General features: G+C 37.8%; 11 protein-coding genes across 21 annotated transcripts in view; 6 read left to right on the forward strand and 5 right to left on the reverse strand.

Moving 5' to 3' along the window:
- Positions 1 to 4,801: 4,801 nt before the first annotated feature.
- Positions 4,802 to 29,610, forward strand: LOC129352823 (calcium-activated potassium channel subunit beta-4-like). The gene is made up of 4 exons (XM_055021989.1): positions 4,802 to 5,142; positions 8,942 to 9,112; positions 23,078 to 23,205; positions 26,207 to 29,610. The coding sequence occupies exons 1-4, from the start codon at positions 4,978 to 4,980 to the stop codon at positions 26,529 to 26,531; spliced, it is 789 nt and encodes a 262-aa protein (XP_054877964.1). The 5' UTR covers positions 4,802 to 4,977; the 3' UTR covers positions 26,532 to 29,610.
- A 3,260-nt stretch (positions 29,611 to 32,870) lies between these two features.
- On the reverse strand, positions 32,871 to 70,720 carry ptprb (protein tyrosine phosphatase receptor type b). The gene is made up of 41 exons (XM_055021993.1): positions 70,607 to 70,720; positions 64,299 to 64,734; positions 59,207 to 59,525; positions 56,385 to 56,522; positions 55,349 to 55,489; positions 55,024 to 55,281; positions 54,672 to 54,935; positions 53,706 to 53,822; positions 53,482 to 53,628; positions 53,281 to 53,398; positions 52,485 to 52,630; positions 50,013 to 50,279; positions 49,858 to 49,916; positions 49,294 to 49,498; positions 49,124 to 49,221; positions 48,460 to 48,625; positions 48,252 to 48,382; positions 47,517 to 47,664; positions 47,163 to 47,435; positions 46,621 to 46,775; positions 46,394 to 46,544; positions 46,216 to 46,316; positions 45,126 to 45,291; positions 44,771 to 45,052; positions 43,359 to 43,637; positions 41,931 to 42,080; positions 41,702 to 41,841; positions 40,974 to 41,104; positions 40,748 to 40,854; positions 40,566 to 40,671; positions 39,868 to 39,948; positions 39,484 to 39,501; positions 39,268 to 39,349; positions 38,967 to 39,057; positions 38,403 to 38,479; positions 38,109 to 38,243; positions 37,088 to 37,210; positions 36,234 to 36,397; positions 36,013 to 36,148; positions 35,822 to 35,942; positions 32,871 to 34,375 (listed from the first exon to the last, which is right to left on the reverse strand). Exons 2-41 carry the CDS (start codon positions 64,362 to 64,364, stop codon positions 34,353 to 34,355), a joined length of 5,880 nt encoding a protein of 1,959 aa, XP_054877968.1. The 5' UTR covers positions 64,365 to 64,734; positions 70,607 to 70,720; the 3' UTR covers positions 32,871 to 34,352.
- ptprr (protein tyrosine phosphatase receptor type R) lies at positions 66,817 to 93,241 on the reverse strand. Of its 2 annotated transcripts, XM_055021994.1 has the most exons (17): positions 92,550 to 93,241; positions 91,898 to 92,279; positions 87,928 to 88,214; positions 83,265 to 83,378; positions 83,043 to 83,189; positions 82,814 to 82,963; positions 80,787 to 80,909; positions 80,587 to 80,708; positions 79,914 to 80,042; positions 76,159 to 76,348; positions 74,870 to 74,954; positions 73,911 to 73,990; positions 72,369 to 72,506; positions 71,654 to 71,764; positions 71,416 to 71,573; positions 71,226 to 71,339; positions 66,817 to 70,837 (listed from the first exon to the last, which is right to left on the reverse strand). In XM_055021994.1, exons 2-17 carry the CDS (start codon positions 91,983 to 91,985, stop codon positions 70,744 to 70,746), a joined length of 2,130 nt encoding a protein of 709 aa, XP_054877969.1. In that variant the 5' UTR covers positions 91,986 to 92,279; positions 92,550 to 93,241; the 3' UTR covers positions 66,817 to 70,743. The 2 variants fall into 2 exon arrangements, with proteins under 2 accessions (XP_054877969.1, XP_054877970.1); XM_055021995.1 differs by lacking the exon at positions 92,550 to 93,241 and having other exon boundaries at positions 91,898 to 92,281.
- A 575-nt stretch (positions 93,242 to 93,816) lies between these two features.
- LOC129352890 (tetraspanin-8-like) lies at positions 93,817 to 102,898 on the reverse strand. The gene is made up of 9 exons (XM_055022091.1): positions 102,734 to 102,898; positions 100,906 to 100,974; positions 100,716 to 100,832; positions 100,384 to 100,458; positions 99,801 to 99,896; positions 97,461 to 97,589; positions 97,342 to 97,374; positions 97,176 to 97,259; positions 93,817 to 95,492 (listed from the first exon to the last, which is right to left on the reverse strand). The coding sequence occupies exons 1-9, from the start codon at positions 102,791 to 102,793 to the stop codon at positions 95,346 to 95,348; spliced, it is 810 nt and encodes a 269-aa protein (XP_054878066.1). The 5' UTR covers positions 102,794 to 102,898; the 3' UTR covers positions 93,817 to 95,345.
- Positions 102,899 to 103,816: 918 nt separating this feature from the next.
- rab21 (RAB21, member RAS oncogene family) lies at positions 103,817 to 112,860 on the reverse strand. The gene is made up of 7 exons (XM_055022106.1): positions 112,375 to 112,860; positions 108,103 to 108,162; positions 107,923 to 108,030; positions 106,896 to 106,959; positions 105,915 to 105,969; positions 105,725 to 105,813; positions 103,817 to 105,174 (listed from the first exon to the last, which is right to left on the reverse strand). The coding sequence occupies exons 1-7, from the start codon at positions 112,519 to 112,521 to the stop codon at positions 105,035 to 105,037; spliced, it is 663 nt and encodes a 220-aa protein (XP_054878081.1). The 5' UTR covers positions 112,522 to 112,860; the 3' UTR covers positions 103,817 to 105,034.
- Positions 112,861 to 116,678: 3,818 nt separating this feature from the next.
- LOC129352864 (leucine-rich repeat-containing G-protein coupled receptor 5A-like) lies at positions 116,679 to 159,590 on the forward strand. Of its 2 annotated transcripts, XM_055022056.1 has the most exons (20): positions 116,679 to 117,125; positions 131,066 to 131,137; positions 133,467 to 133,538; positions 133,627 to 133,698; positions 136,930 to 137,145; positions 138,694 to 138,765; positions 145,198 to 145,266; positions 145,385 to 145,456; positions 146,320 to 146,391; positions 147,293 to 147,361; positions 149,009 to 149,080; positions 149,222 to 149,287; positions 149,541 to 149,612; positions 150,935 to 151,006; positions 151,192 to 151,317; positions 151,399 to 151,535; positions 152,305 to 152,388; positions 153,380 to 153,623; positions 153,689 to 153,849; positions 154,709 to 159,590. In XM_055022056.1, the coding sequence occupies exons 1-20, from the start codon at positions 116,863 to 116,865 to the stop codon at positions 155,401 to 155,403; spliced, it is 2,778 nt and encodes a 925-aa protein (XP_054878031.1). In that variant the 5' UTR covers positions 116,679 to 116,862; the 3' UTR covers positions 155,404 to 159,590. The 2 variants fall into 2 exon arrangements, with proteins under 2 accessions (XP_054878031.1, XP_054878032.1); XM_055022057.1 differs by lacking the exons at positions 116,679 to 117,125; positions 131,066 to 131,137; positions 133,467 to 133,538; positions 133,627 to 133,698 and adding an exon at positions 134,771 to 134,911.
- A 196-nt stretch (positions 159,591 to 159,786) lies between these two features.
- LOC129352891 (myelin regulatory factor-like protein) lies at positions 159,787 to 204,751 on the forward strand. Of its 4 annotated transcripts, none has more exons than XM_055022092.1 (25): positions 159,787 to 159,941; positions 160,114 to 160,193; positions 186,820 to 186,974; positions 188,519 to 188,612; positions 189,008 to 189,063; positions 190,114 to 190,558; positions 191,862 to 192,065; positions 192,740 to 192,935; positions 193,019 to 193,095; positions 193,812 to 193,922; positions 193,993 to 194,083; positions 194,744 to 194,944; positions 195,021 to 195,129; positions 195,217 to 195,326; positions 196,048 to 196,193; positions 198,342 to 198,509; positions 198,591 to 198,662; positions 198,820 to 198,866; positions 200,754 to 200,930; positions 201,019 to 201,057; positions 201,198 to 201,282; positions 201,386 to 201,460; positions 202,237 to 202,348; positions 202,920 to 202,991; positions 203,209 to 204,751. In XM_055022092.1, the coding sequence occupies exons 3-25, from the start codon at positions 186,890 to 186,892 to the stop codon at positions 203,299 to 203,301; spliced, it is 2,865 nt and encodes a 954-aa protein (XP_054878067.1). In that variant the 5' UTR covers positions 159,787 to 159,941; positions 160,114 to 160,193; positions 186,820 to 186,889; the 3' UTR covers positions 203,302 to 204,751. The 4 variants fall into 4 exon arrangements, with proteins under 4 accessions (XP_054878067.1, XP_054878071.1, XP_054878069.1 ...); XM_055022096.1 differs by having other exon boundaries at positions 200,775 to 200,930; XM_055022094.1 differs by having other exon boundaries at positions 198,345 to 198,509.
- Positions 204,752 to 210,255: 5,504 nt separating this feature from the next.
- On the forward strand, positions 210,256 to 218,287 carry cct2 (chaperonin containing TCP1, subunit 2 (beta)). Its single transcript, XM_055022105.1, has 16 exons — positions 210,256 to 210,330; positions 211,706 to 211,780; positions 211,891 to 211,956; positions 212,044 to 212,155; positions 212,264 to 212,340; positions 212,414 to 212,526; positions 213,325 to 213,527; positions 213,599 to 213,699; positions 214,551 to 214,678; positions 215,247 to 215,350; positions 215,460 to 215,579; positions 216,408 to 216,536; positions 216,957 to 217,060; positions 217,145 to 217,244; positions 217,862 to 218,003; positions 218,079 to 218,287. The coding sequence occupies exons 1-16, from the start codon at positions 210,328 to 210,330 to the stop codon at positions 218,107 to 218,109; spliced, it is 1,608 nt and encodes a 535-aa protein (XP_054878080.1). The 5' UTR covers positions 210,256 to 210,327; the 3' UTR covers positions 218,110 to 218,287.
- Positions 218,288 to 221,181: 2,894 nt separating this feature from the next.
- nots (nothepsin) lies at positions 221,182 to 226,794 on the forward strand. The gene is made up of 9 exons (XM_055022040.1): positions 221,182 to 221,267; positions 221,347 to 221,527; positions 222,269 to 222,386; positions 222,585 to 222,703; positions 222,789 to 222,988; positions 223,649 to 223,774; positions 223,865 to 224,009; positions 224,807 to 224,905; positions 226,331 to 226,794. The coding sequence occupies exons 1-9, from the start codon at positions 221,212 to 221,214 to the stop codon at positions 226,502 to 226,504; spliced, it is 1,218 nt and encodes a 405-aa protein (XP_054878015.1). The 5' UTR covers positions 221,182 to 221,211; the 3' UTR covers positions 226,505 to 226,794.
- A 52-nt stretch (positions 226,795 to 226,846) lies between these two features.
- On the reverse strand, positions 226,847 to 236,637 carry LOC129352855 (bestrophin-3-like). Its single transcript, XM_055022038.1, has 13 exons — positions 236,306 to 236,637; positions 234,903 to 234,997; positions 234,097 to 234,184; positions 233,464 to 233,609; positions 233,045 to 233,199; positions 232,193 to 232,270; positions 231,925 to 232,077; positions 231,275 to 231,355; positions 229,807 to 229,958; positions 229,609 to 229,696; positions 228,726 to 228,844; positions 228,389 to 228,649; positions 226,847 to 227,915 (listed from the first exon to the last, which is right to left on the reverse strand). The coding sequence occupies exons 1-13, from the start codon at positions 236,455 to 236,457 to the stop codon at positions 227,549 to 227,551; spliced, it is 1,935 nt and encodes a 644-aa protein (XP_054878013.1). The 5' UTR covers positions 236,458 to 236,637; the 3' UTR covers positions 226,847 to 227,548.
- Positions 236,638 to 246,343: 9,706 nt separating this feature from the next.
- shank3b (SH3 and multiple ankyrin repeat domains 3b) overlaps positions 246,344 to 261,651 on the forward strand; it is a 42,620-nt gene continuing 27,312 nt past the window's right edge. For all 6 annotated transcript variants that reach the window (XM_055022032.1, XM_055022033.1, XM_055022030.1 and 3 more), the window contains exons 1-2: positions 246,344 to 246,596; positions 254,496 to 254,864. The gene's annotated coding sequence lies outside the window, so the exon portion shown is untranslated. The remainder of the gene's footprint in view (positions 246,597 to 254,495; positions 254,865 to 261,651) is intronic.

Here is a 261,651-nt window from a genome sequence, read left to right on the forward strand (position 1 = left end):
TTATTAAATTTGTGGTAACAGACCTCGTCTTGGCTGAAAACATGAACGACCAAGTTGAATCAAGAAGATTTTCTTCTATTTTTTTGGTTAATTGGCTGATTTAGTGCAGATTAATGTTTGATGAGTTCAGAAGGAGCCTTGATGGATTTCTATGATCAAGGATTCCAACCAAAAACGGATTTCAAACTAAATTTATATTATTTGAAACTTTATATGTTCAGCACTTCCAGGTTTCATTTTACAGATTGAATAAGAAACAGCATGAAAAACATTTTGGCAAGATAATTAATGAGATATAAAGCTTGAATCGTTCAACCAAAAACGCTGTTAGACTCTAAAAATGATCATTCATCCATTTATCCTTTTATTTATCATTGTGTTATCCATCTGAACAAAACAGAGAACCAATCAACCATCCAACCAACCATCCAACCAACCATCCAACCAACCAACCAACCATCCAACCAACCAACCAACCAACCATCCAACCAACCAACCAACCATCCAACCAACCAACCAACCAACCATCCAACCAACCAACTAACCATCCAACCAACCAACCAATCATCCAACCAACCAACTAACCAACCAACCAACCAATCATCCAACCAACCATCCAACCAACCAACCAACCAACCAACCAACCAACCAATCATCCAACCAACCATCCAACCAACCAACCAATCATCCAACCAACCAACCAACCAAACAACCATCCTTTGCTCCTCCAGGTCGGTTCTGCAGTTTCCGCGGTGATCCAGACCGGAAGTGTCTCTGTCCAGCCAGATCGTCCCTCCAGAGGGTTTGAAACCTTTCAAGGTCTCAGTCTCGTGTTTTGTTTTTGTTTTTATCATTTTGCTTCATAAATGGACCAGTGTTGTCTTTCTGAGTTTTGAATTAAACTAAATCTCTCAGTCTCTGCAGTTTCATGTCACCACCTGTAGAGGTCCTCGTTCATCTTTTTAGGTTTCCACAGCATCTCCCCAGTGTTTCCAGTCAGATCACCTCTTCAGGTTTCTGTCTGGACTCAGAGAGCGACTGATGACCTCATAGTGTGAACATTAAATATTTTACATAGCAGAATTTACAGCAGCTGTTAAATTCAATCTGAGATCAATCAGTCGAATGTGGCGAATTTAATCAACTGTGAAAATGAGATGTTGAGTTCTGATCATTCATTTCAAATCTAACTTGTTCCTCCAACACGTGACGATGTAAAAATAATTTGCCTGTACAGAAGTTATGTAACCAACAAACAGATCTAAAAAAAAAGTGTAGCAGTGTGAGAGTGGGCGAATGAAGCAAATTAAAACTTCACTTCAGTTAATTAGCTCATTTCTTTTTTTATTGAAGCAACAACAGATATCATTAGCTCACGCAGAGAGAGCCAGTTTCCCCTGCAGAGAAACAAGACATCCAACTTTAGATGCTCGAATCATTTCTTCTGTCTTAAATATTTTCACATTAGTTGCTGACGTCCAACCTTAACAGCAGCTTCATCCCTTCATCTCCAAACAAAAAGCTGTTTCTATGATCTCAGTTTCTTGGTCATGATCCACATAGAAAACCAACAAGGACACAGAGCGAGCTTTGGGTTACCAATGCTGGATAATCACAAAAATACCCCAAAGGTAATGAAATCTTTCTGTTTTCAATGTAACATATGAAAAAACTGTGACCTTTTGCCCCTGATTTGAACGTCATTAGAAAGCTGAAAAGTCTCCATCTTGCAGCCTGAAACTCTCAAACTGCTGCATCAGAGCTCCAGGACGCAGCATCGCCTCCAGCCTGTCAGTCGCTGTTGACGGAGGGATTTCCAGCCAAATGTTTCCTCTGCTCCAGTCATGCTTGCTTCTGTTTTTCCTGAACAGAAGGAGCAAATATTGTGCAGATCACATCCAGTTCGACTTTAAGCTGAAGTCCCTGTTCTGAACTGTCTGATGGTTCTGCTGTGCACAGACATGTGGGCCTGGTTCTCCTGCTCCGATTCCCGTTATTATTTCTAATCTTTTGATCTCCAGAGATGATGATAATCCCGCCACATGCCTCCCTGATTACCGCCGCCGTGGATTCATTCGGCTCTTCAGAGCTCCGGGTTTTTGCAGAGACGACACCAGCAGAGGTTGCTAAGGTGATTCAGGAGGTTCTGTTCGGACCTGCTGCAGATTTCTGAGATCAAACGTTTCCTCCTGATCAGATGAATGTCTTAAAAATGACATCATGAAAAAGTTCAATTTATGAAGCTCATTTGCTGTCATTAATCACCATCCTGTTTTATGTCTCAAACCAAACATTTCAGTTTTCCAGATTTACATATTCAAGAAGATTAAAAAGTAATTTATGCCAAATGGAATTTAGTAATATTAACTATAAATTGGATAATTTATTGTAGCAATAAATAATTAATGTTCCAACTCCATTTTTTGTTCACTCCTTGTTGTTGCTGGTCATAAGAGCATTTTTGCCTCCACTTGACCTTCTATGAACATGCAATGACCTTCCCATAATATTGTAATTTTCTGGGATTAAAAATTTAGAAGTTCATTCTCTTTAAGCCAGAATTGTAGAAATAACAAGAAATAAACACCTGAAATATTTCACTCTGTTTCTGAAATGAAGGACAGAAAATCTGGAACTTTTTGAGAGTTTTGAGACGTTTCTGAGTCTGTTTCAGCTGGACACAGCTGCTCCAGGTTCAAATGTTTTACTATCAGCTCATGTCTGATCGGAAGAAGTGATGGTTGTTTTAGAGAAGGCGGACATTTTTCACCCAGGCGTCGTTACAAACCGAAGGTGACTCAGACAGAACCGCAGCCTCGCCCAGAGCGATGCTTTTATTTCCGCACACCCTCAGCTCTCCTCAGAGCCGACTGGAAGGACCGGAAATCGATCGGGTCTCAGTCGGCTCATTGATCATTGGGTCCGTGAAGAACATTTTAGGCGGCTGTTTGCATCTCAAACTGCACACACAGGGAAACCCACAGGAAATAAAACCCAGGCAGACAAACTTTCATCAATAAATGAAATAATTAAAATAAATTAAATGAAGAAAATGTAACTAATCATCTCTGTGGTTTAGATTAATGTTTTTTAAAAGCAACATTGCAGTGCTGTTAGCAAATACTCTGTCACACCTAAATTTTAAAGCCATCAAACTCACTTTATTTGTTAGTTAAATACAAAATGCAGTTTTCAAATGATGATTTAATTTGTTCAGGGAGGAAAATGTCCAAACCAACCTGGAAGTATGAACAGTGATCACTCACCTGATGTGAAATTATGAATTAAACCACTTCTTGAGTTCAACTGAGTTCAGTTTCACCAGATTTTTACCTAATTACCTGTTAAATCAGTGAAATCCTTTAAGTAAACATGTTGTAATGTACTCCTATTTTAAAACAACAAAATCTTATTCAGATCAAATTCAAAGCACTTCATCAATCCCAAAGGGAAATTAAAGAACAGCCTATTTTCATATTTGTTACAATAATGTAGTTTATAGCGCCACCTGCTGACAACACAATATAAACAGGGTTTACAAAAGGATCATTTTTCACCTCAGGTTTTGACTAGAAGTAACAACGTCTTCATTGGTGGCTCATCACAGCCGTCCCCCATGAAGAACGAGGTGTAAAAGTGTCCAGCGTGTTTCTGAGCGACGCTGACGTGCTCTTCCTCCACTAAGAGGCTTATCTCATGCAGCTTGTTACACTGAGAGAACAACAAGCAGCCAGCGGCGTAATAAAACTCAGATCTGGATTGAATCATCAGGCTGCAGGAGCGAACGAACATCACTACAACAGGAGAGAGAGAAAGGTGAAACCATAGAAACTGTCACTCTGCTGCACCATGTGACCAGGAGTGTCAACACCTGAACCTGTGAGAAGGTCAAGCTCAGACATGAGCTGCTGGCAGCAGAGTCTTCACCAGGCAACGCTTTACAAAAGTTATTCTTCCTCTTAAAAAAATCCCACATCAGTCACATAACAACAACTAGCTTCCAGATATTTGGATTTAATGTGACAGATCTGCACAAAGTCGAGCAAAATATTGAAGAGGAAAGCAATTTGTTGTTTTTTGTTTCTTTTGTTACATAAATAACTCTTAAAAGTGTGGCATGCATTGTTGGATTTAGGCTAAAAATTGAATGATGGTATCTAAATCGATATTAGATTTTGAAGGACTAGAATGTGTTGAGAATTTGCCAAAGCAAAAATAATCTATTAAACTCACCATGTCCTCTTCTGAACTGTGATGTAACTGGCCTGTAGAAGTTAAAGTTTTCAACACATAGCATTAATACTCAGTAAGCTTCAGGTTAAAATGAAAAGTAAAACACTATAAATTAAACACGCTATTAAAAATTCTGGTTTTTTGTCAGTTTACATAAAATGTCCTCAGACGTGGAAGGAAAATATGAATCTATTGTTTGTCCTCCAATATGGCGAACAGGAAGTTCTCCCAGACCACCAGTCTCTTTCAGCTTAAAAGCACTTATTTCTCTTTTTGATAAATGAGTGAAATCTTTGTTAAAACCTAATCTTTTTTTTCATACACTAGTTGTAATCGGTGACTTTAACATTTACAAAGAAACATCCAGTGAATTAAGATTTTGTTGGACAAATGTTAAAGTTGTAAATTGGAGAAAATATAAAAGTAAACCATTTTTCTTGTCGTCAGAGCTTTTTTGTGATGTTTCTGAAGCAAACAGTGGAAGTGAGCCGGAGAGAGAGCACTGCGATGGGAGGAGGGCAGATTATGGAAATCTCAGTAAACAGATGCAACAAAAAATGGAGAGATGGTGAGAGAGTGAAGGATGGAGAGAGAGTAAATAAAACGGACTCAGAGTCTGAAAGCAGCCGCTGATTAACTCAGGCTGTGAGCAGCAGCCGCTTCTCCTCCTCATCTTCCTCCTTCCGTCCGCTTTTCATCCCCGCTTCCTGCTCTCCATGCCGGCGGAGGTCTCCGCGGGGGGCCATGGCGAAGATCCGGGTGTCGTACGAGTACTCCGAGGCTGAGGACAAGAGCATCCGGCTGGGTTTGTTCCTGATCGCCTGTGGGATCCTCAGCCTCTTCATCCTGGGCTTCTGCTGGCTCAGTCCGACGCTGCAGAGTCTGCAGAGCAAGCCGGCCAACTGCACGGTGAGCCCGGCGGCGAGCTGCGCTGCGCTCCGGTGGGGTCAGAACCGGACCGGACCCGCACCGAGCTGAAATTATACCGGTTAACGCGATTAATCGCGCTGCAGGTTATTTATGTTACTAACACAGTTTTAATTTTGAATAAACTTTTTAGCTAGATACCAAAATGCACTTTGAAAAAAAAAATCTACTTTTTTTAGTCATCTGTTCCAGTGAGACTTTGATTTAGTGTGTTAATTATGTCCGGGAGCCCTGAACGGTGCAGCATGCATCGATTTGCATTAATTTTACGATGTTTTAGTTACAGACTGCGAAGCTTGGTCGATAACCCATAAAACAGTAAAATTAAATGTGTTTATTGTGGTTTACTTTGGGAATAACTTCACATGTTGCAAGGGAAGCCATGAATGATTAAAAACTGCACCACACAGTTTTTATTGGCAGTCATTTCCATTTTTTATCATTTATGTTCACAGTTATGTTTTTGCCAGTCACATATTTTACGAATTGATCCTTTTTGAATTGATGTTTCCAGTTTCATCTCACAGTTTTGAGAGTTTTAACATGCTGTGTATTTACAGCTGATATTGCATTTAGTTTGTTGGAAGTGTGTGATTTTCCTCTGCTCTCTGACAGATGTGATTGTTTGTGAAAATCCCAGCAAATGGGACATTTCTGAAACAGTCCTTCCAGTCCATCTGGTACCAGCAATACATCACATCCAGACACTTAAACCCCATTTGATGTTCAGACAATCGGCTTCACCTTGTACCTAACAAAGTATCTGCTAAGTGTACTAACGAAGTGAAACATTTCAGGTTTAAACACAATAATTTGTACTTAAACTAGTGAAGAACTACAAAAAATATATTATCACTGCATTTATGTTAAAAAAATAAGTTTTTTACATATTTGTTAAAACTGTTGCCAAGTCATGACAGTTATAATATGAGAGATAATCTGTGAAACGATCAGTCGCCTCCACCTTCTCCCTGAGCTGCTATTGCCATCTGAAGAAATGTCAAAACCAACCAATCAGAGCCAGGAGGCGGGTCTTAGCGCTGTCAATCATCCTTGTCTACTTGCAGCTAAATGTTCTAATGGGAGGAACAACTTATTGTTACTGGAAAACAATTTATCTGCTGTCATCAATGGCTATGCTAAGTAGCCTTAGCATTCACAACAGAGATCAAAGGGATGCTAAACAGAGGATGTGATTGGTTGTTTTTGTGTAGCATTGGGAAACAGCAGAGGAGCTTGATTTTTTCTTTTTCTTCACAGATTATTTGTCTCATTCCAATCTGTCGCAGTTCAGTGACAAATTCAACAAATATGTTAAAATGTATAAATATTTAATAAAAGTCACAAACAGCAGCTTTAATATGCGTAATACTGTTCAGATTCCAATCTGTTTGTAATGACCAGTTAATTCCTTAAACAGTGAAGGAGGCTGTAGTGATCAGATGTTGCTCCGTGTTGATCAAGTTGATGCAAAGTGAAGGTGATCAGTGGAACATGATTGATCTGATCTGACAGGATCTATAACGCTGAGCTGTCACTCCTCATCCAGGGAAACTTGGTGCGTCACCGCCTCACTGACTGCACAGTTTAATTACATTCAGTCATTTTAGTCCAATTAGTTTAGTAATAAATTAATAAGGTTTTGTATCAAATTCAGCTTAAATCAGTTGAATTTATTCTGTTACTGCCCATTCACATGGAGTTTTATGGCCAGTTACAGTAAATATTATATTGAAGTATCATCTGGAGACGCCTTGACTGAACTGAATCACTGACGCTACAGAAATGAAGTCATCCTGCAGTCTGATTAGTGCTCTATAAACTTAGTCTGTTAAAACAGTCTCAGATAATTGCACCGTTTAGAACCAGATCTGCAGTTTCTGAGTTTTTATGCCGTTTTAGGACTGCAGAGTCTGGTTAAAAAAAAAAAAAAAAAGGCATGTTAGTCAAACTACTGAAGTTTATCTAGTTTTTCTACATAAAGAAACTGCAGATCACTTCTGTTGTTTGAGGAGAAAGTTTTACCTGCTCTAATTAAATGCTGGATAAGAAAATACAATGTATTTATTAGAAAGTATTCAGCTGTCTTATTTTTACAGCTGTTTTGTTCTTTTTACAGTTTTGTTCTAATTCCATGAACATTTTATTGTCATTGTCTTGATTTATTTCTCTATTGGTTTCCATAGAAACAGTAATTGCTACACGCTGTGTTTACTGTGGTTAGCACCTCTTTTAATCTTCATCACTTTGACGTTTCATGTGTTCACAAATTGAACAAAAGCCAAAGTATACTTAAGTGTCTGCTGCCTGATGTTTGCCTCTGATTGTAGAGCTCAGTTCTGGGTGCAGCCATCCGTTTTGGCAGCAGAACGTCAAACAACCTGATTAAAGGAGACAGAGTCTTTTTGGTAAAGTGCTTTGGTTCCCTGACAACTGGCTGAGATCAGAGAAATGTTTCACAAGCTGCTTAACACAACTGACCATGTTGAACATCAGGATTAGTATTTTTGTGGAGGAACTCAATTCAGTGTTTTCCTTGTAATGAAGATTTAGATCCATGGCTGTGAAAACACTTGTCTCTGTTTTCTCAACACTCCTTTATGTTAAAGATGGAAACTTGATTTCTACACTTGGACACAAGTTATGAAAACTGTAATGTTGTTAGAGAATCGAACTCATTTTTCATCTTCAGAAGCATCACCATAGTTTTATTTTGATGGACTTTTTTGCCTATTCTAAGGAGCTTCTGTAGCTGGCCACTAATAAATGTAAAGAGGTCAGTTCTGAACCAGGAGACCAACATGACCTTTAGTGTTGACAATTAAATGTATTTTTTAAAAACAGTCAAACAATCAGCCTCAGACAGATGTTTTGTTTCTGATTTACTCATTTTAATCTTTTCGGTTGTCGATGAAAAGTGGATTTGTTCAGCTCTTCAGGCTGTGGCATTTCAAAGCCTTTGGGAATATATGCATGAAATGAATTACAGGCTTCCAGCGCCTGCACTTTATGCTGTGTGCTTTGGATGATGAATTCATTCAGATGATTTATTCGGCTGTTAGCTTATTGCATCATCTTGGACTGATGTTCATGCGTCAGTTGGAGGGTATTTTTCTGAATTGTGCAGGTTCTGGTCATGTGTTAGAGCGCTCTTCCAATGTGCCATTTGTGAATCTGTGACATAATAAAACATAAATCAGAAAACTTGCGTTTACTGCAGCTCTTTGGCCTGTTGAGTGAAGACTGCCTGATTTTTATAGAAGCAGGTTAGATTGATGGCGTCGGCTCCATTTGTTGTTTGTTCGTTCGTTTCGTTGTTTCAGACTGCGAGTGAGAGACCACTCATCTTTTGGATTGCTCATTTTCACTTTTCTTGACTTTTCTGGTTTACATGACAGAATGGGATTCTTCTTTGTAAAATGCAGTTGGGTTTAATGTTGGTCCTGTTACAAACTGTCCTGTATTGACCGGTCCATAAACACTAAAGAAGGTTAACTGCTGTGTCAAAGTCCAGTGGTAAATGTCAGCAGTGACAAAAGACACTTGCATTGTCTCAGATGTTGCACTGGATATGATAAGACAGCATTTTATTTGTTTATTTCACACACCCAGGATGTTACAGTGTACTTCTCTGAAACTTTCAGAAATTTCAAGGCATTAATTAAAGCTTCCTTTCCTTGGACATACAAAGTGATTTCCCAGAACTAAACATATTCATTTTGTTTTTGGTGTAGACGGTAAATGATTGGTGCTTCTGCTGATCATCCATCTTGTTTTGCAGGTGGTGTCTGTGCTTCGTCCTGAGGAGATGTTTGAGTGTGTTTTTACATGTGGAGCCGACTGTAAGGGAACGTCGCTGTATCCCTGCCTGCAGATCTTTGTCAACAACTCTGAGTCCAACTCTGTGGCGCTGCTGCACTTCGACGAACAGCAGCTGGTCCTCAATCCAAAGGTAAACAAACACCACTGGTTCTCTGAGATCCAGCAAATATTAGAGTGGCATCGACCTCTGTGGCTAACACAACTATCAGCAAACATTAATGGCCTTGTTGAAGCATTTAGGGGAAAGTTTAGTTTTCAACAGCTGGATCAATCCTGAATAAGAGAGGCTGGGGAACTAATCTTTTGTAATCATGGCTTCTTCTTTCACTTTGTGATTCCATTGTTTTTTTAATTAGCAAACTCCTCAGGTTTTTGTTTGAGTTTTCTCCACTCTGATACAGTTTAGGAAAAGTTCTTAAGCAGATTTTTCTCATCTCTGATGTCTTTTATTTTAGGGTTTTTTTGGTACTAGAAACCTTTATTGAGAGTCACCAGAAAGGAAATGGGCAGAGAGAAGGGAGGAGACGTTAACATGAGTATTCAGATTTGTATCATTTTGTATCTGTAGTAGTTTTATTACAGTTTTTTGTGTATTTACGTTTCACACCAACCTGCTGATGGGCTCATATCTACATGCCGATGTCATTGATATATACAAAGATGTCAGCTTTTAGTTTTTAGTAAAGTTTATTAGTGGAGTTTGTCTCTTAAAATCTCACTTTCCTTTTTTATCTTGAATTTCCACCAAAAAGTTTAGCCTTTACAAACTGTGAGGTTGACTTTAACTGGTTAGAAAGTGTTTATATACAACAGCACGTGTTGTAAAGATATTCAGTTCTGAATTACTAGGGATTAAATAAAGATGCGATTGAGGATGTGAAAGATGAAGATAAAAATGGAGGCACAGCTGCAGTGATGCTGTTTGTTCCCATCCAGCCAGGAGTGTTTTCTGGCTCGTTTCTTGGATCGCAGCCGTCTAAATCTATTTCTGTTCAGGACTTCAGAGACACACGAGGCATTTAAAAACTCCTCGTCATTAAGAAGCAGCTGATGGGAGATGCGTCATATCAGGTTTTTAAGTGAACTTCTCACTTTGTTCAGGCCTTCACAATCTGAGCTGAGCCTTCGTGATCAGGGATCTGAACGGCATTGAAAGCTGCAAACGCCGCATAAAAGTTTATCAGGAAAAACTACAATTCTTCTGTGGAGACGGTTGTTGCTAAGGCTACGACTTAGCAATGACTAAAATAACATTTTTCATGTTCAGTCCTTTGTTTTACTAATTAAACGTGACTCCTGCCAAACTTCTATGTGTTAACAAATTTAAAGTGCAGAAGAAGAACGTGGATGGCACACTTCAGCGCTCTGATTGCAGAAATGAGTTTATTCAACAGGATCATCACTGGACTGTAACAAGAAAAAATAAGCTGATATTAGCAGTGAGGTTTGTGGAGCATCGCCTGAAACTTCAGCAGAGAAATCTGTTTGGCTATGAAGTCAGAACCAAGAGTGGTGGGATTGTGATGTCATTGAAACAAACTGTAGTTTCAGAATCATCGTCGTCTGTCTTTTTCTGGAGCAGAATTATTGTGAATAACGACGCACGTCTCTACCAACGTTGTAAGTTGGATAAAAAGGGACATGACCATTCAGACTGAAGACGCTTTGAATAAAAATCAGATATCCGATTTAGTTCAAATCAGATTTTTTGTGGGGTGGAAAGATCAGATCTGTCCTTTAGACTGTCGAGGAAAAATTAGTCGCTTGCAGCTGTAGACTTGTTCAGGTCAGATACATCACCTCTACGTAAAAATACATCTGTAAAATCCATCATCTTCCACTTATAAGTAAGTTGGTAAAATAACGGGTCCAAAAAGTAAAAACAATCCTTCCTCGACCCATTAACCTTCTGTCCAGCTCTGTTCCCAGCTCAGAGGAGACACAGCGGCTGCTTTATGAGACACGCTTCATCACTTCTCTCAGAACAGGAAACACACAATACAGTTTGTACAGACAGATCAAAAATTTTAGTTGTAACATTCAGGTAGTTTGGGTCAGAGTTTGTTCATGCAGTAAGATTTTAAAGTTGTTCTTCTTGGCACACGTTGGGGACATTGCCAGCAATTAGCATCAATTAAAAGCTGCAGCCTTCCTGAGGCTGTCAAGTTTAAAAATATTCTGTTTTTAACACTGCAGATCCGCTCCCACCTCCGGATGTTAGATGGAAAGGAAATAATGGCCCTTTTAACACATGAACATGTCTTATTCAGTGAAGTAGAGATTATCATTTAATATGTGAAGCTGAAGTCTGAGGTGTTATTTCCAGAGAGCAGTGAACGCAGCTGGGACGTTCAGGTGTCTTCACCATCTGTGAGAGTCAGGCCAAAACAATAAAACGGCATCACATTAACCCAGAAGTTTACCCCCTCCATCCTCGTCGTCACCACGGCAACAGAGTAAATATAGAGGGCAGAGATCCCGCATCGGCGCTCCATCGCCATGGTGACCGGTAATGTGGAGACGAGGAGAGAGAGGGCGGGCGAGTCACGCTTCATTCAGGAATCCTTTAATCTCCCCAGAGGGAGACAGGAAACCTCAGAGGCTCCGCCCACTGCTTACATCATCATCATCATCATCATCATCATCGCCGCAGGTTAACCTCAGGGATTAAAGTCTGTTTATCCTCAACCAATCACACAAGAACACAAACATAAATGCAGAATAATTATAAAGAATGAAAAAGTAATGAGCAAGAAAACTGTTCAATACGCTGCATTGACATTTTACTGTCGTTATTTTCACATTAAAAAAAAAAAATTTTAAAAAAATGGCCTAAATTACTCAATACTGTATAAGGAATAAAGTGAATTATTTGTTGTTTTTGACCAATAACAAATGTGTAAATTTTGGATCATTATCCTGCTGAAAACTGCAGTGATATTCAGTTTTCCAGAGATTTCCCGATGCTGAACACTCTGATGAGGTTCGCAGGCTTTTTGGAGGAGAAACAATCCCGCAGCATCATGGATTCTCCCCCGTACTTAACATTATGTTATCAGGTGGCGTCCAGATAACAGTTGATTCCCAGGAACCAGCATAATTGTATTAATTTAGCAATTATGCTGCAGCCTGTTTGATGTGGATCATTAGCAGTTAACCAGCTGCAGGTCCAGTAATAAAGCTAATGAGTGATCAGACTGAACACTGGAAGTTATAATATTAATTGTAGATAAATGAAAGCATGAAGGTTGAGCCTTTCAGCATCAGAAGTGACTCAGTGAACTCAGTGAACTGCAGCTCTGCTATCTGTGCAGCTGTTACTGTATTTGTGACTTCTAGCTGCAAGAGCTGACTGACAGCAAATAAACAAAGAAATAAAGAACATTTCATTTACCTTTAACTCCTCCTGAGCTCTGTGACCTTTCACCGGCAGACACGCAGGCAGCATTAATTGCAGACTCGTCTGAAATGGACTTTGTGGATGTAAACCGGCTGACTGAGAGCCAGATGAAGAGAGTTTTTCTCCCAGTTAATTGGTGTTGTGTCTATAGGGGGCGGTTAGTTAATGGAGCCGCCCGCAGACTAAATGACTGACATGACATTAAGATCTACGTCAGCTCACAGTCTGTGTGTGTGAAGCAAAGATATTCAAGAAACAAACCCAGGAGATGGATCACTACATATCCTTAACACGAACTAGTTCTTAAAACTCAGTTCACTTTGGTTACAATGAATTGATTCATGTTCCTGGTTCACCATCTTAACCTTTTGAATTGAGTTCACATCTTCACTTTCAACATTTAATTCCCAAAACTGCTTTTCTCATTCATGTTTTTAATGATTTTTTTCAACATATTTGACAAAAACGTGCTGCAGACACATTGTAAATACAGTCACCTTTAACTTTTGAGATTTGTTTGTTTTTTTCTCTTTCAACTGGAGATAAAACTCAAAGTCTGATGTTTTGTTCCAGTTGTACTGAGAACTGGGGAATTTTAATTTCCCAGTTTGAAAAGTAAACTGGAACAAATTTGGATTTCCAAGTCCCACTACCAAAGTTCTGACTTGAAACGGCAACTTCCTGTTTCAAGATGGCCGCTTCTCGCATCAACATGATAGAGTGGAAACGCCTGTTACTCTAAACTGAACAAATTGAAATAAGTTTTTGCTGATGGAAAGTAAAACTTACAATTATGTTTATAAAGAGTTTATGTTGAAATTCTGACGTCAAACCCAGCTCCGAGTTTCCACTAACCAATGACTTACCCCTCCTGTTGTCTTCGGGTCATTTTGACCCGAGGCCTGGTTTTGTTTTTTTTGTTTTTTTGTTTTCGTCAAGTTCATATTTAAATTGCTTCAGCATAAAATTCCATCTGAGTTGTGAACACCGTAGTTCTGATGCAGGACTGTTAGATTTAAAGAAGCTGTATGCAGCTGCAATTAAAAAAATGTTTTTTAAGTACATGTCCTCGGTCAACATGACCCGAGGACAACAGGAGGTAACTCATTTTAACAATGTTATGAGCACAAAATTCAAATAAATTCAGGTGACCTTTACATATTTTTGTCTGTGAGGGTGTTAAACCACCATGATGTTTGTTTTTAATTAAATCTTGATCCTGCATCAGCTGACAGAATCACTTATTCTGTTGTGACGGTAACTTACCTGCAGGTTGGTTGGACAAACTGGTTTCTGTGCATCATTTCCCTCCCATAACTCAAAATGAAAAACAGTACAGTCTGACTTCACACTTTGTGAATCAGCTGATCAGAGTGCTCTAATTTGCATGGTAATGCATCAACACACACTCAGGTTTGATGGTTTTGTCACATTTTAATTAGAGCTGCAGGTCTGCATGGTTATCTGATGAAAAACAGCACTTCATCATTTTCTACTTAAGAGGAGCTGGATGTACGCCGAGCTCAGAGTGCTTTCGTTTTTAAAAAGGAATTCATTAAACCTGACTGTGAGCCTTAAAAGTGAGACGACCCCGCCCTTCAGTGGAGCCGTAATAACGGCCCAAAGCTTCAGGAACAACTCACATCATTTTTATTATCCTTCTAGACTTTCCCTGTTCTTATTTCTACAGATCATTTCTGGAGGAACAAAAATGAAATGAACTCCTGACCTCAATAAAGGAAAGATGGTTCAGGGTGTGCGTGTGTGTGTGTGTGTGTGTGTGTGTGTGTGTGTGTGTGTGTGTGTGTGTGTGTGTGTGTGTGTGTGTGTGTGTGTGTGTGTGTGTGTGTGTGTGTGTGTGTGAGCAGCGCAGGTGAATCCAGGTTTCCTTTCTGGTTCAGAAATGTTTAAAGAGGACATTTTATATTTTTGTTTTGGTTTCTACTGCTTCTAGAAACTGTCCAAGCACCTAAAAAACAAAACAAAACAAAACAAAAAAACATCCAGTCGGTTTTTGGCTTTAAGTTAATCATTTTTGGTGGAAAATGAGACGTTTCAAATACTTTCCAATTGTTGAGTCACACTGTGCCGTTACCTGGCAACCCCAGGACTTCACCCGTTACCTAGCAACCCAAACAGCGTTCCCTCATATTTGGTTAGCTGGTTTTACCGCTCTATGCCTTGTACAATGGCTGCTGGAAAACACAAATTTGTTGATGTTGACTTAACATCCAGAAACCACTTTCTGCATTCTGGTTGGTTGTGCAGGAGGCTCTACTAATGCTTTTTAAATATGTATGGTTGTATAATTACGCGTCTGTTTGTAGCTATTTTCACTTGCTAGTGTAAACGTTGGATTTGGGGGCGTGGCCAGCAGCAGCTTATTTGGGTTTAAAGTGACAGGAGGCCAAAATAGGCAGAACTGAGCTGACTAAAATCTCATCTTCTAAATATGATTTTATATAATGTACATATAATGATAATATAATGAACATATTTTGTATCCCATTATGCTAACCTGCTCAAGGAAGTACAATAGGTCACCTTTAGCAGTGGGTAAATAAAGGAAATAGATCAGTTGGAAGGTCATTAGCTGTTGGAAGGTCATTAGCTGATTCGTCTGAACTCCAGTTGGAGTTCAGAACATTCCTCTGGTTGATCATAAAACATAACTTTCATCAAACCCTGACGCTTTGCACCGCAGCCTCCGTTACCCCCGAACATATCAGCATTTATACACGTTTGTTCAGACAGTGTTGCTTTCCCAGAATGCTTTTCACTTGTTCTGAAAGGTACTATGTCCTTCCCTGAAAGTCTTTCCATCCAACTAAAGCTGCTTTGGCTCCACCGGTGATCTGTAGAACCTCCACACAGATGTTGGCTGTGATGAGGATTACTCCACATGATTTCAGAGCTCATTTCTCAGAGATTTTGTTTGTTGCATGGAGCTCCTGCTGCAGCTGCCCTGGTTCAAACTTGATTTTCTTCCTTCTGAATGGAAATCCAAAGGTGTTAGCAGGACAGTTAGAAACCTGCTGCTTTTAACGGCTGAAGTGATAAATAAACTATTTTTTTTCCATTTTGCTTTCAAGCAGCTCCACTGTTACCCTTTTTAGACAAGTAAATAGACAGCCTACGACATTTAAGTTGTCTAGTCCACTTTAATAAACTTCAGTCCATTTAAAGTTTGGTTCGTTTGTTGAGGTGTGAATGTATAATTGGATTTGAAAAAGTGAACCCAGTCCGCCTACAAATCTCGGTCTCAATTCAGTTAAAATTGACTTTTCCAAAACAAGGAATCGACTCCAGCACAGAGCATTCTGGGTAAATAAAACCCACAATGCCTTGCTACCTTTAGCAGGAGAAATGGCTCGTTGTCTTTTACAAAACAGAAATCCGACATCCGCTAAAATCTTAACGCCGCTCCATTTTTGTTTGCATTTTGTGAAAACAGAAGTTTCGCTCAGTGTCGTCTTCATGCCATTTCCTTCAGTGGTTCTTACTGCAGCGCCCCCACAGGCGCGGAGGGGAACAGCTTTGTTAAAGGGTTTGTGTGGTTTAAAAGAGAAACACAGCAGCTGAAAATTTAACAAATGTTGCAATTTTGATCCCCAATCGAACCGAATCTACCGGATTATCAGGTGTGAATTTCACTCAGCAAAACAATTTAAAAAGTCCAGAAGGAAACCAAGTTTTACAGGCAGAACATGTGATTTTAGCTGAAACAAAGTGACAACCAACAGACAGAATCACATTTTTATGGGAACTACAATAACATTAACGCAGTAAAATTTTACATACCTCCGGTTCACTAAATCGGTTTATATTTTGTATTTTTATTTAAACAAAGTATATCTGAAGCAGTGATAGCTTCCAAAATCCCTGTGTGATAATTAGGAATCATTGATCAGATCAATCTTGGTTGATTTATTGAGCCTGCAGACGGAAGCAGCTGCTGACCTTTGGCCTTCTTCCAGTGAATCGGATGGATTAGAGACTAACCTCCTTCAGTTTCTGTCATCTAAAGAGCAAATTTCACCAGTTCTGGGCCTAAAATCCTTCATGTGGCGTCTCAATAATGAGACGGCGACACGAACACGATGTGACAGAAAAGAGACGGAGGAAGGAAGAGAGGAGACGGGCAGGTGGGCGGCCTGGTTCAGCCAATTACTGCTCCAGTAATTTCCTCGTTTATGACTTAATTATGTTATAAATGTAAATGATGAGATTTGTGGGTAACAAGAGGGCAACGCTGCACACACACAAAAATAGACATCATTAATTCATATTAAGACTTTCAAGTCTTTAGCATTCTTGTAATGTAGCTGATAATCTATAAAACTGATCATATATCAGGAACAAGATTGTTTCTTTGACAGCTCATTTTCTTTAAATTAAATAATATTTGCTAATTTAAGGAACTTTTTCAGTTACTCTCTCCTTAAATAATTTATTAATAATCCTAAATGCCAAAGACAAAACTGGCAAATGAGTAAATAAAAACATTTTGCTAAGTTTTTGTCAAGGTTCTTTGTTATTTACCACCTAGCTTTATATTTCTACTAGTGTGTTTTTCTTTCTACAAACTGTTATGGTTTAATTGCATTTCTAAAGATTACTGAAAATAATATTTTTTAAATATTATGGCCAAAAGTTTGGATGTTGTTTTTGATCTTTGCGTGGAATTATTTAGTAAGAATAGATTCTATAAAAGCAAAACAAAACAGTTTTTACTGTATTTTTTGCTCTGACATAAATTCAATAAAAAAACTACTTACAGAAACATTGCAGCTGGAGAAACGGTTTCCTGGATCATCCAGAACTTTATGGTGAGAGTTTCGTCTGCAGTGAGGAAATCTAATTCAATCTAATTCAATAAAAGTTTATTTGTCCCCAGGGGGAAATTTAAAGGCAGAAAATAAACAATCAAATCCAGGAGGGAGCAAATTGATGAAGTTTCTTCAGCTGCTTGTTCTTGCACATAAATTACACATTTGGTCAGTTTACTTGTTTAAAAACTGAAATTAGGAACTTATTCATCTTTGGGTCGGGTTGGTCCATTCTGAGCTTGGAATTCTTAAAATCATTTAATTTCATTTAGGTTTTTTTCCACATCTAGAAAATACTTAAATTCTGTGTAAAGTCCTTGATTTCATACAGAAAGTATCAGGAATATCAAGCAACTCTGCAGTTGCTTGATATTCAAACTGCAGAAGTTAAATCTTTTCTTATTTTATGTCAGCTAGAATTACCCAAATTTTTTCTATTTGCTAAATTCCAGAAGACTAACATATTTTATATTTAAGAACTTATTTTGATTAACATTGGTCTTTATCTCAATACAATATGTTTGGATTCTTTTAATGTATGGAATATTTATTATTTTTAATGTCTCAGTGACTCACGTTGTCATTGATGCAATCCGATATCTGTAATGGGAATAAAGATTTATTTTATATGTTAAACAAAGTTATTGAAATTGGGGGATTTTTTTGTAAAATCCTCCCAATGTGAGAAACATTTGAAAACATAAAAATGCCACAAAAATGTTAACAGCAGTAATAAAGTATATAAAATAATGGGTTGAAACATGTTTTTTAAGTTTATTTATCTCCAAACTGTGTTGCTGGAACAGTTTGAAAATATACTTTGAAAATACTTGAAAAGTTTCTGAATTTTTCTGAGAGAAAATGAACAAATCCTGATTTTTTTGCGCCTTTAATATACCCTGCACTTGATTTGTTGTCTGATTTGGGATTTTTCAGATGACTTGTGCATCTCAACTTCAGACTCAGCTTGTGATTAAACAGGCAACGTGAAGATATCATGATGCAGCAGAAATGCTCAGAGCTTTTCCGCTGAGTCATGGCTGTTTGTCAGACAGGTAGACGTGGCTTCGTGTTAATCTGTTTAGTCGAGTCAGACAGAAAGCCTCTCACCGACCCTGATTATCTGTTTGAATTCATTACAGAAATAAACACTGCACTAACGTCAGCGCTTTCTGCTCCGCTGTCAGATTACAGAAGAAACACAAAATCTCATCATATGTCATTAACGACTTCTTCTTAAACCCATTTATTTTGTTCTCGAATGTTTTGTGGTTAATTTTTGTAGTGGCTGATTTGTAAATTCCATTTTATTATTTTATTTTTATGAAAATTTAAAATTCCCCAGGAAGCTCATTTTACTAGACATATAATCACAATATCATAAACGCAATAAAAGAAAAGGTTTGCATCATGATTAATAAAACAACCAGTTACAATTCAATGTTCTAGGGAAAGATTACAACATTTAACAAAATAGAATAATTTAAAGAAAAGTAAAATAAAATGGTAGAAAAATACAATGAAATAAATAAGAATAAACAAATTAAAAACATATTAAATAATGATGATCTACTTAGAAAAGTTGTTTTTCCAGTTTGTACATGTTAAATGTTGTATCCATCCAGTCGGCCGGTTTGTAAATTCAATTAACATTTTTCATGTTTCTTTATGTTTTGCTGTCATTTTCCATCTCGGTGTATTTCTGTTTCTCCTGATCACATTTTGGTTCCTTTTGTTGTCGTTTTGAATTGATTCAGGCTCATTTCTGTCTCTGTTTATGTTTTGCTGCTCAGCCTCTTGTGTTTTGGCCTAATATCCGGTTTGGAGGCTGGAAGGAGAACTTTGTTTTTTCTTTCTGTCTGTAATTTCAGTCCAATCATAAAATCATGGAGCTGATCTGATGGTCCTGATGGGATGTGATGGATGCTGCTGTGCTCACAGTTAATTGTTTTCAGTGTCTGCTGTCACATTAATGTTTCATCATTTTAATTTAAGGCTGTTGGGACCAGAGCGGAAACGGCCAGAAGTTTTGTCAAAACGTTCTTTGGAAAGTTAATTTCATACTGAACTGGTTTAATAGAGGATAAAGAATGAGTCATTCTACTATCGGCATAAAGTGCTTGATGAAAACGTGGATATTTTCTTTTTAATCAGCATAAAATTATTACTGACATATTTTTTTTGGCAAGTGAAAAAGTTTAAAGTGATACAAAGTATTTGTCATTTTATAATAACCAAGTTTTTATAACAAGTAGAATCATGTTTATTTAGTCGTTGTTGCATATAAATCAGCTTTTATTAGAGGAGAGTGGATCGATCCAAAATATTGATAATATTTATGTCCAGTAATTAGTGTTGGATAACAGAACAATTCTATGTATTAGCCTTTGTAAGCTTTACGTTATTCTGCAATATGTTGACAGCAAAAGACTGAAATGTCAGTCAATTCTTCAATCAAGAATAATTGATCACAATTTTAGATTATTACCAAATTAATGGTGTTCATAATCACAATTCATAGTTTTTAATTCTGACATACAAATTAACCAAAGTGAGAAAAAACTAGAACTAGTATTATTATTATTAACTATTATTATTGAACTAATAATGACTAATGAAAACTAGCAAACACACTGTAAAAATGAACTAAAACTAACAAAAGTCGCAACAAATAAAGCTAAACTATAATAAACATTCAAAAATAATAAAACTACAGTTAGAAAGGTGATATGTTTCAGTTTTGCACCAATTAAAGAGAATTTTAGTTTTAATGTTTTGTTGTGGAAACTGAAACTAGTTTAATGACACACCTGAGTTTAGATTTACATGTATCTAAATAAACTCTTCTTCTCCGGTTCTGCTTTTCCAACATTTCAGACAGTTGACATCCAGTTGCTGGGCCTAAAATCAGACGAGGCTCTGCCAGCTGAACATGCGGCGATTAACTGATGGCAGAAAATCTCTGTAAAAGTGACGCTCCTGCCGCCGCCGCGCGGCGTCAAACGTGTCAGTCGCTCCGGTTTTTCCTCTCGCTTCAGGTAATTGTCGCCTCACAAACGTCGCGGCCCGGGCCGGCCAATGGCGAGGCACCTCGCCCCGTGACGTCAGCGGCAGGCCGCTCTGCCGGATGATTGCGGTTGTCATGCCAACGGGCCGAGGTTACAATCGCAGACGAGATCCAGCCTGTAATAAGCGGCATGAATGAGATCGATGTGGATGGAGAGTGTGTGCCGTCACGACGAGCAGAGCGGCTGCAGATTCACGCGGCTGCAGATTCACGCTCCCTTCAGGATGCAGTGGCAGCGTGAAAACAGCAGCTCATTTACATTCCTCTCTGAGGCGCCGCCATTACTCCAGTGGCTTCACACTGATGCGTTCAAAGACAATATAGAGTTTAATAAACCTACAGCTGAACCAGTGTTGTCACTTAACCTGCTCCTCTTCCAGAAATAGTTTCATATTTTACACACAAATTCAAGTTTCTGCAGCACATTGTCTGTTGAAATGAACAGGTGGTTCTGTTTGAATGTTTCTGCAGGGAGAAACCGCATATTTACCATTTAAAGAGGCAGTTTTATGTGTTTTCCAGGCATACAGAGGCATTTTCTAACATAATCAAGTATATAGATGCTGTATAGATCAAGTATCACCCAAAATACATTTCACTTTGTAATTTAACACTTTGAAATTGAGTCTCTGTCTCTTTAAGAAGCTCCTGATCTTTCTGAAACTCCACCTTCAGAAAGTCATCTCAACATGGCTCCTCTATTTACCATTTAACATTCTTACCAGCATTGAACTGACAAATAGCTCCAATAATGAGCTCAGCAGTTCCACCAGGTGTTTGCTAATTGCTGCTGGCTAGTCTGTAGGAGCTGAGTGGGGGAGAGCTGCTCTGTGAGGAAACTTGGAAAAGCCAGAGGTGGCGTTTTGAACCTTTCACAAAAGCTTTGGATGAAAATTAAAAACATCCAACCAATGTTCAAACGCAAGTTTTTAAACAATTAATTTGCATAAAATTTTCACAAAGACGAAAAATACTAGAATATAAAAAAGAAATTCACCCTCTTTTTACTCAAATATATCTTTATTTTAAATCCTAAAAGCAGAATTAAAATGGTGAATCTTTAAAAAATAAATATCTAATAATAGATCTTTATCTGAAAGTATAAATAGTCAGAAGACATTTTTGGCTCTAAATGAGTTTTATTTAACTAACCAGATAGTAAAAATGACTCTTTAAGTTGCACAGGTTGTAGACCTCCGGCCTAGTCAAAGTCCAAACCTCAGCTGAACTGAAATGCTAAACTTGAATGAAATGAAGAGTGAAGATGATTAAACTGGCCTCCCTCTGTGATTAAAACTCCCCGCCTTCCTCTTCCTCTCTAGCAATCACTGCAACAGCAGAGCAACTTCTCGTTCCTCCAGCCAGGCAACAATCAGCCTCCTGCTACGAAACGTGCAGAAAGTTAAGTTGTGTTCAGCGGCTCAAAGGAAAAGTCAGCCAATCAGTGCTCAGCTTTTCAACTTGTTTTTGACCCCATTTCGGCGCCTCCTGCAGGGCAATCAGTGACACTTGTTAGGAGAGGTGTCAGATGAACAGTTCTGTATATGTCCATTCATTTAAAGGAGCAGTACATTTAAAATTTACTCCTTTTAGCTTTATCATAATAACATGATGTTCCTTCATGCATGTTGCACAATTCCTTTAACCTCCATGGCAACCATTCAGCTGCCTTGCTCCGCCATCGAGGCGCAGCTCTTCCCCCACCAGGGCCGGCTGCAGGGGCGGACATCGGGGGGCATCGCCCGCCCGCCCGCCCGCGGAGTCAGCCAAAATAAATAAAACAGCCAGCTTCCACTGGACTGAAAGCTGTTTGTTGTTTTTAAAGTGGCCGACTCGCTGTAATTCCTCTATCGATTTTATACAGTAGGAGCTGAGTGGGGGCCAGTGGGGGACCGGCTCCCACTGGCCCCCACTCAGCTCCTTCAGACTAGCCAGCAGCAACTACCAAACACCTGGTGGAGCTGCGCTTCCACTAGGCTGTTTCTCAGTGAAACGCTGGTAAAAACGTTTCTAAAGGGTTAATAGAGAACCATGTTTGATGACTTACCAAAGGCGCTGTCTCAGAAAGAGCAGAAGCTTCTTAAAGAGGCAGAGGCCCAATTTCACTCTGCTAAATCAGGAAGTGAAGTTTTTTTAGGTCACATTTGATATGCAGCTCTGGAAAAACTGAAGAGGCCACTGCACTGAACCCCATTGAAAACCTGCTGGTTGTTCCACCAAACACTGATTCCTGAACTCTTCCTGAGTTCAAACTTTAGTGTTGTTGTTTCTAAATGAAGATGAACTTGTTTTCTTTGCATTATTTGAGGTCTGAAAGCTTTGCATCTTTTTTGTCATTTTAATTATTTCTAATTTTCTGCAAATAAATAAATTTTTGCTTGGAATTTCAGAGACATGTCAAGTTCATAGAATTAAAGAAAAAACTTCATTTTACTCAAACATAAACCTGTAAGAAGTAAAACCAGAGAAACAGATCATTTAAGTTGTCTCTTAGTAAGTAATTCTGATCTACTGTTAGTGCAAATATCTTAGTACATTTACAAAACACTTTTCAGCAAACTTGTTTTTAGTCAATAATTCCTTAAAATTGCAGAAAATGACTAGTTCTATTGTTAGATTATTTTCATTTAAAACATTTTTCCTTGTTATAAGTGAAATAATCAAGTGCTTGGTACGATTTTGTGTTTTTGCAGTGTATAAAGTGTCACTATGTGCCTGGAATCACATAGAACACCTGTTTAAGATGTAATTGATCTCATTTAGTGTTGTATTATGAAACAGTTACGTCTGTGTCCCCAGTGCTCCTATGTCCCCCCCTGTGAGAGGGACAACCAGAAGAACAAAGACAACGTTCTGCTGTGGGAGGATTACTTCACCAAAGAGGTCAGCAGCCAGTCCTTCACCTGCTTCTTCAACCAGCAGAGGAGGTGAGACACAAACACACTCGTCCACCTCCAGGTGCGAGACGGACAAATTGGAAGCAGGAGGACGTGTGAGGGTGTGAAAGCTCCCTGGCTGACAGATCGATCTTACCTCAGGAGATTACAGACGGCCGTCCGGCTTTAAGGAGCTGCTGCTTTTATCCACTTCCTAAATGACTGGCTGGGATTTGTGACCCTGCTGAAAAAAAAAACTCCATTTCCTGGTTATTACATCTCAACACCTGAGTTGGGTTGTAACTCGTTACATTTACTTGAGTAACTTTTTGGAGAGAATGTGCTTTTAGGAGCATTTTTACTTTTATTTTGGTGACTTTATTTTGTTAGGACTGTCGCCAGATGAACCGCATCGTAAATTAAAACAAACTCAATAATTTCTATTGCATGATTTATTGTTTTTTTCTCTTTCTACTAAAAACTGAATGATAAAAGTTCAGTTTGACGTTTTGGTCTCAACTAGACCATTTTTAAGAACAGCTTTGTTTACATTTTATTTATTTTATTTAAATATTTTGAATATTTAAAATGTCTTCCAGTTCCAGTGTTAAATATTCATTTAAAGTTTATTAAATGTGTTCTCGCGTTATGTTACTCAAAAATTGTCTCAAAACATCAATATTAACGTTTATTGCGATATCTTCTGGGACAATTTATCGTCCAGAAACATTTGCTATCATGACAGGCCGGTTGCGACTCTCACTAGTTATTCAAGGAAGGATTTTACAAAAAAATCAAGCAAGTTTCTGCGTCTTGAAAAACAGATTCTACTTCTTCTACAAATGCACCAAAACTCTATTGATAAACTTTCACATTTCACCACAACCAAGAAATTCTGTGTATTTCTTCATCATGTTTGGTTTTAATTTTTTACTAATAAATTTGTAGCATGTATTTGTTTCCATGCTTCTCTATTCAGAAACTCCTAAACAAAACCGAGGGATGTTTTTCTGGGTTCAGGCTAACAGAAGCTTTTTAAGCGTGAAGCCACAAACTGATGACACAAAGAAAAACTGAGGAGCTTGTTGTGTGTCAGTTTTATCCTCCTATTATTCAGCCGCTGCTTACCTGTGACCTCAGCTGCTTTTATTTTTATCTCTGCAGCAGGGTGAGGACTCTGCTCGGTAAATGAGGGCCCAGCGGGAGCTTGTTGATGCTGCACATTGGCTCTTCGGTCATTTAGATGGAAAACTAGAGCACTGCACGCCGTTTTATTTAAAGATTTGAAAAAAACACACCGGGGTTTTGGGTTTATGTGTTTCTGGAAGGAATGTTTAAATATAACAGCAGCTAAAACTTCACAATGAGTGATTTTTCTGAACCAGTTCTTTGCTGTTTTAAAGCGTATTTAATTTAAAGAATCCTGGACGACTGTTTAAGTTTGAGACTTGGACTCGTTTCTGTCAGATTAATGAAGAGACAGGAAGCTAAAAACCTTCACTGGGAAACAATGAGCTGGATTATTAGCCAGTGATGCTGGTGGATTATGGGATGTTAGCGACTCCTAGCAATCCGTTTATGTTAGCGTTAGCTTCAAGACCACATGAATGTGTTTCCAACAGGATGACTGTGAATCATTGCAGAACAAATCAAACGTAACCTACTGACTGCTGAGCTACCTGCTAAATACACGGGACACTTCCTGCTGGAAATGTCAAAACAAAAGCACTTCCTGTTCCACTTATTAGGAAGTTTAATGCTCATTTACTTCCTCCACTTTGTCCCATTCATTATGTTGCTATTTATACCTTAAATTTGAACATCTTCACTATTTAGAACCCTTAAAAAATTATTTCCCAATTTTGTGAAGATTTCTCCATCTCAGAAGAAAACCATCAAATCTGATTTAAACAATGAAGTTGTTAATTTAGAGACTATAAATGCTAAACGTTGAAATTAATCAGTAAAAGTTTTTGATTTCTTTCTAGTATTTTTCTATTTCTAATTGGTAATTATTACATCTGATCAATTTTTATATTAATACAAATGAGGCTGTAACAAATTTTTTGTATCATTAATTTAATGTGAAACAATTAAAATAAAATTGAAAATAAATAGTGCCACATTTAATAATAATTTTTTTGTCTCTGTGCTGGAAGAAGTTTAAACGTGTTTTTTTTTTTTTCAGGGATTAAAATCTTTTCAATAAACCTGAAGAAAAAATAAGTCCAGATAAATGAGAACGTTATTAATATTTCTGACCTTTTCTCAGAAGCACGGCTCATTACCCCGGTAACCAATGAGGAGCAGCATGCTGCTGCATTACATGCCTCCATTATATCAATGAGCTTTACCTCTGCTCATTAGAGGTTTGCACTGAATGTCTCCGATTGGACCTCTGGGGCTTAAGAACATGGGACCAAAGGTTCTTTTCATTTCTGAAAAAAGATGCTTAATGGAACTTGAGTTCAGAAAAATTTAAATTTACCTGAGAGATTCTTCAGTTCAAGTAGGAAACTTGTGCTGGTGCTGCAGCGACATCTCAGCTCTAGAACCAGGTTCATTTTCCACAGCCATGTGCAACTTTGCACATAAAATCCCAATAAAAAGCATTGAAGTTTTTCCTGTAACAAAGCAGCGAGGTGTCAGGGGAGGTTTACGTTTGTGAGGCTCTGCAGGGTTTTACACAAAGCACCAAAATGATGCAGCTCAATGAATCAGTGAATGAATGAACGCTGTGAAAGTTTTGTCTGTATTTCTGAGGTCTACAACTGGGCCTCAAATATTGTAGACAAGTCTTAAATTTTGTCATTTCTTTGATAATTTTCCCTCATGCATTGTGTCTTATTTGATTTTCAACATCTTTGCTTTCAAATGGTTTCTGCACATCCTTAAAAAGTCTTAAATGTATCTAATCATGTCAAAGTGATTTTTTTAAAACCGTAAGTCAACCTTTAACTGCAGGCCTTAAATTTAGTCATTTGTTCCTTTTATTAATATTCCTATATTTGATAATAAATCCTCATGCTAGTTTCTGTCTCTGGTTTTGCAGGCCTGACGACGTGCTGTGGCAGCGTTCCCATGACACCAGCGTGCTGCTGCACTGCGTCCTCTGGCCAATGGTGTCTCTCCTTCTGGGCACGCTCATTGTGCTGCTGACGGTTTGCGCCCGCTCCCTGGCCGTCAGAGCCGAGGCGCTGCAGAAGAGAAAATGTTCCTACGAGGTTTGCCAGGACTTGTCCCTCACCACCTCTGATCGCCGCGGCAACAAACCCGGGGACCTGCTGGCGACGAACTCTGACCCCGAGCTGTCGTCGCCATCACGGACCCTTCCTCTGTTTGCGGTGCCGGTGAGGCGACGGGATCGGGAACATTAAGCCAGAGAGGAAACTTGAGAAAAGCTCAATGTGAGCCGCTGATGGGCGACTGGACGCCATGAAGGGCTGCTGTGATCTTCATCAGGAGGAAGATGAGGGTAAATCCACTCTGACGTGTGTCGGGTTCACCTGAAACAGTCTAGCAGCTCCTCTCATTCAGCCTGATCAGTAGGAGCTGAATCCACCTCAACCGATCCCACATTTCGTCTTACATTAGAAAGTCTTCTGAATTTCCGATCAAAACTTTTATTTCTCACATTTAAACGACAAAAACACCAAAAATGACCAAGTAATTCTGGTCTAGTGCAAATATCTTAGCGCACTTGAAAGACGACAAACAAACGTAGAAATTACACATCGGATTCCACAGACATCTACATGTTACGGTTGTCATAGTCAAGCTAGCATAACTGAGCTACTTCCCTCTCACTTGCTATTTTTTTTGTAATTAAAAGTTTCCTGACCTCGTTTCTAGTTGTCAATTATTAACATTTAGTGCAATATTGATAATGTACCAGCTGAAACCAATGCTAGTCATTGGTTAGCAAGCAGCTTTTTGCCCTCCAGCCAATAGAAGGTGTGAAAACTTGTGACATCATCCTGGAAGAAGTCAGTAGTTTTCTAAAAAGTTCCTTTCAAGTTCGTTTTGCCTTATTTTAAGTGCACTAAGATATTTGCACTACAAACTAGACCAGAAATACTCGGTAAGATTTAGTTTTTATGAAGTACATTACATTTTTCTTTGTTAAAAGCAAAGAGTTTCTATATTTAATCATTTTTGGGCAGGGAAATTAAAGCAGGTCCGATAATTTAAATAAAGAAAAAAACTATTTGCTGAGCTTTCACTTTGCACTTCCAGTAATCCCCAAGAGAGCTTATTATAAAACAAGAAAGTGCTTCTTCTCGTCTGATCCGGTAGAATATGCAAAACAACAGCAGTAAATCCACTAATCACAACCAAAGCAGATCTCAGTGCAGATTTATGTTTTCCTTCTTTGTTCATCAGCAGCTTTTCTTTCATTGTTTCACTTCAGAAATCAGAAACAACTTACAGATATTTAATCTTGATTAATCTTATTATCGTTCTGATTAAACTGAACCTTAGGTTTGGTTGGACTTTTCAGAAATATGTACTGATAAAATTACACTTAATATTTATTTTATAATCAGTATTATTCTGTTTTTAATGCATTATTTTCGTCATATTTGTCGTCAGGATTTGAAAAGACCAAAAACGTCTCAAGCTTCATTTCCATTGACCATCTGACTGGTTTGACATTTAAAAATAAATTGCAAGTCAAGAACATTTTTGCTTTTTACTGTAGCTTTAGTGTAAAAATGTATTTTCCTCCTGAATCCCAGCAGCCAAAATGTTTTATGATTGCCTCTGGAGGAATTATTGATTCAGCACTTTGATTCCTGATCATCATCCATTCCTCCATAATAAAGTCATATTTCACCCAAAACTTCCCTCCATTTTATATTTTTTGTAAAAATTGAAAGTAGTTTGATAAATAGAAAGTTCAGAGAACATAAACAACCGATGGAAGAAAAGCTTATATCTATAATTACAAGTTTTTTAAATTAAACTGAAGCTGATTTTCCTTTGATAAAATTCATCTCAATTCTCCAAGAACCAAATAAATTCCTCTTTTATCCAAATGTTCATAAATGCATCTCTCAATACTGTTCTGTTATCTCACATCAATTTATAAATATCAATCAGATCAAAGTTTATAAATATGAATCACTTTAAATCTAAATCCTGTTCAAAGTTAGATCCAATCAGATTTCATAAATTCTGATCAGAGTTTCTAAAATATTCCTTCTAGATCACAAATGCCTGAAACAAAGTTTATAAATTCAGAGAACTGTTTTCAGGAAGCTGATTTGATTCCAATCATCTTTATTGATGAACTTCCTCCTGGTGGTGATCGTCTGTAGAAACTCCTGATAAAACTGAGAGGATCAAACATTTTCTGGTCGACGGTTTTAGAAGCTCTGATCTATAAAAACCCAAACAGAAAACTGAACTTTCTGGTTGAAAACTGGAAAACCATCAGCTGAACTGGTTCACTGATTTCCACTGAGTGGTGCTGAGAACAAACTTCTTTCAAAACAGGTCAAACCCTCCTAACATCAGATTTTTCCATTTTATGAAGTTTAATTTGAAGGAAACTGCTGGTTCTGAAATGTTGGCCGGTTTCCCAGCGGAGCGGTTCTGAATGTAGCTTCATGAAAACACTTAGTGCCTCCTCTTCCTCTGTGACTCGGTGCCATGCTGTCTTCCTATCGCTTCTTCTTCCCTCGTTCTACTTGTAATTTCATTTCAGCATTTCCTGTTTTCTATTATCTACATGTGTGTTTTTTCCTTCGTCAGCCTGGAAGCTGATGTGATTAAAATAATGTTTATTTTAGGAGAGTTCATTATTAGTTTATAGATGATCAGTTTTATCTTCCATTATGTCAGCAGAAATACACAGAAATTGTTTGGTTGTGTCTCAATTATTACATTTGAGTCATTTTGTTCAAATTTAAATATTTAATAGTTACAATGAACCATGAATATATTTCTTTAAAACATTTTACTATTTTTGTAGTTAAATCAGTGAGTTTAATTCATTTTCTCAGTATCTATAAGTAACGTTTGTTCATTAAAATCCATCATTTTTCTCTTTGTTCATCTAAAGAAAATGTAGCTTCACTGTAGCACTGAACTTTCCGAGCTTGTCATGTTTCCATCTGGGATTAATGAAGTTAGATTTAATAGTTAAAGCCATATGCTGAGCTGTAATCTGCTGTAGCAACAAAAAACAACAAACCTTTGTATGTATTCAGATTTTCTCTGTTGAAATGTTGACTTTATTTTTGCTGTCGTCAGTAGCTGATGGTTGAGATGAAACAAAGTGTTTGTGTCGTTGTAATAAGCGAGCAGCTTCGGATCTTTGTGTCGTCCCGTCTGAACCTCAGCTCTGTGCCATGTGACCCAGGTAGCCGCTTCGCTTCGCGTTTCACTGATGGACATGATGACTGCTGTGCCTGATAGAGATCTTTAAATAAAAACTAACTTAATCTGAAACAGTGTCATTCGACTTCATTCTTCTGGTTTGTTTCATTTTGTTTCCCACAGAGACGGAGCCGCAAACCAAATTCAGAAATCAAATTCTCATATTTCTGAGATTAAAGTCAAAATTCCTGAGTTATTTCTAGCAAACTTTCAACTTTCAAACTGAAATTTCAGTTTTTTCTTTAGAATTTCTGAGAATTAACATTTTTTTGTTTTTTCAAGAAACTTTAAACTTTTCAGACTCAGAAACTTCCATGTATTTTCTAGAAAATTTTTGTGATTAAGTTTGACACTTGAAACTGAGAAATTTCCAAGTTTTTCTTTAAAAAGATTTCTGAGATTAATCTCAAAATGTCATCTTCCCGAGCAAATTTTCTACTTTTCAAGCTCTGAAATTTCCCCAAAATTTTTTATTTCAAGATAACTAAAATTCTAGCAAATCTTTAACTTTTTTGATCTGAGATTAATTTAAAAATGGCAACGTTTTCTCTTAAAAACATTCAACGTTTCAACCCTGGAAATTTTCTGTTTTTTTCTGGAATGTTTAAAGATTTATCTAAAATTTTCAGAGTTTTTGTAGCAATCAATACCAGACCTGTAAAATCATTTAGTAGAACCAGACTAAAAGAAATACATCATGCTGTGATTTAAAGAAATGAAGAAAATCTAAGTCAGACATTTTGGTAGGTGCAATGACAGGCTCAACCACTAGGTGTCACTACGTTCTAGATAAATGAACAATTAACACAAAAAGCTTGTTTGAATCTGAAATTGTCTGCAGAAACAAAGTAGCACGTTGAGTCACACATACCTGTCCTTCCTCTCATCTGACCGGCTTCGTCTTCATCGTTTCATTCACACATCAGATGGAGGATGAATGGCCTCCAACAGAAACAGCTGCTAACAAGGCCTGAGTCACGACGCTCACTCTTTGTCTTCACTGAATATTCACTGAGTCACATGTTGACACTCATTCAGCCGACTGCAGTGTTTAATGCCAAACCACTCACTCAGCGCTCGCTGGGATCAAACTCGCTCGCTTTGATTTGTGCTTCAGTTTGTCATAAATTCACATTTATTCAGCAGAGCGAGTTCTGCTGATTCAAAGCAGCTTAAAGTCTCTAAATACGTGTTTTAAAATCAAACTGCTGTCTATCTTTAGTTTGATCTCTGCACACAAAATTTTTACTCAATTTTCCAACAATTTAAAATAACATTCAGCTTTTATGTTAAAATGATTGAAGAAAACAAATGAAATCAAATTGAAACTGTAGACTAAAAAGCATGAGGAGTAAATTTATACCTGAAAAGTTAGAAATTTTTTAGTGTCAGACATTTCCTTAAAAAAACAGGGCAATTTCTGAGTTTAAGTGATTAAACTCAGAAATTGCGGGCATCTGTCTCCATGCCCGCCATGTTTCTGTCATAACGCCCTCGCTGTTGTAGCTTATCAGTGTTTCTGTGGCTCCTTCATGAAACAAGTTCAAACTTCTTGAGTTTATATGTTTAAACAAACCCACATAAAGAGACACAAACAAACAAAACTGATCCGTTTCTCTTTCCCATTCTGGTTTGGCTGCCATATTGGTTCTTCTGTCAACAGAATAAAGATAACCAGTGTTGCCCTCTGCTGGATGGAGGCCAAACTACAGCACTAAAAGAAGATCTAAGTGGACGTTATTAATGAATCTGAACTAAATGTAATCTAATAAATCATTAAGTGACAATTAGTCATAAGTTGATTGTTTGAATTCCTGGTTTATGTAAAATGTCTTTAAATTCTCCTCATCCCTGACGTGAATCGTTTCTGCTGTTCTCACCTGCTGAAGGTTTGTCATCCGTTCTGATATTTAAAGAGCTGAAACCATTTTTATTCACCTTGTCTCTTTTCATCTCGGTTCTTAGTTTTAATGAAGAGATGTAAAATGTCACCGTCTGAGACGCTGCAGGCTGGGAAAGGTCAGCTCTAAGGTATTCTGACAGGTGAGACCTTCCAGTCCACTCCACAGGAAGAGCTGGAAACCCACTTCCTGCTTCAAAAGCTGCACAGTTCTTCTGATTTCAGCACATTGGCTTCAATTAAGGGAGGATTGCGGCTCTTCTAAGATCCAAATATAGCATTTCAACCATGTGGAGGTAAACTGGACGGGTCAGATGATGGAGGTCACAAACTCTTCTGTTTGGGTCAATTTACTGTCAATTTATTCTGTTATAATGAAAACACCATGAACATCAAGGTGACTAATAATTCACCATCATATTGAATATGTGATGCTGTTTGTTATCAAAGGTCATTATTAAAGTCTGCTGAGAAGTTTGGACTTCTCACTAAACCAGATGCTTTTTAAACCTTAAGATCCTCCATTAACTAAAAGCATCTGACGATTTTCATTTCTTGTCTTTTCAGATTCATGTTTTTCATCGTTGGGTTTAATAAAACGGCGTTTTTCTGTGCGTTGGTCTCACAGAGGGAAGGCCCAGCTGGATTTGGGGCTCCTCGCCTCCATCAACGGCTCCAACTGGGTCACCCAGTTCTGCTCCGGCCTCGCTGTGGCCCAGATCAATATGGAAATCACAAGTTAAACATTCAGCGCCACTGATGCAAAATGCTGCAACTGTGTTGCTCAGTTTGGTCTCGACAGAAAGTTTTTCTTTCAGTGGAAGAAAACCAAATGTAGGACGAGTTCAGCTGGGTTGTGTTGTGTTTAAACAGTGAAACTTTTCCTTGATCACTAACCAGTCAGTCTGTATGACGCAAGATTTTCACTGTTCATTTCATAAAACTCACTTTATTCATTCTTCAGACCCAACAAGCAGCACATTTGTTGTAATTCCTAATAATTGGATCTGAAGTTTATCTGCAGCTGATTGTTTTTCTCTTGAGGTCAATATTTGTTAAAAAAAAGAAAAAAGAAATAGAAAAAGAACAGAAAAATTTTGATTAAAAAAATTCTGAAATTTTGAGATTAATCTCAGCGGACTTTTAGAAAAAAACATGAACATTTCTGAATTTCAAAAATAAACTCAGAAATGTTTGAAATTAAGAAATTTTAAACTTTCTACAAAATTTCTGAGCATAATTTGACCATTTTTGAGTGATTTGGTGCAAGTCTACTCTCCAATGTTCCTGATTCACCATCGTAAAGATGGGAGTCGGGAGCTGGACTGAAACAGCGACGCAACACGTTCAGAAAACCTGGAAAACAGTCGATCAGAACCGTCTCAGCGGGTCGCAGAGTACGTGACCAACTGGAAGAAAAACAAAGAGAAACTTGGGAATGGCGGCTAATTTTAATGAGCTTTAAGATCAAGTTTACATGTTTCTGATGGCAGGTTAAAAAAACAGTATTTTATATTAAAAATACAATGCTTGAATCTCGTTTACAAATTCTTTCTATAAAATGCAATGAATCAAACTGGAGTTTTTATAACTTTTAAAAACATTTAAAATGGCATTTTTATCAGATTCCTGATTTATTAAAATGAAACTTGAGGCGTGTTTCAACCTTTTACTGAAGTTGCTTTAAACAGTTAATTTCTGAGGCGAAAAGTTAAAAGGTCTGAAGCAGAAATCTAGCAAAAAATGAAAACACAAATATAAACCCAGCAGTAGAAAAAACACTATTACATCAATATTTACATACAGCATTGTGTGACGTTTTCTTTAAATAAACAGCTTATATGGAGAAGAGAAAGTAGAAAAATAGGCAATTTATTTTTTTGACCTGGTTAGACCACCATGGTAACAACATGTTTGTTCGTAAGAGTGAAGGTGAAATTTGACCGAATCAAACCGACGTGTCGGCCATGTTGGAAACTAACGGAAATCAGCATAGAGTAGCTAACAGCTATGATGTCATACCACAGGCTCCGCCCCCTTCACTCCCTGTCACTCTGGGTCAATTCAACCCACTTCCTGTGTCAGTCCTTGTAAAACACATCTAAGTTTTTACAGTTTATATTTTCAGATTAAAATATTAGTGGTGGTTTTCTGAGTAGAAAACTCATAAAAATAACGGATACATTTTATAAGTTCATTAAGTTACTGATAAATATCTATTTTTGTATTTTGAAATTTCAATACAAACTAACAGTCTTTTTAGTGGAAATGCTACAGGTTGACATTAATGCCACAAATCTAAACAAATACTCCAGTTAAATTAATATCTAACATTCCTGCAAATTGAGCAAAGAAAAAAAAGAGGATAAGCACCCAGCAATGTTAACAGTTTTCTGCACATAATATTTAGCTTTTCTGCTCTAATAATAATATTAAAAGAAGCTGATATTAGATGGATAATTTGTCAGGTTCTTTGCCCAGGTGTCTGGCTGGCTTTAGTTTTTTTTTTTTTGTTAGTCTTGTTTCAGCCAGCTGACCAGTAGTGTGCAGCAACAGCTTTCTCTGACTTCTCATGAAGAGTATGCTAACATATAAAACAGCTGATTTTAATGGCTCTAAAAGTATAATGATAGTAATTTACAGCAGAGCTTCTTAGCAGATCAACAATCTGAACTTGAAGGCAGTTTAAAATCGATCAGTTTAAAAAAACACACAAACTGGGTTTATATAATGAAAAATGTCTTTTTTACAGCACATTTAACCTGAATCCTGTTGATGATGAGTTTGTTTTCCAAGGTGATTTACCAGTGAAAATGTTGATCCTGACCAAAGAAATTCAGCCGCTAACGTCCAACCCGTTACTGAACACGTCTCCGTGGCGAGCTTCCTCCCTCCTGATTGGCTCGTCGCCTCGTTAACGTCCGTTGTAGATGAAATCTGAGCAGAAATAATGACGATTTTAATGGTGTGATAAAAAATGAAATGAATTCATAAAGTTTATTAAGTTTAACAGAAAGGAGAATTAGCAAAGAAATGTTGTTCAATTTCTAATAAATCCACTAATTTACATCAACATTTATTTTCTACTTAGTGCATCTTGTTATATTAGAAGTTGCGTTTCTTCTCAAAGGCTCGTTTGCTCGCTGGTATTTTCTAGTTTATATGAACTTTAACAGAAACCGGTGGGAGCTCTATCAGCGTCAGAAAGTTTTGTATTTGAATATCTCAAACTTTTCTGTTTACAAAAATATAAATTCTTAATGTTTCCCATCGACTGCAGTGAGTCGAGGGATTAAAACAAAAAACTGACATTTAAATCAGATCAATCACCTAAATATCAAATTAATATCTGGAAACCTGACTGGAGGTGAATTCTCCATAATTTTTCTTTATTTATTCACAAAGCAGTCATTTAAAGAACCAGCTACTGACCCTGAGGCGTTAGAATATTATCAATAAAAATGATACAAAAGTTTGATTCTGAACCAAAGTTGTAACACTTGTTACATTTTCAACTGCTCCAGTTTTCTTTTGGAAAAATGTGTTCCCCTCCTGCCCTGTGGGGGCGCTGCATCAGAAACCTCTGAAGAAAACAACACAAAACCCTCTGAAGAAGGCACTGAGCTCAACTTCCTGTTTCACCAAATGTAAACAATTATGGCGAAGCGTCAAATTTTAATCTGTTTTTGTCTTTTCTCCCGCTATTGCTAAGCTAGAACATTTGTGTTTTTGTTGTACCCAGAATGCCTTGCGCTGTCGTCCACTTCCTGCTCTGGCCCACTTGGCGTTCACATATGGATTCAAATCACACCAGAACCAAACTGAAGTTTTTAGTCTGATCAACAGCATCATTCCATTTATTCGTAGCGACAGATCGCACATTTTATATCTGCTCCAAATTTTAAGACTCAAGATATTAAACTTGCCAAGTTATTTACTGGAAATTCAGTTCATCTGCAGATTTTACTTTCAAATAGTTAAAATGCCGCCACTATGCATTTCAAAATGCACATTAATAAGAACATATTTTCTTTTCTGCTACGCCTTAAAATAAATAAACATCCATAGAAGCACCAGTATGATGTAAACTAATATCTAATAAAGGTAATAATTATAATGTAACTTATTGTTGTCTAACAATGATGAAGTATCTGCTGTTGACATGCTGCGATGGGGGGCCGGGATTAAAATCTGTCTAAGGTCCCAAAAAGGTTTGGACCGGCCCTGGTGTCCAGGATGTGCTCCCCCTACAGGAACAAGCCGGTACTGATAACTCAAGTGTCTTTTTAACACTTTAAAGAAACAAAATCTGCACTTAAATCGAATGTTATGTCTGTTTTAAGTGAAACCACTGCGGTGGCCTGGTTCTGGTTCTGGACTCACCGCGGCAGTATTCTGGGTTGAAGTTCTCGTAGATGGGGTAGAGCGGGTTCTCCTGCTCGCTGCGGTACTTCCTGGCCCGCAGCACGTCCCTCACACACTGATGCAGGAAGGCGTACTGACACTGAAACACACACCGGATCAGAACACTGCTGGGTTCTCCGCTCAGCTACGGACTGGTTCTGGTTGTGTACCTCAGTCTGGACCATGTGCTGCCGGTGCAGCCGCAGGTCGAACACGCAGCCGTACAGGTCGATGCCTCCCTTGGAATCCAGCTGCTGCAGAACCCGGTCCAATGCGATGAAGGTCCCGGTTCGCCCGACTCCGGCGCTGCCAGAACAAAACCTGATTAACAGCCCAGAACAATACGGTTCTGTTTGAACGCCGCAGGTCCAGCCGTCGACCGCCGACCCACCTGCAGTGCACAACGGTGGCGCCGGTACTGGGTGAGCGGTCCACGTAGTCCCGGACGGTCCGGACGAACTGGATCAGGGACTGGGTGCTGTCGGGAACTCCGTGGTCGGGCCACACTGTGTAGTGGAAGTGACGCAGCATCCGCGGATAACTGCAGCTGTTCTCCTTCAGAACCAGGAAGCAAGTTCAGTTTCTGCTCTAGGATGGTGTTAAAGGTCAAAGGTCACATATTACATGTCCCTCATCAGGTTAGGATACGTCTCTGGCCTACACAAAACATGTTCATCACATTTTAGCAGAGAATCATTGGTAGACTGCAGGGCGTTTTGAAAAGCAGACGTGGGGCTGAGTCATTGTCACGATAATCAATAAATCACATCTTACATTAAAATGAACTCAATAATTTCCATTTGCATGATTTATTGTTTTTCTCTGGAAGATAAAACTTCAGTTTGGTCTCAACCAGCCCTTTAATTACAGTAACTTCATGATTCATCTTATTTGTTGATTTATTTATTTGGTATAGTTAGAATGTCTTCCAGTTCCAGTGTTAAATGTTCATTAGAAATTAAAACTTATTGATCTTAGAGAATGTGTTCTTGCATTATTATTATGCCAACATTATATTAATTACTAAACAATATTATTGTTTATCACAATAACCTTTGGGATAATTTATCATTCAGCTAAATGTCATCATTGAAGACCTGAGAGGATTTTTAAAACTTTTTGAATGTTTTTAGAAGCCGTTGAAACCAAATAGAAGCAAAAGACATACAAAACGGTCGGCTGTAATTCATAATGAATTGTTGTGAAGTAGCAGGAAACCGTTGGTGAATCCTTGGTGAATCGTACCGAGATGATCTTGAACTCTCTGATGGTCCACTCCGGCAGGACGGACTCTGACAGCATCTGGATGACCAGATCGCCGTAGTACAGCGGCTCCTTGTCGGCGGGCCAGTACTGATCACACTTCACCTGCAAACAGAACGCCACGCTGATGATCAATAGAACGCCACGCTGATGATCAATAGACCAATCAATTAATCATGATGAAGTGATTGATCGATTAATCGCTAATTATTTGTTTTTCCATCTTTTAATGAATTTATGATGTTGTATAAAATATGCTGAACTGATTAAATGAAAAATCTACAGAATGTGTGAATTTTTTATCTAATGAGCAAAAAAACTGATTACTAAAAGAATCAGTTCTAAATTCACTAGATAAGGAAACTGGACACAGTGAGAAGTTTATTAAGTCCAAATGAATCCATTATTTTTAGTATCTGCAGTCAGCAGGTGGTTGAGGCTCCTTCTGTATGAATTACTGCATCAATGCAGCGTAGCATGGAAGAGCTCGGCCTTCAGGTCGACTCATCTTTATGTCAGACCAATAAAACATTATTTTTCTACCATACTTTTTCCTTCCACTCAACCTTCCGTCAATATACTTTGCTATAGCGCTCTTTTGAACATTAGCTTCTTTAGTGAAAAGTTTTTGTTGTTTAACCCCCACGTGGAGAAAGTTAAATAAGTTAAAGTAAAAACAAAACCGTCTTTAATAAAATCTTTTCAAGCTCTTTCTTTGTTTTTTTCCTTACTTTAAATAAAATGATTTAATGGGAGTAGATGTTTGATCCCAAAGAGAAATTAAACATTGTTGAAACTAAACATGGAATGTTACATTTGCACCTCTAAATAAATCCATTTATTGGTCTCTGGATGCTAATAAATGGAAAATTTAGTGGAAGGAAAACATTTTGTGCAACCTGACTAGACGCGAACCTTAAAGGTATTTTTCAGTAGTAAGAGGAAGATGAGAGCGACCAGATCAACAGTCCAGATGACCTGATCTCCATCGGCCTGTTCTTACCCGTCCCTTTTCCACACACTGCGTCACCATGACGATGTTGTGCACGCCGTGCTCCCACACCATCCTCCAGAAATCGTCCTTCGTGCCCGGCAGCGGCCCCTGGGTGGCGATATACTCCCGGCGGTAGTTGTTGCCCTGGAGGGACAGTGAGGACATGTTGGTGTGTGTGTGTGTGTGTGTGTGTGTGTGTGTGTGTGTGTGTGTGTGTGTGTGTGTGTGTGTGTGTGTGTGTGTGTGTGTGTGTGTGTGTGTGTGTGTGTGTGTGTGTGTGTGTGTGTGTGTGTGCGTGCGTACAGGTATATAGCTAGCGTTGACGTAGTCGGAGCAGGGGTCGTCCTCCAGGTAGGACAGCTTCACCCGGGTGGAGTCGTCTGGAAACAGAAACAAACATCAGCCTGAAGCTGCTTGTTCAACATGACTGATAATTAATTAGTTAATTAAATCTGACTGGACAAAACCAACTCCATTATTAGAAAACTTTATGAAAACATCGCCCCCACAGGCAAGGAGGAAAACAGGTTTTCCAAAGGGTTTGATTTTTTTGACACGTTGCAGTGAAAGAGAACGAGAGCAGCTGGAAATGCAGCAAATGTTTCAACTTTGGTCCAAAATTGAACCAAAGCACCAAACTATCAGATGGAAAAAAGGCCGTGACTATAATCCACATGAAGCTGGGATTATAGTTGATGCATTGAATTGGGAGCAAAGGTCGCGTTCAATCAGGATTGAACGTGAATATTTTCTCTCTGCTGCAGAAATCAATTGTGTTATTTAGTGCTGCAGGTTTCATGAATTAAAGCTCTGTCCTGTTTTAATGGTAGGTTTCTCAGCAGATGTTGAGTTGCTGAATAAACTTACACGGCAGGATATTGTTGTAGCGGTTTTTCCCGCGGTTTTCCGGCAGCCTGGCCACGTCCATCATCTGGTTGCGGCCAACGTCCTTCAGATCCTGCAGAAACACAAGATTCACTCTGCAGGGAATGTTCTGGGATCACTTAACACCGAAGGGAAAACTCAATCTGTGCCGGGAAAGCTAAAAACCAGGATGAAGCACAAAGTCCAGAAATAAACTAACTTTTTAATGATTTACATCAGCAGGAGAGGATGGAAAATGTAAAAGGTGAAAAAACAGCTGTAAACATTTCTCGTCTGAAATCACCTCAAACTCCTTGGACAGCAGGTAGTTGGAGTCGGCCTGCAGTTTGTTCACATGGGACTCAAAGTGACACGCTTTGACGGGACTGGAGGAAGGAGGGGGACATTGAACAACATGTGAACAACATGTGAACAACATGTGAACAACATGGGAACAACATGGGAACAACATGGGAACAACAATCTGCTGCATGAGCCTCAGATTTACAGAGAAACTCACCTGGTGACCCGCCGGTTACTGCAGGGAAACATAAAACAGTCAGTTAATGCTCACAGTAAATACACAAATATATTTATTGTATCGTTTATCAGAAATGTTTTTTTTCCACAATATGCTTCAATATACACCAATAATTCTTACATATTGATGAGAAAGATTAGCAGATTATTTCACCTATGAAAAGGGAAAAATCATCTCTGAATGTTTGCTGCTGATGTTTGTTTCCCTGTAAACTCAGAGTGATTCAGTCCGAGGTTCTGATGAGCTCACCGGGCCGACAGAACCGGACTCTATTGGAAACTAATATTCTTCACAGTCTCACATATCGGACGTGGGAGAAGCTGGAAATGTTCTGCTGCAGAATATTTATAGATGCAGACTCACCTCCTCACTCCCATATACATCCCCGATCCTGGGACTTCTTTCCACATACTCATCCTCGCCACTGGGTTCTCCTGCACAGCCCTGCAAAACCAACAGAACCAACAGAACCGGGTCTTTAAAAAGCTTGTTTTTACTCTTGGAGTGACAATCACAACAGCTATGATTAATTTTAATTAATCCACATAATTTAGTACTTGATTAATTGCTACCTTCAATATTCAGACTCATAAAAAAACAACTGCTAAAAAAAAAGCAAAATAAAAAATGTGGACATTTTGAATTTGAAAAGTAAACATTTTCTAGAAAAAAAATCTAATTTTCAAACCAATCAAAGAATTTTTTTTTACAAAATAAGATAGAAATTTTCTGACTTTTAAAAATTAGTAAAATAAAAAATCATTTTGATAAATTCAGAAATCTAAAAAAAAAACACTTGAAGATTTTTGAGTTTGAAAAATTGCAACCAAAAAAATCTACTATTTAGACTGATCTGAGAAATTTGAGAAAAAAAACATTTAAATTTGAGCTTGAAAATTAACTAAAAAAAACTCAAATTTTGGGAATAATCTCAGAAATTTTTGAAAAAAAAACTTGCAAATTTCTGAGACTGAAAATTTGCTAGAGAAAAATAGAATTTTGACATAAATCTCAGAGATTTATGTCAAAATTTTTAAAATTTAAAAATGTTTTCCACTCACACTTTGCGCAGCCGCTGCCTGTAGGCCAGCAGGGAGACGACGGCCACCATCAGGCCGATGAGGAACATCCCGGCGCTCAGGCCCTCCACTACGCCCCCCAGAGGCTCTGGCAGGAAGAGGCCGAGTTGGAGTGAAGCTTCGGCTTCAGACTGAAAATGTTTCAGGTGTGAATCGTTTCTCACCTGCATGCGTCCTGAGCGGCGACGACAGATACGTGTCTGAGAAGAGCGGCTCGGCCACTTCTCTGTGGTTTTCATCGAACAGTTTGGTGAAGGCTCGCACACTCAGCCTACACACACACACACACACACACACACACACACACACACACACACACACACACACACACACACGCCTGGTTATCACTGACCGCCTCCTGCTGCTTCACCTGTCTCTGCTTCTTCTCACCTGTAAGACGTTTTAGGTTTCAGCGGCCCGTCACAGAAGCTGCTGTAATCAAGGTACAGGTCGTCGTCATGGTAATGATCGCAGGCTCCGCCCAGCCGCTCTCCACCTGCACCCAGATTCACCTCCACCACCTGATCAGGTAACGAATAATTACTATCGAAGGAATACATTATTGATCATTTTTAACTGATCAACGGAAAACAAATCATTCTGTCCACATTTAAACAACAATTTAATCTTTCAATTCACTGTAAAAACACAAAATCTTACCAAGTGTTTTTATACAGATAGTACAAGCCATGTGTATGAACCTGTTTTCAGTCAATAATTCTTGAATACTGATGAAAACATACTAGGTCCAGATTATATTTCACTGATAACAAGAAAATATTTTATTATTATGTATGTAAAATGTATGCATTGTTATAACATTATTAATAAAACTGTTTTTATTAGTATTCAAGAATTATTTACTGGAAATAAGCCTTTTTTTCTTAAACAAGTACCTTTCAGAAATTTTCTTTTAAAACTGAAGAATTTTTTGAGTTTGGAAAGTCAAAAGTTTGTTTGAAAAATCTCCATGTTTTTTCCTCAAATTTCTGAAAAGTTTTTTAACTTTTCCAACTCAGAAATGTTCTTGCCTTATTGGCTTATTGCAATTTCTAGTGTACCAAGATATTTGTTGTAGAAACTGGACAGTAAATACTTAGTGTCTTTCCAGCAGCTACCTGTCCGCCGGCGCTCTCTGTGTCCTGAGGGCAGCGGCTCGGGAAGTACGCCGTCTGATACGCTCTGACAGAGGAGTTGCTGATGTAATCGCGGTATGATGGCAGCGGGTGGCGCTGTTCCGGCTGCAGATTTTCATTGGCTGATGAGATAAATGAGGAGTTTCAGTTCTTGTCATAAAGGGAGGAAAATGTGAGAAGCATAAAAACTGCTGTGGAAGAGTTTCCGTACTGTCTGACTCGGCTACGATCACAGAGAAGTATCTGATGGCTCCGTTTGCGTCGCTGAACCAGGAACAGTTGAAGCGGAACAAGATGGAGGACGACGTCAATTTGGACGACTTCTCGCTGACATGAACGTCAGGTGATGGGATGGGGGGACCTGACAGGAAATTCATTCATCACCCAAAAGTTTAAAACCGATTCTTCAACATTTACATGAAAACTGCTGTCAACAGATGTACAATTAGACAACTGTGCATCTTTGAAAATCAGAAATGGGGCCTCCTGAACAACCAACAGGACACAGCAAGTAATTTCTGGAAGGAAAGTCAACAGCAAAACATTTGTCTTTGCCAGCAGGCATTGTTCAGCACATGAAACCACAGTAAAACCAGCTGACCAAATGTGTCGGAACTCACTTTGCGTTGCAAGGTAATGGGCAGAAATCTCCTGGGGTTGCTAAGTTTCAAGGTTTTTGAAATGTTTCAGTTTCCAGACACCAAAAAACATTAACTTAGCGCCAAAAAAAATAAAAAAGAGTGCTTTGTTTGTTGTTAGAAGCAGTTGAGACCAAAATGGAGGCATAAAAAGTGAATTTTGCATAATATATCCAGCTTAAATCAATATAATCTTCCACACGAACTCTTGAAATTGCTGCTGTGAAGGTTAGAAACTTCCAGGGTTATCTCTTCTTCTTCTTCTACTAATGTCTTTTTTTCCCAGTGTCCTCATGTCAGGTTGATTTATGGTGTAGCACAGGCAGGAAGTGGGAGAACAAATACGGAAGAAAAGGTTGCAAAAGAGAAGAAACTTGTGTTTTGGGTCACACTGACTTCATCTCTGAAAGGTCAAAGAGAGAAATAAAGTGACTCATTGGTTAATAAGAGTGCAGCACAACAGGAAGCTGCTCAGATAGGAGGAAATCCATGTGACCTTGATAGCAGTTAATTAACTTAAGCCAGAAGTGTTTTCAGAAACGGAAATCTGCACCGGAAGGAATGTTAGGAATTCTGCTCTGACCTAAAAACCTTCAGAAAATAAGAAATCTGTTCAATTAATTCTACTAAATAAATTATATATTGTTATATGATTTATTGTAGCATTAGCACAGCTTGTTGGTAGCATCTATTAACATTTTATCATTTCCAGTCTGTGTTTTGTCTGTGGCTATAGAGAGTTGCATAAGTTTTTTTGGATGTGCTTTAGTAGTTTAAAACTCCCAGCATAAGGTGAAAGAGACAATTTGGGTTTAAAAAATTAGTCAGTTTTTAATTGATTTCTACACATCAGTGGCTTATTTGGGTTATTTTAAGAGTAAATTTGAGAGCAAAGAAAATTAGAAATTTTTAGATGTGTGTGTGTGTGTGTGTGTGTGTGTGTGTGTGTGTGTGTGTGTGTGTGTGTGTGTGTGTGTGTGTGTGTGTGTGTTTAAGCTCACGGTCGATCATGGTGATGGCGGTCTGAACCGCCGCCGGACTCGTCTGCCCAACCGACGACACCCTGACCGTCACCGAGTATTTCCTGAACGCGTCCAGATGGTCCAGCGTTACCGCGGTGACTCCGCCGGCCAACCGCAGGGTCGAGGTCAGCTCCCCGTTATCGTGGCGACGGCATTCGACCTCGTAGGAGTCGAAGTCAGCGAGCGGTGGCGTCCAGGAGCAGGAGAGGGCGGAAGAAGACAGTGGGAAGCAGTGGATGGACCGCAGAGGAGATGGACCTGCAGGATGGAGTTCTGATAAGTGTGGCAGGAAGGTTCTGGTTCTGACTGGACTGTAAAACAACAGATTGTAACTCTGTAATGTTAAAACGTGAAGATAAAACCTGGTTTCTTTCTCCATGTGGCATGTCAACGTTCAGAAGTGACATAAATCTGCTTCTACAGGCCGACCAGAACAAACTGGGTCGGATTTATAAATACTTCAAATGTGTCCCGGATTATTACTTTTATTTATTTATTTTTTATTCCTCGCAGCGATCAGTTTGATCCCTGCAGCCAAAATCTCACAAACACACAGAATGTCATAAAAAATGGATTAAAGAACAAGCAGCTTTTACTCTGCTGCCACCTGGTGCCAATTTGCTAAAAGTTTTTTGATTTTTATGATCTTTTTATCATCTTTGAACAAAAGCAGCAAATTCAATTTTATATATCAAATTGAAAAAATACTTTATTGATCCCAAAGTGAAATTAAATGTTGTTATAACTCACATTAATTCAATGTCTCCATATCACTCTTGATTATTGGTATTACAAAATAATTTCATTATGTAATTTATTTTAATTTGAAACCCCTCAGAATATTTGTCTATTTCTAAAATATGATTTTCTGAAATATTTTAAATTAAATGTACAATTATTGAGTAAAATTATCTAAAAGATCATTGATTTTTCAGCAGATAAATGCTTGTTTTTCCATTATTATTTCTTTAAACTAACAAAGCACATGAAATTTACATATTATTGATGTGTCAAAAATAACTGCATTAATTATTTAATTTCTGCATGTTTTTTAACCCCCGTAAAAAGTTAGTCTGTCTCTCCAGAATAGTTTATTTAAATACTTTTTCATCTATTAGATAAAATTAGCAAAAATTTTGTTGTTCTTGTTTTTCACTAAAGCAACACATAAAATTACTGATATATATTGAAATAATTTCATTTTTTAATTTAATTTTTGGAAAAAGAAAATTAGTTTATCTCACACATTTGTTTAAATATGTCAAATAAAATGTTTTCATTTAATAAATAAAATTAGGTAAAAAAAAAAAAAAAGAAAGAAAGCTGCTAATTACGTATTCTTGGTTGGAGCAGCTTTATTTTTAACAGTAAATTTTACTGGCTCCACCTACTTGTTCTGACGCTCCTCTGGATTGGCTGGCTGCTGGCCGTAGGTCCGCTTTTGGCTCCGCCCCCACTGACGGTCGTCACGGTGAAGTTGTACAGTCGTCCTGGAAACATCCCGCTGACGATGCGGCTGCTGAGGTGCGTTTGTGTGACGGACAGCGGGTCCTCTGGCGCCCACTGCAGGCTGAAGTTGTCATAGTCCCCGGAGGCGGGGCCAGACCACAGCAGCTCTACCGACTGATTGGTCGGGCCAGGTTTGACAGACAGGTGGCTGGGCGGCTCTGGAGCTAACAGGACAGAAAAAATAAACCTTAGAATCAACAAATTAGCTTTTTATATTTGTTAATTTTAATGGCTTACAGGTTCGTCCAAATCCTGAGACGCTATTGGTCAGATCACCGCTGTGAGTGATGACATCAGCGCGATACAGCCGGCCAGCGGTCAGACCGAGGAAGGTGTGGCTGCTGTGCTCCGCCCCCAGGATGTGAGCGCCCTGAGCGGATCCGGACGCATCGTACAGCAGAACCTTAAACCATAAAAACAAATAAAAACTGCTGCGTCCATTTAGGGAACATTTATTTATTGTATTCAGGGTTTTGTCCAAGAATTGTCCCTTTTTTATTTGTAATTTATACATTTGTTTTGATTACAACAGCAGCAAATTGAACAGATTCTAACACAATGTGATTTTAAATATCCTATTGGAAAATTTTAAAAAGACTAAATAACATCTAAACACTAAAAACACATGGATTCAAAAATATTTACTTAACCATAAAGACATTGTTGGGGAACATATTTAAAAAATCTTAATTGTAATAAATAATTGTAATCTAAAATTTAAGAAGCCCAAATTATAGAGTATTTCAAGTAATAAAAAAATAAGGTGACCATAATATTAAGTAGTAATAAAAACAGTAAATAAAGAGTTAATTTCCGCCAACAAACTGAGAATAAACTCCAAAACATTTTATGACACAACAAGGAAAAGAAAATCTTTGAGTTTCAGAGCTCAGAAATATTCTTGCTTTTTCAGAAAATGAAATTTACTTTTCTTTCTATATCCAATATAATATGCTATCATAAAATAATCAAAAATATTTAAATGTGGATCAAATGAATCTTGGTTTAAGCTCATATAAATATATGTTTCTCTGCCTACATCCCCCAGAATGCCACGCGGTTTGATGGAACTATTGAATATTCTATCAGACAAAATTTCTACTGATGTTGATGTGTCTATAGTCAGATATAATTTTTATTGATTTTGATAAGAACAAGTTTATAGTAAATTAAAACTAGCTGTTCACTTTCTAGTGGCAACAGGAAGTTCTGACATTATAGGAAAGTTGAGTGGCAGGAAAAAGTGTAAAAGCAACAAACAGACATTCAGGAGAATGTGTTTAAATGTATGGATTTCTCTTATAAACACCAATCAAAGCGTGTTTACCTGGTAGCTGCTGCAGCTTCCCGCTCCGTGCTGCCAGCTGACCGTCAGCCGGTCACTCCGTCCAGAACTCTGGACCTGCAGACCCGACACTGCAGCCGGGACTGCAGACGACAACAGATGAGGAGGGTTAAAGTGAAGACAGAATGAGGGGACAGTGGGACTCGTCGTGTCGACTGACCGGTTCTGGCAAGGACCGACAAGTCGCTGCTCATGTCGTGGCTCCAGCTCACCACCAGGAGGCGGTAGAGGCTTCCAGCTCTCAGGCCTGAGAAGACGCAGTTGTCTGCAGCTGGCCCCACCTTCTTCCTGTCCACTGGCTCGCCGGCGGTCTGGAAGGAAAACAACATGGTGGCAACAGGAAGTTCTGAAATGAAGCTTCACTACAGAGCGGAGGCGTTGCCTCACCTGCTGATGCTGCTTCCTGTGATTGGCCGCGGCCTCAGAGATGCTGTAGAGCGACAGGTCGTAGGCGTCAACATGGCCGTCTGAGGGACGCCAGGAGAAGCTGAGGGATGTTGTGTTTGCCATGACGACGGTCAGGTTTTGAACAGCAGCAGGACCTGAAAGGGAGAACAAAACTCACTTTAACGCCTTTAAGAATCAAATGTCAAAACAAAAACAGCAGAAATATTCCTTCAGTTTAAGAGCAGAAAAAAATGGAGTTTAGTGGTTTGGACTGTTGAATTATCAGTTTCTGAACTTTGGATGTTTTCCATTTAACAATGCTGATTGGGGGAGGAGATGCGCCTCGAAGGCGGGGCTAGGTCCCACCAGGCGTTTCGTGCAGCTGAATGGTTGCCATGGAGATTCTCAAACATGCATGAAAGAATCAAGGCAACACTCCAGGTTTGTTTTAGATGAGGGAATCAGATTATATTATGATGGAAAGACTAAAACAAAGCAGATTTTATGTGATACTGCCTCTTTGAAAAAGGAAAATGACTCACGGGTTTGTCCTTCTGCTGTGGCCGCTTCCAGTGACGTGACGCCGCCGCTGAGCGTCACCAGCTTCACCCGGTATGTCTTCCCAGAGGTCAGACCGTCCAGCTGCTCGCTCTGACTGTCCGGCGCCACCGACCGGTTCCTCACCACGCCTCCCGCTTCGTCCAGCAGCTGCAGGCGGTACCCACTGAACACGCCGACCGGACGCTCCCAGCTGACGGTCAGGCTGTGGGTGGTGTGTCCGTTATCAGCCTGCAGGGCGGTGACCGCTGCTGGAGCTGCAGCAGGAAAAACAAGCAATGAGAAGGAAAATCCACGGTGGTTATTCATTGTTATGAACAACACGACAGCAGCGTTACCTGCTCTGCCAGAGGCGGCATTGCTATTGGTCAGCATCCCGCTCTGTGATTGGATGGAGACCCGGTAAGCCTGGCCCGGGATCAGATCTAAAAAGTCGAGGGAAGAGACGTGTTTGGGGACGGGACGAGTGTCGACGTGAACGCCATCCTGGAAAAGACAAAAAGAGCCAAATGTTAGCATCCATCTTCATCTGAAAACGAAGACGCTCCTCAAAACCTTACAGAGTAATTATTGGTCTAATTTATATGTACGATTGAAATTCACAGTAAGCTGTAAATCAATTAATCACGTGACAAATGTTCAGGATTTATTGTTTTCTCTCTTTCTGCCAAAAACTGGAGGATAAAACTCTTCAGTTTGGAAGGACAACGTGTTTTACACACTTTATAATTAATTTTGTTTTTTATTTTGTATATTTAAAATGTCTTCCAGTTCCAGTGTTAAATGTTATTAGAATTTAAAGTTTATTGATTTTTGAGCATAAAAAATGGACAAATAAAAACGAGTAAATAAAATTAAGTTTGGTAAAACCTATGAGCATTATAAATTTGGAAGAAAATACCAATAACTAATAATAACCAAGACATTCATAATTTTACCTGCAGCAATACCCTCTCACCCCCGAAAAAGAAAAGATGAATATGACTTTTCGCTCGAGAAAACAAATTAAATTAGTCAATAATATTAATTTATTTCCCAGTCCTACAGGGAGAATGTGAGTAAATCCGTCTCACCATGGTTGACAGAGACACTTTGTACAGGTCCAGGTCTCCGTGTCCTGATGTCCAGGAGAAAAGCAGCCCAGCGCCAGAGTCCGTCCGGCCAGGTTGGGGAATCAGCCTCAGGTTCTTTGCAGCGCTGGGAACTGGAAAGCAGAATCTGCTTTAATAAGATCTGGACTCAGATTTGTTTAATCAGGAGAGACAAAGACTTTGGTCCCACCTGTCCGTCCCTCCATCACCTGGGCGACCTGAAGAGAGCCGCTGAAGGTGGACACCATGATCTTATAGAGGCGCCCCGGGGTCAGAGAGGTCAGCAGGTGATGATGCACGTCGCTGCCCAGAATGGCAGGAGGAAAAACCCGGGTGTCGTTAAAGAGCAGAGTCACCTGGAAACGAATAAATCCATTAGGAATGATAAATCTTCTTTGCACTGAAACAATCCCAACAAACAAACCTACTCAAATTAAATGATAAAATACAATACAGAAAGAAAGTTACAAAATAATCTAGGAATACAGGAAAATAGTTTCCTGTATTTCAGAAAGTAGAAATAATTTTAGTAATTCTAGCAGACTATAAATAAGAAAAGTTTAGTCTAACTTAACTTCAGACAGAGAGAAAAAAATATCTTTTTATGAGGTGTATGAAAATAACTGGTTTCATCTGTAAATAATGTTTTAAAAAATTAGTCTTTGAATCAAACATTCGACTGCATTTTATCACAAAACTGTGTACTTTCCAAACCTTGGAAACAAAGAGTCAAGCATTTTCATGGATTTAAAGCACCTGTGATTGTGGTGAATCGGCACTAAATGAATAATGTCAATAATTGAGTAAATGGTGAAGAAGTTTTAGCGTTTAATAGATGCTAAGTCAGAACTGACCTCGTAATGGTCGACGTCTCCGAGGGCGGGGCTCCAGGTAACGTTCAGCTCTGATGTTCCTGTGTTTTTGACTGACAGATTCCTCACAGATGCAGGAACTGAAAAACAAAACCGTCGGTGAGAAACCACACCACCGCCGGTCCCGTTCCCCTCCTGGAACTCCAACTCACGAGTTCGTCCGTGGGTGGAGATGCTGCTGACGTAGCTGCCGCTCCATGTTTCCACAGTGACGGTGTAGAGTCGCCCAGGAGTCAGAAACGAGAAGGCGCACTCGTTGTGTCCGGTGGGGACGCTCTGGTTCTGCAGGACGGTGTGGTTGTAGCTGATCAGAACCACGTAGCGGTCCAGATCTCCTGCTGCGTGATGCCAGTACACCTGCAGACAGCGCAGGAGTTAAAACACCTGTCTGCTAACAGGAACACCGGAGGGTTTACACTGCAGACAGCTGCAGGTCTGCTGGCTGCTGAGTAACGTTCCTGCTTCACTGCAACAGTTAATCAGTTACAAATGTAGCTTTAATGCAATATTACAATCAGTTAGAATGTTGCAGATTCATTGTAACTTTTCACCCAGTTTAAAATATTGCAATGTTACCTTCCTAAATTAATGGCATAATACTTTTTTTTTTTACTAAAAGTTGTTTGTTTTAACTAAGACATCTTTTCTCTATTCATTTATGTTTACCAAACATTTACCACTTTTGGGAAAAAGTTTTTTTTGTTTTATTGTCTCACCTTCAGGTAGTCGTCTCTTCCAGCGTGAACGGCGTTTGGGTTTCCCGCCGTTGCTGGTTCTGTAAGATGAACAGAACAAATCCAGATTGGTATAGTAAAGAAAACAAAAGAAAAAAACAATAACAAACATGTGAAAACATCCAGGAAAGTCTCACGTGTTCGAGCCTGGACCACAGTGGTGTTCTCCAGTCCGAAACTCCTGGTTATTATGATGACTGAATACAGGTGTCCGGCCTCCAGCGAGTTAAAAGAGCACTCAGGCGGCGAGGAGCTGGACACGGACAGGATGTGGACGGTCCGCTTCCTGTCCTCCAGCTGGACCAGGTAGCTGTCCACAACGCCATCTGCAGGAAGCCACGAGACATACAGAGCGTCCGACCTGCCGCCGTTGGCAACAGTCACTTTGGAGACGGCGGCTGGCGCTGAGAAATGACATCAAATAGGAAAAGATTGTCAACAAAACTCAATAATGTTCCAGAATCCAAAGGATCAAATGTAATAAACAATTCATTTTATGTATGTTGGATATCTCAGATGGCGGATTATTTTCTCCGATGAGAACCCAGTAAATATCTATCCATCCATCCATTTTCTGGTGCCTATCTCCAGCTGCGTTCTGGGCGGGAGGCGGGGTTCACCTGGACAGGTCGCCAGTCTGTCGCAGGGCAACATAGAGAGACAAACAACCATGCACACACACACTCACACCTAAGGAGAATTTGGAAAGACCAATTAACCTGACAGTCATGTTTTTGGAGAACCGGAGAACCTGGAGAGAACCCACGCATGGACAGGGAGAACATGCAAAGACCCCGGGCCGGGAATCGAACCCAGGACCTTCTTGCTGCAAGGCAACAGTGCTACCCACTGTGCCACTGAGCAGCCCAGTAAACATCTAAGAAACATCAAAATACTCAAAAACAAACTGGCAAGAGAATATAAGCTCAACTTGTCAATTGTAGTTATTCCATAAATATTTTATTATATCTGCATATTTAAGTAACACATTAGAAAATTCTACACAAAAAAGTTTTTAAATTCGCATGAGATTGTTTTCGATTTTTCCAAGAAAGAGTCAATGAGGAAAAGGAAAGATGAAGAGTATGAAGGCGTCAAAAATCTAATCAAAAATATTTGGAAAAACAAAAAGTCTGAAGCCTTAAAAGGTAAAGTAAATTTATTTAATAAATGTCCTCATAAAAATCATAAGACTCATCGGTCCTCACAAAACACAAACACAAGTACACACACAAATTTCCTGCGAAGAAAATTTATTGTATAGACACAATTTTATCCGCCTATTGTCAAAACATTGACGTGCGTGCGTGCGTGCGTGCGTGCGTGCGTGTGTGTGTCCTGGGAGTGTCTTTGTCCTTGTGGAACATTCCAAGCTTTCTTTTTTAGGCATGTCGGACATTGTTTTAAGCAGCGCCTGATATTATCACATTCTTTGCAAGAACTGTGACCCGGCACACAAATCACACACACAAAAAAAAACAAAAACAAACAAAAAAACAAAGCTCAATCCTGAACTTAAAAAAAAAAAAAAAACATTTAAGGAGATGATGCAGTTTTGCTGTTTGGCCTCCACTGTGGCTCCTAACTTTGAACAACATAAATGCTAAATAACAAATAAATATTTTAAGATGTAAAGGTTCCAAAAACAGTGTATAAAAACAAAAATAAAATAGAATAATTTATATTTATGTTAAATTACAGCCCTATTTCCCTATAAAATCCATTCAATTTTTTGTTTTAAATTATTATTTCCAATTTAACTTGATTTCTTTAAGCGTAATAATAAATGTATATAAACATATATTTTCTAAGCAGCAGATTCTTAGAAAGTATATAAGGTAGCCTTAAAATGGAACTACAATAATTTACTTTATTTAAACAGATATTTCTTTTTAAAAAGTCTACTGGAAAAAAGTCATTTTTTAAGTTTTGTTCATTAAAATTTATATACATTTATTATGATTGTGGTGATTAAAAAATTTATTTTTCTCTTCCTGGTCTTATTCTGAATATTTTGTAATTGAAATAAAATGCAAAATATAAGAACATTGTAAAAAAAAACTAAAAATGTAATATGTTTCTTTAAACATATAGATAATGGAGATCTGTATAAGTGTTTTATTAGTGAATATTCAAATTCAATTTAAATAAAAAAATACTTTGTTGTTCCCAAAGAGAACTGTATCACTCTTTAAACGCTTTAAAGTAATTTCTGACAAAGAATTCTTAAAAATTCTTATCAAAAATGCAATTTCTGATAAACTATCCTAAAAACTAAATTAAAATTGTGGTAATTCTTATAGTAAAGTTTTATTTTCAGAACAGTCGCGCTTCGGTCACATCTTGAACATTCCTGCTCTGTTGATTGTTTGGGTCGAAAGCTCGCTGAGGTTTCCTGTTTTGGCCGCTGATTGTGTTCGTTGGGAAAAAAGCTGGATGGGGATATTGTATCTACACAATAAGATCCCAACTGACTGCCAACCAAACATGGTTACATAAGCCACTGTGTGTTTGTTTGTCATTATCTGAACAATAAGTTTCCCTGTGCAGAAAACAGTCTATGCTTTTTATTCAAGCACACCAAACTGTATAAAGCCGCATAAACTCACCTGTTCGAGCCTCCAGACTGACTGGTTTAGACTGCAGCTCCCCGCTGATAGTGGTAGCCTGCAGCCTGTAGAGGGCGCCAGGTGTCAAACCGGTCAGAACCAGAGAGCTAGAACCAGCTGGAACGGTGTGGTTCTGGACAACAACACTGCAGGACCAGGAGAGTGGAGTATGATGAGAAACTCACATGTTTTCAGAAAACAAAATGGTTTCAATGTATTTAACTGGGATTTAATGTGGTTAACAGAAATTAGTGCATTTTTATTGGATAAAAATGATTCACGGTTTTTGATGTTTTCTACAAATAAAGATCAGAAATATTTAGCACAATTAGTGTTCTCTCATTATAGAACATTTAAATTACAATGTCAAAATTTAACTGGTGTTTGAGGGTCTTTCAAGGGCAGTTAAGTTGGCACTTTACCATTAGCTTACACTTAATACAGTGTTGGTAAAGTGCTATAGCATTAGCCTTTGCTGATTAGCATTTTTGTATAGCACTTTTGCATTAGGTTCTGCTAAATAACGTGTTGCCTTAGTGCTTTGCTGTTAATGGAACTAATATTTATGATTAGTGTTTTTGTGACAGCACAACTAACAAAGCTACCTGTTCCCACCTGGGTTTATTTTTTTTAATTTTGAAAATTATTTATTTTTCTTCCATTTCACAATCTTATGCTAATGTGTGTCAATTTCTGAGGCAAAATCCCAAGAAAATACGCCAGAGTTTGTGGTTGTAGTGTAATAAATGTCACAACCAAAAATCTTAGAAAGCAAAGTTTACTCCTGATTACGTACCCATTTTGCAGCAGAGTCAGGTTGTACGAGTCCACGTCTCCTGGTGGTTTCTGCCAGGTCACCTGAAGGCTGTCGACTCCCAACTTGCTCAGGTTGATTTTATCCAGCTCCATCGGAGCTGAAGCACCACGAACATTCATGTCAGCAAAACTACAACTTCATTTGTTTAATCGCCTCAATAAAACAGGATCGTTGACACACCTGTCCTTCCCTCCACTGATACTGATGCGGTCAGATTCCCGCTCCTCGTTGTCACGGTGATGACGTACCGCCGTCCAGGTGTGAGCACGTTGAAAGTGCACTCCCTCATGTTCGGCTCCACCCGGCGCGTGTCCACGATAGTGTCACCTGGAAAATGGCAGTGATTATACAAAAAAACCATCCAAGCTCTGAAAAGCATTCATCTAGCTCTAGCAGGGATTTACCATGGCGAATGGTGAGGAAGTAGTCGTCCCGTGACCCAGAAGGGGCGTGGCTCCACATGGCGCTGAGCAACGTCTCATCCGAGTGGCGAATGTGGAGATCTGCCACCGGAGCAGGAGCTGCAGAAGAGTTTAACCCACATTAATTAAAGATAAACACATTGATGATGTTTGCAAAAACAATATTTTGCAACGAAACACTGGTTCAAATAAAGTCGTCCAACTGTTTTACAGTTGAAATGTTTTTTTAAGAATAACACTTGGAAATTGTGTGTTGTTGGACAACATTATCAACGATACAAACACCGACTATAAAGTCTGAAAAAAAAGCAAATCATAAAAATAAGCTAAAAGGCTTTAGTTGTGCCCCACCAGGCTTAAAATACTCTGGGGGAAACCCTGAACATGCAAATCTATTATTTTCAGATATAATGAAATTCTGGGTGCTTGAATCCAAAGCAAGAAAAACTTTAACTTCCACACATTATTTAGAAAATATTTTGTAACAGACGGAGGAAAAAAATAAAGAAAAACAATGTATGACAGCAATCAAAAAGAGTTTTTGTGCATCAGTAATGAGTTCAAACAAACAACAAATACAAACCAGCTTTAAAAAAAAAACACCGATAAAGATCAAGTGATCAGAATATTTATTGTGTAGGACGGTTGCCTCAAAGGCCAAAATTGCTATTGTTGATGATGTCCACAGAAATCAGATATTTTTCAGAAAATTTTGACTTAAATTTCCAGATTATGACTTTTGATCTCAGAAGATTTAAGCAGAATTGTGAGAAATAAAAAGAATTATGAGAAAAAAAGAGAATTTTGAGAAAAATGTAAGAATTCTAAGATTAAAATATATATTTTTTCTTCAGTGACCCTAATTCTCTCCCATACAATTGTCATGAGTATTTGTCTTATTACTTTTTACTGCCTGTTCCACATAAATAAGTAAAGTTAAAGTCTAACCCGTTAGCCCGTCACAGCTGCTCTCGGCCGCCAGTCCTCCGCTCTGCACTCTCAGCGTGGCTCGATACCGCCTGCCAGGCGTCAGTTGTGTCCCTGGAAAGCTAAAGTTCACCGCATCCCGGCCCAGTGCGGTGTCATTCAGCTGCTGCGCGCCATCAAACAGGAAAACCCTGTAGTTCTCCCAGCGGCCAGCGGGGGGCACCCACGTTAGCAGAAGGCCGCCGGCGGAAGGAGACAGCTGGAGGCGTGACGCCGCCGCCGGAGCTGAAGGTCGAACAGAAGCAGGATGAATATGAAGAAGGACAAAAAAAAAAAAAAAACATAAGGAGTTTGGCTTCGTTTTTTTTCTCACCTGTCCTGACGGTGAGTTTTGATTGGTTCGTCAGAGAGCCGCTGACTGACATCACTTCCACCTGAAAGGCCGAGCCGGGGGTCAACTGGTAGGCAGCGACCTCGGTGACGTTTCCAGGCTGAGTCGTTTCCTGGACTATCCTGTCGTTGTCAAAGAAAGTGACGACCACGGCGTCCACATCGCCTTCTGGATGTTGCCACGACAACAAGAGGCTGGTGCCGTTGTTTTCCGTGGAGACGTTGGAAATGGCGGCGGGCGCTGGTGAGGGAACGCAGCATTAAAACCTTGTTTTTCATCAGCGTCGCTCCGTTTCTGCTCGCGTTACCTGTCCGAGCCTCGACCATCCTGCTGCTCTGCAGGCCGCCGGCCTCCGTCACCACGGTAACGACGTACAGGCGCCCCGGCGTCAGGCCGCTGAGCGTGTGCCGCGTCGTCGTGCTTCCTAAAGTCTCATTCTTCAGCAGATCTGGAGTTACAAAAAGTCATATGAGCCTCAAGCTGCTTGTTTATTGGATAATATTTGGTTTTAACGTTTTCTGGTTGAGACGCACAACTCAGTTTTCTTCTGTGTGGTTTATTGTACAAACATTCCAGTTTATTCCCATAACGTTATAGTTTTAGCTGGGCAATGTGGCTTAAAAATACATCTAACATTGTTTTTATTCCAAGTATGGGTTGAATCTTTTTTTTTTTGGCTCACTTTCTTTTCTAAAAAATAACAAAAAATATTTTTAAAAAGCTGCTTTTTTTCTATCATCCCTTCAGGGAGTATCAGAGAACTTTAGATTACTAACGAGTTTCAATAGAAGCAAAACACAAAATTATATTTTATAAGAAACTATCTTTGTGTTTTTCTCTTCAAAATAGACTCAATTGTTTAAATGATTGTTTTTATTGTTCAAAGCCCTGAGACTGAAAATAATTAGATTCAAATTTTTGTGTATACATATACATATTTTTGTGTTGGAGTTCTTATAAAATTTCATATTTATTCTGCTAATATAACTTTATTTCCCTATTAATTCAACTTTATTTTTGTATGATTATATTCTTGAAATATTCTGACTCTATTCTCGTAATTAAACAAAACATCGTAGCTTGGCGCTGATATTCAGTCGTAGAGTTGACCTGAAATTAAAGATTAAATGAATAGAAATGCAAAATGCTTGTGAAACAAGATGGCCGCCGTGGGCACTAACATCACTCTGAACTATATAACCCTTAGGAATGCACTGCTGGAAAAAAATCCTGTTTAATCAAAAATGTTATCTTTGAAAATCATAAATTAGATTAATTTATCAAATTGATTTATAGTGCAGACAAATAAAAAATTAACTTTCTAAACTGAATCATGAACTTACCGGACTGATTGGAGCCCTGGGCTTTTTCCCGCAGCTGAAGCCTGAAGCGCTGTGTCCTGCCTGGGCCGGCCTGCCAGGAAAGGCCCAGGCTGCTGCAGGTCCTGGAGGTCACAGCCAGGCCGACCACCGCTGACGGTCCTGATGCAACAAAACACATTTAAATCAGCTTTTACAGTGCACACACACCTCAGATGTAAAGATACAACTACAAAAACCTGGAGAAGCAGAGATGAGATGATAAGATAGGCGCAAACACACATCCATCAGTCCTCAGAGACAGAACTGGTGGGAAAACAAACCAGAACTCTGAAATGGGTCGAGATGGATGGATGGACGGACAGATGAGTGGACAGCAGTAAATGTTCTTCAGTAAATTAAGCTGAATTTCCATCACCACATTTTTAATTGTCATAATGAACCTTCCCTTTAATGGATCTGAACATTTAAAGGGGCGTCCATAATGTTTTCATAATGTTTTTGTGGTCAAACCATCAAGACTTTCAAGAGTTCAGAAACTAAAACAAGCTTCTAAAGGTCAGCTGAGCCTCCAGAGATAAGGCCACTCCAGCAGGACGGGCCGACTGTTTGCAGGTTACCGTCGGGACTCAACTGGACGCTGCAACGCCCCGTTTCCTCCAAACGCAACACGCACACAGCCTCACACCCTTTCCCACAGAACAAAGAAACAATGGAGGCAGGAAATGGCTGAACCCAGAGCTCTGCCCACCATGGAAATACACACCGAGGGTCCAACTTCTGTTCTGGACGCCCGCCAGCATGCTAACATGCACACACACACACACACACACACACACACACACACACACACACACGCATGCTAACATGCAGCGCTGGAGCTCTATCACTCTGCCTCAGCAGGGCTGCGGTTCCTGTAGCTAATCACAGAGCAGCAGAGAGAGGAAGCTTCATGATATTAACTCTGAGACATGCAGGGCGGAGGGTTTGTTAACTTCTAACTGTTAAAATACACTGTTCATTTGTTTCTGTACTTATATTCAACTAAAGATGGAAACAATCAACTTTTTTTAATGGTTTATTATGTTAAAATTAGTTCCAATTTTCAGTGTTGTAGTTTGGCCTCCATCCATCAGAGGGCGCAGCTGGTAATCCTTAAGGAGCCAGTTGATACAGAAACAAAGATGGCAGAGCGATACCAGAACAGGAGAGCGAAACGGTCCAAACAGAATCCAGTCTGAGATGAAAAATGTACTTAACGTGGTTCTGTTAAGAAATATAAACACAACAAACTCTTTAAGGTTTAGACTCATGATGGAGGAGCGTCAATTTCTCAACTACACAGGAAAGGATGTACAACGGTGTTCTAGACCATGACCAATAAAAAAACAAGTACATTTCTGTCAAAAAGTGCAGAAGTTAATCTCAGCAAATTCCATCAAATTATTGACTTTGAAAGTTACATTTCCAAGTTTTTTCTAGAAAATTTCTGAAATTAATCTCAAATTTGTCGGAACGTTTTTCAAGCAATTTTTTTGACTTTTCAAACTAAAAAATGAACAAGTTTTTTCTAGAGACTAAACTCAAAATTTCAGAATTTCTTCTTTCAAATTTTTGACATTTTTATTTTTTGCAGAAAACATCTAGGAATCTCAAAATTTATGTCTCTAAAATTTCTTACTCTAAAATTTGAAAGTTCTTTCTAGAAAACTTTTTAGATTAATGAAAAATTTCTGCTAATTTTTGACTTTTCTCTCAATGAAGAGAGAATTTTTTAGATTGACCTCAATATTTCAAATTTTCAAATTTTTGACTTTTCAAACTCAACAATTGCGATTTATTTTTTAGAAAATGTGACTAATCTCAAAATTTTGTTTTTTGACAGAAATTTACCTGTCCATTTTCTATTAAGTTGAGACAGTTGTACAGCAGATAGACTTCGCCACCCTACAAAAGGATCCACCAAATAATAATGGAAAGTTGAGTGGAAGGAAAAGCTGTGGTGGATAATTGCAGCCTGAAGAAAATTACAAATCAAAGGCTATTTTAGGCAATTCAAATTAGCTTTTTCCCCCAATATCTGGCTCTTTCACAGAAGTCTGAACGATTTAATTCAAATCTTTCCATTTACTAGATTCCTTCGTTTTGTTCTGAAGCCTCTTCACTCGGTGGCTTCATAAATCATATCAGTTGGAGACATGTGAAGAGAATACCATGACCTTTAAACAGCGGATATGTAATCAGGCTAGGAGGTTGTCAACATTATGAATGTAGTCCCAGTGAAGGAAATGCCTCTGCAGGCAACAGCTTAAATATGCAGAAGGAGAGCAGAAAACGGCTCCTAATAGTCGGAGATGTAATTAAAAGTTTTGCATAAAGTCAGAATAACAATAATGTGAAATTATATTTTCTTTCAATCTGTGTCTGCATTGATTTAAATATGATAACATTTGTCCAAAATGTGTTTATTAACTGTAAATTTGCATACATGGAAGGAGAAAGAGAAATCTATCTTTTATCAATTCTGAACTAAATAAAATTGAATAAGCGTTATTAATGTTTGAGCCTCAGATTGTTGGATTCTCAAATAAAAATTTAAGACTAAAACTGGAAAATATTTTGAATATACAAAATAAATAATTAAAACCATAAATAAAATGAATTAGGAAGACTCTTGAAACAAAATTGTCCTTCAAAAAAAGGAGCCAGTTGAGACCAAAACGCCAAACTGAACATTTTTAGCATCCATTTTCGGTAGAAAGAGAAAAACAATAAATCGTGCAAAAGGAAATTATTTAAATTATGGTGCGATTAATCAAATCTGAGCTTCAGTTTCTGTAACTCACTGGTGTGCAGCGTGGCATTGGTCGACTCATCGTCCGTCTGCGATCGGACTTGCAGCAGGTATGCGGCTCCAGGCTCCAGGTGATCCAACACGCAGGTAAAAAGCTCTGTTTCGTTCCCCTGAAGTTCGCGCTCTGGGACTCTGCGACACTCAGAGGCGTCTGCGCCGACGTCCGGCGACGCCACGGAGAAGGAGCAGTTCAGTCCAGCGGTAGTCAGAGTGAGAGAAATGGAGTTCGGACCGGACGCCGATCCAGACACAGAGATGCTGCAGGGAGCAGAGGCTGCAGGATGCTCTGTGGGAGCTGCACTGCTCACAACCTGCAGCAGCACACAGAGCACTTTAACAAGCTTTCAGGACAATTATGACCTTAACTTTACACTTACACACAATATAAATAACATGTACTAGAGTTTGTTTTTCTCACGTAAAATTCAAGCATTTAAAGTTTTCAAACTTTTCTGATAGATAAAAATAATATAAAAGAACTGAAAAGAAGAGTTTAAATTCATAATTTTATGATATTGTATGTTTGTTTGTTTTAAACTGTAAGAGTTTTTATTTGTTTTTACCTATTTTCTGTACAGCACTTTGTATCAACTGTGGTTGTTTTAAAGTGCTTTATAAATAAGGTTGGTATGGTAAGGTATATTTATTACTGTTATTAAAAATATCTTGACAAATGATCTACATCCTACAGCAGGGACAAAATAAATTAAAATGGGACAATATTGTATGTTTTAAAATGTCTCACAGAATAAGATCTTTATTGATCTTCAACAGGAAATTATTTATTTGTTGACAAACTACTACATCCAAAGTGTTAAATTTTAATACATACAAATAAGTGATATAATAAGTTAAATAAATAGTAAACCCAAATAAATGAATAAATAAAGGCTAAAAACTTTTAGCGTCTTATATCAAAAATAATTTTTCTTTCTGGTGTTTATATTATAAAGCATAAACTTTGTTTTAACTAAGTTTAAACATTTTATTAGTTATTTTTAATAAAGGACAGATTACAGCTGCAACAATTAATCCCAATGTATTTATTATTTGAATAATTGTCATCTAATTTTAATCGTTTGATCACTAATTGGAGCAATCAGACCCAATAAAAGTCAATTCCCTGATCAATAACAGGATGATTCACTGATCAGAAACAAAATCTCATATTGAGTCTGAAAAAATGTAACTTTTAGCTCCATGTGTCAAAGATTATTTCTTTTTCTGATGTTTTCTGTGATCAATTCCTGAAAAAAAAAAATATTTTTAAGTTTAGATATTTTATTAGTGTTTTTAATAATGAACAAATTAATTGTGATTAATTGATTATTGAAATAATCATCAATTAATTTTAATTGATTAATCATTAATAAATAAATAAAATAATAAAACAGAGTGCAAAAATAAGCACAATATTTTAAAAAGTGTCAGTTTTGGCTTCACCTGGTTCTGAAAAAAAAGTTTTGTTTTTTAGAAGCTCAATGGTTTTGTTTCAAACTTCTAAAACAAAAAATACAAAAGAAAAACTGGATTCAGGAAGGAGAAATGCTGGAGCTAAACAGGAGAAACCAGTGAAATCTCTGCAGACATGAGGTATGAGAACCTGTTTGGGAAGCAGGAAAAAGCAAACTTTTACAGTGTGCTTTCAAGTCTGCAGGGGACAGGTGTCCGACTACGACAAACGGCTCCGAAGGCGGAGCGGCGCTTTGATGCCATTGTTCTGAGAAACTTTCAGGAGGAGACTTAAATCGAGTCTGGAGAGAATCTGAAGGTCAAATTCTTCCTCACGGTTTCCAGACGTTGCTCTAATCTAAACATCTGATGATGATCAGGAAAATATTATGACAGCAGCATCTCTGCATCCTGGAACCTCAACTATTAAACCCTTTTGTCCTCAAACCAGAGATGGTTACAAGTCATTTTGTCCTAGTCCAAGTTAAATTTCAAGTCTCCATTGACTATTTTCTAACCCGTTCTCCAACATCTAGGCCAGCTCTCACTCTGCGTCACCTAGAGCTGAAATCTGTCCAAAATTATGACATAAACATTGAATAATTATGTTTAAATAGATTTATTTTTATTAAGTTACATTTTAATCATTCAACATTTAATTAATCATCACAAAAACTGCTAGAGGTTGATTAATATTATTTTGAAAACTTTTCCAATGTAGTATTTCTTTCATTACATAAGTATAAATATATATTTATGCTCAAAGAAAGAAAAATAGAAAGAAACTACTATTGCTGAATTTCTGCTGTATTAATTAAGTTGTCGTCATTATCAAGCTAACGCTAACAAATTGCACGAGCATCTCATAATAATCCACCAACATCTCTGGCTGATAATCCAGCTCATTGTTTCAGTGAAACAGTTTTTAACTTCAGATCAGATCAAAACTGGGACTCGAGTCTCTGACCATGAGTCCAAGTCAAGTCTCAAGTTTTTAGGTCTGAAGTTTTATTTTTAGTTTGACTTGAGACTCAAATTTTCACAAGTTGCCAAATTTGAAAAACTGTAATCAATATCTATCAAAACATCTTAATAAGATGTGCATTTTTTCATCCATTTGTTTTATTATTTTACTTCCATTTCAGAACAATTAAGCAAGTACTTGAATTTTATAGCTATTTATATTTTTTCTGTCTATTGTTTTCTTGAGTTTCTATACTTAGTTTGATCATTTCTATAAGTGACCTGCTTCAAAGCACTTTGTTAGTTTGTATGTGAAGTGTTCTGCTCAATTATTGATAAATTGATTGATTTGCTGGAAAAAATGTGGAGGTTCCACCTCAAAGGTTAAAAGACTTAAAGATCTTTAAAAAGATGCCAGCTTCAATTTATGGATATTGTTTTTGTTTAAACAGGAGAAAATCATTAAACATAAAACTTTCAAAATATTAATAAAAAATACTAAATACACTGCTCAAAAAAAATAAAGGGAACACTCTAATAACACATCCTAGATCAGAATGAATGAAATAAATATGAAAATAATTTCCACCTCTTGTCTATTCCATTTGCACAACAGCAGGTGATATTGATTGTCAATCAGTGTTGCTTTCTAAGTGCACAGTTTGATTTCACAGAAGTTTGATTTACTTGGAGTTATATTGTGTTGAGTGTTCCCTTTATTTTTTTGAGCAGTATATTTGTTCAAAGAAAGGAGAAAAGGGGAAAGTAGAAAAAGGAGGCGAAAAGGAAAAAATAAAAATCAGGAAAAGATAAAAGGGAAAATAAAAAGAATAAAGTCAAGAAAGAAAAGAGGAAGAAAGAAAAAAGGAATAGAAAAAGAAAGAAGGGAGAAAGAAGAGAAACAAGATGAAAAGGAAAAATAAAAAAAGGATTAAAAGTGAAAACAAGAAGAAAAAAAAGAGGGAAAGAGAATAAAGTGAAAAAAGGACAAATCCTGTCCAAAGTGAAAAACATGTCTAACATCTGAACATGATGCATAAATTGGGATAAATTAAAGTTTCTTCCTTTGCGGAGCATCAAGCAACTTGTTGCAACAGATAATCAATTGCAGTTATTTAAAGATGGCCGCTCGCCGCCATCAGGTTTTGGGTCGAGCGGCCGCCTGTTGGTTGGCAGATAACGAAGTTCAGGGAGTTCAGAGACGACAGCGGAGCGTTCAGCACAGAGACGGGAAGAGAAGGAAGTGATCCAGAGGAAAATCAAGCTGGATAACAGAATACCGAATGCCAAACTGGTGCAGCTTCAATCTGCAGAATCAGGCAACAACTTCAACTCCTCTGGAAGAAAGAGGATTCATTTGTAGCAAAACTTCAAAACATGAAAAGAGAAACTTAATGGACATTTGCTAACAGGATGTTTCCTGTTTGCAGTTTTAAATAAAGAAATGAGCTACAAGGAGTATAATATTGTATTATTGTTATCACAATGAATCCTAAATCTAGTTTCCGTCAGAGCAGCAAATAGCTATAAACTCAAAAATATCATTTAATGCAGTGACTGTTTGCAGGTTAGAGATTAAAAAAGCTCATTCTTCATCTAACTAGGTCATCATATAAATTGTTTCAGAAGTTATTGCGATAAACGACAATATTGTTGTTTTGAGACAATTTTAAGTAATAATAGCACAACAAAGCAAGACAGCATTCTCAAAGATCAATAAACTTTACCTTCTAATGAACATTTAACACTGGAATGTTAAGACCTTTTAAACATGCAGAATAAATAAACAAAATAACAAATAAAATGAATTATAAAGTGTCTGTAAACAAAATTAACCTTTATAAAAGAAGCCAGAGTGAAAATCTTTATCATCCAGTTTTGTGTGGAAAAAGAAAAACAATAAATTATGTAAATGGAAATTATTGAGTTTGTTTTAATTTATCATGCGATTAATTGATTAACTCATTAGTGTATTAGGAAACATGTCATTGATATGTTGGATTTCAAATAACTGTGTTTTTAATAGGCTGCATGTGTGTTTGCATCATTTCATAAACAGCAAAGAAGTTTTAAATTATCTTCATCGTTATAAAAACCCCAAAATATGATAAAACACAAACTTTAGTTTCCTCTAAAACTTTCCTGAAATATTTCCCACTAATGAGTTAAATTCTGATTCAGACATCAGACTTTGTGATTTGAAGCATTTTAATGGGGCCATTTTTGGTCTTTTTATTAGAAAAGGAAGATGTTTTATTTCCATTTACTTGTCAAGTTGATGCTTTGGTGCAAATAACAGATTTTATGACCCAGAATAAAAGAATAAAAGCCAGAAAGCGCCTTTCAAACAAAGTTTCTAAACAAGAAAACGCAATCTCAAATGTTTTCTTCTAAAGACGTGATCAGATGTAATGAAACATTATTTCTCTCAGAGTTTTTAGCCAAGATAAGAAAAGGAAAATAAGTGACTCATCTTTATCTTCTACCTAGGAGAGATTTTTTACTTTGAGAAAGTTGAGAAAAACCCTCTTTGAATTCAATCAGAGGTAAAAGGAATAGCAGCAATAGAAACTGGTTCTACTTTAGCCCGTCTTGTAAAATTTGACACATTTTCCCCTAAATCAGCAGAAAGAATTGGGTAAAATGTGGGCCTGGTTGTCTGGACTGACCTGGAGCAGCAGCAGCGAGGCGAACCCCAGGCAGCAGGAGAAACTTCCAGCTTTACATTTCAGCATTTTGATCGTCCTTCAGATCCGCAGCCGGAGCATGCACCACCATAATCCTGAGGTCCGAGAGTTTTAAAGACCGATACTCCCTCCGTTTGCCGTCTTCGCTGGAAACAAGCACAAAGTGTCCTGCGAAACAAAGTAATTCCTTATTTCGAGTTAATTGTGCAAAGGGAAACTTTTGGTGTCCATCCTGGGCTCAGAGCTCCTCAGACTGGACCTTTTCCTCTCAGCAGCGGTACGCCTCGCTCTTCCTGTCTGTCTGTCTGTCCAAGGTGTCGACGCTCCGACTCTAACGGACTTCCTCACTCTGAGTCGCTGCAAAGGCTACACTCCAGACTAATAATAGGTCCTGCTGCCACCGCCGCGGCGCACCTAGCTGCTCCAACAACAGAGGTAGAGGATAAAAATAGAGCGACGGATAAAAATGGCCATTTCTAGAGAATAAAATTAGAACATTTATTCCTACTTTATGTAGAAACAATTAACCATCAGATGCTCATAAATGGAGCATCATTACTCAGCATTTTGAAAGTTTAAGACAGAAAAGATTGCAAGAACAATTCTATATAAATATAAGGTTTAACATATAATTCACAATTCACTGATACTTCATATTAGAAGCATAAGGATCAACACATGAGACTAAGACTGAACAATTCATCAATTATTGAAATGATCATCAACTAATTTGGTGATTGTTTAATTATGATTGATCTCATTAATCATGATTATTAAAATACTTAACTAATTTAGTAATCACAAGTAATTTATGAATAGATTGATTATGATTCATCAGATTAATCATGATTACTGAAATATTGTAAACCAATTTAGTAATCGATAAATAATGATTAATCCGATTGCCATTATTGGAATAATCGCCAACTATTAATTGTTATCTAGAGTATAAATAAAGATATTTACACATTTTGCATCTAAAAGACACTTTTGTTTGTAAATATGTGTCATATTTTTTCTTCACCGATTCAGATCAATTGAAGGAATGCTTCATCAATTCATTTTCAGCAGTAAAATGTTTATTTTGTTATTTAAAATAGGAAGTGAAATATTTATTTACATCATTAATGTATTTTAAGTATTGTATAAAAAAGACAATTTATCTAGAATGTGTCATTTACTTTTGTCCGATTTATTGATTAATCATCAATATATTTGATGCAGAAATAAAATAATTGTTAGTTGCAGCTCCATATAAAAATATCAATAAATTTTAAGTTTTTTTCCATGTTTTATTTCTTTATATAAATGTACAATTCTCTAAAGAAAAATGCATCTGTAGTGGGACAAAATGTGTAAAATATTTTTAATGAGAATAAGAAATTTTGGCTAAAATCTGTAGCATTTATTGCATAAATAATAATCCTACCTCCTCTGCTAAGCTCAACGATTTGCACTCAAAGTCTCTATTTTGATTCAACCAGTAAAGTAAAAATACTTTAATTTCCTTTGAACATTATCCTGAGATTGTTTTATTACAGACTCGTTCAACATATTTTAAATACATCAGCACAGCTCTCATTGTTACAACTCAATGAGTCATAAATGTGTTGGCTGCAAGCTGACACTTAATTTAAGTCACAAATGTTGGAGTAAACTCTTTTGTTAACCATAGTTGCAGGTTAAAGGCCAAACTCTTTTTGTTTCAGCTGATTTTAGCTGCGTTTAGTCATCCACACCTCTTTCCTTCCTTCCTGCTGCCCTTTTTCTCTACTGTTTCTAGGAATAAAAGCTGCTCTGCTTCACAAAAGCAAAGCTAAAGAAACAATTTACCAACTTGCTCCGACCCTCTAATGTCTAATGTCCAACTTTTTGTCTCCTGGGCCAAAAAAATATCATTTTGAAAACTAAGATCACAAAAAATGTGATTTTATTTGACCTATTTAACTGAGCATAAACTATTTTGATTAAACAAATAATCTTTTTTTTTTGTCAGAAATGAATCAAAAGTCCAAAATGTTCAGTGTTTTTACTTGTTAATTGAAAACCTTTTAATTTTCTTTTTATTTTAGACTCAGTTAAAAAAAAGAAGAAAATATTTTGTCTGTTCTCTCCAATAAAAACAGAAACTACAGCGATCTTCATTTAAAAACACTCGCTGTGTTTAGAAAAGTTTTAATACATCAATTAAAAGCAGATTTTGGGTGAATTTGAGAAAATGTGGTCCTAGTTACCATCTCAACAGAAAAAAACATGATGATCACTTTGTGTTGCATCTAAGTACATTTCAACTTGAAAGTCATAGTTTTGTCATAATTTATTCTCTAATTGTGATCGAGAGGGTCACACTGAATGAACCCAGGGCCCAGAAACGGCCCTCGCTCCTCACTTTGACCATCTTTCCTCTAATGTAAAGTCAGCAATAACAAAATGAATAAAAATAAAACCCGCAGGAGTGGAGTCTCGTTGTTGAAGCCATTGTGTTGTGAAGACGCCACAGTTTTTCTCTTCAGCGTATTTATTGCACAGATTACACGTAACGGTATATATGAGGGTAGAGTAGATACGGTTACACCACTACTCAGTGGCTAATGTTCTGGACCATTAACAACATTCAAGTTAGCTTGTAGTACATTGTAAGTCATGTTTTATACGTATATTAGTTAGACCGTTGTGCACTAATCAACATCAAGTGTACTCAGACCGATGATTCGTTGTGTCTGAATGGTTTAAAGGGACCCCAAGTTATCTGGCTGCTAGAAATCAAATGCATTTATCATAAAGGTAACAGTCGACCACAAAGTTATAACCCACTTGTAAGGTAGAATTATGTTCTAACCAGCTTTTATTCAGGATTAGCTCACACCATTTTAGCTAGCTGCAGTGTCATTTAATTATCTTTAAAGGTGGTTAATTAGTTTTTTTAAATGCTCAAAAATACTACAGAGAATGTTTTAGAAGCTAGATTTATTATGTAAGAGTGGTGAACTCATTCTTAGGTCAGCTAATTGTCTTTCCTTTTATCATAAAACCTGGAACCTAAATGCTTCTTGTTGTTGTGATAATCCAAATGCAGTTTGGGAAAAGTTGACTTAAAATTTTAAAAATATGCTAACTCGTTAACATTTACGTTAACGACGTTTCTCTCTTCCAACTCAAACCATGTAGGGTCCCTTTAACCTCAAGTACACAACATGTACCACATCCTAGTATACAGACACAATACTACGTCAGAGGCAGTGTGTGTTGTTGTACCAGCTCCTGTAGGGGGCGCTGAAATGAACTCACTCTCACTTCGGTCAGGGCGGTTAATCCAACGTCTGAATTTCCATCCGATCCCTGACTGAGCCCACAGTGAAAAGAGAGAGTGATGGTGTTCCCAGGAGGCAGGCTGGGTTTTTAGTCCAACGTTTCATGTCCCATGATTGTGTCATAATGAAAGAAGTAAATAAAAATATATCTGTACATAGAAAAAGTCTTGAAAAGTTTTTCCATCTTTGCAGTCTGTCCAATTCAGTCCCAACAATCCCAGTTTTAGCAGCAAGACACTTGTGTTTGTGGCAAATGGACTGCAGTTCAACTCCACACACAAGTTTAAAAGCACTTATATGTACAGGTACTGTACAAGTGGTCCCGTTCACACAGAGAGCCAATCAGACGCTAGAGTAGCTCATGTTCTTCGTTACTGGCATTACATTAGAAATCTAAGTTCCACGAAACAAACACAAAACACCTCAATATTTCAGCTTCATCACAATCTGCTCTAAAATGCACAATTCATTTCTTGATTGAAACACTCTGGATCATATTTATTTGTTTTTATGCATTTTTTTATCTGACTTTAATAAATATGGGTTTCCACTTGGCTCTTGCTGACCTAATCAAGGAAAATTAGGTTTGCAGATTTAAAAAAGTTAAGAAATATGTTTAAAAATAAAGATATTACTTTGACGCAACAAAATAATGTATCACATAAAATGTACAACAGCACACTGATGAGAATCCTGCACCATTGCTTAAGATTATTTCACATTTTTTGGTATAAAGCAGGGTTACTATTACCATTGGACTGTAAAGATTTTTATTAAACTATATATTTTAATAGTATTTTTTTGATAATGTTGCCAACAACAAGTCTAGAGAGCACAGCTTTAAATTCTTAAGATAACATTTTCAAGAATTAAACACGGAAAAGTTGATCAAAATATATATATATTGTCTTTTTTTTATTTAAGTGTATTTTATTTTACTTTTTTCTGGATTTATTACATAAAATAACAAATGAAATCTCATGTTTTTGATGAATAAACATGACTGGGATAAAACCAGCTGATAAAAAACTAAAGTGAAGCAGCTACTTTCTAATAATATAATAATAGTAATTAATATTTCCGTTATATGTCTGAAAATTAGAGGAAAACAAAACCAAACCTTTTTATGAGATCTATACATTTTGTTTTGTTAAACATCTCCTTTCTACCATCAAACGTTTCAATGTTTATTTTATTTTTAACCAATGCAGTCTGGCTCTCAGACTGCATTTATTACAGAGTAAAAATGTAAATAGTTTACAAACATTATTAGCAATTGTTTTAACTAAATATTGCATCAGAAAGGCGTGTCATCTACAGCAACTATTTGCTTCAACGTTAAAGCATACAACACGGAGCTACTAAAGCTAAATTCAACTAATTGGTTTCTTTGCACCAGAAGCTTTTTATCCAGCTGGGAGCTTTAAACATTTATTTTATGGCTGAAAAAAGCTCCATGTAGGCGCTCACAACCAGTAGATTAAACTGGATTATTATTTTTATTCTAACTAACTGACAAAAACTAAAGTTCAGAACCCAGGAGAAACAGTTTAATTTGGTTCACATGTAATACAATAAACCGTTTCCAGTGCTAAACTGGTTTAAATTCTTGGGTAGCACCAGCCAATATTCTATTCTATAAATGATATATTCAACTCAGTTCTTTTTTTTCTTAAATATGAGCAGACGTCAGTAAGTCCTGCTGTAAAAGTTGCATTAAAATACACTTGTTGTTGAAAGGAGCCTTAATATCGAGATTGTAGGGAAGGCTGAGAAAAATGGGTTATTTTGTATTTTATTAAAATTAGTGTAACTAACTCGCAAATAAACATATTTTTTATGTTAAATTGTCCAAATTGGTTACTTGGGGTTTGAACTTTATATCTTTCTTAAAATTTTGACCTTTTTTTTTGTGCAAATTTGTTTTTTTTTTGTTGAATATTTTGCATAAAATCGTCTCACTGCTGCCCCCCATAGGTTGAATGATTGCTACTGCAGTCGAATTCTTCACTTGAAGCATTTATCGTATTTCACTCATTTATTGTAAAAATCCCTCATCGTGACAAGAATTTTGATTTATTGTCTCAAAACGTTCCAATTAATGATGTTATAAAACCAATTTGACATTTTGGAAACACTGCTTTTACTCTAATGTTAGAGCCATTCGAGAGCCAGTAAATATCAGTAATTTTGAAAATGTAGTAACTGTGTGGATTTTCAAGGCTTCTGCATGTTTCACCAACTATAATTTCAGGCTTTTGAATGCTTTTTAAAACAATAATGAATTGTTTTTAAGACCTATAATATGAATTTCATCCAGCAAACTGGAGTGAAATGTGCAAATGAAGGACACAAAAAAAGCTATTTAGCTTTTTGGAGGCAGCTTTTTCCATCTGGGTGCCTCCTGCTTTTTGTCAGTTTGTCATAAAAAAAACAAATAAAACATGACTGAAAAATGAATTTAGTAATTTAAACAGAAAAACATTTTAACTCATTCTATATTTTCAGATGGTTTAAAGATGGTTTGGATTGTCTGGCAACTTACTGATTATAAAATCCTGAATGTGTTTTGGATAATATTCTGTGGATTTCCCACTTGGATTTTTAAAAGGGAATGAACTTAAACTTGATTAAAGATGCCAAGAATGTAAAACATTTCTCAATGTAAACCCTGTTGTTAAACAAGACGTTTTCCATGTGATGAAATTCCAGAGTAAATCGCACAAACAGGGATATATATTTCCACAGTAGCTAAAACTAAACCAAGTAACAGTCATTTTCCAATAGATTTCTGAGAAGAACATCACATTACAAAAGAATTTAAAATCCATGTTAGACAGAGAGACGTATCCAGTCAGTTTTTTTAAAAACCATCCCAGTCGTCTGGGCAACAGAAGTCCATCGAGTGCCACTGATCGCCCAAAAAAAAACAAAAAGAAGAAGAAGAAGAAAGGGTACATCTCGAGTGTTGAAGTTTACCTTCCCCTCTTTTCTTCTCCAGTCTCTGCTCACTATAATCACCCTTCAGCGTCTCAGAGTCTCCCCCTGCTGGCAGAGAACTTCCAAAGCTCATGAGCCGTTTCCGTTAACAGCCGAGGTCGGACGGCGGCGAGCGCTCACTGGCCGGATTCAGCTGGCAGCCGCGCCTCGTACAGACTCAGGGCGTGATGCACGAACTCGTACTGCTCACCTGTTTGGATCATACCACCTCTACACAAGAGGGAACACAAAACACTGGTCACTATTTATTTAATTAACCTAAAATGCTACATTAAAGCAAGACTGACTTTATTTTATGCTCGTCTTTTTCCTTATTTTTTTGCACTGCATCACATATAACATCACACTTTACAGGTTGATTTTTTTTAATCACTCTCAATTAAGGCACTTATTAATGAAACTAGTAAATATAAAGTTTGTTATTTGAAGCAGAAATAAAGAATCCACTCCCAATTACTGGCTTATTAGATTTCGCTTCGACCTTCTTTTAGTGTTGTAGTTTGGCTGCCATCCAGTAGAGGGCGCTGATGGTCATATTGCAACCAGTGACTCAAGATAAGGAGCTTTCTAACGTCTGAGAGCTTTAAGCTGTTTTTACCTGTCGGTTCGGAGCTGGCAGGTGATGTTTAGCATGTCCACCACCCCCTCCACCTGCAGCTGCCGGCAGCCTATCGTCGTGGCGATGAAGCATCCCGTCCGGCCAATCCCAGCACTGCAAACACAGGAACACACAGGTTGAGTGTTTTCAGACATTTTATCGGCAGGGGGAGCGAAACTTGTGTCAGTACCTGCAGTGGACGATGACGGGCCCCACGCAGGCGGCGGTGCGTCTCTCAGCCTCAACATCAGCCATGAGCTGCAGCAACGGCAGCGCCGAGTCCGGGGTTTTGTGGTCGGGCCACGATGTGTACCAGTAATGCTGCAGGATGCGGGTTTGATTCCCGCACTGCTCAGAGACACAGGAGAGGTCAGAACTGAACTTTAAGTCGGGTTCATTATCATTCTGCAGGGCAAAGGAGGGCCGACCTTTAGCGTGAGGCTGCGGGTTACGTAGTGCTCACACTCCCTGATGCCGTTCACCAGAACCTCCACCTTGCCGTAGATCCCTCTCTTCTCCGGCCAGTACAAGACACACTTCTGCAGACACACAGAGCGCACTCAGATCTGATGCACAGGTCAGACCTGTACATCGTTTGAATGTCCAGCCAGACGCAGTAATTCAGATATAAACTGAATTACTGTTTATATCTGAATCCACTCCCAATTACTGGAGTGGATTCAGTAATTGGAATCCACTTACTGAATCCAGTAAGTTCAGTAAACAGAACCTACTGGATTCTCCTGTAAACAAAGCGCTGCTGTGTGGCGTCTACATTTTGGGTCGCTTTAAAATTTTTTATTGCATTTCAGCACAAAGATCTGAATTGATCTGGTGTTTTAATGTCGCCAAAGACTCACTGGACTCTGATGCAAACATAGTTTGGTATTATTACTTCTTAGTACAGTTGTGCACAATAAATATAATTTAAGTTGCTCTTTATTCTTTTTCCCCCACCTGAATACTGTTTACGTCCCAACTTTACCTTCAAATGTATTATGAGCCTAAACATGTCATGTTTACACTATTTTATTTTAATTATTGGTATTTTGTATCTGATTAAAAAATGATCACTTGTCATTGTTTGGTAGTGAACTAAATGGATGGATGACGAAGGGATTGTCCTCCTCCTGTTCGGATTACCTCGTTCTTCTCCTTCAGCTTGGTGATCATGACGATGACGGGCGACTCCTCCTGCCATGCCATCTGCCAGAAGTCGTTCACCGTGTTCACCATGGGGCCCTGAGTGGCGATGAAGGCCCTCAGGTCACCTAGATAACCCTAAAAGAAGAGCCACTGCAGTTTTACTCTGAAATCTTACATTTTTTTAACATTTATTCACATAAATACAAAGTGCCTCATGTTTTTGAGCCCACCCCCGGGAATGTTTTCTCCCAGTCAGCTTCAGAGATATTATGTACAGTAGGACAAAGAGTTCAAGTGTGACAGTTTAAACTGTTTCTGCAGAGTTTCCTGACAGGAAGGCGCTCCATTGTGTGAGAGTCTGAGAGCGACATTACAGACTGCACCGGGAGTTCACTTTCACAACGTTTCAACACAAGGAATCCAGAAGAACAAAGAAACGCTGCAGACATTCCAGGTTAATGACAGAGTCCTTCACGTTCTGGGTTTTCATTTTCCTTCTCAACTGATGGAGAAAAACAGACAAAACATCCCAGAGACGCAGACACAACAACCTAAAGCTCAATGCAAATATTCAGATTCTTGTGGTTTGTTCTGTTTGGTAAAAGTATATCAGCTATTTGTAACACACTTTTATGTGATAAAAAAACTAAAACCACAAGCAAGAAACACTATAATGCAGTGGCACAATAAAGAAAAGTAATAAGAGGATGAAATCCAGACTAAAATTAATCAATTTTCCAGTCATAATTAATCAAAAGCAACCCTAAACAGATGGATTTTAGTGATGAATTCAGTGTTTCTGCTGTTTTGTGGTTTTATGGGAGTTTGTTCGAGATTTGTGGCACACAGAACTTATATGTTTGGTTCTGGTTCTGGAAATGCAGATCTTTAATGTGTTATGATGTTACATCATTCAGTGACTTATAAACTTCCCGAAAAAGTTTATTCTGTGACCTACAGAGTGTTTTAGTCAGAACACCATCAGCAGAGTTCAGATTTGTTCAGTCACACCTGGAGATTCTGTTGCAGTAACGAATGTAATTTAAAAAAATGCATGGATGAGTTTCTGTGGGTCTTTCTGAGACATAAATCCTTTAATCCAGGAAATGTTCTTCAGGTGGTAAAAGTCTGTCTTTGTAACTGTCTTTATGTGTCTCTGAATCTTCAAACCCAGATTTCTGACCTGATCTCTAGTTTTTTACTGTAATAACTGAAGCTACATGCTGCTACTAAATGGTTCCTTTTTTCCTTTCAATAAATCTTCAGATCTACAATTAATATTTCCAGATCAATTACAAAACTGAGTTTTGAAAATCTCTACTTCAGATATGGTCTGTAAAATTCAACTTTTTTGTCACTGAAAATTGCTTGCAAATGGATAGGAGGTGCAAAAAATGTCATAATTATTCATGGTTGTGTCCAAAGAGCTTAAGGTTTGGAAATAATCAATAAAATACATAATTAGATAAATACAGAAAAAAGTTTATTAAAACTTTACACCAACTGGCTGAAATTTTGTGGATGACAGCTGCTACTCACCCTTATGTAGTTGGCATTGATGTAGGAACTCAGTAGATCATTGCAGCTCTTTGACTTCAGGATCACTCTGGAGTGAGGATCTAAGACACAAGAAGAAGAGGTGAGAAAAAAAAAGAGCACGGTCTAGTAGTAACAGATTTAGCAAACAGAGCTAAATCTGTTTGCTAAGATTTGTACTTTAAAGCTAACATATTTAGCTTAACTTTAGCCCAACATGCTGCCCCCTTGTTGGGCATAAGTATGTTTAATAAATCTGTAGAAAATATACATTTACAATAAAAACTGACAGGATTAGAACGGAGCCTTGAGGAACTCCAAATGTAAGCAAAGCTGAAAACTGGATCAGCATGTTGCTGTCTCAGTTCAACTGATTTATTGTGTTGATTTTACATAATTAGTGACCAGTAAAGGTGTTTAAAGTTTAAATGTCACTGTGGAAGATCAAAGCCGTAATTAGGAGACGCCTCCTTTAAACCCTGAACTCCTGACCCAGATAAAGTGCTTAGGATCGATTAGCAGGGATTACTCTGGATTTGACAGATCCGTCGAAGCAGATCAGCAGACCTGTTAGGACTAACCACAGACCTGCACAGCACAATGAACACTTTACAAAGAAAACAGAAAGTGGAGCGCAGGAAGAGGTTTGATTGACAGCAGCTTTAGGAGAACATTCCTTTCTCCTGATTGGCTGCAGGAAGGAACACTTCTGTTTTTGATAATCTCACCTCCCACCCTACAAAACATGAGTGCACAATCCAGAAATTGTTCATTATGTAACGTTTTAATCAGAGTTAGCGTCCGACTGTGAGAACGGACTGTGCTCAGAGTAAAATTATTGGAAGAGGAAGGGTGAAATATTCCTCGTCTTTGAGAAGGTTAACCTTTTACAACTTCTTGGTTCAACAGGCAATGAGATGTTTTGGAAGAGTTGCTGCTTCTTAGCAACATGGAGGACTTACTGGGCAGAATGGTCTTATATCTGTTCTTAGTGCTGTGGTTTGGGATATCCAGTTCCTTAGGGTCAATAAAATTCATCGGGATTTCCTAAGATGGGAGGAAAGACGGACATTAATGACAAAACATGTTACCTTCAAGATAAACTGAACATCACTGATACTGATCGATCATGTTTACGACGAGACAATCTGAACCTGATGGCCTCTGGAATCATATCTTCTGGTTCGTACAAACTGGACTGATTGGGAAGGAAAGCTGGACTCGTTTTTATGCATTTGCTGTGGAAAACCACAAAATTGAAAAGGCCAAAAACAGTTTGTAAAAAAAGGGACGCAAGAAATTTCTATGTCTGCACAAGACATAGAAATTTCCTCTTCAAGCAGCTCTACTTTCTGGGCTTTGTTTAATTCTTCTTTGGATTTTGGCCAATTAAGCTGCCTTGAACAGGTTGGGATAGATCTGTGGGTGATACAAGACATGTTCATTACATTTCTTGCACAAAATAATTCTTAAATAATTAGATTTTAGTCTGCTCAGTTCAGAATGAGCTGTTTTAGGGCATCTTGTCACTTTAAATCCAAATAAGCTGCTGCTGGCCACACCCCCCAACTCAACGTTTACATTCCAGCTGACCAAACATGTTGGACCTCTGCTAGGGTTCCTCGGTAACAGGGAGAACTCTGCTGGGGTTGCTAGGTAACAGGGAGAACTCTGCTGGGGTTGCTAGGAAACAGGGAGAACTCTGCTGGGGTTGCTAGGAAACAGGCGGAATTCAGCTGGGGTTGCTAGGTAACAGGGAGAACTCTGCTGGGGTTGCTAGGAAACAGGCGGAATTCAGCTGGGGTTGCTAGGTAACAGGCGGAACTCCGCTGGGGTTGCTAGGTAACAGGCAGAACTCCGCTGGGGTTGCTAGGTAATGGAGCAGCGCCCTTCAACTTGACAATTGTGAAGTTTTGAAGCGTCTCATTTTTCAGACACCAACAAACATTAACTGTGGTTTTTTAAGTGCTTGGACTGTTTCAAGAAGCAGTTGAGGTCCAAATTGGAGTATAAAAACATGCAAGCTCAGAATTTTGCATAATGATTCCCCTTTAAAGCGATTGTGTTCATGCTTTTCAGCACTCGTCCTGACATGGAAAAGGTTTAAAGAAATTTAAATAACTTAATTTATCCTTCAGTGAAGGCAAAAGGCTCTTCTAATACGTCTACATTTGTGCAAACATTGTGAAGTCTTCACCAGCACATCTAAAATGTGTTTCTGTGGAGTAATAAACCGTTTAAACAAACTCACAGCGAATTCAACGTGCAGCTTGTGCGTGTTGCTCACGACGTCACGAAGCTGTTGCCGTGTCAGCGGTCGTCCGGCCGACAGCAGGTACTCTCGGGCCGCCGCCTCTCTGGGGGTTACCACGGAAACATTGAGGGGCTCCACCGACCCGAGAGCCGACATGTCCAGCACCAGGGACACGTTAGAGCCTCGTCTGCGCAGGAAGGATGGGAGAGGACACAGAGATTAGTGTCAGGAGTGGAAAGTCTAACGCTTCCTTCCTGAGTTTTATTGGAAGTTTAAGGCTTTTAGGATTTGTGGCTCAAAAGGAAACTTGATCAAACTGACGATAGATGGAGGTTCTTTCACTTCAGTGAGGTTAAAGCTTAATATTTCTGTTCATGAGAACATCAAGCAAAGGAAATTACAACTCTTAAGCTCTGTCGAGATTAGCTTCAAACTCCATAAAAATACTCAGTCCACACATATCAGATATCTGGAAAACTGAATAAATTTTTTTATTCACACGAAAACCCCACTGAAAGACATTAAAGACAATTCCCACACATTACAGTCTGTGACAAATAAAGCACCAGCATATCCACATACTTGTTTTTTGACATGATACTCAGTCAATACATAGACTTGTGTTTTATTTTATTTAATTTTGCACTGATTTTATGTGTCCCTCAATTACAATTCAAGAATGAATTGTATGATACCAATTTTGCCCAACCAGCACAGGAGTTTGATGCAGATGGAGACTTTCTATTTGTAATTAAACTAAAATTATTACTGAAAATGTTGAGAACAACACAAAGTATCCATCTCTTTGTCACTAACCTTTTATAATAAGTGGGACCACGTTTGTCCAGAGGTTAATTATTTGTGGTGAGCCCCTGACACTGACCTCCTCTAGTTTTAGCAGCTTTTTCCTACTGTAAAGAACAAATTATGTAAAATACAACAGAATACTTTGGTGGGTTAACATGAGTGGGCTGACCCGGTCTTTGTCTGGCTACGTGTTGGCCGGTTTCCCCTCCAGGATGCCGTTGCTTCCAATTTGTTTGATTGCTGATTGGCTGGCATCCAGAGTGGACAACACACACGCTGACAGACACCAGAAAAACATCCTGTTCTCACTCCTGAGCCTCAAATCTTCCTTCCTTTTGTTACCTTAAGAAACACCAAGTGTTCTCCCTGCTGCACCCGCCCATCCAATCAAACAATCAGAACAAAATGGCATCCGGCGTTCAGGTTCGTTGCTTCTCAGAGGAAGAGACCGGAGCAGCAGATTAAATAAAGAGCTCAGCACCGAGCTGAGGCGTCGATAAAGATGTTTTCTTTACAGATGTGAAACTACCTAGCATCAGGAAATGAGTCGCAAACAGGTTTTTAAGAGCTGCTAAAGATACAGCAGATGGAAATGCAGCGTCTGAGTAGCAACTGTTGGTTTAACTTTAAGCTCACAAACAAAGCTTCCTTCAGCGTCTCCAGAAACATTCAGGGCCTCTGAACCTTTAATATGTAATGAACCTCAACCATCCAGGTATTTTTGGTGTTTTATCTCTAGATTTAGAAATATGGGCTTTTAGAAAGATCCCTGTTCAAACAACTGAATAATTCTGACACTACAGAAGTCACTGAAATAAAGATTAGTGTCTAAAATTCAAACATTTACATATTTCTGCTGATACACCTGACCTTGTTTGAATTTTCAAAGAAAAAAAATGTTTTAATCTAATCTAAACTAATGATGAATGGGACTAAAACAAAAAAAACTAATCTAAAGAAAAGGTTCAACATGTAGTTTTTATACCTGACATGTTTACTTTTGCAATATTCTTGCCTGTCTGTATTTAACTGAAATGGTTGAATATTAATTGCAATCTCAAGCTGCGTTTGAGGTGTTTTTATGATGCACAGCACTTTGAAATGCCTCGTTGCTGAAATGTGCTATCCATCCATCCTTGCCCCTAGTGGGGTCGGGAGTTGCTAGTGTCTATCTCCATCTGTGTTCCGGGCGAGAGGCGGGGTCACCTGGGCAGGTCACCAGCCTGTCGCAGGGCAACACAGAAGCAGACAGAACAAACAACCATACAACCATGAACACACACACTCACACCTGGGGAGAATTTGGAAAGACCAATTAACCTGACAGTCATGTTTTTGGACTGTGGGAGGAAGCCGGAGTACCCGGAGAGAACCCACGCACGCACAGGGAGAACATGCAAACTCTGTGCAGAGAGACCCCGGGCTGGGAATCGAACCCAGGACCTTCTTGAATTTGAAAGGTAAATTTTGGAGCTTTTCTTTTTAAATTTCTCTGTAAGTCATGAACTGTTTTAAGTATAAAACTAATAAATTTGATAAATATGGTGACAGTAACAACAGATAATGTGCTGCTGGTCATCAAACTTCTTCATCTTAATCAGCTCTTTAGAATTTTACCTTTGGAGAAAAAAACTCATTTCTGCTTTATAGCACATTTAGTTCACCAGGATTTAAAATCAGAAGCAGAATGGTTAAAGGAAGCCCTGCGAACTGAAGTCCAACAAGAACATCATGATTCTCCTTCAGAGCCGAGCAGAAGAATGAAAGTATTTAAACAATGAGCCTTACATAAGCCGAGCATCCTTATTTAAAAACACGCCTCGTATTGTTAGTATGATGGGAGCAGAACAGGTCATTAATACTCAGGAAACAGACCCGGTTTCAGATGAGAGATTGAAATCTTTTACAATATGTGGCTTCATGGTAGTTTATAGTATGCAGAAATGATGCAGTTTTAAAACTCAAAATCCAAAAGAAGATAGTTAAGTTGTTTTTTTATCTAAAACAAAAAGCAGATTTTTACCAATTTTATTATGTGGCAAAAATATATCAGGCTAAGATATTTTTTAGAAAATGAAAAGAATAAAGTTGTACTTCTTGGGGAATAGAGTAGTAATATTATAAAACCTTTAACACACACAAAATAAATTATCCAAATGTTTTCTTGTAATTTAAAGGTAAAATTGTGTTATTTTGTTCTCCAAATATTATGACTTTATTCTCATAATTAAACAAAAATTCTCACAGTCTGGTCCTAAAACTGTTGCATAATGAACTAAAAAACACTTTTGGAAATATTTTACGTCATTTATAAATTGTTATTTAGCAAAGAAAGTGAAGAAAAACAAGTCTGAAATTGGATGTGAGATGTTATATTTAAGCAGTATTATCCAGCCCTGCTTACAAGCTACAGTAAGTTTCAGCATTAAAAATACATTTATTTAAAAAAACTATTAATTCTTCTGTTGTTTTCAGTGAAATTGCTAAAAATCGAGTTAATGGGGGATAAAAATGAAAAAGACAATTTCTCATGTTGCCTGTTCTGCAGCACAAACAGAATCGAACACCTGACTGCTTCAACAATCAGAGGTCAGAGGTCACTGTACTCTAAACACACACAAGGTATTGTTCTGGTGGCTCATTAGGACGGTTTTCCCCTCCAAACATTATGAACGTTTCCACATTTCTTCCTGTTTTCTAATTATTTTGTTCCATAAACGAGCCCAATTATTTTTGCTCCATCATGTGTCTCAATATAAACCATAAAGCGGATCTGAAAAGGAGATTTAAGAAATTTAATATAGTTTTTATTTCAGTTGACTGGATAAACAGCTTGTAAATGATGACAAATAAATTTATTTAGGGGAGGATAAGATCTCAGATTAAAGGAATATTTTGGACTTATTTTAGTTTCTGACTTTATTAATCACTTCCTGTGCGCTCACCTCTCCTGCAGGCCTGCAGCCGGTTTCATCCTGAAGGGGGAGGGGCAAGGTTTCAGCTCGTTAGCGCCTGTTACCTGGGGGACGCTCGTTGGCGGGGTGTGGCTGTCGGTGTTGATGATTGGGACAGGGCTACAAAAAAATCAACAGAAAAATGGCGGTCAGGACGAGACTTAAACTACAACACAAAAACAAAGACAAACTCGTGCTTTGCCTGTGTATCACAGCCATTAGAGGAAAAAAACGAGTGAATTTCTTTAAAATAACTAAAACTTTTTGGAAATTTTTGATTTGCAAAAGTCGAGGTTTTTCCCCCAAAATATTTACCTTTGGAGCTCAAAAATGTACTAGAAACTGACATTAATCTCAAAATTTTTAAGTTTTTTTTCTTTACAAATTTTAGACTTTTCTAGGTCAAACACTTTCTTATAAAATTTACTAGATTGATTTCAAAATTTATGAATTTTTCTTGCAAACTTATTGGTGTAATACAAAAAATTTATGGTGTGGGGTGTTTCTATTAAATTTAAAACTTTTTTTACCCAAAAATTTCCAAGTTTTCTCTAAAAGAATCTAAGGGATTTAACTCAAAATGTATTAATGTTTTCTCACATATTTATATAAAAAATTATGAATTTATTATTACGAGGTCACAATCTTCCTTTGGTCGACTCACCTGGGCAGAGGGACGACAGGAGGAGCGAGGCGGCGGCAGGCTCTGATTGGCTGCTGCTGGTGAATGGGCGTGGCTACAGCTGGCGGGGGCTCAGATTGGACCATGCTTTCTGATGTCACAACCTGAAATAAAACAGCTACTAATGCCGCTACAGAAACATTTCACAAAACAAGCAAAATAAAAAATCTGGTGTCTCAGACCTTGGTGCCCTTTGACCTCTTGTGAGGGTCGGGGGGGAGGGTCAGGCTCACGACGTGGTCAGGGGGCGGAGCTTTGAGCTGCTTTTCAGTAACGGGAACTTTCTGCTTCATTCGGTACAAAACCTGAGGAAAAAATAACCTGATTAAAGGTTAAAGTGATCAGATAAAACTTTATCCACTTTAGCATGAAGAGAGGAAACATCTGTTTTCATAAATATTCCAAAAATCTTTAAGAAAATATAAACAAGGACAATTCAAAGTGAAAAAAAAAAATTTACAAATTTAGTTTTTTCTTTAATAATGAATTATTTGAAGGTCGTTATTTCAGAAATTTATTTCTGAACATATTTGTGACAAGAAATACAAAAAAAATACATAAAACAGACAAAATGTATAGATATTATCAAACATTAATAAGCTATAAATACTAATAAGGAATAATGTGTGAAGGATTGTTGTAACATTTTAGTGCTCTTATATTTTAAGGAAAATGTTTTTAATCAAATCTTTTCAATTTTATATTTTTTGTATAAAATATAAAACATAGACAAACTTTGTTTTTATTATTTTACTAACTCAAAAAGTGTTTAATTTACTTTAATTAAAGTTAGGAAACATTTCTAATATGAATGAATAAAATGTGTTAATTGTGTGTGTAAATGTAGTTTCCTTGAAGTTTGGGCTGATTTTGAAACATATTTTTTGCTTGTATTGACATTTAGAGACATTTGTGACGACTTCAAGCACAGAGAGGTTTGTATTTTTTATATAAATTAACTTTAAATCTCTATTTAACTCCTAACTTTTTTTTCCATTCAATTTTAAGTTGTTGGAAACATTTTATTGAATAGATAAAAGCAATCAGATGAGATCCTGCTAGAAACTGAAGGAAGTGTTTGAGGTTTCTCTGTGTGTTGGGGCGCCCCCATGAGGTCAAAGTGTCAAACTACAAAGGAAGGAATGGAAAATATACAAATTTTACTTCAAATGGATTTACTCTTTAGAACTCAGGTTATTAATTATTTACTAAATTGCCATTTAAATCTATTTAAATGTTTATTTTCTTAGCATTTATCAATTCTAGCACAATATTAATGTTAATTTAAATTTTTTCTCCAATTTCTTGCTTATTTATGTAACATTTAATAATCATGTTTTTGATTTATTCCTCTTATTTTTATTTATTTCATTTAATAAATAAAAACATCTATTTTTATGCTTATTCTTTTTACTTCTACATGTCTAATTTCTACACTTATTGTCTTGTTCCCCATTTCAACATTTCTTTTTTATCTTTTATGAATGAAAGTGTCATTTTGTTACTTAATGCCAACCAGAACTTTGACACAATCGATGTCCAGCAACTCACAATAATTAGTTACTGGTGTGTTAAAAGATTACTTCTTTATTTGTAAAACTGATGAATAATTTCAGATGAACCTCAACATTCTACATTTTAACAGTTTCTTCGAGGAGTTTTCATAAAATTATGACTTTATTCTCATCATATTACAACATTATTTTCGTAATATTATGACTTTATTCTCCAAATTAAAAACAAAAAACAAAATTTTCATCTGGACATATAACTCTGTCACAAACAACAGACAGCAGAAAAAGACCAGGAAATTCTAAGAAGTCTATTTTGCTAAGCACTTTTAATCTTTTCTGATGATCTAATCTATAAGCAATATTCTAAAATGAAGCTCCAAATGCTATATGTTTTATACTGTTTATTTATATTTTTAAAGAAATATAGGCACAGGAATGGGTAAGAACAGGAAGTGATACTGAAGCTTAGTGGTGGTAAATTCTTCTTCATACCTTATTAATCAGATTTAAAAAAAGAAAATTGATCTACCATAACATAAATTGAAGGTTTTTTACACTATTTGGAGAAGAAATAAGTTGATTTCTTAACTGATATTCAACATAATCAAAGTCTAAGAGTGGAAAATTTTGACTTTTTTATCCTGTAGTTAATCAACAGACTGAGCTGGAGCTCTGTTCATGTGTGTGTTGTTTACCATTAGGCAGGTGATGATGATGAGGAAGAAGGTGAAGAAGAGGACGACATTGTAGAGCCCATCTCTGCTCCATGCGTGATCCCTCTGATCGTCCTGCAGGACGTTTTTCTTCGGAGACGAAGGGGAAGAGTCTGGGATGTTTCTGCAGCACTAGAAGGACAGGAAACATGGAGGAACGTCGGAACATCACCAGAAAAGAGCTGAGAATTCTGGGATTTCACACATTTACCTCCGGTTTGACTGCCGTGATGCCGAAGTCGGCCAAATGGTGATGAAGAACGCTACGGTTCAGTGATTGGACGATCTCCTTCGCAGGGCGGAGCTCAAAGATGTCCCGCCTCTCAGAGGAGACGAAGAGCTCGATGCCGTTTCTGGCCTGTAAGGAGCATCCATCCAACAGGAAGTGAGTTAAATACGGAGACGAAACGGACTGGGAGAGGAGCAGACTTACATTCAGCTTGTTGATGTGAACATGTTGAGGAGCGACGCCGAGCGACGCCGCTACGCCGTCCCGGAACCACAGGAGGTGACTGATATTCAGCCTCCTCACTCCCACAGCCAAGTACTGAAACAAAGAAAACAGTTAGTTAGTAAATAACTAACTAGTTAAATGTAGGTAGTTATTAAGCTAGCTATATTTAGTAACTAGTTAAATGTATTTAAATTAGCTACATTTAGCAAGTTATTAACTGCAGCTAGTTACTACCCAACTCTACTTTTAGAAATCATTAGTGTCCATTTTGAGCATCTGCTGTCCTCAGATTCTGTCCAACTGGGTAAATATTCAATTAGCACCAAAAATGTAACACTTATTCCACTCCAAAGAGTCCTTTGTGATATTAAATGATCCAAAAAGGATGCAGATCATCTCTGCCTTTATTATTTGTCCTGAACTTATCCATAAACCTACTGAGCTGATATTTATCATTTCCTCTAAGTGAATAAAAGCAGAACAGACTCAGAATATATCAGATTGCTTTTTAAAACGAGATTAGAGGAAAACAAACAAGAAGTCTGACCTCTGCAGCTTTCTGTCCACCAACCTGAAGCCCACCGGCTGCTTCAACATCCCTGTGTGTCTGACTGTGTGTGTGTGTGTGTGTGTGTGTGTGTGTGTGTGTGTGTGTGTGTGTGTGTGTGTGTGTGTGTGTGTGTGTGTATGAGTGGGAGAGTGGGCGGCTGTTTGCTAATGGCTAAAATAACAACATGTTCTGCTGCCACTTAATTCAATATGAGGAACAAAACCTGCAGCTCCCAGAGCCGATGTTATCAGACTGTGGCTGGTTGCTGGTTTCACTCAAAGAAAAACAGCCTGACCAAGAGAAATTATCCAATAATATTACAAATATTTTAAAATAATAATCAGTTTACACCTGGGTTTTTGTTTGAACTAATCTTTATAGTCTAAAGTTTTTCTGTTCTGAGATTTTCTCTGTAAAATCTCCAGGCAGCAATAATCCACTGATTTCTGTGTAAGCAGATAATGACCCCGGAGTCATTTAAACTTTTAAACAAACAGAAAAATAATAAAACGGCTTCACATTAAAAAACAAAAAACAATGAGGTAAAAGATAAAATAAAGAAAGATAAACAACATAAACAGCCTTACCAAGCCGACCACGCAAAGCTTTTCTGAATGAAAGGAGGCGAGCCGCCTGTCACTTAGCGACCGGGGACTTTTCGCTCCATTTCCTGATCTACTCATTCCCTGATCTCTGATTGGCTTAGAGCCTGACACAGCTCAACCCTCCACCTGATTGGCCGTCGCCCGGGTAATGCCATTATCCCACTGTGCTTCCTGTTGGGATCAGGTACTATTTCTGTCCAAGCCACACACACTTTAGTGGTTATAGGCTGTAATTAGCCAACAGCTCAGTGGGGAGAAGGCTGGAATGGGGTCGGGGCAAGGGGTCAAAGTTCACTCAGGGATGTGGAGAGGGTTCAATCAATTAGTCAGCAATTAGCAGAGGATCAATGCAACATTTTAAAGCCTCTAGGACAGAGAAGCTGATTCAAACAACTTTTTAACGGATGACGACTCCTTCAGCTCCTCCAGAGGTAAACTGTGGATAAAACATGAAGATACTGATATGAAAATATTTTACTTTCAAAATAAACAACAAAAAATTTAGTTTTTTTAAATGAAGGTGGAGCTGGACAATATGGCTGAAAAAATATTACGATATAACCGTTTGATATCAGTCGATTTTGATAATTATCTTTTAGGATTTTTTTGTTTTAAATATCTGAAATTCTAACAAACTCATTGAATAACGTTTCCTGTTTTATCCAGTGTTATTTTTTTAATCAGAAATTATAAGTCGAAACCTTAAAATGCAGCAGTGCAACTTACTCAAATGTTTGGGATTCCCCTTCCTGCTTTCTGAAGGGAAATTATGGAGGGAAATCCCAAACAGCTGACACAGCGCAGCCCGAAGTCCAGCTGGCGTTGGAGATGATATGTGGAAATATTAATGTTTATTCAACATTTTGTGCAAAGAATATAGAAATGACAAGGGGAGGAATTGGAGCGAAATTCCTATGGCAGTTGATAAACCGTTTGTTAACGTGACATAAATAGGTTATAATGGTACCCATTCAGTCAGGACTGACACTAGCCACATGCCTTGAAGGTAGATTGTAGTAAAGCATTGATTAGTGCTTTACTACTAATCAAAGTCCAGTTAAAATTAGTTAACTGGACTTGTAGCCATTATTTTGTACCCGTTGTTGGATACCAAACAATGGTTCAATTGTGCCAAAAAGCACAATTGAACCAGATCAAATCGTTATACCTGGGATTTCTGTCAGCGAGTCTGTGGTCTCTCAAGTTTTGAAAAAGGGCCGACAGTCGGCTGACAGCTGTAAGATTATGTCGTGAGCTGTGCTGGGCATCACACTAAGGAAATGAGGAAGGACGGGACAGCGGAGAGCACCAGAGTTGAGTCTTTTTTCATTCAGTGTCATCAATAGAAAGAGAAAAAGGCCGGAAGAAACAATGAAGCCGATAATTAAAATGAGGTTGATAGTTTTAATTCATCTTGCAATTAATTGATTTATTATTTATAGCGACAGGCCTACTGACCACATGTCAGGGTCTCTCTCAGCTTGAATGCTTGCAAGGAAACGTCTTAGCGCATTAAAGGATGCTTTCAGAGAGACAGCCTGAAGGGACGCTGGGTCACGTGACCACACAGGAAGTCTCGATCTGTGCAAAGAGCAGCTTTTATTTTCCTAACGAACATTGAAAACAGAGACACTGCCGTCTGCGGACTGCTAGCATTCCCATCTGTCTTTGAGATTCCACAGGAGGTTTCTGCAGATTGTCGCCACTCCCACGATGCATCTGCGTCCATGACACCTCCGACTGTTCTGTCTGCAGACTATGGATCTGCTGGCGGTTGTTATGCTAACACCCTGTAACTCTAAATGCATTTATTCTGCAGACATCTTAGTGAGGTTTATGGAGAAAAGATGCTTGAAAAACACCGAATGAAAATCTGAGTTTGATGTTTTAGTGGTTCATAGATTAGCCCCATATTTTTGCCTCAAGTGGAAGAGAATCTAGATTTATAATTTAACAAAAAGTCAAACCAAGTTTGTAGAAATTTTTTGAGTCGAAATTGTGCAAGACAAACATCTGATTTCTTCAGAAAACTTTCGGGAAAATCTGCAGAACTCTGACATCCAGCAGAATGGAATGAGAGCGTGTGAGCTGCAGTCGGACCGACCCGGCATCGGAAAACTGGGACACCAGCAGGACGAATGCGGCGAGAAACACCTGCTTCACCGCGTCTCTGTCTCCCAGACGTGTCCCCCGTGTCTCTGTCTGTCTCTGAAGGTCACTGCTGTTTATCTAAGAGTTACACAACCGCCCATTGTGGAGGGAACTGGCTCTGCTCGCTCGCTGTTAGCATTGCTATGGCAACAGAGACTGCAGCTTCATACATAGAGAAAAGTCTGCAGCATGTGATCAATCATTCGCCTTCTGCTCTCTGACCTCTGACCTTCTCTAACATGTTTCTAGGACGACATCACCGCCTTAAAAAACAACCAACCTATGAGAAGACAGCTACAGATTTCAGGTGCATCAGTAATCTGGTTAAAAGTGGAGCCTGAAAGAGAGCGTTTATTGTTTTCTAAAAACATAAATCACAGAAAATATTATCCAAAGCTGGCTTTTATTTCAATAGGGGTGAGCAATATGGATCTTAAGTGGTACTATTACTATGATAAAAATTATAATAAGAACAATTTACTTTTTTTTTTTTGTGTGGAGCTGTGTGGCATTCATAGCCACACAAACAAAAAACTGGTCTTGGAAATTATTCATATTTGTAATACACATCTTACAACTCTGGTTACATGAAGAAATGTATTTTTTATATCATTAATTTGCATAAACTAACCGCATTTCAGCATATTTTCAAATTTATTTTTCATTTACTGAAGTTATTATTAAGAAAATAATAAAACTAACGATCCTGAAGACACGGACAGGTTTTTTTAAAACATCATTAATTGTAATTTATTATGAGGATAAATCAAAATTCTTCTAATTTATAACGATAAAAAATAAATGACACAATAAATTCCTGCTTCTATGAGGCACAGCAGTGAAACTTTAAACTGCTGCTGCACAAGTTACTCAACTAGTTGTTGCTAGGTAACCAAAGAATGAGGGAGTTGGTTGATTTCACCAACCTGGCTTTGTTGGCTAAAGCCTTTCCTCTGCCTACATCCCCCAGAATGCTTTGCGGTTCTGAATCAGAGTTCAGAGAACCTATTGAACATACTCTAAAGCAGGGGTCCCCAAAGTGGGTCCTCGAGGGCCGACATCCTGCCTGTAGTGACAACCTTCTCAGAATGTCAATGTTCTCCTTTGGCCTCTAAAGAGCCAACATTTGATCCAGGTGCGTCAAATCAGCGAGAGAACTAAAACAAGCAGGATGCCGGCCCTCGAGGACCCACTTTGGGGACCCCTGCTAAACACAACTAAAATAAAAGCACACATAACTGAACCCATAGAGAAAATGGAAAATATGGAGCTCATTTAATTGATCATGAGATCAATTTATGAATTGATCACAGCAACAGGCATACAAAGCACTCACCATGGTAACCACATATTCCCCGGGTACAACACGCCAGCCGAAGTGGTCCGGCTCCACATCCTGGTGCAGCTGCTCCAGCAGGTCCAAGCTCCGCCGGGCGCTGAGTTCCTGCTGAAGCCGAGACTCGGGCCGGGCCGACCGGGCTGGGTGCTGGTTCTGGTGCTGATGGTGGTGGCGATGGAGATGGAGGTGGGAACGAGACTCTGGCAGCTCATTCACATCTCTCTGAGCGATCAGAGTGTGGCGACCCGGACGGTGAGTCGGGAACGGACCGCCAGCGAAATATTCTGAGAGAAAGATGATAGTAGACATTCAATCAATTTATAGTTTATTTATAGGGCAGCTTTAATCCACAGATACAAAATATGATCACAGGAAACAATGTAAAACTAAAAACAGAAATACAGAATTAAACAAGGAAAAGAATGGAGAAAAAGAGTAAAATGAAGATGAATGCAGATGGCCTGATGATGAAAATGAACATATTCAAAGAAACAAATTTTTTAAATCTTGATGAAAGTCGTAAAACTAGGATGAAAAAATAATAAAACAAAACCATAAAATAAAAAATAAACAAAGACACAGATAAATTATATGAAACAAATGGTAGTAAAAGTTAAACAAATAAAACATAAGTTTAAAAAAACTAAATATTACATGTAATTTAAACAACATAAAAAAATGCCAAAAAACAGTCAAACTAAATAATACACAAACGGACCCATTCACATTTGTTCGAATTGTCCCATTTCCTCTGACAGCAGATTTTTCTTTCCTAAAAATCAATTTTTGGATTATGTAAAAGCCTGACAAGCAGAAATTAATGGATAGCAAAAATTAAATTAAACAGATGGGGCAGGAATTAAATAGTTTGGGTTCAAAAAGTCTGAATTTACATTAAAGCCAAATAAATTCTGTCTCAGACCTTTTGAGACTGAAAAAACAGCTGAAATCTGCATTTAACTCCTGAGATGCTGTGAACCTGACTCAGCGTTCTCCATCCCCTCCTCACTTCTTTTCTACCTGACGACAGCGTCCTGGTTGCTATGCAGGATGCTGAGGTGAGCTCTGATTGGACAGCTACCACCATGCCTCTGTTCAGGCTGGATGTGAATTACGAGACAAATGGAGAGAGGCATTTCCTTTTCCTTTGAGATTATATATTGGATTTCTCCTTTTGTTATTGTCACACAGCTGATATAAATCATCTGCTTTCCGATATTAGTACAAATGCAGAGAACAGGCGGACTGCTTGAGTGTTTTGTATAGAAAATGCTAGAAGCTCAATCTGCTCCTCTCATGTAATTAGCATCACAGCTGCTGCCTCACAGCTGAATCATCAATCACAAGAACCAGAATTTGGCTCCCAGTTTCTCTGTCAGAGCGACCTGCTGACCACGACAGACTAATCAAATGTTCTCCATCTAATCAGCTAAATCGTTCCAGAAGCAAAGCCACTGTGATAAAGACAACAGAAATGAAATAACCAGACAGAACCAAGACTGTACCACAGAATAAAACATGTCAGCTGTTTTCTTCCTGAAGCAGAGCAAACCTGAAGACCCCGATTAAAACCAGAGACACAATGAGAGCCTACAGGAGGGAATTACAGCAACAATTAGTCATCATCAGATGACCAAAACCAATGATGGAAAACACCTGACAAAAAAAAAACACACAAACTTATCTCAAAGATCCAGATGAGAATGAAGGACTGAGCGTTTCAGATGGTTTTCAGTAACCTTGCAGAATTTCTGCAGGTTTCATAACTCAAATCTAAGACACTTTAACATCATTATGAATGAAATATTAAAAATATGCATATATTTTTATATATTTGTTAGAATAAAACACTACTGAGGAAGAATTAGTGCTCCATGTTAAATTAGATATTGATACTCCTACTAGGCCGGAATAATAACTTAATATATTTTGCGATCAATAACAATAAAAAATACATCTGATTGAATATTTAAAATAGTAAATATTCACTTGACTTTGATCCAGCATTCTGGGAGATGTAGGCAGAGGGAAAGATTTAGCCAACTAAGACATGCTAGGTTGGTGGAACCAACTAACTCACCCGCTCTTTGGTTACCTAGCAACAACCAGTTGCGTGACTTGTGCAGCAGCAGTTTCAGGTTCAGCCTTGTAACCTCGTAATATATTAAAAAACAAGATGGCGGAGTGAAAACTGGATGGAACAGGAAACGTCACTCCACTAGTTTGGTAGTATTTTAGATATTTAAAACTTATCAATTAATTATCACTATAGACTGCTATTACGTCGTGTTCAGTTTTTCAGTCATACCATCCAGACCCAATTATTACATTGATTGATGACTTTAATTACTATTCCTTTTCATCTTTTTCATTACTTGACATCAACATAAACCTCATTAGATAAATCTGTTTTGTTTTATTTAAATTGAGATATGTAACTAAATATGTTGGCAACATTCTAAAAGGACAAAATGTCTTCCTAAGCAGACCAAAATAATCTACATTTGGTACAAATTAAGTCATCTTAAAGCTGGATTTCTTGGGTCAAAAAGTTACTTTTTGTATTTTGCATTAGATTTTCAGGAAATGTTCCACCTTTTTAAGTGAATCAGTGTCCGTTAGTTGACTTGCAATAAATCTAATCATTCAACATGTGAAATTTATTGTAACTTAATATAGAGCTGCACATGTTGAATCAAACTTTCATTATAATATCCTGGTGTACCACCATTAAAAACAGAAAAAAGTTAAGTTCTGACATCAAAACGTTTTTACAAAGTAAAGTTTACAGATGATTTTTTACTTTTCACATAAGATTCTACTCAACTAATATCAAATGAGATCATTTTCGTTAACCGGCGCATCATTCTCTTCAGTGTAACACAAAGTAAAGTTTACAGATGATTTTTTACTTTTCAAATAAGATTCTACTCAACTAATATCAAATGAGATCATTTTCGTTAAATATACTACTTCTACAACACATTGGTTTTAAAACAAATCTACATATCTTCAAAAAAAATGTGACCAAAGTTTGAGATTATCACCCAGCTGAAACACAACACATAAACAAAAGGTAAATTATATTCTGTGTTAAGATAATCTTTTGACCCATTTATTTTCCAAATGTTGGGTCAATTTTGACTAAAATAAACAACAATTTGGGCACCAACACTGATATTTTATGTCTGTAAGAATCAGGTTTGCGTATTATTTTCTTTTTCTTTTTCATTCACCTAAAAATACTAATTTATGACAAACAGACTAAAACTATTACCAGCTCATTTTTACAAGAAAAAAACTGATTCTACCAAAAATAAAGCTCCGTTTTTCTAGATTTGAATTAATGCATCCTTTGATATTAATGTTCTCATCACTCATGTAAATAAAAGCTGCTTTCGGTGTCAATTATGTTTTTATAAGGACTCAGTTTGAAGGTCTACTTTGACCTATATTCATATTTAAGGCGTTCACACAGGAACTGCATCACTGAACAGCCCCTGAAGATGCAGTGGGGATGCTGGCATCTTCTGCAGCTGACTCAAATATCTCTCCAAGCTAAAAATACTACATTTCATTCTCCCCTTTTAAAGCTGCACTTTAACATTGTGTTGTGTCAATGTTGTGTTTGCATTGACACAACGCAAACAGTTAGATTTTGAATGTTATGAATACAGTAGGGAAACAATTTATTTACAAATATTACAATTATTGATAATATTTTTATATTGCTTTTACACACAGCAAATTCAGTCTATTTGCAATATTTAAATAAATGCCAATCATAAAGCACATTTTAAGTAAACTGTACAGATATATGATTGATTTAGTGTCAGATCTACATATAGGTGGCATTTTTTAAATAATTTTTAAGAAGGTTGTGCAAAAGACATTAATTTAGCAAAATGTTGGATTGATTCTGTGTGCTTTTGATGTCTGAGGCAGCAAACAGCCAGCAGACGCTTACCTGGGATCAGCAGCTGTGTCCAAATTAAACACAGCGAGAAAAACATGGTGAAAAATCCTCCTTCTCCTCTTCCTCTGCTGCGGTTCATGCTGCCTTTCTGTGGGTCAGATTCAAGCAAATTGCCTCTCTGAAGCTCCTCTTAGCGCTGTCAAGGAACATCAAGGACAGCAGAAGATGCTTGTTTACGCTGAAAGCAGCCGTCGCCGCTCCGCCGCCGGGGCTGCTACCGCTCGTTCCCCGCCCTGCAGTGTCCTGCAACGGCCTGAGCGACGGGGGAACAGCCGGTCTGAGGTGGTGGAGGCGGAGGCGGCTCCGAACTGAGACGGGTTATTTCCATCCGTGTCTGAGAGATAATGAGAAAAGATGACGCTCAGGTTGAGGTCTGGCGATGGGAGAGGGGAGAGAGCAGGAAGGGGAGGAGAAATCTTCAATAACAGCATCATTTTCTGGTGTTGGAAATATTTTAATCATTAAAGAAAATCAATAAGTACTTATTTTTGATTACAATAACGGTTACCCTTTAGCCCTTCATAAGCCCGATAACATGTATTGAGTTTTAAATGTTAAAAAAAATCTTACATGCACTCATTTACAGGCAAGACATTTTTCACCAAAAAAATTAATTAAAATGTAAATTTCGAACTCAACTTACCTTTACAGCTATGCTAGCTTAATGCTAAACGCGCTCGCGCTTCCTTCATTCTACCACTGACCTCTCTTTAAAACATACTTGTTTGTTTAAAAGCGTTATATTTCATAAACATGCATTTTCAATCAACAAAACATTTCAGTTTTTAGTTTTATCCGTAAACTAAGATATAATTATAAGAATAGATATTGTTTTCTTCCTGTCGTCGTCGAAATTAGAAAAACAAAATGGCTGCCTGTGGCGCAACACCAAGAAATTACCCTAAGATTTAGCGACCAGAATAAGGGTAGAAACTGGAATTTTCAAAGTTGTACGAGTTATTAATGGGGGCAATATGAATGTTGGTTAAAACCAACTTTGCATGCTTAAATATTCCAAAGATTTTATTGTTTGTTATAGCTAAAGATTTTACTTGGGAAAGTCATGCGGAAGAACTGCAAACCAGACATCTAAAATCATTTTTAATATCTTGAAGAAGTTTAATATTTATCCATCTACAGAAGTTTGTTTCCCTTCAGGGAACATTGTAGTTGGAGTGTATTAGAAGTATATCTATTTTTAACAATTAGCAATAATGGTTTTAGTAAAGGATAAATGAAGTTTACGTTGTCCGAGCGAGTTGCTGTTATAAGTGCAGATAAGGAGAAGTCAGTTCTCTCAGTCTGCCTGGTGAATATTTTTGCACTTCTGTTTTTGGGTGTAAACAACATGTACTAACTCTGTAGGTCAGGATCCTCTGTGTTCCAGAGCATCCTGACCTGCAGAGGTCAGGATGACTCTCATCTTATACAAGGTAAACCCGAGTGAGTAATTTTCACCCCAACAGTGCTTGGATAATTGTGTTTCTCGTAGGTTTCTATGGCATTTTGGTGCTTAGTCAAATAAAACACTTTAAACAGATTTAACAGAGTACAGTTTGTATATAAACCCATTTCAACAAGAACAAAGTTGTTTAATGTAGCTCATGATTATGACATACCACAACAATGTTTTTCTTTATAATACCTGAGCTTTTACATACAATATTTAAATATTTTTCAGTATTGTTCGTTCAGAAAAGGCCTCTTAGGGCTCTTGAGTCTTCTGTCTACTAGGTGGCGCTTTAAGTAAATAAATCACTGGTTTTCAGCTGTTTTAATTCTTTTATTAAAAATGTTAGTGTTATAAAACCATTTTTGCCAAACTTTAATAGCACTCATCAGCATGTAGTTTAGATGTTTAACATGTTTATCTAATAGCAATAACTCATACGGTGGTTGAAGAAACAGACCCAGATTTATCTTTTAATTCCAAAACAGGCTGCTTCCTCCTCTGGATGTTTGAGAACATTTTAAACCAGAATTTGTAATTTCCCAGTTCCTGATTTGAAAAGCCAACAAGAACAACCCCAACGTCTAATTTGGATGTCACATTCAGAAAAGTTTGCCCTGTGTACACACAGATATCATGGGATTTTGGTCAAACAGCTGTGAAAACTTTCCCCATGAACATGCATATCATTAAAAAGACTTCAGATCAGGTATTTGAATAATTTAAATGTGTACAAAAATAATAATATTCAAATATCTCCGTGATATTTGAATATCCAGTGCTTTAACACTGATAATACTTACAACTCATAAATTTTAAGATTAATCTAATTATTTTTCTAGGAAAAATAATTTGAATTTCTGAACTTCAAAGGTAAAAAAAAATGCAATACAAAACTCAGCTTTGAGATCAATCTCAGAAATTTTCTAGAAAAACAGTGACAGTTCTTAACATGAAAAGTTGAAATTTTCTTTAATAAAAATACATTTGCTAGAAAAAAAATAAATTTTTTTAGCTCTAAATGTTGAAAATTTTCAAGGAAAAAATTTTGTAATTAAGATTTCAAAAAATTTCTGGAGAAAAAATTTTAATTTCTGATCTCCAAAAGTAAATAATTTTGCCAGAAAATTTTTAGACTAATCTTTAAAAAAAATCTAGAAAAACAATAAAAATTCTTAACTTGAAAAGTTGAGAATAAATACTTGATCTAACTTTCTCATAAAAAGAAATTCTTGAGTTTTAAGTTTAAAACTTTCAAAAATTTCTGAGATTAAGCTAAAAAATCATTTTTGAGATTAATTTCAAAGTTGGATTTTTTTTCTTGCAAATTTTTGACTCCGTGTTTTTTTTGAGAACTTTTTGCTTTTACAACCATTTATGCTTCAGAACTTCAAATTGCTTTAGTATAATCTGACAATTTTAAACACCACAAACATTGTTTTATTTTATGGTTTTATTTCCCTTTCAGTCCAACCAGAAATCCATTTACAGTAAAACGACTAACAATCAGAAACAAACTAGCCTTCTGTTTGTAAACATTCATTGTCCCTTTTTAAGCTTTGTTATTAAAAATAAAATTTAAACAGCTCCTTTAGAAGGCGCTAAATGTGCAAGGAAGTTGCTTTTGGTTAAACAAACACAAAACTGCATATCTAGAAGTTTAATATACAAAAACTAAATTAGGTAAGAACTCCATTGTGATAAAAATGTCTTATGGCTTTCTCCTAACTTTGTTAAAATAATTTTTTGCATGATGATTTAGAAACAGATGATTGTAAATATCTTATTTTTCTTAAAACTCTCCCAGATAATTAAAACCAAAAATAAAAAAAAAATGTAAAATATGGTTTAAAAATCTAACTTTGAAAGCTGGGGCAGAGTAATCTCTGGAGAGTTTCTCCCTGGTTGGAGGAATGAAAGGCACTTTGGAAGCAATCAGGGAAACAGCAAAAGAAGAGGAAAAACATCCTTAAATGTGGCAGTGCTCCTTCAGTAGGGAGGAGGGAGATCGTTTTGCAGCTCCTCGTACTTTGGTGGTCCTGGAATGAAGATGGTGGGAATGTTGAGGACGACGGGGGTTCTGTTGGGATGACGCAGCTGGTGGATCATGATGGAGGACAGAATCATGCCCAGAACCTAAAACATGAGGAGGAAGATGAAATATGAAATGTTTTTATTGAGGTCATTTGCATGGAAATATTGCATGATTTTGTCATAGGGCAACACTTGTGAGTTTATTTACTCAGAATTTGTAGAGACAAAATGGAACACAAACAAAAACAGGCAAAATGCAAATTTTGTATAATAAATTTGCATCATTTGTGTGTGATTTCATCAGGGGGGCAATATTTCTGACCTTAAATGTACATCTAAGAGTTTATTTACTCCAAATGAACTCTTGTTTAATCCATTTAGGTTCCTTCTGGTGAATCTGGCACCAACACTGAACAGTCTGTTAGAAAAGGAATCCTGAAGGATCTGTTAGGACCTGTTCTGTCCTGATGCGTCATAGATCTTGAATGTTTCCTTTAAAGTGAAAGATTTCAGAAATCTTCAGCATGGGAGGAACTGCAGGCAGGAGACAGATTTTATCAGGCGGGACGGTTTATTTATGTTCCTGGTCTCCAGGAGAGGAATTTAACCTTCAGATGAGATTCTAATGGCTTATTTATTTACATTAATGAGCTGACTCAGAAGAAGAAAGAAAAAACTCTAAACAGTTTAGTTTAAACAATATCTGATACTTAAACTTCTATGTTTAATGTTTTTTTCTTAAGAGCCATTTGTGATTGTTTAACTTATTTGTAAGGGATTATGTTGTAAAGATGTAGTTTGTGAGATTTAAAATGACCTTTAGGGTGATTTCACACATGGTGGTTTGGTAGTCAAAAATTGCAAAATTTGTTACATTTTCCAGCTTTTTGAAAAACCTGTTCCCCTCCTCACCTGTGGAGGAGCTGCAGCAAGAACCACTACAGGAAGCAACTTGAAAACCTCTAAAGAAGACACTGAATGCAAGTTTTTCATGAAATCCAAACAAAAATGGAGTGGCATCAGATTTCAGCAGTTGGAGGATTTCTCTTTTGTTTTTGGCTAAACACACAAGTAATTTCTCCTGCTAGCGATAAATTAGTGGATTTGCTTTGGTAGTATGTACCCAGAATGCCCTGACCTGCAGTCCGCTTCCTGCTTTTGGCACGGTCTCCGGTTCGCTTGGCGTTCATATATTCATTTGAATCGTACCAGATTTTACTTCAACCAAACTTTTTTGATTCACACCAGAGCAGAGTAAAGTCAAGTGTGCAAAATGCCTGGTTGGACCAATCCCCCCCTTAAAGGAGCAGCTCCTTCTCCACTCAGCTCCTTCAAACTAGCCAGCACCAATTAGCAAACAACTGGGGGAACTGCTGAACTCATTATAGGAACTACTTCTCAGGGCAATGGTGGTAAAAATGCTAAAGTGCTAATAGAGGAGCCATGTTGTGATGACTTCCTGAAGGCAGAGCTTCAGAAAGAGCTTGAGCTTCTTAAGGAGACAGAGCCCCAATTTCAAAGTGTTAAATTAGGAAATTAGCTTTCAAAATCAAATTTTATATGTGCAGTATTTCTAAAACAACTGAAGGTAATAATTATTTGTGCTGAAAAATACATAACACTGCCCCCAGAGGATTTTTTAAGGAAGTGCAGACACCCAAACAAACCAAACTTTCTGGACTAACCAGTGTTCGATTAAAGCAGACCAAACAGGGTTGTGTGAATGCTCCCTACAAGGATGTTTTGTGTATTTTTTGTTCATAAAGAGACAAAAGGTGAACTTACAGCCAGAATAGCCAGAGTGAAGACGACCCCCAGTGAAATGTCAGCCATCAGCAGGACGTAATACATCACGATAGGGGCACATGGCTGCCGGTGGAAAGGAGAATCAGCGGTTATTTTATCTGACCGTTTCACCTTCAGGTTGGTCAATCAGCTCCAGTTTACTCACCTTACTGTAGATGGACCTGCCGTCCATCAGAAACTGGAAGAGACGTAAACATAAAGTCATGGTTGGCTCCAGGCCGAATAGAAATGTGAATCAGATCAAATCTGAGCGCAGACACTCACAGCATAGCGGTTGATGGCAGAGACCACCTTGCACGTTTCGGGTTCCTCATCCTCGTTGGAGGGGCAATTGCAGGAGGACGGGATGTCTTCGTTCCAGTCTGTATAGCTGAACAGGCCGCAGCAGTGCAACTGAAACCACAGAAGAAGAAGGCGCATCAAAACAAACCATCATTCCTCCACCTCCATGCAGGACATGTGAGGTGGTTCCCACTGCAGTTGCTCCACACTAACTGGAAAAACTTTGGAATGGTACAGATTATTGCTGAAACGATTAATTGGAGTCATCACAATTAATCAATAATTGAAATAATCATCAACTAATTTAGTAATTGATTAATCATCAACTTAAAAAAAGCTATTTTATAAAAATAAAAGCAGTAATTCGGCCCAAACGGTGCAAAAATAAAAATCTATTTTTGGATTTAAGATAAAAAACACTTTGATTGTAAAAAAAAAAAAAAACAACTCTCCACCTTGTTCTAATTCACTAAAGGGTTGACATATAGCATTTTGAGCAACAAAATGTTTATTTGGTTATTCAAAAAGGGAATTTAATATTTTTTTATTTGCATCTTTTAATGCATTCCTGATAATGTAAAAAAAAAAAAAAAACTGAACTGGTTAAATAAATGTGTCAATTCTTTATCTGATTAGTGGTCAGAATAATCAGTTACTAAATTAATCCAGATTATAACCAACACACATTTTTCTGCCACCAGCATCTTTTTTTTTAATTTAGTTTTTTGTAACTTTTGGGCAAGTTTGAAGTGTAACCGTGGCAACAAAGTCTTGTTTTTAAAAATGGGAGCAGCAGATTAGCATCTACAAAAGCTAAAATGGAGGCTTCCTGGATGCACAGCAGCATCCATTTTCTTTATCAGTTTCTGCAAACGTTTCTTCTAAACTTGCCTTTGTACACTCATCTGATGAAAGTCAGACTGCCATTGGCCGAGCTGCTTGAACCAATAATAATCACTTAATTAATGCATATCAGCAGGATGTCTTCAGTTCCTATTGAGCCGACTGTAGCTTTTGTTAGTTTCACATCAACTAATGGTTCAGAGTTTGCTCACAGGAGGATAAAAAACATTTCTGCAGAAAGTATGTCAAAGTACTTTGAGTGAATGCCTGACTGTGGAACCTTCAGGCTTTGGTTAAATGTATCGATGTCGGTGCGTGGGGTGGTGGCACACACCGACATGATGATGCCACCCACGTATGGAGGCCTTGAGTCCTATTTGCCGCATGTCTATATAGATAAACATAATCTGCTGAGCAAAATAGAGAAAAAATTTAATTATTCAATTTAATGATTCATAATTTAAAGAGCCATGCTTGCCTCAGTCCAAACAAAAAACTTTTTTAGACACAAACTTTTTTCACAAAAGTCTGCTCATCATTTTTGAAAAATATCCAAAGAAAATTTGTTCTCATGTTTTACAAAAAACATCATTTGTTTCTATTTTTACATCTTAAAACAAAGAGAACTGCGACAGACTGGCGACCTGTCCAGGGTGACCCCGCCTCTTGCCCGGAACGCAGCTGGAGAGGCACCAGCACCTCCCGACCCCGTTAGGGAGAAGGGTGACCGGAAAATGGATGGATGGAAAATAAAGAGAATATTTTTTACTACTAAAAATTATTTATCATAAACTTAATGTCTGTACACTGTCACAATGACAAAAAATAATTACTATATTTTTGTCATTTTTTTGGTGAAATTTTTGGTTCCACAAAGTTGGATTTTTATGGCTCAACTAAAAAAATTTACTTTTTGCCAAGATTGGCATGAAATTAATTAAATGCAAATGAAGTAAGCTTCAGAAAACACTTTTTTTTCTCTCTCTCTTAAGTAGAGAGAGTTAAACAGACCATAAACACTTATGGTTTTGGTTTCTGTTCAGTTGAAATGAATCTGGGTGTGACTGAACTCTGAATCACACGTTAGGAAAACAGAAAGCAAAACGGTAGAACAAAGTTTTATAACGTCTGACCGGTGAACAACAGGCGAACATTCTGTCTCATAACCGTTAAGCCTGAACGGTTGGCTTAAGGAACAGGAGGTGACTGAGACAGAAGCAAGTAATTCTCGTAAGTTTTCTGGAATTTTTTTAAACAGGTGAAATCTTTGATGTTTGATGTGTAGCGTGGTTTTCTGGTGGGTTTCAGAATTACTCAGAAATAAGAAAAGAGACCAATGTCAACATTTAACTACACAAAAAAGTTTGAATGTGTCTGATGTCTCTGCAGCTTGTTTTTGAACCACTTCCTTCCTAACCTTTCCATTAAAATATCTTAAATCCTTTTAGTTCTTCTATGTGAAAGAGGAATGAGTCTCACATGAGTCTGCAGGCTGTCAACCACGTGCTTCTCTTGGATCGATGCCCTGTTGAGAGGCAGCATCTCCCTGAACTTTTCCTCCAGGACTGCCTGCACCTGCAAACCAGAGGAGATTCATTCAGAGGTAGAAACAACACAATGCAGCTCAATCAAACACAAATTTATAATAGAAAAGTCTTGACAATGTGACTCTTCAAAATCACATGGCAACATTGCGTAACATTGTTCTAATTAAAATACATCTGAAAGTAACAATTTAAGCACTTCTCAACCTAAATAAAATCAAATTAGATTTTTTATTGTGAATACACAGTGGTGGGGATTACAAACTAAAAAGTTAGTGATGCTAATGCTAAAGCACCTCAACTACACAATATCACCAGAAGCTAAAAAAGAAGCTAACTGGGCTAAAAGTTTTAAGTTGACAAAAATGCAAAATTAAAAAAAACTTGTTCCAACTTCCTCTATTTCATGACGGAATAAAAAGTTAGCTATGCTAACACTAGAGCGAAAATCATAAATGTTATTTCCACCAAAGTGACGATCCAGTGAGGAGCTCCAGCTGGAGGAGAAGGGATTTTACCTGAGGACGAAGAATGGCTGTTGGGATTCCTGATCGGAGCATGAACAGAGAGCCGATGACCATGCAGATCAGGAACTGGAGAGGAAAACAGACAATTCAAACCAGAATTACACAACAACACCTGACCTGAGAACCAAATGAATTCATCCTGGTGATTTTAAAGTTATGAAGCTAACTTACACAGATTGAACAAATGATTTCAGTAAAAACGTGTCACACAAACACATGACCTCTGTTTCGAAATAAAGGTCTCTGCGTGATGCAAGATCTCAGATGAGATCACTGGAAACTCCAAACTTGCAACGCCCCGTTTCATCTGGAAATCCACTCACCACAATCAGGGAGATCTTGTGCTCCTTGTAAGCGCCGTAGGCTCCCAGCAGGCCGAGCAGCGTGGTGACCGTCCCCATGATGTACAGGCAGATGAGCCCAGTGGTCCGGTTCCCCATCTGCAGTTATATGTTTAGATTTTTAGCTCAAATTGAGTTTTTCCAGCTAAATAAACAAAGTGTGAGCACTTACTTCGTCATCTTCATTGCTAGTGAGGACTTGGGAGACCACAGCCAGGCAGAGGATGATTGCTCCGACAAGCTAGGAGAAACATTTAATTAATTTTAGACAAATATGCATCTTAATACTCTGAACCACAGATTCAGTTTTAGTGTGAAAGCTACATAAAATCAGTTTATAATATGACCTAAAGCTGAAATTTCCTAAGCAGAATAAAGATTTTTACAGAACAAAGGTAATCTAAGTATTGAAGCCAGGATGGAAAATAGCTTTAGAAATAACCAGTTGTAATTACTTTTAGATGATAATTTTTCAGACCACAAACTGTTCCTTTAATGACCTGGAGTCAGTGTGGGACATTTTCCTCCGGGTTTATCAATCATATTGATAACTGGAGATGATCCGAGACGCTGTAGATGCCAAAAAACTAATAAACTTCTCATGACTTGGATTTAAAAATAATAACATATTTAAATTTGTGGTGTGATAACAAAAAATGACACATAGAAATTGATTAACCACTTTCATAATTTTCTCTGGATCAAACTTATTCCCTCATAAAACCATCTGCCCCACCTCTCACTTCAAAATCCTTCTTAAGCTGCCAAATACAAATAAACAAGCTGAATATCACTATAAAGGCGGCTCTTTTCTTCTTTTTTTAACTTGGAGTTGATTTGTGTTAGCTTAGAAACTAAAATGCTTTGTAATATTCAACCTGAAACTCTATAGCTTACCTTACAAAGCATGTAACTATTTCCCGGAACAAACAAGAAAAGCAGGTTTAACCGCAAAACTGAAGTGTGCGGCAGACGCCTGCATATGTCCTGCCTTGAGTAAACATTGGTGTCAGTTTGCAACCCGAGTGCAGAGAAAACCAGAAAGTTTTATTAACAAACATAAAACAGAAAGAAGTAACTTCTGTAGATTTAAAGAGTAAACAGGTACAAAAACCACTTTTGCAAGCAATTACAAAACATGTATTGCTTGCACAAATTATCTCAGGAGGAAGTGGAATTAAAACACATGCAATGCTCGGTTGTTTTATGTAATAGATGGGAAAGTTTAAAAATTAAAGTTAATTTATTTCATGCTTTTTTTTAAAGAATTGACTAGAATTGAGCAGCTTTATTACAAAACATAAAAAGAAACAAAATCCAGTTGAAATATTTTACAGTAAAGAAGTGATCTGCAGGTTTTATGAAAACAAAAAAGGGCAAATGCATTCAAATAGTTTATGGCAGACAACCAACTATTTGTCTTACTGAAAAATAATAATGCAATACAGAAATGGGTGATTCTACAGGTTTCATTTATAAAAACTTTCATCTACTCAAAGCATTTTTACAGTGTAGTTTAACATCTTTAGTTCTTTTTGAGCAGCTTCTGCTTTTCATCATCATTGTTTCACAAGATTTAGTGATAAATTAATTTTAGAAGCAATATTAACAGTTAAAATTTTGCTTTCACAAAACTGACAAAAAGTGACAAAAACTTTCAACTGTAATTTTTTAAAAAGCAGCAACAAATTACAAACTATAAAACGAATCTGGAGTCAGTGAACAATAATCAGATAATACATTGTGGATCAGCTCGAACCAGAACCTAATCAAGGTCCTAATTTATATACGAAACTGAAACTTCAGCCATGAATAAATTAAGAGGACCAAATATTATTTTATTTATAAATTATTAGAATCACATACACTTAGCCACAAGCTCTAAATATGACCGTTTATAAACGGTTAAACTAGGTTTTTGATCAACTGGACTAAATGGCGCTGAAGCTTTAACTACGCACTTTAAATTCTGAAAGGTTCTGGATCTTCTTAAAACTCACCGCGAAAAACAAGTTGAACCCGATGAAGGTCCGCTTGAGGCAACTGTTTATCTGGGCCATGGCTGCGAATCCAAACGGCACCGAGACGGAACTTTCCTTAACTGCGAACTTCGAGTTCTGGAGAACCGCAACCGAGTCACAGCGATTACAAAGACGGCAGCAACAAGTCTGGACTTGGTTTATATACGGAGGGGCGGGGCTTCCGGTTATCGATTAACATGGTCACTTCCGGGAGCTGCAGAAGCGAAAGAAGTTCTCCGGAAAAAAGAGTGGAAAATTCCCGACATGATGAGTTGCGAGTGTCGGGAAGCAACAAAATGAAGCCAGGACAGTTTAAAAGGAGAAGTTATTTCTTTCTTGCACCATTTTCAGGCCTGGAAAGCAAAAAAAAAACCCAAACAAAAACAAATACAGTAAAGTGTTTTAAAATAGTTATTTAAAAAGTTAAGAGTGAAATTAAGAGTAGAACTACTTCAAATGAGTAGAGTAGAAATACTTCTAAATGTCTTTTTTCCCCCCAAAGGTTACTAAAGTAAATGTAAAACAGTAAATGTAACTAAATACGCCCAACTTAGTTCCATTGGAATAATTTATGTGGTTTTCAGCTGATACAGAGGAACACTTTCTGCACTTTTTAAGATTTCCACTGAGAAATTTATCTTTCTCTTAATAGAAAATGCTGCTTACAAGTATTTTTTCTTTAGCCAAGTTCTCTTTACGAGAATATTGCTTCTCCAATAATCTGACCTGACTTTAAATCACGAGTAAAAACCCCGAGTGCTTACAGTTGCATTTAATTTATAATAACTAGAACATTGATCTACATATCTGATGAATAATTGCTTGACTATTTTGATGCCACTTGGCAAAATGTAACATTTACTACATTTCATAACTGTTTTATGATGCAAAGCACTTTGTACTGCTGACAAACACATTGGGAATAAACACATGATTTCTGCTCCTCCCTTAGACAGGAAGTAGACAACTGAGGCTCATCATTTTCTGCTCAGATCAACTCAAACTGGTTTTAGCTTTAATTTGTATTCAGGACTTTTTGAAGCACAAACACTCAGATTCCCATCACTGTAAAATAACTTATTTTATTTAGTTTAAAAGTGAGACAAACAAAGCTGTTTACAGGAATCAAACATGCACAATTTAACTTCTCTGTTCAGGGAGAAAAGGAAAATCCAAAGTGATGAAGAGAAGCAGAGCCAAGCGAGGGAAATTCCTTCAATAATCAGTAATAATAATAATAGTAATATTAATAATAATAATGGCACATTAACAACACGTCGTCGTTGTTCATATTTCTGTTTAAATGTGGAAAATATTTTGAATCTTGGAGAAATAAGACGTAATTTTAGGGAAGAATATGAACATAAAAGCTGAAGATCTGATTTTGACAGAAAAAAAAATTTAAGGTTTTATTTCGTAAACTTTTAGTTACACAAAATAAATCAGACAGATGCAAGAAAAATGCAAACATATGTAGCTGGAGATGGAATACTTTTGTCTACATTTTTTATCAATCATTAAAATATCTGACAACTGATCATTATTTCCCTCTATGTTTGATTTTCTGTCACATCTTTTAAAGTTACAAATCAGAACAGAGGAGCAACATGAGAGTATAAATCAGTTTTTTAGAGTGTATGAAATTTAATAAGCAATAAATCCTGGCCTTAAGTTTCCAGTTCACTTCCGGATTAAACATAGATTTATTTAGATGAGTGCAGCTCTAACTGGAGCCCTTAGAAACGTTTTTACTGACCATTTCTAGTTTGATTACAGGACAAGTTTGGAGCTTTTTCTTTCTTGTTATGTGAAGAAATCCAGCTGTTTTATTTTTGCAGTTTTTCTGAGCATGCTCAGTAGCTCCTTGCGTCAGAGACGCTGCTTCAACCTTGAATGCGTTTCTGAGGTTTTCCAGCCAACAAACCGATAAAAAGAAAACTCTGCCACCTCCGTCCAGCAGGTGGAGCCGTCGCACCACTGAAGGTTAATAAAGACACAACCGCTTCACTCCCAAACAAAAAAAGAAATCAGAAGCCGCCATGTTTAATATCACACAGAGAGAGACGGGTTACAGAGATCAACGTGCGACAGAAGCACACTTGGATAAATTTTATTCTGAAGCGAACACAGACCAAGAACTTAAATATGATTTCCCATGATCCTCAGCAGCAGAGGCGGAGTTTATTTTCAAGCGGACGAACTGGATGGCAGACGGATAAATGTGTGTGTTGGTTTCATATCTGCAGGCAGTGTGTGTGAGTGTGTGTGAGTGTGTGTGTGTTAGCCAGAGGAGCAGCATCCTCCGGCCGGCGTGGCCTGTGGCTCGTCGTCGACTATCTGTACGCCCCGCCTGTTTGATGCTGATTGGCTGGCTCCGTTGCCCTTCGCTCTCTCCTCTGCCTGAGCTGTCTCCATCATGCCTGATGGAAAAACAGGAAAAAAATGTGAAAATTTGACCTGCAAAGTTTTCAGCTGGAGTTTGACTATAAATCGATTTTATCAATACACCAAAGATAAAACTTTGGGATATTATATTTTATTTTTGGATTAAACTATTCATTAAAAAATGTATGTTCAATTAACTATTAAATTTTTAATAAAAAAATTGATTTTTCTTTTCTTTAAATTATAATTTTTTTCATTATAAATTTTAACCTTTAAAAAAATATATATTAAAAATTTTATTTATGTATTTGCACAGTGTATGACAGTTGCTATTTTTTTTAATTCTTTTTTTTTGCTTTCTTGTACATTTAAATTTTGATTCTGAAACAAACATAAATGGATAAATGTGTGTGTTGGTTTCATGTCTGCAGGCAGTGTGTGTGTGTGCGTGTGTGTGTGTGTGTTTGTGTGTAAGACAATTATTTTGTAATCAGTCTTGTCCCACTGATTACTTATTTTCTTGTTTTTGAATACTTGTTTGAACTCGATAAATAAATGAAACGTCAGATTGTGGTTCAGACTCACGTTTACACAGATCCAGGAACAGCTCCTCTATGCCTTTATTTAGCTTGGCTGATGTGTGGTAGTGTTTGGCTCCCACTGACTCTGCATAGCTGCAACAGAAACAAGAGGTCAGAGGTCAGCGGAGGAGTCTCGTTGGCGCCATCTGTCACCTGAGGCGGGGAAAGCGTCTGATTTCCTCCAGTTCTCTCACCTCTCAGCGTCTTCCACTGAGACGTGTCTGTCTTTGTCCAAATCTATTTTATTACCTGCAGAGACACAAACAAGTTAAAACACTGCAGCAGCAAGTAAAAAAACAATTAATCACATGATAAATTAAAATGAAATCATTCATTTCCATTTCAATAATTTATTATTTTTCTATTAGGGAGAAAAAATCTTGATGGCAAAAATTCTTCAGTCTGATCATTTTGTTGACATAATCCATTTTATTCATTTTTCGGTTTGTGTATTCTTTATTTCCATTTCATTTATTGTTTTTGGTTGTCGTCTGTTCTTTACTGAATTAAAGTTAATTTGTCTTTAAAGGGAAAAACTTGCATTATTAATATGTCAGTTGAAATACAAACAATATTTTCATTTATTGCAATGATTATTGGGACAATTTATTGTCCAGCAAAATTTTTTTGCTCGATAGGCGCAGAAATAACATGTTTATGTCTTTGCAAAATGTCAGAGAAGTTCTAGTTTTATAAAAATAGAAATTTTAGACAAAAACCAACAAAAGTCTGGTTTAAACGACAAAAATTAGAGCTTGAAAATAAAAAAATTATTAAATGTTGAAAACTGAATCCCGTTTCCAAACCGCAGATTTGATCTGGTCCGAATACATGACGGCCACAATTTAACCCAGTTAAAACGCTGGAAAACGTTTCCGTCCCTCGCAAAGCCAGAGCTGCGGTCGTCATGACAAAAACCCAAAGTTTCTGTTTGGCTTGAAATCCCAATGATGGAGCCAGAAAATGAAACTGACACTTTCTTCCTCCTTTTTAGATAACTTCTTTGTTTCTTTTCTCACCTGAATAACAATTAGTGATGAAATAAACTCAATAAACACAAAACCGAAGAAAATCACTGAGACTGATTTGTGTTCATGGATATTTCTGATGGTAAATACTGAAGTTCCCTATAGATAAATGTTCTTTTAATTTTTGTAGTAACGTTGTTAACTCACCTACTATACATAAACAAATCTCGTTTCCCAACATTTTTCTCAGCTCTTTCACCCAGTTCTTCACCTGCAACGACACAAAAACACTGGTTAGTTCTGCTAAACCTGTTAAATATGACATATTGTTACAGTTTTTACTTAAAAACAGCTTTCTTTAGGTTTCAGGTGAAACTCTGGCCTCGGTGCTGTTAGCATGTTTATTTAAAGTTTTGTAAATCTGGTTTGTTTAAGTCTAAACCGGAGATGATTCCCAAGGCGTCCAGCAGAGGGCGCCCTGACTGAACAGTTTAAAGAAAGGTGAAGATAAATGACACAAATGTCACGTTTCTGACTTCATGCTGAATCATTTTTCACTTTCAACTAAAGCATGACTGTTTCTGATTATTTTCTAGCTTACACATATTATCTACTTGTTGATATCTACCAAGATTGTAGTCAACAGCTGTTTTGGAAACATTTGTTGATAAGTTCAACTGTTAATGTTCAGTTTTTTAACACATCAAGCTAAAAAAAAAACAACAAAAAACAAAACATCCAAATTGTCTTAGTAAATGTTTTGTAGGTCAGAGTTTAGATGTTTAAAAATATAAAAAACATCAGGTACCGGACTGAAACTGAATCAGACGTAAAAAAATAAAATGAATTAATGTTATTAATAAATAATAATAATCTAAGGAATCTGTTCTACATCAGGAATCAGTTCAAGGAATCAGTTCAAAGTCAGGACCTGGTTCAAAATAAGGAATCATTTAGTATCAGGAACTACGTCATCATAAGTAATCTCAACTGATTCCTAATTTTAAGAGAATCAAGTTTCTGAACAGTCTACATGTTGAACCAGTTCATGACAAGAACTGATTCCTTATTTTGAACCAGTTCCTGACACTGAAGAGAGTCAGGAAAAGAGATTCCCTAATTAGCAAAACTCTGGAGTCTTGAGAGTCATGATGCTGTTCAAAATAAGGAATCAGTTCAGTTTCTGGAAGCAGTTCTCTGTTCTGAGCAGAGGAACTGAGCGCGGCGGTTTCACCTTCTGGAAGGAGTCTTCGTCTGTGATGTCATAGACTAGAATGGCTCCATTGGAGTCTCTGTAGTAGATGGGACCCAACGCGTGGAAACGCTCCTGACCCGCCGTGTCCTGCACACACAAAAACACAGGCTTCAGTTTGGAACTTGAACGCATCATGAACAGCATCAGAGAGCGCCTCACCCAAATGGCCAGGTTGACCCGCTTCCCTGTGATGTTGAGCTTCTTTGTGAGGAATGACGCCTGCAGAGGAAGAGGAGGAGGAGTTAATAATCACTCCATTAAACATTAATGAAGAGGAGAGGCAACACTTTCTCCGCTTTGAGCCGTTTCCAGTCGCTTAATTCGTCCAGTTCCAGTTAAAATGAGCTCAATTTATCTGTTAGACATGAAATGCTTAAACTTCATAAGTAAACTATGATGCTTGATGAAGTGAATTTAACTTACGTTTGTTTTCATGTAGAAAATAATTGTCTTCTATGATTATTTTAAGGAGAATTGTTTGATTTAGAGCAACTTTTAGATTCAAATCGACTTACATAAAATATTAGAAGCAAGACTAAATTTTACAAGTTTTATTCTATTTGCAATATAAGAAAAACTGTGGAAAATAGTTCATCAAATCTGCTTTAACTGATGTATTCAAACGTTTCTAAACACAGCAACTGTTTTTAAATAAAGACAGATATAAATATTGTTTTCACTGCTGATAATAGACAAAATATTTTTTTCTTATATAGGCAGAAAAAAGGCACAAATTTACCAGAAAAAATGTCTTAAAATAATGAGGAAAAATTTGTATTTAACAGGATATGATGCAACCAGCTCAATTTGTGAGAGACCTAAATGTTTCGCACAACTGATTAAAAACCCAAACACTGAAAATAATTTAGTGCTGATGTGTTAAAGAATTGGTAAAACTTATACCAAAGTATAACTTGATGCTCAACGGTCCTCATTTTAATATTTTACGTTTTTTTTAAGTTACTACTTTATTCTCCTAATATGACGGCTGTATTATGGCAATATTATAACTTTATTGTCATAATTTAAAAAAATAATCTTAGCCCGACTCTAATATTCCATCGTAAAGTTGACTGGAATCAAAGTCCAAATAAAAGAAGCTGTAAAATCCACTTGAAAAACAAGATGGCCGCCCTGACATCACAATGAGAGCAATGTGTAAAGAAACAACAATCCTATAAAAACAAACCTGACCCGGTTCTGTCAGGAGAAATGGACCAGAACTTCAGCAAACTATTATAGGAATTAGAGACGCACCGATCCAATATTATCTGTATCGGTACCAACGATAAACATTTTATATCGGGCATTGGTGACAATGATGATCTATTCAGTCTAATTCTATACATTATTACTTGTTATAAATTATATTTAGAATTCCTAATTTCAATTTCTGAACTATCTGAAAAAGGCTTGAAGCTTATTGGCTGTTTTAGTCCTAATTGCACTGATTGAACAAATTCACGTTTATATCGCAAAACAGTTATTAAATAAATGGTTAATTCAGCCGATTTATAACTGTGCTTAAAATAAGGAAACATTTAAAGTGATTCCAGCTGTTTTTCTGTTTCCATATCAGCCGATGTTAAACCTCAGACGTCGGTACCGGAAGTCAAAAGGTGAATCGGTCCATTACAAGTTACCACTAACTTCCCTCCAGCTCTTTAACAATTTTAAAGAAAAGTGAACAGGAAGAAAGTCACGCATTGACTAACGTCTGTGTTGAAATGTTCAACTTCTGCCAACAGATTGCTCAACTCGTATCGGTCAGGAAACAGAAATTCAGAGCTGTCAGGTTGGGAACAGGTGGCGTTCTGACGCCTCCAGGTTTCACCTGAGAGCTTCAGGTCCAAACATGTCGCTGTTTCCCGTTATTGTTATCAGAGGAAGGTCGATGAATCAGCCCACAACTTAATAATAATAATATTTTTATGTTGAGGTCATTTCTGAGTTTTAATAGAATAATAATGCAGGAACATATTCTGAAAGATCAATAAACTTTAAATTAGAACTAATATTTAACATTGGAACTGGAAGACATTTTAAATATCTAACATAAATACACAAAACAACAAAATGATTCATGAAACCTCTCTAAACAGACTGAAGACTTTTCTCATCCAGTTTTTGGTTAAAAGAGAAAAACGATAAATCACGCACATTTAAATTATTATTGTTTTAATTGATCATGTGATTAATTGACTTATTGCTTATTGTGACAAGATAAATTTGTTTTGAATAAATCATTTTCTAATTTCTAATTTATTTTAAATACCAAAAAGATATTTTGATTCTTTCACAAACTTCCACCTTTCGCATCGTCGCTGTTCTGAATTTAAATCTTCGATTCCAGCGAAACTTGACCAGATTATTCCTCAAATCTGGACGATCTCAGTGTGAAGCAGCAGCTGATTTTATTGATCCTGAGTAGTTTTTTATTGCCCATATCAGCAGTTTTCTCACGTTAAACTGAGCAGCATCCAAACGGCGGCGAGGGGCCGGAAAAACATGGAGTCCCATAACTCAGCATGGCGTTTCAGCAGAGCTCATGCTGAGAAAGACCCAATGTTCATAAGAAGGAGGGAAAAACAAAAAAAAAAACAAAGCGTGTTGGAAGTTCCTCCAACTTTCCCCTGATCCTGTGATCTGCCGCTTTCCGTCTGAGGATCAGAGCGGCTCAGTTAATCGTTTTCCTGCGTGCAGCAGGGATGCGGCTCATGTGAGGCGCTGCGGCCTGCGGCGGCACCGTCTGACTGCAGCGGACCCTCCTTCCCCCTGCTGACCTGATGGGAGGCAGACTGCAACTCCCACAATGCAGTTCATTGAGTTCTGTTCAACATTTCCACTTCTTTAGATCATTTGGGCAACTTATTTACTTATTAAATATTTATCAGTTTACTTTTATTCATTACATTAAATTACTTATTTATATAATAATTTAGTTAAACTAGTTCATTTAATTTATTTATACTTATTCATTAAATTTTGTATTATTTATTTGTTATATTTTTAATGTATGACAATTTATTTATATTTTTTTATTGATTTATTAATGCATTAGATGTTTTATTTTTTATTTACTTATCTATTTAATAAATTTTTCACTTATTTTTAAAATAAATTGTTTATTGGCTTATTTACTTATTTAATTCAGAATTTTATTTTTATTCTGTTTTAAAATTTTGCAATGCTCTCAACTGGATTTAAGTCTGAACTTTAACTAGGCCATTCTAAGGAAATGTTTTGATCTGAACTATACCATTTAATCTCTGCAAGCATGTTTAAGGCAGCTGAACATCCGACCAGCTTCAGAAAATGTCCCGGCTGTTTGCAGACCGAGGCTAAAGTGATTTATTTTCCTTCCTTCGGGTTCAGATTTCAGTATTGTTTCATCCGAGACGTTCAGACATGTCGACATGCTTTCATTTTCATTTTTGTTTTTCCCTAAAACCTGCAGAAAGGTTTAAGTTTCAAAACCCTGAAAAGCATTTAAACTCTGACAACGAAGAGTTTCAACTCCGCTTTCCATCCAGAGAATGTCCAGAAAAACGATCAAATCTGGAGTTTAAAACAGAAACGATGTCAACTATTCTAATCAAACAATTATTTTATGAATGATTTTAATAATTTCAACAGCAATAAAGCTTCCTGCCCAATGTGAAGACACAGTGGTGTTAGAATCATGCTGTCGGAATCATTGGGAAGATGGATGGAGATAAACTTGGAAATCTGTCATTTTTAAACCTCCACCACTTTTTACCCCTATTTAAGGTTTCAAAACAAAACTATTGCAAAAAGAGGACGGATACATGTTCATATGAAACCAGAAAAACTGATCAGAAATAATATTACTGGCACTTTTAGTCTCATTCTGTAACATTAGTAACATCTATGTCGGCCTGGCACGATGGTAGATTTTTCTGGATGATAAACTGTCCCAGAAGTTATTGCAATAAATGATAATATTGTTGTTTTGAGACCATTTTAATTGTGGGGGTTTCCTCCTGTAAAGGTGGTGTTTTCCCTCTCCACTGTCGCCCCATGCTTTTTTTCTACCCCACTCTGAATAATGAACTGGGTTTATGAATTGCTCTTTTATGATCACGCCACTGAGCCGGTGAAAATGTAAATGTTAGACAAATCTTTCCAGCAGTTGGACATGTGAGGGTGCCATAAATATTATTTTTATGAGAGAGAAAGTGGGACGGACTTTCCCCTCTCCGTCCGGACCTGCTGTGGAAGTGGCTCCAATACTGATCCGGACTGGAAGTGAAACCGGATCCGTTCCCTGGTCTGGATGAACGTAAACAAGCCTCACAAACACCTGACTGACCCCCCGTTCTCCAGCCAGGAGCCAGAACCCGCACTAGGCGGCTGGGGCTCATCAGCAGCCCGGTTCGACGGGGTTCGGTTCCTCCCGGACCGTCTTACCTGGAGGGTTGTGATGTGTTTGTCGTTGAATTTGTTCTCGCAGTATCTCAGCACCAGCGACGTCTTCCCCACGCAGCCTTCCCCCAGTAGGACCACTTTAAAGGAGTAGGTTCTGCCGCTGGTTCCGGCCGCCCCCGCTGTTGCCATGGTGTCACTTTATTCCCCCCCAAAAGTAAAAAAAAAATCCTCGAGTTTTCCTCCAGAAAAACAGACGTTTGTTTTCCGAGCTGCTAACAATGCTAACTCAGTCCGAACCGTGCACTGACTTCCGACTTTAAAAAAGAGGCTAAAATCATCAGAATAGCTCCCTGACAGCTCACACGACCCGAACTTTTAACGGTATCAGTCCGCAGCTGAAAGAAGAACGGGTCTAGAATCGGAACCGGATCGTTCTTCTTGATTCTTACGCCTTCTTCCCTCTAACTAATGGCGTCAGTCTGAGTTAGCAGGTAGCCGGCTAGCTTTCACCGAGATCGCCAATTGACAACGCGATGAGTCACTGTTGAGAAGATTTGAATGCTGGTCGTTTCGATTAGTGACGTTTCTGAGACAAATTTACACGGGGCGTGGTAGGGGGCTTTTCAAGGGGCTCCAGAAACAAACAAAAAAGGGCAATATTTCATTTCACAATATATTTAGTCAGCCAAAGAGCCACTTAAAGCTACAGAGTGAGGGCTACAGATGTTTTTCAATACAACTAAAGCTAATTAATAATGATATTTACAATAAAAACAATAATAATAATACATATTATTTGTATAGCACTTTCTTAAAAACTAAAAGACATTTTATATGAATCAAGAAAAATTACAAACAGAGCTTATGTACATCAAGCAAAATCATAAGAGAAAACTCAATTTTACTCTAACTCACTGTTAAAGTAAAATAATTAATGTAAAAATGAAATTGGTCTGATGGCCAATTAGCTACGGTATCTGTGATTTATCTTTGCACTTTTAAAAAAAAGTATGAATGTTTTTTTTTTTACCATTGTGATCATGTTCAAAAAGTAATTCAAAACTTATAGCCATCATTTTTGCGGTGATTAATTATTATACAAGTCAAAGCTGCATCACAAAGCTACAAATTGTAAATAAATGGTGATTTTACAAGCGCGATTAAAAGAAAATCACTCAATCGCGAGCTTAGAAGTGGCAGCCGAGTGAGCCATCTTCACTTTAACCTACTCTCTGCTGTATCACGTGGTACGGGCCGTCAGAGCTGCTGGAGTTTCTCACGTTGACAACAGGCTGAAGGAGGAAAACATCGGAGAAGCTCAGGGTCCATTCGCCACTTCGTAACCCCGTTTCGTAACCGCGAGTTTCCATTTCGTACCTTTACACGTAAACCTGGTGTTCCACTTTATTTCAGGTTGTTTTTAAGTATTTTCACTTAAATTAAATTACTATTTTTTATTATGCATAATCATAGAAATGCTCAAATCTCATATAGAATAGAATTGTATCTGTTTTATAAAGTGATTTAAATGGGAAAAAAATAGATTACTCTAAACTTTATGGAAACATGACAAGGACAAGGCTTTGAATCAGGAGACTATTGGAGGAAAATTAACCAAAAATTTTTTTGAAGTCAAAAATTAAATAATAAGCTGCTGTTTATTGTATAAACAAGTTTTATGCGTGAAAATTTTTGCGTGAAATTTCAGTCCTGCAAACTCGGGATAAACAAAAACCTGGGAATTCATTGCAATGTCGCAGCTCCGCCACTAGAGTTCAGTGTATCACCAAAAAACAATGATTCTGAAACTTAAACTGACATTTCACAAATATTGATAAAATATAAATTACAGTCATTTTAATATTATATTTTGATTATTGATTTATTTTGATTTTAATAAAACACTTTCGCTAAGTAGAGTAAGAAAAATGATTTTATATTTTTCTAGAAAGTTTTAAAGCTTTCCATTAAAGCTGCATTTAAATGTTGATAAAACTAAGTGGTTTAATTTTACACAGTAGCAAATCTGAATTATTTAAGAAAAAATGTCGCTTTTACTTTTAAACCTCAAATTATTCTTAACTCCTTTTCATTCAGGTGAGTTTTAACTTCAGTAGATGATTTTCCAGTTCATCTAAAGATCCACAGCATGTCTGACACAAAAAGTTATAACAAAAAGGGATTTTATGGTCGACTGTTTCTTTAAATGGACGCTGAAGCCAGTCGTGTTTTTCCTCAGGTGGCCTCATGTTGCATCATCACTGCCTCTCTGAGGGTTTGATAACATCTTCATATCTCACCTTTTCCTGCCCCCCACCCCTCTGCACATATTTGTAACGTAGAAAGCCTCTCTGTCTGATTTCCATAAGTTGCACTGACACAGGAAGTGAGCGGCATAAATCATTAACTTCAGTCTGTCAGATTTCTGACACGTGGTCCTTCAACAAACCTAAAAATAAACTCCTGAAACCAGATTTTGGTTGATTCTACATATCAGTGAATGTCAGGACCTTAATCTGACAATTACTTAGAAATTAACAATTAAATAGTGATATTACATGCTAATTAAATTATGTATAAGAATTCCCAATTAACAGAAATTAGAACTTGAAAACCTGCCATAGGTTTAACAAATACAAAACTGCATGGAGGTAACTGTATCAGAAAATAAGGAAAACAGTTTAAATAAACATTTAAATTATTTAATAAATAGAAAAACTTACAAATTGGTAATACGTTATACCTCAGATGTTAAAAAAATATAAATATGAGCAAAAAAAACCTTTGAAACATGAAAAGATACAAAAAGAAAGCAGAAAAATGACAGAAAAGAGAATAATTGAAAATAATTTTAAAATAAAATGGATCAAAATATGAAAAAGAACAAAAGGAAGAGAGAAAAATGCAAAAAAAAAAAACATTAAAATAAAGACAATAAAAAAAACATCTACGATGGCTTAAAGTAATGAAAAATCTTAAAAGTGTGGGGTACATTTATAAATCTGGCCCTTTGAATCTGTATGTTGTTGGTTTCCCAACTGTGAGCATCTAGAGATTTTCCATAGATTTAGGTTTGGATTTTAAACCATGAACATGCGTTGATCTAAACTATCCCATAATATCTCTGGCAGCATATTTAACAGGTTTTTCTGGTTTTAACTCCATCAACCAGCTTCCTCTTGCCAAGCATCACCACAGCATGATGCTGCCACCTCCATGCTCCATGCTAAGAATGAATTCAACTTAACAATCAACTCCATGACCAGCAGCTGTCTCATCAACAGACATGAAACGGACAGAAAAAGTTCAAGAAGACAAAAAAAAACATCTGCAATAATAATAATAATAAAATTAAACATAATAATAATAATAAAGCAAAGTAAATCCGGGAAAGTTACAGTTTTTAAATTTAAGGAGAAAGTCCTGACTTTATCAAGTCACGTCTGACAGTTTGACAAAACTAAAATAGAAATTTGGACCTAATGACCAGAATCACATCTGGATGGAAAAAATGCAAATCCATCCATCCATCCATCCATCCATCCATCCATCCATCCATCCATCCATCCATCCATCCATCCATCCATCCATCCATCCATCCATCCATCCATAAACATTTATGTGATGTAGTTTTAATAGTGTGTAAAATCAGCCTCGAGTAAGGTTTTTTTCCATAGATTTAGGTTTGGACTTTGACTAGGACATCCATCCATCTAGGAAAAAATCAATTAGCATATTTTGCTAATTGAAAATTTGCGAATTGACAAATAATTTTGGTAATTTTCTATTAACAAAATTAGCATTAGCAAAATGCAAAAATTAGTCAATGTCTTTAAAATGTTTATCACATTTGTTCAAAAAAATTATTATTTTGCTAATGGAAATTTGCCAAATTCTGTATTTACCAAAATGCTAATATCTGGTCTGTTCCATAAACAAACATAAGGTTAAGAAAAAGAAAACATCAATAAAACTCATGAATAAAGTAAATACATAAAAAACAAGCATGTGGTTCGGGAAACTTATTTTAAAGGCCTATATTAAGGTTCTGGTGTTTTTAAATGTTTACAAAACATGTAAAAATAAAGTTATTTCTATTTGCTTTAAACTCCGAGTTTAAAGCAAATTTTGCACATTTGATTTCAAAGATTTAAAGAATTGTTTTGCCCACTTAAATGTCTAAATCAGATTCTAAAAACTCATTTCTCTGCAGTTTGAATCATGCATCTGATGGGATGGATCCCAGATTTGGCTGTTGTGCAGCGGAGTGGCCCCCCTGCAGGGGCTGGGTGTATATATAAGCGGACGGGGTTTTTCACGCCGCTGTGCTGAGTGGAGGGACTCACACACACACTCACACACACACTCCGCATTTCCACGCGTTCAGCCTGGAAACACAACAAGCTGCAAGCGTCCAGCTCCCACAACCTGCTTTTCCTCATCAGAGGAACAACCAACAAATTCCCGCAACTTCTCTAACTCATTCTCCCACTTCTGCCGCGGGCAACAAACTTCCACCCGTTGCGGGACATGCGGGGGTCTGGGGCTTTGTTAGCGGTGCTTGCGGTCCTGTCGGTCGGGCTGTGGAGCTCCGAGGCCGGGGTGAGGATGCAGAAAGCGGCAGCGGGGAACAGCTCCGGTGACTCCCGGGAGGAGAGCTCCAGAGCAGCGGGACACGCCACCTGCCCTGGCCGCTGTCTGTGCGAGGGGGACGGGCTGCTGCACCGGGTGGACTGCTCGGACTTGGGGCTCCGGGAGATACCGAGCAACCTGAGCGTGTTTACATCCTACCTGTAAGTCACTGTTTTTTCATTATTCATATTGACTTTGTTGTGTGAGAGTGAACACATGCTACGGTCGCGGTGGGAATCAGAACACCTGTCTGTTCTGCGCATGTCCGGTAGCGTTGGCGGCAAAAAAAAGTTAATTTACTCTGATGCGAGGCGGTAGAGCACCAAAAATATGAAGGAGGAAGAGCTCTACTCTAACACATTTATAGTCAAGTTAAAGTAAAAGGCTGCGATTCAAGCAGGGCCGGTCCAAGCACTTTTGGGGCCCTGGGCATATTTTTATTTGAGTTCCCCCATATCAACATTTCACCACCAGATGCTTCCTTATTTCTACTCTACTCTACCTATATGTGTGTAATATACCAGCTAGCTTTAGCATAATTTGAGGGGTGTCCAAAGTGGGGTTTAGGGGCTGTATGCGGACCTCGGGCTGATTGTGTGTGGCCCCTGACTTTGGTTCAAGAAAGATATAAATTTGGGCCCCCGATTCAGGTATTTCATTGACCTGAACTCTCCACCTTTAATTAGGACAAAATTAACACAAACAAGTAAAATATTCTTGTAGTAGAAAATATTATCTGTAATACAAAAGATTCACTTCTAATTAATTTAATAAACTCAGCTAAATACAGCAAGCATTTTGAAAGAAAATAGTAGCCTAGATCCTTATTTATTGATCAGAATTGATTCAATTGATACTTATAAGATCAGATAAATAATTTTTAATTTTTCTAGATTCAACCCTTTCTAAGGTTTGAATCTAGAAAAATTTATGCATCCTTTTTGGATGTGCCACATTATTGTAACTACTTGAAAGTAACATCAACAATAAAAACAAGGAATTTACAATAAACAAGTTAAGAAGTTTAATATCTTACATTTCTCCAACATAGACAGCGGAACAACAGCAGGAAGAGTTTAACCTATTATTTGTATACCAACTATAATGTGCGATAGTATCTAGTTTGTATTAATTAAAGTTGTTAAAGAAATTATTATGCTGGCTGTGTGCTCTTGTGGGTCCCCTAGTGGCATGGAGGGCCTAAGCATCCGCTCTACTCACATGTGCATTAGGCCGGCTCTGGAACCAAGAAATTTCTCAAGTCAGAGTAAAAAAGTATTTGGTAAAAAGTTTACTCAAGTACTAAGTAACTGGTCAAATGATGAATCATTTAATATTTAAAAATTACATCATCAAACCGACAAATATGAAGTTCAGTGGAAATTTTGATATTTTAAGGACAAAAATGACAACAATTCATATAATTTTTTTTAAAATGACAAAATTAGCAAAAGTAAAATTTTTCCAAAATGGTTTCGTTTAATAAAAAAAATGAAATTGAACAAAAACTGCAGGTGTGTGTCTGCTGAATTTCTGGTTAAAACACATTTGTTTTTTCATTTAGTGGGAAAAGAGTCCAGAAATTTTACTAAAGTCAGAGTAAAAAGAAAAGCGTGGTAAAAAAAAAAAAACATCCTAAAAGTACATTTTTTTCTAAATGTAAATGTAACTCGTGCCCAACTCTGCTCTGTTTCCTCATCAAGAGGTTCTGAGTTTTATTTTCACATTTCTTTCAATCAGGCTTAAGATTATGACCACCTGCACAGGCGAGTAGAGCATCCAAAAGTTACACTCAAGTAAGAGTGAAAGTTATCCGTCCAAGAAATTACTCAACTGGTAAAATCTTCTCAAGTCCTGTAACTCATAAAATCATTTAATATTTAAAAATTACCTCATCAAATGGGGCAAAATATAAAGTTAGAAATTAAAGTAAAAGAAAAAATAGAAATTCTTCCACATTTCTTTCAATATAAAACTTATAAAATTTTAACAAAAACTCCAGATGTTATTGACAGTGGGTAGAAAACTCACTACTCAAATAAGAGTAGCAATACTTCACAATAAAATTACTCAAGTTAAAGTAAAAAGTACAGAGAAGGAAAAATATTTTTTTTCCCAAAAAAATACTTGAGGAGTGTTCCTAGTTATCGTGGGCATTATCGTATTGTTCATCATTTGTCATGATAAATTTCTTTTTTAGAATTTTAATTTAAAATCATAATAAGCTTCATTTAAAGCTGCAGTTTGTAACTTTTATAAGAAATGTTTTTTTACATATTTGTTGAAACTGTCATCATGCTGTGACCAATCAGAGCCAGGAGGCGGGTCTTAACGCTGTCAATCACCATTGCTTTCTGCTGTGCTGCAGCTACCATGGCATGTTGTGAATGCTGAGGGTAGTTAGCATAGCCACAGCAGATAAACTGTAAGTTGCTTGTCTGTCGTTATCCCTTTGAGCAGCAAGTATGTGAAAAAAAATTAAAACATTTGAGTTTAATTTCAGACATTTTTCTGAATTTTTTTTTCTGAACTGCAAAATAAAAAGAAAAAAAAAACAGACATTTTGAAATTAATCTGATACACTTTTGTAGAAAAAAACTTGGAAATGTCTGAGCAAAAAATTCAGCTTTTGGAAATTTTCAGAGTTTGACAAATTTCAGAAATTTCTAAAAGTCCGGTTTGTTTGGGGAGTTGTGAATATGTAACCGGACCAAAAAAATCAAACTCTGGTCCACCTATAAACCTCGGCTTCAGTTCAGTTGAAGTGAACTCTGGAACGTTTCCAATGCATATATGAATACCAAGCGGACCAGAGACTGCTCCAAAACCAGGAAGCGGACTGCAGCGCTGAGCATTCTGGGTAATACAAGCAAAGCAAATGTGTGAGTCTTGCTCAAGCGGGAGAAATGTCTCATTATCTTTTACCAAAGACAAAAGAGAAATCCTGCAACAAGTAAAATCTGGAACGTCGTCTTCAGAGGTTTTTCTGTTGTTTGCTTCAGTGGTTCTTGGTGCAGCGCCCCCACCGGCCAGGAGGGGAACAGGTTTTTCAAAGGGTTTGGCTGGTTTGACTCAGTTCAGTGAGAAAGAATAACTGTAGCTGAAAATGTAAGAAATCTTGGCATTTGGTCCTAAAACTGACGCGGCCAAATGGATCTTCAAATGTAAAATCACCAAAGAACCTTGAAAGATTCTAATGCCAAAGGTCAAAGTCCAGCTGCTCTTAGGTATTAGAACCGCATAGAGGAAAACAAATCTACAGGAATTTATTGAAGTCATTATGTGAAAAACTGCGTTGACTTAAGCAGAAATGAAAAAAAAAAATCACTTTAGAAAACATAAGAAATGCTCTGGAAAGTTTTGGAAAATGTTTGGGATTTCAAAATCTTTCAGGATTTTGTAATTTTAACTAAATTTAGATGGTTGGATTGTTTTTACAGGTTTCAGAAATCTGTTGGTAGGTAAATGTTTGGCAACTGTTCCATAAATTCCTTGAGTGTTTTAAGATTTAACTGGTTCTGTAACGGGTATTCTTCTGCGATTGTTAAGCTTTTCAGAAGTTCAATGATTTGAATGAGTCCAAGTGCAACTTGTTTTATGGCTTTTGGAAAGTTTCCAAGGATTTTTTTCTTTGAAGAGCTCTGATTGTTGCCAAGAGTTTCTCAAAAGTTCTAGGTGTTAAATAAACGTCCCATTGAGGGAAATTGGAGGGTGAATGGGGTTAAACTGGCGTAAATAAGTTTTCACGGTTGTGAAAGACGTCTGAGGACCTGAGCGCTGTTTAAGTGTCGGGGTTCGGGTTTCCTGAAAGCGGTTTCGGAGGTGTCAGATGTCTGCATGGGATCTCTGGGGTTCTGAAAGAGCTTCCAGGTTTTGATGCGGTCGTTTAACAACTGTAGTGAACTTTTATTGTTTCTAGTTGAGTGTAAATTCTTGTAGAGGCCAAACAATAAAACTAATTGAAATGTATTTCGCCTCCCAGCAGGTGACTGGCTTTGATACAACACATGTCTGCGCTCCGGTGAAGCATTACGTCACTGAGTGGTGTGTTTGTGAGGAAGGGGAACCTGCTTGTCTTGGCTGGAGCCTGAAAACCGAACAATGTCTTGGATTTAAATTTCACTCTCATTAAAGAAAACTCACTTCTATTCAGCGCAGCCGTGTGTGTGTGTGTGTGTGTGTGTGTGTGTGTGTGTGTGTGTGTGTGTGTGTGTGTGCGTGTGTGTGTGTGTGTGTGTGTGTGTGTGTGTGTGTGTGTGTGTGTGTGTGTGTGTGTGTGTGTGTGTGTGTGCGTGCGTGTGTGTATGTGTGTGCGCTCCTCTGGGTTTTTCTGCGGAGGGCAGATGGACGCACAAAAACACGCACCGACAGTCGATCAAAGGCTTTTTGGGTCTTTATTAGAGCTGCAATCAGGAGCTGAATACAACAAAAACATCAAGGAGTTCCTTTGAGAGCGTGAAGCTCAATTTTTAAAGTATGCATTCCAACCAGCCGTAAAGTTGTCCAAGAGGAACGCCTGTTTTTACTGAACGAATTAGACTTTCAAATCTGCTTTGTGCTGGTTATTGTAGAATTCAAGCTGATATAAAATAAAATAAATCTGAACTCATCTGCATGTAAAGTTGCGACTAAAAGTATTCATGCAGATTAATTTGTTAGGAAAATGTACAAACTAGCAGCTTTTTGCAGTAATTTGATGATTTAACACAAGTAAAAACATAAGCTTGTCACCATTAACAGGTTATGCCGTCTAAAAGTATTTAATCCCTCCTTGAAAAGTAACTTTAATAATTAGTTGAGTTTCGTAATAGTAAATAAACAGTACCTATATATCCATTCAATGATCATGTTAATATTGAATGATGAAAAAAAAAAACTAAAAAAATGTTTTGTTTTAAAATGTTGCAGAAATTGCAAACAAGGTGTGTCCATTTATTGGTTTGGCGCGAATCAACAGGCAAAGCACGATTTTGTCAGATGTTAACGCGACGTAAACAGGAAGTAGAAGTTGCAAACGAGGATAAACACATTGACAAAATTAGATGGTTAATTTTTAAAGTTGTTTAAAGTTTGGGCTTAAAACTCTTCCAGAGTTTTGTGCCTCTGTAACCAGAGGCACGAATACCTAAGAATACCTAAGAAGGTTCGCTCCGTCAGAACTTGTTAAATGTTTTGACTCCACACCACCTCTAAGCAAGTGAAAAAGTTTGTTGCAAAATTGAGGAAATTATTTCAAATTTAGCCACTTCCACCAACTTTTTCTCCTGCGATTCATCAAAGGAATACAAACATCAGTTTGTGATCATGCTGATTTGTGTATTTTGTTGAACACCAGAATAGCTAATCACTACGGCTGTAAGGTTATTAGCTATTAGCACATGGTGAACTGACCTGAAGTAAGTAAAAGCTAAGCAGATAGTGTCCAGCATGTGTGGGGTCTGCAGAATTTAGAAGCCTTTGTTCATACCCTGGACCTGTATGAAGGTTCAGCTTCCTTAGGTTCAGCTAACGAATCACACATTCGATAATCTGAATCTCCAGTCCTTCGGATTCGTTGCCTCTCAGCATTTGTCCTGTTGCCTAGCAACTGTTATTGTGCTAACGATGAGCTGGTGAAATTTGAAGCTCAAACTCTTGTTGAGCTTTTTAAATTAAATTAATGACTGGAGTGGGATTCCTAGTCGAACTCCAGTCTATCTGCCTAGAAAATCTGCCTAGAAAATTCGGTTTGCTTGGTTCGTTTGTAGAGGTGTGAATGCTAATCAGACCAAAACATTAAACTCTGGTCCGTCTACAAAATTCGGTCTGGTTGAAGAGAACTCTGGTTCTGTTCAAATGCTTACTGGAGACTGCTCCAAAAGCAGGAAGTGGACTATAATGTAGGGCATTCTGGGTAAAGGCAACCAAAACAAATATTCTAGCCTAGCGTTAGCAGGAGAAACGTTTCATTACCTTTTACTAAAAACAAAAGAGAAATCCTTAACCTGCTGAATTCTGACCCTATTCCACTGTTGTTTATATTTCAAGAGGAAGGAAGTTGCACTCAGTGTTTTTTTTCAGAGGTTTTTGTGTCGTTTCCTTCAATAGCTGTTGGTGCAGCGCCCCCACAGGCGAGGAGAGGAACAGCTTTTTCAAAGGATTTGGTTGGTTTGAAGAGGGAAAGAGAAGCACAGCCACTGAAAATGTAACAAATGTTTTTGTCCCAAATCAAACTGACTCCCCGCTGTGAAACACACTTGTGCTACTTGTTCTCTTGATTTAACTGTTTTTTGCTTTCCAAGAAATGTGAGTAGTCAAGCTAAATGAATAATTTAACAAAAAAGGAAACAAGTCTTCACACATCTGGTCGTTTTGACAAACGAAATCCTGTTTCCTGATAAACAAGTTGTCTTTTTCTGATATCTTCATCTGATATGTTTTCTGTGTTTGAAGATGTGAAAATGCATCGTCGGCGTCACAGCGGCACCTCTGATCACGACTTTATGTCGAATCAACCAATTTCTTTCAGCCGTCTGCTAATCAGCAAACCAGCCAGCTGGAAGAGCTGAGATTCTGGGTTTCAACCCGAACTTTTACAACCTTCTCAGTAAAGGGTAACCGATATCAGACGTCATAGCTAACAGCCTCCAGCCTTCTGCCTGTCTGACCGCCATCAGTGTGAATGCTGCCATCTGTCAACGCCTTTATGTGTGTGCTCTTGCTGCATGCCTAAGCAGCGCTGCTTGAAGCGTGAATGGGCCTGCGAGTCTCCTTTCTCCCCTCTGACTGACAGGAATGCATTTAGCCTCGCCGTGATGAATGAACCCATGTGCATATGAAGGATTCTGCTGCCACGCCCCCTTTGGCAGCCGTGTTGGACTTCCTGAGGTCGGGCCATTCAGATGCGGCTACCTCACTTTAGGTTCATACGTTTCCACAGCGAGCCGAAACAGTTTGAATGTTTTCTACGGTCCAGCAAACACTCACACAGGTAGCTGCAGCATGACATCAGAGACGGGTAGATCCATCTTCTTCAGAGGTCATGAGAGAGGTCAAGCTCTCTGGAAGAGGGAGATTCACTCAACTGATTATTGGAGATATGAGATCAAATGTGGCAAATTTACTGATTTACAAATGTTTGCAAAGCTGGGAATGGCATGAATTTAAGTTTCTGTTTTCAGTGTTGTGTTTAAAGCTGAAAAGATTAATTGTGATTAATTGGTTTATGAAATAATTGTCAGCTAATTTAGTTATTAAGCTAAAACTGCACAAATTAAACATTTATTACACACTTTGGATTAATAACAAAACCTTCAAAATATGTTTTATCCCAAACTCCTCAGTGGGCATAGTTTTAGTTTAAACGGATTCACTTTCCCTAAATGATACTATTTTATTGGATTTTAGCACTAAAAGGTTAATTTCTGATTTAAAACAGGACTTGGATGATTTTTGCATCTTTTTAATGTATTAATGTATTTTAATGTATTAGAAATATTCTGTAAATTATGCAGTTAATGAAAAATCTATAGAATTTGCCCAAGTTTTTATCCTATTAATTGAGCCTAATGTAATTAACAGTTAATCACATTATAATAATGTCTGTTCTGATCACTAATATTTTTTGAAGGGCAACTGTTTATATTGAGATCATAATCTATTTGATTTTTGGTATTTGTGGATTTTATTTCCTTTTTCTTGTATGTTTTTGGTTGTTTTGTTTTTATTTTTCAATATTTTAAATATCTTCCAGTTCCAGTGTTACGTGTCAAATTTAAGTTTCGGTCTCTGTGTGGCTGAACTTGTTTTATTATCCTTTATATTTGTTGAAAATGGTCTCAAAACAACAATATTATCATTTATTGCAATAATTTCTGGGACAACTATTAATTTGTTATCGCGACAGGCCTTTTTATTTACAAAATTTTCCATAAAAAACATTTTTCAGAAGAAATTTTTTTGTTTGATAAGTGATGAAACATTTCAGATCATTTGGATAAAACCACTTCCTGTTTCTCCTCCATCATTCAGAAATCCATCAAATGAATCCTTCAACAAGGAGTGTCAATGAATGAGAATGTTTTTCACATGGGGGGAGATGAAAGTAAAACAGGAAGGATGTTCAACGTGGGGCGCGTGGGCCGTTTGCGGCCCTCAGAATGAATTTGTGTGGTCTTCAATCAGAAGAGTTCACTAGTTTCTTTAAAATGTCTGTTTAGTTATTTCTATCTATCTATCTATCTATCTATCTATCTATCTATCTATCTATCTATCTATCTATCTATCTATCTATCTATCTATCTATCTATCTATCTATCTATCTATCTATCTATCTATCTATCTATCTATCTATCTATCTATCTATCTATCTATCTATCTATCTGTTTTATTTTAGCTTAACTTTAGCTTAAGGAGCGGCTCTCGTCTGCTTTTGCTTGTCTTTGATTGTTTGTAAATATTTTAATCTTTTAAATGATCAAATTTAGATATTTCTAACATCCACAACTTGCATTTGTAACCTAAAAAGAGTAAAACATGAATAAAGTAAGGATAGTAAGTGCCTGAGGATCAGTGTGACACATCAATCTGATACTAAATGGCAGCTTTGTTTATAATCAGGGTGAAGATTAATCATAATCACAGCAGAACAGAGCAGCAATAAAGATAAGGTTCAGATTGTTAGTAAAAAACACATCCTGTTTATACACTGCAAAAACACCACACCAATCTGACTTTATGTCAACATGAAACCTAATTTATGTTGACATAAAACAACTTATGTCAATATTTGATGTTTTATGTAGCATTGATCCCATTTTATTAAGTTCATTTTTCCAGCTCATTTTAGCAACAAGGCAGTTCAAAGTGATAAAAACAAATAAGAGAACATAAAACATCAAAATTACTAAAATCAAATTGAATTTAATTTGTATTTCAGCAACAAGGCAGTTCAAAGTGATTTACATAAAAACAAAATATCATCATTTGAAACTTTATATTTTTCCAAGTGTCGTCATTTACAAATCAAAATGTTGATGTTCCACCAACTCATCAGGGGGTTTAAGTCTGGATTTTAAGGAACTCTGCGTTTCAGCTGTTTTGCAGTTTTCTGGAAGTTTGGTCCAGATTTGTGGTGCATAGAAACTGAATGTTGGTTCTGGTTCTGGATGCAGAGCAGAACCAGAAGACCCGAGAGGCCTGGAGGGTTGCTAGGACCACAGCAGATGTGTGAAGTATTGTGGTGCTAAGCTGTTGTCTGATGCAGGAATCAGATGATAAACACATGGATGAGTTTCTCTGGATCCTGCTGTTAGTCCTTTAGAAATGTTCTTCAAGTGATGGAAGCCTGACTTTGTTACTGACTTTATGTCACCCTGAAGGTCAAAATGTTCCAGCATTTTGATGAAAAGCCAAATATTTCAGACCTGATCTCTCTGAAGCTGGATGCTGACTGGAGGATGTGGATATTAAACTCATGCCAGTCTTCCTTCAGCATGTTGCGTCTGCTTTCAGGGTTAACTCGCCTGGATGGTTCAGTACTTTGAGCAACAGAACAGCTCATTTCAGATTCTTTCAGCGAACCCCGTTTGTGTTCCCTCGTTTATGAGATTTTCTTTTTCGTGGTTTCGGGCTGAAGGGACACACCCGTCACTTCCCCCGCGTCTGCCGGTGACATCTGTCTCGCTTCTCCAGACCTCCTTAAATCCCTGACACACCTAAAGATGATCCGATTCCTAAATGAGTCCCCAGACCTCAGGAGCTTTGGGTTTCCTTCAGAGAAATGGACCTGACAGAGCTACTGTTTGTCCTCTTCACACTGATCTGACTAACCAGGAGATCAACAAACCCCCACATGTTTTGCTGCCCAGGGGGCCCCCCGCTGACCCGCCTCCAAAAACACTGAAAGAAGAAACGAAAGAGGACAAAACATGAAGAGAGGCCTCACTGTCCCACTACGCCTCTTTTTCTTCTTTCTTTCTTCCTTTCTCCAAATGCCTGCGACATTTGAATAATCATTTGATGTCCATCGGTTTGAGCCTGAGGAGACGCAAAAAGGCCAACAGCCCCACAATCAAAAGGCAAAAACACACAAGGATTAAAAGCTTCTTCAAAACTTTTAATCATCAAAAACATCTTAAGGTCCTGGACTTGGATCTGTTGCTCAAACTGAGACTCACAAGATTTTAAAAAAGTTAATAAATGCCTCAGGATCCATGTGATCTATAAACAGGAGACATCAGATTACAAAATGGCAGCTTTGTTTATAATCACGGTGAAATCTTTGTTGAACTAATCATCCAAAAATAATCGCAAAAGGCTTAAGTGAAATGTTAAGTTATTAAATATTTCAGTGTAGCTTCAAAAACAGGTTTATTTTTCCTTTATTAATCACACACTTTACCGTTTTTCTATCCAGTTTTTACCAAAAATTGGATGATTAAAGTCTTCAGTCTGATGAATTTTTGTCAAAGGGTAATTTTGTTTAGAAATTTCATAATTTATTTTATTTCTTGTTTCTGTCGTTTTTTGTTGTATTTATTTTGGATATTTAAAATTTCTTCTAGTTTCTGTGTTAAATGTTTGTTCAAATTTAGACTTTATTGATCTTTGAGAATTATTACACCATTAAAATGGTCTCAAAACAGCAATATTATTATTTATCACGATAAATTCTGGGACAATTTATCATCCTGCAAAATTTGTTTAAAATACTCAGAATTTATTTCTATAAGTCAAGAGTTTTTAAAAATGAAAGTGTCTTGATTATTAATGTTTGATGATTAAAGTTCAGATTAACCAGACTTATGTGTGCCGTTCTGAAAATAACGGGTTTGTTCTTCTTGTCTCAAGCAGAATCAAAAAGCTGGCCAACCTGTAAGATGTCATGAAAACCAGAACAATTAAGCCGTTGTTCCCTCCTTATGAAGTCATATGACATAACCTTTTTTCCCAGCAGGGCAATCAGGTTATTCTTGTGAACCACCACCATCGTCGTGTCTTCATTGCTGCACCGTTTTCAGTCCCTCATGTCACGACTGAAAGGAATCAAAACACTGTTGGTGCTGTCTCTGTGGCGACAGCTCAGGATTCAGAACTTCCCGTCTGGACCGAAAAGTATCTGTATTATGATCTCCTCTAACGGCCGTACATGTTGACTAGCCAATAGTTTGAGGTAACATTCTAATGCCATTTTTCAGACTTATTTGGGTAAAATTAACCTTTTGTTAGTCTTTCATAAATTGATGCACTTGTGAGTGAATCTTCATGGCAAATTTTCAGAAATTTCACACCTTAGTTACATTTCTGCCTCGTTTATACTGAGGTGAACGGTTTGGTTCGCTACATTACTTTTAGTCATAATTTCACCGTGTCATTCATTCATTTAATAATACCTCAGTTTCAAACTAAATATCTAGCTAACAAACAAAATATTTAGCTTTGAATTAAATATTCACCTTGCAGGCTAATTATTTAAACAACTAAATATTAAACTCTGAACTAAATGTTTTGTGAGCAAGCTAAGTATTTAGCCTATTTAGCTTCAAACAAAATATTTAGTTGGAAAGCTAAATATGAAGTTAAAAATATTGAGCTAACTAGCTAAACATCTATCTTCAAGCTAAATCTTTTTAGCAAGTTAAATATTTAGCTTTACAGTAATGTTTAGATAAACTAAATAGTTTGATGTCTAATATTTATTTGTAAAGCCAAAGAGTTAAACAACGAAACAAGCTAAATATTTAACTTCACATAAAATATTTAGCTGGTGAGCTAAACATTTATTTTGAAGCTAAGTAGTTAGTTTCAAACTAAATATTTATTTAGCAAGCTATACATTTAGCTCCCAACTTGATATGAAGCAAGCTAAATGTTTAGTTTGAAGTACTTGGCTTGCTTGTACTTTTTGTACTGTAAATGACAAGGCAACTGAAGCGTCACTTCATGTAGCGCCATGCATAGCTAAAGCAGATAAATCCCACAACATCAGCAAAACGTAGGTCTGGAGTGTCAAGTTTAGCAATGCCAAAAACTTTGCATAAATAACAGCAATGATGTGGGTGGGAGTTATTTAAAAACTCCCTCATCAGCTGCATTTATGCTGAGATTAAAGTACAGCTGCAGTCATTTTACTAGCCATCTGAATGTATCTGCTCTTCATTTAATTTAGAGGCTTCTGAGTAAAGAGTGAATGCAAAAGCATGCCACACTTTTCAGAATCAATCGACGTTTATCACTAAAGTTAGTTGTTTTTCATTAACTGAGTTTTGAAAATAAAAAATATCAGTTTTGCAAATTTCAACAGGCTAAATATGCCTAGAGAAACTCATTTTCAATTAATAAACTTGGACTATTTTCATTTTAAATCTGTATTTATGCCATTTTTGGGTCATAACTGTAAATATTTATGTCCAAATCCAGCATGTGAACACATCTAAATCACAGAGGCCTCATTCTGGCTTAATGAACAACTTACTGTCTGGAAACCTGCCCTCACAGTCGACATAACCACGAATTTATGGGTACAGGCTAATGAATGGATGAATAAAATCTGCTTTAATGCACAGCGTGTTGTTTTGAGCAGCAGTAAAATCCAATCAGCCGTAGCTCTGTTACAGCCAAACAAACCCTCTCTGTGTGCCAGCGGTCTACCTGCGGACGGTGTTGTAAAGCTCGCACACATTAACAGGCTTTATGGAGTGTTGAGAAAGCTCCTTAACAACCAGCATATTCAACACCAAGACACGCCCTCGCAGCGTTTCAGACAGAGACGGCCTTTCAGACCACAGCCCTCCTCAGCGGAGAGACGCTACCTGCCGATTTTATCAGACAGAGCAGAGAAAAGACGAGTCAGATAAGGGGAAGAAAGGAAGAAGAGCGTCACGGCTGCACACAAACAACAACAGCGTGGAGCTGAAATCCCGCTGATGTCAGCCTGTTTGACTCTGAAAAGCAAAACGTTCATCTCTTTCTGGTGTTTACCGGTCAATAAAGGTGAAGTCACATCAGATTCCTGAGGTGCAGAGCATTTCATGTGTGTAATTCTGGTTTCACTGGCAGCAGAGGCGATGCTTTGGTGATAAGGTCCTGGGCTCCAAAAGGAAAAAGGCCCCCCTGTATAAGGCCCCCCCACTGGAGATTTCACGACATTTTCCTTCTGTTTCTGTTGACAGTTATTGTTCTGCATCTTTATAGCTTTGAGCTCTTGTTTATTTATTGTCTTGATCAAGCAGGTAAAATTAAAAAATAAAAAATCTCTGGTGCATTTTAAACTTAATTTAATTTTGCCACTTTTCATCCGAGTTACGCTGCTTTAAAGTCAAAGTGAAAACCGATTTCTTCAAATTAATGACAACTAATTAAAAATATTTCATATAAAATAAGAGAATATTTTTTTTCCCAACAAGACGACAACCCAAAGCATCCAGCTAAAGCTAAACAGAGATGAGTGAAGACAATGAGGATCTGCAGTGGCATAGTCAAAGCCCAGTCCAGTCAAAAATGGAGTAAAACTTTTTTTTTTAACAAACTTTAGTCAAACTTTTTGCATTGATTTAATTTAACTACGTCACTTTTAAACTAAGAGCAATGTGAAGCAACAGTTGTGTGAGAAAAAAAAACAGATTTTATTTAATTCTAGAATAAATCCTGTTTCTCTCCTCCATGTTTGTTCGTTCGGCCGTTCCTGCTCTCCTTCCTGTTTTCTCTCCATGTTTCCAGTCATTTCTTGTTTCTCACTCAGGTGTGTGTCGACCCTTTTCAAGAAGCCGTATTTTTTTATTTATTTTTTTCTGACTCCAGGCCAAGCCGACGGTTCTCACAAAGATGGAAAAGTTACCAGCGGTGTCGGTTGTGGGGCCGAAATGTTTTTGCACGTGATGTCGGCTGAATGGCCTCAGTGTTTCAACACAGCCAGCTTTAATAATTCATGACTCATTTGCTCTGTTTATACGTCTGATTTATGTTTTTGTTTGCTTTCAGACGGTTTTGAGCGTAATTTTAACCTCAAATTCAGGCTTATTGGTTTATATTTCCTGATGTTTTGAATATTAATCATTCATTTCCATCAGTTTTTAACAATAAGGTGTAAAATAGTTTAATAATCCTGTTTATTTTTCTGCAGTGATCTCAGTATGAATAATCTGACTGTGATGACCAGTGGAGCTTTGTCCAACCTGCACTTCTTGGAGGAACTGTGAGTAAATTTAACAGACATTCACTGCTTGCACATATAATCCCACTTTATGTGTAATTAATAGAAATTTTAATAGGAAAATGTTTGATTTAAGCAAGTTTAACTTGCCTTTAATGATTCTATTCTATTTCTATTTTCTGTTCATGTATTTTTTCGGCCAAATACGGTTCTAAAATTCTTTTTTATCATCTCAAGTTGCTTCCATCTGCTCATAAATCCATCATGACTGATTATGTTTACCCATCAGTTAATTAGGTTTTGTTAATTATACAAATTATTTTAAAATCTTGTCAATTTAAGACAGTAGCGTCTAAAAATTTTGACCACAAATGAAATGTTGATTCTACTTGTTTTTCTTTTTCTTAAATTATAATAGAATATATCTATTTTTATTTTTACCTGCTCAACAATAAACATAATCATTTTAGTTTTCAAACATAAAAATTCCCCTGCAGGTTTCCCCAGATTAAACAAAAAGCAGTAGAACTGACATGCATCCTTAAATTCTTCAGATTGATCTTTTTTTTTTTTATCTTTGTGCAATTTAAGTAACAAAATCCAGATATGGCAGACTCTTTCCTTATTTTGGATGTTTTTTTTCTCTTTCTTTACTAAAATAAATAAAATTCAAAGCAAAAACCTGAATGAAAACTTTGTGTTTCACCTTATATTATTCCATTTTAAGATTTTGCACCTAATGTTTTAAACCAAATTTAAGTTGTTCTTGAAATGTGATCAAATTGTTCAGAGGGCCGCAAACGGTCCCCGGGCCACACTTTGGACACCCCTCACCTAAAGAAACCCACTAGATTTCATCAAGTTGTTGACTTGCAGCTTCAGGAAGCAAAGGGTGACAGTGGAGAAGAAAAACTTCCCTTTAATGTTCAGAAATGTCCAGCAGAACCAGGTTTTTTATTCCTTTGAAACCGTTTGGCAATATATCTAGTATTTCGTCATATTTTCTGCAATAAAGTCGGAATAATTTGACTTTATTCTAGAAATATCATGACTTTTTCCTCATATTGTTATTAATTTATCCTCAAAGTATTATGATTTTTTTATAGTATGAAGACTTTATTCCTGTAATTGTTTTAGTTTATTGTCGTATTATTCTGACTATCCTTGTATTTTCTTTCTTTGACCCTAATCCTCTGTTTTCTACTCATTTGTTGTGGTTTTATTTGGTCAGAATGAACCTTTTTTATGACCGTTTTAGTTGTAATTTGTTTTCAGTCTCTGTGCTCCTTTTCATGTATTTCCATGTGTTAGTGGTTGGTTGTTCTTATTTGATGCCAGTTTCACCACGCGACTCTCTTTCTGTTCCTTAGTTTATGTGTTTGTGTTTATTTTTGTCTTTGTAATGTGTTGTATGCTTGTTATACTGTAATTTTCTCTCTATTTCAGGTTATTGTCTGTCTATTTTTACTCGGTCAGTTAGATTTCTGGGTTAAATATCTTTTTTTAGCCACTGCTTGGAATCATAATTCACTGAAATAAAAATCGGTCAGCTATGAAACAGAGGTTCGGATCAGGTGTTATCTGGGCAGCAGTGGTAAATAGTTTTTTCTGATTCTGCACACTTTGTGTTATGTTGTGTGATCAGATCTGATGTGTGGTCAGTGCCTGGCGGCCTGAGATGGATTATGTCTGAAGTTTGAGTGTCTGATCGGGCGAGGAGCTCGAATGTCTTGGAGGATGCGATATGTAATCTCATCTCTCCTCACCTCCCAGCAGCGCCGCGTCGCGTCCGAACGTTTTCCCGACTGGACTAAATTAAAAAGCAGCGAGGCAGCTGGGAGAGACGGCCTGACCTCACCGAGACCTGAACATGACTCTGGCCGCTGTTCTGCTCCGCTGCCAGCTGTGTGTGTGTGATATTTGTCGCCGCGGCGTCAGAAACGTCACGGCGGCGATAGGACACCGCAGGCACGCAGGGAGGCTGAACTCTGCGCGGCCTCTGGAAAACAAACAGACCTGGAGGATTCGTTTTCCCGCCGGGTTTTTACTCCGCAGGGCTTGGAAGTCGAGCCTTGCCGAGAGATTCTTGCACACTTTGCAAACACAGAAATTAGAACCTGGCTCGAAGTCAGAGCTCCTAACGATGTGGTGCCTTGCTTAAGTATTTATACCCTTGAATTGTTTCACGTTTTCTCACATTCCAACCACAAACTGCAAAGCAACACAAACTGAGGCAGAAAAACCTGAAGCTTCAGTCTCTCTTTAAAATAAATCGCCATTGATCTTCTCTTTATTTTTGTCTTTATGGTGTAAAATGATAAAAATGTCTATAAAATCAAACCAAAGTCATCAGAATCTCTTTTTGTCTCAGACGTTTGGCAGGAAACGATCTGTCCTTCATCCCCAGAGGAGCGTTCAGTGGCCTCTACAACCTCAAAGTGCTGTAAGCTCCCACATGTTTGCACCGCAACTCTTCTGATTACTGCAAATATTTACAAGTCCAATAATATGATATCATTTTACTTTCACAGAATGCTCCAGAACAACCAGCTGAGATCAGTTCCTGCTGAAGCACTCACCAACCTTCACAACCTTCAGTCTCTGTAAGATTCATTCAAATTTAATCCTTTAAAAAGTGAGTCAGATGCCAATACATTCTGCTTTTTCTTTCATACATTTGTACATGAAGCTATGTGATGGTTTGATTAAAAGATTTTATTTCCTGGAAACTTTTTAATGTTTATGCCTCGGGTCGGATCGGTATGCTATTCTATGCTACGCTATACTATTCATATTGTATTTATTTATTTTCAAACAGGTTTTTAAAAACAATAAAACAACTAATGAGTACAAGAATCAGTTCTGTTTGAAAAGAAGCATGCTATGCTATGCTATGCTATGCTATGCTATGTCATCCTGAGATGTTGTTTGGGAAAAAAGATATTTAAATTACTCGACAAAATTTTTTAACAAATATTAAAATTTCCTTCTAGATTCTTCTATTAAGAGATTCAAAGACCTGGTTTAGTATATAATAAATTAACTATGTATAAAAACACTTTTCAATGTTTTCTGAGATTACGTCGCAGATTAATCTGAAAGATGGAATAGAATAGAAAGAATAGAAATGCAAAATCAAAAGTACTTTATTGATCCTAAAGGGAAATTGAATGTTTTTTAAACTTATATTATAGCAATAAGTTAAACATTTATTTCTAAATAAATGTTTTATTTTAAAATAATTATATTATTATCCCATAATGAGAAAATTCAGGTGTAACAGCAGCAAAGTGACAACTGAGGCATTTAGGTTCACACATAATTTTACAGTTCTCAGCAGATATTAGAAAACTAAAACACATTGAGTCAAAAAGAGATGCATTCCTGCTGATTCAAGTTCAAAACATTGAGTTAGAAATGCTGTCAGCCATAATTTTGTATTTTTCAGAGTACAGCCCTTGTTTCCCCTATAATTTATACTATTAGTAATATCTGAATGTATAGAAATGTATTTTTGTTTCAAGATTGCTACTAATCTTTAAAGTGTTGAACTTAACAGACTGGATAAGGCTGTTTTATTTGCATAACAGACTAGTCATTAGCTAGCTGTGACGTCACAAAGAGCCGACATTATTTATCAAAGCAACTCTATATTTTTATAGTTGGTAAGTCACTTCCGGTTTGAGCGCCGTCGTGATGGCCGCCATAGTGATCCTAAGAACACCGAGCCCCGTTAGAAGGACCCAAACGTAGGAGAGGTGAAAAAGGACTGAGCTGAGCGAAATACACCAACTTGATGCTTCGACGTGCCAAAAAGTTAGGAGCTTAAAATACCGCTAGCATCTCGGCTAATGCTAACCGCTACTCATTACGAACTTGCGCTGTTGTTGTACTTTGTGACTTCAGACAAGCAACCAACTTTGTTCCGAATTGGAAACCTGATAAATATCTGTCTTGTCTTTATCGTGTTCCTTTTATTTTAATGAATTTATGAAACGTATTTCTGAAATATTTTGAGTAAGCCGACAGCTTTGATGCCCCCTACTGGTCGCCGGTTGTACTCACTCACACACACAGATTCTCATCCTGTCTCATTTTACTCTGTTGGAAAGAACCCCACACACACACCTACACACACACACATGCGATAACGTGTGCAGTGCAGACAGTGTGTACTTTCAGCCTGATGATGCACAGTAATTATACTGAAACTGAAGCCGTGTGTGTTCAAATAAGGGGTTTAAGAATGGAGATGTCTTTAGGACTAAGGTCTCTAATTTATCTGATGGACGATTATGTGAAGTCCCATCCTTCTCGTCTCTTTGTGGCCGAACAGAGGAGTCATTGTTAGGACGGACACTCAGACAGACACAAAGCGCTCCACATGTTTCTGCAGGACGGCCTAATGAAAGCCCTGCTGGGTTTATATAAACCTAAGAGACAGAACCAGAGTAATAAAGAAAAGCACATAATTCTTAATTACAATCCATTCACTGGCATTATTACTTATAAAATTAAAGCTGCAGCACCTTCACCTACATTTAAACACTTTATTTTGGATTCTTAACCCCACTAGTGACAAAGAGCTGTGTTTTAAACAATAAGGGGAGATCAAATTGAGCTTTTTCATGTAAATTAATGAAATGTAAAGGGAAAAGAAAAATTGCCATATATTACAACGGAGTAATATATGTTTTCATTGTGGATAGAAAAAATGAGAAATTTCCACACAAAAAAAGTCTGAAATTTTGTAGAAAAACCTCTTGAAACTCAAAAAATGTCCAGAAGTTAAATATTTGTGACTTCTGAAAGAACCTGGACCTTTCCAAATGTTTAAAAATTTGGACTTTGAACTCAAACCTTTGTTTCTTGATGATTTCTGAGATTCTTAAAATAATTTTATCCTAGAAAATGTTCAACTTTTTGACAATTCAAGTTAGTTGTAGAAAATTTTTAAGATTAAACTCAAAATTTTTTAGATTTGTTTTGGTGGAAGTGTCACCATTTTTTATTTACAATGGCACTAATAGGCAGGTTACAGCATTTTTTGCAGTGCTCTGTTGCTTTTGGGGTTTTTGTGTTTTCATTCTTCATGTTTGAAACACGTTTTGCACTTTGCTGCGTATTTGCACCTGTCTGCCTCTGAAAAGATTACTCTTTCAGGCTAAATAAATGTTATTTTACAGATGTTGTCTAAATATTAGCTTTGAATTTCTATAATATTAAGAAATTCAAAACTAAATGGATACGTAAAATTTCCAGAATTTCTGTTGGAAAAAGAAAGAAATCACACACATTCAGAATTTCTTTGCTTTCTCCAGCAATTATGCTACAAAAACAATGAGAAAAGTCTCTAAAGGAAGGAAGGAGCTGAGGATAAGTATTTGGAGTTTGTAAATATATACTTTCGTTTGTGTTCCTGTTGAATACGTTTCTCCTTAAACTCTCTGAGCAGTCAGTGTGAGAGCTAATTAAAATGCTTCAGTTGGACCAGAGAGGCTGCTGGCTGGTTAAGAGGCTCTCGAACCAGCTGCCGATCATTCCTCTCCTGGTCAAACACTCGATGCCTAATTTTCCTCTTAAACTACTTCAGATTTAGCAAAGCTTTTTATTTTGTGAACACAGGCCTCTTCTAGCACAGCTTAAAAAGGTTTTCTGTTTGTTTGTGACACCACTTTAAATAGCGCCTCTATTTGACTTTGGACTTGAACAGAAAAGTTTATAATCACAGGAAACAAAACAACATAAAACTACTGAGACACTTTCATAAAGACTCATCAGGAACAAAAGAAAAAATTTCCTAATTCCTTTTGCATTGTGTTTGTTATTTGTAGACGTCTGGATGCGAATCACATCTCTGGCGTTCCGCCTGGCTGTTTCTTCGGTCTGCGCTCGCTTCGGCACCTCTGGCTGGATGACAACGCTCTGACGGAGGTGCCAGTGAAGGCTCTCGGAGAGCTGCCGACCCTGCAGGCCATGACGCTCGCCCTCAACCACATCGCCCACATCCCCGACCACGCGTTCAGCAAGCTGGGTCGCCTAGTGGTGCTGTACGTACAGAAATTATTTTACAGCCTCCGGTTGCATCTGAAGCAGCTACTTTCAGACCAATACTGGACCATTGCAATACATCTTCTGTTTTTCTTTCATGTTAAATATAGTTACATTTTCTCCAAAATTAATAATGTGCATTTTAACGGTGGCCCAGAAGGGCGAAATGCAAAAACCACAATGCTACAACAAAGCTATGCTAGCAAATGTATCATAACTTGCATTTCATGCTGAAACAAAATGTTTATTAAAGGAAGTTACATTATCAGGTTTGTCATAACTCAAGTTTTATGCCAATACAACATTTTTGACGATTGTGCTGAAAAGTTGCTCATAACTTGCACTTTATGTTAAAACAAATTTGTAGCATAAATTGAGCTATACTAGCAAATTTATCATAAATTCTGTCTTATCACAAAACAGAAAAATTATACATTTTCGCATATGGAATTAATGCAAAAATGAAACATATGCTAAATAGATGTTGACTTATAACAGAATCTCTGTTTTGTCTTAATGTACATCTTAGCGTTAGCTAAAGCTAAGATGGAACTTGTGCCAAAGAGAAGTTATGCTAGCAAGTTTGTCATAACTTACTTTTTATGCTAAATAAAATGTTATGCTATAAATGAAACTCTATGTTAGCAAGATTTTAATAATTAATGTTGTATGCTAAAACAAAATGTCATAAAGCTATAATACACTTTGTGCTAGAAATGTATTTTAGCTTAAGTTTTATGCTAAGGCAAATTGTTACAAAATGGAATTTATGTAAAGGTTATGCAAAAACAGATTACATGTTTTAGGATAACTTACGTTTAAGCTAATGATAAAATGGAACCTACGCAAAAACAGAAGTTATGCTAGCAAGTTTAGCATACATTCAATTTTAGCATCACTTGCATTTAATAGTTTTTCCTTCCACTTAACTTTTTAAGAAAATGCTTTGATGCAGCACTGTGTGACAGAATAATGTCAGTGGCCGAACAAATGTCTTCCCCATAATTTGTTAGGACATAATGTCACATTTATCTTATTAAAGTATGTTTTATTTTGCAACTCTGCCTTAATGCACTAATTTGTGCAAAATGCTAAATAAATGGCTGAAATATTTTACATTTTTATAAGAATCTAGATAATCTATGACTAAGTTTTTTGTTATCTTGATAGAGAGACATATAAAATCTTGAACTATTCAGTATTTTATAGATTTTTGGTTTTTATCTAGTTGTCATGCTCTATATTGATGTAAAGCAAATAGAAATGTCTGTGTTATGTGTTGTTGATCCTCGCTGTCCCTGTCTGTCCATGTTAGCTCTTTAATAACATGCAAACTCCCTGTTTGTGTCCGCGCGATGACATTCAGAGCGGCGTCATTGAAGTCCGCTGTCATTCCTTTTGTCCAATCGGCTTGAAGCTAATCTGCATTAAATTACCAAAAAGAAAAAAAAGCCTTCTTGAGAGGCTTCAGGGCCCCTTTTAAAAAGACACATACACACTCTTTGTCCGCTTCATTAGTCCATCAGTTTCTCTCGCTCTCTCTGCAGGCATCTCAACAACAATAGGATCGTTTCCATGGGCAACAACTGCTTCCACGGACTCCACAGTCTGGAGACGCTGTGAGTTTCTGTCTGTGCGTTTTGTTTCTGATGACGAGTTCCAGCAGAAAGGTTAAGTCGGGGTCATGGAGGCAGATTTTTGTTCTGAAACAACGTTTTCTCCAGGTTCGAGTCCGACCCAGGGAGCCTTTCTGAACAGATTCACTTCATGCTGATGTCAGGAAAAATCAGCATGAAGAGCTAACTCTGCTAATATTGTTCTAAATTAGGAGTTAATTAAATTTTCTGATAATTTTCCAACAATAAAATACTAAAACACAGATATCTGACTAAATTGCAGCAATTTTTGAAATAAATTTCACATATTCTTAAGTGAAAGTCCAAACAGTGATTCACTTGCAAAAGAAAGGGTAATTTTCTCTGATTAAAGGCATTCATTATGATATTAAAGGTCAGAAAATGGAAAGATTAGATATTTACTAAATTATTAATAAAAGATTGAAGATGTTGATATAATAAAGGACATTACAATGTCAGAATGTCTTTTTATGCCTTTAATCATTAAAAATTTATTTAGTTTTTCTTGAAAACTTACATAGTTTTTTTTTTCTTGTGACTGTATGTAATTAACCAAAACATTTTTGTGTTTTTTTGTTTCTGAAATTGACTCCTGCTCTAATATGCTGTGATAGAATTCAGCATTATCCCAAATTTGAAAATCAAGATTTAAAAATTCAAAACTTGACATGAATCTCATTAAAAAAGGTAAAAGGAGAAGAAAAAATGAATGAAAAATTCAGTATTTACAATTAATAACCGATGGAATCTGTCTGAATTTAAAACAGCGTTAGGTGAAAAGTACCTAATAATTTGTTTACAATATAATAAAGTGTAAATCAGATGAAATGTCTGGTTTTGTTCCTTTTTGTTTAGGATTTTAAAAGTTTTCTTGCATCTCGTCAAATATCATTTTGTCACCAGAACTGTGATTCAAATCCTAATCAAAAGAAAAGTTATTAGTTTACATCTCTGCTTTATATTTTGCATTAAGTAAATATATTTTAGTGAGCTGTTGCATGAAATGGTCAAAACTAATGAACACTTTCATGATATTTATAAAGATAAACAATATTTAAGAATTTGAAAATTATGAAATTGTAACTGATTTCTTTGGGAAAATACTAGTTAACATATTTAACCACAACTAAACAGTTTCTACTTATAAATTTGCATTACTAAAATACTTAGTTCTTTCTGGAAAGGGTACCAAAACCGTTTCCAGCCCACATCGTTGTAAATCCGGTATTTATTACTGTAAAAGTGAATTTATTGCCCAGTTGGCTTCTTGTTGTCATCAAATACAGAACAGCAACGGCCTTGATGATAAAAAACAAAAATAAATCAGACGAATAATTCACTGATTTATATCACCAGCCATGTGTTTTTCTTTCCCAAATAACATAATTACTTATTGTAAGGCGTATTTACAGAAAATAACTGAGGAGCCAGGATGTAAACGAGCGTGATTTAGTGTATTTATGTGTCGTCCGAGGAATGTGTGTGTGTGAATGTGTGTGTGTGTGTGTGTGTGTGTGTGTGTGTGTGTGTGTGTGTGTGTGTGTGTGTGTGTGTGTGTGTGTGTGTGTGTGTGTGTGTGTGTGTGTGTCTGTGTGTGTGTACATGAATTTTTCAGGTTTAAACGCTGCTCTGGAAATACTTGAGCAGAAATGTGCACTGTGTGTGGCCCGGCCTCTATGCTAATCTTAATTATGCACACACGGGCCGCATGTGTTTATGTGCGAGTCGGGAGGCTGTATACCTGGACAATCAGCAATAATAAACCGTGGGGCGCTCTGATACTCGCTCAAAACTACAAACACAAACAGGGACAAGCAAACGGAAACGGGGATTAATTAATGCAGCCGTGTTGGTTCAGCTCAGGCTGATTTCAGCTGAGAGGAGAAACCAAACGCAGACGTCTCTCAGGAAGCAGCAAATCAAGAATAAACTAATTTATTCAAGAATCCGAGAAGGAAAAAGCAAAGAACTAAAATCAAAGTCATGACAGACGCAACATTCAGTGTGTTTTACTGGGATTTCATTATACAGAAACTTGTGAATAATTGTAACATGGAAGGAAAATTATGCAATATTTCACATTTTCCTACAAATAATACATCTGAAAAGTGCATTTGTATTCATGTCCCTTTTTTATGACTCCACTAAATAGTTCAGCCAGCTGCCTTAAAAAAATCAATTTAGTTAGAAAGATAAACATTTAATTTACAAAATGTTTAGTTCCAAACTAAATATAAAGTTGAAGAACAAAGTATTTAGCTCCAAAAAATATTTTAGTTAGTAAACTAAATATTTAATTCCATGTACATTTGTAGGACCAAGACAAATATTTAGCTACAAAGCTAAATATGTAGTTAGCCAAACACAAAATTTAGGTCCAAATTAAATATTTTGTGAGCAAGCTAAATATTTTATATACAAAAAAGTATTTGGTGCCAAATCAAATGTGTAATTTACCAGCTAACAACCTAAATTATTAGCTCACAATCTACATTTTGAGAGAAAAGAAAATTACAAACATGCAGGAGTTTAGATAAAAGTTTGCAAAATAAAACTTTTATTTTGGTAGTTCTTTTCCTGTTATATCAGCACGTGAATTTGAATATTGGCTAAATATTTAGCTGATAGCTAAATGTTTAGGTTGGTGCTAATTAAATTATGCTAATTAGATATTTAGCTTCAAAAAAATTAGTTAATTCTAAGCTAAATATTTAGTTTGAAGCTAACTAAATAGCCTGCTAATAAAGCAGAAAACATAGAATAACATAGTGAAATGAAAATAAAACTTAAACATTAGAAGCCAAACAACCCAAAATATTGCTGTTAATTTTTCACTTTAACTTTACAAACAGCTCCCTCTTGTTAGATTCAGTTTTCTGAACTAATTTTTGAAATTATCTTAATTCTCCTCCAAATCTATCGCACTAAATCGCAAAAATTACCCTCACAAAATGTGATTGCTTATTTTTTCCATTCGCTGCGACGCTTTCCTGTTGAAATAAGCACCAAGGTATGAAAATGGAAATAAAACCAAGTGGCGATAAACACATTGCTGCTCCACCTGCGCTTGATTCAGTTTTCGTTAAAATTTATCCGGTCACTATAAAACGTGATGAAAACCTTCAAACGGTTTGTGGATCTCTAAATCGTCAACAATCACAACCTTCCAAACTCCATAAAAAGATCTCTGGAAAGAACGCAGCTCAACTATTGTTGTTAGCAGTGATCCTCTGAACACACACATGGACTCTCATGCTCAGAACCAGATTGAAACAATTTCAATTTAATGGTATTTTCACAATGTGGGAGCTTGTGAGTAGCTGTGTGTGTCTGTGGAGCAGCCACCTGCATCCCAGAGATGGATGAGAGGACCTAATTGAAGCCACATGTGGACTCGAGGAATGCTCTAGTCTCTACTGGTGATGAAAGAGAAGAGGAAGGAGGGACAGTTAAATGTTTCTTTAATAAAGTTAAAAGACAAAACAAAAAAGATTAAAGCAAAACATGAAGCTGGAAAAACAAAACGTTCACATGAGCTTTTTTCCAAGCCTAAAATCTCCACCCAAATGCATCGTAAAGATGGTCATTTCATATTTGAGGCAACAGTCATCTGTTTTTCTCAATGCAGAGTTTGTTCTTACCTTAACTAACAGACAACACAAAAAGGCTTTTTTCATTTTTAATGTTTCACTGATAGAAGAAGATGAAGATTCTTGTCTCAGTTTCTGAATAAATGCAAAACCCACATTGCAGGAAAACATGATGGTGAAGCTCTTATAACAACGTAAAGATGAAGTTTACAGATAATGATAATTTAAGTAGAGCTTTTGTTCGCACAACAAAGTTTCTATCACAACATTTAGGCTGTTTTCCGATCTGGTAGTCCAGTGATTCGGGTTGGTTTTGGACCAAATTTCAGCTTTTATTTCATTTCCAGCTCTTTCATGATGTCAAACCAACCAAACCCTATGAAAAACCTGTACCCCTCCTCGCCTGTGGGGGCGCTGCACCAAGAATGACTGAATGAAATGACTTGAAAACCTCTGCAGAAGACACTGAGTGCAACTTCCTTCTTCACGAAATGGAAACAAATGGAGCGGAGTCAGATTTCTCTTTTGTCCAAAGATCACGAGTAATTTCTCCCACTAGCGCTAGGCTAACGGGTTTCTACTGGTTGTGTTTACCCAGAATGCCCTGCACTGTAGTCCACTTGTGGCTTCTGGAGCGGTCTCTGGTCTGCTTGCCATTCACATTCAAACTTCAACCAAACCAAGGCAGAAGTTTGTAAAGTTGAGTTTTTTTCTTTTCTCGCAAAGTTTTGCAATTTGGATTTCTGGAATTTTTCTAGAAAATTTCTGAGAATAATCTAAAAAATTCTGAGTTTTTCAATTTGAATTTACTACTTTTGTTTTTCAGCCTACAAGTGTAGTCGTAAAAATCTGAAGTTGTGCTCAGTGTCTTTATGTCGTTTCCTTTAGTGGTTCTTGATGTAGCGCCCCCACAGGTTAGGAGGGGAACAGGTTTTTCAAAATGTTTGTCTTACGTCAGAGCAGTGAGAAAGAGAACCACAGCAGCTGAAAACGTTGCCATTTTGATTCCAATTCGAACTAAATCTAAGGGACAATCAGGTGTGAAAGCAGCCTTAGAGATGAAGTTTCTTTCTAGACTTCGGTAAAGCCGACAATCTCAGCTAGAAACACAATCTGCAGGGCAGAAATGATTATATAGGTATCAATTTAATAGATATTTTCCATTTTTGGTTTGACATGCTAACTCCATTCAACACCAGGTCTTTTATTTCAAGTGTAAAGCTGACAGTTCCTGTACATATGTAAAATTCTCGTTTTATTATGAATATTTTGAAGGATTTCCGATGGAAATCTGGCATTTTAAGTGGTTGTGTTTTCACTCCATCATTCACATACACACTATTTCCAATCTACATTGGTTACAAGTTGATGTTGTCTAGAAGTTTCTCATAAAATCAGTCAAGATGTTGAATTTTCAGTGTTGACTCAAAGGGAAATGTTGAAGAAACTGTTCCTGATTTTCTCTAATAGCTTGACGTGGTACATACTGTCCTAATTTACCTCTATTATAAAGGTACAATAAGTTTCAATTCACAATTCAGCCTTTTGTTGTTTTAGAGGTCAATAACTTACGACTGTTGGAGATTTGGTAGGCCCAGCATGTAGTAGATAATAAAGAGACAATAAAACAAGATAATGATAAGATGAGATAAGATTGGCCTTTATTGTCTCTCCCAGGAGAATCGGACTCTTGTTGTAGCAGAACACAAACATAGTCTAACAGAAATTTACAAGGCCAGAGTACCAGGAACCCAACACCGAGTTGTTACACAATTCCCAACCCACTCAAAGATGACAGAAATGTCATATTATTGTTGCTCAGGTATGTTCAGAACATGAAAACATGGCCTCCAAAAGATTTGGGCTTTTACTGCATAAAGATGACCCGTCTAAATTTAGAACAGGTGGTGGAAATTATCTGAGGTGTTGCCAGATCCTGAGTTTTTCACTATAGATGTAACATTATTGGTTCTGTTAATAATAGGCTATAAAAAAAGACGTAGCTGAAATTATTCCTTTTTTCTTTCATTTGTTGATAAAGTAAGGCATAAAATGTTTGCAGGATTTATGACTTACGGCAGGGTGTTGGGGTCATTGTAGGCAGTACACCTGCTAGAAAAAATCTGAAATTGAGATTAATTTCTTAAATTTTCAGAAAAGAACATGAAAATTACCAAGTTTCAAAAGTTCAAAATTTTCACTTTCCAAAAATCAGAAATTGTCATGTATTTTCTTGAATTTTTTAAAATTAGTCTGAATTTCTGAGGTTTTTAAAAAAAATGTTTTTCACTGTTCAAACTCAAATTTCAGTGTTTTTTTTTCTAGAAAATTCTGAGCTTAATCTGTTTGATTTTTTTTCTAGCAACCTTTTGGCTTTTCAAACTCAGAAATCTCCTTGTTTTTAAAGGAGACAATAACAAGATTTTTTTTGAGCCGAAATTCACCACTTTTGCTGTCTACAATGGCTTTAATATACCATCGTATTAAATAAAATAAAGCACATTTTATTTGAAAACCATGTATCAACCAAATAAGCAACATTTTCAAGTCAAAAACATTTTTTGCCACTACATTTTTTAATAAAGATATGAGCTCAACAACAAATGTATTGTTTTTAATCTGTTATTAAAGTCATTAAACCGTCAGATTGGTGCAAAATGCTCCTCCAGCCTTTATAATGTGGTTGTGTGACGCTAACGTTAGCTTCTGTGTTGCTGCTGCTTGTTAGCATTGAGATGCTTTCCAGAACATTTGAAAACAAAATTAAGCGAGTGTCCCAACAGCAGAAATAATTGTCTTATAAATATTTTTTATCTGTTTTCAGGGATTTAAACTACAACAGCCTGGTTGAGTTTCCTACGGCCATCCGCTCACTCAGCCACCTCAAAGAGCTGTAAGACTGAACATTCTGGCTAGAAAACACTGTGTGCAAAAGTTCAATTTTCTAAAAAAATCATGACTGTATTCAGGAAAGAAAGAATGAATATGATTTCTCTTGTCTCTGTTTTCAGAGGTTTTCACAGCAACAACATCCAGTCCATCCCAGAACACGCCTTCACCGGGAACCCGTCTCTCATCTCCTTGTAGGTACCAACGAGCCAGAAAACTCTTAACATTCCTATTAGTCACAGGTTTATATTGATAATGGATATTGATATCAGCCCAAATTCATATTGAGGCCTCCCTAATTTTTCTATTATGACTGAATTTATTAAGAAATTGCACTAAAAACCCTGTTTTCGTATTTAGTAATCTTCTGCCAAAAACATCATGAATTTTTAGATTTAGCTCAGAAATTTTATAGAAAAAACTTTTACATTTCTGAGATCCAAAAAATGTCAAAAATAATTTTTAAGATTATTCTCAGAAAATGTGAGTTTTGAAAGTCTGAAATTTACCAGAAATGTCTGAGATTTTTCTCGAAAATTTTTTTGGGGATTAATCTCAAAATTTGTGAGGTTTTTTTTTCTCTCACACATATTCAACTTTTAAAACTCAGAACTTTCCTTTTTTTTTTTTTCCAAAAAAATTCTGAGATATATTTTCAACATTTCTGAGCTTTTTCATTCAAAATTTTGGCTTTTGAAACTCTTTGCCAACATTTATCCCAGGATCAGTTTTTAAGTTATGAGATCAGCTTTTAGTTTGGTTGTTTGTGTTGGGTTAAAATTTCATTATATGCATTTAATCTCAGGTCCGATCCCTCAATTTTATCTGAACAGTTCAGCAAAAAGCAGTCAGTCAATGACAACATGCCAACAGCTTATTTCAAGTTATTTTTTCTTGTTTTTTTTTCTACGACGTTTTTTAGACTAATATTCGACTTTTGAATTCAGAATTCTATTTTTTGTCTGAGCTTGATCTCAACATTTCAGAATTTTTGGGAAAAATTTACTCCTTTTTTCATCTACAATAGACGTAACAGTTGTTTATTTTCATTTGACAGATTGTTTTATGACAATCCAATCCAGTCTGTGGGACGTTCGGCCTTCCAGAACCTTCCAGAGCTTCGGACGCTGTGAGGAAAACACACACTTACACGAATCAGTTCAAAACTTCAAGATTGAATTTGCTTTTAAAAATAAACCAAATAAGTCACGCATAGCAGTCCACATTTTCAGGGAACGCATTTGCAGAGGAGTGTCATTGTGCAAGTGTGTTGCTAACTGTAGTTAGCCTCATCAGTGACCAAAACAAAGAGCTAAACCTTTCAGGTGTGACTGGAGCAGCTTAAAGTCTGGTGAGACTCGGTTCATTGATCTGTCCTCCAGAAACAATAAATAAATGTGAAAATTATCTAAGCTGTTTGTCCAAATTCTGCTGGATTAGCTCAATATTAGCGCAGTGACTGCAATAAATAAATGTGAAAATAAAAAACTTATGAAACTTTAACAAAAGCTGCAGGTCTGCGTCTGGTGAATTTTTGGTTTGTTTTTCATTCAAATCCAGAAATTTTACTCAAGAATAGAAATATTTCATAATGACATTAATCATGTAAAAGTACAGTGTAGTAAATATATTTATGAAAGTATTTTTTTCTAAAAGTAGTTTCAGTAAATGTAATTGAATGAATGTAATTTGTTACTAATCAACTCTGCCCCCTACTGGCCATAAAATTGGAAACCAGGTTGATAATAGTTTTGTGATCAGTTTTCTTCTTCTAGTCATCAATATTTTTTTAAAGTCTAGGTTGAATTTCTCTTTACACTGCCAGAGGATCCCATCAAACTTCATTTTCCTTTCATTCACAGATTAAAAGTAAAGGTCAGCTTACTTAGTATTTAGCTTGAGTCTCATTAAATCAGGTCCTAATTACACAAAGAATGTAACGCTCAAACTGAACAGCGGCCAGAACATTTTCTGTTTCCTGAACTTAAATCCGTTTCTCTCAGCTGGAACTCTGCCTGGTTTTCTCTCAGATCTCTGAACGGTGCAGCAGAACTCGCAGAGTTTCCAGATCTGTCGGGAACCAAGGGTCTGGAGAGCCTGTAAGACGCGCACACACCCTCACAGAGGAATGTTTCATATCTGTTTGCTAACCCCAAATCAAACTGTTGTTATTAAAAACTGCAGTTATTATCCTATCTGGCAGACTGGAGCTTTATTATTTCTGCAGCTCAGCCTGAAATTAAAAAGCCCTTTTGTCCTCCCGTTGCGAAGCCAAATTTCCAAGTGATAATAAACACGTTTGCAGAGTTTATTTTCTTGTATTTTTCCATCTAAACTCATTTCTGAAGATGGTATGTGTTCAGCTGTAACCAGTAGGTGGAAATGCAAACTGCAACCAAACAAACCATCCCATGTTTTCCACTGTCTGCCGTTAAAATGACCTGCAGTCTGACCCGGTTCCATTAAATGATCCCAGAATGTTGTTATAACTCATTTTGTCTAATCACAGATTTCTTTTTATTTTTCTAATTAAGTAAAAAGTTTTGAATAAATCGAATAAATAGAACAAAATGAAAATATATTTTATTAGTCATTACGGAAAACCTTTAAATGTGGCTGAATTAAAACATTTCTGCAGAGCAGAGTGGGCTGAAAATCATTAGTGGTAAAAACTCAAAATGTTTTCTTAGTGTTTTCAGACAAAAGTATTTGTAAAAATACTCGTTAAAAAACACGGTTCCTGAATTTCAATTTGATTCTCCAACATAAATTAAGATTTTTAAAATGTTATCTAAATTTTTACTGTATTTTGATGTCACCAACATTTGGTGTTTTCAAAAGTACTTATTTTATCCCAAAGAAAAACTTAATTTTGTCATAACTCGTGTCGTCCAAGTAAAGAATCGCTTTGGATGTTGATTCTGTGGTTTCTGGTAGCAGTCAGTGTTTCAACCAATCTGTCGAAGCCTTTGACTGAAAACTGTTGCTGAATATCTGGGCAGCAGAGATGATGGCATCAGTTGTTGGCAAACTCTGCTAATCCACCTCAGTTGCTTTTGCCACTCCTTTTTAAATATCCGTCTGGCTGTTTGGTTACAAAGTGGAGATGTTAGAGTCGGGGGTGTGATGTTTGCTTTTTAAAATGGAAGGAAAACCTGGATTGAACCGTCCTGCTCTGCATCCATGAAGCCCCACTGTAAACTCCTCTGGGATTTGGGGTCAAAGTTCAGCTTCTGTTTGACTTTTTCAGACGCTAATCAGGTTGTTACACTTCATAACAACTGTCCGAACTAAAAGGTAAACACAAAAACCCTTCCAGCTGCACAGCCTCTGAAACAAGAGGAGATAATTGTTCAAAAAAGCACCTCAACCAAAAAATCTGAACAAAATCAGATGCAAAGTAACAGAGATACTCCAACATGCTGAGCTTCGTAATTCTGAAGTTAATAGTTTCATGATTGCAAGACTTTGACATGACTCGTTGAGGATAGGACTGAGATGAAGTGAAAAAGCAGCCAAAGTCCAATGAAAAATCATAAAAACACGTTTTTAGTTGGAAGAGCTGCAGTCCAGTTTGTGTGAACAGCTGCTGGTCAATAAGTCGTCCAGGTGGGGTCTTGAACTGCAGCATGTTTGATTTATAAATTGTGTTTTTAGGTTTAAAATGCTGGTTTAGAGTATTCAGGAACAGAACTGTGAAGCTGCAGCTCCTGCTCTCTCAAACACATTTCCTTTTGGGCTTTCAGGACCATCACTGGAGCTCGTATCACGTCTCTTCCCAGTTCGATGTGTGAGCAGCTTCCAAACCTTCAGCTGCTGTGAGTCTTCTCATCATCTCCTTCCCAACCAGTCCTTTATAGTCCCAACACAACACCTTAATGTGCAGCAAGGTGCTGCGTTTAAGGACCGTTGGACGTCCCTGATGGCCGCTGAAGCAAAAACTGTGTTTGTGTCTGCAGCGACCTCTCGTATAACAAGATCCAGACTCTTCCAAGCTTCACTGGCTGTGAAAGCATCCAGAAGATGTGAGGTTTATCTTCATTTTCTTTTAATGAAGGATTTTATCTCTCTTATCTGGGCAAGGAATGACTTTTGTCAACCTCTGGGCCTGTAAAGCACATTTATCAAGTCTCTGGTTACCTAAGCAACCAGTAAAACACATCCAGCTGTGCATCATGGGAGCAATTAGCAGAAGTGTTGTTTGTTTAAGACCAATCAGAAGCCAGGAAAATTTAAAGTGATGCAATGGAAACAGTGTGGCTGGTCTTTGTGTTGCAGTGATCTCCACCATAACGAGATCGAGGAGCTGAGAGAGAACACCTTCACCGGCCTGATGACACTTCGCTCACTGTAAGAACACACACTGTGAAGATTTAATTAGTCTTCAGATCCTGACCCATGAACCCAACTTAGACCTCTCTAAGTACTTCCAAATGGAAGCGCTGATCAAGGTGGTCCGCTTGTCGTTGGAGCAGCTGTCATGAAGTCAGTGAGGGAGGAGAGGAACCACCACTGCTGCTGCTCCGTCCATCTTAAATGAATTCCAGCTCAGGAAAAGCAATGCAAAAAAGCACAAAAATAATAGAATGTAAAAATTTCAAATTGACAAAATACTCTGACAATAAAACATCAGCAGTTAACCGAGGGGAGGAAATATGAAGCAGATTTCTGCAGCCTGTAAAACATTTCAAATGACATGTTAAATGTACTGAATGAAACAAACCAAAAACAAGCTGATGAAGAGGCTGGAGGGTCATCCTCAGATCATTCTGCCAAAAAGGGACAAACGGTGTGGTGGTTGCAGACTGAGTCAGGTTGGGCGTACCAGGGATGGAAGGGCTGATGAGAGGCAAGGAGAGACCGAGGCTTTAAAGGCTAGAAACAGGTGACCAACACTCAGGAGAGTCACAGAGGAAAAACTGAAGGAGTGGCCTTGAGTCTGACGACTCCAGCAGTGTTTAGGTGCCAGTCACCCGGGCAGCGACCAGCACTTTGAAAATTCAAGGAGTGACTCAAACACCTTGAAGACTTGAAGGATGTCTGGGGCTCTGAGGACTCAAGAGAGTGACCAGCATTTAGAAAACTTGCATAACGACTGGGGCTCTGAAAACTTTGGGGTTGGCCACAGCTCAAGAGGACTGAAGGAGTGACCAGCACTCTGAAGACTCAGACAGTGACGGACACCTTGAAGACTTGAGGAAGTCTACAGGAGTCGCACAAGGGACTCCTGAAGTGGACTGTAGGAAGGGAGGCTCTGTCTGAGGGCAGTGGTTGATTATGAAGGCTGGTCTGATGGAGATGTGAGAAACAGACTCTGAAGATAATGGAGTAAATATATATTGAAGACAGTTCTGACGATAACGTGTCAACTGTACAGGATACCATCAGGGACGAGAGGCAAAAATGATGCTGGTGATGCAAGAGATGGAGATGTTAGCCCAACCTGGGGGAAGTTGTATGATGCAACCCTGGGACAGAGGAAGGACGTGTGGATGCTGTGCTGCTCACTCCATGCAGCCTGAATGGAGATCCTGCTTAAGAACATTTTAAATCACATTTTAAAGAAACTAGGAGAAAGCTGAAAGAGTTTGAACTGTTCTCCAAACATAAATCCTCATTCAGTTAGCTTTGTGCGATATTGATGCTGATATTTTATTCCTTTTCTTTTGTAGAGATTTATCCTGGAATCGGTTGTCATCTGTGAAGCCAAACTCATTCTTTGCTCTAACGTCTCTCTCCAAACTGTGAGTTTTTCTGCAACACCAGAGACTCTTTACAAACCCTATGATGCATTTAAATCAGAGGATTTTGCCTCATTCCCTTTCAGGAGGTTTAACTGCCCTTGTTAAAAGTATTAAGCAGTAAAATCAGATTACTGATTATGTAAATACTTTAGCGTGAACAACTGGATCATTTTCTGTTTCTGCAGTGACCTGTCGTCCAATCAGCTGTCCTCTCTGCCTCTCACTGGTCTGCAGAGTTTAACTCACATTCGGCTGGTGGGAAACGATCAGCTGATGGAGTTAATACCCCGAGAAGACCTGCCACGAGTCAGGTGGGGTCCTTAGAGTCTGTTTTTTCTGCCTACTCTGCAATTTCTAGGAATGAATACTAAGAATTGTAAGTGTTTCCTCAGGGTGATGGAGCTTCCCTTCGCCTTCCAGTGCTGCGCCTTCATCTCCTGTGAGGCAAGAGGAGAAGGAGGATTATCCTGGGAAAGAGAAGAGGCGGCAGACTCTACAGCGAGAGACGCTCCTTTCCTTTCCGGTCACGGTAAACGCCACAAAATGCACCTCAGACTTCCTGATGCAAAGAACACAAAGAAAACATCAGAGGGGAGACAGAAACGTGAAAATATAAAGAAACAAAACAGACACAACTGAGGACGACGCCGCATCAAGGCAGATGTAGATGGAAAAAAATTTGTAAATTTATAACGTTTGAAACTCAAAACTTTCCGCATTTTTTTCTGGAAAATTTATCAGATAAATTGCAAATTTTTTGTAGAAAAATCCCCAAAACTTCTGAGCTTCAAAAGTTACAAATTTGCTTTTTGAACCTAAGCTCAGAAACTTTCTAGGAAAATACTAAAATGTTTTGAGTTTCAAAAGTCCCAAAAAATTTTTGACAAATTTTGAACAAAATTTTTTGACTTTTGAAACTCAGAACTTTCCATATTTTCTAGAAATGTCTTTCTGTTTTTATTTATTGCCTGAAATTATATATTTTTCTGACTACAGTGGACCTAACTCGCCCTCCTAACTGTGACTATGAAGCTGAAATGGAAAAAAAAAAAAAAAGATCAAAATAAAACAAAACAGATCAATTTAATTTATACGTCCTGAAGAAAATATGACACATTTAATATATTTGAGTACAAAGGCTCTCAATAAAAGTGGCCCTCGAACATTTGATTGTTTTCTGGAAATGTGATTTTAATAGAATTATCCAGCACAAAAACACATTTAATAGGTAAACACATTTAATAGGTAATTTATTTATTTTCCAAACAGCAGTTTTCTTCCCGTGTGTTTGTGTGCAGTGGATCAGGACTGGGACGATTTTCTGATGGAGTTTGAAGACGAACCCAAACCTGAACACTCTGTTCACTGCAGCCCGGCTCCAGGTAGCAAAATGTCTCTTTATGTTCACTTTTTTCGACTTGTTTCAAGTTACAAAAACACTATATACATTTGATTTGCATACTATTTGTCCATTGGCTGATTTTGTACGACCAGTCGGACCTTGTCATGAGTGGGAACTTTAAAGAACCTTAAATTGGAAGTTTTGAATAGAGAGATGTTGCAAAAACTGAAATTGTGCAAAAATAAAACTCATAATTTTTCGTCTACCAGCCGGGGTTCTATGATGCAGGACGGAGATGAGAAGATTGAGTCCAACTTGTGTCCAAATGAGGAAATGTTAGGCAAATATAACCACAAAGGTTTATATTTTGGGCCAGCAGGGCAGAAAACTGATCCAAACTCCTAGAGCCTTAAATCCAGAGTCCTGGGGTCCAACAACAAACTAAAGCCACAGTCACTAGTTTTATTAGCAGTGGAGTCAGTCAGCCCATCAGGGAGAGAGCAGGTGATGTGTTCAAGGCTGGCTGGGAAAACAGAAATGTGAGTTGATAACAAACTGCACAAAGAAAGTCAGTTTATAATTTGGTGTAAACTGTGATTAAAGCTGGACTCTGTAACTTCTATAAAAAATGTTTTTACATATTTAGCATCAGGTTATAGTTTAATATTATGCAGATGAGCTGCTATAGTTTTCTAAAGAGATGCACTAAATACAACCATAACCACGAGGAGGGGCTTAGCGCTGTCAATCATCCACATGTACTCGCTGCTAACTGTACTAATGGCAGAGAAATAGATTACCATTACAGAAAATCTTTTTGACTGCAGTCAACAGAAGCTAGGCTAACTAGCCTTAGCATTGACAACAGGCTATGCTAACTGCAATGTAGCAGAGCCCATTGGTGATTGACAACGCTAAGACCTGCCTCCTGGCTCTGATTGGTTGGGGAATATCATCCTCCATCAGTTTAAACTAAAATATAAAAACTGTTACAGCAGCTGTAAATGAGCTAATCTTTGGATCGCTCTCAGGTCCGTTCCAGCCGTGTCTCCGCCTTCTCGGCAGCTGGATGATCCGAGGCGGCGTCTGGCTCATCGCTGCGATCTCATTGGTCAGCAACGGTCTCGTCGTCCTGTTGGTCTTCTTCTCTCCAGCCAGCGTCGTCACGCCCCCCAAGCTCCTGATTGGCCTGCTGGCTCTGGTGAACGGCCTGATGGGAGTGTGGAGCGGCTGGCTGGCGGCGGTGGACGCCTGGACGTTTGGCAGCTTCTGGAGGTTTGAACACGGTTATTATCTGACTAACTTCCTCCTCCTTGGTTTTAATGTCTGTTCTGTTGCAGGTTCGGGGTGAAGTGGGAGAGCAGCTTCCTGTGTCGCCTCAGCGGCTTCCTGTGTGTGTTTGCGTCTCAGACCGCACTCTTCCTGCTGACCGTCGCGGCTCTGGAGCGATGTCTGTCTGCTGCAGGTGCAACGCAGAGCAGCAAAACCGACAGGAGCAGCGGTGAGAGAAACATCAGCAAACATTTTGTCACCATGTAACTTTAGAACCAATATTCTGTCACCAATCCTAATTCACATGGCGGTTTTATCAACTTACAGTTGAATACGGTTTGACGCCTGGCATGAAGTTTTTATTATCCAATGTTTATTCTGCACCCAGAATGCATTGCTGCAGAACAGGAGACATTTTGAAAGATATATTGATGTCCTCCATGTTTTCTGACCAATAATAGAAGTGATAAATTCGGCAAAATCAGAAACAAAGTTAGAAAAACTCAACAACTTCAAATCTGATTCCATGAGGGAGGCGTGAAATAACACATTTATTGTAAAACTACCAATAAGAACCATTGTAGAGAAAACATTATTTTTTTACATTTTTAGATTAATATTGGAAAACCTTGGAAAAAAAACTTAGAAATTTCTATTTAAAAAGTCAAAAATTTGCAAGAAAAATTCACATTTTGAGATTAATGTAAAAAAAAATTGGAAAATGTTTGATTAATTGATTAATTGCAAAACGTTGGAGTTGCTTTGGAGCTTGGAAACCTCCCTGGTTTTTCCAAAACTTTGAGTTTTTGGTGGAAATTTACTCCTTTTTTCTGTGTTCAATGGCCCTAATTAATAGTTGTAGAAATATTATGTTGTAACATGTTTAGTTTTTAACATGGTGGGTATGGACTTGGTTGACCATAATATTAGCATTAGCATTAGCAGAACTAATGCTTTAGAGAGATCAAACACAAATTTGAAGATATGTAGCATGACGTTTCAAATGCATTGAATTGTGAGGTTTGAATTATTTGATATCTTATTTCATGTTTTAAAACTCATCCATGTTTTACCTTCTGTTCCTGCAGGTCGTTCTTCGTCGCCGCTCTTCATCCGTTTGTCGATCTTCCTCTGCTTCCTGCTCGGCTTCGTCGTCACTCTGCCTCCGCTGATGGCCGGTCACAGCAGCTCCTCCTTCTGTTTGCCGCTGCCTTCGTCGTCCTCATCTTCCTCTTCCCTGGCCTTCGTGGTCTCCCTGGTGCTCTTTGACTCGCTCTGTTTCCTCGTCATGACGCTCGCCTACACTCGCCTCTACTGCCGCGCCAGCAAAGCTCCGCCAAACTCCGACGACGACGCGGCGTTGACTCGTCACGTCGCCTGGTTGCTCTTCTCCGACTGCCTGCTCTACCTCCCCGTCGCCTTCCTGTCCTTCTCCTCCCTCCTGCGGCTCCCTGCCACTGGGCCGGAGGCCGCGAAGGGAGTCCTGCTGCTCGTGACGCCGCTTCCGGCTTGCGTAAACCCGCTTCTCTATCTCCTCTTCAATCCGCTCGCCAGGGGAGAGCTGGCGGCGCTGGCGGCTGGCGCCCGCAGGGGCACAGTGGCGTCAAAGTTACAGAGAAGAGGCATGACTGGAGGACGGCCGCTGGATTCAACGTATGACGAAGACGCGGAGAAACAGTCATGTGACTCGACTCAAGCGCTGGTGGTTGTGGAAGGTGTGAAGAAAGAGGAGGAGCAGAGGAGCAAGACGCAACCGTCGCTGTCGGCCGCCCAACGTCGCTAAACGGACATGAAACTCACACGTGTAGCGTTTGTTGGTCTGACCTGACAAAAGCTTGAAGATTGATCCCAAAGGTTCTGCTTCATTCTTAGACTTAGACTCGTACTTTATTGATTACTGGGGAAGACTCCCTCAGGAAATTGAAGTTACCAGAAAAGTGGCACCCAGTGCCCAAAATACAAAAGAATACAACAAATACAAGTTAAATACAAAGGTACACACTAAATGTGTAGCCGAAACCCTAAATTAAGCAAAAAATAAGCAAGGAATAAGAATATAAATAAAATATAAATACAACACAAAAGAAAATATAGGAATTTGGCAGATAGATTGACCAGTGATATGGTATCGCACTATATGGTTTGGCCTGATAAGCATGGCTATTTGCAGAAAAGTACAAGGGGTCACTTCTCCTTCTTCCCTCTGTCCTGTTCTAACGGAACCTTCAAAATCTGCCTCATTTTAACAGGAAGCTGTTGTTCAAAATTCCCATTTACACTTCAATTTGGGTTTGAACTGCTTCTAAAAGCAGATAAAGCACTTAAAATAACAGTAAGTTCATGTTTTTGATGTGAGGAAAATGAGCCATTTCAAAAACCTCCCATATATTAAATCACATTATACTTGCACTATGCCATCACCTAGCAACTAGTGGAATTCCACCTGTTACCTAGCAACCCAGGTCAGCTGGTTTTACTCTGTATGCGCTGTACAATGGCTGCTGGAAAAGACAAGAGTTTTGTTGTTCACTTACCATCCGGAAACTAATTGCTGCATTTTTGTTGGTTGTGCAGGAGGCTCCACTTCTGCTTTTTAAAGATGTACGCTTGAATAGTTGTGCATCTGTTTGCAGCTATTTTACGAGTGAGTGTAAACAGTGAGTTGGGGGCGTGGCCAGCAGCAGCTTATTTGGACTTAAAGTGACAAGACGTAAAACGGCTGAAATCTGATTATCTAAATATAAAATATAATGAACATGATTTGTATAGGCCATAGAAAGAACCTGTTGCAAAAAGCAGAACAGATCATCCTTTAGGTTTCAGGGCATGAAAGTAAAGGAACTTCAGCCTTTGGTGGAAAATCCAGCATGTTTCAGTGAGACAGATTTCTATGACGGAGATGGAAAAATGGGGCAAATTTCCACAAAAATATTAAGAAATTTTCAGTTTAATTTCAGAAATTGTCTTGAAAAATGTAAGCAGAATATTTTCTTGGTTAATCTCAGAGATTTTCTTTTTGAGTTTCAAAAGTAAAAAATATATAGAAATTTTGGAAAGTTTCTGAATTTGAAAATTCAGAAATTTTCAACATTTGAAACTCAGAAAACTACAAAGTTTTTTTCAAGATTTTTTTTAAAAAATTTTTCTCAAAAAACTTTTTGTACAGATTTTTGACTTTTTAAACTCAGAAATTTTCTGACATTAATCTAAAAATTTGAGGGTTTTTTTCTCACAAATATTGGCTTTTCAATTTTTTGAAAAGCCAATATTTATGCCAATTTTTTGGGATAAATAATTTTTTTTCTACACTGGTTCTAATACGGCATTGTATTTCCCCCATTTATTCCCTGTCATCACTAACACAGCTGGTTTGCGTGACTCTTCTCCCGATACAGGAAATCCTGATAATTTGAAGCATAAGTAGCTGATTGACGTGATTTCTGAGAATATAAATACATTTTTTAGGTTTTATTGTTGATTTATTTGGTGTTTTTATGTGGCAATCCCATGTAAATGAGGCCAAAACACATCCAGAAATGACTTTAGGGGACCAGATTTCATAAATTTTTGCTCTGCTTTTCCAGCTGTTGTCAGGTGAGATCAAACCTAAAGTCCAGCAAATGTAGCAGCTGAAGAAGAGAAGCCTGAACTCATTTTTCAATTTTTTTCTGTTTTGACCAGGCGGTTTGTTTCAGACATCATGAAGGGTTTCATTTTAAAACATGGTTTTGCAGCAACGCGCCACCAAATGTTGGTGCTAACGTCTCGTGTTTCTGCGAGCGAGTGTGAAAACTGCAGCCCGCGTGAGAGTTTCGTCAACCCGGAGGAGAAAACCAGCTGCAGAATCATCCGTCCATTCAGTCTGAAATGTTTATGTCTTTAAGCTCATTCTGGCCTCATTTTCAGGTCACGAGTATAAAAATAATCTGTTTTTGTGTTGTAAATAGGCGCTACTGTGACAATCTTCATTTACGTAGACTGTGAGATTTCTGTTTTTTCAAGGTTTTTGTTGTGTGTATATTACAGTTGTTTTTTTAACGCTCGTCGTTTTCATGTTTGTCATGTGAAGTGGTGATTGTGAACACTGTTTCACATAAATGTGACCTAAAATACCTGCAGATTTTCTCACCTCTCTTGCTAAACCTTTGGGCAGGAGAAACATTTTCTACTTCATTTATTTATTTTCTTTTTTTAAATGGTCTGACGTTATATATATTGTAGAGGAAAAATTTTAATCTTTGCTTCTTGTGGTGATTTAATGGACGTTTTACAGTCATCTGCTTTTGAATACATCAACTCTGATGAGTCTTAAATCAAAGCTACTTTATGTATTTCAGTATATTTTAAACTAATATTTAAAAAATGGCTGAGAAGTTTAAGAAATGAAACCTGCTTTGGTTAACATAGAAACTTTGATTTATAACCATAATTTTGCTTTAACTATAATCAAATAAAATATTAAACTTTAACAAAAATAAATGATTACTTATTTTCAGTTAAGTGCTCCATAGTTCTGGCAATTTAAGGACATGTCTGAAGACAAATGACAAAAATGGATGATAAAAAACATTTTTTGCTGTTTGAGTAAATTTAATGCTAATATTTAATAAAAGGTTTTGGGGGGGTTTTTTATCTGAAATTCAGACTCTCCACACTTTTCATTTAACTGAAGAATAAAATGTTGCAAAACAAGATTTGTTTTAATCTTTTCCCTTGATTAGATAAGTAGTATTAAAATGATCCAGCTGTGTGAATTTTCCGTACGATTGGGTATTTAAAAATTAATTTTGACTAAGTAATTAAAACTGGATTTTTAAAATATAGATTCAAACAGTAGAGCTGTTAAAATATATGAAAAGGATCAATTCACTGTCAAACTGCATTTTTTCCAGTGTTAAATTATTTCCATACTTATTTGCTGGTATTTTGAAAAGCAAAGGTATTTTTATTATTTTGGGTCAATCATGTTTTCATAACCTTTTTGCTGTATTTTTCAGGTGGGAATTAGAAAATAAAGTTATTTCATCTGAAACAAACTTAAATGGATAAATTCAGCAACACTTCAGATGAGTCTGCCTCAAATATTAATAGTTATAACAAGAAAAAACACATAAAATCTCAATTTATTTGTAACCACAAGGTAATGGTTGAATAACAGAAATGTGATCAGAGGGACCGGGAATCAAACAATGACCTTCCGATTGCAGCAAGACTACTTGATATATTGTTATTGACACATTGCATAAATTACAGGGTTTGAACAAGTTATAGTATTCCTATCTTTGTATTTATTGGATTTCCTCTCAGTTCTCCTTCATTATCATGTTCATTTAGTTTATATATCAGCTTTTTCTGTGTATTTCACCCAAAGTCTTATATGGGCAGATTTTTCTTTGATATCGTCCCATTTTATTTTTTTAATTACACAGACACTTAAATACACAAGTAGATGGAAATTATTTTAGATTGTGGTTTCTGCCTTCCTCAAAATTTGCCCCACAGTTGGTCTAATTGTAACAACATTTAATAACTTTGGTAAAAGAATTTGTCTTGATATGTTCTTCTGTATGTGAAGTGGTGATTTCTGGTAAAAACACGTTTTCAGTGTTGTACTTTCAATATCTAACGCTTTCAAAATAAAACAAATCAGCTGAAATAAGAGGGCGGGGCTTAAGCCTAGGCCCCGCCCTTTTTATGTGTCACCACAGCAACCATTAAATGAATATAGAAAAAATTAATAATCAAAAAGCATGACTATGAATGTGTGCTGTGTTAAAAGTTTGCTGCTGCACTTTTCTGTAATCAGTACTTAAAATGTAAACAAATTAAATGTTTCCTGAAACGTAAAATGGTTCTTCCCTCCAAATGTTCTTCTTGTAAATCTTTGTAAAGTACTTCAAGTGTTTGTTGGAGTGTAGTTTGTCAAGTTTAGCTTGACGTTACAGTTTGTGACGTAAATAAATCAGCAGTGCTGCAAAATGTTTAGCTGAGTCTGTCATTATCCCTATTAGCATTAGCAAACAAGTTTACATTTTATGTAAAGCAAGTAGATTTCTTTACTAACTTCGCCAAATCCTTTTTCACTCTAAATTCGGAGCCTCCCTGAATGCCTCATACGTCCGTAGTGTGACGTATTAACGTCAGAGTTCACAGCAAATGGCAAAAATATGTTGTCCGGGTGCTGCAGGCTTCTATGTGAGAGACATATTATGAACAAATTGGTGTAATGTTCAAAATAAAAAGTTAAAATATCTGTATTAAGGGGGAAAATAACCTCTTCAATGTAACTCAGCGCTCATTGTGTCGAAGAAAAGCGATTCGGTGAGTTAGCATGTTAGCTACGTTATACTACAGCGTTTTATTGACGCATTAATATGACCAGAAATATGTTCTGTTAAGAGAAAATACGTTATTATACTGCGTTTTCTAAAGTTTTTAGTGATGTTAAACTGAGGTTTACATACATAAAACATAAATATATTCGTTTTCCCAGATAGCCGGTGATGTGTGAGCAAGGCCTGAAGCAGAGATGCAATGTCGGCCTGGTGGTCACTATTTCATGGTGATGAAAAGGTAGGAAAATATTCATAATATTGGTAAATACAGCTTGCCCAGTAGATGGCGATGTAGCATAGAATTGGGTAAATATTAATACTAGATATTGCTATAATTCCAAACTTTTATATCGTCTTATCCTTACAATGAGTTCCAAAAATATCTAATTCTTTATACTAAATTGATATAATACGAGTTTTACTATTAGAAGAGATTAAATATATAAATTTTTAATGATGCTTCAATGCTATGCTGTCCAAACCCGACTGGATGCTGGTATTGTCAAACAAAACATGGAAACTACAATTACTCATCAGCCCTTCAAACAGATGGTTACCATTGAGACCGAATACAGGTGTGGACATACTGCTGACCAAACATTTCCTCTAATGACTCTGGTGACGCGTCTGAAGGCCTGGGAGTTGCTGGTTGATGTTCTACAGTAAATCACTTGTAACACGATAATCGCAGTCTTGACGTTTCCTCCTCTTTGAAGGTGCTATCGGCCATTTTTAGAACAACTGATGACTAAATCTTTATCATCGGCCCTGGTGAAGTATAAAATTGGCTCAGTCATCCTCTACCTTTTTGAGTTTTTACACATATTTCGGGATGTACCGATGTGGAACAGTGACTCCACGACTGAATAAATAACTGACTTAACATAAACGTTTATCTGGCTAGAATGAGTCACAGCAGCTTGTCAGTCACACTCACTGACTGATGTGGATGAATCACTAAATAAAACTTAAAAGTGGATTTTTTTAACACTGAGAAGTTTAATGTTTGGAAACTTACCAAATATTAAATGTTCTTTTAAGGATCTTGATCAATTTGATCAAGAGGTCGATGTGACACCCCTGGACTTACTATTTCCAGTTCTGCCAGATGAGTAGAAAGAGAGGCTTCATGGATTTTTGTCAGCAGAAAGAAAATTGCTGGGCAAGGGTTGTATCCCCTACTCCAGCATCTTTCTGCCTGACTGACTAAACTTTCTACCTGACAGATTTAAAGAGGAAGCTAATGAGCTGGATTAGCAGTGCTTGCCAACAACTGATGGTGAATTCAGGATATGTTAAATTAAACTGTTGGCAGCAAACAGCAACAGTCTTCAATCAGAGACCTCAAGAGCCGTTGCAAGACTGACTGCTATTGGAGATCAACAACATTTGATGAAATAAAGTATGTTTGAATTGAGCTCAATTTCTACTTATTGTTTGTCTTTAATTAAATGTTTTATCACTCTTGGATTATTCACGTCTGCTTTGGTTCTCTCTCCACCAACAGCCTCAGTTTTTTTTTTCTTACATCTGTTTGACAGTTTGGGTGGATTTTTAGTGTTAAGCTGCTAATTTTATGTTCCAGTTGTTCAAACTCAACTGATGTGAGTCATTCTGGGTTATTTCTAAAACAATCGCACAATTATTCACAACAAACCACAGAATCTGACTCACATAGCTGCTGATGACGTGTAGTCATTGCAACGCAAATGAACCAAAATGGAGTTTAGATTTATCTGTAGTATAAACTGTTTTTTGGGGTTTATTTCATACCTATAATTATTCATAGAATTGGGTAAATTGACGTGAATTATTTATTTCAATTGTTCTTTTTTATTTTTTACTCATTTTTTCCAGATGGGTCACCTGTTTTGGATTGAAAGAACCAAAAATTAAAGATGATGCTACATCGCCATCTACTGGGCAAACGTGGAAATACAGTAGCGCTCAATTTAAATGACTTTCCCCCAAACGTTTTTTCATTAAGCCAAATTAAAGATTGTTTTTTCTCCTTTCACTAAAACCCATTAAATCAGTCCATCTATAGTTATAAAAATGTACATTTATGTAAAAAAAAATTTTCCCTTCCTGTTAATTTATTTGAACTTCAGCAAATCGTCTTCATCATGTGTCGATGATTGAATGCATTGATTTGAGTGAGAGATGTGGGAGTTTTTTCTTTAGACAGCACTGTTGGATTCCAGGATGTCTAATTTTTAGACTGAAATTTGTTTTTTATGAGTCATGCTGCACAATTTGGGGGTGTGTGTTTCACTAAACCCTACTCTATTGAGTTCATATCCTGACATTTTATGATTTCCTGAATTTATTGGACTTTTGGACACTTCTGTCGGAATAAAATTAATTCAGTTAAGTAAAATTTGAATGATTTTTTTTGAGAAACTTTAGACAGATTTTTACTACGCCGTGCTTTTTACTTTTACTTGAAGTATCGCTGCTCTTACTTAAGTAAAATTTCTGGATTTTTTACAAAACGAACATACTTTAATTACAAATTTTCCACACACACACATACCAACAGTTTTCTTTAAAGTTTTATTAGTTTTGAGCGAAAATTTATTTAGAAAACGCTTTCTTTTATTTGATTTTGTTATTTTTTATTACATACACAAGTTATTAGGCCCGAGCAGCTAAGCGCTGCGAAGGCCTATTGTTTCTGTACTGTTTCTTATTATTAGGCCCGAGCAGCTAAGCGCTGCGAAGGCCTATTGTATCTGTACTGTTTATTATTAGGCCCGAGCAGCTAAGCGCTGCGAAGGCCTATTGTTTTCCTATTGTTTCTTATTATTAGGCCCGAGCAGCTAAGCGCTGCGAAGGCCTATTGTTTTCCTATTGTTTATTATTATTATTATTATTCTTCCACCCAAATGAATTGGCTTTTTGGGGGCTTTATCATATTCAAAAACTCACCAAACTTGGCGGAGGCCTTAAGCCTGTTTAAAATTTACGTATTTTAAAGTCGTAGCAAAAATTGCAACAGAAATGGCTCTACGGCGCCACCTAGAAATTGGAAAAACACCCTTTTACCCTCTGCTATTCACTTACTTTATCGTAGACACATGAAATTTGGTACACTTGTAGAACTCCCCAAGACGCTCAAAATTTACAATTAATGTCATAGTGCAAGTATCACAGGAAGTCAGCCATTTTTGATTGAAGTTCCCATTTTGACCCATTTTTGCCGATTTTTGCCGTTTACAGCCTTTGTATTTGATCTATCTCCTCCTAGGGATTTTGATTGATCGACTTCAAACTCGGTCAGTCTGTTCATAAGGCATGTCCCATCTAAAGTTATCTAAACGGTGAGTTTTTGAGTATGCTGAAGGGGGGTTAGCAGGGGTCAAAGTTCACCTACTCGCCATAAAAAATAAACTGCTATATCTCTTACACTGAAACTCACAGAAGCATCAAAGTTTCTGTGATTGATCATCATCGGGTCTTCTACAATACCCTATGGTCGAATGATGACATCACTTAGGCCACGCCCCCTGAGAACAGGAAGTGTAATGTTTTACTGTGAACTGTCGCTATCTGACCCCTTTGACCTCATCAACATGAAACTGTGCCCAGACACAGAAAACATGTTGGTGTATTGAGGATTCTAACCCCGACCAGCTTCGATGGAGCAGGTGGGCGTGGTGGCGTGGCGAAGTCACCTGTAACGCCATCGCCATACGTTTGGCTCTCAATTCCACATTTTCGGGCCCAGCTGCTGCAAACTCATAAGGATGGACCCTCATCCACTCCCCAACAGGAATCCATCACAATATTTGGTGGGCGTAGCCTAATTTCTCTATAGCGCCCCCTAGAAACTTTAAATGATCAGCCCCAAGCCATGCTTTAACCTACAAATACGAAACTTTGTACACATGTGTACCTTGTCAGGACGTACAAAAAAGTCTCTTGGAGCCATGGTCTAAACCCCACAGGAAGTCGGCCATTTTGGATTCAAGTTCGGTTTTTGACCCCATTTTTGCAGTTTACAGCCTTCATATTTGATCTATCTCCTCCTAGGGATTTCGATTGATCGGCTTCAAACTCGGTCAGTCTGTTCATAAGGCATGTCTCATCTAAAGTTATCTAAACGGTGAGTTTTTGAGTATGCTGAAGGGGGGTTAGCAGGGGTCAAAGTTCACCTACTCGCCATAAAAAAATAAACTGCTATATCTCCTACACAGAAACTCACAGAGGCACCAAAGTTTCTGTGATTGATCATCATCGGGTCTCCTACATTACCCTATGGTCGAATGATGACATCACTTAGGCCACGCCCCCTGAGAACAGGAAGTGTAATGTTTTACTGTGAACGTTCGCTATCCGACCCCTTTGACCTCATCAACATGAAACTGTGCCCAGACACCGAAGACATGTTGGTGTATTGAGGATTCCAACCCCGACCAGCTACGATAGAGCAGGTGGGCATGGCGGCGTGGCGAAGTTACCTGTAACGCCATCGCCATACGTTTGGCTCTCAATACCACATTTTCGGGCTCAGCTGCTGCAAACTCACAAGGATGAATATTTATCCACTCCCCGACTGGAATCCATCACAATATTTGTAGGGCGTGGCCTAATTTCTCTATAGCGCCCCCTAGAAAACAGCAGCCCATAGGTTATGTTGTTATTAATTATTTAAATATACATTATTATAACTTTTTATATATATATATATGTTTATTTTGTGGGTTAAAGTACAAACATTCATTCATTTTTGCTAGAAATAATACAAACAAAGTCATTCAGCAAAACTTATGACACAGCGAAGTAAGAACACACTGGGGTCAGTGTTGATGGAGTACCACTGGCACCTTGTGGAGAAATACTGGTACTGCTAGTGCAATACCAGTATTGCGACAGCAGGAGGCAGTGGTACTCCATCAATGAGAAAACAGATCGACGCTACGTAATAACAGTCAGCCGGCGACAGCTGGAGCTGCAAAGTTTTCCTGAACATTTTGTTTGCTTTTTGGAGCCAGAAACTGGACTACGCTCAACATTTTGCTTGGATTTTGGAGTTGCAAATACGAACCACGCTTTGGCAAGAAGGCTCTGTTGGACCGGAGTTGGAGAAGTTTAATGGGCTCTTTGCACCTCAGCTTACACGTTCGGGAATAACGGCTGAAATGTTTTTCCAAGGTAAATTAATAATGTACATCGATCCGAAACCCCAACAAGTAAGGCAAAGAAAGGTTTTAAGATGTTCGCCTCTTTATACATTCACAGATATGAAGGTGAGTTTTATTTTCTTTAAACTGCTAGCAAGCCTGCTAGCTTTCTAGTAAAAATCTGCTATTTAATTATCTAAAGATTTCTCAGCCATTCTAACGGACACTGTTTGTGCCTTATTTTCAAGCATATTACGTGTGTTTATTGTTAACGACAATAAAGCAGCGGGCAGGGGGGGGGGGGGGGGCAGATTACAGTTCAGAGTTTTTGCTTGAAGTATGACGAAGAAAAAACGAGCACAGAGCTTACTCTGGTATCGGAGTTCTAGTTCAGCTGACTGTTCAGATTCAGAGTTATTACTTTTAGAAAAATATGGCCGTGTTGCTTAAGATTTCTGTGTTATTTCGTTTTATTACTTTTGCATGCTTGTTGTGAATGGCTCATTAAGACAGTGTTTAGAGCGGTGTGTACGGCGTTAGCTTCAAGTGGTAGCTTTAACTTGTAGCAAGAATATTTACAAGCTGTCTTAATTGAGGATCGCTTGGAAATCCATAAAAACTTAAACAAAGTACATAGTATTGTTTTATTTGTGTCTTAAGTAGGACTTTGTCTTTTATAGCAGTTATAGTTTCTGAAAGTGGAAAAAAGAGCCGCATTCGGGTATACAGTTGTGACGTCAGCGCGGCAGGTGCAAAGAGCCCATTGCTGTTCGTTTAAACAGTCGTAACTCGCGGTGCGGTGAGTAATTTATTCCTTCCTGCTGGTTCTGGAAGCCGTCATCTTTGGAACAGTTATTCTGAGGAGGATGCTAAGCCAATGCCTGAGGCCTGCAACGTTTTTAATGCTAACGAAGCGCTTTACTAATTCAATAAACTGAATAGTGTGTGTGATACATCCAGTTTCATACATTGAGAGTTGTTATTATGTATAGAAGATGTTTAAAATGTCGTTTGAAAGAGCTCTGAGAAAATGCTAAGTATCTTTTTACCTATCCAATGGGGTTGTAATATTTAGTTGCAGCACTTCCTGTGATTAATACCTAATTAATGGATGGGATTCAGCCTGTGCTATTGTTCTAAAGTGCTGAAAGTTAACTGTGCTCTGTTATTGTGCATTGCCCTTGGTTTATTACTGAACAGTGCGGTTTATTAAACTGATACATCTTAACCTTCACCATTTTCCTGGCTCATTTCACGATAACGTTAAAGTTGCACTGCATTTACATCTCAGTTGTAGTTCACATCAAGCATGTGGGTGTGGCTTAGTGTAAAACTTTCACTATTTACCATGAAACATCAACATTAAATGACTTCCAAATGCAAGATCACAGCTGCATCATCACACTTCCTCTGTCTTTCTAGAGAACAGCCCTGAACACATTTCCATGGTCACTTGATGACCATGGAAATGGTCATCAAGTGAGGTCACTGTAGCCCCGCCCACTTTTAAGAGGCAGTCACATGTTTTTTCTGCTGTATGTTTTACTGTTATTCTATAATTTATATGGGTTTCATCATGTGAATACTGACTAAAAACGATAACATGATGAACTCTATGAATGCTGGCTGCTGACCGAACCGCATTGGGGTGTACAAATGACGAAATGCAGTTCTTCGCCATGTGCATATGATCGGCTCTAAATGACACGTGGATCATCGGACTGGCGCCAAATTGGATACGTATGACCTTTGTTGACCTCTAAACAGCAAAACAGCATTGAAATGTATTTTGACTCCACTGCGCCTCTACATTAATCCGCCAGCTATATTTCCTCGCTAAACCAATGAATCTATACCACATTTTTTTGCATCTTGAAGGATAGCCGCCGAACGCATAGATGCGTACCGCCTGGTGGACGGGCGCGGAAACTGCGTAACAACTTCTGTCTTAGCACGTGCGCAGCGTTGATGGAAACTGAGCAACAGCTTCCGCGGTGCGGGGGAGGCGCTGAAACTACGTGAGAGCTTCTGTGGTGGCTGGCCTGAGGCGGTGGTTGCTCGTACCCAGCAGTGGCAATAGGCCGGAGCGGCGCTTGGCTGCGAGGGCCGTTCGAGGCTGCTTGCAGCTTTAATTATTATTATTATTATTATTCTCCCTCCAAATGAATTGGCTTTTTGGGGGCTTTATCATATTCAAAAACTCACCAAACTTGGCGGAGGCCTTAAGCCTGTTTCAAATTTACGTATTTTAAAGTCGACGCAAAAATTGCAAAAGAAATGGCTGAATAGCGCCACCTAGAAATTTTCAAAGGACCCTTTGCTATTCACTTACTTCATCGTAGAGACATGAAATTTGGTACACTTGTAGAGCTCCCCAAGACGCTCAAAATTTACAATTAATGTCATAGTGCAGGTATCACAGGAAGTCAGCCATTTTGGATTGAAGGTCCAATTTTGAGGCCATTTTTGCCGTTTGCAGCCTTCGTATTTGATCGAACTCCTCCTAGGGATTTCGATTGATCGGCTTCAAACTCGGTCAGTCTGTTCATAAGGCATGTCCCATCTAAAGTTATCAAAACGGTGAGTTTTGGAGTATGCTGAAGGGGGGTTAGCAGGGGTCAAAGTTCACCTACTCGCCATAAAAAATTAAACTGCTATATCTCCTACACAGAAACTCACAGAGGCACCAAAGTTTCTGTGATTGATCATTATCGGGTCTCCTACAATACCCTATGGTCGAATGATGACATCACTTAGGCCACGCCCCATGAGAACAGGAAGTGTCATGTTTTACTGTGGACGGTCGCTATCTGACCCCTTTGACCTCATCAACATGAAACTGTGCCCAGACACAGAAGACATGTTGGTGTATTGAGGATTCCAAGCCCAACCAGCTTCAATGGAGCAGGTGGGCGTGGCGGCGTGGCGAAGTGACCTCTAACGCCATCGCCATACGTTTGGCTCTCAATTCCACATTTTCGGGCCCAACTGCTCCAAACTCACAAGGATGGATCCTCATCCACTCCCCGACAGGAATCCATCACAATATTTGGTGGGCGTGGCCTAATTTCTCTATAGCGCCCCCTAGAAAACTTTAAATGATCAGCCCCAAGCCATGCTTTAACCTACAATTACGAAACGTTGTACACATGTGTACCATGTCAGGACTTACAAAAAGTCTCTTGGAGCCATGGTCTAAACCCCACAGGAAGTCGGCCATTTTAGATTGAAGTTCAAATTTTGACCCCATTTTTGCCATTTACAGCCTTCGTATTTGATCGAACTCCTCCTAGGGATTTCGATTGATCGGCTTGAAACTCGGTCAGTCTGTTCATAAGGCATGTCCCATCTAAAGTTATCAAAACGGTGAGTTTTGAGAATGCTGAAGGGGGGTTAGCAGGGGTCAAAGTTCACCTACACGCCATAAAACATAAACTGCTATATTTCCTACACAGAAACTCACAGAGGCACCAAAGTTACTGTGATTGATCATCATCGGGTGTCCTACAATACCCTATGGTCGAATGATGACATCACTTAGGCCACGCCCCCTGAGAAAAGGAAGTGTCATGTTTTACTCTGAAAGGTCGCTATCTGACCCCTTTGACCTCATCAACATGAAACTGTGCCCAGACACAGAAGACATGTTGGTGTGTTGAGGATTCCAACCCCGACCAGCTTCGATGGAGCAGCTGGGCGTGGCGGCGTGGCGAAGTGACCTGTAACGCCATCGCCATACGTTTGGCTCTCAATTCCACATTTTTGGGCGCAGCTGCTCCAAACTCACAAGGATGGATCTTCATCCACTCACCGACAGGAATCCATCACAATATTTGTAGGGTGTGGCCTAATTTCTCTATAGCGCCCCCTAGAAAATTTTAAATGATCAGCCCCAAGCCATGCTTTAGCCTACAATTACGAAACTTTGTACACGTGTGTACCATGTCAGGACTTACAAAAAAGTCTCTTGGAGCCATGGTCTAAACCCCAGAGGAAGTTGGCCATTTTAGATTGAAGTTCAGATTTTGATCCCATTTTTGGCGTTTATAAACTATTTCAGTAATTCGCCACTTGGGGTCAGTATTGCTCCACAAATGAAACAGCAGATAAACAGGATGAAGAACAATATCAGTATTTCGCCAGTTTGTGTCAGTGTTCCTCCACCAATGACAGATCCACGGGCGGATGGGCATGAAAACTTTGTGAGCGTTGCCGTGAAATTTCTAAAAGGATAGAAATGTCTCAGATAATTTCTGTTGAATTAAATCATGCAGTAAATGTAGCATTTTCTTACTTCTTACAAACCATTTCAGTAATTCCCCACTCTGAGTAAGTATTACTCCAACAATGAAATAGAGTGCTTTAGAAACACAGCTGAAGATGATGAACAATGACGAACTGCAGTACTTCGCCATGTGCATACGATCGGCTGTAAATGACACGCGGATCATTCGACTGGTGCCAAATTGAATATGTATGAACTTTGTTGACCTCTAAAGAGCAAAACAGTATTGAAATGTATTTTGACTCCACTGCGCCCCTACATTAATCCGCCAGCTATATTTCCTCGCTGAACCAATGACTCTGCACCACATTTTTCAGCATCGTCAAGGAGCGCCGCCGAACGCATCGATGCGTACCGCCTGGTGGACGGGCGCGGAAACTGCGCAACAACTTCTGTGTTGGAACGTGTGAAGCGTTGATGGAAACTCAGCAACAGCTACCGCGGTGTAGGCGGAGGCGTTGAAAACTGCGTGAGAGCTTCTGTGGTGGCTGGCGTGAGGCGACGGTTGCTAGTACCCCGCGGTGGCAATAGGCCGGAGCGGCGCTTGGCTGCGAGGGCCGTTCGAGGCTGCTTGCAGCTTTAATTATTATTATTATTATTATTATTTTTCTTCCCACCTCTTTGGGGGCTTTTTGGGGGCCTTATCATATTGGAAAACTCACCAAACTTGGCGGAGGCCTTAAGCCTGTTTAAAAATTTTGATTTTTAAGGTCACCACAAAAATCCCACAAGAAATGGCTCAATAGCGCCACCTAGAAATTTTCAAAGGACCCTTTGCTATTCACTTACTTTATCCTAGAGACATGAAATTTGGTACACTTGTAGAGCTCCCCAGGACGCTCAAAATTTACAATTAATGTCATAGTGCAAGTATCACAGGAAGTCGGCCATTTTGGATTGAAGGTCCAATTTTGAGGCCATTTTTGCCGTTTACAGCCTCCGTATTTGATCGAACTCCTCCTAGGGATTTCGATTGATCGGCTTCAAACTCGGTCAGTCTGTTCATAAGGCATGTCCCATTGAAAGTTATCAAACTGTGAGTTTTTGAGTATGCTGAAGGGGGGTTAGCAGGGGTCAAAGTTCACCTACTCGCCATAAAAACATAAACTGCTATATCTCCTACACAGAAACTCACAGAGGAACCAGAGTTACTGTGATTAATCATCATTGGCTGCCCTACAATACCCTATGGTCGAATGATGACATCACTTAGACCACGCCCCCTGAGAACAGGAAGTGTCATGTTTTACTGAGAATGGTCGCTATCTGATCCCTTTGACCTCATCAACATGAAACTGTGCCCAGACACAGAGAACATGTTGGTGTGTTGAGGATTCCAACCCCGACCAGCTTTGATGGAGCAGGTGGGCGTGGCTGCGTGGAGAAGTGACCTGTAACGCCATCGCCATACGTTTGGCTCTCAATTCCACATTTTCAGGCCCAGCTGCTCCAAACTCACAAGGATGGTCCCTCATCTAATCCCCTACAGGAATCCATCACAATATTTGGTGGGCGTGGCCTAATTTTTCTATAGCGCCCCCTACAAAATTTTAAATGATCAGCCCCAAGCCATGCTTTACCTACAATTACGAAACTTTGTACACATGTGTATCATGTCAGGACTTAAAAGAAAGTCTCTTGGAGCCATGGTCTAAACCCCACAGGAAGTCGGCCATTTTGGATTGAAGTTCAGATTTTGACCCCATTTTTGCCGTTTACAACCTTCCTATTTGATCGAACTCCTCCTAGGGATTTCCATTGATCGGCTTGAAACTCGGTCAGTCTGCTCATAAGGCATGTCCCATCTAAAGTTATCAAAACGGTGAGATTTGAGTATGCTGAAGGGGGGTTAGCAGGGGTCAAAGTTCAGCTACTCGCCGTAAAAAAATAACTGCTATATATCCTACACAGAAACTCACAGAGGCACCAAAGTTTCAGTGATTGATCATCATCGGGTCTCCTACAATACCCTATGGTCGAATGATGACATCACGTAGGCCACGCCCCCTGAGAACAGGAAGTGTCATGTTTTACTGTCAAATGTCGCTATCTGACCCCTTTGACCTCATCAACATGAATCTGTGCCCAGACACAGAAGACATGTTGGTGTATTGAGGATTCCAACCCCGACCAGCTTCAATGCAGCAGGTGGGTGTGGCGGCGTGGCGAAGTGACCTGTAACGCCATCGCCATACGTTTGGCTCTCAATTCCACATTTTCGGGCGCAGCTGCTCCAAATTCACAAGGATGGACAGTCATCTACTCCCGGACAGGAATCCATCACAATATTTGGTGGGCGTGGCCTAATTTCTCTATAGCGCCCCCTAGAAAACTTTAAATGATCAGCCCCAAGCCATGCTTTAACCTACAATTACCAAACTTTGTACACGTGTGTACCTTGTCAGGACTTACAAAAAAGTCTCTTGGAGCCATGGTCTAAACCCCACAGGAAGTCGGCCATTTTGGATTGAAGTTCGGATTTTTACCCATTTTTGCAGTTTGCAGCCTTCGTATTTGATCGAACTCCTCCCAGGGATTTCGATTGATCGGCTTCAAACTCGGTCAGTCTGTTCATAAGGCATGTCTCATCTAAAGTTATCAAAACGGTGAGTTTTTGAGTATGCTGAAGGGGGGTTGGCAGGGGTCAAAGTTCACCTACTCCCCATAAATATAAACTGCTATATCTCCTACACAGAAACTCACAAAGGCACCAAAGTTTCAGTGATTGATCATCATCGGGTGTCCTACAACATCCTATGGTCGAGTGATGACATCACTTAGGCCACGCCCCCTGAGAACAGGAAGTGTCATGTTTTACTGTGAACGGTCGCTATCTGACCCTTTTGACCTCATCAACATGAAACTGTGACCAGACACCGAAGACATGTTGGTGTATTGAGGATTCCAACCCCGAACAGATTCCATGGAGCAGGTGGGCGTGGCGGCGTGGCGAAGTGACCTGTAACGCCATCGCCATACGTTTGGCTCTCAATTCCACATTTTTGGGCCCAGCTGCTCCAAACTCACAAGGATGGATTCCCATCAACTCCCCGACAGGAATCCATCACAATATTTGGTGGGCGTGGCCTAATTTCTCTATAGCGCCCCCTAGAAAACAGCAGCCCATAGGTTATGTTGTTATTAATTATTTAAATATACATTATTATAACTTTTATATATATATAAGTTTATTTGATGGGTTAAAGTACAAACATTCATTCATTTTTGCTAGAAATAATACAAACAAAGTCATTCAGCAAAACTTATGACACAGCGAAGTAAGAACACACTGGGGTCAGTGTTGATGGAGTACCACTGGCACTTTGTGGCGATATACTGGTACTGCTAGTGCAATACCAGTATTGCCCCAGCAGGAGGCAGTGGTACTCCATCAATGAGAAAACAGATCGACGCTACGTAATAACAGTCAGCCGGCGACAGCTGGAGCTGCGAAGTTTTCCTGAACATTTTGCCTTCTTTTTGGAGCCACAGAACTGGACTACGCTCAACATTTTGCTTGGATTTTGGAGTTGCAAATCCGAACCACGCTTTTGAGCAAGAAGGCTCTGTTGGACCTGGAGTTGGAGAAGTTTAAACTAAGCAACAGCTTCCGCGGTGCGGGCGGAGGCGCTGAAAACTGCGTGAGAGCTTCTGTGGTGGCTGGCGTGAGGCGGCGGTTGCTCGTACCCCGCGGTGGCAATAGGCCGGAGCGGCGCTTGGCTGCGAGGGCCGTTCGAGGCTGCTTGCAGCTTTAATTAGGCCCGAGCAGCTAAGCGCTGCGAAGGCCTATTGTTTTCCTACTGTTTCTTATTAGGCCCGAGCAGCTAAGCGCTGCGAAGGCCTATTGTTTTCCTACTGTTTCTTATTATTATTCTCCCTCCAAATGAATTGGCTTTTTGGGGGCTTTATCATATTCAAAAACTCACCAAACTTGGCGGAGGCCTTAAGCCTGTTTCAAATTTACGTATTTTAAAGTCGACGCAACAATTGCAAAAGAAATGGCTCAATAGCGCCACCTTGAAATTTTCAAAGGACCCTTTGCTATTCACTTACTTCATCGTAGAGACATGAAATTTGGTACACTTGTAGAGATCCCCAAGATGCTCAAAATTTACAATTAATGTCATAGTGCAAGTATCACAGGAAGTCAGCCATTTTGGATTGAAGGTCAAATTTTCACCCCATTTTTGCCGTTTACAGCCTTCGTATTTGATCGAACTCCTCCTAGGGATTTCCATTGATCGGCTTCAAACTCGGTCAGTCTGTTCATAAGGCATGTCCCATCTAAAGTTATCAAAACTGTGAGTTTTTGAGTATGCTGAAGGGGGGTAAGCAGGGGTCAAAGTTCACCTACTCGCCATAAAAAAATAAACTGCTATATCTCCTACACAGAAACTCACAGAGGCACCAAAGTTACTGTGATTGATCATCATCGGGTCTCCTACAATATCCTATGGTCAAGTGATGACATCACTTAGGCCACGCCCCCTGAGAACAGGAAGTGTAATGTTTTACTGTGGACGGTCGCTATCTGACCCCTTTGACCTCATCAACATGAAACTGTGCCCAGACACAGAAAACATGTTGGTGTATTGAGGATTCCAACCCCGACCACATTCGATGGAGCAGGTGGGCGTGGCGGCGTGGCGAAGTGACCTCTAACGCCATCGCCATACGTTTGGCTCTCAATTCCACATTTTCGGGCCCAGCTGCTGCAAACTCACAAGGATGGATCGACATCACCTCCCCGACAGGAATCCATCACAATATTTGTGGGGCGTGGCCTAATTTCTCTATAGCGCCCCCTAGAAAAATTTAAATGATCAGCCCCAAGCCATGCTTTAACCTACAATTACGAAACGTTGTACACGTGTGTACCTTGTCAGGACTTACAAAAAAGTCTCTTGGAGCCATGGTCGAAACCCCACAGGAAGACGGCCATTTTAGATTGAAGTTCAGATTTTGACCCCATTTTTGCCGTTTACAGCCTTCCTATTTGATCGAACTCCTCCTAGGGATTTCGATTGATCGGCTTCAAACTCGGTCAGTCTGCTCATAAGGCATGTCCCATCTAAAGTTATCAAAACGGTGAGTTTTTGAGAATGCTGAAGGGGGGTTAGCAGGGGTCAAAGTTCACCTACTCCCCATAAAAAATCAACTGCTATATCTCCTACACAGAAACTCACAGAGGCACCAAAGTTTCTGTGATTGATCATCATCGGGTGTCCTACAATACCCTATGGTCGAATGATGACATCACTTAGGCCACGCCCCCTGAGAAAAGGAAGTGTCATGTTTTACTCTGAACGGTCGCTATCTGACCCCTTTGACCTCATCAACATGAAACTGTGCCCAGACACAGAAGACATGTTGGTGTATTGAGGATTCCAACCCCGACCAGCTTCGATGGAGCAGCTGGGCGTGGCGGCGTGGCGAAGTGACCTGTAACGCCATCGCCATACGTTTGGCTCTCAATTCCACATTTTTGGGCACAGCTGCTCCAAACTCACAAGGATGGATCTTCATCCACTCCCCGACAGGAATCCATCACAATATTTGTAGGGTGTGGCCTAATTTATCTATAGCGCCCCCTAGAAAATTTTAAATGATCAGCCCCAAGCCATGCTTTAACCTACAATTACGAAACTTTGTACACGTGTGTACCTTGTCAGGACTTACAAAAAAGTCTCTTGGAGCCATGGTCTAAACCCCAGAGGAAGTGAGCCATTTTAGATTGAAGTTCAGATTTTGATCCCATTTTTGGCGTTTATAAACCATTTCAGTAATTCGCCACTTGGGGTCAGTATTGCTCCACAAATGAAACAGCAGATAAACAGAATGAAGAACAATATCAGTATTTCGCCAGTAGGTGTAAGTGTTCCTCCACCAATGACAAACAGATCCACGGGCGGATGGGCGTGAAAACTTTGTGAGAGCGTTGCCATGAAATTTCTAAAAGGATAGAAATGTCTCAGATAATTTTTGTTGAATTAAATCATGCAGTAAATGTAGCGTTTTCTTATTTCTTACAAACCATTTTTCGTAATTCGCCACTCTGAGTAAGTATTACTCCAACAATGAAATAGAGTTCTTTAGAAACACAGCTGAAAATGATGAAAAATGACGAACTGTAATACTTCGTCATGTGCATATGATCGGCTGTAAATGACACGTGGATCATCCGACTGACGCCAAATTGGATACGTATGACCTTTGTTGACCTCTAAAGAGAACAACAGCATTGAAATATATTTTGACTCCACTGCGCGTCCTACATTAATCCGCCAGCTATATTTCCTCGCTAAACCAATGAATCTGCACCACATTTTTTGCATCGTCAAGGAGCGCATCCGAACGCATCAGTGCGTACCGCCTGGTGGACGGGCGCGGAAACTGCGCAACAACTTCTGTGTTAGCACGTGGCCAGCGTTGATGGAATCTGAGCAACAGCTTCCGCGGTGCGGGCGGAGGAGCTGAAAACTGCGTGAGAGCTTCTGTGGTGGCTGGCGTGAGGCGGCGGTTGCTCGTACCCCGCGGTGGCAATAGGCCGGAGCGGCGCTTGGCTGCGAGGGCCGTTCGAGGCTGCTTGCAGCTTTAATTATTATTATTCTGCCCCCCTAAAGAGGGGCCTTTTTGGGGGCTTTATCATTTTCAAAAACTCACCAAACTTGGCGGACGCGTAAAGGGAGTTTCAAAATTTTGTATTTTAAGGTCTTTGCAAAAATCCCATAAAAAATGGCTCAATAGCGCACCTACAAATTTTCAAAGGACCCTTTGCTATTCACTTAATTTATCCTAGAGACATGAAATTTGGTACACTTGTAGAGCTCCCCAAGATGCTCAAAATTTACAATTAATGTCATAGTGCAAGTATCACAGGAAGTCAGCCATTTTGGATTGAAGGTCCAATTTTGAGGCCATTTTTGCCGTTTACAGCCTCCGTATTTGATCGAACTCCTCCTAGGGATTTCGATTGATCGGCTTCAAACTCAGTCAGTCTGTTCATAAGGCATGTCCCATCTAAAGTTATCAAAACGGTGAGTTTTTGAGTATGCTGAAGGGGGGTTAGCAGGGGTCAAAGTTCACCTACTCGCCATAAAAAAATAAACTGCTATATCTCCTACACAGAAACTCACAGAGGCACCAAAGTTTCTGTGATTGATCATCATCGGGTCTACACAATACCCTATGGTCGAAGGATGACATCACGTAGGCCACGCCCCATGACAACAGGAAGTGTAATGTTTTACTGTGGACGGTCGCTATCTGACCCCTTTGACCTCATCAACATGAAACTGTGCCCAGACACAGAAGACATGTTGGTGTGTTGACGATTCCAACCCCGACCAGCTTCGATTGAGCAGCTGGGCGTGGCGGCGTGGCGAAGTGACCTGTAACGCCATCGCCATACGTTTGGCTCTCAATTCCACATTTTTGGCCACAGCTGCTCCAAACTCACAAGGATGGATTATCATCCACTCCCCGACAGGAATACATCACAATATTTGTAGGGTGTGGCCTAATTTATCTATAGCGCCCCTAGAAAATTTTAAATGATCAGCCCCAAGCCATGCTTTAACCTACAATTACGAAACTTTGTACACGTGTGTACCATGTCAGGACTTACAAAAAAGTCTCTTGGAGCCATGGTCTAAACCCACAGGAAGTCGGCCATTTTAGATTGAAGTTCAGATTTTGACTCCATTTTTGCCGTTTAAAGCCTCTGTATTTGATCGAACTCCTCCTAGGGATTTCGATTGATCGGCTTCAAACTCGGTCAGTCTGCTCATAAGGCATGTCCCATCTAAAGTTATCAAAACGGTGAGTTTTTGAGAATGCTGAAGGGGGGTTAGCAGGGGTCAAAGTTCACCTACTCGCCGTAAAAAAATAAACTGCTATATCTCCTACACAGAAACTCACAGAGGCACCAAAGTTTCTGTGATTGATCATCGGTGTCCTACAATACCCTATGGTCGAATGATGACATCACTTAGGCCACGCCCCCTGAGAAAAGGAAGTGTCATGTTTTACTTTGAATGGTCGCTATCTGACACCTTTGACCTCATCAACATGAAACTGTGCCCAGACACAGAAGACATGTTGGTGTGTTGAGGATTCCAACCCCGACCAGCTTCGATGGAGGAGCTGGGCGTGGCGGCGTGGCGAAGTGACCTGTAACGCCATCGCCATACGTTTGGCTCTCAATTCCACATTTTTGGGCGCAGCTTCTCCAAACACAAGGATGGATCTTCATCCACTCCCCGACAGGAATCCATCACAATATTTGTAGGGTGTGGCCTAATTTCTCTATAGCGCCCCCTAGAAAATTTTAAATGATAAGCCCCAAGCCATGCTTTAACCTACAATTACGAAACTTTGTACACATGTGTACCATGTCAGGACTTACAAAAAAGTCTCTTGGAGCCATGGTCTAAACCCCAGAGGAAGTCGGCCATTTTAGATTGAAGTTCAGATTTTGATCCCATTTTTGGCGTTTATAAACCATTTCAGTAATTTGCCACTTGGGGTCAGTATTGCTCCACAAATGAAACAGCAGATAAACAGGATGAAGAACAATATCAGTATTTCGCCAGTAGGTGTCAGTGTTCCTCCACCAATGACAAACAGATCCACGGGCGGATGGGCGCGAAAACTTTGTGAGAGCGTTGCAATGAAATTTCTAAAAGGATAGAAATGTCTCAGATAATTTTTGTGGAATTAAATCATGCAGTAAATGTAGCGTTTTCTTACTTCTTCCAAACCATTTCAGTAATTCGCCACTCTGAGTAAGTATTACTCCAACAATGAAATAGAGTGCTTTAGAAACACAGCTGAAAATGATGAAAAATGACGAACTGTAGTACTTCGCCATGTGCATACGATCGGCTGTAAATGACACGTGGATCATCCGACTGACGCCAAATTGGATATGTATGACCTTTGTTGACCTCTAAAAAGAACAACAGCATTGAAATATATTTTGACTCCACTGCGCGTCCTACATTAATCCGCCAGCTATATTTCCTCGCTAAACCAATGAATCTGCAACACATTTTTTGCATCGTCAAGGAGCGCGGTGGCTGACGTGAGGCGACGGTTGCTAGTACCCCGCGGTGGCAATAGGCCGGAGCGGCGCTTGGCTGCGAGGGCCGTTCGAGGCTGCTTGCAGCTTTAATTAGGCCCGAGCAGCTAAGCGCTGCGAAGGCCTATTGTTTCTGTACTGTTTCTTATTATTATTATTATTATTATTATTCTTCCACCCAAATGAATTGGCTTTTTGAGGGCTTTATCATATTCAAAAACTCACCAAACTTGGCGGACGCGTAAAGGGAGTTTCAAAATTTTGTATTTTAAGGTCAATGCAAAAATCCCATAAGAAATGGCTCAATAGCGCCACCTAGAAATTTTCAAAGGACCCTTTGCTATTCACTTACTTCATTGTAGAGACATGAAATTTGGTACACTTGTAGAGCTTCCCAAGATGCTCAAAATTTACAATTAATGTCATAGTGCAAGTATCACAGGAAGTCGGCCATTTTGGATTGAAGGTCCAATTTTGAGCCCATTTTTGCCATTTACAGCCTTGGTATTTGATCGAACTCCTCCTAGGGATTTTGATTGATCGGCTTCAAACTCGGTCAGTCTGTTCATAAGGCATGTCCCATCTAAAGTTATCAAAACGGTGAGTTTTTGAGTATGCTGAAGGGGGATTAGCAGGGGTCAAAGTTCACCTACTCGCCATAAAAAATAAACTGCTATATCTCCTACACAGAAACTCACAGAGGCACCAAAGTTTCTGTGATTGATCATCATCGGGTGTCCTACAATACCCTATGGTCGAAGGATGACATCACGTAGGCCACGCCCATGAGAACAGGAAGTGTAATGTTTTACTGTGGACGGTCGCTATCTGACCCCTTTGACCTCATCAACATGAAACTGTGCCCAGACACAGAAGACATATTGGTGTATTGAGGATTCCAACCCCGACCAGATTCGATGGAGCAGGTGGGCGTGGCGGCGTGGCGAAGTGACCTCTAACGCCATCGCCATACGTTTGGCTCTCAATTCCACATTTTCGGGTCCAGCTGCTCCAAACTCACAAGGATGGATCCTCATCTACTCCCCGACAGGAATCCATCACAATATTTGGTGGGCGTGGCCTAATTTCTCTATAGCGCCCCCTAGAAAACTTTAAATGATCAGCCCAAGCCATGCTTTAACCTACAAATACAAAACTTTGTACACATGTGTATCATGTCAGGACTTACAAAAAAGTCTCTTGGAGCCATGGTCTAAACCCCACAGGAAGTCGGCCATTTTAGATTGAAGTTCAGATTTTGACCCCATTTTTGCCGTTTAAAGCCTTTGTATTTGATCGAACTCCTCCTAGGGATTTCGATTGATCGGCTTCAAACTCGGTCAGTCTGTTCATAAGGCATGTCCCATCTAAAGTTATCAAAACGGTGAGTTTTTGAGAATGCTGAAGGGGGGTTAGCAGGGGTCAAAGTTCACCTACTCGCCGTAAAAAAATAAACTGCTATATCTCCTACACAGAAACTCAAGAGGCACCAAAGTTTCTGTGATTGATCATCATCGGGTGTCCTACAATACCCTATGGTCGAATGATGGCATCACTTAGGCCACGCCCCTGAGAAAAGGAAGTGTCATGTTTTACTTTGAATGGTCGCTATCTGACACCTTTGACCTCATCAACATGAAACTGTGCCCAGACACAGAAGACATGTTGGTGTGTTGAGGATTCCAACCCCGACCAGCTTCGATGGAGCAGCTGGGCGTGGCGGCGTGGCGAAGTGACCTGTAACGCCATCGCCATACGTTTGGCTCTCAATTCCACATTTTTGGGCACAGCTGCTCCAAACTCACAAGGATGGATCTTCATCCACTCTCGACAGGAATCCATCACAATATTTGTAGGGTGTGGCCTAATTTCTCTATAGCGCCCCCTAGAATATTTTAAATGATCAGCCCCAAGCCATGCTTTAACCTACAATTACGAAACTTTGTACACATGTGTACCATGTCAGGACTTACAAAAAAGTCTCTTGGAGCCATGGTCTAAACCCCAGAGGAAGTCGGCCATTTTAGATTGAAGTTCAGATTTTGATCCCATTTTTGGTGTTTATAAACCATTTCAGTAATTTGCCACTTGGGGTCAGTATTGCTCCACAAATGAAACAGCAGATAAACAGGATGAAGAACAATATCAGTATTTCGCCAGTAGGTGTCAGTGTTCCTCCACCAATGACAAACAGATCCACGGGCGGATGGGCGCGAAAACTTTGTGAGAGCGTTGCCATGAAATTTCTAAAAGGATAGAAATGTCTCAGATAATTTTTGTGGAATTAAATCATGCAGTAAATGTAGCGTTTTCTTACTTCTTCCAAACCATTTCAGTAATTCGCCACTCTGAGTAAGTATTACTCCAACAATGAAATAGAGTGCTTTAGAAACACAGCTGAAAATGATGAAAAATGACGAACTGTAGTACTTCGCCATGTGCATACGATCGGCTGTAAATTACACGTGGATCATCCGACTGACGCCAAATTGGATACGTATGACCTTTGTTGACCTCTAAAAAGAACAACAGCATTGAAATATATTTAGACTCCACTGCGCGTCCTACATTAATCCGCCAGCTATATTTCCTCGCTAAACCAATGAATCTGCACCACATTTTTTGCATCGTCAAGGAGCGACTCCGAACGCATCAGTGCGTACCGCCTGGTGGACGGGCGCGGAAACTGCGCAACAACTTCTGTCTTAGCACGTGGCCAGCGTTGATGGAAACTGAGCAACAGCTTCTGCGGTGCGGGCGGAGGAGCTGAAAACTGCGTGAGAGCTTCTGTGGTGGCTGGCGTGAGGCGGCGGTTGCTCGTACCCCGCGGTGGACAATAGGCCGGAGCGGCGCTTGGCTGCGAGGGCCGTTCGAGGCTGCTTGCAGCTTTAATTATTATTACGATTCTCCCTCCAAATGAATTGGCTTTTTGGGGGCTTTATCATATTCAAAAACTCACCAAACTTGGCGGAGGCCTTAAGCCTGTTTCAAATTTACGTATTTTAAAGTCGTCGCAAAAATTCCACAAGAAATGGCTCAATAGCGCCACCTAGAAATTTTCAAAGGACCCTTTGCTATTCACTTACTTCATCGTAGAGACATGAAATTTGGTACACTTGTAGAGCTCCCCAAGATGCTCAAAATTTACAATTAATGTCATAGTGCAAGTATCACAGGAAGTCAGCCATTTTGGATTGAAGGTCAAATTTTCACCCATTTTTGCCATTTACAGCCTTCGTATTTGATCGAACTCCTCCTAGGGATTTCCATTGATCGGCTTCAAACTCGGTCAGTCTGTTCATAAGGCATGTCCCATCTAAAGTTATCAAAACTGTGAGTTTTTGAGTATGCTGAAGGGGGGTAAGCAGGGGTCAAAGTTCACCTACTCGCCATAAAAAAATAAACTGCTATATCTCCTACACAGAAACTCACAGAGGCACCAAAGTTACTGTGATTGATCATCATCGGGTCTCCTACAATATCCTATGGTCAAGTGATGACATCACTTAGGCCACGCCCCTGAGAACAGGAAGTGTAATGTTTTACTGTGGTCGGTCGCTATCTGACCCTTTGACCTCATCAACATGAAACTGTGCCCAGACACAGAAAACATGTTGGTGTATTGAGGATTCCAACCCCGACCACATTCGATGGAGCAGGTGGGCGTGGCGGCGTGGCGAAGTGACCTCTAACGCCATCGCCATACGTTTGGCTCTCAATTCCACATTTTCGGGCCCAGCTGCTGCAAACTCACAAGGATGGATCGACATCACCTCCCCGACAGGAATCCATCACAATATTTGTGGGGCGTGGCCTAATTTCTCTATAGCGCCCCCTAGAAAAATTTAAATGATCAGCCCCAAGCCATGCTTTAACCTACAATTACGAAACGTTGTACACGTGTGTACCTTGTCAGGACTTACAAAAAAGTCTCTTGGAGCCATGGTCGAAACCCCACAGGAAGACGGCCATTTTAGATTGAAGTTCAGATTTTGACCCCATTTTTGCCGTTTACAGCCTTCCTATTTGATCGAACTCCTCCTAGGGATTTCGATTGATCGGCTTCAAACTCGGTCAGTTTGCTCATAAGGCATGTCCCATCTAAAGTTATCAAAACGGTGAGTTTTTGAGAATGCTGAAGGGGGGTTAGCAGGGGTCAAAGTTCACCTACTCCCCATAAAAAATCAACTGCTATATCTCCTACACAGAAACTCACAGAGGCACCAAAGTTTCTGTGATTGATCATCATCGGGTGTCCTACAATACCCTATGGTCGAATGATGACATCACTTAGGCCACGCCCCCTGAGAAAAGGAAGTGTCATGTTTTACTCTGAACGGTCGCTATCTGACCCCTTTGACCTCATCAACATGAAACTGTGCCCAGACACAGAAGACATGTTGGTGTGTTGAGGATTCCAACCCCGACCAGCTTCGATGGAGCAGCTGGGCGTGGCGGCGTGGCGAAGTGACCTGTAACGCCATCGCCATACGTTTGGCTCTCAATTCCACATTTTTGGGCACAGCTGCTCCAAACTCACAAGGATGGATCTTCATCCACTCCCCGACAGGAATCCATCACAATATTGTAGGGTGTGGCCTAATTTATCTATAGCGCCCCCTAGAAAATTTTAAATGATCAGCCCCAAGCCATGCTTTAACCTACAATTACGAAACTTTGTACACGTGTGTACCTTGTCAGGACTTACAAAAAAGTCTCTTGGAGCCATGGTCTAAACCCTAGAGGAAGTGAGCCATTTTAGATTGAAGTTCAGATTTTGATCCCATTTTTGGCGTTTATAAACCATTTCAGTAATTCGCCACTTGGGGTCAGTATTGCTCCACAAATGAAACAGCAGATAAACAGAATGAAGAACAATATCAGTATTTCGCCAGTAGGTGTCAGTGTTCCTCCACCAATGACAAACAGATCCACGGGCGGATGGGCGTGAAAACTTTGTGAGAGCGTTGCCATGAAATTTCTAAAAGGATAGAAATGTCTCAGATAATTTTTGTTGAATTAAATCATGCAGTAAATGTAGCGTTTTCTTACTTCTTACAAACCATTTCAGTAATTCGCCACTCTGAGTAAGTATTACTCCAACAATGAAATAGAGTTCTTTAGAAACACAGCTGAAAATGATGAAAAATGACGAACTGTAATACTTCGTCATGTGCATATGATCGGCTGTAAATGACACGTGGATCATCCGACTGACGCCAAATTGGATACGTATGACCTTTGTTGACCTCTAAAGAGAACAACAGCATTGAAATATATTTTGACTCCACTGCGCGTCCTACATTAATCCGCCAGCTATATTTCCTCGCTAAACCAATGAATCTGCACCACATTTTTTGCATCGTCAAGGAGCGCATCCGAACGCATCAGTGCGTACCGCCTGGTGGACGGGCGCGGAAAGTGCGCAACAACTTCTGTGTTAGCACGTGGCCAGCGTTGATGGAAACTGAGCAACATCTTCCGCGGTGCGGGCGGAGGAGCTGAAAACTGCGTGAGAGCTTCTGTGGTGGCTGGCGTGAGGCGGCAGTTGCTCTTACCCTGCGGTGGCAATAGGCCGGAGCGGCGCTTGGCTGCGAGGGCCGTTCGAGGCTGCTTGCAGCTTTAATTGTCATTTTGGTTCTTTATATTTTGGTAAAATCTGAATATGTAATTTTGATAATTTGATCAGTTACTGAATACTTTTTACCAAATCCTTTTTAGTCTTACTTGAATAATTTCTTGGGCGGCTACTTTTTACTTTTATTTGACTAAAAATATGTTGAAGTAGTTCTACTCTTGAGTAAATTTTTTGGGTAGTCAACTCACCTTTGATGAATGTGGAATTCAATTTTGCTAAATACTTTGTTACTAAATTTTTCAACTTGAATATATCAAATATTAATTTGAGAAAACAAAATTTTTGCAGGTTTTTCATGTTTCTTTTCAGCTAAAAAAGCACAATAAGTGATATACTTGCGCTGAAGTACAGCATAATGGAGGTAAATTAGTGTTACAGGAAAGTGACTGGCTGTTTTATGACTGCGTTAGATGAGGGAACACCTTTTACCTTTTTCTGTTCAAAGCTCAAAGTCCAGACACAGACACAGGCGGTCCACAGACAGGCACCACTAACCAATTTTTTTAAAAATAGCTAAAAGAAGTGACTCTACCGGCTAGAACCTCACAAGAAGAGTTTTGACATTGGGTAGACTGGTAGAAACTTTGATTCTGGAGCTGAACTCGCCCTCACACATGGATGGTACCTGAAGACGAGCAGGTCGGATAAATTTTGCCGCTGTCCGACTGGCTGGCAGCCATTTTGGACACAAACCAGGTGTGTTTGAGCAAACATGTTGAGATGGTTTCTGTTTAAACAAGAAGGTTTTATCTGCCTTATGGTTTCACCATTACAGCTGAAACAAAGATCACTGTGATTCTTTTAGTTTTAGCAAATAGTTATGTCGTTAACCGTAAATATCACAAATATTTATAGGTTTGAAGTTTGAAGACTGCAGAGAAAATTAACTAGTCACATTAAAATAAGATTTTAGGAGTTGGTCAATGGTCTTTGAACTCCATCTGCAGTTTAAGCAACATTGTGGTTTTATGAACCACAATTTGCTTAAAATTGTGGTTCATAAAACCACATCAAACCTTTAATGTAACTTTTATGAACCACATTAATGTTTTCCATAGTCTGATCAAGCTGTTTGCTGCCGATGGGAAAGTTTTAGCAGATTGTAAAGGAAGTTGTTGATTCAAAAGTTTAAAATATATTAAAAGTTGAAGTACTCAGCTTGACAAATAGGCAATTTGAACTCTGCACTGGAAGTTTACAGAGGGGTGTGTTGAGTAGGTTATGAGGTTACGTTTGAACAGAAGAATGTGATGTCCAGAGCTGGAAATGAAAATGTGCTAGTAAAATATGTAATTTTTAGAGCTTAGTGAAAGGTTATGACACTGAGATACAACCAAAACTATGCTTAGTGTTATGACCAATTTATTAAAATAGCTTTATTAAGGAAACAATAAAACTATTTTAAAGACAATCATCTGGGCATCGTCTACCATTAATAATATTGTGATAAAAAATACATACAGTCCTTGAAGTTAAGATTACTAACAGGATTCAGCAGGATTTGCTGGTGTTGATATTTATTTGTCTGTTTGGGAAACAATCTGTTCTCTGTTTAAAACTGAGAAAAGCAATTTAGAGACCTAAGGAATATAACAGATATCTAAAAAAGGACTTACTGTAATAACAATCTCATGTTAAAAGGCCACTACTAACAAACAAGCTAACTTTGCTAGCATCACAATCATTTAGCATGTCTGCATCATTAGGCCTTTTTGCTTTACATCTTTATTTCATGCAATCTTGATTTATTAAACTGCTTCTTATCCCTTGTGTCATAAAACGTGTAAAATTTAAGTTTAAAGTTTGAAAAAGTTTTAAAACAGTCTGATTTTTCATAACTTGTGTTAAATTATGTTAATTTTGGTCTTAAATTTAGCGTTTTATCCACTGCTGCATTGAAAACCCCAATAACAACACAGAGAAATTACCTCAACCTAGACAGCTATAATAAACCAACAGGAAACAAACTCAAAACCAAACCAAACACAAAGACTCATGGATCATGACAAAAAGGTTCCAGGAAGGGAAATTTGATACACTCTGTTTGCCAGAGCCAAATTTGAGCATCGCACCGAACTGTTTATGTTGAAGAAAAGATATTGGGGGGAAACAAAAAGTTGATTTAGTCTTTGTTATAATTGCTCTTCACCAATCATTGTTTTAAAACGCTAATAATCAGGCTTGGCTTTCAGCTCTGGAACCATGATGATAGGAACCTGACGATGGACACCTCCAGATTCTTTTCATTTTTACCTCACCAGCAATGTCTACAAACAGCCTCCATCGCCTGTTTTGGGTTTATTTTTAAGAGTTGATGCTTAATTCGTTCTTGGTAACATCAGTACATCAGAAAGTCTTTAGTTCTCTGGACATTTGATTGATTTAGATGGAAAGTAACACTGTTGACGAGTCTTTTGGAGAAGTGAATGTATGTTTGTTATTCTTGTTAGCCAAAGGTATTAAACCATTCTTCATCTACAACATTATTCATCTACAATATAGATGAATAATCTGTGTTGTAGGTAGTATATAAGTAAAAAGGTCATTGGGTGATTGTTGTAAACCAAGATAAGGATGGAACGTATACCATTTATGAGCTTCTTTACATTTAACAACATTTTTTAACGTTGAACTTTGGATCATTATCTAACTGTGATGGATCATAATAACACAGGGACTCCTAAAGCAAAAATCCCCAATATTTACCTGCTTACTGCATTGTAATATTCTCAGTCTGGTGGTCAGCAGCAGCTGCAGGTGGAGATCCTCCTGACTCCTCCGCGTTCCAGCGCAGCAACGCCCCATGCATGGCAGCATGGAGCCTGGACCCAGTGGGCCACCGCTCCAGGTTCTTGGAGAGAACGAAGCACTGCAACAATTCTTCAGCGGTGAGACGTTCCACAAATCTTCACAGCATACCTGAAAATATCAGTCAGCTGCAAAACAAGGTTTTAAAGAACGTCCCAGTTATTCCTAAACACGAGAATCCAACATTGGTTCAAGAGGCGCTCCATAGTTTGAAGGATTTTCCAGACTGATGTGTTTTTGTTTTTCATGGACAAGCAGGTCCTCTTGAAGTTTAGTTAAAAAGTTCAGCCTCAAGAGATCACAAATGCTTTGAACCCTCTTACGTTCAAACAAGGAAAGTGCTGGGCTATTTGAAGGATGTTCTGGTATTTCGATAAGCAGGTGTTTCTTTGAGGAGTTGTCCAGGAAGAGTGACGGAAAGTTCTCAATTTGTACTGAAGGTTTTTGAAGGCAGATCTCAAGAAATGAAAGCGTTTCTTCATCTTCTTCAGTCTAAAGTGAGATTCAAGGACACTGATGTCAAACTCTAGTTGGGGACCAGTACCTTTATATCAGCACACCTGAATCCCATAATTAGGTCAGTTGGTTTCGATTTGAGACACTTTCACAGGTTGCAGGACACTTGATCCCGAGGACTGGAGTTTTACATCTTTGTTCTTGGAGAAGGGGAGTATCTCCATTGTATCAAGAGTTTCTGACATCTGTGAATAGAAGTGTTTGACATGTGCTTGAAGAATTTAGGCTGTTGTTCAGAAAGTTTTCAGGCACTCAAAAAGATTTTTAAGTTGAGGTGAATTGTGTAAGTGTTTTTTTTTTAGGTTATACTAATAGACTGTTATAGTTGTGGCATGTGTGACGGGACCTTGGAGGGAGCCAGAACTGTCTTTGGAGAACTCCAGTTTGTCATGATTTAGTTGCTCTCGTGACGTTTTTAAGGCTTTTGAGGTGTAACTAAACAAACTGCACTGAATATAGTGGAAGCAGAACTTAGTCTGCCAATGACCTTTCATTTCAGTAGGGTTGGTCTCAAAGATGCAACACACCATTAAGTGCCAAAGAAAGAGGTGGTTTAGAAGAGGTTTGAGAGATAAGCAGGTGACTCTTGATGCTTGTTGGTGAACTCATAGCCAGATCAGGTCTTCCTACTCTTTACGCTCTTAAAATTATGCTAACAAGGTTCATGAAATCTTCAGGAAGCTTGTGCTGGTCATTGTAAAGGTGATGTTTCAGTTCACTGCTTTGTGTTTCCATCTCCCTTTTAGTGCTTTAACCACAAAACACTTTCTCTGTGAAATCGAGGATGTTTCTTCAAATTTGACTATTTCTGTCGACCTTTTCTGATCCAATAATCAATTGATGAAACATGGTTGGTGATAGTGAACCAGTGCAGGATTGTCAGCATGTCGGTGATGTTGAAGGAGTATGAAAATATATGTAATATCATTTATTATTATTGGCCCAAATGTTCATATCAGTGAATCCCTAATTGATTTTATTGAGAAGAATGACAAAAAAACCTCTTAATTATGTGACAGTAATCACCAACTGTGATCATAGCGTTATGTATATTAGTTTCCTTTCACTCTGCGTGAGTCTTGATCCGCCATGTTGTGCACCTTTCCAGGTCAGGACGTCAGCAGTGTGTTGGACAGCTCTGTTGCTGTCGACACCAGCATCCTGGAGCAATACCTCAGCAACGACATGGACCCCAGCAACTTGTGAGTCTCCGACAAAGATCATTTAATCTTTCAAAGAACTGATCGATGCTCATTCAGGCACCAATAAAACACTTAAAGGATTAACAGGATTAACTGTAAATAAAACTACAGTTTACAAAATAATTTAATTAATATTTGGTAACCAAGAATACCCAGAAATCCTTGTGTTCTTGTGTTGTTTGTTAGTTTTTACTTGGTCAGAATCAGCCTGTTGTAGCTACAGTACAATGAGAATTGGTTTTGTGCTATCTGAGCACATACTCTGTTATGTAACATCCATAATTTGACACTGACCCAGTTGGTTGTCAGATAAGTGAAGATTGCAGACGGAGACGGCTCCGTGTCGGACGGATCGAACATCACTGAGTCTCGCTTGTTTTTGTTTTATTTTCCAGCATGCTTCCTGAGTCTCCTCCCGACTCGGAGGCCTGTTCTCCTCCGCAGATACCAGGTGGTTTTAACACACATGTAAACGCAAAATCTTAAGCAATTTTTGCTCCGATTTCTAGTGCAGATATCCTAATATGCTTGAAATAAGGCAAAACTAACTTTTAAGTAAATTTAAAGCAAGATATAGGAACTTGCTCAAAGTAAATAATTTCTTAATATTGATTTAAAAAAAGTAACTCTTTTCAATAACAATATTAAGGAATTATTTACTAAAATAAGTTCCTACATCTTGCAGAAAAGTTACTTTTAAATTAGTTTGGACTTATTTCAAATGTACTAAAACATCTGAACCAAAAAGGATTTGTAAGGTTTTGTGTTTTTGTACTGATCCAGTTGAATGACAGAAGCCAAATTTCCTTCCCTTGTTGTTTCCCATGCAACTAAAACCTGTTTTCACTTGTAATGCATCGAGATGCATTCAATTTAGCATTACAGTAGTTTTTGTTTTGATAATAATGCATTTTTTAACAGAAATACAGTCTGGCTGGAACGATTAAATTGATTAGTGTGATTAATTTAAATACTCATCAACCAATTTAGTAATCAAATAATGAAATGGAGTATAAAAACTCAAAATAAACTTAATTTGACAAAAGAACAACACATTCAGAGTAGTAATTAAGCCAAAACTGCATAAAACATACATTTTGCATTTAAGATAAAAAAAAATTGTAAATTTGTAAATGTTCATTACTCAGATGAAAAAGTCTCCCTTTAAGCACCTTTTTCTATTCAATTATTAATTGCTGAATGAAAACAATAATTAATTAATTTAGTAATTTTAGGTAATAAAATGTTTATTTTCTTATTTAAAATTTATTGTTTATTTCTGTAAAGTTTATAGTTTATTTCTGTATGTTTTATAAAATAAACTTAAGTGATTAAATGAAACACATACAGAATGTGCCAATTTTTTATCTGATTAATTGATTAATCATCAGAATAATTGTTAGAATAGTATAAAAACACAGTTATACATTACTCTGCATGTTATAAAGGCTTCTGCTGTTTTTATATTTTTAATGCATGTTGTGTTTTCCCCTTTTGGCAGATCTCGGATATGAACGGTCCTGTTGGTCCATCCGTCCAGAGGTGTTTCAACCACCAACGTACTGTCACTTTAAGAATCGAGGCTCTACTCCCCTCGAGTCTGACCGACTCATTCAACCCACTTCCTGTCGGTTAAAAGATGGCGGCGGCACACCCCATTCTGATTTTCTGACCCACAACCAGTTCTGTGGTTTGGGCCTCACAGACTCTTCTGTAAAGTCTAGGACTCCACCTGATCCGCATGTTCCACCCCTTCATCAGGACACCAACCTCCCACCTAAACACTACGTGAATTCAGGAAGCATTTTGCAAGGTTACACTCCACCCACACCTCCTTCCCCACCCTTACCTCCAACCAGTACCTATATCTCCACCATGACTGACCAAGTTCTGGTCCAAAACCTCCCTGCGTCGTCTTCACACTGTGTGCTGGGTTCAGTCTCCTGGTAAGCAAACTCTTGTTTTTTAAATGTGGCTGTCTGTGGATTTTTGGGGAAATACTCAAGATCCCCTTTAAAACCGTTTGATTGGCTGTATGTGGTGTACAATGGCTGCTGGAAAAGATAAGAGTTTAGCTTGAATATTGATCTCAAAAGTTCTGCTTCATTCAAACAGAACCTTCAAAGTCTGTTTCGTTTTAACAGGCATTTGTTATGCAAATTTCACATGTATGTTTCAACTTGGGTTCTGGCTGCTTCTGAAAACAGACAAATATAGATTAATGGTTTTTGGTGTCTGGAAAATGAGCCATTTCAAAAATATCAACTCACATTTTACAGGCACTGTGCCGTTACCTAGCAACCCCAGCAGAACTGCGCCCGTTACGTAGCAGGCAGAGCTTGAGCCTGGTCAGGTGGTTTTACCACTGTATTCGCTGTACAATGGCTGCTGGAAAAGGCATGAGTTTTATTGTTGACTAACCAACCAGAAACAACTTGCTGGGTTCTTGTTGGTTGTGCAGGAGGCTCTACTTCTGCTTTTCAAAAATGTACGATTGTATAATTGTGTATCTGCCTGCAGCTATTTTCACGTTCGAGTGCAAACGTTGAGTTAAGCAGCAGCTTATTTTGATTTAAAGTGACAAGACGCCCAAAAACATCTCATTCTGAAAGAACTGAAATCTCATTATCTAAGAATGGTTTAGTTCAAGTCATTGCAACAACTCCTTCCTCTAACTTTTTTAAAATCTTGTTTGATTTGAGTGTTTCTATGAAGACGTTCAGTCAAGCTGGAAGTGAAGAAGGTTGTCATCACCCCAATGTTTTATGACGGTATTATAGGTCCAAAAACACTGCAGTGTTGTAAAAGTTTGACATTAGATGAGACTAAGATGAGTTACAGTGACTCATCACAGATGAGAGGGCGAACAGAAACGCCGCACCCTCAGTTAAAAACTGGATTAAAACAACAATGTCCAGTTATAATCCTGGATTAGATGTCAGCATTGTTCAGTTTGGCTGACTTTTGATTAACTTGATGACATTCAGTGGATAAAATGTAACTATTTTATGATCAGAGTTCAAACCAAGACGTGTAAATGGTTTGATCTTTTGCATAATATATTACTTCTTCTCTCAGACTGTTGTCTCTTTTTATTGATAGATTTATTCTTAGTTTGACTCGTCAGCCCTTAATAAAACTTAAGACAATAAATGTAAAGATAAAACTGAACTGGCTCATATTTTACATTTAAACAGGACACTATTGTGAGTTTAGATCTTTACGAAATTGTATTTAATTTTTCATCAGTTCCCAGGACAGTAAAAAGAGAAGGAGATCTGAGTCTGAGGAATCATTTGCAGCAGTTGATGTTGCCAGTTGTGACAGGGATGGGACTCAGAACACTGGAAATACTTTAATTGGACCGGGTCAGAGTTGCTCCCCGTTGCTCAGATGGGAACACTACAGGCGGGAACACTGGAGCACTTTATGCAACTCCAGCTTCCAAACACTGTAAGTAAAAATCCCTCTGAACCAGACGGTCAAATTAGGATTGGTTGAGGACATGAGGGGCATGAAATTACTCAGTCAAAAATTACAGCTAATTATTTAGCTACAAACTAAATATTTTAGGTAACAAGCTAACGGCTGGAAGCAAAATTAGGTTTGTTACTTCAATATCTAGCTAGGTTAGAGCAAACTAAATAGTGAGGTTGAAAATTAACTATTAGGGTGGCTCAGAGATAACTAAATATTTAGTTTCTGATCTGTATAGCTTGCTAACTAAGTATTTAGTTTGTTGCTAAATATTTAGTTGGTAAGCTCAATAGTAAGCTAGCTCAGAGGTAAATATTTAGTGTGGAGCTAGTTACATTGCTCTTTATGGAGCTAAATACTTAGTTTGCAAACTAAATTTCGAGGTTGGAGTTAAATATTTAGTTTGGAGCTACATAGTTAATTTAACTAAGCTAACTAAACATATAGTTTGAAACTTATATGTTTAACATTATGAATAACATTATGACTTATGAAAACTTAATACCCATTTTTTCTCTCATCGGAGGCTAAATAATCCAAGTCATTGCTGTTAATTTTTGGTTGAGTAACTTAACTTTACCAATGGCAACTCATAACCTTGTGAAAGTTGCACCAAATCAACAGAAAATGTGTTGCTTTGTCTGTTTTAGGGCGTCTCCTGAGTACCTTATTGATACAGATAAAGGCTTTAACTATTCTCCATCTGATGAGGCTTTTGTGTGCCAGAAGAAGAACCACTTCCAGGTCACAGTTCACATTGGTGTGGCTGCAGAGCCGCATTATATCAGAACAGCCAGCGATCTGCAGAAAATCGACCACTTCCAGATTAAAGTGTTTGGGATTAAGGTTCACAGCATCTTTTTTTTCAAGAAATTACACTTTCCCCTTCCAGTACTTACAAATATAAATCAAAACTGTATTTTTTGCAGCTTGAAACACCAAGCCATGAGGTGACGATAGAGCAGTCTCAACCTGACCGCAGCAAGAAGCCCTTCCACCCCGTCAGGTTTGGATTAAAACTACATTAATCTTCATAAACCAATCAGCAAATTTGAAGAGCAAATGTTTACTTTTCACATTCACTGCTACACATTTCGCAGTTGAGAAAAGTTTGTCCTTCTCACTTTCTGCTATGAAATCTGAGTTGTGACTCATCTAGAGTAATAATAACAGTTAGGCTAATTACAGCTAGCATAGCAGGTGGTTGTTTTGCTTGCTAACTGGTAGAATGGAAGGCTGCATTTCGTTTATCCTAAACATGGTGTACAAATAATTAAACTTTTATCCAACTAGCCAGAGAAAATTGTTCCAGAACATTTTTTGTCTATGTTTTCCATGACAAACTTCAACTTGGTCTTTATGTTTTCTTTAAATTGCAAAAATAAATGCACTCTACCTAGCATAACAGCTAGCTGTTTTGTAAGCCAAAGCATCAAAACTAGCCAGGCTAGTTTTACTGCTTAAAATATAAATATCTTTAATGTTATAAAACATTTATTTTAATAAAAATAGTAAATTATTAAAAAAACATTTTCAAATTTTAGCTTTATTTGAGCTAAAATTTTGTAGCGGCTAGCAAGCTAACCAAGTTAGCTTGATGGGTGTAGAGCATCATTTTTTACTCATCTCTCTGTTTCTTCACTTTTTGAATACAATTTCTGTAGGATTAAAAGCAGAAAACCTTAAAATGATGTGTTAAAACATGTCTCTGTCATCATCCAGGGTGAGTTTGCCTGGTGGCAAAATAACCACAGTAACTCTTGGACGACTGCACTTTAGCGAGACAACGGCCAACAACATGAGGAAGAAAGGCAAACCCAACCCTGACCAGAGGTCTGACAGCAGGCACAATGACACAATGAGCTACAATGGAAATAGATGCTAATGGTGTGAATGTGTGCAGGTACTTTCAGATGGTGGTTGGCCTTTACGCTGCCGTCCAAGACGAGACTTTTCTTCTGACTGGCCTGGTGTCAGAGAGGATTATTGTTAGGGTAAAACCACTTTCTGTGTAACAATATTTAAATAATCAATCCTACAGATAGGGCTGGGAGATATGGCTTAAAAATAAAATCTCTGATTTTTTTCATACCAGGTCAAATTTCCAGTTTTATTAGTTTTTTTCTTTATTTGTAAACAGTAGCTGCAAATGAGAAAAATTTTCAGAAAGTGGCTTTTGTTTCAATTATCTCTCCTGTGAGTTGTACATAAGTGTTAAAGTCACACTGTAAGAATTTCTGTTTAATTATTAGAATATAGTCATAGTATTAGCAAAATAAAATGGAATTTTTCCAGAAAATCTCTAAAAATTACAAGAAACACATAGTTTTAATAAATAATGAAGATTAATTTATTCTGGTAATATTATGACTTTATTCTTATAATTAAAATAAAAAATGGCAGCTTGGACCTAGTAGTCCGTCATAGAGTCAACCTAAACTCAAAGTGTAAAAAGATAGAAGCTGAAAACAAGATGGCTGCCCTGGGCGTGCTCTCTGAACTATGGAAGCCCAAAGAGCTCAATGCTGTTAAAAAATCCAGATTTTCCTACAATGAAATCTTCAAAAACCAACAATTCTGTTAATCAGTGAAGTTGACTTATCACCCAGCCTTACTTGTGACTGGTGAATTAAACTGATGTCCAACGCCTTAAGGCATCCAATCCAGGCCAGTTTGAGACGGACAGCGACACCTTGTGGCAGCGTGGGTCAGCACCGGACGCCGCAGTCTGTCACGGTCGGGTCGGTATCAACACCGACTCCCCAGATGAAGCCCTGGTGGTGTGTGGAAATGCTAAGGTGATGGGTGCCATCATGCAACCGTCTGACAACCGAGCCAAGCAGAACGTACAGGAGGTCGGACAAAACAAGCCGGACTTTTTCGGTTCCCACAAAAATTCTGTGAGTTCAGTGAAATAATTTTGTCTTTTAGGTCGACTCTGAGCAACTGCTTAAGAGAATCAATCAGATGAGGATAGTTGAATTTGACTACAGGCCAGAGTTTGCCTCCAACATGGGAATAGATCACACCCATCAGACAGGTGATGGTATTCACAGCTAGAACTGATACACTGTGGCTTCTAAAGGGTTAAATGTTTCATATTTATTAAAATCATGTGACATTTCAGGAGTGATCGCTCAGGAGGTAAAGGAGCTGCTTCCATCGGCGGTCAAGGACGTCGGCGACGTCATCTGCTCAGATGGAGAAGTGATAGAAAATTTCCTCATGGTTGATAAGGTGTCTCTACATTTATTATCTGTATTCAAATGTGCAATTCTTAAAGGGGACCTACTTTTAAAATTCACTTTCTGGGCGTTTTTACACTTCCATTTGGATCTCTAAAAACAGTTCGGCCATTTTTTTGGCAATGTGTGTTTGATTTATGCTGTCTGGAAAATGAGCCGTTTCAAAAGCCTCCTAATTATTAAGTCACATTGCATCGTTACCTAGCAACCCCAACAGCGTTCCACCCATTACCTAGCAACCCAACCTGAATTCCAGCATGTTTGGTCAGCTGTTTTTACCGCTGTGTGTGCTGTACAATGGCTGCTGGAAGATACAAGTATTTTGTTGTTAACTTAGTACCCAGAAACCACTTGATACATTCTTGTTGGTTGGCAGGAGGCTCCACTTCTGCTTTTCAAAGATGTACAGTTGTATAATTGAGCATTTGTTTGCAGCCATTTTTAAATGTGATAGTAAATGTTGAGTTGGGGGCGTGACCAGCAGCAGCTTATTTGGATTTAAAGAGACAAGACGCCCTAAAGCAGCTCATTCCGAACTGACCAAAATCTAATTATATAACAATGATTTTGTGCAAAAATGCAATAAACAGGTTTTAAATAACCAAGAAAGCCATGCTGAGAAGCACGATATGTCACCTTTAACGACTAATGATGAAGAAAATTCACAACATGTTATTAAATACAGCCTTAACATCACTTTCTTCCCATTACAGGAGCAGATCTTCATGGAGAACGTGGGAGCTGTGCAGCAGCTGACGAAGCTTACGGACAACCTGGAAACTCGCATCCAGGAGCTGGAAGTCTGGAACCGCAGACTAGCAAAGTTGAAGAGCTTAACAGGAAGTCTGCGCTCCAGCAGGTACTCATCTTTATTTATCTAATCTTTACATCTGTAGCTGGAGAGGAGAAACTATCGTAAAGGTGGGGTTTAATAATAAGATGAACGAGATTACAGGCAGTTATCAACTGACAGCTTTAACTGGGCCAAGAAAAGATCATCCGAGATTGGCCTCCACCTCTGAATGTCTGAATTTATAACTTAATAATAGAAGTCATTCAGGGCATCATATTAAAAATGATGCTTTAGTGAGCGCTGCTAACTAAAAAGTTAGTGACGCTAATCTCAAACGGCAGTCCAACAAATGTTAATGCTAAATGTTTGCGCAATGTGATTTATTCTTTTAACATTAGATAAGATTTTTTATTCAATATATTTGAAAAGTCTTTGAATTTATAACTTAATAAAGGAAATAATTTAGGGAATCAAATTAAAAAGTAAATACATTATAGTTAGCGATGCTAAATAAAAAAATTAGAGCCGCTAGTCATGAACAATAGTCTTGACAGCGATATGCTAACATAATTAGCTGAATTCATTGCTAAAGCTTTACGTTCAACTATGTTGATAACATGTGTTACGTCGCCTCCTATTGAGCCAAATGTGTTGTTGTGCATCTTTCTGTACAACTTGTGCTTCAGTCTGTTTATTTGTTGCCACAAACATTTGCCACTTGCTAAATAAAGCTTTTTTTAAATATGAGAGAGAATGTCAGGAGAGGAAACAGAACTGTAACATAGGCAGACTTCAAAATAAAAGCATGAAGAGAACTTCAATAAAACTTCAACACAGATGTCAAACTTCATCCAACTGAAAGTTTGCGAAACAGCCAATAAATTAATGTGCTGGAATTTAATTTACGGGAAGTGAAGTTTGCTAAATGTTTTAAAAGTTAGCAAAACCGCTAAACAAAATGTTAGCGAAGCTATTAGTGCATTAGCTGAAGTGTGTCCACCACTGGAAATGTGTATCATAAATGGTACATAAAAGTTTTATATTTTCAAGTAACTTTTTTAAAAGTTGTGATTGATTGTAATATGTAGTTTATGGAAAAACATAGAAATTCACATTTATATGAATTTTCATTCATATAAATTTATATAAATTCTCTTTATATAAATGTAATTTATTTAATGCATAATTCAGTACCCTTACAATTTTCACATCTTAACATGTTGGGTTTAGACACTTTTGGTTTTCCATACAATAACAAATCTACCGTTGCAGCAGAAAACATGGAGATGCCAAAGTAACAGAGCTGCTTCTTGGTCCAGTCAGGTTGATCCGGGATATTTGTTCTGTTTTTGAACATTTGACATTTTAGTGGCACAAATTAATAAAATTAAAGTCAGAAAAAGCTTTATGTGTTTTTTTTTTTGGCCCACTTCTGATCAGCTGCGGTTCTAAGTCCAGAGTCAGATTACTTGTAACCATGCAGCAGCGTGGAAAAACTGATAAAATGACTCTATTGCATAACTGAGGCTGCAGAGAATCTGAAGGACGTTGCAGTTCAAGGACAGGTTTTATGAATTCTCCTGCAGCTTTTCAACCATCTAATTTAGACAAAAACATTGATCCTGATCCGCCTTGCCATCACGAGATGCTGCCTGACTCTGGGTGCTTTACTCAGGTACTGCAGGTCAAGGACAGTCAAGAGGCAACAGCAAATTATTTTCACCTTTTTACCTTCCTATTTATCCTGATAATTTAGAGGTTTTCTTATCCTAAACACATACCATAATCTATATGTCTAGAAGCAGTACATAACCCCGTCTATAACTGAAGCTGCAGCAAAAGTCACCATTACTTATCTGAATAGTAAATACCTCTCTGATTGAATGATACATTTTATTTATTCTTTCAGTTTCAAATCTTTTTCATGTTTAATTTGTTTCTGTTTGGATTTTTTTCCAATTGCTTTTAATTTTTTTATTTGTTAAATTTTATTCAGTTTCAGGTTTTTTTTTTTTTTTTTTGTTTAATTTTTTAAAATAAATATTTTGGGCCCAATTTAGGTCCATACAGAGATAACAGAATGATATATCACTTCATGTTTAATGAATCTATTTAGCATTTAATTAATGCATTTCACTTTTTGAAATAAAAATGTTACTGAGGTTTTTAACAGTTGCTGATGTATAGATGGTGAAGTTCTTGTTTGTTCTCCAGCAGTAAAGCTCAGGTCAACAGTAGCGGGTCAGTGCCACCAACCCCAGAACCGGGTAGAACCGCAACCACTCAGAAAAACGGTGTCTGGTGTCAGAAACTCAGTCACTTTCTTCAGAATAAAATCTTCCTGGCCAGCCTCTTTACCTTCCTGGTCACTACGGCTATCTGGTGAGGAAAGTTATGCCACTGCCTGCATTTTTATTCGAAGTTAAATATAAGTAAAAATGATTTTTGTGCTTTTGGTTGCAGTATAATCTCCATTTCAGCTCTTTACCTGGTAAATCTGAAGGCGGTAGACATTGAGATCCGTCCCATTAACAGGTAGCCATCAATTTTTTTCTTAAAAAAACATTTAGATGATTAATAACTGATTATATTTATCAGCCTTCTCCAAAGAGGAAGTTTAAACATACAATTTCCATACAGATACCTTTATGTTGTTGTGTGATTTTATTTTATTTTGTATTTTTTCCTTTAGCACCAGCACTGTGTCGCCAATGTGGACAGAAGAATCACCTACTACAGGTACCGTTCTCGACTTAAATCAGTCTGGAAATACTCAAAGTATTTAATGATCTCAAACATTTAGATGTAGCAAAACTTGTTTCTTTTTTACAAGCAACGTTCATGAATATTATTGCTTAGATTTTCTTATTGTTGTTCAAAATTACCTTTACAGATATTATTATTGCCAGTCATCCTTCATTGCCCATATTTATGTCCGTAAAAAGGTTATTGTAGTTAAATAAAACTAACAAAACTGAAATTAAGGAAACATTTTTGTTAACTGAAATAAATAGAAACTATCACTAATCTTCTTTTTTATGTTTATGAATCCATTCATTAGTTTTGAGAACTGTTTCTGTCAGCTGTTCACAATTTACGGTACTCCAGACTCGTCCTGGAGGCAAAATGGCGACAGCAAAAGATGCGAGAAAATACAAGTCAGTTAGTTTTACAACAATAATTGATTATATATATTTCAAAAGAGTATCTGCTCAGTATTCATCACCCACTCAATAATCATAATACTTTTATCGTTTTGAATTCTGCACCTAAAAATGAACCAAAGTATCAAAAAAAAAGACCTACTAATAAAAACGAAACATTATTTAAGTAATAAATAATAGAACCAGCAAACACATTAATTAAAAATTCATTAAAACTAAATTAACTAGTTATTAGAAATAAAATGAAAAGGACGATTCTTACCAGCCATAGCTGCTCTGCTGCGGTTGAATGATCCTTTATCTGTTCATCCTTCTCCCTAACGGGGTCGGGAGGTGCTGGTGCCTCTCCAGCTGCTTTCCGGGCGACAGGCGGAGTCACCTGGAGAGGTCACAGAAACAACCAGGACAAACAACCACGCACACACACACTCACACCGAGGGAGGATTTAGAAGGACCAATTAACCTGGCAGTCATGTTTTTGTACTGTGGGAGGAACCCGGAGTACCCGGAGAGAACCCAGGCTCGCACAGGGAGAACATGCAAACTCCAGGCAGAAAGACCCCGGGCCGGGAATCGAACCCACGACCATCTTGCTGCAAGGCAACAGTGCTACCAACTGCACCACTGTGCAGCCCTAGAATGATCCCATTAATCTAATAAAAACTGGAGATGACAGTATTATTAATTTAGTGCAGTGCAACAGCAAAGGGAAAAATAACAAAAAAACTGTTGAAGAATAAAATAAAGCCACTTTTTTTCTTGCTCTCTGCTACGCTACACGTTGACGTCACTTCATGTTTCAGGATTTAACATCAGAAACACTCAAACATTTCAAGAACAGAACATTCAATCCATTTCAGTTTTATGTTTTCTGGCTTGATGTTTATTTTGAGGTTATTAATGAGTGATCACGGTAGCAGATTAGCTACCGCTGCTAAGCTAAGCTAACACTGCATTGGTTGATTACCTAATTTAAACATCTTATCTACTGATGATCTGTCTCAGTGGGTGTTTAAGGCGCCTTTGTTTAACTGAACAGAAACACATTTAATCCCACAGTAGACCTACATGTTAAGGTTGCCATAGTCAAGCTAGCACAACTGAACTGCTTCGCTCTCCCTTGCTAGTTTTTACTTAATAACAAACATTTTTCTGGCCTTGTTATCTAGCTGTCCTGTTGGCAATTAGTAGAAAACACTGTGTCCCTTTTTCTTTTATATACCAAGCTTACATTTAAGATTTAGTGTTTTATTTTGACAACTTGACAGCTGAAACCAATGCTAGTCATCGTCAGCCAACAGCTTTTCCCTCCAGCAGAGAGATGGGGGCGGGATCTGCATGACGTCATGCTGCAGCGGATCTAAAATGAAAAACCCCAAACTTTTATTAAATAAAGCAAGAAAATAAAGTGAATATGCTAACCAGAAGTTACACTTACAGTCTCAACAACAGCAATTCCAGTCTCAACAACAGCAATTCCAGTCTCAAAAACAACGCCTCCTGGCTCCTGGCCTCCTGACGTGAGCTTCTGTGAGCTGCTGTTCTGTGATGAGGTCTTCTGCTGCCCTTCGTCTCCAGCGGGCAGCGCTTTCTCCATCAGGCCGACCTCTGATCCAGCCAGAAACTCAACAAGAACAGGTAACAGCAGCCCAGAAAACCCGGATGAGTTATTCAGATGAACAGCATCATGAAAGAGCAGAATCAGGCTGGTGCTTTTGTTCAACAGGAGCAGAAAACATCAAGCAGCTGAAAGCTACTGGAGACTGTGAGTATCACATATTACTAATGTAAAGTTTTCAAAATAAAAGAAGCTCGCAAAAGTATTCATACCCCATGAACACTATCATTTTGCAAGCATAGGTCTTTGTGTTTGATGTGATTGATGAACTATTTTCTCTCCATCAGGGCGAAACACAACTATTCATACTTTCATTATCAAAGAGAACGACCAGGTGATTGACAGCAAATACTGCATGAGGGATGAATGTGGGTAGGTAGATTAATAAAACATTCAACGATAAATCAACAATTAATCTTAATTTGCTTCTTTGGACTAGCTGTAGTAACATTTCTGTCTGTTTTGTTTTGTTTAGGCCTGAGAGATACGTTTTTAGAGTTCCTATCAGCCAGTTTGTTCCTGTCAACATGAGAGTCACGCTGCTTATGAAGTAAGGACTGATGGAATCAAAGCACAGAAAATAAAACTAATTTCTATATTTTACCTAAATATTTTACAGAAACTCCTCGTCTCTCATGTAAGAACTCAACTTTTTCTTTGACAGATTTAAGAATATTGAAACCTTTTCACACTTCAGCTGCCTTTAAGTTGTCAGCATCAACAAATTCCTAATAAGTTCTTCTTAGCTTAAGGTAAAATTAGCTGCTTCTAATTTGCTGCCAAAGGATAAAAATGCCCCTAATAAATCATTTTAAACCCAGAATCAGATCAGATCTGTGGCCTTACGGTGGCTGCTTCCTATGAAGTTGAAGTTTATTAAACATTTTGCACAAAATTGTCAAACTTACTGTTAGCTAGTTAGCATCATACTGCTGCTGTGAGCTAGCAGAGGTATTTTTGTTCCTAGGCTGATAGCATACTGACTTTCTTTGAACAATATTTCAAGGTAATATGGTTCCCGTCATATTTTGGCCTTATACAGTATGTGACATCATACTATTTTAAATATTAATCTAAGGATAATCATATTATTATTGGCTAGCTAACAGCAGTTAGCCAGTTAGCACCATATGTTTGTTGTTTATCAACAGTAGCTTTTTTTTTTTGCTCCCTGCCAAATAGTAAACTAAGCTGCTTTGAAAAAAATTGTTAAATAATAAATGATCCAAGCTTGACATCATTTAACTGACTTCTGGTTAACAGTAAACTAAGTTACTTTCTTTGAAGATTGTTTAATTGTGTAAAATGTTATTTATTATGTTTCAGTTCTACTGAATTGTTGGTGGTTCATCTATGTGCTGTGGAGGAGACCAGCCCTTGTTCTGCGGTAACGAAAGAAGACGATGACTCTGAACATAGGTACCCATCAAATACACAGGTACATTTTCTGTTTTTATTGCAGCTCTGTATTAATAAGCTTTAATATTACACTAAAAATTTGGAAAATATGTGTATAACTGGTTAATAATAATAGAAAAACCTTTTAGAAATTGACTTCACCCTCTGTGGAAGATTTTTATGTATTTGGTCCAGGTTGTTCAGTTTTAAATAGGTTAACATGTAACAGAGTCAGCTAACGGTAGATGCACAGGAGAACACAAGAGAGCGAGAAATAACAGTGAAGAAACGTCAAGACCAGAGGAAACATGATAAACTAGGAAGAGACAAAGACACAAGGAGAAACCATAAAAGAACTGAGACTGATCTAATAAGAAGAACTAAGGAACTGAGAAACTAGAATAACTAGAAGGACATAGAAATAAACCAACTAGAATCAGAAGAAGGATAGAGGTAGACCATGACATAAACCCAAAAACCCCAGAGTCCTGACAGACATTTCATTCATATAAACTAAAAAATTCTTCATGCATTAAAGGTAAAATTGCTCCACAAAGTGGATAGAGTTGAAAAATAATTGACTTATTTGATTGATTTGTCTGTTTCTGCAGGGGGAACATGAGTGGCCTCTTCATGTGGCTCGGCTTCAGCACAGCTCATATCACTTCCGGTCCTCAGTAGCTGTAAGAAACTAATTATTTCTGTTTCAAATCACAAATAGCTCGCTACACATTTTTATAAGAGAATCAGAAAAATTAAGCATTTTCATTTAATTTAAACAGCAGCTAACTATATTTGACAAATTTCAATTTCATTACAAGCTTTAAGATCCCTTGGATAATTTATATAAACAAATATTTAAACCATGGAAATATTTTTAACTGTTGCATGTTTCTCCAGGGTCAAGCAAACTGCAGTACTGACCACCACTACGCGGGGGCGCTATTTACAGATTATTACTTCCACTTCTACAGACGCTGCACAAAGACATAAACGTTAGCTTCTTCCCAAAAATTAATTTAAACAAATGATCTCATTCAGCAGATCTCTGCTTTTACTGACAAAAACTTTTACTGCACTGTTGTAATGTTGTTTGTTTTTTATAAATTGAAAATGCGTTTTATTGTGAAGGGAAGGCAAATCTTCAGATTACATAACTTCTCACTTTTAATCTGTTTTGGACACTTCTTGCTTTGCTGATCTCGAAAACAAAATAAATAATTTTAAAAATGCTGTTTGTATCTTTTTCCCCAGTGAAGCACTTGAACGTTTTTCCTTTGTTTATGAATTTGTGGATTGATAAATCTTTGCTGAGGGGATTAGAAATGAGATTAGAAATGTTGGTTAGCAGTTTACACTTCTGTTGGCCACTTAAAGAAACAAATCTCTTAAATCTGTTATTTAAAATATTTCAATTAGTTGATGTTTCTGTTGTTGTGAGACTAAAGTAGTACAAAATGGCAGAAAACATATTTTTAACAAATGTAAAATTACAATGCCAACTTTATAAATTGTTAAATACAAACATGGATGTCTGAAACCCAATCCCATTTCATATCCAGACCTGTAAATGTTCACTGACCCAGATTCTGTGGATCATTTTGATGTAAACCTGGGTTGGTTCTGGTCTTATTGGATGTTTTGTTCTGTTTATGTGCGATGTTTAGTTTCTGAAAGCCTCCTGATTGAAATAATTTCTGACATTTTAGACAAAATTAGTGCGTTTTCACAACTGGTTGACTGGTGATAAGATTGCAACATTTGTTATATTTCAGCTGCTGCAGTTCACTTTCACACTGCGCTGAATCAGTCTGTAAAACCTGTTCCCCTCCTCGCCTGTGGGGGCGCTGCACCACTAACTACTGAAGGAAGCAACAAAACCTTTCGAAAAGACACCAGCATTATTTTCATAACAAAAATGCGTAAAACCTTTACAATATTCTGCTAATGTAAAAAGAAAAAACACAATTTTGCAGTTGTGTGGACTGGATGAAATGGGATTGAGTCTAAATAATACAAAGATGCTGTGGTTACCTAAAAGAAATATATAGTGACGTCATGAGTTATTTATGAATGTAAAAGTTTTAACTTAATCTTTTCTATGAGTGAATCCCAACTGCTTTAATAAAGTATTTTTAAATGTTCTTGCATGGTTGTTTTAATTTTTTTTGCGTTTTGCATGATGTTTTACGAGCTTGAGAGCTTTTCTCACCATGCAAACTTCTCACTTTTTACACGTTTAATTCACTCGACTGACAGAACTGCAACTAATTTAGACTTTAGGAACCAGAAGATTTTTAGGACTGAGAGGAGTGAAGAATAATCTGGATGTAAAAGACGGTTTAATTTGTCTAATTCTGGATGGCAAGTCAACAACAAAACACGGGAAAAGCACATAAAGCGTAAAACTAGCTGACCAAACTGTCTGGGGTTGCTAGGTAACTGTCTGGGGTTGCTAGGTAACGGGCTGGGGTTGCTAGGTAACGGGCTGGGGTTGCTAGGTAACGGGCTGTTGGCGGGGGTTGCTAGGTAACGGAAAGTGCCTACAGATTGTTACTTTTTGAAAGTTTTTGAAAGGGCTCATTTTTTCGTAGGTCACCTTTAATCAGTTTAATGTTTTCATAGAAGTTACCTTTTTAGAACCTGTTTGGAGTTTTGGTCTTGAAATTTATTCTTTCATTATTCCTACAGCTTATTTAAATTATCAGCATAATGTAATTATTGTTATTTTTGATATTTCTTTAAATGTTTTCAGTGTCCACTTTGATTTTTGATCAATTAGACTGATTTATTTGTTTATGTTAAAGAAGTCTCAACCAAGATGAGGCCTCAACTACCTAACAATCTGAATGCTGCTCATTTATTAGCATTTCTTTCTCAAAGTAAGAAGGCACCATACTCAGAGCTTTGGTAAAATTGTTTCTGGATTTCTGTAAATAAATTTCTGTATTTCCCTTCTTAATGATGTCATCTACCTGAGCTGATGACTCACCAGCAGACTGATGACTAATTCAGGTGGAGGACGAGCTGCACGAACTAACGAGTCCTCAGAGCGAAACGCCTCGTCTGAAGACGGGAAGGAAACGAGACGGGACCAGAAATGGACCCTGTAAGTAGCAGCAATCCTAAACCTGGTGTCGGTGTGTTGGCGTTTCTGTCCTTCTCAAATTTTAGCTTTTACAGGAGTTTTTTTATTTTCTGGAATATGTTACTGTAACCCAGCATGTTGGATGGTGTCATTAGTTAGCTAGTTTTGTCTATTTTTGTCTTTTATCTGGGTTTTTCACACTGTGTGGACGATTTCTTACCTTTCTGCAAGTCTTCAGCAGTCGATTCAAACGTTTTTGCCGTTTTCACCAAAAGCATTCAACATTCACACTTGCACTTTTGCATGAAACGCAGAGTTTCTAGTTTAATATTCAGTTCATTATTGTTCATATTTGTTGTTGTAATATTATTGCTGTATAAAATTACCAATTAAGATATGGGGGATGTTTGGATTGATGACTGATATTTCTGATTTTATTTCATATTTCATACCTATGCATATTAGTTTCTAAAGACTAAACACTAATTTCTAATAATTGTTTCAGGTTAATTTCATGTTTGCACAAACATTAAATTAATTGCAGTGTCCAAACTTTTTGCCTTGGCTTCAAAATGATCAAATTTAACCTACAGACTTTTTTTTATTATAATTTTTTTACCTGCTCAACATTAAACATCATTTTTATGAAATATGTATATCAATTAAACATAAAAAAGACTTTAGACAATTTCCAAGTTTTTGGGTCTTTACGTGTTTCTTGTTTTTGTTGCCCAGATTTGTACTTGACATCTGGTCAAGTAGTATTTATTATTTGTCAGAAATATTAATTCTTATTTTATAAAAAATACAAATCTTGTTAAATTCTTGATTGCCATGGCCTCTGCTTGCAGAAATGTTGTGTTTTTTTATATTAATTTGTTTGCGGAGAACCGTAATTCAGCTCCAGTAAAACCTCACAAAGAAGAACGAGGTGTAGCGGTTCCTACGAGGATAAAGGTAACTAATCTCCACTCAGCTGTCATTGTGTGTGTGTGTGTGTGTGTGTGTGTGTGTGTGTGTGTGTGTGTGTGTGTGTGTGTGTGTGTGTGTGTGTGTGTGTGTGTGTGTGTGTGTGTGTGTGTGTGTTTGGTGTCGTTTGGTGTCGTCTATCAGCCCCAGTACTGATGGGCAGAGGTCTCCTGTCACCGCAGTAACGTTGTGGTGAAACAGTCTCTCCTCCTCCATCTCTCCGTCTGTAATTAACTGACACTGTATCCTTTGTGTTTGTTTCTTCTTTTTGTTGCTGCAGGGCAGGATGGGAGCCAGACATCTCTCTCAGATCCAGGAGGAAAATGAAAGCAGAGAGCACAGGTAAACGAATCGGACCGCCCGACCGTCACAGCGAGTTTTGAACGGCTGGTTTACAGAGAGAAAGCGTCGAAGATGGAAGGTAGATTTTGTAACCGCGTGTTGCAGACCTGCTGCCGTCTGAAGCGGCGACGGAAACTCGGTCGGGTCGGATGAATTTGATAAGCGCGTGTGTTTGTGATACTCTGGCGGATCTCGGCTGTGGGATACATTACCCTGATCAGATGGATCTGGAAACAAATCTGAAACATGTTTGTTTTTCTGTTTGTGGGAAGCAAATCATTCTTTATATTTGCTTCCTAGGACTTTTTGGGGCAAACTGCTAAAAGAATTTAGTTTCTACTGAACATCAGAGCGTTTTATTTTACTCAATAAGAGAAGAAATACTTCATAATAAAACTACTCAAAGCACAGTGGAGTAATTTAGTTCACAAAAGTTACTGAACTCTGCATCAGAGTGAGTGTCTCTGCTCCAACCAGGCTGATTTAAATACTTAATAATTAAATGTGACGGTTTTGACAGTTTTTAAATTTTACTTGTCAAATTTTAATTCTCAAAAAAAATCTTCTGTTTGTAACGTTAGTTTGAATTTTTCTACATCAAGTTGACGTTAAAAACCCATTTAAGTCAAATTTATTTGCGTTTATGAAGCCGTTCACATTGCTTTACACATGAAATATAACAAAATTACCAATTATGAAACAAGAAATGAACGTGACATTTTGTATAATTCCTTCATCTAAATCATCATTGCGTATCAAATATGGTTTTTAGTCGTGGTTTAAAGCAGGGGTTTCCAATGTGTGGCCCAGGGGCCATTTGCGGTCCGTTGAGTAGTTCTGAGTGGCCCTCGGATCGACTTAGGGACGGTTTAAATGGTGCAGATGGATACTTTTTGTGTAACTCTTTCTACAAACTTTTAAATGACAAATTTACATCCAAAATAGAAAATTGTAGGGAAAAAACCAGTGTTTTATTTTAATGTTGTAGTAAGTGGGGCCACAAATCCCCAGTGACCTTTTACTCAAAACAGTTTGATATTTTGACTGATGAGTTAGGAAACTAAAGACAAATTTTCTTTCTCTTCTTGGGACATTAGTCCTTTAATCCTAGAAATGTTCTTCAGGTGATAGAAGGTTGACTTTATAATTGTGTTTATGTGTCCTGGAATGTCAAAATATGTCAGAAAAACACTCAGGATGCTGCGGGGTTTTCTGCATCAGGCTGCATCATATTCAATATTTTAAAATGTATTTTTGTTTCCTACTGAGGTTTACATCTGGAGAGGATTCGGTTGTGTGTGTTTAGGTTTTATTAGCAGTGTCAGTCAACACACACACATGCTGTTCAACAACATGACAACACGATGAGGTGAAATATGAACTCATCACTCTCTCTCTCCTGGTCTGATAGCACTGGCTTCCTGCCTTTGATCGCCCAGCAGCAGACAGGTGGAACAGGGAAACCAGGTGTGACCAGGACAGAGAGACGAGACGTTCGGCTTCGGTCCAACTCTGTTCCTCGGGCTGTTTGTGATCAGCCAAGGAAGCTGGAGAGGAACAGGACTCTGTTGGAGGAGGTGACGTTTCTGTCCTTTTTCCTTCAGCCAACAGAGAAAATCTGGACAAGTGAAGGATGAAAACTTTATTTCAGGAATGAACAAACAATAAAGACATGACCCAGAACTTTTGCACAAGGTTGTATGTTTTAACATCATAACATTTGGATATTTCAAACCAATTCTGCATTTTAAGCCTTTAAAAACACTAAAAAGTGTTCATCCTTTGAACATTTTCGACTTTTATTTTCTTTGCAAATCAATTTGTGATCAACAAAGTTTTTCTGTTTTAATTGTAAAAAATTACAAAAAATCTTAACTATCAAAATGAAAATTTGTTTCTGTAAATGTCAATAAAATGGAAATATTTGTTATGAGATGAAATAAATATTTTCACATTGAGATCCAAGATTTTATTTACAAGAAAAATCTGTATTTTTTTAAACAAAAACAATAATTACAAACACAACCAAAAAACTAAGTAATAAATTGTGGGTAAAATGTCATTAAATGGAGAATAACTTTGTTCTCTTAATTTTAGTATTTTCATTTTCAAATAAAAATATTTGAGAATAAATATTTTATTATTGAATAAAAACTCTGAGAGTAACATAATATTACTGGAATAAAGTTGAACTTATATAAGTATAAAATTATGAGAATTGCCTTATTCTCATAATTCAAATATTTTTATTCTTGAATAAAAAATATTTATTCTCAAATAAAATATTTAGAGAATAACGTCATATTACAAGAAAGAAGTCGGGATATTATGCTTTATTCTCATAATATCCTGACTTCATTTTTGTAACATCGTTTTCTTGACCTGGTCGTAGCTCTCTGTCATAAACCTAACCAGAGTGGATTTATTCATTTTCTTGCTGCTGTTTCCCAGCTGACGCAGATTGAAGGAGAGCTGCGGGAGTCTCAGCGTTTGGACGCCGCGCGGCAGCAGGAAGCTCAGTTTGTCCGTCAACAGGAAAACAAACTGCTGTGGCAGAACCTGTGTTTCCTGAGTCTGAGCCAGCGGGTGGCCAAGTAATTACAGACACAGCACAGCTGAACATGCGTCAACATTGCTTTGAATTTTTATACATTTTCATAAAAGTCACTTACATTTCCTGTGATTCCTGCAGACCCTGGGTGAGCAGCTACTTCAGGACGTTTCCCATGCACATCTACTGTCTCCCAGTCCAGTCTGCCTGCCACAACGGCAGGAGGCGAAGGAAGAGATGATGCAAAATAAGAAGTTAAAGTAACATATGAGAAAATAAATGTGACCTTTTCACCTCACTTGTGTCTCAATCATTTAGTGGATGAGAGGAAACGCCTGATACAGTTTTCCTCCAAGGAGAACTGGACTCACTTGGTGATTTTATCAGAGTTGGGTAGTAACTAGTTACACTTTTTGTCTGTGATTATGTAATTTTTAAATATTAAATGACTGATAATTTGATCAGACACTAAACTTTTTTACTCTTGAGTAATTTCTTGGACGGATACATTGAGTTTGTTGAAATATTGCTACTCTTACTTCATTACACATGTAAAAAAATTACATTTCTCATGTTTAAATTACCTCAAAAAGAATATAATCGGATTCAAATTAAATCACCACAAGGCTTTTATACACCTACCACTTTTATGCATCATTTCTGCTGGTTATTTGCAGTTTCCTCATCCTGAAACTGCAAGATCTGAAACTATTTAGTCTAATCACTGAAAATTTAGCAACTCACTGAAGTTAAAGGGAAATTTGATCCGTTTTGCTTTCAGAAAAAAGCCTTGTGGATCCCAGTGAGGTAAATGTGTTTCCATCATATTAAAATGTATCTTAATTTGTAGGTCAATTCTAAGTATATAAACAGCTTTAAAGGTATGAAGATATTGTTAAAGCTCATGTAATATCACGAAAAGTATATCAATTCTAATTAGCTGTACGATGGATTGTTTTGCATTATGTATCTTGAACGCACCGTCACGCAGATACGTCTTTGCGTCACGGTTACGTCCAGCCCTTCCTCGGTGTGCGTGCTTTGCTTCCACCCTTGAATTACAGACATCATGGTGAGTTTCCTTTTTATTTAACCTCCTTTCAGATCTTAAGATGAGAGTTTTCACAATAACGGACCTCTAAAGAGATTTTAAATTGGTCCCGGGGTTGTTTTCCGAAGTTTTTGAGGTAATTGAACGGTATTTTAGCAGGATGTGCTAAACCGGTGAAAAGCAGGCACATGGGGCGGTGTGGTTGCGCTAGCGGCTAAAAGCTAACGGCTTTTAGCCGCTAGCGTGCCTTAAGATTTTTAAGGCACTCATGTGCGGCAAAGCTGTCGGGTTTACATCTGCGCACACATGGCTCTAAGTTCGTATGTTAGTCTTATTTTCAATACGGTTGGTTATGTTCCTCCGTCTTAGCCTATAGCATGCTAGTTAGCTCATCGCTGCTCTTTGTGGCTGTCATTCAGGAACAAATGAGCGACTTAAATCTGTCAGGAATAAAGAACTGGACCTTGACGAACATGAGCGGACAGAGAGATAACACAGCTAAATTTATTGTAGCTTATTTATGGTGCTGTGTGTTCATGATATTTTATGCTTTTGTGTTATTTTTTTTATTAATGTCAAAAGCTTCTAGCGGTTTCCCGGGGGGCGGGGCTAAACTGCTGCTACTGCTGCGTTCACGTGTACTCAGAAAATAAAGTTGTAGCCACGCCTGGTGTCTATAATTGTAGCCCTTAAAGGATCAAAAATAGTTTTACTCTGCATTTTTCCTGATTTATTTGTATTTCATTGATTTGATCAAATAAATATGAATAGTACAAGTTTCATTCATAAACGTTTTGTGTTTACGAATGAACAGGAGCAGAAATACAAATAAACTTATTCAGGTGAAGAGAAAATCAGCTATGCAACTCAGAAAACTCTTCCATTGTTCAAATACACAGCAAAACATCAGCTTGTTCAATGCCACCATTGCATAAGCTGATATCCGAAAGTCCCTTCTGTGTGTTAATCATTTTTATTTGTCATCATTTTAAACAGGTTTTCTTTACTGTTATTTCAGGTTTTCTGTATATTCAAAGAAAACAATTTTCTTTAAATATACAGTGCATTTTTCTTATATATATCTGTCAAAATGAACAATATAACCAATAAGAAAAATAGTCCTTTTTTTCCAAAGTTATGCATCAAAGCTTATGTTAATAAGGTCATTGTTTCTTTTGTTGACCAAAATGTCTTTTTAGTAGAATTTTAACAGAAATAAAAATGTAGCAGCATTTGGTGAAAATTTACCAGCTTAGTTATCAATTGATGAATTGTTGTGTTTCTATTAAACATTATTGTTTTTACACATTATAACATTTGATCGGCTGAAGTCATTTAGATGTTGAGCAAAAGAAGGTCAGCGGTGAATCATTAACTCAAAGCCTCTTTTCCTCAGGCGTCCTTATCCATGGCCCCGGTCAGCATCTTCAAACAAGGAGCCGATGAAGAAAAAGCAGAAACTGCACGACTGGTGGGGCTTTTTGAGCAAATGTTTATTTTTGAAGCATCATTTTACTCTCTGGCATTAAATTAAATGGGTGAAATGATAATTTCTTGGTTGTTGTTTTTTTTTATCTGCAGTCGTCTTTCATTGGCGCCATCGCCATTGGCGATCTGGTGAAGAGCACTCTGGGGCCGAAGGGAATGGTGAGTCGCCTAAAAAACCTGGAGCTATTATTTATAAATATACTATTGGTTTTCTGTGGTGATTAACGTCCATTGATTGTTTTGCAGGATAAGATTTTGCTCAGTGGAGCAAAAGGCGGATCGGTGACGGTAACCAATGATGGAGCCACCATCTTGAAGGCCATCGGCGTCGACAACCCGGCTGCCAAAGTTCTTGTTGGTGGGTGGAAACCAAACGTTGCTCGCAAAGAAACGAGTTTTAAACTTTAAACGTTATTTGTTCATATGAGGCGACGCCTGAAGCCAAACTGATGTCATTTCTCTGCAGACATGTCGAAGGTTCAGGACGATGAAGTCGGAGACGGGACGACCTCGGTCACCGTGCTCGCCGCCGAGCTGCTGAGGGTAAATACAGTAACTCATACCTGGGAGGCATTCGAGATTTTCCTTCCACTTAATCTTCCTCTTCCTGGTTCAGGAGGCGGAGCTTCTGATTGCCAGGAAGCTCCACCCTCAGACCATCATCTCAGGCTGGAGGAAGGCAACTCAGGCGGCCCGGGATGCTCTGAGGGAGGCCGCCGCCGACCACAGGTCAGGAAACATCCTGAGAACGCTTGAATTTCAATCAGGTGTTTCAAGCTTTAGAAACTGATTTCTGTATATGTTTCAGTCAAAACTTTATTTGCAGGAGAATAAAAATATTCCACTAATGACGAATAACACAATTTTGCATCGTCTCATCTTGCACTCCGTTCTTACCGTTATTTCTTTTTTCTTGCGAAATTTCTGTCAGGAACAAATTTGAGTCAATCTCAGATATTTTCATTTCATCCGTCACTCAAGACTTGACGCTACCGTTAACTAGATGCTAACATACATTGGTAGCTAGCTTGCTTTTTGTTTTGTTTTTTTGCATGAATCATAGGTCAGTGCAAATTTATCACCAATTTATTGCACAAAGTTTGTACATTTCTCAGGAGACCTTAAACTCCACTCATAATGGTCTTAAAAAATCTTAAATTTAGATAAAAAAACAAACTTAAAAGGTCTTTAAAAGTCTTAAATTCCATTCATGATGGTCATTAAACATTTTAAATTCTGATCAAAGTCTTTAAAAGCTTGCTAGGTGTTAAATTTATTTAATAAAGGTCTTAAAAAGTCTTAAACTCTAATCAGTCTTTTTGAAAATATCTTTCTATTCATGATGGTCTTAAAAAAGTCTTAAAGTCTTAAATTTGAATTGGTGCTACAGAAACCCTGTTCACAGCAATAATATATGATAGATAATAGAGTTTTGAATTGAATAAATCCTGAATGTCTGCAAACTTCATTTAACCCCTGTAACTCATAAAACAACTTTCCCATGATCCTCCTGTTTGGTCTCCATAGCAACGACCCGGACCGCTTCCAGGAGGACCTGCTGAACATCGCCCGCACCACGCTGTCGTCCAAGCTGCTGACGCACCACAAAGACCACTTCTCCAAGCTGGCGGTGAGCGCCGTCATGAGGCTGAAAGGCTCTGGCAACCTGGAGGCGATCCACGTCATCAAGAAGCTGGGAGGAAGCCTCACCGACTCCTACCTGGACGAAGGTGAGGCTGGCGGACAGAAGGGGCTCTGCTGTCCAATCGGCTCGTTGTGACGTTTGGGTGAACCCGTTTAGGTTTCCTGTTGGACAAGAAGATCGGAGTGAACCAACCGAAGAGGCTGGAGAACGTCAAGATCCTGATCGCCAACACCGGCATGGACACAGACAAGATCAAGGTAGAAAACGCGCCAGATCAGCACAACATCCAACGTCAATCAAAACATCAGTTCAGAAATACCACACTGATCCAAACACAAATTAAATTCTGCTTCAACTCATTTTAATACAGAATTATTAGTTATAGATGGCTGTTACAGTCTGTGTTGCAGCGAATTTGAAGAAGCCTCTGACTAAAGACACTCTGATTTTCTCACAGTGTCAGTAATATTCAATATCGATACAAATTATCGATTTGAGTTGATCTAAAGCCGATCAGTTTTATGTAAGGGGCCATTTTCTTAAAAACCTGCAGTTTCTCTAGAAAGCTGACCGTCCTCCTAACATGAAGGGCAACATTTGTCATCATATGGTGAATTATTAAAAAGTATGTTACATTTTGACAACATTTTTGTCAGCTGTTGAATTCTGGTTGGCCTGTCAGACTTTTATTGTCCAATTTCTGGTAGAAACAGAAAAAGGATAAATCATGCAAATGGAAATTATTGCGTTTGTTTTAGTTTATCATGTGATTAATTGATTTATTGCTTGTTATAGTATTACATTTCTGGTAATGTTTGGTTGAGAAGTTGATGCTGCGCCTCACAGGCTTAAAGAGTTTGTCGAGTGTTTAAATTTAAAGTTCGTTTCGCATCCACAACAAACTGCCAGGGCCGTTTCTCTTTCCCGGTCTGGTATGGCCCACCATCTTTGTTTTTGCATCAACTGACTCTGCTAATGGACGACGTGTGGCGTCCTCTGCTGGATGGAGGCCAAACTACTAAAAGTCTAAGTGGGCTTTAAGTCGTTCTATCAATCAGAACTAATTTTATTTCAACGTTGTTTCTTGTTCTGCTCTGACGTCGGGCAGATCTTCGGCTCCAGAGTTCGCGTCGACTCCACGGCGAAGGTTGCGGAGATCGAGCTCGCCGAGAAGCAGAAGATGAAGGAGAAAGTCGACCGGATCCTGAAGCACGGCATCAACTGCTTCATCAACAGGTAGAAAGGCTCAGGGTGGCGGTAGAGGTCAAAGGTCCTGCTGTCACAGCAAGTCGTTTCATGTTTATGTTGTTTTGTTGTTGATCATGTGACTCGAAAAAACATGTTTCAGTCGCAGTTTTTCAAAAGACGTTGATTTCAATCAACAGAAAAATCTCCTCATTCTCACACAGGAAACGTTCAGCTGGAAGTAATCAGCTCTTGTTGTTTAGTTTTTCTAAATCAGCTGGAATTAGTAATTCCAGTTTGCACAATTTTCAGTCAGTAGATGCTCTTTTACTTCCATTACAAATTTGCGCAAAACTTCAATATTCCACTAATGTTGATTTGCCTGATGCAGGAAAAGTCGCCGTTGCAGTTTTGCAAAATTCACTGATTTTAATAAAGTGACACTGAATCCGGGTTCAAACTCATCAAAATAGATTTCCCAAAAACCAGTTTATTTTTTGTAGATCCAGTTTTCTGGTCCAGCATCAGTGTTGGTCCTAATGAAATAAGGACCAAATCCTTTAGTCAATAAGGACTAAACCACTTCAATAAATACTTGATGTTTGTGTTGTTGCCACAGGCAGCTGATCTATAACTACCCAGAGCAGCTGTTCGCTCAGGCTGGAGTCATGGCCATCGAACACGCAGACTTCGCCGGCGTCGAGCGCCTCGCTCTCGTCACAGGTACGTTTCATCATCTGGGCGTCCGTCATGTCAGACGGTTCGTAAATGGATTTATTTGCGGTTACCGGGCGGATTTTGAGCTCCGGTTCTGATGGATCCGTGTCCGCAGGCGGCGAGATCACCTCCACCTTCGACCACCCGGAGATGGTGAAGCTCGGTCACTGCAAGCTGATCGAGGAGGTGATGATCGGCGAGGACATGCTCATCCACTTCTCTGGGGTTGCCATGGGTATGAACATATAAATCCTCTTCAGAAAGGAAACAATTTCTCTTTCAGGGGAGAAAAAACCTTTGATTAGAGAAAGTAAATGTCTTCCAGCTTCACTGGGATCCGTGATTAGAGACTTTAGTTTTAGTGAAGGTTTATTTTTCTGGAAGCATTATGTTTCTGTTAGATTAAGTGTTACATTTCACATATATTTATTTATTGTACAAATCAGATTTTTGGATTGTAAATTTAATGATAAATGCATGAAAAGTAACAGAAATAAATATTTCAGATTTAAATATAATTATTGTTAGTCCAGGTTTGAGTCTCTGCAGTAGTTTGGCCTCAGAGTTTGATTTTAATGTCATTTAAAGCTGTGCATGTCAATGTTGCCATTCTATGGAGTAATGACAGTGCCAAAAATGTGTACTTGAACAAAATTACAATAAGATAAAAAAATATATATATAACATAAATTAAAAAAAATTAAAGCACAAAGTAACTAATTAATTTCAAAGATGGTAAAAAAAATTCCAAATGTCAAATGGTTGTTTTTTCATTAGTTTTATTCATTTGTAAATTTGTACTTTTACCATCCATGGAATATTTTCTTTTTACTAAATTTACCTTTTTAAAATTTTACCAATTTTATGTGGAGACTTTTTGGGGATTTCTGCCGTAAAACCTCAAATTAAAATAGTTTTCATGTTTCAGGTCACTTTTGCTGTTCCATAGATCGAGGTTATTTGACCACCTTAATGCAGATTGAAGCTGTCGTTTTGTGACACCTTTCCTGTAGTTATCCGTCAGTGAGACGGAGTTTAACCTTTGACCCGGCCGCCCTCCTAGGTGAGGCCTGCACCATCGTCCTGCGCGGAGCGACGCAGCAGATCCTGGACGAGGCGGAGCGCTCGCTGCATGACGCGCTCTGCGTTTTGGCTCAGACTGTGAAGGAGCCGCGCACCGTCTACGGAGGAGGTACAGTGACAAAATCCCAGACGCCTGTTAAAAATAAACCCTGAGATTAAAGCAGATTTCCAATTTTAGTTTATCGTTTTTTCAATCACCCCATTCTGTGGTAGAGTTAACCTGAAAACAAAGTGCAAATAAATAGAAGCTGTAAAACACGCTTGTCGAACAAAATGGCCGCCCTCGATGAGCTGACACCAGTAGTAACTATGGAAACCCAACGGCAAATAAAAAAATAAATTAAATCCTGAAAACTAATCATGTGTATTTGAAGCTTTTTGAAGAATTCGTCCAGATTTCTGTATACCTTAAAACTGTATTAAATATTATATATTAAACTTTAAAATTTGAGGGATTCAGTCAAAACTGAGGAGCTTCTGCAGATGTGGTCACTCATTGCCCTCATGTCTTCGTTATCGCCCCCTTCAGGCTGCTCTGAGATGCTGATGGCGAAGGTGGTGAGCGATTTGGCCAATAGGACGCCAGGAAAGGAAGCTGTTGCCATGGAGTCATTCGCCAAGGCGCTCAGGATGGTGCGTTTGTTTCTCTTCAAAATTAACATCAAAACTTCCATAAACTGAGCATCTTTCCCCTTTTGTTCCTGTTTTCTTCTTTAGTTGCCGACCATCATCGCAGACAACGCCGGATACGACAGCGCCGACCTGGTGGCTCAACTGAGAGCTGCACACCAGGAGAACAAAAGCACATATGGACTGGGTGAGAGAACCAGCAGCTGGTTTCAGAAAAACTCAAGAATATTTATTATCTATCAAGATTTATTTACGTTGTTTAAATTTGATGAATGTTTATTATTAATTAAAGGTGCAGAAAACATAAAGTTTATAGAGAATCAAAATTTCAATTAAAAATCAACTTTAGTTTGCTTATTTATTTTGTTTGAAAAATTATATTTGGAATAATATATATATTTTTTTTTAAGAAAACGCCAGTCAGCTAAGCTAACCCAATACTGGCCATTTTAAGCACAAACATATTTTTGTTCAACTATAAACTGATGGGATTTAATACAGTAAGATAAAATATATGAATGTTTTAAATAAATATACTTAGTTAGATTCTCTTTTCCTTTTTCAGTGGCGTAATTTAAACTATGACTTATTGATAATCTTATATTTTATATCTGAAATGTTAAAATTGGGGTTGTTTTTGTTAAATTAGTGTTTTGCTCTTGAACCAGTCAAAACATAAAATGTAACTTTTCTAATATGTGAAATATTACCACAAAAAATTAATAAGAGTAATAAAGGTTTATTTTTTGACATTGAAAATGCTTGAGGTGTTTGTGACGTGTGAGCCTCCTGGTTTTGCGGCAGACATGTCCGAAGGCTCGATAGGCGACATGGCGACTCTGGGAATCACCGAGTCGTTCCAGGTGAAGCGTCAGATGCTGCTGAGCGCCTCCGAGGCGGCGGAGATGATCCTCAGAGTCGACAACATCATCAAAGCTGCTCCCAGGTGAGACTTTCACTAATCTGCAGACGGTTTCCTCCCATTTATCCCCCTCTGGATTTACTTTGACTGTTCCTGCAGGAAGAGAGTCCCCGACCATCACCCCTGCTAAACCAGGAGTCAGACGACAAACAGGATGAGATTTATTTATCACCTCTATGTAATCCAGACAGTTTCTGTTTTCCCGTTAGCATCGCCGCGCCGCAGCGTCTGGCTATAATTTGCTGTCAAACATTTAGAGAAAGAAGTTTGGATGTTTTTTGTTTACTGAAATAAAAACGAAAGCTCAAGTTTCTGCCTCTTGTGAGTGAAATGTTTTTGGTGGTCAAGGTCTTCACTTTTCTCTTGTATGAAAGTTTTCCCACGACATGAGGGGCCAAATGTTTCATAAGATACTGAATATTAAAAAAACACTTAATTTTAACATTATTTTGCCAGCTTCATTAACTACTGATGCAATAGACGTTATTAAACTTAGACATTTATAAAATATAACAAAACTGAACCTCTTAAGTTGCTGTACAGAAAAGTAAAATATGGAAATGTAAGGAGCTTTTAGTGTTTATATTTCTAAATAGAACCACAATAACTTATTTTCACATATCGATGGACTCTGGACCATTTTTATTCCTAGAATAATTACGCCGCCAGGTTTAATTTTGTATTGAGTACTAATAATCAGCAGCGCCCTCTGCTGGATGGCGGTCAACCAACAACAAAAGAAAATCTATGGATATTAATATAACTATTAACGGAACTGATTTCAATCTAATACCCAATTAATCAGTAATTTAATTACTTGCGTCCTTAATTGTCAGTTTTCTTCAGTGGTGTAGATCATAAAACATTTCTGAATTTGTTTTGATGTTATTCTAATTTATGTGAATGAACATCATTAAAAATGCAAATCAAAAAGAATGGATGTTTTTATTTTTGTGTTTAAATGCTGATTAAAAGTATTTGCAAACATCTGTTGCACATTTCAGGAAATGTTTGTCAAAATTTCTGTTATAAACATTTTTGTCTGTAAATCATCCTTTTCTTTTTTAGTACTGATTTCACAGACCTGAAATGATAACTTTCCAATAATCGTTTCAAATTCTGAGTTATTTTACTCGCGTAATAAAATGTAACAGCCATAAAACTATGTCCAGTTGATAAAGTTTCTGAGCAAATATTACAGCTGAGCATTTAGAAGTAAATTTTAATTTGCTGTTTGGTCCAATTAACACAATGAAACCGGAACTTTAGACCTCAAATGATTCCTGAAATGCATCCAGATGAATAAAAATCCTTTCAAAATAAAGGCGCTGTGCTTCTTCTCCAGTTTCAGGAAGTTTTCTCTGATGTAACAATATTCCTCTTCAGGTCAGAGTGACCGAGACCTCAGAGTGTCAACACAACGTTACACAACCAGGCTGCCAACAGAACCACATGGTCCAGTTCTACTAAAGGAAAATTAGTTTTTCATCATTAAAATCAAAACAAACCAAAAACTCACAAAAGCAACATGTCTGGTCCTTGTTTGAACCAGACATGTTGCTGCTGGATCCATTGCATTTATTTTACTACTTTGCAGAGTTATTTATTTATTTATTTTTAATAGAGACAGATTAATCTGCTAGTCCTTAAATATTTTTAAATTAGCTGACAAAAAAGATAGAAATTGTAACAGCTGGCTGTTTATTATCATGCAGAAGAAGTTCAACATTTAACCCTTTAACATCCAATCAGCTCAGATCCAGAGATGTTTGTTTCAGGCCCTCTAGGTCTGAAGCGTCGCTGCAGGTTTTAGATGAGCCACAGGCTCTAAACACTGGAATGAAATGGTTTGATCATCTCCTCTGTGTAGATCAGTTCTCCAGAGCCTGTCAGCCTCCATTTTGTGAAAAATCTCATTTCATTTTTAGGTGCATCTGCCATTTTCCGAAATTCTCCTAAATCCATGTGGATGCTGATCATTTCTGCTAATGCGCCAGTAGCAGAGGCTAGTTAGCGCTTTAGCATCATTGCTAATTCTGAAAGTGCTGAGTTAACGCACTTTGGTTAAGTTATTTTTTTCTGATAGGGTTTGGTTATTATTGTTCAGGTAGTTAGATGTTTATATATTCATGCTCTTATTTTGAAATGGGTGAAGATTGTTTACCACTTCCATATTTTCCTCTTCAAAGGTCAGAGGTCGGCCTGTAACTGCAGTAGTGATTTGTTCTGTTTTATTGGTGATTTTATGACTGAGGGAAAACTGATGACAGCGATGAGTTACTATATGCTTCAGATTATTGGCAAAGACAGGAAGGACTTCCTGAGAAATGTGAGGGTTGGACATCCAGACAGCAGGAACTACAGCTTCATTTACTCATAATTTCTTCTAGGGTTTTATGATTAAGTAGTTGAAAATGGGTCATTTGTCCTGTATTTCTTTTGTTTGGGTCCATCATAAATTAAAGAAAGTGGTCCAGAAAACGTTTGTTCATAGTGAATGAGTGGAGGAGAGGATGGAGGATGGAGGAGCAGAACCAGTCCATGTTTTATCAGCTTGTTTTGAATAGTTTGCTCCTGATATGCGGACGGCTCCATCCTCGGCGGTCAGCCTGTCCCTCTGAAGCGATGATCACATTATTGCTCTTGTTGATCAAATGAAAAAGGTTTGCAGTGAGTATCTTCATCCCATGTTTATTAGGATTGCATCTTCTGCCTCGTCCAAAAAGGTGAAGCGCTGTCAGTAGACCAGAGGTCATCGATGAAGGTCACTGAGTTGGCAGAGCAGCTTTTAATCAGCCGGTTATCATGTCCAGCCTGGAGGGTTTTCCATCTGATGGAATTGGACCACTGAGAAATAACTTCATTTTTAATTTCCCATAGTGTTCAGAAGAATTTTAAAGTCCTTTTTCAGAATCAGATTTTTGCAGATGGTCGGCTCCAACATGCACAGCGAGAGTCTCAGTATCAGGCTGAACTTTGCGTTCAATCAGATTCAGCGGCACCAGGAAGAGAAATGACTCTCGTTTTATTGGTTGTTTTCATTTCACATTTTCATCAAGAAAGAGATGTTTCATCTCTGAGCGAAGTTTGTGTTGAAACATTTATCTGGACTGAGTGCAGTTAGAGGGCGGGATTTATCTGGTTCAGTGTCATCCAATCAGAGCAGCCAGTGGCTCTGATAAACCTTTTGGACCTCTGCTGACCGCAGTCAGTCACTCCGACCCGGACCGACATGCTGAGGCTGCTGATCCTGCTGCTGACCACCTGGACGGGCTCAGCGATGGTCAGGTAGGACAAACAGCAGTTTTCTGTTCATTCATATTCTTGTTTGGGAATCCCTGACCTAGTCAAAGTTTTATCCCCTCAGGGTTCCCTTGAGGCGGGTTCCCTCCATCCGTGCTCAGCTGAGAACTCAGGGTGTGCTGGAGGAGTTCTTGAAGGACCACAGGCCGGACATGTTTAACCGCCGCTACGCTCAGTGCTTCCCGCCCGGAACGCCGTCCCTCCGACTCAGACGCTCCAGTGAGAAGATCTACAACTTTATGGATGTAAGTGAAGCAACTGCTTAAAGTTTTAATGTCACAGACCAAAACCAGGAGATATTTCTGAATGAAAGCTTATCCATGCCTTACAATGGCCTAGTTAAAGTCCAGGACTAAATGATGTTCAATTCGAAGCATTATCGTTGTTGCAGGGTTCTTGAAATTTTTGAAAATGCTTGAATTTCAATTAAATGCTTAACATTCAAACCTCACAGTTGGACTGAACATATATAGTCCAACTGTATAAGATGGACTTTATAAGATAGCGCTTTTCCAGTCATTTTGATCACTCAAAGCACTTTACACTAGTCACATTCATACACTGATATGCAGACAGGTAGGCAATTTGGGGTTAAGTGCCTTGCCCAGAGGCACATCGACATGTGGCAGGAGGAAGCTGGAATTGAACCTACAACCTTCCGATTGCAAGACGACGACTCTGCCACACAACCACAGTCGCCCACCGTATTGTATTGTTTGATTAAAAGCTTAAATTTAACAAAACTTTATTGAAGTTGAAATCAGCTAAATACTGCTTTGGCGCAGCAATTTAGCATTAGCTTAAGCTAAATACCGTGTTGATGTATTGCTTTAGCATTAGCTTCCACTACATAACATGTTGGTATAGCAATTTAGCATTAATATATGCTAAATACTGTGCTGGTGTAGCACTTTAGCCTAAGCTAAGCAAAGTATTAGCATGGTAGCAGTAGTTTCAGTTAGCAAACTGGTGTTTTTGTGTCCCAGGCTCAGTATTACGGTGAAATCAGCGTGGGGACCCCGCCGCAGAACTTCTCTGTGATTTTTGACACCGGATCGGCCGACCTTTGGGTCCCGTCATCGTACTGCGTCAGCCAGGCCTGCGGTACGCCATCAGAAAAACACCGTGGAGCGAAGCAGTAATCTACCAAAGAATCTGTACCAGGATCAATTCTAATGTTAGAGGGTTGCATTCTGGTCAGGACGGCATGACTTTGGTGCAGTTTGCTGCAAACTGATAAGAAGTTCAAGGTCTGTGTGTCACTGTAGCTCCCTGTCTGAGAGCATTCCTGTCTGTTTGCAGCATTGCACCGACGTTTCAAGGCCTTCGAATCCAAAACCTTCCACCACGATGGACGGATATTTGGGATCCACTACGGATCAGGACACCTGCTGGGAGTAATTGGTAGAGACACAGTGAAGGTCCGGTGTCCGTTTTGACCTGCGGTTTGTTTGTTCAAGCTGGAGAGTAACTTTCTGCATTTCTTCTGGATGTGATTTGTTCCAGATTGGAAACATGACCATCTTGAACCAAGAGTTTGGTGAATCTGTGTATGAACCAGGTTCTGCGTTTGTGACGGCAAAGTTTGATGGCGTTCTGGGACTAGCCTACCAATCGTTGGCAGAGATCCTGGGAAATCCCGTCTTTGACAACATGCTGGCGCAGCAGATAGTGGACCAGCCGGTGTTCTCCTTCTACCTCACCAGGTACATTTCCACCTGCTCAGATCCTCAAATGGCTCGTTGGGTGGTTGGTTGAAGATGGCTTTTCTGACCAATAAGGCAGTGATTGGACAAATCTCTATTAATTTACATGTATGTAATTAGATTGGTCTTACCTTGAGTTTTGGTTTATGGTATGTCTGACAACAGGAACCTTTAATCTACTATGAATAAGTCAGGATATGTATGAGCCAAATAAAACAATCATTTTTTTAACATAAAATTAGTGATAGATAAAGATGCTTAGTACCTCTCAACTCACTGTTTACACTTCTACGTGAAAATATTTGGAAACTGGCGCCCAATTATACAACAATATGTCTTTGAAAAGCAGAAATGGAGCCTCCTGCACACCCAACAATAATACAGAAAGTGTTTTTGGATGGTAAGTCAACAACAAAGCAATTGTTTTTTCCATCAGTCATTGTACAGCGGTAAAACAAGCTGATCAAATATGCTGGATCATCCTTTGGGTTACCTAGCAAATACACCTTTTCGTTCCAAAGGTTTTTGAAACGACTCAATTTCCAGACACCAAAAAACATGAACATGAACACTGATAAAACTAACTACTGGATGTTTTTTTTGTTGTTGTTTTTAGATGAGATTTATCGTATTTGTTAAAACTTTTTTCCGTTTCTGCAGGAGAACGAAGACCAGCACTCCAGAAGGAGAACTCCTGCTGGGAGGAATAGATGAAGCGATGTTCGACCAACCAATCAACTGGTTGCCTGTGATCACAAAAAGATACTGGCAGATTAGGATGGACAGGTCAGTTAAGCTACATTACTCTCTGCTACCACTGGGTGTCAGTAAAGAATGTAAATGCTGCAGAAAATAAACATGGCCGTCTTGTTTCAGCGTGGTGGTGCAAGGCGGGAGATCCTTCTGCCAAGGTGAATGTCATGCCATCTTTGATACTGGAACCTCCCTAATTGGTGGACCGACCAATGAGATCGTGAGGCTGCAGCAGCTGATTGGAGCCACGCCCACAAATAGCGGAGAGGTGGAGCTCTTTGAAACCCAGCGGAAATTTAAAGTCTGATCTCAAAATATTTTCCAGAAACAACTTGGAAATTTGAGTTTCAAAAGTTAAAAATTTGCATGAAAAAAATCAAAAATTTTCTGATTAATTTGAAATTTTCTGAAAAAAAAAAAACCAAAACAAAAATAAAACAAAAAAATATCTGAATTGTAAAAGTCAAAAATTTGCAAGAAAAGAAACTTCTTGTTCGCCAATAGAATATTTGTGTTCTCAGTTCTACATAGGAAAACCTTAAAATCTGAAATTTTCTTAGTTTCAAAGTTAAAATTTTTTTGACTTTTGAAACTCAGAAAATTTCAAGATTTTATTCCAAATTTTCTTTCGGGATCTTAGGTTATTTTTACAAATAAAAATCTGGAAAGTGTGGCATGCCTTTGAATTTAACCCCCTGGGTCAACACAGTGCCAGGTCTTTTGAGGCTTTTCTTTTCCAGTTTTTATCATCTAGACAACATTTTTCACCCATTTTGCAACTTTTTTTAACAGTTTTAGAATTTTGACAAATTTGAAGCTGGATTTAGATACATACTTTGACGAGGCCATTCTAAAACATAGGTATGCTTTTACTTAAACAGCTCATGATATGTCTGGCTACATGTTTCAGGTTATTATTGTGCAGGAAGGTGAAGCTCCACTCTAATCTAAAGTGTGTCGTCCCATTGCAAGACGCTGAATATTCTCTACCGAACCTCTGAGGTTAGCTAAATGTAATCATATGAGCTTGTTTACTAATTTGTAGAAATGTTTTGTTTGTTTCAGTTTGTTGTCGACTGTGCCAGATTGTCCAGTTTGCCTCACATCACATTCATCCTGGGTGGGAAGGAATACACACTGACGTCAGAGCATTATGTTAGGAAGGTAAGGGCGCCGTCTGCTCCGCTGATGGAACCGACACCTTGTTGTTGATTGCCATGTTCTTTGTTTGCTTGTTTAAATGTTTAAACTCTTAATAATTTTTCCTGCTTGCTTTTTTTTGTCAGATTTTGACATTAATATCAAGCAGAGATAAGAAGAGTAGACATAAAATGCAATTTTCAAATTGAATTATAAGAGCAAAGCAATTTTTGCCGAGTTTATCTTTGTTGACAAAAGTTGGGTTGAACAGTTTTTCCCTTAATGAATAAGATTAGCATTTCAAAATTGTTTTTCTGAATATTTTTATGATCAGAAATATTTAATAGTGACAAAAATACAGAAACAGTATGATTTAGAAGAGAAAAGTATGAACTATGAGGAAAAGTTTAAAATAAAAAGAAATGAAAATGCAACATGAACTTTAATTATGGGAAAGTTAGAGTTAAAAAAAATTAAATGAGAAAAAAGTTTACATTATTAATGAAAAAGACAAAATTATGAGAAAGGACAAAAATACAACAAAATATGTGAAAAAGTCAAAATTATGAGAAAAATTTAAAATGTAAAAATTCAAAGTTAAAATTTTAACCCTCTCCAGGCAGGTGTTGCAGATTTACAACAACTTATAGACAGTCTTTTCAAGTAATTTGAACCTGAGAGGGTTAAGGAAAAAATTGAATAAAAATTAACTTGAGAGAAAAAGTCAAAATTATGAGAAAGAAGTTGCAATGATGAGACAAAATCTTGAAATCATGAGTAAAATTAAAATTACAAAAAAGAGCTCAAGTGATAAGTCGAATTTACAAGAAAGAGCAAGAAGCATGAAAGCCTAAGAGAATAAAGTCAAAAGAGAATGTTGAAATGACAAGAAGAAATTTAAATTACAAAAAATTTCACAAAAAAATCAAAAATTATGAGAAAAATTAAATTACAAGAGAATAATTAAAATAAAAAACACAGAAATTCTGAGAAACTACAAGAAAAAAATGTTTACTTCAAGAAAAAGTTGAAATTGTGAGAAATTTTTTTGAAAAAGCTCAACGTTATGAGAAAAGTAAAAACTCTGAGAAAAAACGTTTAACTTAAAAAGCAAAAACTGAAACTGCTATGTGCAAATGAACTGAGAAATTATATTTTTAGAAAATAAACATCTTGTTTGTAAAGAACTGCAGTTTAAACATTCTGCTTTTTATTAAAGATATTATTCCCATTTTATTCTCAACATTTTAACTTTATTCTCTTATGAAAATGGATAAAAATCCACTTTGTACTCCTTCATGGAAGAAGAAATTTGTGAAGCTGCGTCACTGTGAGAGTTTAGTGAAATTAAAAAGTTAAGCCTCCAACATCCCATGTTTACATGTTGAAGCAATAATTTGTCATAAAAATCAGTTTTTATCTTCTTCCTTGTTGGTCTGCGGCCGTCAGGAGCCGTTCGGCTTCAGGGATCTGTGTTTCAGCGGCTTCCAGGCCATTGACATCAACAGCCCTGAAGGCCCGCTGTGGATTCTGGGAGATGTATTTCTGACTGAGTACTACAGCATCTTCGACAGAGGACTGGACCGAATCGGGCTTGCCCATGCCAGACACCCCATCCAATGATGAGTACTTCCTCTGGGATGAGGAGATAATAACTTTTTCTGTGCCTCTTTATGAAACAGGCTGAAGTTTTAATTTTAAGATAAACCTGGACATTTATCTTTTATGCTAAAGTTTCCTAAAGAACCAATATTCATACTAAAGCTGAGCGGTTTGCTCCCCTTTCAACTGAGTCACAATAATGAGGACTGCAGTCTTGTCTTTGACCACTAGATGGCAGCCAAGAAGTTAGCGGCTAATTTAGCTTCTGTCTTGTCATCTGATGTGTATTTAGATTAAAATCCATAAACCAGCTTGTCTTTCCTTTCTTTTGTTCATTTTATGTTGATCACCAATTTCTGATACATGTGGCTTGTTTACGTTTGTGTTTTTATTTCATTTTAGTGCAACTTCATTATGACCCGTCAGAGGGCCATTTTAGATTTAAAAAAGGAGGAAATGTCTAGTAAAAAACGTTAAAATTTCTAGAAAAGTTTGAAAATTTAAGAGTTTGTAAAGTTGACATTTTGCAAGAAAAAAATTCAAAATTTGTGATTAACATCAGAATCTTTCTAAAACTTTTTTGAAAAGTTGAAAGTTTGAGAAAAACCTCAGAAATTTTTATATTAATCTCAGAACCTTTCTAGAAAAATCAGTATTTTCTGAGTTTGAAATGTAATTTTTCTAGAAAAACCTTGTTTTGGTGGAAATGTACTCCTTTCTTTTCTATCTAAAATGGCCCCAGAACCCATTGACCCATCAAAACCCAATTAGGCAAATTGGCCAGAAATGCAGTGGATCTGACTAAACTCAGACTGCTGACTCTGAAGGAAATTGCTGGAAGTTTCCAGCTCCGTGTTTTCAGCTCAGCATTTGGACCAGAACCACGTTCAGCACCAGTTGTCTCCGTTTTCTTCTTCTTCTTCAGTTTCTGACGTCGGCTTGCATCCATCGATGCTGCACTGCTGCCGTCTCTTGTGTTTTATTCTCTTTTCCTTTCCTCATATCCTCCTAATGAGGTTTTTAAAAAACAGAATCTTCTCCATTTTCTCTCTTCTAATCCAAACTTTATGGCTGAGATTTTGCGTCTTTCAGCTCGTCGTTCTGCTTCGTTTCCTCCTCATCGTCCTCGTTTCCTGCCGTTCCCTGGAACTCGCCGTCGTAATCCGGTTCCGGCAGTTGGAGCGTGTTGGCGGTCGGACTGGGCGATCTGCGGGACTGATGCCGACCCAGGCCTCTCCTCCGGCGCCCCAGCCCTTTCGGACTCGGCAGGCTGCGGATCGACGCCTTGGAGCTCTGCCGGGAGAACTGCAGGGAGAACTGGCGGCCCCGCGGCCGGGTCGGCGGCCGGTTCTTCACGGTGACCGTCGTCCAGCGGAACTCCTTCGGTCCATGTTGAGTTGGGGAACAACAAATGGAGTCGGTCCTAGAAATACTGAAGACAGAGAGAGTTGGAACAATAAAACACACGTGTGTGTTTTAAACCTTTCAGAGTTGGGTAGAAACTCGCTAAACTTACTCAAATACGTTTACTTAAGAGAAAACATTTACTTTTAGGAGTATTTTACTACATTATACTTTTTACTTTTAATTGAGTGAAAACATCAAATGGCAGAAAAACTTGGTTACTGTGGTTCTCTAAAGGATTTCCACTTCAGACAGACGTCGACCATCTGACCTGGTTTTGGATTTTTTTAAGCAGGAAACACTTATTTGAACAAATTTTGGCGACTTCATGTTGTATTCATAAGATTTTTTTGATTACTCGGACTTTGGTGAAATTCTTGATTTAACAAGGTGAACAATTGCTTCTCCTCAGTGGGGCCAGGTGGGTTTGGGTAACATATTTAGACTCTTGTGGGTCTAAATAGACCAGAAGACGTCGACAGCAGCCGAATAAATGGTCACCTTGTAGTTTCCACGTTTGGTGTTTCCTCAGTTGGGGAGTGATCCAGACCATTCTGCTGTTTCCCAAAAGACTCTCCATTGTGACAGGCGTCGGAGAACAATGGCGGGCTGACAACCAGCCGCGGGAAAACAACTGAGGATGAACTCTCAGGTGACGGCGGGTTGCTGTTGACCTCCCTTAAGGTGGACAGGGTGTCCAGAGACGATGGAGGGACGGCTAAGGAACAGGGAGGACCCAGGTCCGCCAGGCCTGCGTTCCCCCTGACAGATTTTTACCAGAAAAATTACAACCATGAAAAACATCTGAATGTTACCACCAGATTTAAGGCGCCGATACCTGAAGTCCAGGAAGAAGCTGCTGGTTGCGTCGCTGCTGTGCCGCTTGAAGACGGGTCGAGGATGTCGGAGGTCAGGAGGTTCCTGAACGCTGAGCAAGCGTCGGACTCGACCCAGAACCTGAAAACAACAATCGCATGAAATGATTCAGTTTCCACAAGCCTGAACAGGAAGTGAGCCTCATCACTGAACCGCCATCTTGGTAGGCAAAGCATCGATCAGGGATCTTAAAACTTTTTGGGACCAAAATTGTTGGGTCAAAAGGACTTTAGAACCAAAAAAGTTCTTTTACTTGTTTGACAATAAAAAATTGGTGCTTTAAGTAAACAACAAAAAAGTAGTTAGATTGTTGTGTAAATTATTCCAGATCCAACAAAATCTTGTTTTGAGTGAAGGTTACAGCTGATACAGAAAACTTGGTTATTTAGAGACAAATATTTTGTGTTGAAGCCAATATTTGCTGTTGTAAGAAGATTTTTACTTTGTGTGTGATAATATTGTCCTAATTAAGAATAGAAAGTCTCCTTCCAGATAACGTCCGACAGCGAATTACGGCTTAGAATAAATTTCCACCAAAACATCAAAATAGAACATTTCTGAGCGTAAATAGTCAAAAAGAAGTAGCAAGAAAAAACTCAATTTTTTTTATATTATCCTCAAAAATTTTCTAAAAAACAAGAAAATTTCTAAGTTTAAAAAGTTAACGTTTACTAGAACATCTGAAATTTTGAGATTAATCTCAGAATTAGATTTTTTTTTCCATTAAGGCTTAAATATGTTAGAAAAACACATTTAGTCACATTCCTGTTCTTATATTTACTCTACACTTCTAATATTAGATTAAAAAGATGTCAAATATTATAAAATATAAGGCGTATCTTTACCGACTCTTGTCGTCGAGTCAGCAGCTCCGGCTCCTGTGGTCGACAGTCTGAAACCTCACATTCATCAAGCTGCAGGATGTCAGAAAGTCTGCAAAAAAATATGCACATAAACCTTATTAAAATGATGGCAATAAACTCCCTTATTCCCAAATCAACGTGTAAACATAATGAATGAAGGGTTATGTTGGGAAATGTGACCCCATGTCGGTGGTGGATCCGAGGAAAGAGGGGATGCAGTAATCTGCGGCAGCCAGAGTGTACGGCGGACGAGCGTCGCTGTCGTTCCAGTAAACGTCTTTGGTCATGTGAGGAAGGTTCATGTGCATCTCGTCCACCGCCAGCAGAGACACCTGGAGGAACAGGGGAGCCAAAGCTCAACAAAACTTTTCCTCCTTTTCAGGAAGTTTGATTATTCTCAAATGCACATATTTTTTTCATGTTAAATAAAACTAATTAAAATTAATTAAAATAAAATTAATTTTAAAAAAAACTTTTTACAAAACAGTTTCTAAAAGAAAGATAAAAAGAAAAGCAAGTAGAAATCCAGAGACAATGCCAAGTTGATCTAATTTATTTTGATAACTTTGTAAACATGTTGTGTATTTTTAGTTTAGAGTTCATTTAAATAGTGTGCCCAAAACTGATTAAAGTTCGAAAATATAGCAGAAACTAAACGTAGTTGTAAAGTTACTCCTATTTAAATCTTGTCGACAATCTTGAGATGTTAAGTTGTTTATCTAAGTAGGTTACTATGGAGTTAAATTGCAGCCATAAATACAAAAATTTTAACTGAAATAAAACTTAAGTCTGAAAATTATTTTTGAACATTTTTTAAAAATGTCATCCTTTTTATCAGATTTAAATCTTAATTTTCATCATTTTGTTCAGTTACAAAACTTTTATGTTTTACTTTCAAACTTTTTTGCAGTTTCAAAATAATTTTTCAGTTTTACTTTTTGTTCTTAAACTTTATGTCCCCAGTTTAGCTCCTTAGTTCACAATCAAAACCTACCATTTGTCCTACGGCCCAGATTATCACATAGACATTTAATAAATACCTTTCAATATTTATTCAGTTATTTTTTTCTGTTTTAATAAATTATTTACCTTAAAAAAACTGCTAAAGGTTCATTGAAAGGGGAAACTGGTCAGATTTGAGATTCGCCATTAAAAATGTGCATTTTTGCTGAGTAATAAAAAATGTAGTTAATTACTTTTGAATTTCGATATTCTCTAAATCTACATTTAAAACTTGTGTTCTCAGTTCTAAATAGCAAAACCTTCTAATTTAAGGGACAAATTACAACATGAACGAGAAAAATTGTTCCAGAAAGTAAAGAAATCTGAACGTACTGAACCGGAAGCGCTTTTATTTTGATATTCTTAGCAGGAAGTGTCCTTTTAACGTAGCCGTCAGCATAGCAGCGAAAAATTGTCGGAGGTAAGTCACATTTATTTTGTTTTGAGCCGTTAACATCCCATAATAATCCACCGACTCGCTAATAATCAAGTCTGTTTGTAGACTTTGATTCTTTGGAGTTAAACTTGAATTGTTTTCTCTCTAATAGACATTATTAGTAAAATAAAGACAAACGCAGCCATGTTTTGCCACATACTGGGCAGGAAATAATTAGAGTTTATTAAAATGTTTTTTTAATTTGCTGACCTGAAGGTTTCTGTCAATGATCCAATTGGCCTCGAAGTCATCATCATCTTCTCCAAATGGGTTAATCAGTTGCTCTGCTACCTGGGAAATACAAATATCACTTGATTTCAGATTTATAACAAACTTTTTCTGACTGGTTTCTGGATTCTCTGAAAACTGACAGATCAAGGCGAGTTTCATCTCTTTTTTAAAGCTATTTACTTGTGATTAAAGTAGATATGAAACTCTAGAACCAGACCATAATATCTGGTCAGTTAAACTTTTTTTTGACATTTGCAAAAAATCTCAACACAACAGCTTTAGATTATTGTGCAGATTAATGGGGACAATTACACTGAAGTGAAAACAACTTGGGTAATAAAAAATTTGAGCCTGTTGAGGACAAGTGTCATTTAATTTTCTGCTTTAGCATTAGCTTTTATTAAATACAATTTTAGAGTATGTTAGCATTAGCAGAAGAAATGTTTATAATTAGTGTTTTAGGGTTAGCGCACTCATTTTTGCGCTAACCCTAACTAGCTTCTTAGCATAATTAGTAAATCTTGCACATTTTGATTCTGTTTTCTCAGTTTAAAAACTTTTTATTAACTTTACATTCACAGATTCAAGGTTATTTTTTACAACCTGTAGTTAAGGAATTGTTATCAAACCTTAAGCCAGCCGCAGTAGAAAAAAAACTGCAGCAGGGTGAAGATGGGGATGTAAAGATCGAGGTCGTGGCCGGGGTGACCCTGAGTCGGGTCGAGGAACTGCCGACCAATTAGACAAGCGAAGAAGAAGGTGTAGACAGCAAGAGTGACAACCTGAAGACAGAAAGACAAATTTCACAAACAGTGCATCCCACCCAGAGCTCTGATTTGGTTACAGTGATTACCCCTGATGAGATTACATGAGCTGCATCCGTTTTTCAGGACTGACCTGCGTATAAACCAGCGGGACGCCGACCCAGTCATAGCCGAAAAGAGTTGCACACCACGTCCTGAAGAGATTCATCTCCTGAGCACAGACAGGAAGCAGCTGTTTGTCACCGACTACAGACCTCAGATTTCTGTAAGCTGATACAGTAAATGGAAAAACGCCGTCATCCGTCCCTCTGGAGCAAACCCAATGTCATATTATACCCACATTTCCAGTTTCTGTGGTCACTAACCGGGACATAAATGGGTTTGTAATTGCAGTAGAGCGTTTTATCTCAAAAATAATGTTTTCAAATTTAATTTTGAAAAAGTTTTTAAAATCCAGGTAAATCAAAAAACATCAAATAATTATTGATTATATTTATCATTATTATTATAAAGAACATGTAGCAAAAACCTATTTTAATCCAAATGTTTTTTAAAGTTATTCTTGACAGAAAAGACATGACATTCTGGAAACTTAAAACTCATAAAGTTTTGGCCAAATTTGTCATGAGTAAAATTTTAATAATGTAGTGTAATTAAAAATGGCTTTAAATGGCTTTAAATGGCTCTACAGCGCCCCCTGACATGAAATAGAAAGCTCATATTTGGTACATAGTCAGAATCCTTTGAAACAAGAAAAAAAATCTCTCGAAGTTATGCCTTAAAGCCAACAAGAAGTCAGCCATTTTGGACTAAAAGGTCATTTTTGGATGTTTCTCACTTTTCGTATATGTCAAACTTTAACAATCTTCTAGAGATTTTGAGTTATTGGCTTTATATATCAACATCTATGTGAATATGACCATAAGGGATTGGAGATTAAAAGTTATCAAAAGCTCCATCGACGCTCTGACAGAGTTAATCTCACGTTCAGAATGTTCTGCAGGTCGATGCTGTCTTGGATGCGTCCTTCCTGCCGGGCTTTAGATGCCAGGTTGGAGAACCAGACAACAGGTATCCAGTACTTCAGGTGAGGAGAACGGACGTTCTCAAACACCTTCCTCTCCTCAGGAGTCATGAAACCTGCCGATGAAAGGACGCATTAATCAAACTTTCTCCTTTGGATGTTGATGTTTTGGTTAAACTTGAAAAGAGAATCAACCTTTGATTCGAAACTTAATTATTGTAAAATCAACACACAGTCCTGCTCTAATTGCTTATTAACGAGCCGATCTCAAATGCCGCATCAGGAACATACAGAACCAGGAAAGATGCAACCCTTCATCTGTCATTCACCATTTCCAGTTTGGACTCAACCATTGATAATCCAAACAAATTGCCTCTCACCTGCCTCAACCACATGGTCGATGGTTGGGAATCGCTTGCAGACGGCCGTACTGACGGAGCGGAAGATGAGCAGCGATGTCAGGTTGACGTAACGTACTAACGTTCGGCGGAGAAGGCGTCCGTATTCATCTTTACCCTGAACACAACTAAAGGAAGCAGAGAAACACAATGAAGTGAAATAACTGCCATGTGGGGGCGCTGCACTAAGAACCACTGAAGGAAACGATTCGAAAACCTCTGAAGACACTGAGAGCAACTTCCTTCTCCACAAAATGTAGACAAAAAAAATAGTGGTGTCAGATGTTAGCAGTTGGAGGATTTCTCTTTTGTTTTTGGTAAAAGACCAGGAGCCGTTTCTCCGTCTATTGCTGGTTTCTCATGTTTGTTTTGGTTTTATTTACCCAGACAAATTTGCAATGTATGCATTCGAACCAATTTGTACATTGGTTCGAATGAACTTTGCTTGAGGTGACACCGGAGTTCACTTCAATTGAACTCAGGCTGACCAGAATTAGCTTGTTTGGTTAAATTTTGCATCCACACCTCCCCAAATGAACCAGATTCACAGACAAACGAACTGGACTTTTATTAAAGAGGACTAAACATGGTTGGTGTGAGCGCGCCTTTACTTACCTGGAGATGAGGAACATGAGTCTGTCTGTCCAGGGAAGATTAACGAACTGATTCCACCAACGATTTACCACCAAAGTGACATAAAAGCCTAAAGAATTCAAAGAATACTCAGATTCTTCATCCTGTCTCAAAAGTCGAAGACATTTTAAATGTTTTTAGAATACTAATCATGTTTTTATTAATTTGTAGCAACTACCTAAGAGAAACTTTAACTTATTTTGGCTAAAGCATCCATGTTTTATCCACAGTGCCAGAGTGAATGAGTTTGGACAAAAACAAGGAAAAACTCATCCTGCTTTTAGTTTTCTGTGTTCTTTAATGATCTGTTTCCATTAGTACGCCTCTAATGAGGCAACCAAACCCGCCAGTCTCTCCAGGGCTCTGCTATCTCTGGAAACACAAAACATGCTGATAAATTTGAGATTTTTGTGCTTCTTGCACCAAAGTCTTATTCCACACATTTATTCAATTGTGTGTAACAAGATATCCATCAACTCAGACGAAATTGACGTCAGTATATGAGCAGAAATATTTCTAATAGTCTTACTGACTTAAAATTTACTCACAATGTTTCTTCTTCCCCATTTAATCCACATATACAAAAATAATAATGACCAAATTACTAAAGGACATTAAAAATCCCTAAAAAGCCAAAAAAAATGTCTCATATTTGTCAATATTTAGAAAGAAAGAAGAAATAATTAATTTTAACAGTGCAGTCCAGATAGAAAATGCAAACATTATAAACATATATAATATATTAATAAAACTCCCTATAAAATAGATTTTGGGAAGCAGAAGTATACCCAGGACGAAGGTGACGGGGATCTGCTCGGCGTATCGGTCGCAGTAAATAGAAAGTTTCTCAAATAATCTCTTCTGCTGCTCTGAGAGGACGAGTCTGCAGGACGGAGAAGATGGAAAAAAACAGAAACATTTGTTGAATTAAATCAAAAACAATAACTGAGGGAAAGGAAGACGGTTTTGTTGCAGGATGTTTGTGCTGCCAGTTTTTCTTGTGTAGCTGACCAAATGAATCAATCTATCTGATTTATTGTAGAGAAACTCTTTTTAAAAACAAAATAATCAGAAGATTTTTAAGTTCTCACTTCCTAATAAAACCTCAGTCATTTTCAGGGCATTAAATACTTGATGGAAAAGTTTTATGTTGTAATTCAGAGGTGGTGGCTGATGAATTTGTCAATAATGCAAACATGAAACGACATAGAAGAGACAGGAAAGAGAGTTTAATACAAATTAGAGGAAGAACTTGATTAAAATTAATTGCAAGGGTTGTTATTAATCGCAAAAGATGTATTGACACAAATTAGCTGCTGTACATTTCCAATTAAAAAACAAACTTTTCTGCTAAATTATTGAATAAATAGACATATGAGCTCAAGCTCAAATATATGTAATCTGTTTAATGCGTTATATTTATCAGTCACATTGGTGGAAAGTGTTTTAGGATCCTCTGAACTTTCATGGAACTTCTTCAGAAATGTGGACGCTAATATTAGCATTGGGGACGTCAGCACTGCTGCTACATGTTTAGCATTGAGAGGCTATTTTAGGCCCTAGTAGCTTCACTAATAGGCTAACTTCTGTCAGCACAACTTGAACGCAACAATATTTTTTGAGCGTCCAATCAGATCAATTTTAGAAGCAAAAACGAAGTGAAGCAGCTGCTAGTGACTGTCACTTGTCATCTGTCACCTGTGCGACAGATTTACTGGCGTACCAGAAACGTATGAATACAAAGTTCCTGAACTTTTTGTATATTAAAAAAAATAACTAATTGCAGTAATTAAGATTTTTAAATCTTTGTAATAATTCATCACTACAAATGCATGCCACACTTTTCAGAAAACTCATATTGTGACATGAAGAAATTTAAATTAGTTTCATTAATACGAGTACTTTTTTAATAATTCGTTTAGCTCTTCTGTAAAATATTTGAATGCATAAGATACTGCAGCTAATCAGCTGAGAATGATCCAGATATTTCACAAGATCAAGAAACTTTCAGACTTTTTCTAGATGTCCTGACATTTCAGAATCTGACCCACAACATAAACTTGACAGAGACTTTGGACCCGAACTAGAACTTATTAAACAAGGAACCAGCTACAATGCAAACACAATATTACTTTTATGACAGTTTATTTCGTCTATTTAACGTGTGTAATTAGTTTTTGGAGTGTGTGACCTGTAAACGAGGCTGAGGACGGTGTAGAGCAGAGCAAACAGGATGAACTCCCGGTACAGCAGCTTGTAGATGCTCCCCTTCCAGCGCAGCAGCAGCCGGTGGAAACTCAGGAAGGTGGCGTTGGCTACTTTACTGGAATAAGTGACGGTCATCCTGAGACGGCAACCTGAATCCACAGGCCTTTGGTGCTCCCACTAGCTTCTCATGACTCTTATCTCCTGTTTCCTCAAGACTGCTGCAGCAAAATTAATCCAAACAATCATCTTCAGTTCCGTTTCAGAGCTGCTTTCCATCAGGCTGCAGTCCAGATTTGTTTTTGCTCCAACCCATCCCCTTCTCTCTCACTCCTGTTTCTCTTCATCGTGATGCTGTCCAGTTGCCCAGTAATGCAAGGCAGCACACACACAAACACACACACACTGTGGGTTATATTGATGAGTCTCTGGGCTAAATGTGGTCATGTTTCAGCAGTGTGTGTTGGCATAGACAGCTGTGGAGGTAAACGTGCAAAAACAGAAACATAGTCAGTGGCAGAAAATAGATGAAAGCAGCTGGTTAGAGGCAGTGGCTTCACTAAAGCTGCTAAAGGAAAACATTTAATCAAACGCTGAAGCTGAACTGATGTTTTAAATATCAAAAGTGTTTTTAGCAACAATTTGTTCATTTTTCTATTTGGAATTTCATCTAGTGGTTATTTGAAGAACTGCAGCTGTGTTAGTCAACTTACAATCTTCTGGCACTTGTTACAGCTCTGTATGCAAGAAGATTTGACTTCAGAAAAAGAATTCATAATTTTTTCTTAAAATTCAGACTTTAATCTTCTGAAATCAAAGGTAAGAATTCTGAGGAAACAAATCAAAATTCTGAGAAAATAAAATTCTAAGAAAAAAAAGGACACAATTTTGAAAAAAAAGTCTAAATTCTAAGAAAAGAAAGTTGGAATATTGAGAATACTTTAGATTGTTCATTTTGGTGCCATAAGTTTGCAGTATGTAGTGGATGAATTTAACTTTCGAGAATGAGGGATGAAAAATATTAAAGTTTATCCATAATATCTACGATTTTTGAGTACTTGTTGATATAGTGCCCAAAAAATTCACATATATTTTTAAAAACTGCCACAACTTCATGTTCCAGATCATCATGTTCCAGATGATGATCTGGCTAAATCATCAAGCCAGATGAGTTGCAAGACTCATTGTCTAACTACTCATTAGATTAGACAATGAGTAGCTACATAAATTCAAAGAGCAGTTTTCAAATTATTATTTTACAAAGATGACAATAAAGAGGATTAATTAAATGTAATGAAGACAAATATGATTAAAAAAAAATCTGTACCAAAAACTCAATAATATCAAATAAAGTCAAAATAATTAACTTTATACACCAAACTAATAAGCCTAATTTGATCATTTTATTTTTGAAAAAGCAGTTGTAGTTATTTGAGGAGTGAGACATCTTAGTATGTTTTCTATCTTTACTCGATCCGTTCCAGGAAGTGACGCAAATTGACGCATTCGAGTCACACCCGCAGCGCTGTTCTCCAGTCAGTTTGGTCTCGTCTCTGGAGCTTCGCTCTGCCTTCCGTTTCTCGGGGCGCTGATCTCGGATCTGCGCCGCCGCTCCGAGCAGGAGGAGGCAGCATGACGCGGTAAAATCAAGCATTGATTAGACGCTGAAAAGCAGCTGCAGAAGCACACGCAGGTAGGAACACTAAACGTGAATAAAACTTTAAAACAAACTATCTTTTTCATTAAATCATCGTTTATTGAACCTTTTTGTGCTCTCTCTTGCTTTATAACTCCGTCAAACCAACCGTTAGGTCGCCATCTTTGTTTTAAATTCGACGTTTTGCTGTATTTGAGTGAGAAAATCTGCCGTTCTCATTTCATCTGCTACCTGTGCTATATGTGAATACATCTGTCGTTAGATCAGTTACTTAATATTATCAATGTATAATTATTGACTTCATCTTTAACATTTTAGTTTTCAGCTTAAAACTGAAACAAATTACAGCTATGTAATACTCCATTTAAGTTCCGTTAAAGGAGAAATAAACTTGAAAAAGACCAGATTTACATGTACTTACAGTGGAAAAAAATAAATATATATATTGAGTTACGAAGTAAATCTGGTCAGAATTAAATAAATAAAATGCAAACTGATGTAGAATTATTATAATATTTACGGTTGTTTGGGTGACGTCACAACAGGCAAGGGCAATTTGATGTTCACTGAAATTGGTCTCCAAATGTCTGTAAATAAATTTGACATTATTTCTGTGTCTTGTAATTGTTGCTGTATGCTGGCTTCAGAATCAATTGGTTAAAATGATAGAGAATGAACCAATCAATAGACCAGACAATTGACCAATTTTTCTTTGATCCACAATTAGCTGATAAATATAATAATTTTTTTTAAGATATTGAATGCTATTTCCTTCTTCTTAATGCATCAAAACTGAAAAACTAATTTATTTCTTTGATTTGTATTTTACTACCTTGAACATTTTTTTTCTTATGTATTGAAAGACAAAATATTAGTTTTTTGTTTCGTGTAGATTTCTGAAATGTCAATAATAGTTTGGTTTTCGCCACTAAATGAATTGTTAATGAATATTTGCTCAACACGTTGTAAGATAAAATAATTGCTTCTTGTCCTTCCATATAAAAATATGGAATAAATGTTTTAAGTTACAAAATGCTGGACAAAGACAAAATTAACTGGTGCGTTTCTGAATCAGGTTAGCAATAAACATAAGTCTGAGGTTTCATTTTCTGCCTGTTCTACACATGCTCAGTAGAGCCATGCCATCCAACGTGGAGATCAAAGCCAAAGTGAGCGACCCGGAAGAGTTTGCCAAGATGGCCGCCCAGCTCAGCCAATCAGAGGGCACGATAATACGCCAGCATGATACTTTCTTCAACTGCAGCCAAGGACGACTGAAGCTGCGGGACTTCATGGTACGAGCAGAACCAGAGCAGCTCAGTAAAAATCTGTTTATCTCTGCAGTGCACCCAGACTGGTTTCACACTGGTTTTAAACCAGTTTTGAAGAAAAATGGGAGGAAATTATAGATCAATACTGAAATCCTGCTCTGTACTTTGCAAAAACACAAAATTTTACTGTGTTTGGTTTAGTTTCTCATCCAAATATCTTAGTAAACTTGAAATAAGACAAAAGTAACTTACAATTAACTTTCCAGCAAGAAATAAGAGCTTCTTTTAGATCAACAATTCCTTAATAATAAAGAGTCATAATATTTCAAGTATTTTTGGTCTATAAATTAGGTAAGATTCATAGACCAGTGTTGACTGGACCTCTGTTGAATCATCTGTGACTTTAAAGTAGTGAATATTTAAGCGATTATGAATTTTACATTCCAGATTTTTTGTCAGTATTTGTAGAAATCTGTTTTAACTTTACAATTTGGATTTTTTTCGTCAAAAGTCTTATTTTGTGGATCTTGACTGTATTTTAAAAGCAATAAAATGGTAAGAAAATATATTTCACTTATAACATTGCAAAAATATACCGTAAGTGATATATCAACGGAACTAGTATATTTTCAACAATATTAAGGAATTATTTAGTTAAAACAAGCTAAAATGTTACTTTCAAGGTAGTTCTACAAGACCAAAGAGAAGTCGAGAAACAAGACCAAAAATACTTGGTCAGATTTTGAGTTTTTTCAGTATACAGAGAGAAAAACTCTGAGTTTCTATTTGTTTCAGAACGGATCGGGTCAGCTGATCTTCTACGAGCGTCCAGACACCGATGGACCCAAACTGTCTCGCTACTCCATCAGCCCGACCAGCGACCCGCCGAGCCTGAAGGTGAAGGTCCGCCCCCTTACAGCGTAAACATGGCGATGATGATGGCGGTAGTAACGATGTGTGCCTGCAGGTTGTGCTATCTGACGCGCTCGGGGTTAAAGGTGAAGTCCGGAAGGAGCGGCGGCTGTTCCTGATTGGTCAAACAAGAGTCCACCTGGACACAGTGGAGGGACTGGGACACTTCATGGAGCTGGAGGTCAGAACACACACACACACACACACACACGCACACACACACACCCACACACACACACACACACACACACACACACCTTTGATTTAAAACATGACTCAGTTAAACCATCCAATCAGTTTTCAAGCTCCAAGAATCAAACTGCTGAACAGAGTTCGGTAGTAACTAATTACATTTACTCAATCACATTTACTTGTGTAATTTTTTTTTGAAAAAGTATTATTTTAGGATTATTTTTATTATGCTGTACTTTCACTTGAGTAATTTTATTATGATGATTCTTATACCTGAGTAAAATTTCTGGCTTCTCTACCCACTGACATAACAGCATGTTTTAACCACCTGCAGTTTTTGTTAAAGTTTCATAAGTTTTTTTTTACTAGAAGAAACTGATTTGGAAAAAAATAATTTTGCCTCATTTCGTTATTTTTTGTTGCTTATATAAATTATTATCACCGTTTTTCTGAAAATACCAAAATTTCCACTTAACTTTGTATTTTGGTCCATCTGATGATGCAATTTTTAAATATTAAATGTTTGATAATTTGATCAAATGTTCTTAGTACTTTTCACCAAATACTTCTTTACACTTATTTGAGTGATTTCTTTTACTGGAGTAAAAATATGTTGAAGTAGCGCTTCTCTTACTTGAGTACAATTTTTACGTACTCTACTCATTTTGCTACTGGATCAGAAAAACCTTTTGTCATCGAAGCGTTGCGAGCGTTTCCACGGTAACTATAACAGAGACCGTGAGGAGGTTCTGAGCGACTTCGCTGTGCGTCAGAGAGCGTCAGAGACGAACAGGTGCGCCTCAGACAGGTGTGCAGATCGACCCAGAAACACGGAAACGTGAACCTGCTGATGGAGGAATGTGTCTGTTTATCAGGTGGTGATGCGGCCGCAGCAGACCGTCGATGAAGGACAGCAGGTAAACGACGCAAAGACAAAGCTGTACAAAAGTTTATATATTTTGCATTTAAAATAAATAAAAAAATCCCGTCTTGTAAATATGTTTGATCAAGAATTCCTTCATTGAAAGTTTTAGCTTCAAATTCTGAAAATTATTATATTAATCATCTTATAATCCAATTATCAATCAATTAATTAATCAGCCCTACACAGTCAGAGCTTTTCATGCATCCTTTTCTACAAATGATCAACTGTTCACATATTTTATCGCGTTTTATGCAGTGAAGTAAATTTGTCTTTAAAAAACACATATATTATTATATTTCTAATGTTGTATAAAGTGGTTAAATGAAAAATGTGCCAATTTTTTTGGATAACTAAAATATTTGTAAATTATTTTTACTTTTGTATAAATGTGTTCAGATATTTGTCTTGCTTTTAATTCTCTTTCCTGCTATTCATGCAGAATCATCTTCAGCATGACATTTAGATTTTTTTATAAATATTAGATGGATCTCAGCACATTTTAGCTGCAGTACTTCCTGTTTCCAGAGGACAAAACCTGCTTTGCTTCCTGTTTCCCAGGTGGCTGTGGAGCTGATGGAGCAGCTGGGCGTCTCAGAGGACCATCTGGTGACCGGCGCGTACATGGACCTGATACTGCAGGGACAAAAAGAGGCTTAAAGCATTAGTTACATTGTAATCAGATTACAGTGACCAAAGTAGCCAATAGTTTCAATAAAATGTTAGTTTTGTGTGCGCTGATTTGTAAAAACTAGGAGGAAACATTCAGATAATGTCCTTATTTCTTTTTCTAAATAAATATTTCTTAAATCATTCAGGATTTTTTTTCTGTTTGTGTCATGTTTATAAATATTCAGTTTGATTTCTACTAAATAGAAATTTAAAATCTCCTTCCTGCTGGGGATTTATTGGTGTACCTTAAAATTATGAACAACTAATGCGGAGTCAAACTAGAACTGCAATAAATAAATAAACTATCTGGCTGAATATAATTAAAAGTGAAGCTTTTAATGAACATTTATTGTATGAAAGTAAAGCAAACTAAAAACTAGATTTTTAAAATTAATCTCCATCTAAATTGACGAATTACATGTTATAGTTTAAATACCTTCAATCCAAGAGGGGGCGCTGTAATTCCACAATCATCGAGGCTTTCCATCCCACATGGTGGAAAAAGTTTCAACTGGAAAGAACTGCATGTTCATGTATAAAAAGCCAGAAGTTTTTACACCTTGCCACATTATAACTTCTGAATTTTATTTTATTTTGAGATTTCTTGTTATGCACCAACACAGAGTAGTGGATAATTGTGAAATAAACTAAAATAGTACACAGTTGCCATTTTTATTTAGAAATAAAAAAATCTCAGATGTGTGGCTTGCATTTGTATCCATTCTCCTTTACTGTAAATCCACCTGTATAGTTGGTTTGGTCAGAGAACAAAGTAGCAGTTTGTTACATTTTCATTCAGTTCACTTTCACACTGCACTGAGTTAAACCAGCCAAACCCTTTGGAAAAAATATTCCCCTCCTCACCTGTGAGGGCGCTGCACTAAAAACCACTGAAGAAGATACTGGCCGTAACTTCCGCCTTTACAAAATGTAAATAAAGATGTAGTGTGATCAGATTTTGCAAGTTGTAGGATTTCTCTTTTGTCTTTGGTAAAAGACCGCAAGCCATTTCTCCCGCTAGCGCTAGTTAGCATGTCTGATTTGATTGTATTTACCCAAAATGGCTTTAGTTATAGTTCGTCTTCTGCTTTTGGAGCAATTGCTGGTTTGCTTTCATAAGCAGATGCATTCAAACCACGGCAAAGTTTACTCCAACCAAACCGAGACCAAAGATTCCCTAGCTAGCTTTTTGCATATATCCTGGGCAAGTGGAGTTTATTGCAAATTGGCTGGATTTCTTTGGAGATATGTCTTAAATTACAATCATAAGGTTCTTAAAAAGTATTTGATTTGGAAAAACCTGGACATGGCAAACACATGGCAGATTTATTTATTTATTTATTTACTTTTTTGTCACAGGGATTCAAAAATGTACCTTTTGGGCAACATGTAAAACTGGAGCTAAATCCAGGACAATCCTGGAAGAAAACCTGTTGGAAATGGAGAAAACCTGAGGCTGGGATGGAGACAACCTCCCTGAACAAAGAGCCACAGATTGGATGGGATGGTTTATCAAATGGCCCAGTCAAAGTTCAGACTTGCATTCCCTAGAGACTGTTGCAGAGAAGAAGAGATGAAACTTTCTGTCTCTAGATGTTAGAAAATGATTGAGTTATAAGCTTGTAACATGAAGTGGTTATAAAATGCACACCACACTGTTCAGATCTTCATAAGTATTAAAAATTACATAATTTCCCTCCTTTGTGTTGATCTGCATTAGAGCTGAAACGATTAATTGAATTAATTATAATTAATCGATTATTGAAATAGTTGACCGCTAATGTACTAATCAATTAATTAACTGGAGTTTAGACTCAATAAACTAAAATATTCAGCAGTAATTGAGCTAAAACTGTACAAAATATATATACATTCTGAATTTAAGATAAAAACACCTCTCTGAAAATATGACTTCATCTGGTTCAATTAATGTAGATTTAAACAATAAAATGTTTATTTTCTGATTTAAAAAAGGAATCAGATCCTTTGTTTCCTATAATCATTTAATATATTTCAAATATTGGGTGAAAAAGTTTAAGTGGTTAAAGGAAAATCTGTAGAATGTGATTTTTCTTTATACAATTAATTGATTAATCAACTGGTAAACAGGCTCCTCCTCTTCCTCGATGACATCATCAGGCTGTACTCCTCGCTGAGCTGTGATTGGACAGTGGGCTCGTTGTGTTTTTGGCCGGCTCGCTGCATTATTACAGTCTGTAATCTGACACTTTGGGAATGTTATCCCACAGAAATATGCTGCAGACTGAAGCAGCAGAAGCTGCGGAGCGTCATTATGTAACCGGATGACGAACCCATTCAGAACATTTAAACTCCATCTGCTCCTGCTGTTTATTCACCAAAAGCAGATTTTAAGTCCGTTCTCGACTGCAAATGGTATCGGCAGAAGTAGAGGAGGGAAGCTGAAGATTACAGGTTTTACTGATGAGTCACCAATCACGTCTGATCCTCAGCAGCAGAGCGATTGTCTGAATGGATGTTTGTTTCCTTCACTTTCTGCTGAAACTGTCATTTCAGACAGGCATCACAGCAGCCACCAAAGAAATCAAAGTAAACGGCTCATTTACCAACATGGAGTTTATGATTGAACCTCTTTCATCAGATATTATCTATCACTGATATCTGATCACAGATAACTGATTGATATAAACTCAGTTCTTTCTTTCTGTCCTTTTCTCTTTTTTCCCATCTTTCTGCTTCTCTTTCTGTATCTCTCCATCTGTTTTTATTTGTTTTTTTCTCTGTTCTGTCTTTCTGTCTTTACATTTGTTGGCTGGTTTTTCTGTCTGTTTTTTTTAACTTCCTTTTACCTGTTATTTTTCCTATTTTTCTTCCTTTGATTTTTAATGCTTTTCTGTCTCTTGTCTTTTTTCTACTTTTTTGTATCTGTCTTTCTGTGTGCTTTTCTTTCTTTCTGATTTTCCATCTGTTCTTTGTCTTTGTTTCTGTCTTTTTCTTTGTAATTCTTTTAATATTTGACTGTTTTCCTTTTGCTTGTCTGGTTTTTCCTCTTTCTTTCCTTCTCTCTCAATCTCTCTCTGTTTCTCTCTCATTTACATTTGGATTCTGTCCAGCGTTTTTCTGTTCAGCCTCTAAACCTCATTAACTTTTACTCAGATTATATTTTGCGATTCTTAGCTTCTGCACCAAAACATTTGTATTAATTATTAGCCTGATTTCAGTTAGATGACAAACTTCCAGATTTCAGTTCAGCTATAAAAGTCCAAATAGATTTCTATGAAGCGGTAAATGTTTTTGATATTTAAACTAGCATTAAAGGTAAATTTCCTGCTTTATTGCTTTATGAATTAGACAAAGTGGTTATAAAGAACTGCAGTGTTTTTTCTAACTTTTCTAACTTTCTTTGTTTGGATTATTAATATTTATTATCTCTAATGGCTCAGTGACTTATTGATTGTTTTATGTTTTATATAATAAACAAAATCATTGAAATTGGGGAGTTTATTTGTTTAATTAGTATTTTGTTCTCAGACCAGTCAGATGTTTAAAACATAAAACCTTGTAGAATACGCTCACAAGACATTATTAATAGCTAATAATCGATAATTTTTACATATATAAATATGTATAATTGAAACAGCCTTTTTGTGTTGTTTTTGTCTCTAAACTGTGGAAAGTTTGAAAACTTACCTTGAAAATGGGTCTGAATCTGTCTGTCTCCTTTTATCTGTTTTCTATCATAGTTTTTCCTTCCACTTAACTTTTTCAGGCAACATTTCAGCCCTAAAAAAATTTTTTTTCATTAGTTTTAAGTGATATTCTGATTTTCTGAGATTTTGTGTTTTTATTGGGTGAATTAAAAATATATTCCAGCTCAATTTTTGAGCTGTTTCTGGAATTGATTTAAGTTTTTGATGAATTTCTGCTCCTTCAGTCTGAACACTGTAGCTGCTGCAGGCAGCGGCATGAATGGAGGCGTTGTACAGTACGGCGCCTCATGACTGCAGCGCAGAAAGGATGGGGGGCGGTGGGGGGTTGACATGTGGAAAACACCCCTGAGTCACGTGACTCTGGCCACGTGCGATCCGATTGGTGGAAGCTGAAAGAATCTTTGAATCCGAAGCGTTTCGTTTTGAGTTTTGGACGAATAAATCTTCGGATCAGGTTCATGATGATGATGGTGGTGGTAATGCCGCCGCCGGTGTTTGTGGTGCTGATGCTGGAACCTGAATCCCGGTTGCGCCGTTGCCATGGTGATGGGGCCGCTCCTCCGCTCCTCTCTCTCTTTCTCTCTTCAGCTTACAGCGAAAAAAAAGAGGGAGAGAAAGAGAGAGGTGTGTTTTCTAACCCACGCATTGGAGTGGGAGACGACGTGCACACACACACACACACACACACACACACGCTCTTGCAGAGCCACAGAGAGTGTGTGTCATGCTGGCAGTGTGTGGGCTGAACCTAGCAGCCCTCCACTCGTCCTGCCTCTCCCACTTCTTCTTCTTCTTCTCCTCTCCCTCCTCGTCTCCGGATACTCCACCTCCTCTTCCTCTTCTTTTCTTCATCCTCCATCACCTCTTCTTCTCCTCCTCCTCGGTTCTTCTCTCCATCTCTCGTTTTTGTATTTTTTATGTTCAGTTTTTCCATCATGAAGAGCTGGTTGCTGATCTTCAGGGTGAGTCTCTGCAGCTTTCTGCATGTTTTCTCTTCACATGGTGTGTGTGTGCGTCTGTATGTGGGCGTGTTGGTGTGTGTGCACCACTCACCTGCTGTCGCTCTCTAACTTTAAAACTGTATTTTCGGAACGTTTTTCTGTTTTCATCCTTCTTGTCTGCGAGTTTCTTTCTCCATCTCTTCGATTTGTTTCGTTTATTTCAGTTTTTATTTCTTTTCACCTCTTTCTGTCTGTCGTTGTCCATCCAAACTCTCTGGGTTTCATTTTTTCTTTCCCTCCATCCTCATTCATTTTTCCAGTTTTCCTCCTCAATCATTTACCTCATTTTCTCTTTTTCAATTTTTCTCCCTCTTCTTTCCTCGTCTGTTTCCTCCAGCATCACTTCACTATCGTGTGTGTGTGCGTGTGTGCTTGTGTGTGTGTGTTACATAACCTCAGCAGTGAGTGTGTAGGCTGTAATCTCAGACTGACATCTACAGGAGCAATCTGCCCCCTTCAGATAAAACAGAAGCAAACAGGTACAGGAAGTTGCCCTTGTTGTTGCCCTGGAGGGCAAATTGCTCGTGTTGAGTTTGGAAACTTGCTGCCAAAGATCGAAGTTTCGTCTGGAATCAATTGTTCCTGAAGTTGAAATTTTCTTTGGTGGGATGAATTTTTCAGCTGATTGATGCTGGTTCTGTTCTGGTCTCTAAAACTGATGATGGGTCAGAACCGAGTTGCTCCATTTTCACATGCAAGATCCGATTCCAGCGTTGAGAAACTCAGAGGCTCCAAGGAAGATGAACAAATGTTTTACCCCAAAAAATCATCCATCCGTCCGTCCGTCCGTCCGTCCATCCATCCATCCATCCATCTTTGCTGTTTTTGCTGTTTTCCAGATTCCATATTTTGTCTCTAACCAGAACAGAAATTTCTGTTTTTCCTGATAATTTCTTGCACTTTTAATGTTTCAGTTGATTTAATTTTAACTCCAACTTCTCCAGATGTGAGTCTGAAATGAAGAACACTGAATAAAAATGGCCATTTCATTGCTTTGGATAACCGGAGATACACTCATCAGTTGGCCAGAGACGGAGCTTCCATCTCTGATTTGTGAAAAATGGGTCAGTTACCAAACTCCCCCACCCCCCAACATTTTAGCAGTTAATTAAAGCTTAAAATGGAGAACTAACAATAAAAACATTTAAACCAACATAAATAAACCAAAGCTGAGGTAAAGATCAGGATTAAATGCTGGATGCATAAATGTAGAAGTTCATCGACTCCCTAACATATTTGATCGTTTTGTTGCTTTTACAAATCAGTCAGGATCAACAAAATTTGGCTTTTTAACAAAAATATTTGCAAACAAACCCCAAATATCAAAGTGGAAACTCACAAATAAAGATATCTAACATGAAATAAGTGATTGCTTAAATATTCACCCCCTAATTCAACAGGTCTCCAGCCAGTTGATGCTAGTGGAGATCACCTGATTGCAGTTTTAAAGACTCCTGGTACTGGAAGGTCCATTAACTGGTTAATCAGTATTCCTGGTCACTATTACACCATGAAGAACTGTCCAACCAATCAGAGAAAAGATTGTTGAGAAGTGTAAGTCAGAGACTTCACTGCTGCAAGCCGGGAAATTAGAGCAGCAACGACTCAAAGCGTCCAGGTAAAGCTACAGGAATGGTCACTTATTTCATTTGAATGTTTTTATTTATTTGTGGAAATCAGTTTTCACTTGGAATTAAAAATAGTTTTTTGGCAAAATAGACAATTTTTGTTGATTATGATTGATTTGTAAAGCCAATAAAAGGATAAAATTTCCAGAAGTGTATTTCAGTTAGTTTAAATCCAGTGACTCCTAAAATAATCAGACACTTTATTCATGAAATGTGATTATTTCATTTATTTATTGTCACCAGTTTTTCTTGAATCATTTTCTGCAAGTCTATAAAATAAAAGTTAGCAGGATTGAAAACTAAATTTGATTAAAAATAAACAAATAAACTGGAAAAAAGTTGCACCTTAAGTGATGTCACCAGTATGATTATGTATTAGAAAAGTAAGTCTTCTTAGTGCTACTAAGAAAAAGTTGAAATAATAAGAATAAAGTTTTGATAATGTTTAAAAAGTCATAATATGACAAGAATAGTAAAAATAATACAAGAATAAAGTCAATATTATGCTCCCAGTTTTATGTCTTTATTCTTGTATGACAATATTGTAATTGTGCAACTTTATTCTTTTCATTGTATTTTTAAAATTATTTCATATTGGGTTTACACCAAAATACCAAAATAAACAGAAAAACTGATTATGTTTTCATACAGGAGATCAAATGCATAAAACCTTTTAATTTCTTTCCACTATTTTGATGCAAATCCTCAGATAGTTTGACAGCAACACACACAGGCTGCCTGGTCTAATATCTTTTAGATAATGTTAATATTTTGCTCTGAAAACTGTGTAACCCCGATTTGATGCAATCAGACATCTGGTCAGGATTTCATGCACTTCACAAAACAGCTTGATTAAAACTGTGTAAATAAATTCAGCTGGTGATTTTATCCTCAACAAATCTTTGGGAAAACTTGTTGGAAGACAAATTACAGATATGAAAAGGCAGATTTTATGTCACATCAAATCTGCCTTTTTTTTGTTTGTTTTTTTACTGAACCTGAATCTCTCATACTGTGCAGATTCACACCATTTCAGATCAGGGAGAAACTGGTGGCAGTTCAGGATATTTCTGACCCATGAGTAATGTTTTGACTCATGCTTATTTGAAACGTTACTTGGATGTTAAGTGGAGGAATGTAAATTTAGATTCTGTAGGAAGACTGAGCTGTGGGAGTTTCTGAAGGCTCTGAAACTAGTTCATGCTGTCTGCATCGTCTTTCACCGCTCATACAAACGGAAAACATTAAAACTAAATTAAACAAACATCTCAGAAGCTAAAACATAGCTTTGTAAACTATTGGTTCAAACAATGTATGCCAGCTTCAAAATAAATATTTTTGAACACATTATGCATCTCAGAAATGTATTTTTTAGGCATTTAACTTAAAAAATACTGATTATGTTTTCATACAGGAACTGATTATGTTTTCATACAGGAACTGATTATGTTTTCATACACACAAAAAAATACATCAAAACCAGTAACATTGAGCATTTATTGCGATTTAAAGCAACTCCAGCCTTAGATGAATATTTCCACTTGATTACTTATTGAACAGAAACTAAGCCCAAACACAGAAGCACTGATTTAACTGAGTGATCCTAGATGAACTTCAGGTTATTTAGTAATGGTTTTATAACTCTTCCTTATGGTTTGACAGCAACAGCTTTGGATAGTAATTGCCTACATTTACACAGTTAGTTTAACTGGAGAAAAAAAATTCTTTTTTGAAAAATTTACTTTTAGGAGTATTTTTACTCAAATAACTTTATTTGAAGTATTTCTGCTCTTAAGTAAAGTTTCTTGATTTTCTACCCACTGAATGAAAAACAAACATGTTTTGACAAGACACAGACATGCTGGTCTGGTGAATTTCTGATTTGTAAAAGCAACTAAAGGGTGAAACATCCACCAGGGTGAATACTTTTTACAGGCATTTAGTGATGAGAAATGTTTTTTTTTTTTTTGACATATTGCAGAAAAATATTCCTCTATGTTTTGAGATTTTATGCTGAGTGTTTAGCAATTTTGGCTTTTAGCGTGTCAAAATTAGCATGTTTTATATAAATATTATACTTTCCTCAAAAGGATTTCTGTCAGCATGTTTTATTCTGCCTTTAGCCAGTTAGTTGGTTAATTAGTTCCTAGTTTAAATCTGTTCTGACGTAAGTCAGTGAATTTATGAGTCATGCAGTGAATCTTCTCCTTGAGTTTAAACCACCAGGAAACTCTTTTATTTAAAAGTCAAAGTGAAGTTAGCATCTGGATGAAGCTGTTAGTGCGACTGAATGTGTCTGTAGGAATGAACTGAGATCAGCGTTGTTTCAGAACTCCTCGTTCCTGTAAACTCAGGTTTGTCGGTTCTCGATTGTTGTGAAGTCGCACCGTTTGGGTCGGCGTTCACCACTGCCATGATTGTTGAGGAAATCAAGCAGCTTTTCCATAGTTTCTGTCTTCTCAGCTGTGTGTGAGAAACTTGACGAGACCGAGAGCCTCATGGGGGAGAAAACAGCAAATATGATCTGCTCCTGCCATTGGTTTCCATGGTGAAGGACAAGGCAGCACAGAGACGCATCCTGTTCACACGTAACAATGAAATGCATGTTTGGTGTTCAGACGGCAGCTGGACAGGTTTGTTCCTGCTGCGAATGAGACACTCATGAATCCAGGTTTCATTTTCATGCATGAACACAATCAGTGAAATGAAAAGAAACATTTAATCAATATGTCGTCTGTTTTATTGTCTTAGATTTAGCATTTGGTGTAAAATTATATATTAATCAATTCAGACTAATCTTTGCACAGACCAAGTCTATAAGACAGTTGTTTTCACAACAAAAGAATAAATGGTTGGCTGCTTTAATTGGCTTTAAAATATGTTTTAATCATTGCAGGAATTTGTGTCTTAGTTCACCTGCTACATTAAATAAACAAAATAAATAGACTCAGAATTGCTTTGGGAAGAAACCTTACATTGACTTGTTCAAAATTTTAATGAAGCCGCACCACGAGAGTTGAAAATAAACTTCATTGTCAGTTAACACAGTTTAACTTTGGTGATAATTTTGTTAAATAATCTGAAACATTTAATTTAAACAAAATGTCAAAAACAACAAAAAAAAAAAAAAAAAAAAAAAAAAGAGAAGACAGATTGGTGTATTAGAAAAGTTTTTGAATCAAGAAAGTGGTCTGTATCATATGGCAACAATACTCTGTCAAAAACCACCTGTTTTTCAGAGTTGACAAAACAAAAACTGTTTTGACATTAAAATGCGCTTATATTAAAATCTGCTCTGGAAATGTGTGATAATGCAGCTTTTGACTTGTTTCTTACTGCTGATTGTGACTTTATAATGTGATCATATTAGCTCTTTAAAGACAAAGGCAGAAAAGTTTCGACTGCAGTTGAAACAATCCGATGAAACTATAAATTTTTGCTCATTTGTTTAGATGATGCTTTTACCTTATTTCTCATCTACTGAAACCCTATTTACTAAATTAATTGTTGTTTTTGGACCTCTAGATTTATGGCCTTACAAATGTGGAGTTGCTCAGCTAGGATTTTCTTTGCCAACTGATATACTCTGCTTACTTGTTTGTGATTATTTAAGAGGTTGCACACATAGAGGCTTGCTTGGCATCTTTCAGAAACAGCCGTCAGCCTTTGTTACAATAAAGACGAAAGCCTTGAGTTGGATCACTCCAGTGATTACTGTATCAACATCTTTGAGTGAAGTTTGTTCTTTTGGTCTATGAGTATATAAGAACTGCCTGTGCAGGCTTGGCAACGTTTAGAGGGAGGCTTTTTCCAGTGAAGAGCTTGGGAAGCAGAAAAAAACCCTGAAGAAAACTGAAGGCTAATGGTGCTAGCCAAACCAGGGTCCCTGTTGCTCATTTGCATTGTATATCATGTATTATTTGTATTATATTTGACATCATATTTAGATATTAAAAATTTTAGAAACTTCAACAGTGTGTGTGTTTGTGTGTGTATACGTGCGTGTTCTTGCATAACCCTCTTGTGGGGACCTTGTAATTTCATATGCAATAGCAGGTCCTCATCTCTTCACAGGGCTTTTATTGATTCAAACTCAGGTTTTAGACAGTGAGGGCCCTCACAAAGTGTATCTGTTATCAGTGCTGTACAGCTTCCCAGATTTTCCTGCCAAACATCCGTTTCCTTGACAACCGAGACAGGAAATAGGAAGCGTGAGTCACAGGAACTACTTTTAATCATTGTCAAGTAGGTTCTTTTTCGTCAGTTGTTTTCTTGTCTCCAGTATGTCCTCCTGCTGTCTGCGCTGCTGTGGAAACATTTTACTTTCATAACCAGACCCACACAGACCAGCTGGTTAGCATGCTGTTAGCAATTAGCGACTAACCAGCTGCCTGCCAGTATGCTAACATAAGCTAAGAGGCTTTCCGAAAGGCAGTTATTTCTTTTCTCTAAACTGTGTTCCCAGGGAAGTTCAGAAAATATCAAAAGTTAAATATTTGCATGTAATATAAGAAGTAAATATGTACAATGTTGCATTTCCCCTTGGTCTTAAAGGAGATAATGAAGAGATTAACATAATTTACTCTTCAAGATGAGTGGACATGAATATCTGTAGCTTTTGGTGGGTCAAAATATCAGCCTTATACAAGTTTGTCACTAATTAGCAGATTCAAAGTAACAAGTTTTTAAGTTTCATCAACTGAAAAAACAATCCTCACAGTGCAGATTGAAACCCCCAATTTGTGAAAGTTTCAGAAACGGTGACTGAAAATTTCTCATGAAGCCGTTAAAACCAGAAAATATGGCAACTTAATAATTATTCTATTTTTCTGGGATTTCTTTTCAAACTGATTTTTTAAAACTAGAGTTTCCACTATAGAATGTCCAAAAATTTTTCATTTAGTTCCTGAAGTAACTAGAAGCACAATACAACATTCATTTGTCCATCAATATCATGGTAAAAAGAAAGTATTATGGTTTTACATAATAGTTAGTGTTTTGGGATAGTTTTAGTTTATATATCATCATCGCAATCATCATCGCAATATCAGTTGCTAAAAATTTAAATAACAAAGGACTTTTTTCAAGGCAATAATTGATGACTAATATAGATGTTAAAAATAAGTATTTTTCATGCTAGTGTAATATTTAGTCAGTTGCAGACAACAGACACAAATGACATTACCCAAAATACTGAAGGTCATTGAGTGATGGAGGCACAGATTAGTAAGAGCGGAAAGAAGGAAATAGGCAGATATCGCAATGAAAATCATCACAATATTTTCAAATTTTGTGCAGCTATAGTTTCAATGTTTAGCAACTTCTTAGTTAATAATGACATTATAAAATCTATTTGTGCTACTTGGATGTACTTTCTTTTTACCATTCATCCAAGCAAGTTCTAGTTTGTTTTTAAAAATGGGACAACATATATTAAAGAACAGTTACATCAAGGACAGTAATAAATAAATCCATGTATTCTATGTACATCCAAATATGAATAATCTATCTAACTTGACGGCCACAAATTATTTCAAATATTCATCCATCTATACAACAGTCCAGCTCCAAAACTAAAAGTAAACAAAAAAATGTTTTTGATCTGTTAAAGTGTGTATCAATATGTTTAATGGTAAAACCAAACCTATTGTGTGTATGGCTATAATCTCGATGCCTTTTTGCAGATAGGTTTTGGTGTAGCTCTGTGGTTATTTGTCTATTTGAAGCAATCATCCATCCATGGCAATCTCTTGATTGCCATTGTGTCTCTTTTGTTCTGGATCTTTTCCTGGTTTTTTATTGTTTATCTTTTGGCAGTTTTGAGTCTTTAGAGACAAATTGTTGCATTTTTCTTAATCTTCCTTTGTACTTTTGTTTCTGTCATACCTCTTTGTTGTGTGTCTTACTATTCATTTGTCACTACATGGCCATGTCATCTTTTTATGAGAATTTATAACCTCCCTTTGGTGCTTTATTAATTAAAATTATGTGTATATATACTCTAACATTTCAATAAAGCCCATTGTAAACCTGCGCCACTGTAGGACTGAGTAAAATAGTTCTGCTCAGTAGAAAACTTGATGTTTTAAGTCAGATTTTTAGCAGTTTAACTGACCCTTCACATTTCAATTCTTCTTCCTCTCCTCCCTTCCTCCATATCCTCGCTTTCCTCTCCATTACTTCCCACCCACATCCTCCCGCTCTTCCTCCCACTCTTCCTCCCTTTCTACAGGATGGCCAGGGCAGCTCTCTGAAAACAATCTGAAACCCTGAGACCTGTGACTTCTCAACTATTATACAGAAGAAACACTTGAAGGTTACCAAAGCCTTATTCTCCAAGAGGAACAACAACATCCACAGGAACTCCTTCATCTAGTATTAAAGAAGTATTCATTAAATCTTAACTCCATCAACTCAAGATCTCCGACGCCCACGCTTATAACAAGAAGAAGAAGCAATAGAAGCTGGAAAACTGGATCATCAAACTGGACTAGAACCAAAAGAGACGCCTGGCAGAATCTGAGAACCACAACAAGCCAGAAGAGATCAGTGGAAATTGGTAAAGTCCTGTGGAAAAGTTTGATGGGACTGCTGACAATAGGTGAGTGGATTTTACTGGGTTTCATCTACATCAAAAGGATTTTTTTTTATTTTAAAAGCGGGTATTTGAACAGAAAAAACTTTAAGCTGTTAGGTTGAATTGCATGTCTTGCTTCAGTAGAGCAGGAAGACTTGCAGCTTTAAGTAAAGTATATATCAGCAGCATCTCTCTGTTCTTGTGATACCGTTTGATTAGGAGCTTTGTCAAGTATTCACCACTGCTGAAAAATTACCATAAGAGCTTCTCAAATATCACAGCAAGGACCGAATCATAAGATTACATAATGTCATGCTATGCAATGCAGACACCCTGTCTACACTGTTGAAGATCAAGCTCACCTCACCATGCTTTAAATACCTCAAATTAGCTGCAATCTAAACTATTTGCACAACAATCCAGCAAATAATTAGTTCTCCATTCATAGGTTGTATATAAGGCATTGAACTTCCAACTTCAAGTCATTTAGGATGTTTTCACACCTGACAGTCCTGTAGATTCGGTTTGATTTGGGACCAGAATTGCAAAATGTGTTCTATTTTCAGCTGCTGCGGTTCTCTTTCACACTGTACTAGATCGAAGCAATCAAACTAATTGAACAACTTGTTCCCGTCATTGCCTGTGGGGGCGCTGCAACAAGAAGCATTGAAGGAAACAACACAAAAAACTCCTGAGTGCAACTTCCTTCTTCGTGAAATATAAACGAAAATGGAGTTGCATCGGATTTTATTTTTCTTTTGTCTTAAGTAAAAGACCAGGATCCATTTCTTCTGCTAGAGCTAAGATGCAAGTTTGTTTTGGTTGTGTTTACCCAGAATGCCCTGTGCTGTTGTCCACTTCCTGCTTCTGGAGCGGCCGCCAGACCGTTTGGCGTCTTTAGGTGGACATTAAAAATATGCTTAATATGTTCAGATTTAGATCCACTACTGTATCACAAATATTTGTTCCTTTGTTTCAATGTGTAAAAAAACAACAGTTTGAAATGGAGAAAATCTGCTATATTGCTACATTCAAATTGTGTCTTAAGTGCTGAAAGTTCAAGAGTCAACATTAAAAGTACAGAGGCTTTAAAACTGGATTCAGTCTGATTTACCTCTTTTGCAAATAATGTGGACCAAGAATTTCCTCTACAGGACTAAATTCAGGGTATCTAGAGGCTCTAAAATGGAAGCTCATCAATTACTGTTTGTTTGTTAGGTTTTTAATTAAGGTTAAGTCTGACCTTCCCCCAAATTGGAAATTAATTGTTTCTGTAGGCTCTTCTCTTTTAGTCAGAGCTTCTGTTTTGTTTGCTTTTTGTTTGAATTTAGTTCCTTTTATTTTCCTTTTTATTTTTAAAGTTAGTCACCATTGAGTGTATTGTGTAGTTGTTTGTCCTTGTAAATAAATGTGGTAGCCTTCAAACATTTCAGCTTATTAAAGCCATAAAATTGCAGCATTAGTCATCTCATCGTAGTTCGGTACGGTGTTACAGACCTTGAAACACCTGAATAGAAAAACCTTTTCAGTGGCATGAAAACGCCAACTATGCCAGAGCTGTATGACTGTATCCTGGGAACGTTTAGGTCATAAACGACATTGAAATTAACCTAGCAGAGTAAAACATGCCTCATAGCTTTCTCTGTATGCTCAAACTACATCAAACATTAATCTTCACCAACTTAAAGCAGTTAACTTGCAGTGTTTAAAAATCAAAATAACAGCTACTACCGAATACTCCTGGTAAAGATCAGTAAAAAAACTCTAAATTTATGTTTTATATCTGAAAAATATCACATTGAACATTTAAAAGTTGAAGAAAATCCTCCAAACTGAACTTTCACATTTATTTAGAGCCAAAAAATGAGCAGTGTTTCAAGTATTGGTGTCCTGCTATCAGTGATAGGAGAAGACTCTTAGACGTTTCTCAGCGTACAGAGAGATTCCTGTATGCTCCATATCAGTGGTGTCCAATCTCATTCCTCTGCGGTGTTTGTCATGTTTTTGATGTTCACCTGCTTCAGCCCCCCTTATCAAATAATTGATGCATTAGCAGGCCTCCAGAGAGCTTAATCAGATGCTGAGGAGATAATTCACCCATTTGAAAGCTCTGTTACAGCAGGCATGCAGATGGAGTATGTTTGGATTCTTGTTTTGTTTGTCATGTTCAACTACTCATTATAAAGTGAGCAGAATAAAATCTCATTATTTAAGAATTATTTTGTAGAGAAAATGTGATGGACATGTTTTGTATAGAGTACCGACCATAGAGTTATCCTGACCTTTTCAAGGAAGCATAAGGTTCCTTTAATGCCAGGCAGACTCTCCTGGAAAATCTAGATGCAGCTCACAGACTGAAGGGGTTTGTCTCGTTCACTCAGAGCCTGTAAAACCCATCATTTGCATTTGAGGATGTGAAGCCGATTCTCTTTTATTTTTTTATTCTGATTGCTTGACGTGTGAAACTGCCAGACTGTGATGATTGTCAGCTGGAAACACAGACTCTCTTCACACTGAAGAGGAACATTCTGTCTCTGAATTATACAAGAGCAACGTGGAGGGACATTTCTTCTCACATTTATTCTTGGCAGAAATCCTTACTCTTCTTGGAGGAAATGTCTTTACAAGGGTTCACTTACTGTACTGAAGCAGTCAGCCTTCCTAGTCATGTTTTTTATGACCCTGTGAAAGCAGTTGGTGGTGGATTTCTCTTTTATCAAACACCGTCTTTTTGAATTGTGTGTAAAGGACGATTGAAGACAAGTGACGATTATTTAGTTCTGGTTTGGAAAGCTTGAATTTACTGGAACTTATTTATAACACATTTTATTAGGTTGCTTATAAATTAAGGGTATTTCCACTCTTGAAACCTCTGAAGAAGATATGAGCAGCCATTTTTTTAAAATGGCCTCCATGGTTGTAATGGAGAATGTCTGTTTGCAATAAAATGAGCAGTAGATATTATTAGTGGTGGACCCAGATAACTAAAAGGTTCGGTTCACTAACCAATAAAATGCTAAACAATAAATTTGCAGAAGCTAATGCTAACCATTAAGACTGTTGCTTCGCCTGTAAAGATGATACATAATATTAAAATTGTATGGATAGTTAGACCAAAAACAAAAATATATGTTGTGACATTAAGTTAATCAAATTTGCGAAAATGGCTAATAATTTCTTTAAGGGGCTCAAAAACAGCAGTTATTTGTAAAGAAAATTATAACTTTTTTTGCTCATTTCCCCATTTGAAAAATCAACCGATTTTGTTTTTGTTTTCTTCGGTGGCCATTTATAAAACTGGTTGCTATGGTTGGAATGGAGAATATTTGTTTGCACTAAAATAAACAGTAGATATGAGTAGTGATTGGCACAACTAACCAAATAGTTGGGTTCACTCACCAATAATCTGTTAAACAATAATCTGAATGCTTATGCTAAGCACATCAAAAGAACTTTAGCTAATGCTAACTGTTAAGATCACTATTGCTATAAAATGCTACATGTTGTTACTTTAAAGTTGTCTGAATATGATGACCAAAGATAAAAACATATGATGTGACATAACATGAAAAGTTGTGAAAGTAATATTTTATGTCAAAAGTTGCTTTAAAAGACAGCCATTTTGAAAACCAGTAGCCTTTATGCTTGTTTCCAGATTTGGAGGATTCTTCTGGCTGCTATGGACAATTTTAAGACAAATTAGTGATTTTGGCAGCACGATATGGACAGGAACTTGAAGTTTGAATTATTATAAAACAAAAGGAAGTGATCTGCTATCATGTTTTTGACTTTTATTCCTCCAAACTGTGACAGACAGTTGAAACATCCTCTCAGCCCCGCGGAGCCACATCCAGCTGTAGAGCGTAGCTGCTGCATTGTTCAGGCTGTGTGGGAGGACAGCGGCTCTGCCCAGGACAAAAGCTGGAAATGATCAATGGCGACCCCGAGTTATTTCAGGACCGAGCCTCCCGCTGATCTAATCCACAAAGAATTTCACCTTTCATTCCCAGAAAGACCATCTGAAGCTCTGAAAATTCATGGATCCGCTCGTTCCCGAAGGAACAGTGACGGTCTGAGGAGACATTATGTAACGAAGCACTCTGCAGAGATGAGTGCAGGGAAAAAACCACTGTGCTTCTGCTCCCACTGAGTGGTACCTGGAGGACCCATTCACAGTTACAGCAGCAGGAGTAAGGATGAAAGATGCTGCAGCTTCTGCATAAAACACTGAAACCATCGACTGGGTCTGAAGCCTGCAGGAAAGGCTTGAATAGAAGAGCTAATGAGAGCAGAAAATAGAAGAAACTGGAGAAGGGAAGCTGCGCTTCTTCATCTTTCAGCTTCTGTTGGTTAAAATTCAGCAGCTCTGAAGATTTACGTTGTTCAGTCCTGAAAGAAAAAGCTACAAATGCAATTTCCACAAAATATCTATAAAAATGTAACAAACCTCACGATAGATGGCATTGAAATTTGCATTATGTTTTTACAATTACTTGTAAAAAGGGCAGTTCAGTTTAGAGGGCAGTTCAACAACAGGGCATTTCACGGAGCTTTGAAACAAGAATTAAACATTAATTTTGTCAAGACTTCATAAAAATCATCAGCACATATGTTGATAAATGTTCTAGTTACCACTAATCAAAGACAGCTCTAAACAAGGTTTTAGTCTAGATTTAAAGGAGCTCAGTGTTTCAGCGGTTTTGTAGTTTTCTGGAAGTTTGTTCCAGATTGGTGGTGCATAGAAGCTGAATGCTGCTTCTGTATGTTTGGTTCTGGTTCTGGGAACCAGAAGACCCAAGAGGTCTGGAAGGTTGATGCAGCGACAGAAAATCTTTAATGTGATAGAAGGCTGACTTTGTAACCGTCTTTATGTGGCTCTGAATGTCTAGATCTGAGTCCTGATTGATGTGTGCTGATTCTAGATCTCTTTGTCAAAAAGTTTTAAACTTTACCTCAAGTGGGCAGAAACAACAAATTTTACTCCTAAAATATTTTCAAAATCCAAGATGGTTGCCATATGTGAAGATCATCTTGATCTTGTTTACCTTATTTGGCGGCCATTACGGTAGTAATGGAGAATATCTGTTTTCACTAACATAAGAAAGATTATTAATTGCCAAACTGCTAACATACAAAATATTAGCAGAAGCTAATGCTAACCATTAAGCCTTTGATATGCTACATATTGTTACTTTAATGTTGTATGAACATGACAACCAATAGTCAAAAACGGATGTGATATAAACCTCATACAAGTCCTGAAAATTAACCTTTTATGCGAATAATGGCTGCAGAAATGGCAGCCATTTTGAAAAATGGCTGCCACATAAGATCTGAATGGTGAGCAAGCAAACCTTTATGCTTGCTTCCATGTTTGAAGGATTTCTTAAGTAAAATCCTGCGCCATTACGGAGGCGGTTGTTATTATAAGATAATTGCTGATGTTTTTCTAGAGGCTATTGATGATTAGCTAATCACAGATTCTGGTTGTTATTTCCCATCTTAAATCTAATTTCCTTTTTATTTTCAGTTCTCCCTGCAGAGGCTTTAAGGTTTTTCTGGGTGCTCCTCATCCAGAGGCACATAAAGTTGAGGGAAACGTTGGCAGATGAAGCATAATTTGAATTAATCGTTGGTTCACCTTTGTGGGCTAACAGGAGTCTGACTCAGATCTCTGTTTGAACAGCCGTCACAAAGCTCCTTTCAGGTGAAGCTGCCAGTGAAAAGCTGGATTTCATTGGATGCTTTTGTTTTTATTCACCTGTTTGTGTTGATTTGTTTTGAGTCAGCAGTGACTCAGTTCAACATGGAGAAAACAGGTGAAGATAAACAGAAAGAGGAAACAACAAATGCTTTCTGTTGGGCAGTCAGGGGGCTGCTGCCTAAACAAAATGAACCATCATCTGTCTGAGCTGCAGTGATGCCTGACTGGACCGCTGCAGGTCCGATCGAGCATCCGAGAATGAGGAGGAGGAGGAGGAGGAAGGGTTTCATAAATGCCAGCAGATGATTCACAGCCTCTGATTGGAGGATGTGAAGCGCTTTGAGAAGTGGAGGCTGAAAATCAAACCCTTCAGCTCTGAAATGATTAAAGAGAAAATTGTCGAGGCTGGAGGTGGACAGAATGGACATAAACGCGGGTTCTGTGATACTTCAGAACAAAAGCAGGAGAACAATAATTTGACATGGCTTCCTCTTCCAGTGTTTATCGTAGGGAAACTGAAATGAACACCAGAACCGACAGCTGGAATATCTGAAAGGAGAAACTTTAATCCTTCCAGTTTATCTGTTCTGATATCTGAAATGTGTTTGTTGAAGTTTAGCGTTTATCAAATTTAATCGGAAACTGACATTTAGAGTTAACATTTTACAAGTGATTACAAGTACTGGTCATTTAGTTTTACAAAAACTCTAAAAACCTGAGATTTTTATATTTTTTAGGTAAGACCAGTGTGTTATTGACATCTTTATCCCGACGCTGTTGGAATGAAGGAAATGATGTTGAGGTCATTAGTGACTCCAGTTAGCTGCTCTGTTCCTCTCGCCTCATTTCTGCAGGCTTTGAAAATTATCTTGAAATGTGTTTGGGGATTTGGCTTTTATTGCAAGTTTCAATCATCGTTATGAGTTAAAGAGCTGCTGGGGTCTCGGAGCCGACTGATATTTTATCTCAGGAAAATGCAAACTCTTGTCTTCTGATTCCTAAACTGCACAACTCAGTTTCCTGAGGATGTTGGGAAGAAGTTCACAAAATGGGGGGTGGGGATGAATGACCCACTTCGTTTCGGGTAAAGAGTTTAAAGAAAACTGG

This window comes from Poeciliopsis prolifica, unplaced genomic scaffold (genome assembly GCF_027474105.1).
Source record: "Poeciliopsis prolifica strain line A6 unplaced genomic scaffold, Auburn_PproV2 SCAFFOLD081, whole genome shotgun sequence".
Taxonomy (NCBI): domain Eukaryota; kingdom Metazoa; phylum Chordata; class Actinopteri; order Cyprinodontiformes; family Poeciliidae; genus Poeciliopsis; species Poeciliopsis prolifica.

Excerpts from the sequence above, each read along its gene's own strand:
- LOC129352823 (XM_055021989.1), top strand. The coding sequence starts at position 4,978 with ATGGCGAAGATCCGGGTGTCGTACGAGTACTCCGAGGCTGAGGACAAG. Across the intron at positions 5,143-8,941 it reads GCAAGCCGGCCAACTGCACG|GTGGTGTCTGTGCTTCGTCC; the intron begins GTGAGCCCGGCG and ends CTTGTTTTGCAG. Across the intron at positions 9,113-23,077 it reads AGCTGGTCCTCAATCCAAAG|TGCTCCTATGTCCCCCCCTG; the intron begins GTAAACAAACAC and ends CTGTGTCCCCAG.
- ptprb (XM_055021993.1), bottom strand. The coding sequence starts at position 64,364 with ATGCTGAAATGTAAAGCTGGAAGTTTCTCCTGCTGCCTGGGGTTCGCC. Across the intron at positions 43,638-44,770 it reads CCAGAGGAGCGTCAGAACAA|GTCCATCTCCTCTGCGGTCC; the intron begins GTAGGTGGAGCC and ends TCCATCCTGCAG. Across the intron at positions 41,842-41,930 it reads GATCGTAGCCGAGTCAGACA|CCAATGAAAATCTGCAGCCG; the intron begins GTACGGAAACTC and ends TTATCTCATCAG.
- ptprr (XM_055021994.1), bottom strand. The coding sequence starts at position 91,985 with ATGAACCGCAGCAGAGGAAGAGGAGAAGGAGGATTTTTCACCATGTTT. Across the intron at positions 80,709-80,786 it reads AGAGGTCAAAGGGCACCAAG|GTTGTGACATCAGAAAGCAT; the intron begins GTCTGAGACACC and ends GTTTTATTTCAG. Across the intron at positions 72,507-73,910 it reads TCAATGCCAACTACATAAGG|GGTTATCTAGGTGACCTGAG; the intron begins GTGAGTAGCAGC and ends CTCTTCTTTTAG.
- LOC129352890 (XM_055022091.1), bottom strand. The coding sequence starts at position 102,793 with ATGGCCCAGATAAACAGTTGCCTCAAGCGGACCTTCATCGGGTTCAAC. Across the intron at positions 100,975-102,733 it reads GGTTCAACTTGTTTTTCGCG|CTTGTCGGAGCAATCATCCT; the intron begins GTGAGTTTTAAG and ends TGTTTCTCCTAG. Across the intron at positions 97,375-97,460 it reads CTGCCATCAACCGCTATGCT|TTTCTGATGGACGGCAGGTC; the intron begins GTGAGTGTCTGC and ends CGTCTCTTCCAG.
- rab21 (XM_055022106.1), bottom strand. The coding sequence starts at position 112,521 with ATGGCAACAGCGGGGGCGGCCGGAACCAGCGGCAGAACCTACTCCTTT. Across the intron at positions 105,814-105,914 it reads TCAGTGGAAGACGCTGAGAG|CTATGCAGAGTCAGTGGGAG; the intron begins GTGAGAGAACTG and ends TTTCTGTTGCAG. Across the intron at positions 105,175-105,724 it reads GTTCCTGGATCTGTGTAAAC|GCATGATGGAGACAGCTCAG; the intron begins GTGAGTCTGAAC and ends TTTTTCCATCAG.
- LOC129352864 (XM_055022056.1), top strand. The coding sequence starts at position 116,863 with ATGCGGGGGTCTGGGGCTTTGTTAGCGGTGCTTGCGGTCCTGTCGGTC. Across the intron at positions 145,457-146,319 it reads AACCCGTCTCTCATCTCCTT|ATTGTTTTATGACAATCCAA; the intron begins GTAGGTACCAAC and ends TTCATTTGACAG. Across the intron at positions 149,613-150,934 it reads CTGATGACACTTCGCTCACT|AGATTTATCCTGGAATCGGT; the intron begins GTAAGAACACAC and ends TTTCTTTTGTAG.
- LOC129352891 (XM_055022092.1), top strand. The coding sequence starts at position 186,890 with ATGCATGGCAGCATGGAGCCTGGACCCAGTGGGCCACCGCTCCAGGTT. Across the intron at positions 194,945-195,020 it reads CCAAGCAGAACGTACAGGAG|GTCGACTCTGAGCAACTGCT; the intron begins GTCGGACAAAAC and ends TTTGTCTTTTAG. Across the intron at positions 201,461-202,236 it reads AGAGTCACGCTGCTTATGAA|TTCTACTGAATTGTTGGTGG; the intron begins GTAAGGACTGAT and ends ATTATGTTTCAG.
- cct2 (XM_055022105.1), top strand. Across the intron at positions 212,341-212,413 it reads TCGCCGCCGAGCTGCTGAGG|GAGGCGGAGCTTCTGATTGC; the intron begins GTAAATACAGTA and ends TTCCTGGTTCAG. Across the intron at positions 215,580-216,407 it reads CTTCTCTGGGGTTGCCATGG|GTGAGGCCTGCACCATCGTC; the intron begins GTATGAACATAT and ends CCGCCCTCCTAG.
- nots (XM_055022040.1), top strand. The coding sequence starts at position 221,212 with ATGCTGAGGCTGCTGATCCTGCTGCTGACCACCTGGACGGGCTCAGCG. Across the intron at positions 222,989-223,648 it reads TTCTCCTTCTACCTCACCAG|GAGAACGAAGACCAGCACTC; the intron begins GTACATTTCCAC and ends CCGTTTCTGCAG. Across the intron at positions 223,775-223,864 it reads TGGCAGATTAGGATGGACAG|CGTGGTGGTGCAAGGCGGGA; the intron begins GTCAGTTAAGCT and ends GTCTTGTTTCAG.
- LOC129352855 (XM_055022038.1), bottom strand. The coding sequence starts at position 236,457 with ATGACCGTCACTTATTCCAGTAAAGTAGCCAACGCCACCTTCCTGAGT. Across the intron at positions 234,185-234,902 it reads CCCCGTCACCTTCGTCCTGG|GCTTTTATGTCACTTTGGTG; the intron begins GTATACTTCTGC and ends TGAATTCTTTAG. Across the intron at positions 227,916-228,388 it reads CCAAACGTGGAAACTACAAG|TATTTCTAGGACCGACTCCA; the intron begins GTGACCATTTAT and ends CTCTGTCTTCAG.